Source organism: Ochotona curzoniae, unplaced genomic scaffold (genome assembly GCF_017591425.1).
Source record: "Ochotona curzoniae isolate NIBS_2020 unplaced genomic scaffold, NIBS_Ocur_1.0 scaffold_3208, whole genome shotgun sequence".
NCBI lineage: Eukaryota > Metazoa > Chordata > Mammalia > Lagomorpha > Ochotonidae > Ochotona > Ochotona curzoniae.
In genome coordinates, this window is record NW_024467106.1 from 54,070,137 (window position 1) to 54,354,694 (window position 284,558).

Below are 284,558 nucleotides of genomic sequence, written 5' to 3' on the forward strand. Positions count from 1 at the left end.
CTACTAGAATGAGTTAACCCATGAGCACAGCAGAGGAGTGAGTCACAGGGATGCCCGGGCAGTTCTGAGTCCCTTACCCTAAGGACACTGGAGTGGAGATTGGAGGGACTCCTCTGACACTCCAGAGGAGACCATGCATAAGAACAGTGCAGGATGGTACAGGCTTCACCATGCCTGCCAGCTCCAGAATCCAATGCTGAAATTCTATTTCTAAAAATAAATATTTCAGAGTAGAGAAAAGTGATATATATTCAGGCAATTTAGCATTAGAACAATTTCCTAGAAAATCAAGATTATTTTAGGTAATCATGCTTCTTGACATAGCAAACTATATCTTTTTTTTTTTTTTTTAAGATTTATCTTTATTGGAAAAGCAGATTCACAGAGAAGGAGATACAGAAAGAAATACCTGTCTGCTGATTCGTTCCCGAAGAGTCCACAAAACAGCCCAAGCTGAGCTGATCAGGAGCCTCTTCGGGTCTCCCACACGGGTGCAGGGTCCCAAGGCTTTGGGCAGTCCCCTACTGCTTTCCCGGGCCACAAGCAGGGAGCTGGATGGGAAGTGGAGCAGCTGGGCCATGAACCAGCACCCATATGAGATCCTGGTATGTACAAGGTGATGATCAGCCATTGAGCCATTGTTCCAGGCCCACAAACTATCTTAAACTAAAAATATTACAAATATTCAAGCAGCAGGCAATTGTACTCCTAGAGGAAAACAGCAAGCACGATATTGAGTCTATCATGAAAAATGAAGGTGCAAGCTTGGGCATGTACTCTGGTTTGGGCCTGTCTCCCAAGGCTCACGTATGAGAAGCCTATCTATTTCCCAGGGTGGTGACACTTGGGGTGAAACCTGTAAGATGGGGCTGCCAGCCTTGGAAGAGATCAGTGTAGTTGTCACAGGACTGCAGCAGATCCCACAGGAGCAGGTTGCTTCCTGTCCCCTTGTGACCTCCACACACACTGCCACCTCTGTAATGCCACCTGCCATGAACACTAACCAGAGGCTGAAACAATGGGAACTGCCTAATTTTGGACCTTCAGGCTAAAACCATAAGCTAACAAAAGCCCTTGTGCATTCCCCTGCCTCGGGTATCTTCTTACTGCAACAGAAATCAAGCCGAAGAGCATGTAAGGAATCCACCCAGGTAGGGGTAGAGGTGGGGGTGCTTCACAGCTGGATATCCCAAGCCCTCACTCTTCAGTTCTTCCTTCTATGAAACCCCGGGAGGGGGGACACAGTGCAGCCCAGTCGCTGCTGCTCTTCAACAGGGATGGCCTCCACTCTGCTCCTTGTTCCCATCTGAGACCTCGTAGTGTTAGTCACCTCAGAGAAGTTCTGGACTCTACCCAGGTTTCGGCTGAGCCCTCACTAGAATTGCCCTTATGATCCATTCTCAGTAATCCAGGCTTTCTCTCGTCTGCTCCTGCAGAAGCTTCCAGCATGTTCCTATTACCAGTTCCAAGCTGCCTCTACATGCTCAGTCATGATTATAGTAACACCCCACTTCTCCATACCAATTTTCTGTCTTGGTCTGTTTTGTATTGCTTTAGCAAAATACCTTAGAATACTTGATAAGAAAATCTATCTCTCACTGAATACTGGGAGTTCAACCCTTGGAGGGCTGTACTCGAAGAGGGCCTTCTTGTCAAATCTTAACCTGGTGGGCAGCATCACAGATAGAGTAAACAGGTGCACAAATTTGGATCTCTTCGTAGAAGGCTAATAATTCACCATGAGTCCACCCTCATGGGTCTCACTCCCTAAGACTGTCAGCACAGTGACATTCTTATGTTTCCAACACATGTTTTTGGGAGACACATTGAAATCGATGGTGTGGTTTCAATAAAATACTTCACCAGTGCTCCAACTCTCCCAAAGGTAGGGACTGAGAATGGAGCACAGCCCCACAGCTCATGGAGTGAATCCACATGGCCATACAGCCCCCAGGACACTTCTTCCCACATCTAAACAGGCTTTAGGGAACAGAGGCCTACCTCCTATCTACTCAACCGCCTCAATTTCTCCTTTGCACTTCACCCATGTCAAGAGAATGGAAAACTTGACCAAGTAAAAACTATTTTTACAGTTCAGCTAATTAATGTGCATTCTCACTCAAAGCCACATTTTCCTCCTCCCTTCACCATTACCCTCCTCCCCGTCAGTGTCACACAGCTGTTTGTGTGACTGAGGAGGATGTTCCAGTGTCACAATGCAGAGCTCATCATTTACTCAGCTCTCACTAAGCATTAACTTATACCTGGTGCTGGGCTCAGCACCTGGATGAAGAAACCCCATTGGGATCACAGATTCATGCAGAGATGGCCATGTAGACAGATCACTGGGAAACAAGCGGTGAGTGGAGACACAGGTGTATCCATGGGGTATCATGAAGACACAGACAAGTGAGCTTGGAGAGGAGAGTTGGTTGGGGTGAGTGCTGGGAGGGGGCACATGAGAAGGAGTCTGGGCTCATTTTCACCAGTAGGGTTAGAGGCTCTTCCAATTCCCATGCAGGCTTCAGCAAGTTGGAGCCCAGCCAGTCACCACTGAGCCAGTTACCCTGATTCCATCTGGTGCTCACTGTAACATCCATGACCTCTCCCTCTAGCCTTCTCACTGACAGCCTTGACTTTGTTCCCCTAAGGCTGGTCTTGTTTGTTCTCCACACAACCAGCCTGGAGGATGTGAACCTTGCTGGAGATGAGAATCTGAAAGGAGAGGGAAGCCAAACAGCGGTGGAGAGCTTCCTCTCCCTTTGCCAGAACCAGCCGCCAGGACAAACCCTCTCTCTTGGATGGAAATGCATGAACAGGCCAAGTTGGCTGCCATAGAAGGCAGTGAAGAGTGGCCTGCTCTTCCTGTCAGTCTTCAAGGCCACCTGTAACTCGGGGGCCAGCCAGCCAGTGAGGTCCCTCAGCAGGTTTAGTCTTCCAGGGACAATCTACAAAGGACTGGGCTCAACCGTGAGCACAGGCAGCTCCCATGGCAAGTCTGTAAGTGGGTTTTACTGTTTCTGGTCTAATCCACTATCTGCTACCTCTACTGCCAGACTCTCAGCATCTTTTATTCTTTCTTCCAGGAATGCCACCTTACATTCTACATTCTAGCATACCAGGAGCATCCACAGGCACTCCACAATATTGTGGGTGGCACACAAGGTGGAGTCTGGGGGCTCCTGGCCAGTGTCCCCTAGTCTGGCCTAGAACTCTGTTCAATGCCATATTCTAGTTGTCTGGAGAAGGTATGCAAAGGACAGCCCTGCCTGCCAACTGCAGCTTCCCAGCTTATCAAAGGAAGTGGAGTAGACATTATGACAGGGAGATGGATGGACGCAGTTGGGGTTCCAGACATCTGTCACTTCTATTTAGAGGTCAGGCAGAGCAGCACCCCACTTCTCTGGGTTTCCATTACTATTGAGAGTCTGACTTTTTCCATTTGGGTTCCATCCCATAGGTCAGGTGTGCTGCCTTACCGAGCAAACCAAGAGGTCTTCCCTGGAAGCTACACCAGGTATCGACCCTTGTCCACCTCTGTGAAAACAAGCATCCTATAATGCCCTCTCCTGAGCTTCCTGAGCTGCCCCTACTGCATCATTGCCTGATGCCTTGCAATTCTAAACTGCTAGCCACAGCACCAAAGGCTAACTACTACTACCGCAAAGACTGGGTGGTGGACGGATCTAAGAAATGCCACTGTTACTGCTCTGGCTTCCTTGTTGGTTTAAGGATGACTTATTGTGTAAAATCCCAGGACACTGGCTTCCTTGGGCCCTTGCTGTGAGCCTTGGCCTTAATACTAGGAGGGACACAAATGAGTGCCATAGCCCTGCGCCCCCTAGACCTACCCTCTAAAAGGAAACTGGTGACGGGAGAAAGAACACAGTCACAGTAGTTGGCAGGAGGGGTGGAGATGTCTGTTTTCTGCTGAAATGACAGGTGGGTGGCCTATGAGCCACAGAGGCTTGTTGGAGTCACAGCTCTAGAGGCAGAGAGGCTCAGGACAGAGCAGATGCCTCTGATCAGCAACTCATGCTGCCTCATGATAGGATGGCAGGATAGTTCCCGGATAGGATAGGATAGTTCCCGGAAGGACAGGCAGACACACAGAAAAGGCAACAATAAAGGCTAGGCTTGCTTTATACCAACCCACTACCCCAGGAAAGGCACTGGTCCCACTTAACAGCCTACTCGTGTCTTAAAAGCCCCACCTGCCAGCATGGCCACAGTGGCAGTCACACTCAGGCTGCAGAGACAAACTCTATTCAAACGCAGCAGGTGACAGGCAGCTGGGCCTCAGAAGAGCCCTGCCTAGGAGACAGGCAGTCTGACACACAAGCTGTGTGGATTAGCTCAGTTAGTCCTGCCACAGCCCTAGGGAGTAGACACCGTACTTACATTCCCATTACATATGTGTGTATTAAAGACCAAGGTCAAAACGAACAGGAGAGGTTTGATTCCAGCACTTGTTCTCTTACCTGTTATGCTCCACAAGGCAGAATGAGACAAGTGCAAGTGCACAGAAGAGAGGTCAGTAACGGCTGTTGAGGAGACACAGGGAGATTCAGAGGGGGCGTGGGAGCGCCGTGACAAGGACTTAGCCTCAGAGTGTGGCTGTGGAGGAGAAGAGCACAGAAGGACTGGGTGCAAAGGGAATGGCACAAAATGGCACCAAGGTGGAGAGTGAGGGAGACACATGTAGGGGATGTCAGAAAATACCACTGGCAGGACAGGAAGGGCAGGAGCCGGGCGTGGTGGAGCAGTCAGTCGCTCGTGCAGGGAAGGGAAGAGCCTGTGGCAGGTGGAGGCTGCCTTGGAGGGCCAGACGACTGCTCAAGGTTTCAAGCAAGAGCGACTCAGGAAAAAAAAGAGAGAGAGAGAGAGAGAGTATGTTCCTCTGGTCCACTTCTCAAATGGCCACAAGCAGAGAGCTGGAAGGGAAGCGGAGAACCCGCAACACAAACTGTTGTCCATATGGGATCCTGGCACTTGCAGGTAGAGCATTAGCCAATTGAGCCATCATGATGGGCCCAAGAGCGACTTGTGGTCAGAAGTTTTCAGCAGGAAGGAGAACTCCGAGTGGCTAATAAAAGTAAGAAATTGCAGCACAGGGGTTAGTAGGGCAGGGAAACTGCTCTGTACTGAGGCGATCAGTACATGTCACCAAGACTGAAACCTAGTTGACACTGCAGACTCTAGAGTGCAGTCATGTGTATTGGTTCATCAGTTATAGTATATACGCCACAAACACCAGGAGTAAATTACACGAGGAAGTGTGTGTGTGTGTGGTGTGGACATAGCTTGGCAGAATACTGTACTTTCTGATCTATTTGTCTGTAAACCTAAGCCTGCCCTAAAACAAAAGCTCAGGGCTTTTTTATTTTTTGAAGATGAATTTATTATTTTTATTGGAAAAGGCGGATATATAGAGAGGAAGAGAGACAAAAAGACCCTCCATTGGCTGGTTCATTCCCCAAGTGTCTACAACGGCCAGAGCTACACCAATCCAGAGCCTGGTGCCTCCTCAGGGTCTCCCACGCAGGACCAGGGTCCCAAGGCCTCAGGGCCGTTCTCCACTGCCTTCTCAGGCCATAAGCAAGATGCTGGAAAGGAAGTAGAGTAACCAGGACACGAACTGGTACCCATAGTGGATCCCAGTGCATGCAAGCCAAGGACCTCAGCCACTATGCTACTGCTCCAGGCCCAACTCAGTTTTATATATGAGAGTCTTTCATTAAATTATCAGTAGGATGGATGATTACCTGAGAAAATTTCAGGTTTTCAAATGCAGCACTTGAGAAGCAATGCTTTTATTGCTTCTTCTTCTTCTTCTTCTTTTTTTTTTTTTTTGAGATTCATTTATTTTTAGTAGGAAGGCAGATTTATGGAGAGGAGAGACAGAGATAAGATCTTCCATCCGCAGATTTATTCCACAAATGGCCACAACAGCCAGAACTGAGCAGATCTGAAGCCAGGAGCTTCTTCTGGTCTCCCACACGGGAGCAGGATCCCAAGGCTTTGAGCCATCCTCTACTGCTTTCCCAGGCCATAAGGAGGGAGCTGGAAGGGAAATGGAACAGCTAGGACATGAATGTCTGACACCCATATGAGATCCTGGTGCAGGCAAGATGACAATTCAGCCACTAGGCCATCGTACTAGGCCCCTTAAAGACTTTTTTTTTTTTCATATTTGGAAAGCCAAAGAGAAAAAGCAGAGCCAAAGAAGGCAATAAGGCAATCTTCCTTCTGGGTCACTTCCCAAACACCACAGTAGCTGGGCCAGCCACAACATCAAGACACAGATTCCCATCTGCTGGTTCACTGCCGAGGTGAAGGCAGCAGCCAGAGCTTCATCCAGGTTTCCCACACGGGAAACAGGGGCCCAGCACTTGGGCTCTTCTCCACTAGCGCCCACATGAGATGCCACCTGCACACATGAGCATAATGCCGTAACGCTGGGCCCCAGCCAGATCACTTACACAGCATTCAGCCCATGGTGCCTTTTGGCGATTATATAGTTTTTACACGATGTGATTGTATTTATGAAGTTTACAATCTTTATCATTGCTGTTGGGTTTTGTTAGGCTTGTTTTTATTTCCGTGAAGGGGATCCATGGCTCAATAATAATCTACTGAAGGCTGAAATAGTGGGGGAAAAGCAGTCTGTAAATATATCTGATATCCTTTCTGTGGAACACTGGAGGTCAGTCAGGGCCTCCTCAGCCTAGGGCACCGTAGGTGTGACCATCCTAGACACGCTGCCAGACACTGGCACTCAGTCAGAGGGGCTGCAGGAAGCCCTCCCTCAACAGCAGGTTGGAGCAGTCCCCCACACCCCGGCCCAGTCCTCCGAGCGCGATAAAGCCTGGCAAGCAGGTGCCTCCTGAAACTTTGGGGTCATTAAGCAAATGTAGTGACATGCTAATAAGCTAGGGGAGGTTTTTTCTGAACCAGAACAACAAAAAAATTGTTTTCTGGGACAAAATTGAGGCATTTTATTGCTAAGCAGAGTTATGACAAATATGTCCAATCCCTTATTCCAAAGGTGTACTTGCTGAAGCCTAAATAGACATATATTACATTATTATAAAGAGGATTCTCAGCCTGGTTACAAAATTCACTACATATGCTGTGCTTCAAGGTGAACAAAATGAGCTGTTGGCAAAATAGCTTCATCAAAGATCATTGTACAAATATCATATGAATATTAATAATCCTCAGTGTGACAAATTGCAATCCACAATGGAAGATGTGAGCTACGTCATAGCTTCATAGCATCAAATTAAAAAGATTTATTTATTTAGGGCCTGGAACAATGGCTCAATAGCTAAGTCTTCATCTTGCAGGTGCCAGGATCCCATATGGGCGCTGGTTCATGACTCAGTTGCTGCAGTTCTCATCCACCTCCCGCCCTATGGTCTGGGAAACCAGTAGAACGTGACCCAAAGCCTTGAGACCCTGTACCCGCATAGGAGATCAGGAAGAGACTCCTGGCTCCTGGCTAGTCCTGACTTCAAATCAGCTCAACTCCAGATGTCGTAACCATTGGAGAGTGAACCAGCAGATGGAAGATCTTTTTCTGTTTCTCCTCCATTCCATAAATCTGGTCTATCTTGAAAGATAGGGTGACATATGGCCCAGCACAGTGGCCTACCAGCTAAAGTCCTTGCCTTGAATGCGCTGGGATCCCATATGGGTGCTGGTTTGTATCCTGTCTGCTCCACTTCCCTTCCAGCTCCCTGCTTGCAGCCTGGGAAAGCAGTCGAGGATGGTCCAAAGCCTTGGGATCCTGTACCCACATGGGAGACCCAGAAGAAGCTCCTGGCTCCTGGTTTCAGATCTGCTCAGCTCCAGCCATTGCAACCACATGGGGAGTGAAATAGCAGACGCAAGTTCTTCCTCTCTCCCCTCTTCTCTCTATTTCTGACTTTTTTTTTTTTTGCTCTTCTGTATCCTTTAAAAAAAAAAAAAGAAAACATTTATTTTGACTGGAAGGGCCAATTTACAGAGAGAAGGAGAAACAGAGAGAAAAATCTTCTGTCCACCGGTTCACTCCCCAAGCAGCCACAACAGCCAGAGCTGAGCCAGGAGCCCAGAGCTTTCTCCAGGTCTCCCATACAGGTGCAGGGTCCCAAGTCTTTGGGCCATTCTCAACTGCTTTCCCAGGCTACAGGCATGGAGCTGGAAGGGAAATGGAGCAGCCAGGACACAAACCAATGCTCATATGCCAGTGCTGCAAGGCTGAGGATAAGCCAGTTGAACTGTCACACCAGCACACCAGCCTCAGCTGTGAGATTTCATCACCATACTCAGACTCACACAGGTTAAAAGTTCTGAGTTCTTTATATTTGGAATGTATCCATTTTGGACTGTGGTTTACTATGGGTCGTGGTAACTGGAAGGCAAAAGCATAGGAAAGGGGGGAACTATTGCATCTGCATGGTTTTCTGTAGCACAGTGTTTCAAAAAGTTCATGGGAAATGCACAGTAGCCTTTGAATCCATCTTCCCACAAACTCTTTGAGGTCTCCTCATCCACCGTGGCGGAAGTCTTTGTTTTTCTTCCCAGTGTATCCCCAAGGAATAGCAGTGCCTGGTCAGCAGAGCTGTTCTGTAAATATTCCCAGTGCTTTAGAAATCACTATCATCTGCCCACATGGCCACTGTATCTCTGCAGTCCTGAGGCTGAGTCCCGTACCTGACCCATTCTAAGCATTAAGAAGATGCTGAATTAATGCTGTTCTCCCTAAAGTAAAAAATGCAAACAACGAAGGGAGGGAGGAAGAAAATGGAAAGGAAAAAAAGAGTGCTTGGTTAAAGAATAAGTTGAGGAAAATGCCAAGACAACATCCAGTGAGCGCCCTCTGGTGACAAACCAGGAGACTCATAGTCTCAGGGCAGAACAGCCATTTAATTGTGTGAACCCAATTGTGAGAACACATCTCCGCCACCCGCCACCCCCAAACCATACTGAAGCATTGAGGCCTGTCCATTTCACTTCTTTTTTTTTTGTCATTTTAAATCTTTTATTTATTATTATTATTGTCATCTTATGATACAGTTCCATAGCCCTTGGGATTTCCCTTATCCCCTCCCCAATTCCCCTACTCCCACCAAGTTCCCCATATCATTACTGAAATCTAGTTCTTCATACACAGTCATATGTCCATCATTGCAGGCATGGACAATGGCAGAGAGTCCAGCGTCTTACTGTCAAGATATAGTACACAGTTTTATTGTAAGTCCATCTTTGTCTGGAAGTACAGATGCATACTGCATTGTATCCTCACATCTGGATATGTTAGTCTCCATTTCACAGCTACTGTACATCCCCTCAAATGAAAAGTCATAATACAAAATCAATAATAGAAAGAAAAATAGACATTTACAATGCCATGAGGTGAAATAACAGGTTATTAGATATGACAGTCTTCATTACACAGCTACTATACATCCCCTTAAATAAAAAGCCACAAAAAAAATCAACAGGAAGAAAAAAAAAGAAATTAACAACACCATGAAGTTAAATAACATGCTACTGAATGACTAATGTGTCACTGAAGAAATGTAAAAGAAAATCAAGAACCTCTTTGAAGAAAATGATGCTACCATATGAATATGATCTATGAGTCATTGAAGGTTTTAATCAGAAGAAAGTGTTTTGTGTGGGTGTTTTGTTTGTTTTTTAAAGATCTATTTTTTATTGGAAAGGTGAATATACAGAGAGGAGGAGAGACAGAGAGGGAGATATTCCGTCCAATGGTTCACTCCCCAAGCGGCCGCAACGGCTGGAGCTGAGCCAGTCCAAAGCCAGGAGCCAGGAGCTTCCTCCAGGTCTCCCATGCAGGTGCAGGGTCCCAAGTCTTTGGGCCGTTCTTGATTGCATTCCCAGGCCACAGGTACGGGGCTGAATGGGAAATGGGGCCACCAGGATTACAACCAGCGTCCATATGCAATCCCGGCGCGTTCAAGGCGAGGACTTTATCTTCTATGCTATTGTGCTAGGCCCAAGAAGAAAGTGTTTTGAAGAGATCAAACTAACAACAACAAAAACATCAAAATCCATGAGAATCTGCTGATCTTTGTTGGTGATATGTGTCTCCTGTAGGCAACAAATAGATGAGTTTTGTTTTTTAATCCAGTCTACTAATCTATGATGCTTAAGCTTAAGCCATTTACATTCAGGGTTAATATGTATAGGTGCTAATTTGGTCCTGTAATTTTCTTTTCACTTATTTGATTTCATTTTTTTACAGTTTCATAGGCTCTGGGATTCCCCCATCCCTTCCCCATTCCCTTCCCTCATGGTGGATTCCTCCACATTGTTGCAGTAGTACAGTTCAAATCCAGTCATGGTTCTTTCATTGCAAGCATGTACCATGTATAGAGTCCAGCATCTTATTTTCCAAATAAATTCAACAGTTTCCTTGGGAGACCATCCCTGGTCTGAAAATAGAGCTGGCAGAATATCATCCCATCCAATGAATAGCCGTAACATAACATCAACAACAATTTACAACACTATGGAGTTAATTGACATGATATTGAGTGACCAATATGTTAGAAAATACAAGTTCTTAACCACATCCTGTGACTACTTCATTGACATTTCAATTTTAGTTTATACATAACCAGCTGCTATATGCCTTAAAATGGTTATAGGTTACTATTCAGCTGTCTCGTGTCTATTTTCATTTTTATATTTAGCTGTTTATAGTATTGAAGCATAATTTTTACTGAACTTGGCGAATTTTAGGATAGTCCAATCTGGCTTATAAATCTCACTAGGTATATGTTAACAATTGAGGCACAAAACAGTTTTAGGAGGGGTGTGCAGAGAAATCTTCTATACCTTAGTGAGGAGTAACTAATTTTTGTGTCCTATCTAGTAGGGTATATGTAAGTCCGAGCTGTCCATTTCCTGTCTGGTTCTAAGCTTTCCTTATTGATATCTGTCTATCTAATCTAATTTTAATTTGGGGGGGGGGGACTGTGCACCCTGCTGGTCATTGCAAGAGAGGGTGGGGATCCAAGGTTGGAAGTAAGTAAGGACCAGAGAAAGCTTCCCTCCGGAGTCCCGAAGGAAGTTTACTGTTCTTCTGTTCTGAGGATCGCTCTGGGCTCCTGGCAGTTGTTCCGATGACATTAGATCCTGTGAGGAAGTATCTGGGCTTCTGCCACCTCACGTCGGAGTTCTGAAAGGGAGTGGATGACCTCAGAGTTCTTGGCCTACAAGGGCACTCCAATTCCCTGTGGTCTCCTTGGCAGTTGGGATGTAGTCCTTGGTGCCCGTACTGATAGTCCTAGGTGAGGATCCAGGAGTCTCCAGGGTTGGGATACAAGCCTCCTCCTGCCCTCCTGTTCCACTCTGAGGTTCCCTCCTGCTCTGAGCATATGACCTCCTGTTAAGAGGTTGTCAGGATCACTCTTGATTTCCCCTTTATGTCTTTATAGTTTTGCTACTATCTAATGTTGATTCGAGTTTATTGTCTATAAGTTACCTGTTATGTTCTTGATAGATTATACTTGATGTCTTCTTCACACATTCTAAGAGGGTGGGAGATTGCTCTGCTCTCCCGACCCATTATGGAATAACATAGGGTATTGAAAGTATATTAGGTTTTACAGTTCTTTGATGTAGATCATAAGAAGTCTGATTCACATTGATTGTTGGTTCATTGGTTACATTACAATATCTTGTTGAAAGAATATTACAATTTACAGGTACTATTTTTGGATTGACATCCTTTCATCTTAAATTAAGGCAAACATGTGGTATCTAACCTTTTGGAATTGGTTCATTTCCCTTAGCATAATGGTTTCCAGTTGGGCCCATTTGGCCTTAAGGAACTGCATTTTTTTTTAACTGAATAGTATTTCATGGAGTAGATGAATCATAGCTTTCTCATCCAGTCTTCTGTTGATGGGCATTTCTGCTGCTTCCAAGTTATTGCAATTATTGATTGCACTGCTATGAACATAGGGGTGTATGTTGATTTCTCGTTTAACAGGTGTTTTGGATATATTCCCACAAGTGCTATTGCTGGGTCATATGGTATGCAGATTGAGTTGTTTGAGTGTTCTCCATACTGATTTCCATAGAGGATGCACCAACCTGCATTCTCACCAGCAGTGGAGTAGGGTTTCCTTTTCCCCACATCCTTGCCAACAAGTGTTGTTGGTAGTTTTTTGTTTGTGAGCCATTCTTACTGGCATTACGTGGTACCTCATTGATGTCTTAATTTGGATTTCCCTTATTGCCAGGGAACTTGAGCATTTTTTCATGTTTGTTTGCCATTTGGGCATTTCTAGTTTCATTTGTAGGCTAAGGTTTGCTCAGTCCTGCCCAGTACATCCAGTTCCATTACAAATTCACACATTAGCCAGTTGTTGGAGCTACTTTGCCCAGCTTGTCCGACCCCCAGGTCTGGACCACATGTTCCCCAGTGGGAACTATGACTCGCCAAGGGAGTTTCCCAAGTTCCTCCACTTGACCCACTCCCAGACCCAATTCTCATACATGCCATTGGGTTTTAGGCCACTGCCCGATGCAGTCTGGCCTTCCATTTGGCCTTATATGAGCTGGTGGACGTTGTAGCCCGGCCAACCCCACACCCTATTCAGGATGCACATTCGGGTACTGCTGCCTTGACCAGTCCAGACTGTTACGGGTCCATTTTCCTGTGATTGATGACAAACTCCATGATCCCACTCCAACACTTGAGCTAACCAGTGGGGCTAGAATTTCCACAGGGTTTGGCCCATATATCCCCCACTGAATCTACCCCCGGATGTGGTTCTTGAATGCTAGTTAATGTCAAGGCCCTGCAAAACGTGACCCATCTGCTGATCCATCATCATGTCAGGTAATAGGATATCCTGCTGGACAAGCTGTGAGCCTTAGCTTTTGCATGGACTGGTGTTTGGTGCTCAGCATTGTTCAGTGATTACAAGTTCTTCACAGGAAGAGTTACTGTCATTGGGAATCTTTAGGGTAGATTCACATCCCAGAAGCACAGTGGGTTCAACTTGGAGATACCTAAGCAGCAATTCAAAGAACCAAAACCCCAGAGCTCCATGGCCGGGTGGCCAGCAGGTGGAGCCTGGCATTAATGGCACACTGGCCGCCAGGGGACAGCTCACCATGTGCATGTGGTGGCTGGCATCTGGGATCCGAGCATGAGATGCCCCATCCTGAGACCCACCAGCAGCCAGGAGGCTGCTGGAAGTTTAAACCCCCAGGCCCAAGGTTGCACCCCTCCCCAAGCCCATCCACTGCTCAGTGAGGGTGGTGGGTGGGCCCCAGGCCCCAGCCTGCCCTGCCCAGTCACGGAGACCACCCCCCTTGGTCAGTGTACTAACCGCAAAGGGAGCAGCCCCCAGAGCCCAGGCAGGCCCGGGGATAGCTCACTACGTGTACGTGGTAGCTGGCGTCTGGGATCTGGGCATGAGATGCCCTGTCCCGAGACCCACCTGTTTCCAACATTTTCTTCCAAAAGTTTAAAGATTTCTGGATGTAGGTTTAGGTCTTTTATCCATTTAGATTTGATTTTAGTGTATGGTGAAAGATGTGGGTCTCTCTTCTTGTTTCTGCAGGCTATCAACCAGTTGTCCCAGCAGTATTTATTGAAGAGACCTTCCCATTTGCCTGGATTGTCATCTGTTTTTTTGTCAAAGATTATTTAGTTGTATCTGTGTGGGTTCCCTTCTGTTGCTTCTTTTCTGCTCCGTTGATCTCCCTCTCTATCTTTGTGCCACTACCAGGCTGTTTTGATAACCACCACCCTATAGTATATCCAGAGGTCCCAGAATTGTAATCCCCCCTGTTAACTTCCTATACTTTAGGATGGTTCTAGCTATTCATGTTTTTTTGTGTGTTTCCAGATGAATCTTTGTAACATTTTTCCAGTTCTATGAAGAATGTTTTGGGTACTTTGATTGGGATTGTGTTGAATGTATATATTGCTTTTGGTAGTATGGACATTATAATGATATTGATTTTACCTATCCAGGAGCATGGTGTGTTTATCCATCTTTGTCAATTTCTTTTTTAAGTTGTTTGTAGTTTTTTTCAAAGACATCTCCTACATTTTTAGTTAAGTTTACTCCTAGATACTTCATTTTCTTCTCTGTTATTTTGAATGGTGTACTTCTGGTCCTGTCATTTTAGCAATGGGTTGTTCATTGATTTAGTCTTCTGTTGTCAGTTTACTAGGATATTCTTCACATTTGCCTTTGGTATTGGTGGGTGCTATTCCTTCTCTCTGTCAAGAGAACATCTACAGGCCTAGCATGGTGGACTAGTGACTAAAGACCTCACCTTGAACATGCTGGGATCCCATATGGCCACTGGTTCTAATCCTGGAAGCCCTGCCTCCCATGCAGCTCCCTGCTTGTGGGCTGGGAAAGCAGCAAGGACAGCCCAAAGCCTTGGGACTCTGCACCTGTGTGGAAGACCCAGAAAGAAGTTCCAGGCTCCTGGCTTCAGATCAGTGCAGTGCTGGACGTAGCGCTCACTTGGGGAGTGAGTCATCAGAAGGAAGGTTTTTCTCTCTGTCTCTCCTCCTCTAGTATATCTGACTTTCCAATAAAAAGGTATCTTTAAAACAAACAAACAAACAAAAAAAGAGAACATCTTCAAGTATCTTTGAAGGGCAGGTTTAAAAGAGGCAAATTCTTTTTAACTTTTAACTTTTCTTCACTGTGGAAGAATTACTTTTCATTTTCAAAGACAAAAGAAAGCTTAGCTGGATATGTATTCCTAGGCTGAAAATTTTTTGCTTTTAGGATCTGGAATATGTCACTCCCTTCTCTTCTGGCCTGTAGAGTTTCCTGTCAGAGGTCTCCTGTGAGTTTAATTGGCATTGTTTTATATGTCAATTGATTTTTTTCACGTGCACATTTAAGGATGTTTTCCTTATGTTCAACTGAAGAGAGCTTGATGATCATGTGTCATGGTGAAGAGGACTTTTGATCAACCTTTTTGGGAGTTCTGTGCCCTCCTGGATGTTGTTTCCCAATTCTTTCTCCAGATTAGGGAAATTTTCCCTTATTATTTCATTGAATACATTTGTAAACCCAGCTTTTCTTTCTGCACCTTCTAAAACTCCCATAACTCTTATATTAGGCCTCTTAATGGTGTCTTTCAATTCTTGAATACTTTTTTTTACCTGATCCAGCGCTGCTTCCAGCTTTGTGTTTGTTTCCCCCGGTGACAGGAAATGTCTTCCAATTCTGAGATTCCTTCTTCTGCTTGCTTCATTCTATTTTGGAGACTCTCTACTGTACATTTAATTTGCTCTACCGTAGTCTGCATTTCTAATGTATCAGCTTTCATTTGATGCATTTCCGGTGTGACATATTCCTTGAATTCCTTGAATGCCTGCTTTACATGCTTCTCATTGTTGATAAGAAGCTTTATAACAAGTGTTTTGAATTCTGTATCTCCCATTTTTATAAAAAGATTTATTTATTTTATTTTTATTGCAAAGTCATATATACAGAGAGAAGGAGAGACAGAGAGGAAGATCTTCCATCCGATGATTCACTCCCCAAGTGAGTGCAACGGCCGGTGCTGTGCTGATTTGAAGCCGGGAACCAGGAACCTCTTCCAGGTCTCCCACACGGGTGCAGGGTCCCAAAGCTTTGGGCCGTCCTTGACTGTTTTCCCAGGCCACAAGCAGGGAGCTGGATGGGAAGTGGAGCTGCCGGGATTAGAACTGGTGCCCATATGGGATCCCGGGACGTTCAAGGCGAGGACTTTAGCCACTAGGCCACGCTGCCGGACCCTGTATCTCCCATTTTCTCGATGTCTTCCTCAGTTAACTCTGAGATTGGCGTAGGGTTTTGCTCCTTTGCAGGGGAGTCTTCAATAATATTCATTTTGCCTTTGTCTCTTCTTTGGATCTTGGTCATTGTACTTCTGGTTAGCAGAGTCTTCTCCTTGGGGCAGGTTTCTATGCTGAATCACCCACAGGTCTACAGTTCAATTTTTACTTATTGCAGTTGGTACATGGCTCTTTGTTTGCAGCCAGTTGTGTTACTCTCTCCAGCAAGGTCTGGATTCTTATGTTAGATTTCCACCACGGTCTCCGTAGCCCCAGTTCCTGGCTCACCAGTCTCCACCTCCTGTGATGCTGTGCTGAGACTGCTCCATTGTCTCTACAACCTTTCTCCCACTTCTGGTTGGAGTAGGTCGCAGGATTAAGGAGACACCAGGAGTCCTCTATAGCTAGGTTGTTGTTGGTGGTAATCTTGCAGGAACCTGTTGGCCGTTAGGTCTGAGGGCCACATGGACCTATTTTGACCTGTACGATGCCATAGTTGGTATTATTTTCCTGTGGGACCAGTGCAATGCACTGAGCTCAGTGAATTCTCGTGAGCCCAGCACATGTGCAGCTCACTATTGTCCCCTGCAGTCCTAATGTGTTTGCCACTCTGTACAAAATGGCACCTGATGTGCCACTACTAGAGTTCTTGATCTGCTGGCTGTCTGGTCTGAGGGCTACTTGGACCTATCTTGGGTAGAACCTGTAGGATGCCATGTTGTTGCATTTGCTGAGTCAGAAATGAGTTCACTCCCAGCTCAGCATATGCTCAGTCTTTTCCCTTGCCTTTGTCTCCTTGAGTAAAATGGTGCCCATTTCAGCTCTAGGGGGCACATTGGGCTGTGAAATCCCCCCTGTTCCCGCACTGCCCATCTGGGATCTGCTGCTCTGTCTCTGCTTCTGGTCAAATCAAATATCAAATGGACCTGCAGCAGGACATGCAGTTCTTTGTCTGGGTTCACCTCCCAAGCTCCCGGTAGATGTCCCTTCCCACGTGGTCACTGGTGGAATTCTGGCTGCCTGTTTGATTCAGAATACTGTTTGCTGAGTGCTTCTGGAGTATCAGTCACTGCAACACCACACTGTTGTTTTCGCTGCCTTCCTGTGTCTGTTAGTCTCCAGATGGCCCTCTTGTTGTTCTGTCCTCTCCTATTTCTCTGCATCATACTGGTTGATGTTTTTTTGTCTGTTTAAATGTGTCCTTACCCTATTCCTCCATCTTGATTCTCCCCCACTTCACTTCTGATCCAGCTTGCTGCTAATGCACCTGGAAGGCAGCAGGTGATGTCCCATTGTTTGGGTCCCTGCCAGTCACGTGGGAGACCAGGATGGCGTTTCTGACTCCCGGCTTCTGGCTTCTTGCTGCCTCAACTCTGGCTGTTGTGACCATTTGAAAAGGAGACCAGTGGATACACTTCTGTCTCTCTCACCATCTCCCTCTCTCGGTTTCTCCACATTTCCAATAAAATATATTTTAAAGAAAAACATCTTTTAAAAAGTCTTCAAAAAGTTATACAAGGGCCCAATGTGGTATCCTAGTGGCTAAGTCCCACCTTGCATGCACCAGGATCCCATATGTGTACCAGTTTGTATCCTAGCTGCCCTACTTCCCATGCAGCTCCCTACTTGTGACCTGGGAAAGCACTCAAAGATGGCCCAAAGCCTTGGGACCCTGCACCTGCATGTGAGACGTGAAGGAAGCTCCTGGCTCCTGGCTTCAGATTGGCTCAACTCTGACCATTGATGCCACTCTGGAGTGAACCAGCAGATAGATTTTTCTGTATCTCCTCTCTGTAAATCTGACTTTCCAATACTTTTTTTTATATTCATAAAACATGCTTATGAAGAAACTATCCACAGGCAGGAGTTTGTTACAATTGTTGAGCCACTGTTTGGAGTACTTGAGTTCAAGTCCTGTGTTCTCTGCTTTCCAGCTTCCTACTCATGCACAGCTTGGGGGTAGCAGGTGATGGCTCCCAGGATTTGCGTCTCTGCCACTTACACAGGAGACCTGGACTAAGTTCCAGGCTCCTGGCAGTTAGCCTGAGCCAGTCCTGCCCACTAGAGCTGTGTAGACACCAGGCACACCTCATCCCACCCACAGGAGACTCCTTGTTTTAATATGGCCCCTCTTGTCAATGATCACTTCCAGAACAAACCAGACCAATCACACTCCACGCCTGCTCTCCACAGCCCCTTCCGTTATGTTACACGCTGGGCTACTGTGTATCTGCCTTAATCGCCCAGGACTGGTTCCTAGTCAACCCAGAGCCCATGGAATGATCCCCTTTGGCCATTCCTAGGCCTTCTCTCCCTGCCTCATCTACTCCTTCCCTGGAAACCACACAGGAACTCTCTTATCCAACTTCCCCCACCTGGTCAACCCTAGTGCTTCCCAGTAGGACCTTCACAACAGTGCGCACCCAGCACTTATGGTAATTGAATGTTCTAGTGATGGCCGTTTTAAATTTGGCCTTTCAAATTTTCACATAAATATATGAACTCTAACTATAAATATATTTAAATAAAACAAGATTAAACTCCAGGTATTTGTGGACTTTCCAGCTGTATTTCTGCTACTAGATTGTAGTCTAACTCCACTGTAGCCTAACAGTAAAACATTGTGGGTTTCCATTCTTTGAAATCTGTTAAATCTAGTCCTGTGTGTTTTTTGACCCCAATAGGGGATCTGTCTCAGTGTATGTCCACTATGAACTGGAAAAGAATGTGCCTTCTGTGGGGTGAACCTGATTGTAGGACTCGAGTCTGTCAGGTTTGCTGGTAAGGCTCTGAGTTCAGCTACATCCTTCATGCTTTGCTGCCCGCTGGAGCGTTCATTTCTGATGGAGGGATAACAAAGTAATGGTGGATTCACCTATTTCTCCCTGTGATTGTATCCGATTTTACCTCAGATGTTCTGGAGCCTTCTTGTTGAGTACATGATAAAGATTGCCGAGGATTATCCCCTTTATCGTCATGTCATCCTTGCTTTGACCCTGACAACCTTCCTTGCTCTGAAACCTGCTCTGTCCGAAACTAATGAGGCTCTTCTCACTTTCTTCTGGTGAGTGCTGACATGGCATCTCTTTCTCCGTCCCCTTACTTTTGACCTAAAATGCCTAAATATTTGAGGAGCATTCCTTGTAGGCTACAAATAATTCCATCTTGTTTTATCCATTCCAAAGATGTATTTACTTATTTATTTGGATTGAAAAAGCAGATCAGATTTGCAGAAAGAAGGAGAGAGAGAAAGATCATCCATCAACTGGTTCACTTCCCAAATGGCTGCAACAGCCAGCTCTGAGCTGGTCTGAAGCCAGGAGCTTCCTCTGTGTCTCCCATGTGGCTGCAGGATCCCAAGGCTTTGGCCTGTCCTCCGCTGCTTTCCCGGGTCACAAGCAGGGACCTGGATGGGAAGCAGGGCCACTGGGACGTGAACTGGTGGCCACATGGGATCCTGGTGCATGCAAGTTGAGGACCTTAGCCACTAGGCTACCACACTGGGCCCAGTTGGACATAATTACTTTTGCTTCTTATATGCAAGGTATCTTCTTTCACTGGGTTCTTCTATCTGCTTTTTTTTTCTTTATATTTGTTTTTCTGTAATTTGAATATAGTATACTGATATATACTTTTCTTTTTTCTTTTTTAGAGAGACAGACAGAAAGACAGAAGACTGAGGAAGCAGAGAGCTCTGATTAGTAGACCTGATTCCCATATGCCTGCACTGTACAATGTCAGGCCAGGCTGGGCCCAAGTCAGGAACTCCATCCATTCCTCCCATATATGTGGCAGCAATTCAAGTCTTTGAGCCATCCTGTTGCCTCCCATGGTATATACTACACAAAACACTGCAATCACAAGCAGAGCTGGGACTGGAACCCAGCTCTTTGATGTGAGATGTGGGCATCTTAACTAGTGGGCTAAATGCCTGCCTCTGCCCATATTCTAATTGAGTTGCCATTTAATTGTGGATTTGTAAGTCTTCTTCGCTCATTCTGTATACAACTCTCATGTAAGTTGCGTAGTCTGCAAATATTTTTTTTCTCATTCTGTGGATTCTTATTTCACTGATTTGTTTTATTTTGGTTTTTCACAAAAGCATAAATGTTTTAATTTAGATGACATCTAATTTATCTAATTTTTCCTTTTATCTTTGATATTCTATCCAAGAAATCATTGACTGCCCCCAATCACCAAGATTTCTTGCAATGTTTTAAACTAGGAGTTTTATAGTTTTAGCTTTTATGTTTAGCTATCTAGTATAGTTTAAGTTAATTCTTTTATTGACACAATAAAAGAAAAAAGTTATGGGGATGGATACATCTATTCAAAATGGGGTGACCAAGACAAGGTCAGGAGCATTCTCATCTCCTCCAGCGCTCAACACTTCCTGGAGCTAGGAGCTCTCCCATCTTTCCCTTCTGGTTATTTTGCAATTCATGGTGAGTTGTTATGCACTGTAGTTATCTTCCTGTGCTAATGCCAGTTCCCCCAGCCTTTCTCTTTGTCCTTCCTCCTCATCTGGTCTGTGAGACGGACGTATTTACCTTTCACAAATGAATGAGAATATGTGGCAATTGTCTTTCTATGCCTGGTTTTTTCAGCTGACCGAGATGTGAGGATTTACAGGGGAGTGAGGGTGACCGCAATCTTCTGCATATGGTTATCCATCCTCTCAGTCCCATTTATTGAAAAGGTTGTTCTTCCTCCTCCCACATTAAATTGTCTTGGCAACCGTGAAAGAAAATCAGTTGATTGTGACTTGAGTTTTCTCTAAATCATTTTTAGCCTTTAAAAATGTTCATTTCCTGTTGTTGATGCTTTATTTTACATGATACAATAGCTATTCAATTTCACCCTCAGCTCTATTGTGTTTTTATTTAGATTGGCATAAAAGAGAAGGAAGGACATTTTGGCGGATTAAATGGAGAATCAGAGTGAGCATAGGCCCAGAACAAGAATGCACAAAAGCACAAAAGATTCCTTCAGAGAAAAAACACGAGCTAGCCCAGCTGGCTGAAGTGAAAAGAACATTTATGACATTATGGCGGAATTGAAATATGATTGTAAATGATGGAAGCCTGTTAGAAGCAGATTGTGGATAGTCTTTTAAGTCTGACCAAGAAACTTTTGTTTGATCCTAGCAGCAATGAGGAGCTGAGTTTTCAGAAAAAGCTAATGAGTGTCTGGTAGAGAGGTGGGCCAGGATGGAGAGATGAGCACAGCACAGGGCCAGGAATCCAGAAAGAAGGGCAGTCCTCCCAGACTGAAGAACCTGAGGCTTGGGCCCGGCACAATGGTGCAGTGGTTAAGGTCCTCGCCTTGCATGCCCCAGGATCCCATATGGGTGCTGGTTCTAATCCCAGCAGCCCCACTTCCCATCCAGCTCCCTGCCTGTGGCCCGGGAAAGCAGTCGAGGACGGCCCAAAGCTTTGGGACCCTGCACCCGCGTGGGAGACCCGGAGGAGTCTCCTGGCTTCGGATCGGCATAGCATCGGCCGTTGTGCTCACTTGGAGCTCACTTGGAGAGTGAATCATTGGACGGAAGATCTTCCTCTCTGTCTCTCCTCTCTATATATCTGCCTTTCCAATAAAAAAAAAAAAATCAAAGAACCTGAGGCTTGTCATTACAATCATGGTAGTAAATTCAGGGGGAAAAATCTACAAAACTTATTTTTCTAAAGCTGATTTTTAAATGAGGGGATAGTTAGCAGTTGAGATGGTAAAAAATGAGGAATATGAATTAGAATTGGGTGATCAGAAAGTCACTATTGCCTTTAAAAACTCAATATTACTTCATCAGTCAGGTGGAAGCTGATGACATTATATGGAAGACGAGAGTGTAGTGGAATAAAGGGAAGTTAGACACATTTTTCATGAATTATTATAATAAAAAGAAGGCATTTTCAGTTTAATGGGAGAGGATAGTACAGCAGGTGTCAGAAATATATATTGAAATAAGATCTCCAGAGATATTTGAAAGTGTTAATAGTGGGGCCATGTTGTGACAGAAAGTTAAGCCACTGCTGCTGGGCTGGAATCCTAGATGAGTACCAGTTTGTGTCTGTGTTGCAGTCCAACACCCTGCTAATGTGCCTGAGAAAGTGGCAGAAGATGGCCCAAGCACTTGGGATCCTGCCACCTACACGGGAGTCCTGGATGAAGTTTATGGCTCCTGGTTTCAGCCTAGCCTAACCCTGGCCATTGTGGCCATTTGGGAAGTAAACTAGTGCATGGAAGACCTCTCTCTCTCTCTCTAATTTTGTCTTTCCAATAAGTAAATTCGTCTTTTAGAAAGTATTGATTATAACAGAAAAATTAAACACAGGAGACGATGATGATCAGCTTATAATTTAACAAATTGGGAAGTTATAAGAATTCCCAAGATGGTGGAATAGATAGGATCTGTATCTACCTCAGCTAGAAAAAGTTTCAGAATTTGTAAGGGAAGGGAGGACCTGCAAGATTGATCACTGATGGTGGAAATTATTTATCTGAGTTGGTGTTGCTGATTAAATTTCCATGTGTGAGGATAGGCATCTGCTGTAATAGTTGAGACACTGGTCAGGATACCCATGTCCAACACTGGAGTGCCTGGGTATGATCGTAGGTCCAGCTCCTGTCCCCACTTCTTCCTAATATGATGGCCAGGTAGTTGGATCTCTGCCACCCTTGTAAAAGATCTTGTTTGGAGTCCCTGGCTACTGGCTTCATCTCCTCAGCTTTTGCAGTCATTTGGAAGAATGCATAAGCTAGTAGGAGCTTCCTCTCTCTTTCTGCCTCTCCAATAAAAAGCTAATAATAGTAGCAGTTTGTTTTTGTACATGTGTTTGTGTGTGTGTTGAGGGGTTAAATTTTGCCTTCTTCTAAGGGTAGGAGAAAAGAGAAATCTGTTGTCCTTTGGTAATAGGACATTTGGCCTTCCTTCGGTGGACCACGCTAGTAAAGACATCAGTAGTAGCAAGCTAGAAAACATGGAGAGATTTTAGATCAACAGGTTAGTGTGTGTGTGTGAGAGAGAACCACATGAGGAAACTTCAAAAAGTTGACAGAAAAATGTAATTGAAAGATAAGTTTGTTTTGGCATGGAAACCTTTTTTTTTTCATAATGCACATTTTTCCATAAGTTCTTTGAAGTTCATTGATAGATAGAAAGCAGACCAGATTTTAATCTGACTGGGGAAGCCCAGGACTGGATGCAGAAAAGGTGGAGGGCATGCCTGCATGGTATTGTTTTTCTTATCCAAAAATGTATATGGTCTTGGTAGTGATGGTGATATATTTGGAGATAGATACAGATAGTCCTCTACTTAGAATGATCCCATTTGGGCTAGGCATGATGGTTCAACTGGCTAATACTCCCACTTCAAGCACCAGGATCCCGTATGGGCACCGGTTCATGTCCCCACTGTTCTACTTCCCTTCCACCTCCATGCTTGTGGCCTGGGAAAGCAATTGAGGACAGCCCAAAGCCTTGGGACCCTGCACCCTTGTTAGAAACTCAGTCCTGTTTCCGGGTTTGGTTGGGCTCAGCTCAGTTCAGCTTCAGTCATTGCAGTCATTTGGGGAGTGAGCCAACAGATGGAAGATCTTTCTGTCTTCTTCTCTCTGTAAATAACCCTTTCCATTAAAAATAAATAATTCTTTTTTACAAAAATGATTCCACTTAGGATTTTTTACTTTATGTTGGTGTGAAAGTGATGTGATCTCAATAGAATCTGTCTTTTGGACATTGAATGTTGGTATTTTCCTATAGCCCAGTGCTAGTGAGGGGTGGCAGCAGCAAGCATAGCTTCCAGGCAGGACTGTGATCACAAGGGGGACCCCCAGGCTCTGCGGGACCTTGTGCAGCTGAGCTAGGATGTGCTAGGAGAATCCAATGTCTTTTCAAGCTCCCTGATGTCTTCTATTTAAGATAGTTTATTGGGAAGTGATCCCATAGTAACACAGGGGACAACTAGTCACTCTGGGGTTTTCTATTTTGGTTGGGGAGAAAGAAGAGCCTAATTGATTTTACTTCATCACAAGCATCTGATGAATGTTTCTGGTTCATCTCAGTCATCCCAGTGGCCCTAGATACCAGTCAGGAAAATATTTGCCTTTTGTACATTTGCCTATGTGCAGATGAAAGTTTTGCTAGGATATATGAAACTAGGAATGAGAACTGTTGTGGGTAGTATCTGCTCATAGGCACAAAAAAATCCTGCTAAAGCCAAGCGGCTTGAAACATCAGCTCATTGTTTGCAATAATTTGGGACTTGGCTCACTCCACTGGGTATTGGTTCTTCTCCATTTGATATGCGGCATGGGGTGCTGTCTCACTTGGGGTCACCTGGAGCCTCAACCAGGGTTGACTGAGCCAAGATGACTTCATTCCACGTCTAGTGGATGGTGCTGCCTGTGGGCTGAGTCAGACTTCCAGCAATGTGGAGCAAAGCTGCAAAGCTGCTTAAGTTCTCAGCCCTGGCACCTACATGATGCTACAAGCTATGGGTCAGAGCCGAGCATAAGGGCAGGACAGAGTCAAATGGGAAAGCATTTGACCACCATCCATTGATGACATAAATTGTGAAGAGTCTGACCATTTTTAACCCCTCACTAAGGAGCTTCATAAAATCCAATCTGTGAAACTTCTAGCAGTATCTCTAGCACAGAGCAGGTGATTTCAAAATGTTCATTGTTTTTGTTAGTGTCATCATTATTAGCTTTTGTTCTTCTGAGTGGAAAACACTTTTCCTGGGGAGGGAAACTCTTGATTGTTCATTTAATGAACTAAATCAGCAAAAAATCAATCAGTGTGTTAGACAAGAAATAGTAATCAATCCATGTAGGATCCTTTGAGCCAGGAAGAAGGTTGAATAGGCATGTCCTATTAAAACGTGTGGTCGTTAGCTGAACACAATTTGTTTGGTAGACCTGGACTAAGGAGAAAATAAAGTAAGTTTCATGGTATAAAGTTCTAAACATGTCCCACTGGCAAAGTTCTGAAGATTTCAAAAGTGTTTTTACCCAATTTTTGATTTCTGTCTTTTCCTTACATTGTTCTTACAGGGAAGCAAATCTCAGCAGAATGTCCCTCGTTAAAGACAAAAGCCCATCTACAGGCAATGTGGCGTCCGAAGATCTTGGCTACTCGGTAGGTGCTCCACATTCAACAACTTTCACATTCAGGGCTCACTGTCAAATATTCAACAGCACACCTAGCAGGGATAGGGAATAGCATGATTTCATTTCAGTGACTTAACCCTTTTTTTTTTCATTTTTTTCTATTTTTTAATTATATTTTTTGACAATCTTTACATAGTGATTAGGGTAAAAAGATTCAAGGGCTATAGGAAAGTGGGTAAGACTACTATTTCCATATTGTTTCCTTCACGTATCTGAGGTAAAGGGGGATATTAAGGGAGAAGCCCCACCCAGTTTCCCACTCACCCCAGGTCCCCTGATGTGAGGCATGCTCCGAGAGTCCTGCTCAAGTAGCATGATAGTTCAACAGTTATGAATTGCTGCCAATCTCACTACTCCAAGCACGATAAGGTCGTTGGAGAATCCACTGATTTACGTAGTCCATCTTAGAGTCTCCGTTTGCCCAGTTTTTCACCGCCAACATATGGCTGAGGTGGTTGATTGACTTGTTTTGTCCTCTGTCTTTTCATGGTTAGGGTTCTGAGTCTGCCATTTCGATTGGAGAGATCCCCAAAGAAACTTTGTCTGAGGTATTCCCAGACCAGATTCTTGTATGTACTAGCAAGTACAGGGTCCAGCACAGCCCATGGCCCAGATCAGCTGGTGGTTGCAATTGCTGGGTCGGTTCTGCTTTCAGCCCGGACTTCCACTGGAACTAGTGGGTGTTGCAGTCCAGCCTGGTTCTGCCCAGCACGTACTTGACCCTCACATAAACCAGTGGGAGCTGCAGCCTAGTCGGAGCAACCCACAATAATCCCCACCAGGTCCACTCCCTGCCCTAGTTCCTATGCTTGCCAGTATGTATATCAGACTAGTCCAGTCTGTTACAGTAAAACATTCATGCTTGCCTCGCAAATTTTCTCCATCATGGCCATCAGTTTTAAAGAGCTGTTTGCTCACTTCAGTATTCTTTCTGTCCACTAGTCTTGTGATAGAAAAGAATGGGATTAGAAGAAACTAGTTTGAGTTAAATGACTTCACTGTTGGCAGCCACTTTCCACAATGGCTCCTTTGGCCTTCCAGTTTAATGACCCAAGAACTCTTTTTGAGAATGATGAGTTTGTAGGCAGAATGCTTGAGAAAGTATTCCTTCAATATAGAAATTAAAACAGGGAAGAGCTTTCTTCCACCAGCAACTCTTCTCAAAACTTGCACAATTCTTACCATTGGCTTTGGTGGAATGTTCCAGTGAATAATGACTACAGTGTCCTCCTTTGCACAGCTTTGGCTACATTCTGAGTTCTTTGGACACCAGAAGGCAGCTTAGCTATCTGGATAATCTTGCCCCCTTCTTCAAAACAAAACAAAAGCAGTCTGCAAAGATCACAGCTCCCACAACGCTCTCTCCAGGGTCACTCAGAGAATGTTAGAATTGGAAACATCTTAGAGAATTTCAAGTCCAATCAGGTCATTTTATTACAAAGAGCAGAAGAGTTCTGTCTAACAAATGCATCTTTTTGAGGAATGAGTCTGAGATTTGATCTTCTCTTCCCTATGCCACAGTGCCACCACCACCGACGTGGTTTGGGCCGAAAAAGCTGTCTCCCAAAAACGAGCATTTCTGGTTTTATATTTGTTTCTTATCCAGCTGTTCTGTACTTGTGGGTTTGCCAGGTTATTACCTTTTCATCGCTCTTATGATTTCCTATGTTTTTTTTTTCTGCCCACAGCTGCCAGAATTCTTTCAATGTATTGAGAATTTTACTAAGGAAAGCAAGAAATCCAGTCTCCTGAAGACTCAGGGTATTTCACTGGTGGAGGCCCAGAAAATGCTTATTCAAAACGTGAACACTATGTCCTTTGTCAGTGGCGCTGGGGAAGAGAAGCAACAGCCCAAGGCAGTCTTCACGTGCAGGGTGGTGAAGAAATCGGAGGGCAAGCCAGAGTCCATGACCGAACTCCTGCATCGTAGCCTGGTGTCCGACTCGCTCTTGCCTGTGGAGAGGCTCTTCCGGTCCCGCCAGAGACTCGTCCAGATGGGCATCCCTCCCCCCATTCACTCTTTTCCGTATGACATTCTCGTCGGTCACTCGAAAGCTTGGAATCTGATCACCTCCGAGCAGGGGATTTCGAAAGTCACAATGCCACAATGGACAGGCATTCTCAGCAGCCCGCTGCCCAGGAAGATCTGTGAAGACAGACTCCCTAAAGTCTTCTTGCTCTACACAGGTAATCTGCACAGAGGATGTGGGGCTGGGGACGGGGAAGCAGAAATCCTCTGGGGTACCTAGGTAGCTTGGGTTGAAGAGTGACTCAGGGAAACTGGAGCTAGAGGGTTGCGGGTGCTCTGGCTCTCTGCCGCGACAGTGCAGCACAAAACACACAGTCAAAACTTCCAGGGTCAAGTGCCAGAGTGACTCCCAGAAACGGTGACAATTTAAGCCCCACAAAATTTTCCTTTCTAAAATGCACCTGTCCAACTTGGACTCTGAAGCATCTGTGTGTTTCTTGTGACAGGAAGTTGTTTTGAGTATTATTTTTTTAAAGTAACTTGACTATGCTTCCATTAAGGGGATTTCTGGGAAATTATTTTTTTGCCCTAAAACGTGATCCTTTCCTTATTATTATATCAACCATATCAGTAGTGTCAACAGAGGCCAAAAAACAACAGGTGAAGCTCTTCATTTCTGATGATGGAAAGGTAACCGCAAAAGACCAAAAACTACATGCATGTAGAATATATGGTGCTGAGTGGTTTTTCAACTGAAACTACTTTAATTTTTAAATGTATTAATATGTAACATATATATATATATATTATGCACTATGGTGCAGTATTTCCTAACATACACATTAGTGTAAGTTAACCACATTGGGTAACCAGGCTTTTTTTTCCTTTCCACATCTTCTCATTGTGTCTGGAGCCTACTTGCTCCTCTGTTCCGTTTCTTTATACAGTCACTCCCTGCACTATGAAACACTAAAACACCTACCACTTCTGGTTGACTATATTTTGTACCTGCTATTCCCCTATCACCAATTGTTCCTAGGCTGTAAATAGTCACTATTCTAAGCTTAGAGGAACTTAAAGAAAAAGAAATCTTCCACATAGGAGAGAGAACAGTATTTTTGACTTTTCTGTGTCGACTTATTAAAGAAATGACCTAGATCTATCTATTTTGCTGCAAATGTCAGGGTTTTGTTCTCTTTTTTTATGCCTGAGTAAAATTCCATTGTGCATATGCACCACGTTTCCTTTATCCATCCTTCCACTGGTGAACACCTTGGGTGATTCCATATTTTAACTACAGTGAATGGTTCTGCAATGAACATAGAAGGGCAGGTATTTCTTTTGTATGCTGATATCCCTTCCTTCAGGCACATTCCTAGAAACAGAGTTCTGGTTCCCGGAGTAGCTCTCTTCGTACTGCTTTGTAGATCTCTACACTAGCCTCCATAATGGCTATATTGATTTACATTCCAACCAACAGTATACAATGAAGCCCCTTTCCCTTAGCCACATCCTCTCCAGCATTTGATGTTGTTTTCTTTTTTTTTTCTTTATTTCTTCCTTTCTTTTTTCTTTCCTTCCTTCCTTTATTTAAATTAAGTAATTAATTTTATTTCCCCTGCCCCCTTTCCAAATCCCCTCCTCCCACGAAATTCCTCTATATTATTACTATAGCATAGCTCTTCAGAAACAGTCACATGTTCATCATTACGAGCATGGACAATGGCAGAGAGTCCAGCACCCTGTTGTCAAGATTCAGCTAATAGTTTCATTAGTAGTCCATCTTTGATCTGAAAGTAGACATGCACACTGCACTGCATCCTCACATCTGGACATGATAGTCTCCATTACACAGTCACTACATATCCCTCTTAAATGAAAAGCCACAATACAAAATCAAAAACAGGAAGAAAAATAGAAATTTACAACACCTCTTGAGTTGTTAAAGAGGTTTTGATAGTTAAACAGTCCTGAATTGCTGGCGATCCTGCCACTCCAATCACGATGAAATCTCTCCCAAATCTACTGGCTGCTATAGTCTATCTTAGTGTCTCTGCCTGCCCAGATCTTCACTGCCAATGATTGGCTGGGGTAGTTGATCACTTTATTCTGTCCTCTGTCCTCTGCCATGGTACCAGGTGTCCTGTGGAGGCTCCGATGTACTGCCCTATCCTCCATGTACATTTGGATATGCTGTCCTCTGCTCCATCTGAGCCACTGAGGAGGCCCAGCTCTGATACATCCACTCCCACAGTCAGCCCATGGAACCTGCAATTATCTCCATGATTAGGGTTCTGAGTCCAGTGGTTCAGTTTGTAGGGAATCACCCAAGAAACCTCTGAGGCCATTCCAGACCCGATTCTTCTATGTGTTTGCCAATACAGGGTCTGGCACTGTCTGGCACCTAAATCAGCCTAGACACACACACTGGTAGTTGCAATTGTTGGGTCAGTTCTGTCTCCAGCCTCATGTTTTACAAAGCCCGATGGGTTGTTGGAGCCCAGCCCAATCCTGCCCACACCATACTCAGCCTTCACGTAAACCAGTGGGAGCTGCAGCCTAGTCGGAGCAACCCACAAAAACCCCCACCAGACCTGCCCCTGCCCTGGTTCCTGTGCTTGCCAGTATGTAAAGCAGACTGGTCCCATCTGTCCCACATCCTGTTCAGCTCTTGTACATTGATGGGTATTGAAACCCAGTTGTCCCAACTATCCAGTCCATACTGGTGCCAGCGGATGCTACTTTCTGTCTAGGCCATGCCTGCACCTGACAGAATTTGGCCCCTGTGCAAGCATCTGCCAGCTGATGCTGCAGCAAAGCCCAATCAGTCCACACCGACACTGGCTTATGCTTGTACCAGAAAGTACAGTCAGCCCAGCCTGGCTTTTCCCTGATCCGGCTCACATGTAAGCCATCAAATATGGCCCTGCCCGGCCTGATCTGCCCCCATCCCAGCTCTCATGTTAACTAGTGGGAGTAGTAGCCCAGCAGGGGGGCCTTCAAAGCCCCCTCCTTGGGGCTATCCCCACCACCCCTCGTGTTTCACATGTGCTGATTGGGTGCTGCAGCCCAGTCTGGCACAGTCCCCTCACCTTGGCATTTGCCAGTGTGTGCTGTGGCCTGGCAAGGTCAGGCCCACCCCCAATTCCAACACACGTTGGTCAGGGCTACAGCCTAGCCCAGCCTAGCCCAGCCCTGCCAGTCCCCAATCCCGGCCCTCATGTGGACTGACTGGTATTGCACCCTGACCCAGCCCGACCTACACTCCATTCTGCCACTCGGATTTGCCAATTGGTGATATGAACTGACCCAGTCTGGCCTGTCCCTGACCTGCACCAAATGTATGCTGGTGGATACTGTATCTTGGCATGGTCTAGGCTACTCTCCATCTTGGTTCTTGCACTTGCCTGTAGGAAGCATGTCCCGACAGAGGAGTTCCTCAGGCTTTTCCATTCAGATCTCTCCCAATGCCAGATCTCGCGCACACCAGTGGGTCCATGGGCTAGTCCTACTTAGTTCACCTCCTGTCCTAGCAGGAACAGTGGCCTTTCCTCATCAGCGCTCACCCATTCCAATTCTTGTTGTCAGGTACTACATCCCAAACAAGTGTGCTCCATACGCAGACATAGCTCACACATGGCTGAGCAGGGATAGAGACCTGGCTTAGCCTGTCCTATACCTACCCTGGTTCTCACAAGTACCAGTGGGTGCTGGATTCTAGCCCAGTCTGGAGCATCCGATACCCAGCCCACACACATGCCAAGGGATTCTGCAACTATATCCAGACCAGACTGCAGCCCCTACCCTGGCCCTCGTGTTCTCCAATGGAGATCACTACTTGGTCAGGGCGTCCTCTTGGCTCCCCAGCCAGGTCTGCTCCCCTCTACAGTTTTCACGCATGCCAGTAGTTGCTCTGACCCAGCATAACCCCTATCCACCTTAGTCTTTGCCTTTGGATGCTGTAGTCTTGCCTGACCTAGCCAGCCCCCAGTCCCAACTCTCACTGGTGGCTGCTGAAACTTGGCCCTGCTCAGTCTACTCCTATCTCCATCTCATGTGAGCTAGTAGGTGCGATACCCTAACCCAGCATGACCTGCACTCCAGCCTGGTTTCTGCACTTGCCAGTGGGCTAAGATCCGCTTGGTCCTGCCTGGTCCACCCCCTTCTAAAACCAACCCACACATTTGCCAAGTATGGGCTACCTTGCCCAACTTGCCTGAGCCCTAGGCCTAGAAAACATGCTCACCAGTGGGAGCTATAGCCCAGTAGGGGAGTCTCCAAGTTTCCCCACTCACTCTACTCACAGACCCAGATCTCACATGTCCCAGCAGGTGGTAGGTCCTTGCCCAGCATAACCGGCCCCTCCATCTTGGCCTTTGTTTGAGCTGGTAGATGTTGCAGGCAGGCCTGCACTACATCCTGTTTTAGGATGCACATGCAGGTGCTGTAGCTTGGACCTGCCCACTCTTTTCTCAGCTCTAGTACCCGTGAGTGTTGGCAGGTTTCATGTTCACTCCTAGTTCAGCCAGTCACCACCCCAAACTCTTGAGCTAACCAGCAGGACTTGTATTTCTATAAGGTTGGGCCCACTTATCCCCCACAGAATCTACTCCCAGACCCGGGTCTCTCATGTGTTGGTTAGTGTCATGGCCCTGCGTAATGTGTTCTGTCCCCTGTTCCAGCACTCAATTAGGTACTTGGATCTAGCTCTTTTAGACATGTCCCCAGCCATAGCTTTCATGTAGTATGGCGTGTGGTGGTCAGTGATGCTCTGCACTAACAAGCCCATCTCAGACTCCCAAGTGGGCTGATGAATCAGTCTGACCCATACAGATCTTCCAATCTCTACCCTCCATACCACCAGGTCTCAGTTGCCTCACCAGCCAGTTCAGTGGCCCTGTTATTGGGTGTCCTTCAGTATTAATTTCTCACTTTCACATATGGTGTCTGTATCCATGGATGTCCCTAGACAATATTTCGTCACCCCAACTCCCCAGAGCTCATTGACAGGTGGCCAGTGGACAAAGCCCATTGCACAAAGAGTGTGCTGGCTGCTGGTGGAATAAAGATGGTGCCTTCTGCTTAAAAAGCAGCCGGGGGGTGGGCTGCTTCACTGATGAAGCAGAGTTCCCCTCACGTGCCTAACCCTCACTTTCTTTCTTTTTTCCTTTTCTAATAGTCATCCTAAGCAAAATGAGATGATTCTTGGCTATAGTTTTGATCTGCATCTCACTGATGGCTCACATTATTGAACATATTTTGGTATATTTATTGGTAATTTGTGTTTATTCCTTTGAGAACTATCTATTCAGCAGAGCCATCATCAATATCCTAACTTCATTGTTGGAGGTTTTGTTTATTTGTTTGATTTTTAGTTGTATATCCCATACATTAATTCCTTGTCCAATTCAGGTTTTTAAATATTTTCTCCTGCCCTGGTGATTGTTTATTGATTCTGTTGATTGTCTTCCTTGTTGTGCAGAATCTTCTTAGTTGAGTTTTAACAAGGAGTATCTTAGATTTTTCAGGTCTCCATATTCCTTATCAAGAGAGGTGAATTTTGTCATTCTGGATGGTTTTAAATGGGCTAAGTCAATATTTGAATCCTTTTGTAGTTGGTACCTGATTCAAGACCATTTGCATAGCAAATTTATAGTGCTAACATTGTTATGTTAAAAGCAGCAGGAGAGGAAGTTTACTTTACTTTAGAGCTTAAGATGCTTCCCACATGGGCCCGGCACGGTGGCGCAAGTGGTTAGGGTCCTCCCCTTTGCACGCCTGGGATCCCATATGGGCGCTGGTATCCCGGCAGCCCCGCTTCCATCCAGCTCCCTGCCTGTGGCCCGGGAAAGCAGTTGAGGACGGCCCAAAGCTTTGGGACCCTACACCCGCCTGGGAGACCCGGAAGAGGCTCCTGGCTTAAGATCGGCATAGTACCAGCCGTTGTGCTCACTTGGGGAGTGAATCATCGAATGGAAGATCTTCCTCTTTGTCTCTCCTGTCTGTATATCTGCCTTTCCAATAAAAAAATAATAAAAATAAATCTTTTTTAAAAAAAAGATGCTTCCCACACCACTGAACCCAGGTTTGATTCCTGACTCCACTTCTGACTTGGCTTCTTGCTGATGCCTATCTGGGAAGCATCAGGTGACTGGTGATTACTATCACCGTTTTGCTCCCATCACCTATGAGGGAAACTTGGATTGAGTTCTCAGCTCCAAACTTTGGCCCAGACGAGGCTCATCCTAGTTCCAGCCATGTGGGCATTTGGGGAGGAAAACAGCAGATGGAAGCAAGTGCTCTCTCTTCATGGAAAATATTTGTAATAAAAATGCATGGTTTCAAATATTTTTGCACCAAAATAAACTTATCTACTAGTACCATTGTTCATTAACTTTGTGAGGGTATGCTTGTACACAAAAGCTTCTCCAAGGCAGGTTCAGAATTCCAGGTCATAACCCAGCACAAGGATGGAAGTTTGACCGGGGCAGTGTAAGGTCAGAGGTAACCATTCAAAGGTCATCCTAGCTAAGCCACAGAAGTGCATACTTTGATCAGCAGGTTGGAGAAGTGATGCTGGAAATCTGTGTAGCTCTGATCAGTCTTCCTCCTCCTCCTCTCGGTTGCTCATTAGGTTCCATAAGAAGGATGGCAAGAATTCCCCACAATAAGTAAGGCAGTCCTCCTACTTGTACACTGTACCCATCAGCACTTGTTTAGTAGCTGGTACTGGTGGTTTGTTTTTAGTTTTATAACATGTTTGGTCATGGGAGGAGTTTTTGGGAAGAGGAAAGATATAGTTGCTGAGTAGGGGGAGGTGTCATACAAGGAAACTTCAAAAGTTCATGAAAAGTAGAACTAAAAGATAAGTATTGTTAGTTACAAAAAGGAACTTGAGATCCACATAAGTTTGTCATAACGTGCATTCTCCATGAACTCTTTGAAGACCCTTCTCTGAATGTACCTAGCTTGATGTCCTGTGGCTTGTTGTCTCTTGAAAACATTGCACCGCTAATGACACTCCAGTCTAGTCCATCCTGAAAGAGGGTGTGAAAACGCTAGGTGCTAGCTAAGTCACACAAGTAAGAACTTCCAGCAGCAGCCTGGGAGGAATGGCACCAGCACCCTGCATAGCTCTCATCAGTCTTCTTCATTCAGCTGCTCATCAGGCTCCTTTGCCCTGTACCTCTTTCTATTTGCACCTGTTAGTATACATGGATCCACTGAGACATTTCTTTTACCTGCTTTAGTCCTGCAAGGTCTAGTAGCACTCAGCCAAATCCACCCAAGTGCCTATTTATGGGAGGGTTTTAAGTGACAAGAATATGGTAGGATCCACTTTACTTGAAAAGCTTCAGACACAGCTTTCTGCCAGCAGTGAGAAGGAGAACAGGTTAACTAAAGGCTTATTCTATCCAAAAACATCTCTAGTTGACTGGAGGTTGGACAGTATCATTATGTGATTCTTGAAAAATATGATTCTTTTCAGAGAAGCAATTCATAGATCTAAAGGACCTGGAATTCAAGTATTTTAAGGGACTTGTCAAGTGGAGCCGCACTACTTCAATTTCATTTTCAAAAATCAGCTATGATGCTGACAAGAGATTCGTGGAGAGCCGAGACATGCCTGTCATATTCCCCCCTCTGGTTCGTAAAACTCTGTTTGTTTATCCTCAAGTTGATTATGAAAAAGAAGCAAATTATCGTCTTAGATGGGAAATATAATTCATTAAAATATTCTGGATATGTGCTTTTGCTGTTGAGACCATTGAATTTATATGTAATGGCAACGAAGAGGAGGCACCCAATAGAATAACTGAACCAGGTCTACACAAGACTCACGGAAGGTCCAAAGCAGTTCAGCTAGCATGGAGTCATGGAACCTAGCTGATCTGCTATCGTGAGACCCTATGTGGACCTATAAAAATTTTTTTAAAGATTTATTTATTTTTATTGCAAAGTCAGACATATAGAGAGAGGAGGAGAGACAGAGAGAGAAATATCTTCTGTCCAATGATTCACTCCCCAAGTGACTGCAATGGCCCATGCCGAGCCAATCCGAAGCCAGGAGCTTCTTCCGGGTTTCCCACTCAGGATCCCAAGGTTTTAGGCCATCCTTGACTGCTCTCCCAGGCCACAAGCAGGGAGTTGGATGGAAAGCAGTGCTGCCAGAATTAGAACCAGCACCCACATGGGATCCTGACACTTTCAAGGTGAGGACTTCAGGTGCTAGGGCACTGGGCTGGGCCCGGACCTATGAAATTTATTTGGAACAACACTAAAGCCAATAAGATGATGTGAAAATAAAGGAGAATGTGCCCAGTCAGGAATAACTCTTTAAAACATTTTAAGCACATGAGAGAAATCCATCATCAGAAAATAGATGATAGAATGAACAAGCAAGGATGAGTACCTGAGGATTAGTAGCTGAGAACTTTAATATGTGAACCACATAGAGATGTTATAAAACAGAAACAGAATATTTGAAAAGAAACAAATAAGAAATATTGGGAAATGAAAAATGTAGTCAATGAACATAATAAAAAGAACCTTCCATAAATTCTCTCAGTTACACTGTATATCCGTGAAGAGGAAGGACTAATGAGTTGGAGAACACTGCAAAACCTCTAGGTCATAACTCAATAGAGCAGAGTAAAATGCAAAGCTATGACAAGTCAGTGGAGGAACTCGCATTAACAATGGAGGCCAGGAGGTGACAGTGTCACTCACAATGCTAAGGAAAAGCAGCCATCAGTTGAGAATTCTCTAACCAGCCACGCTGTCTTCATTTGTTGTGAAATAAACATACGCAGAAACATGTAAGACCCCCAAATTGTTTATTATCCACAGCCTTTAACGAAAATATAAACAAAGAAAAAGCTACTAGTAAAGTTTGTACTTCAGCAAGTACCTACAAGGAATGCAAGCAATAATGAGGAGCAATTAAATGATTAATAATGAATATATAAAGCATTGCATAAATATTACAATATATTTCTGAATTTCATCTACTAATATCTTACTTAGAATTTTTGCGATCACTTGGGGAGTGAATGATTGGAAGAAAGATCTTCCTCTCTGTCTCTCCTCCTCTCTGTATATGTGACTTTGCAATAAAAATGAATAAATCTTTTTAAAAAAATCCACTGGCAAGTGCAGGGACAGGGTGCAAGTCATGTCAGATCAGACTGCGGTACCTCTTGGAAAGCACAAGATCTATGGTTGGAAATGGGCCTAGTAGGGGTAGGCATTCCTCTGCTGGGCTGCATAGCAGCCATGGCTGCGAATGGACCAGGCTGGACAAGGTGATAGCACTGTAGGTCAATGTATGGACTGGATCATGTGGCAGGGTGGGCTGAGTTCAGCTGCAACACCCATAGGTGTATACAGAGCCTGATTGGAGTATGGCATGGACCAGACTAGTCTGCTGCACATACTGGCCCACATAGGAACTGGGGCCAGGGGCAGGCCTGGTGGGAGTTATTGGGTGTCATTCCAACTAGGCTGCAGTTGTGGCTGGTATGCATAAGGGCCAGGTCTGTAACAGACTGGGTTGGACTGGGTCACAGCACCCATTAGCTTGCATATAAGATGGGACTGGGAACTAAACTGACCAGGCAGCTATAGTCACCAGTATGTTCACAGGCTGATGCCGGTGACAGACTGAACCAGACCCTCTACTGGCTGGTATATGCAGGAGTCAGGTCTGAAATCACCCCAGGTGAAGGTTTTTGGGGGACTTCTCAACTGGACCACTGTACTCAAAACTTCAGCCACAGGCAGGATCCCAACCTTGGAATACAAGTATTGGGACTGGGCCTCCTCAATTGCTGATACCAGTATGTGTGTGGACTGGATAGTAGGGCTGGTTGGGTTGAACTAGGCTTCATTGCCCATTGCCATGTATGAGAGCTAAATGGGATGTGGGACAGACTGAACTAGTCTGCTGTACATACTGGCAAGCATGAGAACCAGGGTAGGGAGCAGGCCTAGTGTGGGTTATGGGGAGTCGCCCCGACTAAGCTGCAGCTTGCACTGGTTTGCATGAGGGCCAAATATGAAGTGGGCAGGATCAGGACCGACTGCAACAACCACTGGTTCACATGGAAGACAGAGCTGGAAACAGAACTGACCCAGCAATTGTGACAAACAGCATATGCATAAGCTGATTGGGGCAACAAACAGTGCTGGACATTGTAATGGCTAGCACACACAAAAATCAGGTCTGGGATCACCTTAGACGAAGTTTCTTTGGAGATCCATCCCCCCAACTGAACTGCTGATCTCAGAACCCCAACCGTGAAGACTATGTCAGCCAGTATATTCTGAAGAGATTTCATCATGCTTGGAATGGTGGGATTGGCAGCAATTCAGAACTGTTGACCTATCAAAACGGCTTGAGCTTGACCTTCGGAGCATGCCCCACATCAGGTACCTGGGATGGGTGGGAGACTGGGGGAGGCTTCTCCCTTTGTTTCTCCCCTTACCCCAGACACAGGTGAAAAAAAAAATGATATTAGTGTGGAAACAATGGTCTTACCCACTTTCCTTTAGCCCTTGACCCTTTGTGTCCTAATCAACTAAGTAAGATTATCAAAATAAAAAAAGATTTTTTAAATCACCCAAGTAATACCCTTGGACCATTCTCCACATCATAGTTTATAAGATGACATCAGGTGGACATCCTCTACCCCGAGGACTGTTGTAGTTTGGCATCTAGGAGCAGTTCCCTGCCTCTCCCGTCCCCACTACCCCAAATACAGAAGAGGAAAATTGAAAACATTTGTGTCACACACCTTCCCCCATGCCTCCACCCTCTCCACCCCAAATCAGTGGTCCTCATGGACATGCATTCCTGTCAATTATGTAAATAACATATAAAATAAAACTTTTTAAAGAAAGATCTGTAGGGGAAAATGTGATTGAAAGTAAAACAATATGGGTGGGCACTGTGGTGCGAGATGTTAAGTTGTTGCTTGGGATGTTTGCATCCCATGTCAATGTGCTTAAGATAGAGTCGCATGTAAATTCCCCATCCAGCTTCCTGGTACTGTGTCTGGGAGGCAATATGTGATGCCCAAGCACTGGAATTCCCATCACACGCCTGGGAGGTTCAGGTGTAGCTCCCAGCTCCTGGCTTCAGTCTGGACCAGCACCACAGCTTGTAGACATTTGGAAAATGAACCAGCAGATGTTTGCTCTCTCTCTCTTCTCTCTCCCTCCCTCTCCTATGCCTTTCAAATAAACAGAAAAAAAGACAAAAATAAACTGTTCTTCAGGGCCCTGCTCAGTGGCCTAGTGGCTAAAGTTCTCACCGTGAATGCAACTGTCTTCCTTTTTATTATCTACTGATCTGTTTTTCCTGATAGAAGCCTTGCTGTTCTGTCCATTATTGAGTACCTGCAGAATGGATAGGCCTCAGGATTTCTTGAATGGATAAGAGCTTGCATCCAAAATGGCACTCTTTCCTTCCGCTACAGAACACATTTTCTCTCATCCACTTTCCAAGAAACTTGACAGAGAAGATGAAACATGTGCAGCTCCTGAATCCTCCCCAGACAACAACTGGTCCTGCCGACAGACACAGTGATGTGGGCAGTAAACAGATGATAGATGGGTTTCCTTTGTACCAGACCTCAGACAGAAGATCTCTCGCCAAGAACACTCATTTGGTTATGAGCTCCCCACCACTGTTTGAGCTTCTCTCGCTTGCGGCACATTGCCCCAAACGCAATACATCATAAAACTGAGAGTCTGATGTGCTAATATTGTTACTAATTTCCTACTAATATATCTGTTTCTAGAGTGGTAATAAAATTAAATCTAAATCATATGAGGGAAATGAGATTAGGAGCTGCAGATACACATGAAGAGGGAGGGCAAGGATTCTGAGATAGGCAAACTGCCGTTGTGGTGCAGCACCTCGTGTCAGAGCCGGTGCTAGTTCCTACTGATCTGCTTCCTGCCTGGCTCACTTCTACTGCCCAGGAGGCAGGAAGTGATGGCTCAGGTGCTTGGGCACCTGCCACCTGCTGGGAGGTCAGGATGAGGCTCAGATGTAGATCTAGGTGTGGTAGTCATTTGGAGTATGAACTAGTGGGTGAAAGCTCTTTCTCCCCTATTGTCTTTGCCACTATGCCTTTCAAATAAAATCTCGAAATCTTTTAAGTTTTTAATATGATCATCTGCAGAATTATCATGGGAAGCTTAATCTTGAGTGACACAATTGACCATGAAAGGACGCAGAGTAGTCCTGATTGATGTGGCTTCTCATAAGAAAAATCTTATTAAAGGAGATGAGGACTAATGAAAAAAACATTAGCTTGGATCCGAAAACAACCAATCTAATTACTGCCGTGTCTGAAAACAGAAATAGAAGTGTGATCTTGAGAAAGGAAACAACTTGTCATTTGTCATTTGGGGCAGCGGGATGATGGTAACCCAGGCCTTTGGGCAATGTTAATTAAACACACAGAAAGGAAAAAGGAAGGCAAGAAGAGCTTTGCCCTGAGCAACGCCTCAGGCTCCTGAGACACACAGTATCCCCACTCACCGCACTAGATCATTCATTTAGGTTACCTCCTTCCAGCCCACGATACTAAGGCAGCTCTTTAGCCCTGGCTAGCAGCTGGCAGGGTCTAACGGATCTTTATGATCTTTAGTAACAGTGATGATGACGTTTTACCATTTACAAAGCATAATCTGAACCTACCATTTCACTTGAGCTACTGCCTTAAGACAATATTGCTTCATATCAGAGATGGACGAGATCTGTTACTCTGTTATGTTTTGTACACTCTGTGCCCATGAGAGGAACACACCAAGTGACAGAATAAACAGAAACTCTGCTCCCTCAATAACAAGGAAAAACTCACGAAAAACAGAGGCCAGTGTTGTGGCACAGAATGTTAAGCTACTGCTTGTGATGCTGACAAACCATATTAGAGCACCAGTTCTATTTTTAATATCTCAGCTTTGGATCCAGCTCCCTACTGATTTACCAGGGAAAGCAGGAGAGGATGAGCCACGTGCTAGGGCCCTCACCTACCACCCGTGTGAAACACCAGAACGGAGTTTCTGGCTCCTGGTTTTGGTCAGGTGTAGCCTTGGCTATTGTAGCCATTTTAAATTACTCTGTCTATCTATACAAACACACATCTTTTAGAAACTTGTATATCAGGCCTAGCCCAGTAACCTAATGACTAAAGTCCTCAATTTACACACACACCGGGATCCCATATAGGCACCAATTTGTGTCCTGGCAGTTCCACTTCCCATCCAGCTCTCTACTTGTGGCCTGGGAAAGCAGTCGAGGACGGCCCAAAGCCTTGGGACCTTGCATCCCCATAGGAGACCTGGAAGAGGCTCCTGGCTTCGGATCAGCTCAGTTCTGGCCATTGCGACCACTTGGAGAGTGAATCAGTGGATAGAAGATTTTTCCCTCAGTCTCTCCTCTTCTCTGTATATCTGACTTTCCAATAAAAATAAATAAAATGTTAAAAAAAAAAACCTTGCACATCAGATTAAACTGCAGCCTGTAGCACTAACATCTCATGTGGACACCAGTTCAAGTCCTGGCTGCTCTACTTCTACTTCTCTGCTGATGAGCCTGGGAAAGCAGCAAAAGATGGCCCAAATGCTTGGGCCTGCACACCCACATGGAACACCTGGATGAAGTTCCCAAGCTCCTGGTTATGAACTGGCAGTCTGAGCTTTTGCATCCATTTGAGGCATTTGAGGAATGAACCAATGCATAGAAGAGTTTCTTTCTCTCTCTCTCTCTTGCTATTTCTCTCACTCTGCCTCTGTAGCTATGCCTTTCAAATTTTTTTTTCAAAGATTTATTTATTTTTATTTCAAAGGTAGATTAGATTTATGGAAAACAGGAGAAATAGATAAATCTTCCATTTGCTGGTTCACCCCTCCCAGGTGGCCCCAACAGCCAGAACTGAGTCCATTTGAAGCCAGGAGCCAGGAGGAGCGAGCAGCCTCTTCCAGGTCTCCCTCACAGCAGGTGCAGGGTCCCAAGCCTTTGGGCCATCCTCTACTGCTTTCCCAGGCCACAAACAGGGAAATAGATTGAGCTGCCGGGACACAAGCTGGCACATGTATGGGATCCTAGTGCTTGCAGGGAGAGGATTGACCAACTGAGCTATCATGCCAGGCCCCTACAATCAGCTTTCTAAGTGTTAGGCGAACGGACCCAGGTTTTGGAGTTATCTGACACTACCATCTTTCTCTTTATAGTTTTTGAACAGAACTCCAAGGTGTGCTCCCCAGAAGTAACAGTGTCAACATTACCTGTTAGGTTTTAATATTTTAGGATTCTGAAAAAGCAAAGAGGTGACCAGTAGAAAACACTTTATTTTCAAGGGGGACAGAATAAGGGGTACAGAAAGGGGTTAGAGCCTGTCTAGACAGACAGGACCCTCTTTCTGGGGGCGGGGCATTGAAGCTAGGCTATATTTCTTTTGAGCAGCAGAGTCCCTTCCTAAGCAGCTTGTTGGGGGAGGAGCAGAGTGCTACAGAGACCCTGAAAAGGTGGGTGGGGTCACGCAGAAAGGCTCCTGTGAAGTTTGTAGTGCAATATCTTAGCAGTTTACAATGTCCCAGGTTCCGGGCTTTCTCCAGCAACAAATCCTCCACCAACCATTAGATGATGTATCTGAATCCAGTTTCTTCGGGGAGTTTAGGCCTCAGTGGCGTAACAGTTTCGAACACAAACAAATTACTGGAAATGCAAATTTGAATCCTTGACAGTGAAATCTGTGTCCACCAAGCCTCCCAGAGGATTCAGGTGCACTACTCACTTTGGCGGCCTGTGGCCTGGGTGTCCTGACCAGTTAGCAATGCCTTTTAAACAACTGATTGATGTTTCAACCTCCCAAAAAAGAAGGTGTCCTGGATTTCCCATTTGTGCATTTGTCATCAGGGTGAGTGGCTCTGCTTCTCTTTACAAACTAGCAAAATAACCCTCAGACGCACTAGTGGGGTGATCAGCCACCCTGCGGAGTAGTTCCAGCCCAGACAGTTTTTAGTAAGTCTCCCCTTGCTGCAGCTGTAGCTCTTTGTATTGTCTTCACTGATTTTATCCCTCCTTCCTGGTGACCAGAGGCAGAACTGCAGATAGGATGGGCAAGATCTCATCAAACTCTTGTCTCTACAAATGGTCCAGGAGGACAAAGGCCTCTGCACGCTGTCAGTTACTTTGCTCCAGCATTCCATCCCACTTAGAAACCCAAGCATGTAGTCATGACGACCAGGAGTGAAGGGAATTTCTCCTGCCACCCCACGAAGGCTTGTTGCCATGGCTGGTAACAGACACAGTCAAGTGGGTGAGAAGGCACAAGAATGGAGTCAGGTGCACAAAGGGATGACTCACGGCAGAGGGGAATCCCAGCCCTGTGAGGACCACTGAGCCTAACCCACCCAGAAACTCAAATGCCCCTTTTCCCATGGTGGAGCAGAGAACGGGGGTGGTTAGGGAACAGGGAATGACTTTTAGCAGAGCTCAACAGGCTAGGAAAGCACAGAACAGATTATTAATAATTTTGGGAGGGGCTGAGGTGTATGTTACGACTGCATCATTCTTTTTCCCCATAGGATGGCTGGGAGGGGCGGAAGCAGGGACGGTCAGAGGTTCCCTCTAAGTCCTCTTCCCCGTAAGCGACCTGCCCTTGGAGCTTGCTTTGCTGAGCCTCAGTGAAGACAACAAGGAGCAGGCGTTCAGCCTGCGGGGAAGACACCCACATCCCATGCCACAGTACCTGGGCTGGAGTCACAGCTGCCACTGCTCAATCCAGCTTCCTCCAAATGCAGACCCTGGGAGACAGCCCTGACGGCTTACGTAGTTTCGGGATTCTGGCCACCCACGTGGGAGACCTGGCCTGAGTATCCAGTTCCTGGGTTCTACTACAGCACAGCACAGCACTTTGTAGGAATCTGTTGAGTGAACTAGCAGATGGGAGCCTGTGCTATCCACCACCAATCATCGATCTATCTGCCACCTGAAGAGATAAGTAAATGGTTAGGTGATGATAGCAGCAAAGCAATGCAGGACAACCTTCAGGATGTAACTGCAGAAACTGTACACCACAACACAACAGAATAGCACCGTCATGGAAACAACGTTCACAGAGTTTTGATGAAGTAGTGAGATGCTTAATGATATAAAGTTTAATCAAATGCAGAATATGAATGTGTGTATGCTATAGGACATTTTTTAAAAATTCTGAGGAAATAATCAAAACATTAAATATAACGATGGTTATATTTTTAGTGACAATATCCTGAGAACTTTTTGCTCATCTTTCAATTTTTTTTTTTTTTTGTTCTTTCTCAGGAAGAATAGATTATCCTTTGTGGGAAACTTCACACCAGGGCTCCCTTCCCTTTTATCTATTGATTCAAGGCATGCTGTGGCTCTCACTTTTCAGAGCCGCTGTGAAACTCTTCCACCAATGGGGGGTGGCAGTCGTGCTGTGTGGCTCCCAGCAGGGCTGAACCCCTCTTTGCCCACAATGATTGACCGCACGCTGTAAGAGCTGGCCCCACGGAGTTAGGGCTCACTCAGTGCACTGTAGCTCTGGCCTGAAGTCTGGGTTGTCTGTCAGGAAGACATTGATGTAGGGCTGAAAGTAGAGGCATCTGGCTTGGGAGCAAGGCACAGGAGATTCAAACAGGATATATGGAAAGAGGGCTTGCACCCACAACCTCTGCAGCCCCAAACTCCGAACGCTCACACTCGCAATGGCCAGGGCATGGTCACTACTGCCTCAATTGCTATCTCAGGACCACGCCGGGAAAGTGCCACTGTTTTTTGCAACCAGTCCCATAGGGGTTAGAGACAGTCCCCTGCCACTAATTGTCTCTCCAGGGCTCTGCTGGAGCAGTCCTGAAGCTGACCGTCCCAGTTTCTGCACGCCCCTGCCTGCCCACAAGCCATCGCAGTCACCTCTTGGCCACAGCACACTCTGCCTGCTCTCACCAAGGTGGCTTTGCTTATTTCCTCAGGGTCACTGCATAGGGAAGAGTGATCAGTGCCCAGCGACAGATCTGTCAGACTGGTTCCTGGTTCTGCAGGGGACCAGTGGAGTCCTCCCTGGACCAAGCTGTGTTGGAGGCACCTCTCCTGCCCTCCCAGGGAGTCTGGTAGCAACCCACATCTGCTGAAAGTTCCTTTTTGCTTTCTTCAGCCAGAGGACACTTCAGCCCAAGAGGACTAGTATGATAAGCCTTTAAATCAGGGTTTTTATGAATTTTAAAAAAAAATAGTTGGGAAGAAGAGAGACAGATAAACTGCTGTTTCATCCCCCCACATACCTACAAAAGCAACCGGGAACACACTCCACATCTCCCAAGGGAGACCAGGGATCCAACAACTCAAGTCACGAAGTGCTGCTTCCCAGGGTGCGAACTGGCAGGAAGTTGGAATCAAGCATCACATGACTCAGGCATCCTAACTGACACTAGGCCGAAAGCTGGCGTGGCATGCTGCTGACAAGGGTTTTATTGGCTGCCTTCCATCTCTCTCATAAGTCAACACTCCCTCTCGCCATCAAAGTTACCACATCCACGAGGGCCCACATTCCGCTGAACTGTTCTTTCTTGAAATGTCAGCTCAGGATTTGCTCCTGGGAGCCCTCAAAACATCACAGATTTGTACATTTTCTAATTGTGTTTGCCACATCAATTCTAATCTTTGCAAGTAATTCTCCCTCATTTGCTGTATTAGTGTTTAGTATTTATGAATCAGTCATGTTGAGTGCTTAGATTATATCCTGCTTTTCCAATAAGTAAGTGATGTTTTTGTGACTGGCGGTATTTCTCAACTCCTAAACTTAACTTTTTTTAAAGATTTATTTATTTATTGGAAAGTCAGATATACACAAAGGAGGAGAGACAGAGAGGAAGATCTTCTGTCTAATGATTCACTCCCCAAGTGAGCGCAACGGCCGATGCTATGCCAATCTGAAGCCAGGATCTAGGAACTTCTGGGTCTCCCACGCGGGTGCAGGGTCCAAGGCTTTGGGGCGTCCTTGACTGCTTTCCCAGGCCACAAGCAGGGAGCTGGATGGGAAGTAGAGCTGCCGGGATTAGAACCGGTGCTGATATGGGATCCCAGGCGTTCAAGGCGAGGACTTTAGCCACTAGGCCACGCCGCCAGACCCCTTAAACTTAATTTTAAAAATTTATTTATTTGAAAGGTAGAGTGACTGACTGGAAGAGGGAGAGATTTTCCATCCACCAGTCCACACTCCAAATAGCCACAGAAATTCTATGTGAGTCTCCTGCATGGGTGGCAGGGGCCTAAGGACTAGGGCCATCTGCTGCTGCCTTGTCATGTTAGCAACAAGCTGGATCGGAAGTGGATTGGCCAGGACTCCAATATGAGAAGCCAGGATTGCAATTAGCTTAACCAGTTGGCCACACAATGCTGGCCTCAATGAGTAAGGAATAGCATGTTTCACACTTTTGAGGTCAGAGAATACCAACTCAAATATTTCTTAGGATAACGCAGGTGATTTTTAGGTATAGAGGGGCCCATGTAAGGCAACAGTAGGGTAAAGCTTTCAAACACAACTTTTACAAAGTTCTCTTATGGCTTTAACAGGATTTGGCTATAAAATTCATGTAGACATTAATGCATTCACGTTAGTGACGGATGGATTAGAATGCAGGCAAGAGGTCTAGAACCCTAAGAATGAAAATAAGGGAAGTTATGACAAACCAGGATGAGCTGTTCACTGTTAGAAGCAGGCCTTAGCAGCCACATGCATGCTGTAGGTCCCAAATGATTTTGCACACTAGACCCTGGCCACTGGTGACTACACCATGCCAGAACTGGTCTGAGAGAAGCCAATGCTGGCATGGACCAAGCCAATCAGATTCTATCTAGGATTGGAGAGACACAGGGGATTAGGCAAAGGATGAGTGAAGATCAGGAATATCCAAGGCCATGGCGGTTCTGTGTTATAAAAAATGGAGGGAGTGAGGGACTGTAATCATGCAGACCCAGGCATTGTAGCATTGTAGCAGGCAGAAGATCTCCCTCGGACCCGACGCAATGGCTCATTGGCTAGTTCTCCCCCTTCAAGTGCCAGGATCCAATATGGGCACTGGTGCATATCCTGGCTACTCCACTTCCCATCCTGCTCCCTGCTTATGGCCTGGGAAACAGTGGAAGATGGCCCAAAGCCTTGGGACACTGCACCCACATGGCAGACCCAGAAGAAGTTCATGGTTCCTGGCTTCAGATCCGTTCAGCTCCAGCTGTGGCGGTTGCTTGGGGAGTGAATCAACAGAAGGAAGATCTTCTTCTCTGTCTGCCCTTCTCTTTGTATATATGACTTACCAATAAAAATTAAAAATAATAAATAAACACATTTTTAAAATGCAATTACTTTTTATAAAAGATTTAATCATTTATTTTTACTAGAAAATCAGATTTTTTTTCCCTGGTTTCTATCTCAGTGCTTTATTGTCTATAGACTTTACATACATAAATGATTTTGTTTGAAAACCTCAGTATGTTCAACTTTATTTTTTACATTCCAAATAACAGATTTCTTATACTGAGAGAATAATATAAAATCCATATGTGTGAATTGAATATTGGATATGTTCTTTTCACTAGCTTTGTAACTTTCTACTCAGGCATCCAGTAGAGGGATGTGTTATTTTACATGAACTTGCAAGTATTTGTAACATCAAAAGGTTCTGAATAACATTCCAGTGCTTTGAAGTTTAATGGAACTTACGAATTGTTTTCAATTCTTCAGCTTCACCCTGTGATCCACCTTTATCCTGGGTCTTACTGCCTGCAATGTGATTGCTCCATTATTTTTCATAATTGGTTTGATTATAAAGGTAAGGATTTTCTTGAGCTTATGACTAATTGAATGAAGATAGTAAGAATCTGAGCTCTGCATGGTTGCAGGTGAGATAACAAAAATCTTTTCCTCTTGAGAAATCACTTATGTTGTTTTAACTGAGCCAGTTCAAAATTCTTTTCTTTTTCCTTCTTCAAAATCTTTTATTTATTATTATTTTATAATTATCATCATCATCACTTTATGATACAGTTCCATAGGCCCCTGGGATTTCCCTTATCCCTTCCCCAATCGCCCTCCACCAATGAGTTCCCCTATATCATTACTGAAGTATAGTTTTTCATACACAGTCATATGTCCAGTATTGCTGACATGGACAATGGCAGAGAGTCCAATATTCTATTGTCATATAGTAAAAAATTCCATTGGGAGTTCATCTTTAGTCTGGAAGTAGAGATGCATACTGCATTGTAGCCTCACATCTGGATATGTTAGTCTCCATTTCACAGTTACTGTACATCCCCTTAAATGAAAAGCCACAATACAAAATCAACAACAGGAAGAAAAAAGAAATTAACAACAACATGAAATTAAATAACATGCTACTGAATGACTAACGTGTCACTGAAGAAATGTAAAAGAAAATCAAGAACATTCTTGAAGAAAATGATGCTATTGTATGGTCTATGAGTCATTGAAGAATTTGATCAGAAGAAAGTGTTTTGAAGAGATGAAACTAACAACAAAAAATCAAAATCCATGAGCTATAGTTTCCGCTGATCTTTCTTGGTGAAATGTGTCTCGTAGAGGCAACGAATAGATGGGATTTGTTTTTAGAGTCAGTCTACTAATCTATGATGTTTGAGCTTAAGCCATTTACATTCAGGGTTAATACGTATGGGTGGTAGTTTGGTCCTGTCAGTTTAGCAATGGGTTGTTCATTGATTAGTCTTCTGTTGTCATTTTACTGGGATGTTCTTCCCATTTGCCTTGGTTTTGGTAGGTGTATTCCTCTTCTCTGTCAAGAGGACATCTTGAAGTATCATTTGTAGGGCAAGTTTGAAAGAGGCAAATTCTTTTTAACTTTTCTTTGGAAGAATTTTATTTCATTTTCAAAGACAAAAGAAGGCTTAGCTGGTTATCCTAGGCCATCAATTTTTTGCTTTTAGGATCTGGAATATGTCACTCCCTTCTCTTCTGGCCTGTAGAGTTTCCTGTCAGAGGTCTCCCCTGAGTTTATTTGGCATTGTTTTATATGTTAATTGATTTTTTCACGTGCACATTTAAGGATCTTTTCCTTATGTTCAGCTGAAGAGAGCTTGATGATCATGTGTCGTGGTGAAGAGCACTTTTGATCAACCTTGTTGGGAGTTCTGTGCCCTCCTGGATGTTGTTTCCCAATTCTTTCTCCAGATTAGGGAAATTTTCCCTTATTATTTCATTGAATACATTTGTAAACCCAGCTTTTCTTTCTGTACCTTCTAAAATTCCCATAACTCTTATATTAGGCCTCTTAATTGTGTCTTTCAATTCTTGAATACTTTTTTTTACCTGATCCAGCGCTGCTTCCAGCTTTGTGTTTGTTTCCCCCGGTGACAGGAAATGTCTTCCAATTCTGAGATTCCTTCTTCTGCTTGCTTCATTCTATTTTGGAGACTCTCCACTGTACATTTAATTTGCTCTACCATAGTCTGCATTTCTAATGTATCAGCTTTCATTTGATGCATTTCCGGTGTGACATATTCCTTGAATTCCTTGAATGCCTGCTTTACATGCTTCTCATTGTTGATAAGAAGCTTTATAACAAGTGTTTTGAATTCTGTATCTCCCATTTTCTCGATGTCTTCCTCAGTTAACTCTGAGGTTGGCATAGGGTTTTGCTCCTTTGCAGGGGAGTTTTCAGTAATATTCATTTTGCCTCTGTCTCTTCTTTTGCTCTTGATCATTGTACTTCTGCTTAGCAGAATCTTCTCCTTGGGGCAGGTTTCTATGCTGCATCACCCACAGGTCTGCAGTTTGATTTTACTTATTGCAGTTGGTACATGGCTCTTTGTTTGCAGCCAGTTGTGTTACTCTCTCCAGCAAGGTCTGGATTCTTATGTTAGATTTCCACCATGGTCTCCGTAGCCCCAGTTCCTGGCTCACCACTCTCCACCTCCTGTGATGCTGTGCTGAGACTGCTCCATTGTCTCTACAACCTTTCTTCCAATTCTGGTTGGAGTAGGTCGCAGGATTAAGGAGACACCAGGAGTCCTCTATAGCTAGGTTGTTGTTGGTGGTAATCTTGCAGGAACTTGTTGGCCGTGACGTCTGAGGGCCACATGGACCTATTTTGACCTGTACGATGCCATAGTTTGCCGGAGTCCAGCTCCAGCCGAGTTCGGAGCTCGGGAAGGGTGCGTGGAGTCGGCGATAAAGAAAGAAACAGACACAGACACTTGGTGCGTTCTCACCACAGCCCAAGAAAAAGCTGTCCTTTTTATTTTTCAAAACCCCTCTCAAGCTTCTACACAAGCAACTAATTGTTCTATTTTTTACTTCAAGACTAGGGGGGCATGTACAGACATTCGGTCATTCTGTCTGCACTTCAGGGCTAAACAGGTACTCCTAAAGATAATTCTGCAAAATACTGTATTCATATTCTTCAAAGCAAGCTATTATTTATTCTTCAGCAGTAGCCATGGAGCAACAGCCAGGACTCCAAGGCCAAGGCACATGCGATTACCTGCTAATCAGGAGTACTTTCCCACCACATTTCTACTTCTACATTTTACCCATCATTTAATGGGAAAATAGGTTACAAGGGAAAAAACCTAAAATCTAAAACAGAAATTTCAAATATAAAATCCTCCTACAACTACAGACTCCATAACCCCATAAACAATGATACAATAATCAAAAGCGTTTTTCTTTAATAAAAGCATCCTTAAATCATCTAGCTAAAAATTATAAAAGCAGGTAAAACAATTACATTTGCTACACTCCTAAAAATTGCAAAGACAAACTAGCCTTTGAGATAACAATAGCTATATTTATTGCCATAGCAGTTTCAGCTCTCACCCCCATCACTTCCATTACTTTGTAAAATTCTTATTAAGCCCTTTCCCAGAAGGCATGCTATATGTCTGGGCCCAATTTCAGGGCAATGGGCACGTACACAATAAGGTGTCCAGAAATGGCATGGGTTTAATTGTACTCCTGTGCTCAGTTAAAGGCCCACTCACTAAGATATTATCAATAACATTAACTCTCAAGCTCACGTTGATGATAAAAGCCATCCCACAGGGGCAAACAATGCCTCAATAGAATAGAGAATTCTTAGTGGGATTCTTGAGTGTCTATGCAAAGAGGTGGTGAAACTGTGTCAAGGTGGTCAGAGAGAAGTCCGCTGGGCCTTGCCTAACAGCTGGAAACTCCCCTGGGCCTTGCCACACAGGGGAGCTATTCTCTTCACACCTTTGTGCCATCCACACCTACTGCATGGACCCCAGCAATAGTTGGTATTATTTTCCTGTGGGACCAGTGCAATGCACTGAGCTCAGTGAGTTCTCATGAGCCCAGCACATGTGCAGCTCACTATTGTCCCCTGCAGTCCTAAAGTGTTTGCCACTCTGTACAAAATGGCACCTGATGTGCCGCTACTAGAGTTCTTGATCTGCTGGCTGTCAGATCTGAGGGCTACTTGGACTTATCTTGGGTGGAACCTGTAGGATGCCATGTTGTTGCAGTTTGCTGAGTCGGAAATGAGTTCACTCCCAGCTCAGCATATGCTCAGTCTTTTCCCTTGCCTTTGTCTCCTTGAGCAAAATGGTGCCCATTTCAGCTCTAGGGGGCACACTGGGCTGTGAAATCCCCCCTGTTCCCGCACTGCCCATCTGGGATCTGCTGCTCTGTCTCTGCTTCTGGTCAAATCAAATATCAAATGGACCTGCAACAGGACATGCAGTTCTTTGTCTGGGTTCACCTCCCAAGCTCCCGGTAGATGTCCCTTCCCACGTGGTCGCTGGTGGAATTCTGGCTGCCTGCTTGATTCAGAATACTGTTTGCTGAGTGCTTCTGGAGTATCAGTCACTGCAACACCACACTGTTGTTTTCGCTGTCTTCCTGTGTCTGTCAGTCTCCAGGTACCCCTGTGCTGTTGTTCTGCCCTCTCCTATTTCCTGGAATATACCCTCTTTGCTTCATACTGGCTGATTTTTTTTTTTCTCTGTTTAAATGTGTCCTTAATATTCTGCCATCTTGATTCCCTTAGAAAGTCAGGTTTTCAGAGAGAAGGAGAGATAGAGAAAAATCTTCTGTCTTCTGGTTCACTCCCCAAGTGACTGCGATGGCCGGTGCTGAGCTGATCCAAAGCCAGGAGCCATGAGCCTCCTCTAGGTCTCCCACATGGGTGCAGGGTCTGAAGGCTTTAGACCATCCTCTGCTGATTTCTGAGACCACAAACAGAGAACTGGATGGGCAGTTGAGTAGCCAGAACATGAACCAGTACCCAAATGGGATCCTAACGTATGCAAGGTGAGGGCTCTGATCAGTAGGCCACCACGCTGGACCAAGTTCAATTACTTTTATTTCTTCTCCTTTATAAAGAAAGGAAGAGGCAGAGAAAGAGAGAGAGATTCGAAGTGGAGCCTCTGGGATTCAAACCTGTACCCATATAGGATGTTATTGCTTCATGTGGCAGTCTATACCACAGTGTCAGTACCTCCTAATATTTTCTTTCGCTTTAGAGTCTATTAGCTTCTCTCCTTCAGTTCTTCACCAAAGCATATTATCTAATCTTCCACGGGAAAGAGGAACTTTTACAAGGATGGTCACTAGAAGGTGTTCCTGCATCCACTGGCTATAAGAAAGTGGCCTTATTTCGAGAGTTTTTTTTTCTGAAATCTTTTATCCTCCTCCTTTGATTTCTGTTTTAGCTGAAGATTACTGAGAGTAATGCTCCTCTGATTTCCTGCTGCATAGCAAGACTTCTTTGAGTATGAATATGCAATTATGTTGCATGGAGCTGCTTCTGGAAAAACCTTTATTGGAAGTCACACTGCGTGGCTTGGGACAAGCGTCTTTAAAAACTAATTTAAAATGCTTGGCTTGTAAAAGCAACCTTTACCATCTGTGACACAAATCACGGAACAATTCTCCGAGTCTGTGCGGCCCTTTTGTTGAGTTCATTCCATTCTGTGTTTTGTGTTTGGGAGAAAATCGGTTTTGTGCTAAAGACAAATGATTTTGCACACTAGGCCTTGTGGGAGGAACAATGCCTAGGTTCTTTGGGACCTATTTGATTCAAACATATGTAATTTAATTAAAATCTGAGCACACAGCAATTGCGGAAAAAAACCCCACCGCGCTTTGCCTTTTATTTGTCTTTAATGGGATGAGCTAATCATTCCAGATCTTACCAGTGTGGAAGACAACATTTATGAGCTGCTAGGCAGGCTGTGTACTCCTCTGCGTAGGACTGACGTCAACTCCATTGGCTGCACCCATGGTCCCTCTGCCTCTCACGCCCCTTGCTGCCTTGTCACCTTTCTTGAGAATCCAGATCTCATCTCCTCTGAGATATCCCTGTTTTCCAAGCTGAGTTGGAGACTTCTGCAATCCCGTATCAAAGCTGTGTGAGCACCTCTGGGTATCCAGTACCCTGTGCTAAAAGTTGAGAGGATGTGAATGCCCTGAAGGCAAAGATGATCCTTTTTTCCTTCTGTCCAACCTCGGAACAAGGAGAATGGTTGTTGATAGAAACCTGTGTCCTGAATGAATGAATGACCTCAATGAAGGGTTTTCTCTGCCATTCCGGAAAGGCTTTTACAGTAGCCTTTTCAGATCGCCTTTTCCCTGATGTTTGTCACATACCCTGTAAGGATGGTGAGATCAGAGAATATGATCCCCAAAAGTAAAGGCATTGAGTCTCAGGAAGCAAGTTCCCAATGGGTCCTTTTCTTGTGGATGTCCGACGCAAAAAATAAGGCATGTGTTCAATTCTTGTGGAGCTTGTTGAAGTAGACATTTGGGTATGCCTTATTACTTAGTACTGGGGTATTGCTCCTTAGTAAGGCTGGGTAATATCAAAGTGCAAACACATCACCAATGCTAAGAGCAACCTAGAATCAAACTGAAACTTTAAGGAAGCAGGAGAAAACACAACAGACCAGCGTGGTGTAAGAATGGAGGAGTCATGGCAGTCAGCTGGAATGGGCCCCGGCACCAGGCGCAAACAAGGTTAGGAAGCCCCCCCGCCCCAAGCGTTGCAAGCAAAGGGACCCCATGCTGACCCTCTGTTCTGCGGTTGACTGCTTCCTTGTTCCTGTTGAGAGACCTTGTCCAGCCCAGCGCTTCTGCTGGTCTAACATAGCTTCTGTTTGTGGACAGAATGCACAAATTGTTAAGAAAAGCCAGGCCGACTCTTACGACAAGTTTGTCAAAATTTTCATTTCTTCCTAAGTCGACACTTTCTGTTTCATACTTAATATTGATAATTAAAGGTTTTTCTTTAATGAACTGGTATTTTTGCACCAAAATAAACAAATCTTTCAATTCTGTTTTTCATGAAATTTTTGAAGTTTTATATATATATATATATACATCTATATACACACACATATATGTCTGTGTGTGTGTGTATAGTTAAGGCACGGCTTTTCAAGGGAAGGGGCTGGTGTTGTGGTAGAGCAAGTTAAGCTGCCACTTGCATGGCCAGAATCCCATATAGGTGCTGATCTGAGTCTTGATTGCTCTACTTCTGATCCAGCTTCCTGCTAACACATCTGGAAAGTAGTGGAGGAGAGAACAAGTCTTTGTGCCTCTGCCACCCTTGTGAGAGACCCAGATAGAGTTCCTGGCTCCCGGTTTTATCCTGGCCTAGTTTTGGATGTTGTGATCATTTGAGGAGTGAACCAGTGGATAGAAGGTCTCTCTGTATCTCTCCTCCTTCCCACCCTCCCTTTCTCTCTCTCTCTCCTCTGTGTAACTCTGCCTTTCCACGGTGTTGCTTGGGACTCTGCATCTTGTATCAGAGTGCCTGACTCTGCTCTTGATTCCAGCTTGCTGCCAGCACTCATCGTGGAGGCCGTGTGATGGCCGTGGTGATGGCTTCAGCTGTTTTCTCACTGCTACCCATGTGGGGGCTCTATCTGGATTGAGTCCCTGGCTCTCAGATTTTGGCCAGACCCAGTACTGGGTGCTATAGACTTTTGGGGAGTGAACCAATGGATGGAAATTTCTGTTGCTTCCTCACTCACTCAGTGTCTCTGTCTTTCAGATAAATTCATTAAAAAATGTTTAAATGTAGAACATTGCTATCAATACTCTACATGAATATTTATTACTGATGTGTATTCCCTATATTGATCAGAGTAATGCCCAACTGCTTCTGGGGGCAAGATGGTCCCAAATTCAATGTCTTGAGGAGAGAAGCTTGTTGCTCTCTCAGCTAATGATGCCAACACACGTGCACAAGGTTGTGGCACTGCCCTCCATGCAGCCTTTCAGGAACCCAGACTCCTTCCATCTTGGGTGATGTGTCCTTACCCACAGGGTAAAATCTGGGCCTGGACATGTGTGCCCATGTATGTCTACACATATGACCACCTGTGTGCAACCCGGTAGCTACATATATGTGAGAGATCTCACCCTGTCAGTTTCTCTTTTTGCTTGGCAGTGATCCATAGTAATGTATCCATTTTAGCTCAACTGGAGCAAACGTGCTTCATGAATGCAAGAAGTTAGTAACAAGGGAAACCAGAGGAGGGAGGTTATGGGAATTCTGCACTTTCCATGCAACTTTTCTTTAAAAGTAAAATGTTTCAAATACAAAGTTGATGAAAACCCACTCATAAATGGGGTCTTCAAAAGTTCACAGAGGAGCTGACCCCGTGGCCCAGTGGGTTAGGCTATCACCTACAACGCCAGCATCCCATATGGGCACTGGTTGTAGTCCCAGGTACTCCACTTGCTTCCGGTCCAGCTCCGTGCTAATGTACCTAGGTAAGCAGTAAAAGGTGCCCTTCGTCAGATGCTGTGCCAGTGGGGCCACAAGGTTTGGACTATGAACCTCCAAAACTGTGAGCTAAAAAACTCTTCCTTTATAAGTAGCTCCTTTTTAGTATTTTAATATTAATGATAGAAAGTTAGAGTACAGACTCATGGGCAAAAACATGCCATTGCCATTTTCCATTCTACTGTGTATTGCAACTTATTTTATTTATTTAAAGGGCAGGTTGATAGAGAAAGGCAGATACCATATTACTTGCTTAATGTAATCATTGCATGAGCTTAATGTTGTGCTTTTCTTACACTTATTTAGAAATGTTCTGTGACTTTATGCAATTTTCACACACATTATATAAAGGAAACATATTTTGGGCCCCGCGCGATAGTGTAGTGGTTAAAATCCTTGCCTTGCACACGTGGGATCCCATTCTAATCCCGGCAGCCCTGCTTCTCATTTAGCTCCCTGCTTGTGGCCTGGGACAGCAGTCGAATATGGCTCAAAGCCTCAGGACCCTGCACCTGTGTGGGAGACCTGGAAGAGCTCCTGGCTTCGGATTGGCTCAGCTCCAGCCATTGCAGTCACTTGGGGAGTGAATCATCAGAAGGAAGATCTTCCTCTTTGTCTCTCCTCGTCTCTATATGTCCGCCTTTCCAATAGAAATAAATAAATCTTTTAAAATAAAATAAAGGAAACATATTTTAAGTTAAGAAGCAATCATTTAATCATTAGGTATTGCTTGTTTTTTAAGATTTATTTGTTTTTATTGCAAAGTCAGATGTATAGAGAGAGAGAGGAGGAGAGACAGAGAGAAATATCTTCCGTCAGATGATTCACTCCCCAAGTGACCGCAATTGCTGGAGCTGTTTGATCCAAAGCCAGGAGCCAGGAACTCTTCTGGGTCTCCCACGCGGGTGCAGGGTCCCAAGGTTTTGGGCCATCCTGACTGCTTTTCCAGGCCACAGACAGGGAGATGGATGGGAAGCGGGGCCACCAGGATTAGAACCACCATCCATATGGTATCCCAGTGTGTGCAAGGCGACGACTTTAGCCACTAGGCCACGCTGCCGGGCCCAGGTATTGCTTTTTATTTTACATTCATCATACATTGTATTTTAAATGTCCATCTACATGATATCTCATTTTTTTGAAAAGATATTGTTGTAGATTTCCAGGGAAGGGATCACTGATTTTTTTTTTCATTTTTCTGACACTGCAGGCCAGAAATGCATTTATACTCAGGACCAGAGAGAAGCTATTTAAATTTGAGACAGAATTTTCTCTAATACATTTTAGACGTCCTGTCTCATTAGATCATTGAATGCCTCGCACAAAAACAATTTTTAGAGGGAGCAGGTATTTAGCTTAGCAGCTTGGCACCTGGATCCCACGGCAGAGTACCTGACTGGCCTCAGCCGCGGGTACTGACCCCGGCTGCTGGCTGTTACACTCCCAGTGAGGCGGCAGCCCGAGTCGCTGGGTCCTGCCACGCACCTGGGAAACCTGGAGTGTGCTTTCCCTTGCCAGCATCAGGCTTTGCAAGCACTTGGGCGAGTGAATCAGCAGACCGGCTCATTTTTTCCTTTCTGCCTCTCAATTAAATAAATTAACAACAAAAACAAATCCCTAGATACATCAGTAATGCAATGATAGAGATGAAAATTCTGAAACTAAAAGAAAACCTGAAAGAACGCGCAATCACAGAAAGGAAGCTCTAAGGCCGAGGCAAACAAACCAATGGTGAGTTTGACCCAGTGGATGCTACAGTCCTCTGCAGAGCAGTGAGGACACAGGCGCAGCGCTCAGGACGAGCCTAGCTTCGTTCATCGTTCATCGACTGCTTGCACATCCATCAGAAGTGCAGTGAGCGCTCTAGAAACGCAGGCAAAAGACGGAGAAGAGAAGCTGTAAAAGTGACCAGTAAACGTGAAAGGATATTTAATGCTTTCCACAACTAAGGAAGTGTCGACAGTGAGGTTATGTAGCTGACCGAGGTAACGGAGTCACAACCAGAGCTTTGGGAAGGTGCATGCTCCATTCTCCCGTGTAAGATAACAGGGCTGAAAGCAAACAAGCTCTTCAGAATGCCACAGACTGGCTTTCCTTCCCACTCCCCGCAGCCCAAAGTCCCCCAGGAGCCTGCAGTGCCACTCCCAGGAAGCAGGAATGAGTGGAGGGAGGGGGGAGGGAGGAAACCTGCAGGAAGCAGCAGTCACCGCACATTGAGGGCACCCTCTCACGGGACCACGAGGGCTGCAAAGGCTGCTCAGGACAGCCAAGCAGCAGAGGAAGACTGATCAAAGGTTCTCCTGTACACCCTCACACTTACCATCCCACAGCTTCCTGCCAACCTGGACAAGAGTGGATTAAACCAATTATACAGAGACTGCACCTGCCGTTTTCAAGCAGCCTTCAGCAATCAAGTAATTGGCAGGACCGCTGCTCTCCGAGTTTTCTCGGTGGCTTGCACAGTGTCCAACAAACACTGAATGTCATATTCAAAATGCTCCATGAGCTTAAGAATCAGAGTTCCCTGGGTAGAAGAAAAAGGATGCAGTTGTAAAATAAAAAAGGTAAAGTAGAATTCTGTAGTCCTAGATGCAAATGATCAGAAACTCAGATATACACAGAGAAGGAGAGACAGAGAGGAAGATCTTCTGTCCGTTGATTCACTCCCCAAGCGGCTGTAACAGCCAGAGCTGTGCCGATTCAAAGCCAGGAGCCCGGAGCTTCTGCCGGGTCTCCCACGCGGGTGCAGGGTCCCAGCCTTTGGCCTTGGGCCATCCTTGACTGATTTTCCAGGTCACAAGCAGGGAACTTGATGGGAAACGGGGCCGCTGAGCTGAGCCAGGACATTGAGCTCAATCCAGATCTCCAGATCTCCAGATCTCCATCTGGGTGGCAGGAACCCAACTTCTGGAACCTTCACCTTCTGGATCCCAGAGTACACATTAGCTGAAATTAGGAGAAGAGGTGAGACTCAGATCCAGGCACTCTGGTGTGGCAAATGGGCACCCACATGGTATCTTAACTGAGAGACCAAATACCCACTCCATTCTTGCAGATTTTTTTTTTAAAGATTTATTTTATTTTTATTGGAAAGGCAGATATACAGAGAGGAGAGACAGAGAGGAAGATCTTCCGTCCGATGATTCACTCCCTAAGTGAGCGCAACGGCCGATGCTATGCCAACCCGAAGCCAGGAGCTCTTCCAGGTCTCAGACGTGGGTGCAGAGTCCCAAAGCTTTGGGCCATCCTCGACTGCTTTCCCGGGCCACAGGCAGGGAGCTGGAAGGGAAGCAGGGGCCGCAGGGATTAGAACCGGCACCCATATGGGATCCTGGGCGTGCAAGGCGAGGACCTTAACCACTTGCACCACTGCGCCACCGCGCCGGGCCCCATTCTTGCAGATTTTTAAAACAACTATAAACAAGCAGATCTGGTTGCCCAGAAGTTCTCCGGTGATCTAAGTCCGCAGCTAGGATCAGCTCTTCTACTGCTGAGCTGAGCTTCTCCTGGAGTGTGATGGCCCAATCACTGAAGGCCTCCAAGAATTCAGCAGGTGGAAGGAGTGTTCACTACCGCCTTTCATTTACTTGGTGTTCACGATACACACTGTTTATTTATACATGGCTGCAATGTGCGTTTATGTTTGTGAATATTTAATGTTATGACCGTCACAGAAAGGCATGTGACAAAATGCTGTACATATACTGATTATCAATACATATGTATGCATCAGTGGGTATAAATGTGTCAGTTTTGCTAATGAGACAACAGTGTGTATAACTTAAATTTGTGTCTGTTGAGACCAAATAAAGCAAGACTCCATGTAATGAATAAATCATCCTTTTACCGGAAGGGGCGTAGTGGGCAGAGGACAGGATTTAATCTGCAACAAAATATGGTGCTTTCTGGGCCTGGTGCAATAGCCTAGCAGCTAAAGTCCTCACCTTGCATGCAATGGAATCCCATATGGGCGCCAGTTCTAATCCCAGCAGCCCCGCTTCCCATTCAGCTTCCTGCTTGTGGCCTGGGAAAACAGTTGAGGACAGCTCAAAGTCTTGGGGCCCTGCGCCCATGTGGGAGACCTGGAAGAGGATCCTGGCTCCCGGCTTCGGATAGGCAGCATTGGCCGCTGCAGTCGCTTGGGGAGTGAATCATCGGAAGATCTTCCTCTCTATTTCTCCTTCTCTCTGTATATCTGCTTTCCAATAAAAAAGTAAAATAAATTTTTAAAAATATATGGAGCTTTCTATGGAGAATAGAAGTCACACAGAGAACAAAGCACTTGCATTCAGGTAAGATCTTAGGGACAGGCACAGCAAGCGACTTCCAGGTTTGTGTCAGGAGAGAAGGAAGCCACGCCTCTCCACAGGTGTGAGCTTCTGGGTCCCCCCCCCCCAGGGCGTCACACCGGTTTTACATCCTGCTGGTGCTCTAGGGGCCCAGTTAGAAGCCAGGAGTCCCTCTGTCTTTGACTGTCAGGGTCTCAGTGGTTGTTATGGAAACGGCCGGCACTCCTCCTGAATGAATGGCTGCTTTGTCCTTCGGCTCTGTCTTGGGGCAGGCTGAGTCTTCAGCTCACTCTGCAAAAAGGCTCAGCAACAGAGGTGACCCAGCCTTCCTCGTGGACATTGATTGAGTTCAGCTATAGAAAACTCTTGGCACAGGCCTGTGATCTCCTCCCATCACCCCAGCCCATAGCCTGATTGTGAGTTAAATAACCCCAAGAGGCACAACTAGCTTTTTGCGGATGGTTGCACAGGCTAATGTGACCACAACTTTAAAAATCCTTTCTGAAGGTTGCTGTGAAGAAAATTCCCGAACTCTTTCGGAAGAGTCTTGTGGAGAACATTCAAGAAGACAGCACGTTAACCTCAGAGCAACACTGCGAGATGCAGGGTTTGCCCCCAATACTACCTCACACCTCCGCCAGCGTCCCCCTGCTAAGTGGCAGCCAGTTGACTGCACGCTGTGTGCTCTGTGCAGAGGAGGGTCTAACCATGAAGATTTGAGTACCCTGGAACTCAGATAAATCATTTACGAGAAAACGGGTAGAAAAGTGACCCTGAGCTGACCCAGAGTTAAAGCTGGGTAATGACAGACGTCAGGGCTTAAATGCACCGCGTGCAGGCTCTGAGGTCAGAATGATGTAATCACTTCAAAAGTGTGGCATGGGAACAAGCCTTTCGCCTGGCTGATGAGCTGCCTGTATCCCACAGCACAGTACCCGGGGTTGATGTCCAGCTCCGGGTCCCGACTTTCGTTTTCTGTTTTGTTTTAAGATTTATTTATTTTTATTGCAAAGTAGGATATACAGAGAGGAGGAGAGACAGAGAAGAAGATCCTTCTTCCAATGATTCACTCCCCAAGTGACCGCAACTGCCGGAGCTGTGCTGATCCAAGGCCAGGAGCCAGGAGCTTATTCTGGGTCTCTGAAGCAGGTGCAGGGTCCCAAGGCTTTTGGCCATCCTGACTGCTTTCCCAGGTCACAAGCAGGGAGCTGGAAGAGAGGTGGGGCTGCCAGGATGCAAACCAGCGCCCATATGGGATCCCAGTGCATGCAAGGCAAGGGCTTTAGCTGCTAGGCAGGCTACTGCACCGGGCCCTATCTTTTTCGTTGAATTTAAAAATAGTTTTAATGACATCTCTACATGGTGTTCTTCATGTGAGAATTGAAAGGAAGCAGGTGTGTGTATGTGTGTGTGTGTGTGTGTGTGTGTATGTGCTAAATGCATCCCCATTAAAATCTCAGTGTGCTTTTTTTTTGTAGTGATTAATAAGCTGGTTCTAAGATAATTCTAAATAAATGTGGAAAAGAACAAGCCAGTGGGCTAGAGTTGCTTGATTTTGAGAGTCATTCTAAAGCCACACTGTTCAAGCTGCCATGGTATTGGCATCATGACGGAAATCCATGGTCCAGATGGAGGCTGCGCGTGCAGGCAAACCTCCAGGATAGCACACGAGAAGCTAGCAGCTGGGATTGTCTTCCTCCAGGCTGGGCGCTGGTGATGGAGGCCTGCAAGGGGCACTTATTACACGAGCATGTGTTCTATCCAGTGCGTGAAATCCAGAAGGTGCTTTACCATGTCTTAGCAAATAGCTTCTGCTAACCTCCCAAAGCCAGATCCTCAGGGACTGTTTCACAGCCTCCATTGCAGTAAACAACAAGGGGGAAGATCATACAGTCCTGGGGCAGAGGCCTGGGACTGCTGGAGTCTGCAAAAGCCGGTTAGTCGTCACTCCGAGAACAGCAGGAAAGGTCGTGTCTGACGCGGGCTTTTCTACCTCAAGGCTCGTGCCAACAGCCCAAGTCAAGGCAGAGACTGCGTTTCTGCTCACCTTCTCTGTTGGGGTCTCAGCCAAGCACAGGTCCTTTCTTTTCAGCAACCAAAGAAAGGCATATCCATCACCTTACATGTTCCTGTGGTCCCTGGGGTTCTCCATCATGATTCTGCCTGTTTACTCATCAACCCCAAGGCTCCGCTAACGTGTTTTATGTCAAGAGTAACTAGTTTCAAAACTTCAGTATTTTAGACCGATGGCATAATACATCATGGACACTTTCTTGCCTGGATTCTTTCACAGTGATTATTTTGAGGTTCATTCCTGCCACTCTATGCATCGATTGTTAATTTCTTTTTCTTGCTGAGTTATATTTCATCAATGGGTTTATCATTTTTTTCTTTATTTAAGGCCTATCGATGGGCCTTTGGTTAGTGTCCTATTCTGTAAGTTTTTCGGACAGTTTCACATCTATCTCAGTACAGAATTAGCTTGTGAGACTTCTCACCTTAACCTCCCTTCTGCCCACATTGCCCTCCTCCTTCCTTCTTTCTGTTTTTTAATAGCTTATACAATAGCATATTGTGATTCGAGACTACATTAAGTGAAAATAGCAACACATTGCAAGTAGAAAATAACAACAGAAACCTTATTATTCCTTGGGATATAAACAAAGTTTGTGCACAAATAATCAAATCCCAGAATGTCATTCTCACACTTGTACATGACCTTTTTTTTTCCATGCTGTGTATTCATTACCACAAATTCAGGACGATATATCTTTGTCTTGGGGACTGGCTTATTTCACTAAGCATTATGGTTTCCAAATGTATCCAATTAATTGCCGAAGATCTCGCTCTTTTCTAAGCTGAATAGTAGTCCACAGTGTATACATTACCACGTGTTCATTGGTTTTTTTTTTTTTTTTGCCAGACTCAGTGATTTATTTGTAATCGATTTATTTATTTTTATTGGAAAGTGAGTTCTACAGAGAGAAGAGAGACTGAAAGAAGGAGAGACAGAGAGAAAGATCTCCTCTGTCTGCCAGCTCACTCCTCAAGTGGCCGCAGTGGCTGGTGCTGAGGCGATCCAAAGCCAGGAGGAGCTTCCTCTAGCTCTCCCACATGGTACAGGGTCCCAAGGTCTTGGGTCATCCTCTACTGCTTTATCAGGTCACAAGCAAGGAGCTTGATGGGAAGTAGAGCAGCTGGGACATGAGCCGACACTCATATAGGATCCCAGCACATGCAACGTGAAGAGTTTAGCCACTAGGTTACCACACTAAGCCCTTCAGTAATCTAAATAAATAAATAAATACATGCACCCAGCATCCTAACTATATCATATCAGTACCTGGGATGGGAGACAGCCACCCAATGTTATCTCAGAGTTCCCGGTGTGGAGTATATTCTAAGGCTTCTGCTCAAGTGGTTTTGATAGTTCTGAAATGCTGTTGATCTCGCTGATCCAAGATGAGGAAATCCTTCCAAGGTTCATTGGCTGATCTAGTCCACTTTAGAGTCTTCGTTCTCCAAAATATTTACTGTCAACGCCAGGCTGGGAGAGTTGTCCAATTTGTTTTGCCCACCATCCTCTGTTGTGGTACTAAATGTCCTCTGCAGGCTCAAATGAACTGCCAAATCCTCTGTGTGCATCTGGGCATGTCGTCCACTGTACCAGCTCCAGTATCCAAGGAGACCTGGTTCTGACACATGCACTCCAGTCAGACCACAGATCCTCCAATTTTCCCCATGATTGAAGTTATGAGTCCAACTGTTCAGTTGGGAGGGTGCCGAAAGAAACCTTGTTTGAGGTGACCCCATACCTGATTTCTGTGGGTGCCAGCCAGTGTGGAGTCTGGCTCAGTCCATCACCCACATCAGCCTACACACACAAAGGTGATTGCAGCGGCCAGGTCAGTTCTGTCTCCAGCCCCATATCTTACACAACCAATGGATGCTGCATCCCAGCCCAGCTCTGCTCACCACACATTCGGCCCTCATGTATACTAGCAGGAACTATTCAGAACAACCCCAAGAACTCCCAGGCCTGGTTTCTGCACATGCCAGTCTTTCCCACACTCCATCCATTTTTGTACACACCATGAGTGCTGCAGTTTAGCTTAGCTCAACTCGACCCCACTATCCAGTTCACACTTAAGCTGGAAGGTGCCACCACCTGTCCATCCAGGTCCACCCCCAGCCTCATGTTCACCAGTGGGAGCAGTCCATCAGAGGGATGCCCACAATTTCCCTCCTAGGTCCACTCCCAGCTCCAGATCTTCATTCTTCAGGAGGTTCTGTAGTCTAGCTTGACAGGATTTGTTCCCATTCCCATCACTTGCCAGCTAATGGTGCAGCAAAGCCTCCCCAGCCTACACTTACTCTGACTCATGCATGTACCAGTGAATATGGTCATTTAGCCCATGCTAGCTCTTCCCCTAACCCACCTCACATGAAGGCCAAAGGGTGTTGTAACCCTGCCCAGCCTGATCTGACTCTGGTACTAGTTCTCATGCTCACCAGCAGGAGCAATGGCCAAGCAACAGAGTCCTCACTGTCCCCCTACCAGGCTCATCCCCCAAACCCCGCCAAGTGTTACATGTGCTGGTGGGTACGGTGGCCTAGCTGGAATGTCTCGTCTCACCTCAGTATTTGCTGAAGGGTGCTGTAACCTGGCCCATCCCAGCTTAACCCCAGTTCCAGCTCATGCTAGTGGGTGCTGCAGCCTGGCCCGCCTAGACTGCCCTCAGTCCCGGCACCAGTGTAAACTGGCTGGTGTTGCAGCCCAACCTGGCCTCTCCTGCACCCCACCATGGTTCTCACATCTGCCAGTGGGTGTTGTGAACTGGCCCAGCCTGACTCACCCCCAGACCTGACCCACAGGTATGCTAGCGGGTACTATAACTTGGCTGGGTCTGGGGTGCTCCCAGTCTTGATTCTTGTGTTTACCTGCAGGGACTCAGTCATAATAGAGGAGTTTCCTAAGCCCCTCTATCAGGTCACTTCCAAGTGGCAGATCTTGTGCACACCGGTGAGTGCTTGACCTAGTCTGACTTGGCCTACCACCTGTCTTGGCAGGAACAGTGGCCCTGCCTGACCAGCGCTCACCAGTTCTAGCTCTTACTGTTGGATGCTATAGCCTGGCTATACCTGGTTCAACAGGCACCAAGACCTAATCCAGGATCTCCAATAAACCACCTGGCTCTTGTGATCACTAGTGGGTATGCTGGTGCCCAACCTGGTCTGGCACACTCCAGACTCATCCCACACCCATTTCAAGTGTGTCATGCCTAGCCCAGTTCACCACCCCCAATCTGGCCCTCACACAATCCAGCCGTGGCATCTTCTTAGCTCCACAGTCATGCCTGTTCCCAGCCACAGAGCTTGCATGTGCTGGCGGTTGCTCTGACCCAGCCCAGCATAACCCATCCATTGTCTTGACTTTGCCATTGCCTGCTGCAGCCTGGCCTGGCCTGGCCTTGCACACCTCCAGTCCCAACTCTCACTTATGGGTACTGCAGCCTAACCCTGCCCAGTCTGCCCCCATTACCTGGCTTTTATGCAAATAACGTGCCCCACATTGTTTCCTACACATGCTAATGTGCTAAGGTTTGGCCTGGCCATGTCCAGTCTGCCCTCCCTACCCCGACCCTGAACCATTGCATATACATACCAACAAGTGGATAACCTTGCCTGGCCTGACCAACACCAAGACCTGAATCACAGGTTCACCAGCAGAAACCACAGCTCACTAGGGGAGTTCCTCTAAATTCCCCTACCAGATCCTCTTCTAGAACCAAATCTTATCTGTGCCAGTGACTGCTAGGTCCTTACCCAACATAGTCTGCCCCCTATGTTTTGTTCTCTGTGTGTGTTAGTGGATGTTGTAGCCTGGCCCACGCCACACCCATTCCTGGATGTGCCTATGGGTGCTGCAGCCTGGACCAGCACAGCCTGTTCCCAGTCCCAGTACCCATGAGTGTTGGGAGGTTCCATTGTCAGCCTAGCTCAGTCTGTCACTCCACAACCCTCAGATCTTGAGCAAACCAGTGAGTACTGCAGTTCCACAGGGAAAAGCCCACAAATCCCCCCACAGAATCTGCCCCCAGAGCTGGTTCTCTTATGTGCCAGTTAGTGCACATGTCCTAACACTCACTGATAGGTACTGTGATCAAGCCCTACCAGGTAGGTCCACAGCCCTAACTTTAGTGTGCACTAGTGGATGGTGATGAGTGGTGGTTGATGCTAACTAGCCCAGCTCAGGTCTCCTATGGGGGTGGGTGTGTTGGTCCTCCAGCTTCCCCATCCAAATTGCTCAGGCTCAGCCCCCTCACTTACCTGCAAGTACAATGGCCTTCTTGGTGGCTATCCCTCAAAAATCATTCCTCACCTGCAATATACTCCCTCGGCGATCCTCCTTCCAACACATCCTATGCCTCCTTCACTGAGCAGTCCACAGCCCCACCTCCTGTGAGCACATGGATTCCCCAGTCTGGTCTTCTGAGTGACTTGCTGACCTGAAGCCCTGCCTTCCCATCTGGGACCCCAAAGTCAGTCCTCCATCACACATGATGGCCTGGGACCCTACCCTTCTGCCCACCTGGGACTCAAGCATGTTAATCAGTCCCTAGGCCAGGTCTACCAGCACATCAGCACGCATGCCAGCATGCCAATCTGGAACCGTAAGCTCCCCCACTCCACCCCACTCAGCCCATCTGGGTCCCAAACACAAGAGGGAGTTCCCAGGCCCACTCTGCTCCACCAGCTCCCAGCATGAGCTTCTATGCTCCCGGAGGCCACATAGGTGCCCGCCGGAAGGAAGGCACAGGAAGGCACAGGAAGGTGCCTAGGCACCCCATCTCAAATTCTTTATCCAGTTGTCTGTTGATGGGTATCTGGATGTAAGGTACAGAATCTTGTTTCATACTTCTGAACATGTAGATACAATTTTCCAGGCATCATTTGTTGGAAAGACTGCCCTTCCTCCCTGGATTGACTTGTGTTCGCTTGTCAAAAATTGGTTGGCTGTGGATGTGTAGGTTCATTTATTGGGTTTCTATTCTGTTCCATTGAACCTCAGGTCTGTTTTTATGCCAGTACTAGGCTGCTTTGACTACAATCAATCTGTAGTACATCTTGAAGTCTGGTATTGTGATGCCTCCAGCTTTGTTTTTGTTGTTGAAGACTACTTTAGCTTTCTGGGGTTTCTTTCCATATTAAATTTAGCTTCATATTTTTCTAAATCCGAAAAGAATGTCATAGCTATTATGTTTGGGATCAAATTGAATATGCAGATTACTTTTGATATTATGAATAGTTTGTTGTCATTCCTTGAACATGGGAGCTTTTTCCATGTTCTGGCATCTTGTATTTTTTTCTTTTATGTCTTGTAATTTTCAGCATATTTTATTGTGACCCACATGGCATGAACAGGGTTGGAGGGGGAGGCAGCATGCCATGCCATTGAGATAATAACAAATAAGATGCTAGATAAAGACTATGAAAGCAGGGGGTTAGATGAAAGCCCCCTTCTTTGAGGAAAGGGGTCAACTTAGAAAGCTTGTTGCCTCAATCTTTTATTGAACTGCATGGGAAGATAAATTACAGAAATTGATGTGGCACAAACATTGATACCTGTATCCCATATTGATATTAAGTCAATGCTTGATGATTAGGAAACAACAGGGTGCCCACGTGCAGAGGTGAGCATATGACTGTCTCAAGGATATCTTAAAGAATACATCCTATGACCTTGGACCATTGCCCAACGGTGGACCCTCATCCGTAGGCCCCAGCCTTGGTCTCGGAATTTTGGCCTTTTACAGACTGTTACCACAGAATTTGACCTTGCTCTCTGGCACCAACAATCTATGAACTCAAGATTCCAAAGTGTGTCCTGCTCTTCCTTATCAAGTCACATTGTTATTTATAAACTGCTTACAGCAGAGATCCCTCTCATGGTTGGTTAAGTTTATGACAATGTATTTCTTATATATATATATATATCTATTGTGAACGGAATTGATCTTACAAGTTCTTTCTCAGCCGTAGAATTGTTTGTGTATATAAAAGATACTGGTTTTTTTTTGTGTGTGCAAAAAATATATACAGCCTAGTGGCACTGGCCAAAATTTCCAGGGCTATATTGAATACTGGTGGTTAGAATAGGCATTCTCTTCTAGTTTTGGATTTTTCTTAAAAAAAAATGTATTTATTGTTATTGGGAAAGGCAGATAAACAGACGAGGAAAGACAGAGAGAAAGATCTTCCATCCAAAGGTTCACTCCCGTAGTGACCACAACAGCTGGTGCTGAGCCAATCCAAAGCCAGGAACCAGGACCTTCTTTCCAGTTCTCCCATGCAGGTGCAGGGTCCCAAGGCTTTGGGCCATCCTTGACTGCTTTCCCAGGCCACAAGCAGGGAGCTGGATGGGAAGCGGAGTTGCTGGGATTAGAACCAGCGTCCATGTGGGGTCCCTTCAAGGCATACACTTTAACCACTATGCTATCACGCCAGGCCTATCTAGTTCTGGATCTTAAGGTTAATGCCTCAAAATATTCCCCATTCAATAGAATGCTGGCATTGGACTTTTCATGTATTGCCTTGATTGTGTTGAAAAATATTCATTCTATATCCAATTTGCTTAAGTTTTTTTTTGTTTGTTTGTTTTATCATGAAAGCATATCCCATCTTTTTAAAGTTGTGGTATCTTATAAGATGTTTTCTTTTTATCTATTGAGATGATTATATGATTTTTATTCCTTTGCTTCTAAAAATGGTGTATCACATCCATTGATTTGTGTATGCTGAGGCATCACTGCATTTCACCTACAAATCCACTTTTTGATGTTTTGTTGGATTTGGTTAGTTACTGTTTGGTTGAGAATTTTTGCATCTGTGTTTATCAGGGATATTGGTGTATGCTTCTCTTATCTTTTTCTGGTTTTGAAATTAAGGTCATGCTGTCATCACAGAAGGAGTTTTGGAGGATTCCCTCCCATTCAGTTGTATTGAATAGTTTGAGAAAAATTGGAACTAGTTCTGCTTGATAAGTTTGGTAGAATTCAGCAGTGAAGCCATCTGGTCCTAGGCTTTCTCTGTAGTAAGGGTCTTTATTCCTGATTCGATCTCTGTCTTATTTGTTGGCCTATTCATATTTCCTATGTCTTTGAGACTCAATAGAAGTAGCTTGTATGTGTCCAGAAATCTGTTACTTTTATATTTTCTTATTTGTTGGTATATTGTTGTTTGCAGTAATTCCTGATGATTCTGTGTATATCTGTGGTGTGGCTATTATGTCTTCTTTTTTAATCTTGATTTTATTGATTTGGCTCTTCTCTCTCTCTCTGGGTTATTGGAGGTAACAGTGTATCAATTTGGTTTATTGTTTTTAAAAAACAGCTCTTCAACTAACTGATTTTATTTATTATTTTTTGTTTCCATTTTGTTTATTTTATCTCTAACTCTAGTTGTTTCTTACTTCCAAACTTTGAAGTTCAGTTTTTTCTTTCTAGGTCCTTGAACGCATTGATAGATCATTTATTTGATTCCTTTCTGATTTCTGCATATAGACACTAATTGATACAAACTTCCACTGAGCAGCTTTTGCTGTGTCCCATACATTTTGGTGTTATGCTATCATCTTCATTTGTTTTCAGTAATTTTTTTTATTCCCCTTTTGAGTTCTTCTATGACCCCACTGTTCATTCAGTAGCATTTTGATCTGTTTCCATGTGTTTGCATATTTTCTAGAATTTTTTGATTTGTTGATTTCCAGCTTTATTCCGTAGTGGTCCAAAAAAAAAAAAAGATACATGGTATAATTTCAATTTTTTAAAATTTGCTGAGGCTCGTTTTATACCATAGCAGGCAGTCTCTCCTGGAGTAGGCTGTGTGAGCTGATGACAAAAAAAATGTGTCTTATGCACTTGCAGGATGAAATGCTCTGCAGATGTCACCTAGGTCCTTCCGGTCTATGGTATAATTAGCTGTAATGTGTCTTTGTTTATTTCCTGTGTAGTCAGTCTGTCCATTGATGTTGAAATCTCCCATTATTATTGTACTGGTGTCTATGTCTCCCTTTAGATCCACTAGCAATTGCTTTAAATAACCAAGCTCCTGCAATGGGTACATATGCCCTTATTATAGTCACTTCTTGTTTCATTGATCCTTTGATCATTTTATAATGCTCCGTTCATCTCTTTAATTTTGTGTTAAAGCTATTTTGTCTGATATTAGAATGGCCACACCTGCTAATTGTTGCTTTCTGTTGTCATAAAATATTTTTTTCCATCCTTTCACTCATAGCTGTTTGACAAGGTATGTTTCTTATAGGCAACAAATAGGTGGGTCTTGGTTTTTAATCCATTCTACTGGTCTACATCTTGACTGGAGAGTTTAGGCCATTTGCATTCAGAATTATTATTGAAAGGTATTGAGTTGGGTCCTGTGCAGCAGCCTAGTGACTAAATTCTCACCTTGCATGCACCAGAATCCCATATGAGTGCCAGTTCACATCCATGCTGCTCCACTTCACATCCAGCTCCTTGCTTGTGATTTGGGAAAGCAGTAGAAGATGGCCTAAAGCCTTGGGACCCTGCACCTGTGTGGGAGACCCAGAAGAAAATCCTGGCTCCTGGCTTTGGATTGGCTCAGCTCTGGCCATCACGGCCACTTGGAGAGTGAGCCAGTGGAGGAAGATCTTTCTGTCTGTCTCTCCTCCTCTGTAAATCGGCCTTTCCAATAAAAATAAATAAATAAATCTTAAAAAAAAAAAGGTAATGAGTTACCCTAGCTTTTTTTTTTTTTGTAAATATTCCCATTGTTTGTTTTGGATTTCCTTTGTTAACTTTACTGGTAGATTTTCTACCGTTGCGTTCTTTCATTATGGAGATGACTTTCTCTGTTTCTATGTGTAGCACATTCTTAAGCATCATTTGTAGAGCTGGGAAGGTAGTGGCAAATTCTTTCAATTTGCGTTTATTTTGGAAGGTCTTTCTTTCACATTCATGTAAATATGAGAGCTTGTCTGGGTGTAGTATTCTTGGTTGGCATCTTCTCTTTTAGCACTTGAACTATGTCTCTCCACTGTAGGGATTCTGATGCGAAATCAGCTGTAAGTCTGTGGCAGCCCCTGGGCACTAAGACATACCCTGAATTTCACATTTCACTTGACATGTGTGAGGGACGGAAGAGTCCCCACAGTTCTTCACTGCCGACATAGCGTGTAGCCTCATTGCCTTCATGTTTTTGTGTTAGCATCTTTCAAAGCAACAAGCAACAACTTACAACATTGGTTTGAAATCTAGATTTGTGAGTATCACTCTGAACATGGAATTGCTATATGTAAAGATTAGTACCAGCACTAGCTTTTAATTTTCAAAAAACATGTGTTTATTTAAAGAGAGAGCTTCACTCCCCAAGTGGTCAGAACAGTTAGTTCTAGGCCAGGCTGAAGCCAGGAGCCAAGAAACCCATCTGGGTCTCCCACACGAGCCATCCTCTGCTGTTTCCCAGGTGTTAGCTGTTCAACAGCGATGGACTTGGTGCACAGAGCCTATAACACACGTGGACTGCTGAGTGATGGCCAATAACTGAAGTTTATTAGTGGCATCAGACTTTTAGACCAAGGGTCATATGGAATAAGGGAGGAGCTATTGAGCTTATCGACAGAACCCATCAACTGTTTCTATACTCTTGTTTGGAACTCTTTTGTTTTGTATATCCCACCAAGTGTTCTCATTCACATGCTGTCCACTCAGCTGTTCTCATACAAATAATATCCATTTAGTTATACAAAAAGTATCTGTTCAGTTGTTCTCATATAAATGATATCCAATCAGTCACGCAAATGACATCCATCCTGTTGTTCTCATACAAACGTTATCCTATCATTTGTAATCCCGTGCTCGCTGACCTTCTAGGGTCACAATGTCCTTCTACACCCAGGCATGCTGGCAGGGAACTGGATTAGAAGAGGAGCAGCTGCATTTGAATCAGTGCTCTGGTACAGAATGCTGGTATCACAAGCAGCTGCTTAACTTGCCATGCCATAATGCTGCCCCCAGCATTACCTTTTTAAAACAGACGTCCTGGGCAGGCAACAAATCTCTACAACTTCCCTTAAGGGCCTATAAGTAAAGGGCAGGCATTGAAGTACAGCAGGGGAAGCCACTGCTTGTGGCTGGTTCAGATATAAGTTCATCTGCTTCTAATCCAGTTCCCAGGGCACTGTGCCTAGGAGGCAGCTGCATGCCAAGGTGCCTGCCATTCACGTTGGAGACCCGAATGGAGTGGCTGGCTCTGCCTGGGCTGCTGTAGCATTGAGGGAGTGAACCAGCAAATACAAGATCTTTCTTGCTCTCTCCCTCAGGCTCTGTGTTGCTCTTTCAAATAAAAAGGAAAAGCTTCAACAAGTTAGATGTGTGTGTGTGTGTGTGTGTGTGTGTGTGTGTGTGTGTGTGTGTGTGTGTAAAAGCCACAATATACTGTGACACAAATTTAAGATCAATGTGCTAGAAGCTGTCTTATCACTTAAGGATTTGCTCTAAAAGTCCACAGGCAACACCTTGATCCTTCAGCTGAGGAATGAAGGATTAAAATAGGGTGCCTCCCTCTGTGATTGGGCCTGGGACAAGTCTGCACCCCAAGAGATAGGTGGCAGGATTGGCCTTGGACACTGGTCAATGCTGAGATCCACTTGCACATATCTGGGGATAGTGACTGTCAGTCATCTGAGGTCCTCAGTGCCTCGTTTTCCCTCTGACATGCCCTGCCCTTCCAGCTGCTAGGGGGCATCATGACCACTGCAGGCATCAAGGGCGTAGGAGGCTGGTCCTGGTGTATGCCAGCCGGGAAGTGGGAGCAGCAGCTCTGTGCATGTCCTGTGGTCAGAAGCACAGCCTGCTTCACCCTCTGCTATGACAGGCACTGTCTGGTGGTCTTTTGAAAACAGCTGTTAATTAACTGAGGTTGATTTAGTCGGCTCATCTTTTTTTCAGTTCCTTGCTAGGGAGGGATTCTTTCATTCTGCACCTAATTAGTCTCTGTCGTCAAAATAATCAGCCTCTGCGGATGAAAAACCAAATTAGGAGCTGGCGCTGTGGTAGTGTAGATTGGACCTCCACCTGTGGTGCTGGCACCTTATATGGACACCAGTTCAAGTCCCAGCTGTTGCACTTCCAATCCAGCTCCCTGCTTATGGACTGAAAAAGCAGCAGAAGATGGCTCAAGTCCTTGGGCCCCTACACTCATGTGAGAGACCTGGAAGTTCCTAGCTCCCGGCTTTGAATCTGTTCAGCTCTGGCTGCTGTGGCCATTTGAGGAGTGAACAAGCAATGGCAATATCTTGCTCTGTCTCTCCTTCTCCCTGTGTAGATCTTTCAACTAAAAATAAAATGAATCTTTTTTTAAAAAAAAAAATATGCACTTTAAAATTCATATTCCCTTGGTTGCCCTTCTTCAGCTCCAAGCACCTGCTTTCTCATGACGCCCTTGAACTGTACCTGGCAGCAGGAATTAGGAGATGCTGCAATGTCTACATGGAAGTCAGATTCCATGTGGAGGGGCCAATAAGCTCCCAGAAAGTTTTGCACACACTAAGCTCCGTTCCAGTGCTGCTCTTTTTGCATGTTCTATTACAGCACCAGGCCCTACTCCATAACAGTGACTATTACACCTGGAAACATTCATTTTTGGCTTGTGGCCCTTGCTATTGGGTCCTTCTTGGGCCTGCTTCATGGACAGCTCTCCGGCCCACTCCAGGCTGGTGTCTCTCTATGTGGGTTGGTCCAAATCAACCATGTATGTGTGTTAGTCCTTTTATGAACAAACCCTGTCTTTGTGCTTCTGCTTTGATTCTTATCTCTTTGGGAGTAAGAACTGGGAAAAACTGGTTAGGCCTGCAAGAAACAGACCTCAGTGAGAAAGGATTCTCCTGGAACCCATGAATTCCCAGTCCAACAGGATGGGAATCAGGACAGCATAACAACCACCAGTCTGGCTTCTGGAGTCTGATGCCTGGCTTTCAACCCATCGCTACCACCTCCCCAAATTAGGACTAGGTCACTTACCAACCCAGCTAGTATTCACTTGCAGAGCAAAAATACTAGTTATATCTATTTTACAGAGTAGTTATTATGGGGATTAAATAAGAGTGTTAGTTTTATTTATTTATTTTTTAAATTTTTATCTATTTGCAAGACAGAGACATAGCAAAGAGATAGAGATCTTGTATCTGCTAGTTTACTCCACTAATGCCTGAACAGGCCAGGCTAGGTGAAGCCAAAGCCAGGCGCCTGGAATTCACATGAGGTCTCCCACATGGGTGTCATGAGCCATCACTTACTGCTTCCCATGGCGCACACTAACAGACAGCTGGAATTAGAAGCAGAGCCAAGAGTCAAACCCAGACCCTTGGGATGGAATGTGGGCATCTCACACAGCGATGCCAGACACCACCCCTAAATAGGCATTTATGCTGGCTGCTATTGCGGGTAGCCGCATCAGCTCTGTGAGCCCCGAAGGTGTGGTGCCTCAGGAAATTTGCTCTTTATCTAATTTTTAATGGAATTAGAGTTAATGACTCCTTGTCTTAGGAGGAATTTATACTGGAGGAATTGTGTCTGATTCTATACTCTCAAGATCATTTTGAGAAAAGTACTCACAAGCACTTTTACTTGATAAAACTAGGGGCTGAGTTGTGGATCCCCCGCATTCACATGCTGATGTCCTCAGCCCACTACAGGAGAATGTGGCTCTATACAGAGAGAGGGTCTGAAAACAGGGAATTAAGGATTGGGTTGGCACAAAGGCTCAACTGGCTAATTCTCCACCTCCAAGTGCTGGCATCCCATATGGGTATGGATTCATGTTCTGACTGTTCCACGTTTCACATTTTATTCAACTCCCTGCTAACAGTCTAGGAAAGCAGGGAGGATGGACCAAAGGCTTGGTAGCCTATGCTCACATGGGAGACCTGAAGCTCCTCATTTCAGATCAGCTCAGCTCTGGCTGTTGCAGCCATTTGAGGATGGAGGATCTTTCTCTGTCTCTCCTTTTCTCTATAAAACTGCCTTTCCAATTAAAAAAAAAAAAAAAAGTAAAGCTTTAAAAAGGGGGGGAGGGTGGGAGGGATAATTAAGGCAACTTGCAATCATAGGGTACCCCTAATCCAACAGGGCCAGAGATCTTATAAGAAGAATCGTAGCCACTGTGTGGGCAACCCACGTGGAGACACAGGAAGGAGGTGGCCAAAATAAATGGAGGAGAGAGGCCTCAGGAGAAACCAACCCTGGTTAAGTCTTCATCTCAGGCTCCCGGGCCCCAGATGTGTGAGAAAGTAGATTTGCACCACAGAAGCCATCTCATCTGTGGTACTGTGTTAGGGCACATGCTAACAAAACTCATGCTAACAATTGATCTTTAAAAAGGAAGAATGCTTAACCAGCACTTTGATTTTATTTTTAAAATGTTAACTTAGTTTATTTCAACACACAGAGACAGAAATTTCATTTGCTTCTTCACTGCCCCCAAATGCCCACCACAGCTCAGGCTGGGCCAGGCCCACGGTGGGAGCTGGGAACTCAATCTGGGCCTCCCACATGGGTGGCAGGGACCCAAGTTCTTGAACCATCACCTACTTACTCCCAAGGTGTGTATCAGTAGAAAATTGGAGTCTGAAGTCAGAGCTGGCTATTGAACCCAGACATTCTGGTATGGGGAGACCACCCCTGGGTAGGCTTAGTCCAAGATTTTGTCTCCCCCCAAAAAGAAATCAAGATGTGAGACATAGCTACGTTGGGGAGGGCATTGTGACACAGCAGGTTAAGCTCACAGCAGGTTGCCCTCACCCTTGTCAGAGAGAGTGATTTCAATGTGGCTCATCCATTTCTGATCCAGCCTCCAGAGATGTAGTAGATGACAGCCCGAATATTTGGGCCTTTACACCAACCAGGAAGGGGACCCTGATGGAGTTCCCAGCTCTTGGCTCCTGGCTTCCTGCACTAGCCCCGGCTATTGCAGATGTCTGGAAAGTGAAACAACACATAAAAGACTTTAAAAAAGAAAAAGTTAGAAAACAGCCTCTTCCTAAGCCACAAGAAAAAAGAATCATACTAGCCTGAGGTCCTGGACTGCTCATTGGAGGACACAGGTTCCTTGGATTTTAGTTTTCTCGGTTGAGAATGGGACGGAGAAGCAGAGCTGGGATGTTTGGCCAGGGAGCGGCTCCAGTTTCAGCAGCTCCCCTGCAGCCTTCTGCCTCCTTCCTCCTCTGCCTTCTGCACAGAGACCCCTTCGCAGCTGCCCTTCCACCAGATGTGAGCAGTGCTCCATTTTGGTGGTGGTGGTGGGAGATTGTTTTTGAAAATTATATTTGCTTCCAATGACAAAGTCTTATAGTACCCTGACATTTTTCCCTATCTCAGAAAGGGTTGCTTAAAAATGCGTGCCATAGGAGTGGGCACTGAGTGTATTGGGTAAGATACGCACGTCTCACCTCCTAGTGCCAGGGGTTTATTCCTGGGTTCAGCTTCTGAGCCAGCTTCCTGCTAACGCAGACTCTGAGAAGCACTAGTGATGGCTCAGGTGATCAGGTCCCAGTGATTCACATAGGAGAATTCTGGGCTCCTGGCTCAGTCTTGGCTATTGCAGACATTTGGAGAGTGAATCACTGAGTAGAAATGCTCTCTTGCTCTCTCACCCTCTGCCTGTGATAAAAATGAAATATAATAAGGAAGCAAACTAAACAAAAATTCATACTGCATATCTCATAAAATACACAATTATCATATGTCAATTAAAAATAGACTTAAAAATATTTAGGAAGAGGACCACAGAATCCCACAAGGGTCTGAGATTCCAGCGGCGTGGCATCCATCCTGTGGATCAGACAGGCTTCTTCAGGAGACACCTGTGGGTGCACACAAGTGGCCCGCAAGCCCCGACAAAGGCAGGAGCTCCTAGGCCCCCAGTCCTCCCGTGGGTTGAGCCAGCCCCACTGTGGAATTTGTCATCATTAATCAAACTCTGTTATTTCTCTTCTCTGACTCCTTTCTAAATTTCCAACCACAGCCTTGACTGTCTCCCTTCTGGAGGTGGCGCTTCCCACTACCTTTCTTCCCACTCTCTTCTGAAAGGACCACTTCCCTCCTTTTTTTCTTTTTTCCTTACGTTGCAGTTCTTGAAATCCAAAGACCAATCATTGAACCTTTTCTTCTATTTCCCCTGTGTTATTCACACCCTTGGACAGCACACACAGGCTGAGTATGTCATGGCCTTTCCTTTTCCTTCTGGGGGGGTTCTTCCCCACAGATTCCTGTAGTACCCCGTTGCCGGAGGGGGTGAGCCTGCTGCCCACCACCCAGTCTCCCGGGCAGGGGTTCTGTCCAGACGGGCAGGGGTTCTGTCCAGACGGGCAGGGGTTATGTCCAGCAGTTCCGGTTTATTTGGGAAGTACAGATTCTTATATCCCTTACCCTATATAAGAGGGGAGAAAGTAGGAGCCAGTTACTAGGAGCATGACTGCGGAAGGCCAGGGGTAGGAGAGTGAAATGGCTCTGGCCAATCAGTCTTTCTATGAAAGGACTTGACCCCTGCCCTGGTCCACACCAAGGGCTCTGTCCTTGGCGGCCATCTTGCCAGCCACCTGTAACCCAGTGACCTTGACTGTTAGTCGCTGTCTTTTTGACTTAGTGACCCCTTTGCCCCCGAGTCCCACACTTCTTTCCTTTACTTTTCTTTCTTTTCTTTTCCTTTTCTTTCTTCCCTTTTATCTCTTCTCTTTCTTTTCTTTTTTATTTTCTAAGATTTCTTCATTTAGTTCAAAGAATCACACACACAAACGGATATAAAAAGAGAGAGAGAGAGAGAGAGAGAAATCTTCCATCTGCTGGCTCATTCCCCTGATAGTCACAATGGCTAGACCTGGGTCAAAGCCAGGAGCCTGGAATTTCTTCCAGTTCTCCCCTGTGGGTGCAGGGGCCTGAGGGCTTGGGCCATCCTCTGTTGCTTTACTAGGCACATTAACAGGGAACTGAAGCAGAAGTTGAAAAGCCTGTATTCGAACCAGTACCTATGAAGTATGCCAGCATTGACGGTGGTAGCTTTGTCTGCTATACTGTGCTGACCCTGGTCAAGGGCTTTCTAAAACCCACAGATTCTACAGCCTCCTCACAATTAACTTTTTCTATTCATTTTTGGAGAAGATGGAGACACTCCGATCCATTGGTTTAACCCTAAATGTCCACAACTACCAAGATAATCCAAGTCAAAATCAGGAGCCAGGAACTCCATTTGATTCTCCCAGGTGAGTAGCAGGAACTCAACTATTTGAGCCATCACCCCTGCCTTCAGGGTGTATGTTAGCAGAAAACTGGAAGTAGCAGCCAGAATTAGAGCTTGAACCCATGTACTCGCATACAACATTGAGCATGCCGATCAGCGTCTTAGTAGCTACAACAAACATTCATTTCAGAATGATTTATTGTTTGAAAGGCAGAGTTATAGAGAGAGATTTTCCACTTTCTGGGTCATGCCCTAAACAGGCACAACAGCGAGGGCTAAGCCAATCTGAAGTCATGAGCCTAGGCAGTGGTGGGTATTACTTGCTGCTTTCCCAGGTGAAGTAGCAGGGAGCTGGATCGGAAGCAGAGCAGTTGGGTTCGAATCCACAGTCATAAGGGATACCTGCATTACAGGAAATGACATAACCCATAACACCAGCCCCTAGAATAATCTTTTTTTTTTAAGATTTAATTATTTTTAATTGGAAAGTCAGATATACAGAGAAGAGGAGAGACAGAGAGGAAGATCTTCTGTCCGATGATTCACTCCCCAAGTGACCACAACGGCTGGAGCTCAGCCAGTCCGAAGCCAGGAGCCAGGATCCTCTTCCAGGTCTCCCATGTGGGTGCAGGGTCCCAAGGCTTTGGGCCAACCCCGACTGCTTTCCCAGGCCACAAGCAGGGAGCTGGATGGGAAGTAGGCCACCAGAATTAGAACCGACGCCCATATGGGATCCCGGTGCGTTCAAGGTGAGGCCTTTAGCCGTTAGGCCACCACACCGGGCCCCTAGAATAATCTTTTTAAATGCTCAAAGATGAGATGTAAACTATTCACATTGAACATTATTAAAGGTGTCAACAAATGGTTTGAACTTCTTCATAAGAGCATTCATAAAATCAAATACGTTGGATACCTGTGCTAAAGGCACAGGATTAGCCGGCTGCCTACTACATTGACCCCTTTAGCTCAGTTTTTCCACAAGTTTCAATAGTCCTCCTGTATATGGAACTGGAATTTTAACTTATATACCCCTAACCTCATACCTTTAAGTTGATTCCGGAGGTCAGGACACTCCAGTTTGGCCACTTTTCTTTCTGTATGTTCAAGGAAGCCAGCAGGGACTGGGTAAGACCCTCTCGCTGGTTCTGCAGTGGGATTCCTGCATACTCCTCACACTTACCGTGTACTCATCACAGAGGGGACACTGATGGGAGCAGTTCTGCTGGTTTTACACTTTTAAGATTAGTCACTGACTGACTTGCCAGGCAGAGCATCAGATGGAGACAAAGAGACATCTTCCATCCTCTGATTCACTTCCCAAATTCCTATAACAGCCAGCACTGGACCAGGCCACAGTCAGGAGCCAGGAACTCCATCCTAGTGTCCCATAATGGGTGTCAGGGACCCCAGCACTTGAGCCATTTGCTGCTCTCACAGATGCCTCAGCAGGAAACTGGTTTGGAAGTGAAGCATCAAGGACTTCAACTGGCTCTTCTCCAACAGGGGACACAGACCTACAGCAGCTTAACCTGCTGTGTCACAACCTGGGCCCCATATCTTCACTTTCTGGAAATATTACAGGTCTCCTAGTACACAAAGGTACCTTTGTTCTGTTTTCAGTTAGGATGGAAAGCTCATAAAAACTACTGTGCCCTTTGTAACACTGAGTCAAGTCACTGGGGATAAAGAGGACACCCCGAGTGCATGAAGGCACAGCAGGCATTTGCTCTGCAGCAATGATTCCTGCTTCCCTTTGTACTGAAGCAATTTGGCTTAACAAAGCTTTCAGGTGATCAATAACAAAACCCTTTCCCACATAAAATTGCAAGACTTAGCCAAAAAAAAAAAAAAAAACAAACAAAAGCAGATACCCAGCTAAATTTGAAACTTTGTGTGTGTGTCTGCTTCATGTGCTGTTTGAGATTTACTTGCACAAAAGAATTCTCTTTAGTTTCACATTCTCGAAGTTCACATTGAACTAGCAATCTGTCACAGGGAATAACAGGACTCTGTAAGGCAGGATTCTTTTAGGTGATTGTCAGAGAAATTCAGCTCAAATTGATTCAAGCAAAATGGGGAATCAATTGGCCAAAAGAAAAGTGAAGTTCAGATATGGCTAGGTCCAGAAGGGTGCACAGCATCCTCACCCTGGGAATGCCTGGCCCTGGTGACCTGAGCTGCTCCTGAACTCCCTCTGTGTGGGTCGCTCGAAAGGCAAAATACTTCTCTTTTCCAGTGGTTCCAGAGACTGCCCTGTAATGGAGCCTTACTGGATTAACTGAATCATAAAAAGATTTAATTAATTAAAATTAATTTAAAATGAGAGACACACAGAGACATATCCTGCAGCTGCTGGTTCACTCTCCAGTTGGCCACAAAGGCCAGCAATGGGCTAGGATGAAGCTGGGTGCTTCATCTCCCATGTGGCCGACAGGGGTTCCAGCACTTGGGCCATCTCCTGGTGCTTTTTCCAGGTTATTGGTAGGGTTATTTTCCAGGTTATTGGCCAGGTTATTGCCAGTATCAGCCTCTATACTCGGCTCACGGCCTCCCCTGCTTCTGTCCTAAACAAACACTAATGGCTGCAAGCAGATCCAAGAGGAGCTCCTCTCCTCAAGATCCATGGCCAAGCATGTGTTTTCTCATATAAGGGAATATGTAAAGCTTCTGGGGCATGGGGCATGCATCTATTTTGAGGAGTACCATTTTATCAGTTCTCTTCAGATATTTAGGTTAGAAAAAAAATAAGTGAGGAATGATTTTTTTTTTAATTTTTATTTTTATTCATAAGTTAGATATACAGAGAAGAGAAAAGAGAGAGGAAGATCTTCCATCCATTGATTCACTCCACAAGTGGCTGCAATGGCTGAGGCTGAGCTGATTCGAAGCCAGGATCCAGGAGCTCCTCCGGGTCTCCCATGCAGGTTCAGGGTCCCAAAGCCTTTGGGCTGTGCTTGACTCCTTTCCCAGGCCACAAGCAGGGAGCTGGATGAGAAGTGGGGCCACTGGGATTATAACTGGCACCCATATGGGATCCCTGCACATGCAAGGCAAGGACTTTAGCCACTAGGATACTGTGCTGGGCCCATGAGGAATGATTTATTTATTTCTAGTGGAAAGTCAAATCTACAGAGAGGAGAGACAGAGAGAAAAAGATCCTCCATCTGTTGGTTCACTCCCCAAGTGGCCGCAACGACTGGAGCTGATCTTATCTGAAGCCAGAAGCCAGTTTCCTCCAGGTTTCTCATGCAGTTGCAAGATTCCAAGGCTTTAGGCCATCCTCGACTGCTTTGTCACAGGAAGGGAGCTGGATGGAAAGTGGAGCAGTCAGGACAGGAACCGGCACCCATATGGGATCCTGGTGCATGCAAGACAGAGACTTTAGCCACTAGACCTATCAAGCTGGGCCCGAGGAATAATTTTTTTTTAAATGGTGATGTTGTACCTGACAGTGGGAAAATGGATGCAGGAAAGGAAACATTGGAAGTTGCTCATGACAAGGACTTTTTGTTCTGTTCAGTTGTTCCGTATCTGGAGGTTGTCTGCCTTGTGCTGTCTGGGAAGCTTCCAGTCACATCTGAAAGAAATATCTAGCACCAACTATGGTAAGCATTGAGGCTCAGACAAATTTAACAAAAAAAGAATCCCTCCTCCTGGGAATCTTGTAGACCTGATCTTATGGGGCAGAATGTGGTGGGTGCTGTAAGGCTCTGTTCCAACTGAAGCTTTTGCACTGAATCATGTGGAAGGGGACAGGGAGATGGGTCCCAAGCAGTAAGGATAGGCTGTGGGACGGGCAGGCTAGCCGCTGGCTATGGTTCAAGTAAATTTAGGTGGAAAAACCTAGAACACTAAGATTCTGAGAAGGTGAAGACAAATCATTTGTAGAGAGCGGGGCCACTCAGGATTAGGGAAGGATTATAATGCTCTGGAGAATGGTCAATGGTCTGATGAATCAAAGTCAAACGGCTCCGTTTCCTTCCCATATCCTCCCATCCACCTGGACCCGCTGAAGTTGCCTTTATGGAATGTCCACACTTCTAGACTTCCATCTGGCCCCTGAAACAAATGCGGCTGCTCAGCACACAGGTTGTGCAGTACATAGTGCCAGAAGGCTGTTTCCAGAAAGTTCCATGGGGCTGATCAGTACTGTGACGGACAGTACAGTGACTTTTCTGACATTTTGGGCCCTAGGGTGGTGCCCTCTCCAACCAGGTCTCTATCTCTTTTTGTGTGGGTGGCTGGGTAGCTGGCGGAGTGGTCTGCTTGGGTGGTTTATCTCAGCTGTAGTGGCCATTCCTATCTTTAAAGTTCTCTTTACCGCTGGTTAGTCAAGCCCTTGTTACTCCAACAAGTATTCTTTTTTTTTTTTTTAAGATTTATTTATTTTTATTAGAAAGTCAGATATACAGAGAGGAGGAGAGACAGAGAGGAAGATCTTCCGTCCGATGATTCACTCCCCAAGTGAGCACAATGGCCGATGCTATGCCGATCTTAAGCCAGGATCCAGGAACTTCTGGGTATCCCACATGGGTGCAGGGTCCCAAAGCCTTGGGCCGTCCTTGACTGCTTTCCCAGGCCACAAGCAGGGAGCTGGATGGGAAGTGGAGCTGCTGGGATTAGAACCGATGCCCACATGGGATCCTGGCGCATTCAAGGAGAGGACTTCAGCCGCTAGGCCACGCTGCCAGACCCCAACAAGTATTCTTTACCTTAGGCTTTCTCTGTTCAGATCTTGTTTTGCCTCCTTCCTGATTGGACTTAAAGCAATGCACTACCCTTCCATACCTGAGTTGTCTAGTGTGATAGCTATGCAGCACTTGAACTGTGAGTTGATGCAACTACCAAAAGACTGAACTATTTATTTAACTAAAAATGCTCTAATTTTAAACAAAACAAAACAAAACAAAAATAAAAAACAGAAGTTTACCATCTTTATCAAGTTTGTAGCAGAGTACTGTGAAGCATGGCCACACCATTTTAAGATGGATCTCCATACCTGTCATCTCACAAAAATGGAAAAAATGGAAATATTCACTGAATATTTCTCCCTGACCCTCTTGCCCTGGGATCAGACACCATCAACAGTTTTCTTTTTAAATTTCACTTTTAAAATTAAAACCTATTTGAAAGGCAGAAGGAGAAAGACAGACTGAGCAGGAAAGAGAGCTCCTTGCTCACTCTCCCAGATGTTCATGGTCCTAAGGCGGGGCCAGGCCAAGGTGAAGCGAGACACTCAACCCAGGTCTACCCCAGGCAGCTGAAGCATCAGCCCTTGTTGCCTCCCAAACTCTGTGCTGGTGGGAGCCTGCAATCAGGAATGGAATTGGAACTTGAACCCAGCGTGGTTCATGGGATCCCAATTGGCATCCTAACTGTTGTGCCAAACGCCTGCCTCTACTTTTTAATTAGGCAAACCAACACAGTCTAAAATATTCTTCCCTGAAAACTGTATTGCATAAAAAGCATCTCATTAGCATTTTACTTTGTGTCTAGATGGTATATTTTGCAACTGGTAAGCCAAATAAAGTACATAATTGAAACATTTTCTATTGTTTGTATCTATGTTGTTTCTACAGCAGCTTCAGAATTTCAATGACCTGTGGCTTGATTTCTGTTTCTATAGGACAGTCCTGCTGGACACCCATCTTCAGTACAATCTGATTTTCCTGAACTGCTGTGACTCATGCTGCCTTGGAATTTGCGTGGCTCTTTAAATCTCTTAGCACACTTTCAGGAGAAATCCACCAGGCTCCTTTTTGTCTGTCAACATGCTATTTCTTCTTCTTATTCATCCTTGTGATGTGGAGGCTTGATGACAATTAGTGAGCATTTCTCCCTGCCAGGAACACAGGGCTTGGCCCTGCATGCATGGGGGATGGGCCTGCCAATCAGACTCCTCCCAACTTTTTGCTTCTGAAGCAGGTGTTGCAAGGACGTGGTCAGTTAGGGGTTCTGCTCTTTAAAACCACAGTAGAGGATGAAACAGGTCCTCATTCTTGCTGTTCTGTCATTCCTGCAGCAATCGCTGCTGCCCAGCCATCTCTGCCAGCTTGGTTTTCTAAACCAATTTTATGGGCTCTCACCATTGATTCTGTGAAGTTCTGATCATGGTCCAATCAAGTCCACTTTTTTTTTTTAACATTTATTTATTTTTATTGGAAAGGCGGATATACAGAGAGGAAGATCTTCCATCCGATGATTCACTCCCCAATGAATTCCAGCAGCAATGACTGGAGCTGAGCCAATCTGAAGCCAGGAGCCAGGAGCTTCTTCCAGGTTTCCCACGTGGGTGCAGGGTCCCAAAGCTTTGGGCCATCCTCGACTACATTCCCAGGCCACAGACAGGAAGCTGGATGGGAAGCAGGGTCACCGGGATAAGAATCGGCACCCATATGGGATCCTGGCACATTCAAGGCAAGGACTTTAACCACTACGCTATCGCGCCAGGCCTTCAAGCCCACTTAAGATCAGCACATTTGCTTCTGTCTCCTGCAATCAAGAACCATGAGCAGCACCTCTGGGGAGCCAGGCTTTGTAGTGAATAGGAATCAACTCCCCAGGTGGAGGCATTAAGAGGGTCCCATCACTGGGATAAGAGCACGGCCACACTGCTCTGTGCTGAGGGTGTCACTGTGCCATGGACCAGCTGAGACTCTGCATCTGTGTACACAGAATGACGACTCCCTAAAAGCATACAACCCCGTGAAGATTACCCTCCATGGCAAAAAGGACAAACAAGAGAAAACTGGGGGGGTCTGGACGTGGGGGTTACTTGGATTGGGGCCAACATTCTTACAGAGTCCTTAAAAGTAGGGACCCTCTTCTAGCTAGATCAGAGAGATTGGAATACAGAATTAGGACCTCTGGTAGCCGAGGAATTGGGGGCAGCCTGTTTGAGTTGAAAAAGGTAAGTCAGCTGGTGTCTCCCCAGAGTCCCGATGCAGGCTCTTAGCCCAGACACTTCCCACCTACGCAGCTGCAAGAGAACCAGTTGTGCTGTCTGCAGACATTGGGTCTGTAATGATGTGCCACGACGGGAAACAGAAAACCTTCATCAAGTCTGCCAGTGTCCCTAGGAGAGGACACTGATTGTGACTGCTGGTCCCACCACCATGGCACCCCTTGGAGAGAAGAGGGAAGATTCTCGGGTGACAACCCAGTGGCCTTAGCAAGGATGCTTAACAGGCAGAACACGTATGCCTACTCATCACCCACCACAGCACTCTCACATTGCTTAATCATAACCTGGAGTTTGCCATTTTAGGTCAGTTAATCATTTTAAGCAAGAAGCCTTAAGGATACAGAAGGGAATTTTGTAGGCAATGTAAATCCAAGACTTAACGCACACGCATACATGGACAAAACTCTAAGTTAAAAATTCCAACATCAGTCATAAAGACTAACGCAACTTAAAAAAGAGGATCCCTGCTCAGTGAATATGTAGTCAATCCTGCCAGTTTCCTCAAGCACCTGGACACATGGGCCTGTTTCCTAGGGCCTTTCAGAAGCACCGAGTTGTGCTCGCTTCGGCAGCACATATACTAAAATTGGAAGAAGCACCGAGTCACTAGTTAATTAGTTACTGATAAATAGGAGATACTAATAGAGACCTCTTTAGAGACAATTGAGATGGAAGTCATGGTCTGTCAGTTCCCCAAAACGGCAAGGCAGAGGAGGCAATAAACCAGGATTTACTGCACCTGTCTCCAGACTAGCAGCTGTGATCACTCAAGGCCACCGGGAGATGGATGTGGAATGATGCCAAGCCTAGTCGCCCAAGAAAACCCAACTCTGAGGCTCCAACCTTGTGTCAGCTCCTGGATGCCTGGCTCCACCCCACGACAGTTAGACCATTCCAGAGAACTTGAGGACCACTGTGGACTGTAGCAGTACATGACTCTCAAGGAGTCACGCATTGTTCACAGCTCGCTGAGAGCTTCCGCCTTGTCAAGAGAACTTTTCCGCAGGTTCAGAGCCACATGCTTAGGTGGCAGTAAGGCATCCTCTCAACCTTTGTCAGGGTGAATTTCTGTTGTAAACAACCTTGCGAATATTCATTCACTTCAGGAGTTAGCACATCTGTTTGTGTCTCTTTGCTAGGATTTTGAGATGAGCACAGGTGTCTTTGCTTCCCTGACACCCAGACAGGCAGGTTTGGAAACCACTTCAGAACGCGGGCTACATACGAGAATTATCTGGTAAGTTTTAAAACAATCAAAAAGGCTAATATTCCAATTTCCGAAGTGTAGAAACGGGAGACCCAGGCTACTGCTGACTCCCAAAGCTTTCCCCAAATAACACCAACATCTGACCGGTGCCCCCTGAGCTAGAAGTTAATGCGTGCTTTGTATAGGCTCAGGTGCATGGACCTTCAGCTCCTTGGCATTGGCTCAGGGAGGGGTGACTGCGCCCAGAGACTCAAAAAGGATGTGCCCAGGAGGCACCTGAGGTTCAGCTGCATAACGGGGTTCCGGGGTTTCATTACCAGGGATCCCCAGCAAGACACCCCAGTGGGTTCCTGGGACTCTTCATTTAAGCCCAGGGCTTAGCGTCAAGGTTTGGGCCCGTCAGACCCCTGGGGTCCAGAACGACAGGATAAGGAGGGTCAACACAGAGTGCCTGGCGGGCAGGAAGAGGTCACTTTGAGAACACAGATACCCAAGACTAGGCTTTCCACTGCCTCCCACCCTCTACTCTGGGCGCCTCGGGTAGAGGGCCCCAGCCTTGGGTGTGGCTGGTTCCGGGTTCAAGAACATTCCCTAGGGCCGGGTGAGGTTGACTCTGTGCAGGCATCGCTTCCTCCTCGGCGGCCGGTAAGGGGCAGCGCCCGGCGGCCCCGGGGCGGGTGGGGAGGGGCGCGGGGCTGGTGTTCCGGCTCCCTGCGCGGGCGGCCCCGCCTCCTCCCGCGGCGCTGCCGGCGCTGCCCGGGGGCGGGGACTGGCGCTGCGGAGGCCGGCGACGCGGCGGCCGGGGCGCGGGGCCGGAGCGCGAGGCCGGCGGCGGCAAAGGGAGAGCTACCCCGGCGGCCACAGGCGCCGCAGGAGGAGGTGAGTGGGCGGCCCGGGCCGCGGTCCCTGGGTCTGGGCCGCCCGAGCTGCAGCCTCTGGCCGGCGCTCCCTCCCTGGCGGGAGCAGGCTGCAGCCACGGGGTCCCCCACCATCCACTGCTCCAGGCTGGTCTTGGACGGCGCGGCGCCCTTTGCTTGTTTTTTGTCTCGAGCCCTGAGCCGCGCGCCGGCAGCCCGAGTCCGGAGCGTGCGCCCGGGAGAGGCGCGGGTGACGAGGCGCACGAGGGCCCCGGGCCGGCGCCCTGGTTAGCGCCGCCGCGTTCTGGGAGAGAGGTCCGGCGCCTCTGCGTCGCCGACCACCTGGACTGCACCCTAGCCAGCTGGGGAGCAGCACACACAAGTTTTGTGGTCACCTGGGTGCCTAGGCTCCCCGCGCTGCACGCCCTACTTAACGTTTTCTAGTGGTGACTTTTTGAAAAGAGCCTGGCAACATTGGGAACGCGTGCCGGTTTGAGCTAATGTTCTTTTCAGTGGAACTTAAGAGTCATTCTGTTTGGAAGGCCACGCCGCTGGTTGTTTTGGGGACGTCTGGTCTCCCAGGTTGCAGATAGATTCTGTGTGGTTCCGGCGGTTGGGAGGTTTCCTTTGTGTCTTTGGAGGGATCTGTGCGCCCCAAGATTCTGCAAATGTCTTGAAACGCTATTGAGGTCCGGTCCCTGAGATGCGCTACAGCCCCGTGCAACATGGAACGGCGCTGGGGTGTCACTGGCTCGTGGCGATCAGATCGGCTCGGATTTAGCCAGCTTTAGGTTTCTGAAATCTGGGGAGCAGCACGCTATTTTGTCGACCCGCGAGAGTCTCTAAAGGCATTCTAGCTCTTTTTCTTTGTGCTTCAAAATTAAGTGAAGTTCGTGCTATTGCGGTAATTTTTTTTTCTTTCTTTGTGACTAAAAACCCAGTAGTGAACTTGCTGGGACTTCAAAGGCGGCCACTCAGTTTTTAGGGTGCCATTGGCAGAAGGGAATTTAATTCCTGGGGTGATAAAAAAAAGAGGAAGTTAGCCTGGGACAAGAGTTTTATTCTCCTGTGGCGAGGTTTTCACAGCTTTCTCCCGTTCCCATTGGCTTGTGCAGTAGGTGCAGCTTCGAGGCCTTCTGCTTGCTGACTGCTGGCCCCAGGTGCCGGGTGTTGTCGGAGCCCCAAGGCTGTGTGTGGTTTAGCATGCTTTCTGTTCTGTAAGCGGTGGTTGGGAGGGTTGACCAGGGCAGGCCCAGAGCTGCCTGTGGTGGCTCAGCCTGTGAGGGATTGAGCCCCGGAGGTGGGGACAGTGCACCTCGTGCAGGCGCTTGTGGGCTGCGTGTCGCCGGTGCCCTGGAGGGCAGAGGCTGGGGGAGAGACCCCCTCACCCGTTCTCACCTCCCCCTATCCCGACCCCCTTGTGAGCCAGTTGCAAGGATCAAGCCCCACATTCAGCTGGTGGTCTCAAGAGCAGGACCACACCAGGTGCTACGCCGAATTTGGTTGTGTTTGTGAGAGCCCAAAGGTACTTGGGTACGGCTGAGGGCAGTAAGTTCTGTGCCTTAAGTTTTCATTCTTTTGTCTTACTTTGTTGTTGTTGTTTCCTCTTTAAAACATTGGTTGGTTTGTTCATTTCTAATAACTTCATGTGAGAAGTAATATCCATAATAGGGACTTTCTTTAAAAGAAGCACTCCGGGGCCTGGTGCGATAGCTCTACTGGCTAATCTTCTGCCTTTAAATGCCAGGATCCCATATGGGTGCCATTTCGTGTTCTGGTTGCCTGACTTCCCATCCAGCTCCCTGCCTGTGGCCTGGGAAGCAGTTGAAGACGGCCCAAAGCCATGGGACCCTGCACCAGTGCAGCAGACCTGGAGGAGGTTCCTGGCTTCAAGTCTGTGCAGCTCTGGCTATTTGGGGAGTGAATCAACAGATGTAAGATCTTCCTGCTTTCCCTTCTCTTTGTAAATCTGATCTGCCTTTCCAATAAAAATCAATCCGTAAAGAACAACACTTTTGTTTTGAAAAAGAGAAAATTGTAGTTTAAAGCATGTATGAAAAAGAAATAGTGTTAATATGTGCTGGCTGTTGATGGAGAAAAGAGTGTTATGTCACTTGCCCCCTAAAAGCTTCTTAAAGATCACATTTGTCTAAACAGCTCAAGATATGATGAAGTGCCATTAGAAAGACACTTCTTTGCAGGTTAAGCTGCCTTTCCTCAGGTGGGCTTTTTGGAGTAGTGGCTTAGCTACCATTTGGGGCACCTGTTCTGATGCACCAATTGTTGGTCCGTGGGAATTGGGAGTACTTGGAGAAGTAAATGGAAAAATGGAATGTAAAAATAGGATTTTTTTTGGTACAAAAAAAAAAAAAGAAAAATTGCAGACCATTCCTGGTTTCCATGAACTTTCTGAAGACTTGTCATGCCTGGGTTTCAAAAATTATTGAACTAAAATAAATTTACCTTGTATTTCATTTTCCCACACTTTTGAAGTATCCATGCACTGTTGAGTAACTCTCTTTTTTCACTCCACGATATGTTCTGTTCCACACAGATTATCTGTTCTGCAACAAAGTCAAAAACCACCTGTTATTCTGCATGATTCTCCAGGTTGGCAGGCTCAGCTGAGTAGTAGTTCTACTCCAGATGGTGCTGGCTAGGACTGTTCATCAGTATCTTTAAAATGAACTGAAGGGCAGAGCCATGGAGAGGGAGGGACCTGAGTTGCGATGCCCAGTGGGAGAACATCGGGTGGAGAAGAGCACAGGCTGCCAGTTCACTCGAGTCGAGCCCATTCGGGGTTCCTCTTGACATCTCAGGGAAGGAGACAGAAGTCTCATTGCTCTAGTGCACTTGCCTAGAGCAGGTGTGGGGAAAGTGCTGCTGCTGTGCAGATTGAAAAGGGGGCAGCCATGGTGGGATGAATCCACAAGCCAGCAGAGAGCTGAGAACAGGGCGCACTGAAGCCCTGACTGGTAGGGAGATGCAGCTGTGTCTTCAAAGCTCAACAAGCACATCATCTCCTCCTGCGGGCTTCTCTGCTGCTGAAACACAAGCACCTTATTGCCTCAAGGACCAGTTAGCCTTTTAGACTGTGCTGGCACATGCTTTCTGCCCCAGCAGTATCTCACTAGCCACAGGCCACCTTCAGGATATGCCAGGCCACCCCATCCTCAGGCTCAGCCAGCAGCATAAGCAGCTGAGTATAACAAATGTTTTGGGGAAACATTGTATGGGGTTCAGGCTTCTTTTCTCATTGTTGTTTACCGAGTAATACAATGTAACAGCAATCCCCAGAGCTTCTACATTTTGTTAGCTAGGTAACATCATGATAATTTAAAGTGAACCAGGTGATGTCTTGTACATCTTGGTGTCCCAGGTGGCTTTGACCAGCGCCTGCCCCAGTTCACCAAGGATGACTGAGTGAGCACAGCTGTGAGCCAGTGCGACCTGATGGGCTCTGAGGGGTTGGTCTTGTGATTTTCACACATCCTATATCCATTTAACATTTTCCAGCCACTTAGAAAACACATTAACCCGACTTAGTCTGTGAGCATGCAAACAGCTGGTGGTGGGGAGGGTTGGCCCTGGGGTCTGGCTTGCCACTCTAGAAACACAGGAAGCCAGGGAGCTGCTGCTCAGAGCCCTGACAGGTATGTGGGAGTAGCAGTTTATAAGCCGGGCTAAAGCCAGGTGGAAACAGGTGCTCATTCATTTTCAACTCCACCCCACCTCCCTTCTGTGGCTAAATAAACATATTGGCTTGGAAAGTTTTAATCTGTAGAGATTGCCAGCTTCCAGAATTGGGGCAAGTGAAAGCAGGGGCTTTGTACTTCCTGTGGGATTTGAAAGTCATCTGAGTGGAGGCGTGTGGGCTTGGTCCTTCAGCCCTCACCCTGCAAGGAGGCGACAGGCATCTTCCGTTCAAGGCCTGGAGTTGAGGGTACCCTCAGGGTCATGCTGTGCTAGGTCAGTGTTGGGGTTATGCCTTTGTAGCTGGAAAGCAGCTGGGGCAGGACTGTTGAGTGAAGCAGGCCAGCTGTGCTTCGCAGTTCCCTGGCCTAGATGCCTTCTTAAGTTAGAAAAAAAAAAATTTGAAAGCTTTAAGTGCATTTGAGAGACAGGGAGAGAGAGAGATCAATCTTTATCTGTTGGTTCACTCCCTAAATGGTTACAGTGGGAAGGGGTTGGGCCAGGCTGAAGCCAGGAGTCAGGGATTTCGTCTGGGTCTCTTATGTGTGTGCAGGGGCCCAAACACTTAGGTCGCCTTCTGCTGTTTTCCCAGGTGCATTAGCAAGGAGCTGGATTGGAAGCAGAGCAGTCATGGCTAGTCCTGGTGCGCTCATCGTAGGCCTGTGGGCACCTCCTATGAAGAATATTTTTAAACCATTAGTGAATATGGTGGCCAGGTCCTTCACACACTCAGGCCTGCTTGGGCTGTGCTCACCGGGAGATTTCCCAGCTTCCTGGCGGGCAGCTCAGCGGGAGCATGTCCGGTAGGGGAGAGGTGGAGGTGTGGCCTGCACCATTGTTTGATGAGGCCTAACTGTGTCTGAACTGGTGACATTGGTCAAATAAGCTGCTCTGAGCTGATAACTAATCCATATTTGCCTATGTGATTAAAAAAAAAGCTATACTTGAAAAGAAGGAACTTGAATACAGTATTTAGCTCAGAAATTCAAGGGCCTCATGCATTTGGCAAGTTGTCTATTTTCATGTTTTTTATTTTTCTCTTCAAAAATAGAGGTCTCATGTATTTTTTATTATATAGCTAATGACTTTAACTGATAAACTGAGATTTTTAAATTGCGCTTGTAAATAATCAAGTTTTCATAATTTTTTGACTTATTAAGAGACTTAATATTTAGAAAGGTTTATCTATTTCAAAGACAGCACCAGAGAGAGGAGAGAGACCCACCTTCCGTCTGTTGGTTCATTCCCCCAGAGGCCTACTGTGTCGGTGTTGGCCCAGACCAAGCCAGGAACTCCATCCTGGGCACAGGGGTTCAGTCACGTGGGCCGTGTCAGCCATGGCTGTCCCAGTCCATTGTCCGGAAAGTAGATTGGAATTGGAACAGCCAACACTTGAACTGGCACTCTGATATGGGTGCAGGTGTCACAGGTGGCTGCTTAATTCACTTTACCACAACTCCTGAGGAACTTTTTAAAAATTATTAGTTTGAGAGACAAGAAGCATTCCCTTGGGTGCTCCTGCAAGCACTCATAGGCCAGGCTGAAGCTGGGAGCTGGGACCTCAGGCCAGGTTCCCTTCAGCCACCTTGATGCCTCTGCAGGTGTTGAAGCACAGTAAGCCGGAGAGTTGGGCTCGGAGCTAGGAATGGAGAACAGCTGCTCTGCGGGAGGGGTGTGGAGGTCCAGCACCGAAGCTGCTAAGCCAAATACTTACCTTGTTGCAGTAGACTTGTAGTCTCTTCTAGCAGATGTACAGCCCTCACTCCAGGAAAGCCACGGGTCTCACTGCCTTCGGCTGAGGGAGGTTCATCTCTTGGCAATAAGTCAGGTGCTCAGAAGCGAGCTGGGGACAAAGCATTCTGAATTCTGTTGTAAAGTGACTCTTTTTTTAAAAAAATTTATTTTATTGGAAAATCAGACATACAGAGAGGAGGAGAGACAGAGAGGAAGATCTTCCATCCATCTGTTGGTTCACTCCCCAAGTGGCCGCGATGGCTGGATCTGATCCTATCCGAAGCCAGGAGCCAAGAAATTCCTCCAGGTCTCCCATGCGGGTGCAGGGTCCCAAGGCTTTGGGCCATCTTTGCCTGCTTTCCCAGGCCACAAGCAGGGAGCCGGATGGGAAACAGGGCTGTCAGGATTAGAATTGGCACCTGTATGGGATCCCAGCATGTGCAAGGCAGGACTTAAGCTGCTAGGCTACTGTGCCAGGTCCTGTAAAGTGACTGTAACCTGGACACATCTGTTTGACACAGTGCTTGGCTCCATCTTGGCTCCTGTGCATGTGGATTCTGAGCAGGGAAGGGAGACTGGCAGCTGTGGACTCTGCCTCATCATGTGCTGTCCCTGTTCAGCCTGCCATGCCAACAGCCAGAGGTCAAGAGCCTCACAGACCTGTGGGCTTGGGTTTTGCCTTCCCTTCCTCACTGTGTCCCCCGGAGTCTGGTATGGGCAGGTGCGTGTTCCCCTCACTCCCTTCCCTGTCAGCCACAAGAGTCCCCTTGTGGCGCCCCCTCACACTTGTCACAGGTTGGTCTTGGTCAGGGACTCGGCACCTGCATGGGAGCACTTGCAGGAGCCACCAGGACTGTCTCAGTTGGCCTACAGAGAGAGTAGGTGTACGGGGTGCCGTGCAGCAAAGTGAAAGGGGGTGGAGACCTTGTTTACCTTTGCCTCGCACAGTGAGAAGATCCGGTCCACACAGGATCTTTCAGTCCCCTTCCCCGGTCCCGGAACAGTGGGCGCAGCTCCTCAGGACCAGACAGGATTACCAGCTCTTCTCATGCCTTAACTTGCCTGATCCTCCCAGAATCCTTCAAGGGGGACTCTGGGGTTTGGGCAGGTCTTGCGGATCTGGCGGATTGGAACCAGGGTGGGACATGACTGCTGGGTTCCACTTTGTTCCATGAACTCTGCCCCAAACCCACAGATTTATGATGACTGGCTAAAGGAAAGAGAATCTTAAATGCTCATCTGAAGCCTTCCTTGAAATAATAACTGGAGCAATTGTCTGCTTCTTTCTCACGGGTTCGTATCTGTGAGAATAACCAAATGTTCCCTTGCCAGGGTCCTTTGGAGAAGTGTGCCATCAGGGAAGTTCATGGTGTTAGGTAAAAGCAGGTGATGGTGTCAGGGAAAGCCAGCCACTTGGGTGGTGGGGGTGAAGGGTAAGCTGTATTTGCATTTCTTTGCTCCTTTCCCCAATATGGCCCCCACTCATGGCCAGCTCTGTGTCTGCTAGTTTCACATCTGTGGTTTCAGACAAGAGCTGTGCACAAGTGTTTGAAAAGCAAAAATGTGTCAGATTGAACAGGTGCAGACCAGAACCATTTTCCTTGCTGTGATTCCCTGAACAATACAGTGCAAAAATGATTCACATTTACATTGCAATCAGTATTGCGAGTCAGCTGGGTGTGAGTGCATGGGAGGGTGGCGTGCTTTCTGTGCCTGTACTGCACGGTGCTGGGGAACGGACCTGAACATCTGCAGGTTTCAGTGTCTGCAGGGGATCCAGGGACCACTCCCCTGCAGACACCCAGGGGATGACTGTACATGCCAAAGAAACAAACACTGGCCAGAATAGCACTGACAAGGAGTTATATTCTTCTGTAGGTTGAATGATTTTGTCACTGTTTTAAGGGTCAGCATTGCGGTGTAGGGGGTTAAGGCGCCCACTGCAGTGAGAGCACCCTATGTGAGTGCCAGTTAAGAGTCCTGGCTGCTCCACTTCCTGATCCAGCTGCCTGTGGATGGCCTGGGAAGGCAGCAGGAGAAGCCCAGTGTTTGGTGCCCTACCCTCAGGTGAGAGACCTGGATGAAGCTCCCAGCTTCAGCCTGGCCCAGGCCCATCTGTTGCAATCATTAGGGAGTCAACCAACAGATGGGAGGGCTCTCTTTCTCCACCTCTGTCTCTCTATAACTCTTCCTTTCAAATAAGTAAAATCTGTAAGATAAAAAAAAAATTATCTAAGCGCAGTAGAACATCTTTAGAACATCTTTCTGTGTGATGACTGTGTATAGCTCCTGCTGTTTTCCTGCTGTGCTGTTTCTTCTATTGGTTGAACTCAAAGGGCATTTTTAAGCCTTTCACTAATGAAGATAAAACATGTTGTCTCAAAACAAATGTTATATTAAAAAGCAAGATTAGGCTATTTAAAGCAATCATACCAAAAACTTGGAGCCATAATTCTGTGAAGTGAAAAAACAAAGCAATAAAATTAAATCCACACAAAAGATCAAAGATTAGTGCATCTTTAATGTACAAAGTACTCTTACGACTCTGTAAGGTAACGTTCCCAGGTTAAAAACGGGCAAACGATATGAAAAGGCCTCCCATCAAAATGAACATGTACATGGCCATTGAATGAAGGTACATGATTACTCGGAGTTGATGTTGTGAATGTGACTGCCTAGTATTATATGGTATTTTGCCTTTTGTCATGTGAGAAAACAGGCAATCTCTGTGGAGAGTAATTTAGGAAGCCAGTGTGATCAGATCTGTGCAGGAATACTTTAACATAGATGTGGAGAAGAGTTGCAAGAACAGTACAGATGGAGGGAACTTGTGGTACAACTGGTAAAGCTGCTGCCTGGGACACCAGCATCCTATGTGGATGCTCATTTGTGTCCCAACTGCTAGAATTCTGGTCCAGCTCCCTGCTAGTGGTCTGGGGAAGGATGACCCTAGTGTTTGAGTCCCTACACCTGTAGGGGAGACCCAGAAGAAGCTCCTGGCTTTGGCCTGGTTCACTGCTGGTCATTGCAGTCGTGTGGGGAGTGAACCAGTGCATGGAACATCCTAATTTTCTTTCTCTCTGTAACCTTGACTTTCAAATAAATAGATGGAATGAGTAATACAAATAGATGCCATGTATCTTCATCCCTCTGTATCATCATCTTTATCAACATTCAGAGATTGACCTTGGCAGTTTTGTATTACCTGAGCTGGCCAGGTGTTTTACAACATGTCCTTGAATTTATCACAGAAAGGCTGCACCCTCCTGGGGTGTCACACCAGGTGCCATGGCTGCCAAGTGTCCCATTACCGATGATGTCATCCTTTGAGGTCAGGTGGTTACTGTGGTATCTTCCAGGAGTCTAAGGTTCAGTTTTTCTCCCTTGTAATCCGCTAGCTAGTTTTAAAAGCATATATATTTTTTTAAAGATTTTATTTTTATTGGAAAGGCGGATATACAGAGAGGAGAGACAGAGAGGAAGATCCTCCGTCCGATGATTCACTCCCCAAGTGAGCGCAACGGCCGATGCTATGCTGATCCGAAGCCAGAAGCCTCCTCCGGGTCTCCCACGCGGGCGCAGGGTCCCAAAGCTTTGGGCCGTCCTTGACTGCTTTCCCGGGCCACAGGCAGGGAGCAGGATGGGAAGCGGGGCTGCCGGGACTAGAACCGGCGCCCATATGGGATCCCGGGCGTGCAAGGTGAGGACCTTAACCACTTGCGCCACCACGCCGGGCCCTAAAAGCATATATTTTTAACTCAATGATTCCACTTAGCCACCTCTGTCTGAGGCTTATTTCATTGCCGGAAAAATGGGGGCACAGTCTGTCCTCTGCCCTGAATGATGGCTCACATGTGAACACAGTATGTTGCCTGTTGGTTCACCCTCCCCTCCCCAAACCTGTTGAGACCAGAAGGGGTTGGAATTCAGGCTTCAGAAGAGGACAGGGAGTGTTTATTATATGGGCTGTTAGCTCCAGGTGAGCCCGGGACAGCACGCTGTGTCCACTCAGCTCTCTGTAGTGCAAAGTGTGAACCTTTACAGGAAAGGGAAGACAAAGGCAAGCTGCTTCAGCAGAGTTCCATCCGGAGCTGCTTCAGCAGGTCAGGTCCTGTCGCGGGGGAAGTTCTTAGTGTTTGCACAGCATTGTGTGCTGCAGGATTGTGGGTAACTGCGGCGAAGTGAAGAGTTGTGATCCCAGCGGTGGATGTATAAGGTGTCGCTGGCAGCCTCCTTGGAAGCATACCTGGAAGTCCCTGAGTGCCCCTCTCTGGTGGGTGGTTAGGGCAGTGCCAATGCACAGTGCTGCCCTGTTGCGCCTGTATGCTGTGCAGCCTGGACTATGTCCCTTCCAGCCAAAGCACATTCCTCATGAATGCTGTGATCTGGCTTGGAGATACTCGTACAGGGGGACTTCAAGAAGCTCGTGAATATTGGTGGGATTGAAAGATATATTTTGATGCAAAAAAAGTTTTAAAATCCATGCATTTGAGGAGTCTTTGAAAAGTCCACAGGACAGTGATTAAGATGTCACAGCCCATGTAGGACTACCAAGTTCCACCCCCCACTGTGGCTCCTACTCCAGCTTCCTGCTGATTCATGCTGGAGGCAGCGGTCACAGCTCCAGCACCTGAATTCCTGCCACCCACGTGGGAGACTTGCATGCAGTGCCTAGCTCCTGGCTCTGGCCAAGCCCAGTTCCACATGTTGCTGGCGTTTTTAGAGTGAACAAGTAGATAAGAACCAACTCACTCAGTCTCTACATTTAAAAGACTTTGTTTGGGACCTGTGCAGTGGCCTAACAGGCTAATTCTCCATGCTGTGGCACTGGCATGCCATGTGGGCACCAGTTCATTTCCTGATCACTCCACATCCCATCCAGCCTTCTGTTTATGGCCTAGGAAGGCAGCAGAGGATGGCCCAAAACCTTGGACCCCTACATCCATGTGGGAGACCTAGAAGAAGCTCCTGGCTTCTGATCAGCTTGGCTCCGGCTGTTGCAACATCTGGGAGTGAACCAGTGGATGGAAAGAGCTTCTCTTATCTCTCCTTTTCTCCATGCAAAGTCTACCTTTCGAATAAAAATAAGTACATGAAAATATATATGATGACAAAACCGGGCATATAGTTAATTTTTTTTCATTTTCCCCTAACTTTCTGAAGTGCCCACTTAGATGCATCTGTGAATATCTAGGATGTTTGGCTATACATTCTAGTCTCCTGAGGAGATGAGAAACAATTGCCAACTGGTGGGCCTTGCCAAAACCCCCCTGCATGAGGAATACAGGAGCGGCGTCCAGGGTATCCTGACACCCATTGTGCGCCGAGAGCCACTGGCCCAGAAGGATATGAACTCAGAGGCTGAGGGGAAGCGTGATGGGAACTTTACAGTGTCTGACCCCTTCTCCTGTCTGTGTGGGTACTGTTATATTAATAATGGATCCAAAAACTGTAACAACACCATCTTAGGAGCAGAGCCAGGTCACTGAAGGCAATGGAGACATAACTGCAGTGTAGACACTTCTAAAAGATCGATATTGCTGTGCATTGCAGTACTCGGTATCACCGGCTGGTAGCAGAGTCAAAGACAGTGTTTTCTCTTTCATCCTGAGAGACCAGAAGCTGGAGAGCAAGGAGGAGAGCAGTGGTGTCCACAGTACTGTGGGCGCTGCTCCTGCCTGTCCAGTGCCCAGGCCAGCAGCTGGCCTTTAAGAGCAAGACACAGGGTGCAGTCAACGCCTGCAGCCGCTGTGCATTCTTGAGTGAGCTTTGTCCTTGCTGGTGGGTTCCTGTCTGCTGCTTCACTCGCTGCTTTGCTGCTTCTTCCTCTTATGTTTGCCGGCCACCCCTGGCGTAACAGGTTCTCTGATCCCAGAGAGACCCATCACTGCCATGCAGGCCCCTCATACGGATAAGGCTCTCTTCAAGCTGCCTTAGCAGAAGGCTCTTAGAGAAGTCAGCTGTCCTTGGTGTGGATGGTCGGTGCTTGGTATTAACTCTTCCCTGAGCGAGTTTCATACGGCGAGTTTCGGCCGTATTCTGTGCACACTGGCGCCCTCACTGAGGCACTGTTGTTTTAACATTACCATGAGGTACACCATGCAATACCCACACAGATGATGGTCCCCACGTGAGAGGAAGGAGTACTTGCAGGACCGGGTGCTCTCGTTTGGCACAGAGCAGGTACAAGCCAGAGACAGAGCAGCTCCCCATGACATCAGCCTCCCATCCCGCTCGTGTGTTCACGCCTTGGTCCACTTGTGTTGTGGGTAAGCGACCGACAGTACAGAGTGAGCACCTACATCCAGTGGTTTATGCTGCATGTGTCCACACCCGGCTGGCCTGGGTTCAGCCAAAGCTGGGAGCCTGGGACTCAATCTGAGCCTCCTCACGGGCGGCCGAGACTCGGCTATTTGAGAATTCACTGTCGCTTCCCAGGGTTTGTGTAGCTGGAAGTGAGTCAGCAGCTGGAGTTGAGACTCCAGCCTAGACCCTTCCAGGTGGGATGAGGGCGTTGGGGCCACTAGGCTAGATACTAGCTTTAAAGCAAGAGGTAATTTCTCAGATTAGGAGAGGCAGAAACCCAGTATCAGGCAGCCAGGAGTCTTGTGGCATCAGCCCGTGGCAAATGGCAGAGTGGTGACAAGGCCAGGGCCTCCCTCCCTCACAGTGACCCGCTCTGGTTGCCTCTCCGTGCTGAAGACTTTAGGGGACACACATAAAGGATGAGGTGCTTGTGTAGCCAGGGCGTTGTCTGGTTGTGACTGGCACAGGGCATTCGACCTTCACTTTCAGAATGGGTTTTCGGCTTTGCTCGAGATGTGCCGCTGTTGGGGTTGTCACTGTCAGACGGCCCACAGCCGGCCTTTCCTCCCGAGGGATCAGACTGGGAAGGTCTTGAGAGTGCTGCAGAAAGGTGGTGGAAACCAGGACTGAAAGTATGTTTATTTTTGTGTCAAAACATTTTTCAAATCCTTACACAGAAGAGATCTTCAAGAGATTCCTGGGGAAATGCATCTTAGGAATGCGTGTTTCAAAATGTTTTGAAACAAACCTAAGCTTGTCTTTGAATTCCGTTCTCCACGAGCTTTTGGCAGCACCCTCGTTCTCTCACGATGTGAAAGCATGTAGCATTTGCTGCTGCTTACAGAAATGTGTGAATAGGCTGCCGGGGAGGTGAGTGCTGACTTGTGCCAGTTCTGTAGCCGAGGAATCTGAAACCTAGACGACCTCTCTCTGCTCCAAGTCTCGGGCTAGTCTCAGCGCTGGGGGGCCCTGGTGCCCTGCCCACCGCCTCCCTGGACCTGTGGCTCTGGTATGCTGCGTATGCGTTCTTCCCAGCTGGTGTCCCAGGCCCAGGGCCAACGCCCGCTTGCTGGCAGGGCACCCTCCTCGGGTGGGGAATGGCATGCTGCGGTAGTGCGGGGAGGGCTGAACCTGGTCGTGCCGGCGTGGAGGCTGATTTCCTTGTTTTCCTTTGGCAGATCCTCAGCCCTGGTTCAGAGATGATGGGCTTGGGCAGTGGGCGTCGCAGCATGAAGTCGCCGCCCCTGTTGCTGGCCGCCCTGGTGGCCTGTGTCATTGTCCTCGGCTTCAACTATTGGATTGCCAGCTCCCGCAGCGTGGATCTCCAGGTGCGTGTGTGTGCCTCTCTCTGTCTGTCAACACCCGAGTTCTGGTTCTGCCACACACTCTGCATTTGGGCCTGGTGGAGGGAACTCTGCTGTGTCCATTTTGGGTTTTGTTGCCCTCAAGAGCTTTCTCTGTTTTTCCCATGAGTGAACAGTTTTGCATCAAGCCTTTTTGGGGCAGTCCGTGGCCATAACCACATCATGGTAATGTTAAGGTTCTTTGGAGGGATAGACCCATCAAGCATGTATATGAAGTGATACTGGAGGTTTGTTAGGGGGATTGGCTCAGACTCTAACAGCACCTAAGAAGTCCCAGGGTGGGCTGTCTGCAGGCTGGAGGCCCTGGAGTGCCAACAGCGTGTCTGTCCTCTGAGTCCTGGGTGTGGGGAATGGTGGGGGTGGGAGAGGGGCTGCCAGAGGAAGCCATGGGTGTGACTCACCGCTTGAGGCTGAGAGCCTGAGGGTCTGGGCTAAGTCCTGGAGTCTCAAGGCCAGGTTCCCTGGAGCCACGACGTCCTAGTTCTCGGAGTTGAGAGCTCACCTGTGTCCTCAGTCACACCTGGCCCCACCCACTGCAGTGTAGCCCAGCCCTGCCCAGCGCAGTCCAGTCCTGCCCTTCCCACTATGGCCACGGACCTGGGGGTCCCTCACACACACACCCCAGGCTCTGCTTCCCTGAGTCTCTCTGGGTGTTCCTTGATCTAGCTAGGTTGTCACCTAAAATTCATCAGCCCAGTTCAGCAGTCCTCAGGAGTGTGTGTGGATGACAGGCATTAGACAAGTGTTTTCAGGCATACCAATCTGTCATCCTCTCTAACATATGTGTGTGTGTTGCTGTTCAGGTGTGCTGCCCGATAATGGCCATCGTGTGTATGTGTGTGTGTGTGTGTGTGTGATGTGTGTTGCTCAACAGGCATGCTGTCCAATAATGACCAATGCTCCTAAGCCCTCTTCTCCATGGGACTTAGGCCTTTGCTCCCTCGTGCCAACCCCCCCGACCCCCCATCTTTGGCCTGCCCAGTTCAGTACCAGCAAAGAATCCTCAGTCATCCCCTGCCACATGCCACCAGCCACCTGCTCAGGTTCCTCGTCCTCCACCCTGTCCGAGACCCCATCTTGCCTGCCCATAGCAAGGATCTCACTAGGCCTGCCGAACAGGAGCCCCTGTCTGCATGTCTCCTCTTGGTCCTTCGCTCCTGGCTGTGGATGCACAGCTGTCTTTGCTGTGTTCAGGGTGAGCTCAGTTTCTGTTCTCTAGTGTTGCCCTGAATGAAGTCTTCCTTACCATTATTACAACTAGTATCAGAATATGTCTATGTATGTATTTATGTATGTTTTTTTTTTAAATTGGTTCTGTTTATTTGAAAAAGCTACAGGGAGAGAAAAAGCTCCTTCACCCACTGGTTCACTTCTCAAATGGTTCCGACAGCCGAGGCTGAGCCAGACTGGGTCTCCCATGAATTGTGTGTGTAGCAGAGACCGTGTTGGGCTGCCTTCCCCTGGCACACTGGCAGGGAGCTGGATAGAAGGTGAAGCAGCCAGGATTCAAGCCAGCGCTCCACTCTGGGGCACTGGTGTTGCAAGGTGTCACAAGTGGCGGCTTCATCTGCTGCTTCACAACCCCCAACCCCGGAATCCTTTTTCTGAAGCAGCACTTCTGCTGGTCACCACCCCAAACTGGGCGGAAGCATTGCTGTAGGACCTCCAAACTGGGTCCCCTCACCCAGCCAGTGTGCAGAAAGCCAGCCACTGACATCAGAGTAGTGGAAGAAAGGGGATTGAATGCAAAGCACAGAGCAAGGAGCCAGGCAACTGCCGCTTAATTGCTGGGCTCCCTGAGGAGTTAGGGGTGAAGGTTCTTACAGATTGCAACTGCTGAGAGGTGTGAGATCAGGTCATGTCCAAGGGTCCCGTTGGCCAGTTATGCTCGTGACCTTCCTTTGGTCAGTGATGCCATAGTCTTTAGGGAATTTATGGTGGCCAAGTGGGCGCCAGGTGGTCTAGGGGTTATATGTAAGAGGCAGCTACATTCTGCCAGGACTTGGAATTCCTCTAAACAAACCTCATGGAGACTACTGGCCATTAAGATTCTTATCTATTAGAAAAATGGATAACTTCTAGTCTGCTGATTCAAACTCCATAGGGCCAGCTTAAGGATCACCACCTTAGTCATTGAATTCCTTTTGACAGAGGACAGGCAGGGACACCTTGGGCTAAGGGAGACAAGGGGTTGGACCTGCTTCTACGTTATGGGGCTTTGATTTCAGCACTTCATTTTTTAATTTGTTTTTATGAAGTCAGATTCACAGAAACAAGAGTCAAAGATCTTCCATCTGCTGTTTCACTCCCCAAGTGGCAGCAACATTCAGAGCTGAGCCAATCCGAAGCCAGGAAGCAGGATCCTTTTCTGGGTCTCCCATGCAGGTGTAGGGTCCCAAGGCTTTTGGGTCATCCTTGACTGCAGGGAGCTGGGTGGGAAATGGAACAGTCGGGACACATAGGATCCCAGCGCATGCAAGGCAAGGACTTTAGCCATTAGCCTACTGCACCAGGCTCAGTTTCAGCACTTTACACAAAGCACTGCCTTTTGTACACAAACTGTGTAGTTGGCATTAGCCTTTATTCATTTGATAGGTAGGCAGCTGGCACGCACAGAAGTTGTGAGCACTGCCGTGGCTCTGAGGCTTGGCTCTTCCGCCTGAGATGCCATTAGCACCCTGTGTTCTCGGCAGCCTGTGTTCTTGGCGTTGGGAATGGAGAGTGACACCTGTTTTCACCAAGTTTGCCTGGTGAAGGAGTCAAGTTCCTTGTCATCACGAGAGAGTGTTGGAGCAGCAGCTCAAGCCAGGCAGTACACGTGGCATTCTGTGCACATTTCTCCTTGAAGCTTTGCCAAGCCACGGAAAGGGCGTGGTGCTGCTTCCTTTCTACAGTGAAGACACAACAGGCTCAAGGGTGTTTTTCTGCTAGAGAAGCGTGTTGTAGCTCCTGACTTGGCATGTGGCACTTTGGAAACAGGCGGAGTGGGTCACGCAAGGCAAGCATCCGTGGGGGGAGCCCAGGTGTTTGCCCCAGGGCTCATGTGGCATGTGCCTTCATGCTGTGCTGTCCTTGCAGACGCGGATCCTGGAGCTGGAAGGCAGGGTGCGCAGAGCAGCCGCAGAGCGAGGCGCCGTGGAGCTGAAGAAGAACGAGTTCCAGGGGGAGCTGGAGAAGCAGCGGGGGCAGCTGGACAAGATCCAGTCGAGCCACAACTTCCAGCTGGAGAGCATCAGCAAGATGTGCCAGGATGAAAAGGCAAGGCCCCTGCCCTTCCACACTCCGTGGTGCATCCCGGGGGTGGCAGCTGACCTGGCTGCACCTGTCTCTCTGCCCCAGTGTGGGCCTGGCTCCCCGGTGAGGCTTGTGACCACACCCTGTGCCGTGGCAGTTATGTGAGAGAGATGTAAACGCACAAAAGTGGCACTGGATCTGATCGACAAGAAGGTTGGGTGGGCTGCATGAGCTGGGGTCAGCTTCTGTGCCGTCCTTACCCGTCAGTCCACCATGACCCTTTCCCATGATGCATCTGTGTCCACCCAGGACCGGGCAGGAGGAGAGGACACTGTGCTGTGTGACACACTCCATGTGGAGGCCTGACAACAAACACCACCCCATTTGTCAGTGCAGTGAGGGCACCACTCTGTCCTTCATAAAAGGGCCTGGCACCCGCGGGAGCTGCGCAGCTGCCTGTTGGGCTCCTGGATTCTGTGTGTCCCTGTGCTCTCCTCAGATGCAGCTCGGCCTCCTGCGCGGACCTGTGAATGTACATTCACTTTCTCTGAACTAAATCCTGCTCTGATTGGTGCACTGCATTTAATTTTTAAATGTTTGTCTTAATCAGGCTAAATTTTATTTTCTTGAGATTTATATATTTGAAAGGCAGAGTTACAGAGAGAAAGGGAGAGATGGAGAGAGACACGTTTTAAAAAAATGCTTATTTTGATGCTTTTTACATGATTAGGGAGATAAGGGCCATGGGCTACAGGAAGGTGGCTGAGACCATTATTTCCATTCTCTTTTTTTCCTTCCTGTATCTGAGGGAAGAGGGAAGGTAAGAGGAGAAACCACACTCAGCCTCCCAACCGCCTCTGCACCCTAGGATGGACAGTCACCTGACAGCACCCCAGGTCCCCGCTGTGGGGCATGCTCCGAGGGTCCTGCTCGAGAGGTTGTGATAGCTCAGCAGTTCTGAATCACTGCTGATCTTGCCACTCCAGGCATGATGGAAGGAGAGAGACACTTTTTACCAGTTGAGTCACTCCCAGATGGCTACAACAGCCAGGGCTGATGTACGATGTTCAAGAACCAGGAGCTTCAGTAGGTCGCCAGGGCCCAGATACTTGGCCTATCTTCCTCTGCTTTTCAGACTGTTGGCAGGGGCTGCACTGGACAGGGAACAACCAGGTCACAAAACCATGCCCATATAGGGTTCTGGCATTACAGGTGGTAGTTTTACTTATGAATCCTGCAATGCTTTAAAATTCTAATCTCTGTATGGGTAAGAACTTGGAGTAAAAACTGAGATGCTTAGGCACTTAAAAAATTCATTCCCTTGGTGGCTTCCCTTCTACACACACACACACACACACACACACACACACACACACACACACACACACCACACACACACACCACACACACACACCACACACACACACACACACACACACCACACACACACACCACACACACAACACACACACACACCACACACACCACATACACACACACACACCGCATACACACCACATACACACACACACACACACACACACGTTAACTACCAGCTCTGGGCTGGGCCTGTGCTAGGTGCCGGTCTCTCAGAGGGAGTAGCATTTGTGTCTTCATGGAGAAGAGGAGGTGCAAACTTCAGCATGATTCCAGCAGTATAGAGACCTCGAGAGAGATGGCTTTTTTTTTCCCTTTTTAATTTGAGAGCCACGAGAGAGAGGAAGGAAGAGAGAAATACCACAGCCCACAGAGATCCTATGTATTTGCTTCCTCTCCAAGTGCCTCAGGTGACTGGGGATGGGCCAGGCCAAAACTGGTGCTGGGAACTCAGCTCAGGTCTCCTGTGTGGGTGGCTCGGACCCAGGTTCTCAAGTCATCAGCTGCTTCCTCCCAGGACAGGCATGAGCTGGAGCTAGGAGCTGAAGCTGGGACTCAGACCTGGAGCTGTGACACAAGGTTGAGATATGTCAACCAGCATCTTAACCGCTAGGTCACATAACCCGCCCAGGGGTATTGACTTTTATTTTATTTTTAAAAGATGATTTATTTATTAATTTATTTTGGAAAGGCAGATTTATAGAGAGAAGGAGAGATGGACAGAAAGATGTTCTGTGTGCTGGTTCCCTCCCCAAGTGGTCACAATGGCTGGAGCTGAGCCGATCCAAAGCCAGGGTTCCCACACGGGTGCAGGGTCCCAAGGCTTTGAGCTGTTTTCTGCTTTCCCAGGCCACAAGCAGGGAGCTGGATGGGAAGTGGAGCTGCCGGGACACAAACTGGCACCATATGGGATCTCAGTACTGTTCTTATAAGGTGGAAAATTAACCAGTTGACACATCATGTTGGGTCTAATATTGATGAATAAGGTTTTGCTGCTCATTAAAATATTTGAGCCTTGCATGTCTTTCTCTGAGGCACGTGTGACTTGACCTTTCTGTTTGCTGGGCTGTATAATGGTGTGAGCCGCTGCTGTGTTCAAGTGCAGCAGACTCCTGGCCGCCCACTGCCTGGAAGGGTGTGGCCTGTTCTGATGCTCGCACCTCCGTCTGTGTGATGCTTTATCCTGGTCTCTCAGATGTGGGTGTTTCAGGGTGAACCGGTGTCTGGCATTTCACTTAGAAATAAGTCATTTCTAGGCAGGGCTTCAGACTTTCCTAACTGTAAACGCAAGAAGCATTGTTCTTCACGTGTGGAATCCTCTACGCAGTTCGCGAACTCATACCTCTTCCTTGCGTGTTTTTCTCATCTTGGTGTTGTTGCGGTAACATCGGTCTTTATTTGTTCACTGGGGGTTGCTGCTTGTGCTCACCAGGTCCCCTTTGACTGAAAGCCACAGGTCCTGGCTCTTTTGTCCCAGGGCAGGCACACAGCGTCTCTTCAGAAATTGCAGTTGTTTGGAAAGAAGTGGAGCTTACTGTCAAAGAATTGAGTTTGCAGGAAATTCCATTTTGGACTTGCAGGATGTACAGATGTTCCTGGCCTGCAGATGCTCACGGTCCGGAAGGAGATTGGCAGTGGGGGTTGTTGGGGGCGGGCAGAGGGCATCCTGGGGAGAACAGCTGGGTGGCCTGCCAACTGGCACTGAGTGGGCATGGGGGGGAAGGACATCAAGCTGGTTTAGTGTCTTCCAGGTGCTCTAAGTTTCTCCTGTGTACAGGAAACGAGAAAGACTGCTGTGTGTCCCTTTCTGCCTGTCCCCCACCTCCATGTGTCCTTCTAAAGCTTACCTCACGATTTCTGAGAAAGAATTGTCTGTTACCCCAAGCCTCGGGCTGCTATATGGTTTTACGCCCTACTGAGATGGTAGTGCAGGTGTGTGTGTGTGTGTTGTTTGCCTGTTTTGTTTTTCTTGCTTTTTAGCACTCTGGTCTACCAGATACTTTTTTCAAGGCTTCCTGTATTTATTTGAAAGGCGGGGAGGCAGTGGGGATAGGAGGAGACAGGTTTTCATATAGTGTCTCAGCCCTCTTCCCCAAGTGGCCAGCATAGCCAGAGCTGGACAAGAAGCTAGCAGCTTCAGTTGGATCTCCCACACAGGTTTCAAGGACCTACATGGATCTCCCAAGTGGCTCTTGACTGCTAAGCCAGACAACTGCCCCAGAATATATATGTGTGCATATAAATTGTAACACGTGTATTACAAAAGATGAAACACGCACTGTTCCAGAGCTTTTTGTCTCCTTAAATACTTGAGACGGGCTACTTAGGAGGGCCGGAAGCCTACCTTAGTTCATGTTTCTGTGGGCTTACCGTGACACAGGGCGTGGCTGGCCACACAACGCCGGAAGCCGAGCACGGCTGGACCCAGCTCTGCTCTGCGAAGGACCTTCCACGGGGACACGGCTCTAACGACTCATGGCCTCGCCCTTGACTCACCTTCCGAGCACAGCTGCCAGATGGGTCTCCACCCTTTTAGTGCCATTTGTTTATGACTTTGAGGCTTAAACGTCTATGAATTGGGGAGCAAAGTCCTGTTCTCGGAGCACAGTGCCGCAGTGAAGGGGCCGGGAGGCTGCCCGCTGCCGTCAGGTGCCTTGTACAAGTGCGTTCATTCTCAGCGCTGTTGCCGTCAGGCTGGGTGGTCCACCCATCCTCCAGGGAAGGATTTAAAAAGTAAAGGGTTGGGATTTAAAATCATTTGTTTAAACACAATTCAGTCAATTTGTTACAAGTAATAGAGTTATGCCTTGTTTTTCAAAGACAGCTGTCGCTGTCCTGTGGCGACACTAAAATGACGAGGAATCTTGAGGGCCTGGAACTGCTACCGTGGCTGGCGCGCGCGCGCGCGCGCACACACACACGAACAAGAAAGGAGAGATGAACGAAAAAGAAGGGTTTATTGCCGAAAACGGGCTGCTTACATACAGTTCTCCACCAGTCACTTCTCCCCGTGGGTCCACTGGGCGCTACCTGATAGGCCGGTAGTCTATTCCTGTGACTTCCTGTTTACCTGCTGGTGGGACAAATCCCAGCTTCTCCCCAGCTGTGTCTTGGTGATGTAGACAGTGATCGCAGGAAGTCCGCAGGCACGCAGAAAGAGCGCAGGGCAGGACCCCTCCGAGGGTGGTATTTAAGGCAGGAATCTGGGCCTGGTAAGGTAGCATAGTGGTTAAAAGTCCTCACATTGAATGCGCCGGGATCCCATATGGGCGCTGGTTCTAATCCCGGCAGCCCCACTTCCCATCCAGCTCCCTGCCTGTGGCCTGGGAAAGCAGTTGAGGACGGCCCAAAGCTTTGGGACCCTGCACCCATGTGGGAGACCAGGAAGAAGTTCCTGGATCCTGGCTTCAGATCCGCATAGCATCGGCCGTTGCGGTCACTTGGGGAGTGAATCATTGGACAGAAGAACATCTTCTCTGTCTCTCTTCCTCTCGGTATATCTGCTTCCCCAGTAAAAATAATAATAAAAAAACAGACAGGAATCTGCAGACATTGAGACCCTCTGCATGTCTGTCTCGGTCTGTTCTTCCCCTCCTGCGGCTACAGCCTCTATTATGGATTTTAACGATTCACCTTCTGATTTCCGGCTTCAGCCTTGTACCATGCATGGCCGATACCAATACGCCCCTTTCCAGGTTTATTATTTTTTAAAAGGTTAATTTATTTTTAATTGGAAAGGCAGATTTACAGAGAAACAAGGAGAGACAGAAAGATCTTCCATCTGCTGTCTCATTCCCTAAGTGGATGTAATGACCGGAGCTGAGCCGATCTGAAGCCAGGAGCCAGGAGCTTCTTCCAGGTCCCCCACATGGGTGCAGGTCCTAAGGCTTTGGGCTATCCTCTACTGCTTTCCCAGACTGCAAGCAGGGACCTGGAAGGAAATGCAGCATCTGGGACATGAACCGGCACCCATATGGGATCCGACGTGTTCAAAGCGAGCATTTAGCCACTAGGCTATAGCACCGGGCCCTTTGTCCAGGTTTCTAATGTCCATGTGGAGTTCAGCTGTCCTCCTCTGACTGATGTGTTGGAGGTGTGTGTTGACCTGGGCTCCTCCTTTCCCCTCTTCCCCCACTGTGCATGCCCCCACCCCTGCTGATGGATAGGATTGCAAGTGGTGTCTAGTTACTCTCTGCTCAGGAAATTTCCTTGGGCATGCTGCACCTCATTCCTTGGAACCCGCTGTGGCTCCTCCTACAGTTTGGAGCGCTTTGGTGAGCTGTGCATAATGATGGGGGTGGGTTATGGTTCATACATTTAAAAGAACATTAATGTGATTCCTCATGGTAGGCATTGTTTTGTCAAACTATTGTAGGAGTTATTTCAAATTCTTCCTATGTGTATTTGAGACCACATGCACAAGTTCCCACCTTCTGGTTCAGTCCCCAGATGGCCGCACTGGAGCTGGAAGTCGGGAGCTCAGCCTCCTGGTTCGTGGACTAGGAGGAGCTTAGGCCGTCACTGCAGCCTCCCGGCATCTGTGTGGGAAGCTGAAATCGCCAGCCAGAGCTGGGATGGGGAGCAGGTGCCGTGGTGTGCAATGCAGGTTTCCTAGCAGGTCACTTATACGGCAGGCCAGATCCTCCTTCCCAGCGTAACAGTCTCTATGTTCAAAAGTAAACAAATACATAGGACACATGCTGGTATTGAGTCACAGAATAAAATTTCCTGGTGGATGAAGGGTCAGAGACTTTGAAATACGTAAGGGTAAAGGTAGGGCTTGAATTGCTGGGTTGTAAGTGGTGAGTGCATTGGTCCTGTTAGCTCCCAGGGACGCCTGCCCTCGGCTGTCACTCTACTGCTTGCTGCCCTGCAGACCACCAGCCTCTGCGTGCAGCTGTTTTTGTTTTTAATTTGTTCTGTCAATTACATACGTGATCATTTAGCTCTTCTGGGTCTGAGCTTGGTGTTAGGAGCAGTCCAGGCAAGTCAGTGGAGTTCTCAGTCTCGCAGTACTTAACGGAGCAACGAGCCCGTGCCCTCGTCAGTTTGTACTGTGTCGGAGGAAGGGGCGTATCCTTCAGGTGCTTAGAGAACAATTTTAAACAGAAACAGGTTTTGTGTAGAAGGTCAGTGTTAGCTCCAGTCATCGTAGTCTTTTTAAAAATGTTTTGCATCTCAGAGGCTAAGGAGGGCTTCAGAGAGGGTTGAGGGATGGCACTTCTGTGGGTGATGCCATGTGGAGGGTAAGACAGGCTCCAGGTAGCTGGCTGGAAAGGCCACCAGGAGGCAGAAGTTTGGGGACAGTGTCCTCGCTGGCCCTCCCTGACACTGCTGCCCATGAGGTGGAGTTCACGGCCACGGCTGGCCCTTGGCTGCAGGAAGAACCGTGGCCTGGGGCCTTGCCTCATTGGTTGGTTCAGTGATGGTGGGGACAGATAGCCTTGCCAACCCCCCATCACTGCTGCCCACGTGGTGGAGTTCACGGCCACGGCTGGCCCTTTGCTGGAGGGAGAGCCCTGGCACGAGGCCTTGCCTTATTAGTTCAGTGATGGTTTGACTCAGACCTTGCCCACTGGCCCTTCGATGGGAGAGTTTAACATCCCTTGTCTGGAATGCTGGGAATCAGAAATGTCTCTGATTTCAGTTTTTGGAGGTTTTGGAATATTTGTATAGATCTTACTTGGTAGAACAGCTCTAATTCAAAAATCTGAAATTCAAAACTGTCTTCAGAATATGGAATTGTTTCCAGCATGAGGCTGGTGGTGCTGAGATGTTTTCAGGTTTTGGAGTGTTTTGAGTTTTCCGAGTTTTGGATTAAGGCTGCCTCTGAAGGTTGTAGACTGTTCCCATGAGGCTTCAGCTGGCTGGGGCGTGAGCGCCGTTCTCCCGTTCTCCTGTTCTGCCACCGTGAGCAGTTACTGCAGTACATGTGGTTAGCATGGGTTAATGCGTAAATACAGTTTTGCAAGTCCATGTGTATTTATATAAGTCAGTGGAAACTTGTACAGTCACTTCCTGTGCTGTTTATAGGAGGCAGTAGTAAGCTTTGGAAAGGAAAAAGATTGTATGTGAAGTATTGTTCGGAAGTTGTCCTTTCCTTAGTAGAATATTGTTATTGCAGATAATTGTAAAAATACAAAAAAGACAAATCGCCTGAATTCTGTCACTTAGAATTAGCCAATGAGAACATTGCACTCATTAAAACAACTTTTTTGTTTGTTTAGAGAGAACCGTTGATTCACTCGCGAGGTGTCTGTGTGACTATGGCATGGCCAGGCCAGAGCCAGGAATGCAACTCTGGTCTCGTAATCTCAAATTAAGTCCAGAATGCCAGGACTTGAACTATCAGCTCATCCCAGTGTGTGTGTTGGCTGGAAGCTGGAATACAGGAGAGGAACCAGCACTTCACCTAGCATACATACTGCCACCTTTTTTTTTTTTTCTTAAGTAAAAATACTGGTGCCGACATTACAACATCCCATATGGGCATTGATTGAAGACCTGGCTGCTTCTGATCCACCTCCATGCTGATAGCTGAGGAAGCACCAGAAAATGGCCCAGGTGTTTGGTTCCCTATACCCATGTGGGAGGCCTGGGTGAGCCTCCAGCCTCCTGCTTTTAGCCTGGCACAGCCTTGGTATCGTGGCCATTTGGGGGAGTGAACCATTAGATGGAAGATCAATTTTGTCTCTCTGATAAGTAACTGTGCCATAAATGTACAATACAAGTTTTTCTTTTTTTTTAAATTTATTTTTATTGCAAAGTCAGATACACAGAGAGGAGAGAGAGAGGATGATTCACTCCCAAAATAGTGACCACAATGGCTGGTGCCAAGCCAATCTGAAGCCAGGAGCCAGGAACCTCCTCCAGGTCTCCTACATGGGTGCAGGGTCCCAAGGATTTGGGCCGTCCTCAACTGCTTTCCCAGACACAAGCAGGGAGCTGGATGGGAAGTGGAGCTGCCAGGATTAGAACCCGTGACCATATGGGATCCCGGCTCTTCCAAGGCAAGGACTTTAGCTGCTAGGCCATGCCACCGGGCCCAAAGGACCTTAGCCCGCTAAGCTACTGTGCTGGGCCCAGTACAAGTTTAAAATGAAATGTGTTTGAACTAGTTTTTGTACATGACTTTGAAAAACAAACCAGAAGTTCTTGGCTTACTATATGTTCTGACCTCAGTTAAGGCAGCCACCTCAAAGAAAGCTGGGAGTATACTGACCGGAGGGTCCATTGTGTGTGTCTGTAGAGGGGAGCCTTGCAACCAGACTGGCCAAAGTGACTGATTTTGGATGTAAAAAGCTGCTTTGGTTCAGGGAAACAGACTTGCTTGATGTCCCAGGGGTCTTCCAAAAATTTGTAGTAGGAAATGCGTGTTAGGAAAAATAGAGGGGTTCAGATTATTTATTGCACAAACTTGACATTTTCCATGAACTTTGACGCTCTTTGTGCATATCAGGGCACACTACGTAGTGGTGTAAACCCCGATAAGCAGCATGTGCACCGTCTTAGAGGGTGCAGGGAACATGTTTCTACCCCACACTGCATCACTCAGGCTGCTCGAGGCTGGGTTAGGGTCGTGTGTGGTTCCTTCACTTGTGGGGCTGGCAGGCGGTGCTGCTGCCACCTGAGACTTAGACCAGCGCCAGTACCGCAACACTCACAGTTGCTTTTCTGCTGTCTGCGTGCATGCATAGCTTCTGTACAGCTGTGGGGCAGAGGTGGGGGGGCTGCTGCTTTTCTAGGGCGGCTATAGCCAACCTCTGCACACCAGGTGCCTTCAGCCTGGTGGATAAGACGCTGGTTGGATACCTCAGTTCCGTACCAGAGTGCCTGCATTCCAGTCCTGGCTGCTCTCTCAGTGCCAGCGTCCTGCTTGTGCATACACTGGGAGGCGGCAGGTGATGGCTCGCGTGCTGGGGTCCCTGCCACCTATGTGGGTGAACTGCACTGAGTTCCCAGCCCAACATGACTGTTGTGGGTATTTGGGCAGTGAATTTGATGTCTTCTCCAACTTATTTCTTTGCAGCTGTGCATCCACTGTAGCATGTATACTGTCACTCATTTGTTAGAACATGTAAATGAATGTGGCAGCAGTACCATGAAAATTGCTGGAGTCTCATTTCCTTTGTGATGGAAATATGGTGCCTGATTGGAGGCAACTGGTTAACAGAGACCTCGGAAAGGAAGAGGTCAGGCGGTCACCCTGCACCTGGCAGCTGTCTTTTACTAGAGGCTCTCGGGGCAGGGGTGGGGATCAGGAGCAGGGAGGTCTGTGAGGTCTTTTACAGTGCCCCCAGGCTTCCCATGGGGGGGGGAGGCTGCACCCCATCACCTCCCTCAACCCCCTCCTTGTGACACTGGTAGCCTCAAGCATGGCAGGTGGTTTCAGTGAGCTCTCAGCTACCTGCTTGGCACAGAAGTTTGGGTCACGAAGAGGCATTGAGAAGCATAGGGGAGGTGAGTGGTATAAGAACGTCCTGTGTGCTCTCCTCCATGAACCATGGCTTGGCGGAGGCGGGAGAGCCCACAGTGCAGGGCCTGTGTCCGTGCGTGGTCTTGGCTCGCAGAGCTGTCCTTGGTACTGCTCCTGAAGGGTCCCAGGCCTGCATACACACGAACACCTTGCGAGTCTGGAGACTCAGTCCAAGGGGCTGGGGTCCCTCCGGGCCCTCCCTTGTCACAAGCTGCAGGACCCTGTCTTCTCACAGAGTTCTCGGGTCACTCCAGTTCCTGCTGTCCAGGCCAGCTGCAGTGCATTTTCTTCTGGAGGGCTGATTTTTCCAGACCATCTCAAATCCTGTGCCTGCCAGAGGAACCCCGGGTTGTAGAGCAGTGTCTGCTGGCTGCCCTTGAGTCTCTGTGTGTGTTGTCCTCCTATTTGGCATTTGTCCTGCGCGCTCCCAGTAGCTGAGGCCCTAGCTTATGTCCATCACCTCTCCAGGTCAGTGCAGACGGGGAGGCCACCTTGCTGTCTCCGCAGGAAGGCTTTCATGAAGGTCCTTGGCTGCCTGTGGGCTCTTGGGAAGGGTCAGTCGTGGCAAGGCCAGCTCCAGGAGCACCTGCTTGGGACTGGCTGTTTCTACAGGGCAGGGGCTGCAGTGGCAGTGCCATGGGGAGCGGTCCCTGCCTGGTCTGTTCCATACCTCCCACCGCCCTTGCTGCTCAGCATTCATGTGTGCGGTGAGGATGTCGGATTGGAATCTTCATCCACATCACAGGGAGTTTGGAGGTTAGATTGCAGCCCTGGTACCCTCACTGTTCAGGAAGGAACCAGGGGCCTGCCTGGGCCAGGGGTCATACTCGTGTGCTACCTGTACCCCTTCCAGGATGTGGGGTGCATCTGCAGCTGCTCAGTGGGGTGTGGGAGGAGGTGTGGGGAGTCCCTGAGTCCATGCAGGGCGACTCAAAGCAGAATTTGGTGTTGGGAGCACACAGGCCATTGAAGGGTCTCTAGGAGCTCCGTCTTAGTTGGAAGGCAGGAGAGCCGTCACCGGCTTCACTGTGCTCGGGTGTGGGGTAGGAGAGGCAGGCCAAGGCTCTGCTGGGGGAATGTCTGAGGCAGGTGCAGGGCTGGGGGGAGGCGAAATTGGCGGTTGGCCCTTGACCAGAAGCAGAGAGTGATTAATTACTGAGTCTGGGGGTAAGTATCAGAGCCAGCCTGGGAGAGTGTGGGTAGACCTGAGTGGCAGATGGCGAAGGAGAGGTGACCACGCACGGTGAAGCAGGTCAGGCAGTGTGGTGGAGACACGCCTCCCACACGGGAGTGTTTCTATGAAGGCTTCAGGCTTACTAGATCACAGGTTCTCGGGTTTGCTGACCGTATCTATCCTCCCCCCAGACAACTCTGTAATGAAACAGTCATTCATTTTATTCACTTCCTTTGGAAAAATCGGAAAGTCTGTGGGAGAAACAGCAGACAGACATGCAGCATCTGGGCCCATGACCTTCACTGCAGACGGAGGACTGGGAAGGTGGCGTCACCATGCTGGCGCTTGACCCCCACCCTCCACTTGGTCCTTAGCTCCCACTCGGGGTGAGGGAAGTAGGAGGGGGTCCGTGGTGGGTCAGTGGTGAGACACTTGGCATCAGGAGCACACGCAGGCAAGCCTGTGCAGGCAGACATGAGTGGGCCTTCAGACGCCCGGTGAGTGAATCACGTGGAAGCGAGAAGCATCTCTTGTGCTGCACCACAGTGGGTGTGAGGTGGCCCCTGGGCATGGTGGCAGCTGTCCGAAGGGAGTGCCTGTTTGCTGTGCATCTCCTGTGCCTGCAGGTGATCTTGCTCTGGGGCTGGGCTTCTGGAACCTTTGAGAAAGATGCTTCCCTGTCTGCATGCTGTAGAAGGGGTGGCTTTCACTTCAACCTTGGTTGGTGTGGCTGGCTGTTCCCCTTCACCCAGGGGTCATTGGAGTTGGCTCTGTTGCTCCTCTGGAGGGAAACATATCCACCCTGGCAGGGCCGTCAGTGTCTGTGGCCCGCTGGAGTGAGCCTCTGTACCCATTAAACAATCGCCCTGTCCCTTCCTTTGCCCCGCAGCCACCACTATGCTTCCTCATTATGAGTGACTGCTCTGGGTGTCTGATGTGGAGCCACCTGTGTTGCACCAGAGTGTGTGTTTTTTTTTTTTTAAAGATTTATTTATTTTTGGGCCCGGCAGCGTGGCCTAGCGGCTGAAGTCCTTGCCTTGAACGTGCCAGGATCCCATATGGGCGCTGGTTCTAATCCCAGCAGCTTTACTTCCCATCCTGCTTGTGGCCTGGGAAAGCAGTCCAGGACGGCCCAAAGCTTTGGGACCCTGCACCTGTGTGGGAGACCAGGAAGAAGTTCCTGGATCCTGACTTTGGATCAGCATAGCATCGGCTGTTGTGCTCACTTGGAGAGTGAATCATCGGACGGAAGATCTTCCTCTCTCTCTCTCTTCCTCTCTGTATATCTGACTTTCCAATAAATAAATAAACCTTTAAAAAAAATTTTTATTGGAAAGGCAGATACACAGAGAGGAGGAGAGACAAGAAGATATTCTGTCCGAAGGTTCATTCCCTAAGTGGCCACAACGGCTGGAGCTGAGCCAGTCCGAAGCCAGGAGTCCAGAGCTCTTCCGGTTCTCCCACGAGGGTGCAGGGTCCCAAGGCTTTGGGCCATCCTCGACTGCTTTCCCAGGCCACAGGCAGGGAGCTGGATGGGAAGTGGGGTCGCTGGGATTAGAACCGGCACCCATATGGGATCCCAGGCGTGCAAGGCGAGGACCTTAACCACTACACTATCGCGCCGGGCCCACCAGAGTGTATTTTACTTAGCACCGTGCATGCAGAAGGCTGCTCCCCTAACAGGCCTTCCTTCCCTCCCACTTACTCTGGGTGACACATGCATATGTCCCCCTGTGTTCTGCTGTTAGCTGGATCTCAGGGATCATAGCCCAGCTTGGTGATTTCTTCTGCTTTCTGCTGTCCTGGAGCTGTTCCTCATAGGGTTTGTGTAACCTCTAAGAACAGGATCTTCACTTGGGATTTAAAGCATAGGCCTAGGGGTAGACTGTGTGCTATGGTTATGAGTGCCACCAGCCACACTGGAGTGCCTGGGTTGGCATCCCAGCTCCGGTGCTGATGGTAGATCCCTGAGAGGCAGCAGTGACGGCTCGGGTCCTTGGATTCCTGCTGCCCACGTGGACCCAGCCTGACTTGGGCTTCTGCCTTCAGCCTGGCCCAGCCTCTACCAGAAGGCTGTGTGGGGAGTGAACCAGTGGATGGAAGGTTGCAGTCTCTGGCTCTGTGCTTCTCAAAGAAATACAATTATGATATATTTTAATGTCAAAGCTCTCAGCTTCCCGCCTCCTGAACAATTGTTTTGCATGTTGGCGCTCTGAACGTTACTGTGCCATGTGAGTCTTGACTGTTGCTTGTACCACCTGCATCTCATTATGCCCTCATGGCACACGGTGGGCCTGGGGCATGGGTATGCACTTTCACAGGGGCAGTTCCTTGCCCCACATGCTTGTCCCATTGTGCCCACCTGTGCTGTGCTGCTGCCTGGGTCTCTACCAGGGCATAGCTCTGCTTTCCCAGTGGCTCTGTCTTCCCACGTCTGCTCAGAGTTGAGTGTGAAATGCCTGCGTCCCTTATGTCAGCAAAGTTCATGCACCCCAGCTCACAAGGAAATGACATCTGCCTGGGTGGCACTTGCTTTGTGCAGAGCTGCTGGGTGCCTAGAGGCATTTGGGACAGTTGAGGCTGAGAGGGATGCCATGGACTCATGTGATAGAGGGTGGGGATGTGCAGACCTTGTCTGGGCCTTCATGCCCCTGGGTGCTGCTTGGCATCCACAGAGACATGGAGAATGTCCTTGGAAGAAAATGATTTGGCTGTGCAGAGGCAGGAGAAAGGTGATCATTTTCCTTCCTGTCGTGAGCGTCGCAGCTAGCACCCCTAAAACACAGACGGGCTGACAGGAGGTGGGATGGCAGGTTAAGCCTGAGCTTGCGTGCCACATCAGAGGAGCTCTAGTTCAACAACCACCAGCTCCAGTGCAGTTCCCTGCACATGCCGGGAGGTCAGTGGGAGGAGATCCGGGCACTTGGCTCTTCAACCTGGAGAGAACCAAATGGAATTCCTGCTTCCTGGCCGTGGCCTGGCCCAGGTCTGACTGTCCAGTCGCTTTGGGAGTGAACCATTGGATGGAAGACAAGTTGTCTGTCTTCCTCTCTATCTTCTCCCTTCTCTTCTGTATTTTTCTGTTTCTTTTTTAAATAAATAAGTAAATATTAGAACTACAACTGGAGAGAGCATGACATTTTCTGATGATTTTTTTTATGACTCAGGAGCTTTCACATTAAAAACTCAAAGGTCCAAGGTAAACCATCTATTTTTCAAAAAAATAGTTTTAAAAATTTGACTAGTCATCCCTTTTGAGACACAGATTATGTAGAGAGCGAATGAGCAACAGGGAGTTCACATCCTTGGCTCACTTCCAGAAGCTTCGAATAGCAGGTATTGGACCAGGCTGCAGTCAGGGGCGCAGACTCAGGCCAAGTCTTCTGTGTGGCTACCTGGGACCCAAGCACTTGCACCATCACTGCTGCTTCTAGGGGCATGCATTGGGAGAAGAGTCAGGAGCTGGAGTGGGCGTCGAAGCTGTGGGTTTCTTAACCTCCCTCCGAGTTACCACACGAAAAGCATCAGTGACACAGTCAGACCACATCCAGCCCCCACTCAGGAAGGCCATAAACCGTCTTCCTGGCCAGCTCTGATCCCAGTTGCCACATGAGGGAAGGTGGGAGGGCGGGCTTTGGGAAAAAGGGGCCGAGGGGCCTATGACTCACCTTGGGGGCCAGCAGGGGAGGGAGCCAGTGGCAGGAGGCAGGCTGAAAGTGGCTTCCAAGGACTTCATTTTGACGTACTGGTGTTTGCATCCCCAACAGGTGACAAAACTGGGATGGGACTTCTGTGGTCCTGAGGACTGCAGATATAGGTACTGCTGGTGCTTAGAAGGTGGCCCTTCACCTCTGCAGGGACGGAGACAGCACAGAACATCCCCCCACGAGATGCCTGTCTATTCCTTAGATGAAGCCCTGGGGCCAGGGAGTTTGAGTGCTGTGTGTCCCCAGCAAGGAGCTTGGAGTCCTGACTACAGAACATTGCTCCCAGCCACTTTTCTTTCCTTGACATCCCTTTGTATCTCATTCACGGATCTCTCAGTGCCCTTTGTCCCACTGCATACAGTGAGCTGATAATAGAATGCTGTAATTTTCATAGTGAAGTTATAAATGAGAAGTACCATGTAGTTGCTACCTGCTTGTGGTACCTACGTTGCACTGCCCTCAGAAAACAAGCGTATGTATTTGCCAGTTGAAATCAATCTTGAAGTTCAGATGTTTTGTTTTTTTTTTTTTTTTTAAAGATTGAGCTCTTTTTAAAAGGCAGAGTCACACAGAGTGGGAAAGAGGGAGATCTTCCATCTACTGGTTCATTCTCCAAGTGGCTGCAACAGCCAGAGCTGAGCTCATGAGGAGCCACGAGCTTCTTCCAGGTCTCCCACGTGGGTGCAGGGTCCCAAGGCTTTGGGCTGTCCTTGACTGCTTTCCCAGGCCACAAGCAGGGATCTGGGTGGGAAGTGGAGCAGCTGGAATATGAACCACCGCCCATACGGGATCCTCATGGTTACAAGGCAAGGATTTAGCCACTAGACTATCACACTAGGACCCCATTATCTTGAGTTTTCTGGGGTTTCTTCCTTCCATCCTTGATGACTATTCCCATGTGTAAGCACCCCACCTGTACTCCCCTGCCTCACCCCAAGCCCATGGGCTGAGGAACAGAGAAAGGCAGCTGCACCAAGAGCCCTTCTCCAAGGTGATCACAGAATCCCTTTTCCTTGTCCCCTCTGCTACCCTGAAACTTAGTTAGCATTTGGCCTCTGGTGGAGGAGAGGCTCCCTGGGCTCCCAGCGTGGGAGTGCAGTTGATGCTTGAGTCCTGGCCCAGAAGCTGGGAGAGAATGGAGGATTCTTCCTTGGGTCACAGCCTAGTGGCAGAACCTTCCAGCAGGCATGGCTGCAGACACCTGCTGTGCAGGCCACCCGTCCCCTCTGCCAGTCTCTGTGCCTTGCTGAGGTCAAGTCACCAGGGTGCAGGAGTCTCATGTGCTTTTGTCTTTTCTACAGGCCGCGTTAGTGAATAACATCACCTCGGGCGAGAAGGTCATCCGAGTCCTCCAAGGTAAGTCCCTGACCTTCTCCTCCAGGCACCTGCTGTTCTCCCTGGGTGGAATGGCTTTCCAGGCGACTCAGCCCTCAAAACGATGCTTTATTCTTCCTGACCCAGCTGCTCATCCATCAGTGATCTTCCTTACAGGAATGTCACTGAACACATGGCAAGCTGTAAATACACACAAGCCTTCAGACCCTCCCATATGAGTATGTTAAGAAACACAGGGTGGGCATCCCAAATCTGAAAACCCAAAATACGAAATGCTCCAAAAGGAATTTTTTGGGCACTGCCTTGGCAGCCGTAACAGAAAATACCACATCCAATCTAATGTGACAGATTGCAGTCAAAATGCACAAGATTATTAAAAGTGTTCTAGGTGTAGGTAAGTGATAAATGCATTCCATGTGTAGACTTGGGTCCTGAAGTATCTTGTTATTTTGTGCAAGTGTTGTGAAACACTTCAGGTAAAAGGGGTCCCCAGTCTGTGTGTGCATATGGTGCATATGTAGGATCTGCTCTGCTTGGGTCACTCTTGGATCTTTATTAGACATGTGAAACCAGGCAGCCCAGTGTCATTCTGTTTCCTTGCTGTGTCTATGCAGATGGGTAGCTGAGAGCCAGAGGTGAGCCAACCCAGCTGACAGGGAGGCTGCCAGCCCCGGGTGACTGATGGCTCAGTTACTGGACAACCTGCTTGGTTGGGACAGGGCAGGCATCTCTGTCTCCTTGCACCTGTGCAGAAACTACCATCTAGGCCCAGCCGTGGTTTACGTGCACCTGTGCCGTTCTGCCTGCCTCACCCCAGGAAGACTCTGACCTGCTTTCTGATCTTGTCAGTTACATTATGTTTTTAAAGCTTTCGTCTTTATTTTTAAGTTAATTATTTTACAGGCAGAAAGCACAAACTCTCATCTGAGGATTTATTGCCCAACTGCCGTATGGCTCGGGGTTGGGCTGAGGTCAAAGCTGGGAACAGGGGACTCAGTCCAGGTCTGCAGGGAAGGCAGCCACCCGGTTACCTGAGATGCCATGTGCTGCTTTATTAGCAGGAAGCTGTCAGCCTGAGGTGGTTGTCAGACCCAGTCACTCGCATCTGGAATGCAGGTTTTTCAACTATGGGACCACAGATGCCCCTACTTCTCGTTTTTAGTAGTCCTCAGGGGTCTTCAAAAATTCATTAAAAATGTATGTATGTCATGAAAAAACAGTGAATCTCAGGTTTTTTTTTTTTACACCAAAAATAAGTTTATTTTACCCTGTTTTCCCATGAATTGTCTGAAGTGCCCCCTGTGTATCCATGAGTGTATGGAGTAAGTTCTGTATGTTCTGTCTTGCCTGGCTTTTCTCAGCACGATGATTTTGAGATTCATCTGTGTTGCATGGTCGCCAGTAGTTAATTGCCTGTCTTTGTTGAGTGATACCCCATTGTCCATGCTCTGTTTATGGAATCATTTTCTTTACGGTTCAGTTTATTGAAGTATAATTTATATGCAGTGAAGTATTGTAATTTATATGCAATGAGGTATGCTCTTTGCAGTGTACGCATCAGTGAATTTTGACCAATGGCTAATCCATGGTTACTGGCAGCAGACAGCAGGTGCCCGCTGCTGCAGGGTGCTGTCCACTCCATCTGTCCCTCCCCACCTAGGCACCCCCTGTCTGAGGTCTCTGCTGTGGTTTTGTCTTCTCATGGATGCCATGCAGGTGCTTTGAGCTTGGCCCACGTGGCAGTGTCAGGATTTCCTGAACTCCCTGGGTTCTGCTTCATTCTGTTTCCACCCCTTTCCCCCCACCCGAAGAGTCTTGTAGTCCCGGGTAGGGAAGGCAGTAGCTGGGGCACAGCAGCATCTGCCCAGGGCAGTGTCGGACCCCTGGGTGCCAACATCCCACCACCCTCATCCTAGCCCTTCCTCGTAGCTGCTCCTCTCTGGAGAGCTTTGCTGAGCCAAGTCCTTGGGCCAGCATGGATGGGCCCGAGGATTTCCTCACAGGAAGCCATCATCCCTCTGATCAATGGCTGGTTGAGAAGCCAGACACAGGGCCTGGGGAATTCTTGGGGCTCTGAACAAGTGGCCGGAAGTGGCTGTTGTGTCCTGGAGCCCAGCGGCTGACCCTGGGCAGGGTGTCTGGCAGGTGTGGCTGGTCATTGGGCCAGAAGTCAAGATCCATGTTTTATGGAGTGCCGGGGATGCCTGTGAGCTTGCACAACCTGGGTTTGGCCTATCTTAAGTACAAACAGGTAAGCAGACGTTGCTAACTCAGCTTAAGTTGGAGGACAGATGGAAGGTGCCAGTGCGGCGAGGGTCTGAAGGCGGCCAGGGGCTGTGTTCTCATTGCTGTCCCTGCCCTCTGTGTGCCCACATATATGTCAGCCTTGTGACCAGTGGGGCATGACCCACGTGGTGATTTGTACTCTCTTGGCATAGACCAGTTCAAGACCCTGCAGAGGAACTACGCCAAGCTGCAGCAGGACATCCTCCAGTTCCAGAGAAACCAGAGCAACCTGGAGAGGAAGTTCTCCTATGACCTGTGAGTGAGTCTCCGGCCTGCCGGCCACATTGCCTGCCACACCAGGCGGGGGTGCACACACATGCACACAGGCAGTTCTCAGCAGGAAATGAATTACCCCTTATGCCGTGAAACTTCATATTAAGATTTTTATAAGGTGCAGGTGCGCCCGAGAAGTTAGCAATCCCAAAAACTTTTACCATGGATTCCCAGGCTTCACAGGTTCGGCCTAACTCAGCCTGCTCCCCAGCCAGGCTCATTTGGCTCCTCTGGTTAAAAGACACTTGGCGTGATGATTCCAGTTTATTGCCAGGTGATAGCACTCTTTCATTTCCATTTATTGGACAGAGGCAGAGACACAGACAGATGGCAGGCAGGCGTCCTCTGCGTGCCAGTTCACTCCGCGCTGACCTGCAGCAGCCAGGCTCAAAGGCAAGAGCCGGAAGCTCCCTCCGCCTCTGTCAGCGTGCATGGCAGGGTGACGCAGCCACGTGAGCTCCATCTGTGTCCCCGCGACTGAATTAGCAGGAAGCTGGAGTCGAGAGCCGGGCTCCGGGGTCGAACAACAGACGCTGTGCTGCAGGACTGGGCTGCACTGACGTCACCGCTAGAAACAGCAGCCTGCCCTGGCGTTTTGTTCGCTTTGAGACTTTTCAGTGTTTTTCCTAATATCTAGTAGTGGGAATGGAGTAGTTTTATAATCAGAATGAAATAGGACACTACTAAAAAGTGAACTAAACCCAGCAGGAAGATAAGAAAAGCCAATTTACAGAACGAGTGTTTATTTTCCTTCCTTTTTTTCCCTTCATAAAACCATGTGCCCAATGCCCAGGGACTCGGCAAGAAGCACCCAGTGTGCCCTCGGCCCCACGTGACCCTTCTCTTCCCTCTGAGCCATTCTGTTTAGGCCATGTCCAAGTTCAAGTGAACATAACTGCAGCCACCCTAAGCAGATTAAATCATCCCAACATGGTAGAAGTTCATGTAGTTACACTGTGTCTGATTATTGTTACATGATTACTTTGGATTCCCTCAGTTTGACTTTCCTGGAGGTGTTGCATGTCACCAGGCATAAATTGCCAGATTTCTTTCTAGAAGGATTTTAGCCAACTCTGCAGTCGTTGACAGAGAATAGATTTGCTCACACCACTGCCCTCTGGATCCCCAAGTCATCCTGATTGGTTAAAAACCAGATGTGGCTGAAAACACGAGGGTGCCAGGCGATAAACAGGCGGAGGACTGGTACGGCTAGTCTTTGTGCGGCACCCGTCCTCCTGCTGAGCAGGGTAGGGGTGCTGCAGTCCTGCCCTCAGGAAAGCTTCCCCCATCCATGCCTGGAGAGGCCTTGGGTTCCTGTGGTCACGATTGTCCTAGCTGGAGCAACTGTAGTGCCAAGGTCGAGCAGCCCTGACTTTGGCTGCTGATCATATTCAGCAAGAACCAAGTACTGAGTCAGCCTTGTACTGCTCCTCAGTGGGCATGTGGGAAGCATGTGTTTCCTTGCCAGTAGCTGGAAGGTAAAAGGTTTGGGCCCAGCTGGAGGTCAGTCCAGGATCCCGGGACATGGCCAGAGAGCCCCGTGGGGGGCAGTGGAGGACAGCTCAGCTGTGGGTTGGGGGCCTGCAGGACACGCTTCTCTTTGTCTCGCATGCGTGAGGTCAGTGAGACTGAGCTCTTCCCGCCTCACGGTGTCTGTCACCTGCCAAGGCCCTGCACCAGACCCTGGGTGCCTCATGGGCAATGCTTGTGATGCTGCTCACAGCTAAAGAGCTCTAGTTCTTCACCTTTGGGTTACAGAGCTGTTTTGAGAACCTGGTAAGGGATATGGACACCTTCCACAGTGAGTGTAAGCACGAAGTTGGGCGTTGGAGTTGAGGAACTGCAGGACCCCGGAGCCTCACTGTGCGCCCTCCTTCAGAAGGCCGTATCTGTATCTGGTCTAATCTCTAGTGGAAAGCAGGGCAGAGCACACACAGGCTGATAGAATGGCCAGTCTCCTGGTGCAGAAGGTGGTGTTTTTTCCTTTGAGTTAGTTGGCACACATCACCACTCCCTCCACCACCTGTGGCAGACATCACTAAGCAATCCCTGTATCATCGCTCTAGCCTGGACTTGCATTCTTTCTCCCCAAAGCACTCAGGGTCAGCACACAGGATGGACTGACTGCCTGCCTGCTGTCTGCTGTCCTTGCAACACTGGGAAAGGGAGGTGATACTCAAGCAGTGATGGTCACTGTGCTGGGTGAGGGCCTCCCTGGCCCCAGCAGACTCCTGCACACACACATTGTCTTACTGGTGGTTGGTCATTGATGGCATCGCCTGGAAACCGAGTCCTGAGTGGGCTCTTTGTGTTAGTCCAGTTGCAGTGGACACTGGTGGTCTGCAGGCTCGGCTTTGTCACGAGCCTCCTTGCTGGCGAGTTGGAGCGGAAAAAACTAAGGGACAGAGACCAGACATAGCTGCTGCTGAGAGGCAGAGGCAGGCTTCTATCCGGTTTGCTCCTGACACATCCCCGGTGGCTGGTGTTCTACTGGGCCTGAACCAGGAGCTGGGAACCAGGAACTCGGTCACTGGAGTCATAACTGCTGCCTCCCAGCACTAGCAGGAAGCTGGGGTCGGGGCTGGAGGTGGTTGAGAGCCTCCTGTGTGGGACATGGGCGTCGCCTTGGGCTAGACTGGCAGATCCAGCACCTGCACCCAGAGGATGCTTGTTTTGTTTTTTTCCCTACAGATTTTTTATTTTCTTAAGAAATTATGTATTTTTATTGGAAAAGCAGAGTTACAGAGGAGGATAGATAGATTTTCCACCCCCAGGTTCATCCAGGGAGCTGGAGCAGTCAGTGGAGCAGCCAGGACACGAGTTGGTGCCGAAATGGAGTGTCAACACTGTAGGCTGAAGCTTGGTCAGGTGTCACTGCATTGGCCCCTGACTCCACAGATAATGCTTTTTTTTTTTTTTTAAAATGCCTTTATTCCTGATGGTCAAGATCACTTTTGAACAGAATGGCAGATGTTTAGTGAGTTTCAGATACTGGCCTTTCAGTTTTTTTGTCATGTGATAGTTGAGAACTCAGGTTGCCAAGCACTGCTTCAGATGAGGACTGGGCTGGCTGGTGCAGCATCTGTCCTGGCTCTGGAGTTGCCTACCCAGTAGGGCTGCGCTTGGCACACAGACACAGCTGTAACCATCTGTGCTCCCTTTGTGTTTGTCTCACCCAAGGAGCCAGTGCATCAGTCAGATGAAAGAGGTCAAGGAACAGTGTGAGGAACGCCTTGAAGAGGTCACCAGGAAGGGGAACGAAACCGTGGCCGCCAGCGACAAGAAAGAGCAGAGTCAGCAGGTAACGGAGGGTTTCCAGAAGGTTCTCCTTGCTCTGCATTTAGCTCCTTTGATCTGCGGTCTGACTTGCTGTCCCCTCTGCTGCCCTTTGGGATTGGTGCCCTGAGATGGAGCAGAGAGCAAAAGGCTGGTCCTGGGATGGTGTCATCCAGGAGACGGTCCTGTGAGCCCCGAGAGACGGACAGCTCCTCCGAGGGGAAGGAGCTTTCTGGCTGGGAGTTGGGGTCCGCTCTAGGACCTGCCCCAATAGAGGGGTGTATGGGAGAACGTTTGTTCCCCCCAACCTTTGCTCCCATTCTGGCTGCCCGAGGGCATTCCAGGGTGGATCACTAGGTCCTTGCAGGGCCGAGGGGCTAGGGAGGCACTGGGCTGGAGGCTGTGAAGGTGGCAACTCGCCAGTGGTGCTGCAAGGCCTCGCAGTCCTTCTGAGCGGCCGTAAGCTGGGCTGCCTCACCACTCCTGCTGGTCCTTGTTGCCAAGTTCTTCCCCTCATTAGAAGGGCAGAGTGGCTCGGGGCTATTTATAGCAGCCTGTGGCCTCTCAGAGAGGAGTGGAGCTGGGCCAGGGACACAGGGATTAACCCCGATGTGTCTGTAACCCCAGCCCAGTCTTGGGTCCCCCTCCAATCCCACTCTCCTTGGACGGGCAGGAAACTTGGCAAGTGGTGACATTTCCCGAAAGACATTAAGGGAGCAAATTATTTGTGATTCCACTTCTTCATGCTTGCAATATTAGAGACAGTGAAGGCGGAACTGAGAATAAAATGTTGGCTTTGGGGGGAATAAAAAATGCCTTCGCTCACCTGAAGTTTGTGACTGCTGGCTACAGTGGTTGGAGCTGGCCCTGTCAGAAGCCAGGATCCAGAGGCTTTTCTGGGTCTCCTATGTGGGTGCAGGAGCTGGATCAGAAGTGGAGCAGCCAGGACTTGAACTGGTCCGCATATGGGATGCCGGCACTGCTGGTTTTGGCTTTATTCCCGTATCACAGTGCCACTTCTTCTCCCCTTTGCATTTTACTCTTGAGTTTTAACAGTTCTTCATATATTGTACATATGTAAAGGTAAATTGAATATGTGATTTACAGAATTTTTTTTCCAGTTTTGTGGGTAGTCTCTTCACTTGCTTGATGTTGAGTGGAAACACAGAAGTTACACATTCTCATGGTCTGTTTTGGCTTTTTCCGTTACTGCTTTTTCTTGCCATCCTATCAGTCTAGAAATGCTTTGCCTGACCCAAGATCCTGAAGATTCGTGCCTGTGTTCTCCTGGAGTTTTGTTGTTACTAGCTCTTACATAGAGACTTATCATCTGCTTTAAGTTAATTTTGTATGTGGTGTGAGGTAAGGTGCCAATTTCATCTTTTCTTTATGGATATCAAGTTGTACGCAACACACTTGTTGAAAACAAAGGTTACCCCTCCCCTGCTGAATTGCCTTGGTGTCTTTGTAAACAGTTGGTAGACTGTGTGTGTTTCTGTACTCTCTTAAACCTACTTTGTTGATCTGCTTTTCTGAAGTTTTATTTATTTGAAAATCAGTTGCTAGGGGGAGGAGAGACTGGGTAGAGGTGATCTCCCACCTGCTGGTTCACTCTTGAGGTGGCTCAATGGCCAGCACCCAGGCTGGGGCCAGGAACTGTGACCACCTGCGTCCCAGGTGGGTGGCGGGGACCCAGCTCCGTGAGCCCGCCTGCTGCCTCCCAGAATTTGCATTAGGACGTCCAAGCCAGGCACTGACTGGCATGCAGGTGTCTTAACTAGCATCCTAACCACTCAGCTAGCATTTAACCCAGTACCCAATTAGCCAAGGCCAGAATGCTTTTTAAATTTCTCTTGAAATTTTTGCTTTGCTTTGACCTGTGCTATGTAGTACAGGTGTGATTCTCCACATACTATGGATTAACCAGCTGTCATGTTGATTGATTCCTGGTTAAATCCCGTTGTGGTGTGAGATCAGGCACTGCGTGATGTCTTTTTGTAACGTGTCATTCATGGTGCGGGCGAGAGTCTGTCCTTGTGGAGACGCTGCCCGATCCTGTTGCGGTGTGAGGGAATCTGTAGATACCCAGTATGGGTGGCGTTGAAGTTGGCCACGTGCTTACAGATCTTTTGTCCCCTTCTAGAGAGCGTGGATGTCCCTAGCTGTAGTTGGCGCTTTGGCTTGTCCTTACAGGTCAAGTTCTTGTTTGTTTTGTTAAGATTTATGTATTTGAAAAAGAGGTGTAGAGATGAAGAAAGGGACCTTTTATTCACTGGTTCCCTTCCCAAGTGGTCACTGGAACTGAGCTGGTCAGGAGCCAGGAGCTTCTTCCAGGTCCCCAGGGAGCACAGAGAGATTTTACATTGGCTAGCTCACTCCCCCAAAGAGCCACAGCAGCCGGGGAGCCTGAAACTGCATTCAGGTGCTGTATGGGTGTCTCTGGTATCTTGGGCCGTGGCTTAACCCACTGCACCACAATGTGGGGCCCTAAAAATGGTTCATCCGGGGGATCCAGCATTGTGGCACAGCAAGTTAAGCCACTGCCACAACAGAATTCTGTCCCAGTTACAGTGCTGGTTCCAGACTTGATCCACTTCCCAATGAGCTGCCTGTTCATGTGTCCTCGAGACCAGCAGATGACTGCCTGCATGCTTGAGCCGCTGTGGCTTGGCTGTTGCAGCTGTATAGGGAGTGAGCTGGTGAATGACAAATGTCTCTTAGTCTCTACCTTTCTGATAAACAACTTGTCTCTTTGAAAACTGAACCCTCCATCGTTGTGCGATGCCTGTCTTTATCCCTAGTAAATGAACTCTGTTCCTTCTGCAGTTATTACAGCTATTTCTGCCTCTTTTCACAAGTGCTAAATCTTTTTCCACCTGTTTACTTTTAATCCACATCTTTCTAATTTAAAGTGGATTTCTTGTAGAAACATACAATTAGGTCTTTTTTTTTAAGACATATTTTTACCGGAAAGGCAGATTAACAGAGGAGGAGAGACCATAAAGACCTTCCATCATCTGGTTCACTCCTCAAAAGGCTGCAATGGTTGGGGCTGAGCTGATCCGAAGCCAGGAGCCTAAGGCCTCTCTGGGTTTCCCAGGGTTCCAAGGCATTGGGACATTTGCCACTACTTTCCCAGGTCACGAGCAGGGAGCTGGATGGCAAATGGCGTGGCTGGGATGCTAATCAGCACCCATATGGGATGCTGGCTGTTGAAGTTGAGCCATCTCACTGGTCCCAGATCTTGCTGATCCATTCTGACAATTCCTGCCTTACGATTGGTGCATTTATATCATTGAAAGAGTGGTTTTTTGCTGTTGTTGTTCAAGCTATCGATGCAACTGGATTCACAAACAGTATTTTTATTGTTTTTCATTTTTTTACCCTGTTCTTTGTTCTGTTTTTGTCTTCTGCACTTTATGCCTGTGTTAGCTTTAATGGAGTGTTTTATGTGATTCTGTCCTGTCTTGATTTTTGGCTTATCAATTATCCGTAATTCTTTCTTTTATTTTTCCTCAGTAATTGTTTAATTCTGCAATATGCTTTTTTTTTTTTCTTTTGTATGCCCTATCTAGGAGCTCCTGCTCCTTGATGTGATATTTTGTTCAGTTTGGAGGGAAGTGTTTTTATGTTGCCTCCCCCTATGGTCTCTCAGATCCGCGTGCTTTCTTGTCGCTGTGAGCCTTCAGTCTCTGGTGTTTTGCTGGAGTTTTCTGGGACACCTGTGCCCATCTGAGGTCCAGGAGGCTGCTGAGGCAGAGGGACACGTGCTGTGTGTTTGGGAGGGGAGGGGTTCTCTCTGACCTGCCTTCTTCAGTCTGCGGGAGTGCATAGCAGCAGCCACAGCTTTGTGTGCGACCGGGATCTGCACATCCCGCCACTTGGCATCTGAGGCCACACTCTGTCTCCCTCTCAGGTGATCCTGGTATTCCTCCAGGGGCTCAGGGTGCAGATCCTTAGGGTGTGGGCAGACTCAGTTCTTGCTCCGTGTGTCCTTGTCTCAAGTGGTCCACTCCCCAGCTGCTTCCTCCCTAGAGGCGTGCCCTCCTCATTCAGGGGTGCTTGATCTGTCCTGTGGCTTCTCCTCAGGTTGGCCTTCCCTCCCCAGTGTTTTGTCCTGTGGGTTCCTCTGCCTCCCACTGTCTCCTTGGGGAAGACAAAGACTCGTGCTAGGAGTCTTCCCTGCACTGAGTTGAAACTCACAGGCTTTGCGTCCCTGGTTGTGGTCTGCATTCATCGTCCTGGGCTGCCCGCTGCAGTCTTGTGCATTTCAGCAGCTCTTCCTCCCCTGTGTGACACCTGCCTCCCTCCAGTGGACTCCAGGGAGTTTCGGGCACCTTGCCCAGCAACTCTATTCTTCCAGCTCTCCACTGCACTGGCTCCTGTCCCTAAGCTTTCTGCACACTCAGCTATACCAGCCTTCCGCAATCAGCCATCTTAGCCATCTCTCTCTCTCTTTTTTTAATGGCGTCAGTAACCACATCTGAGCCAGGCTGAAGCCAGGAGCCTTTTTATTGTGGGAATAGAGGGGTTAAAGATTTATTTTCGTAAGAAAGGCAGAATTATAGAAAGAAGAAGAGATAAAGATCTTCTATCCACTCCCCAAATGGCTGCAATGGCAGGAGCTGAGGCAAACCAGAGCCAGGAGCCAGGAGCTTCTTCCAGGTCTCCCACACGGGCACAGGGTCTCAAGGCTTTGGGCTGTCCTCGACTGCTTTTCCAGGCCACAAGCAGGGAGCTGGATGGGAAGCAGAGCAACCTGGACATGAACCTGTGCCCATATGAGTTCCAGTGCTTGTGAGGGGAGGAATAGCCAAGTGAGCCATCACACTGGGCCCAAGTCTACAATATATTTCTACAAGTAATCTGTGCCCACTTTCTGATAACACCAAAACACTTCACGGGTCATGCCTGGGACCCTGTGATGACATGCTAATCCACATTTTTGGCTGACATCCCCTGTGTCATTGCTGTCATTTTTGTCACTTGTATGTAGGCATAATGAAATGGATATAGATGTGTTATATGAGAATCTTTAAGACTTGGCTGCTCCATTTCTGGTTTGACTTCCTGCTAATGAACCTGGGAAGGCAGCAGGAGATGGGCCTTGGTAGGCCACCCAGGCAGGCAGCCCAGATGGAGCTCCAGGCTCCTGCCCTGGCTGATGTGGCTGTATGGAGAGGGAACCACTGGCTCTCCGTCTGCTTGCTTGCTGGTTGGTCGTGGTCTGGGGGTCTGGTCTGTGCTCCCAGCAGGAGGCACTAGGAGTCTCCATCCTGGCTGTGGGTGTTGAGGGTGGCATCCCCATCTCTGGGCTGGGCATCTGCCTCCCAGAAGCCAGGCCCATTGTGTGTTGTGGTCGCCGCTTGTGTCACAGCATTTTCTGGCTTGGCCTGTTGATAACTGACCCTATTTCTCAGGTTGGTGAGTTTATGGACTACTGTCTGTCCTGTCGCCATAGAACACGCTTCGTGTGGCTTTAGGCAGGCACGTGTCGCAGAGGCCTGTGGAGGGTCCCAGGTGTGCCTGAGGGAAGGGGCCTTGGTCTGTGTCATGCTGAGTGGCCTGAGGGTGGCCGATCAGTGGTCTGTTCTCCTGGGCAGGACAAAGCCTCCTTGTGCATCCCTGCTGACAGCGCCCCTTGGTGGCCAGGGATACCCTCTGCCTGGGTCCTGAGGCCAGTGCCTCATGGTCAGACACCACCTGGGTGCCCGGTGGAGGTCCTTGGAAGGTTGGTGGTCACAGAGAGCCACACGCGGGCCATTGTGTGCTCTTGTTTCAGCTGCAGCCCCAGGAAGCAGGACCACCACCAGGAGAGGGACAGCCTGGAAAGGAGAAGGCACCCAGCGCCCAAGAGGCCCAGCCCCCAGCCCCCAACCCAGCTGTGGCCTTGGAGATGAAGAGAGTACAAGAGAAAGGTGAGTGGGGCTGTGTGCTCAGGCCCCTGCAGAGCCAGCCGTGTGTGTGTGTGTGTGTGTGTGTGTGTATGTGTGTGTGTGAGTGACAGAAACTAGTGGCAGCTGAGTGCAGGCTGAGCGGGTGCCAGAGGGCACTTGAAAGTTAACGGAAGGGGTTGGCCTGGCGGCACTGCAGGCTCAGCCTGGATCATGTGTCCCAGGAGTGCAGTGTTGAGTCTTGGCTGCCCCACTTCAAACCAGCTCCCTGCTGATTGACCTGGGAAGGCGGCATACACAGCCCAAGTGCTTGGGCCTCTTCACCCACGTGGGAGACCCAGATATTAGCTCTAAACTCCTGGCTTTTGCCTGGCCTAGCGCTGACCATTGCGGCCATTTGGGGAGTGAATCAGCTAATGGAAAAATTTGTCTTTCCCTTCCTCCTCCTGTCACTCTGCCTTTTTCTTTCTTTTTTTTTAAATTAATTTAACTTGAGTTACAGAGGGAGAGATCTTCCATCTAGTGGTTCACTCCCCAAATTGATGCAACTGCTAAAGCTGAGCCCATCTAAATTCAGGAGTCAGGAGCTTCTTTCCAGTCTCCCATGTGGGTGCAGGAGTCAAGCTTGTGGGCCATCCTCTGTTGCTTTCCCATGCTGTTAGCAGGGAGCTGTATTGAGAAGTGGAGCAGCCAGGGCTTGAACCAGTGCCCTTGTGGGGTACCAGTGCTGCAGGCAGAGGATTAGCGTGATTTGCCACCATGCTGCTACAAGCCTGTGAAATAAAGTGAATGTTTTGTTTTTTAATTTTGGGGGGGAAAATGGAATTAAAAGTGTACATTTTTAAAATTTGCGGATAGTTTTTTTTTTTAAATACATTTTTCACATACAAAAATTTTCTTTGCTCTACAATAAACTCAAATGGCCACAACAGCCAGGTGTGGACCAGGTTGAAGCCAGGAGTTGCATCCAAGTGTCCTGCCTGGGCAGCACGGCCCTCAAGCACTTGGGCCCCTTGCTGCTCCCCAGGCACATGGGCAGGAAGCTGTTTTGGAAGCAGAGAAGTGAGGCCTGAAGCCAGGCTCTCCACGGGGAGACATGAGCGTCCTGGCAGCCGAGCCCGCTGTGGATCTGCACATCACCTGCTCCGAGGGCAGAGCATATCGAGGAGCTGCTTGGGGAGCCTGGGTTTGAGGCTGCCAGGCAGCAGGTGCCATGTGTAATTTTGGCTGCCTGGCCACTTTGCTGTCTGACTCACCCTGTCCTTGTCGAGCCCTGGCCTTTGGTGGCTGTGCATGGGTCAAGTATTGGGGTGCCATGCCCTCACACCCAGCGGGATAGGGAACTGGACCCCTCTGTGTGCTGCTGCATGAGCGTGATCACAGTCTGCGTACTCCTCGGGGCTCTGGAGACAAGCTGGGAAACCCTGCCCACAGCGCCCCAAGCCCCCGGAACTGAGTGGCGTGAGCCAGTCGTGTGTGTTGCTGGTGAGATGACAGCTGTGTGTGTTCTCTGCACAGAGAGCAATGTCATCCAGGTGGTGAGCCAGGAGGAGCCCTCAAAGGGCAGCCTGAACCTGCCACAGGAGCCCGGGCAAGAAAATGTGCCAGACCCCCAGGCTGTGGATGGCCAGGACGCCGGGGGAGCCGGAGGACCTGGCCAGAACCCACAGGTGTCCCCAGACCAGTTGGGGAGCCAGGAGCGTGAGGAGTCCGAGGTGCCCGAGCGGGACCAGCTCATCATCCGCGATGGGCAGGAGGAGCAGGATGCTGCTGGGAAAGGTGGGTGAGAGCTGCTTGCTGACACCAGCTGGAGCCCCCGTAGCTCGCCAGACAGGCACGGCCGTGCCTTGCCTGAGTGCTGTGGCTTGTTATCGTGTGGAGGTGGACTGGAGGGGCAGTGGCAGGCTTGAGCGCCAGGTGATTTGGAGGTGTCACCAGTAGGGAACTGGGGCCTCTGCCTGGACAGGTCCTGTGGATGTCACTGCCTGTCTGTGTCCCCGCTGCTCAGAGAGTGCCTAGGGAGTGAGGGAGTGATGGAGTTGGTGAGGTCACCCCATATTGCACCCCAAGGAAAGGCTCCTGTGAATTGCACCTTTCTAGTGTGGCTGAGGTTTATAAAGTGTGGGTACGTGAGACCAGCAATATGTTCTGGGATGTATTTCTGTCCCTTAAAATTGAGGGAAGTGAGTGTGATGCCTAAGCCAGGGCATCGTGGGACAGAGGATACCTGCGTGCCTTCAGGAATGGTCCTGCTTCTACGGCCAGCCTGATGTCCCCTCCTAGGGCTGGCTTTGAGCACCATGTGCCCATGTTCCAGTGGGAGCCTTACATTTTGTCAGCACCCTGTCCTCCCCTGCCCATCCAAGTGTCCCTGCTCAGGGTCCTGGGAAGATGCTTTTGGTGAGGTTAACACTCAGTTGGCTGGGAAGTGTGGCCACTGCATGCAACTGGATACTGCCAGGCCAGGTCTGGCTCCTGTGCCAGTCCTGCCTGAAGCACAGAGCTGTGCCCCTCGGGGCTGTGCTGTTGTCTCCCAGCTCAGGCAGTGATGGCAGAAGGAAGGAAGCAGGTACCCCAGACCTGCTTTCTCAGCATGGTTTTGCCGAGCTGCCCAGGGGTCTAGGTACAGTAGGCATGCGATCCCTTGGCACAGGCCTGTTAGACGCGTCTCTGCTGGCCCTCACCTCCCAGGAGTGGTGTGGCGACGGGTGTCTGCTTCTGTCTGTATCCCAGATGGTTTTATTCCACAGAATCAATTCTGGTCACTGTCCTGCGACAGGAGGTGCCTTCGCTTCCTGATGCTGTGATGCCTGTGTGCCCTTCGCCTTATGTGGCTGTCTTCACAGGGCTGGGGTTTGGCCTTAGTTTGTCCACACCCTCAGAGCCTCTGCTCAGCCTCAGAGCCTCTGCTCGTGGGCCGTGGTGTTCGTGGGCGTGGAGTTGGAGGGCTGTGTGGGGCTGGGGATGGTTCCCGGGAAGCATGCAGGTCTGGCTGGGGGAGGGCGGCTGGGCTCTGCCTGTTGGAGGTCACTGCTGTCCCCATGTGACACAGCTGCTGCTTCCTGTGCTTATTTCAACAGGGGAAAGCCAACCAAAAGCAGGAGGTGATGAGTATAATGTGGAGGAAAACGAGGAGAAATCTGAAATAGACAAGCAGGCCGCTGTGGCGGAGAGTGACAAAGGCTTACATGGTAATAATACTCTGTGTGTGTTTGGGGGGCGGGGGGGACACTTCATATCCCCTTGGTCTTTGCCATGGTAATAACGAGGTGTGTGTGTGCTGGGGAGGCCCTTCCGTGTGCCCCTGGGTCTCAGCAGTGACAGCGAGTCATCTGTCGTGTCAGAGGACCAGGCTTTCATTCACAAGCCTGTGGAGAGGGGCCGGGGAGGAGCCCAGGGCACCCCAAGCGCACAGAGTCCCTGGCTAGCACTTAGTAACTGCTTCCCACATGACCAAGCCCTGCATTTCAAATTAATGCTACTGTTATGCCTGAAACAGCCTGGGCTGGGCCAGGCTCACACCAGCACCCAGGGACTCATGCGGTGGCAGGGGCCCAAGCATTTGAATCCTAATCCGCTTCCTCCCAGAGGCGCACTCGTGGGAAGCTGGATTGGAAGCAGGGGCAGAACTTGAACTCCGGCTCCCTGATGCAGGGTGCACAGTCCCCCAATACCTGCCCCAACCGTGAGCTTTTGAGGAGCAGCCAGCTCTTGGGGGATGTGTCAGATGCTTAGGTAGTTGAGCTGTGCCCTGCTTCACTTGGGATGCTGAGGGGTTGTGCTCCTGGCGGGCAAGCGTTCCATCAAGGCAGAGCCTCCCAGGTGTCCCAGCACAGGGGTTCCTTGTCGCACTGCCCTGTTTGGTAGCCATCTAAAGGGACTGCTGTGGCATGGCTTGCCCATCACCTGTGAACTGTACCTCAGTGGGAATTTGAACTTTGGTCACCCTGTAGATCTGTCACTCCGCTTTAAGAAAAATGTTTGCTCATTTTAATATCACTGTCAACTCATTTGACTGTCAGAACTGTAAAAATATTTACTTGAAAAGCAGAGTTACTGAGAGGGAGGGAAGGGAAAGATCTTCCATCCAGTAGTTCCCTTCTGAAGTGGCTTTTTTTCCCTCCTAAAGATTTATTTATGTTTATTGCAAAGTCAGATATATATAGAGGAGGAGAGACAGAGGAAGATCTTCTGTGTGCTGATTCACTCTCCAAGTGGCTGCAACTGAGCCAATCTGCAGCCAGGAGCTTCTTCCAGATCTCCTACACGGTTGCAGGATCCCAAGGCTTTGGGCCGTCTTCTACTGCTTTCCTAGGCCACAAGCAGAAAGTTGGGTGGGAAGCGGGGCTGCTGGGATTAGAACCAGCACCCATATGGGATCCTGAATGTACAAGGCGAGGACTTCAACTGCTAGGCTGCCTCACCAGGTCTCCTCCTCAAGTGGCTTTAACAGTTGAGCTGAGCCTGGCCAAAACCAGGAACCTGGAACTCAGGGTCTCCCATAATGTGACAGAGGCCCAAGCACTTGGCTGCCTTCTGGTGCTGTTCCCAGACACACTGACAGAGAACTCGAATGGAGGGAAGCAGCTGGTACTTGACTGGAGCACATGTGGGATGCTGGCGCCACAGGTGGCTGCTCAGCCTGCAGTGCTGCAGCCCTGGTACCTTTAAGAGCACTTTATACGTTAGCAAGGTTGCCTTTATCTGAGATTTAAGTTGCAAATACTTTCTTCCAGTTGGTCTTGGTTTTCCAAGTGTCATTCTTCTGTGCAAAAGTTTCAAAAATGAGTGTTATTTTTGGACTGTTTGCACATCTGGAGTCACAGGTGGAAAGAACTCACCTATGAGTTTCCCTGCAGCAGGCCTCCTGGTGTCTCCGGTGGTCTCTGATCAGTAAAACCCAGGTTAGAAGGCCACACAGCCCACCTGCCAGCCCCTCGGAGAACCCATCCCAGCTGCCCTCCTTGCCCAGCTGTGAGTACTGGTCTTGCCACTGAAGTGGGCTTTTTCTGACCTTTTTTTTTGGGTTAATCACCAGTGTGGACATCCCTAGAGATCACAATTTTATCTCCATGTTTTATGAAATTTTTTTTTTTTTTTACTAAGAGTTTGTCTGCTGGTGTACTGCACAGATGTCTAAGATGGCTCGGGCTGGCCTGGAGCTGAAGCTGGGAGGCACGATCACTGCCCAGGTCCCCCACGTGGGAGTCCGGACCCAGCTACCCGAGCCATCACTGCTGCCTCCCAGGAGGCACAGAAGCTGTGCTTAGGGTTTGGACACCCCGATGTGGGACATGGATGTCCGACCTGTAGTCCAAGTGAGTCTAGGTCAAAGCTGTCCCTCAACGCCTGCATCTCAGTCTGTTAAAGCAATCAGCTGTGCGGCCTGCACTTGACCGTATGGGTCTGCATTTTGTCATGTGTCCAGTTTCCTGCCAATTCATAGCTGCATGAAGCACCAGGTCAGACTAGGGTCACGGCCAAGTGCTTGGTAAGTGGAGTCACAGGATGTGTTGCTGCCTTTGGTTCTGTGATGTAACTAGCAGCTGAGGCCCAGTGCCTGGATCCATTTCTCTTTCCTGTATTGACTAATCTTTATGCCCTCGGAGTGGGAGAAATGCTTAGTTCTCTAATCAGCTCTCTTGGTACTGAATTACTGCTGCATCAGCCTCTGAAGGGGCCCACCATGGAAATGATACTTGTACACCTAGGGAATTACATGTATTGGATTGGTTTTATTGGATTGCACGGATTAATGATCCATTTCTAATCTGACCTGTCCCGGCTTCTCCTCTGGCCAGAGGGATTTTCCTTTGTTTCTCTGGTGCCTCTTCTGCGGTTGTCACTTCACTGTTGGCAGTTTGGCTCTGTGGGGCTCTGCCCAGGAAGGAGACCTGACAGATCTGTGTGGGGTGCATGGGACACAGTGGGCTGCGGGAGTAGTCAGTTCACCCCTACTGCTTCAGGGCTCAGCCTCTCCTCTGTCCTGGGCTTCTCCTGTTCTCAGGCCTATCAGCTCCCCATGCGTCCTCTGGTACTGTCTCTGGCTGTCTCTGGCTTGCCTTTTATCACCTGGAGTTTGTAGGTGTGTAAGACATCTAGTTTTGTTGTGAATGTCCATGATTTGAGAGCTTTAGAATGTTTCTGTGTGTCTTTCCAGAATCTTCCTCTGCTTTTCATATCTGATGCATGTACTGTTTTTTTTTTTTTCAGTTGTGTAGTACACAGTATGGACAAAGCACTGCCTGGTGGACTTAGCACCATCTGCAGTCACAGTGACTGGAGGTGCCGCCTTAATCTAACACTCAATGTCCATGTCATTGAGTTCATTTGTTTCCCTGCTGAATCAGACTGGACTACACTTGGACTATCTGGCAGGTTAATCTCTCTGAGAAATGCTGTTTCCTGTTTGAGTCTTTCTTGGACGGAAGCAGATCTCATTCTGTTCCCTTCTCACCCGTTTTTCCACTTTTGCATTTCTGCCTCTGTGCTGACTTCAGAACGCTTCTGTCACACACCTGCCCTTCTGCTGCGCCTCCTCTGCTCTGTCACGGCTGGGTTTCTAGCTTGTGTCACTCACGAGCTTGTTTTGTATTTGTAGCCTAGAGCAGTGAGTTGTTGGTTTCTACAGAAGGTGTATCTGCAGAGTCTAAGGTGGGCATGTGGCTGGAAGTGGCAGCTTGCCAGTTGAGCTGAGGGGCTGCACACTCAGAACCACTTAGTAAGTGTATTTGGACTATACATCTGTGCGGATGCAAGTGCTCAGGCCCCGCAAGGCTAAGGAACCTCGGGTCTCATGCGGGGCTTTCTTGCTGATCCATTTCATGGTCATTTTATTGCCTGTTCTTTAACCATGGATATGCACCTGGGTGTGGGGGTCTCCGGCCTGACCCCCACCTTGAATGGAGCCTGTGTGTGTGGCCACGTACATATGGAAAGAGAACTCCGCACAGCACACCAGCTTCCATACCTCTGGACGACCTCCAGGAGGTATAGCTTTTGAATGTTCTCCATATAGGTATTATTTTCGATGTTTTAATGTTAAACTTTGCTTTTTAAGAGCTGAACAGCTATAAAATTAACTTTCATATGTTCACCCATATTCCCTAAATATCATTATAACAGAGTAGTTGTCAAAATAATGTTGATATAGTACTGTCATTTACTGTACAGATTGCTTAAATTTACTAATCCTTTTTCTGGTTTAGGAGTTTATAGGTCCATACACTGCTTTGTCGTCATTTCTCTGGTTTCTGTCTTGATCATGTGTGCCACTGATCCTGACAGAGCGCACTGCTGTATGGTAGGACATCTTTCAGATGGATCTGATTCAGCAGTGTGAGCTGTACAGAACCTTCCAGCTCTGCTTCTCACCCCCGCTTTTGCTAACACACATCCTGGCAGGGCGCAGCTAGGCACAACTCCAGTAGAAGGGCTCCTGCCTTCTGTGTAGGAGACCTGGCTTGACCTGCTAGCTCCTGGTCCAGCCCGAGGAGCCCTAGGTGTTGCAGGCATTTGAACAGTGAACCAGTAGCTGGACAGCCGTTTCTTTTTACCTTTCAAACAAGCAGACATTAAAAAAAAAGAATCATTTATATTCCCAGCTGTCAGTTGTTTCAACTGAAGTCCAATCCTTTTGTTTTTGAAAAACTGTCTCAGTCCAGAAGAAAAATATTTCATTGTAAGAATTTTAAGCAGGCTCTCCATACTCTACACAGATGAACAGTTATGAGACAACAGGGAGAAATTTCTTCCATCTGATGGTTTACCCTGCAAATATCTGCAACAACCAGGGCTAGGCCAGGACAAAACCAGGGATTCCATCCTGGTCTCTTGCAAGGGTCCAAGCACCACAGCCATTTTGTACTGCTTTCCCAAGTGGAAATGAAAAGCTAAGGTGCCCTGGATGCTGGAGTCCCAAGTGGTGGCTTACAACACTGGCTCTGTCTCTCAGTGCTTGAGGTTGGTGTCCTGCAGATTTTTAAAGGCTTAGAATGATACTGGGTAGTTTACTAAGTGCTGGGTTTGCAGTGAAATCTGTCACTTTCCCTTCTCCATGTGATGTGCTGTCAACATCACCTCAAATTATGGCACTTAGTGTGTTTAGAGCCCAGATCGCTCCATAGAAGTTCGAAGAGGCAGCCTGTTGTGGAGCACTTTAATGGGCACCGTTAATCTACTTAATGATTGTTAATGTACAGTAGTGTGTGTCGGGGTACTAGTTTTTAGTTGTGCTATGTCTTCAGTGTCAAAGGAGAGTGCAGCCGCTAGGTGGAAGTCCTCTGGATGTTGAGGCTCTACAGAGAGGGCCCACAGCCCTGGGATAGCAGCACGGGGGCTCGGGAACATGCCCAGAACTGTGCAAGAGCGTTTTACAGGCAGTGGAGCAGCAGTTTAAAGTTGTGGCACTGTGAGGGGTTTCAGCTTTGCTTCTCAGCACACTGCTTTTTCTCGGTGAGGAACGCAGCTCCGCGTTACAGTGCTGCCACCGGAGACAGTGTCCCCCTGTGACACACAATCCAGAGGTGGATGTGATATGGGGTCCCCTGGGCTGGCTTCTCAGGACACTTGGTACTAGACTGCTACTCGAAGTGTGTTTTCTTTCTAGTTGTTAAAGCTGAAGATGAGAAAAAGAACATTGTAAATTTACTGGATCAGCGTGAAGAGGAGAATCATACACTCTGAGCAGAACTGGAATTGCACTGCATCACATCGGGAGCCAACAGAGACCACTGCAGGATATCCATGGGACTGAAGACACAGAGCCGTGCAACTCGTACACTCGAGGCTGGGTCCTGTATACCTCAGACAGCTGTGGGGCACTTTTTTAGCATCCATAATAGGAGGTGCAAATTTGTAAAGAACTGTTGTTTGCTGGTAGGTATTCTATAAGAGCAACACCAAATGTAGAACAAAAGTTCACTTCCAAGTGTGGCGGCAGCAGCAGACCTTGTGGGAAGTGTGTGTGGCAGGAAGGCCAGGTGCCCCTCCAGGACTGGCTGATGCTGTGGCTCTAGGTGCTACCATCTGAGTCCCATGCACTGATCGGGAACAGATGGTGCCAGGCACTGGTTCCAGCACATCCCTCTGCACAGCTGATCTGTGGCAGTTTTCAGACTATATTGTCCTGCTTGAACAAGCTGCTAAGTAACTGATAATTTGGCGTCTGTGGACTCGTTTGCTTCATATGTATGGGAAAAACATGTCTAGTAAGTACACAGTCCTGAAAGCAGTAAGACTTCTTTCTGGCAGAACGGGCCAAGACATGGCATCAGAGCACAGTGAGGAAGCCTGCCATTTGAGACTCCTGCACTTCTCGGTGCCTACTTTATAGAGAGGAAAATTAACTCCTGTTACAAACTAGCAATGTCCAGAAAGGTGGGATAAATGAAATAGTTGTCTTTTACAGGTTATACAGTTTATGCTAAATGACAAAAAACCGATTTAAAATTCAAAGCTTAAGTGTGGAAATGACTAATTGTAATTCACAGTAGTTACGACATTAGGTTAGCCTAGAGTTGGTTCTTCCTGATAATTAGGCTCTCACTACTTGACGGGCAGTCACATGAAGCCTTACTCTTGGACCCAACATTGAGTGCAGCGTAGGGTCCTAAGCTTCTGGCAGCTCAGCTGCAGCTCGGGTGGCTGCGCGAGGCAGGACCCATGTGCACTCACAACTTCCCACTCAGATGCTCTTTGTGCAGGGTTATCCTTCAGCCAGGATGGTTAAAATCCCTACCCAGAAACGCACCTGCAGGTGGCTAACCAGGTGGGACTCCATCCTCTAAGTCCTTTGCAGTCTCCCTGAGGGTCCCCAGTCTTTAGCATCCATAGCAACTGCTCGCTTTTTCTTCATGCTAATGTGTGAGGAGTTCAACTCTGTTTTCCTTCATCCTCTGAAATGATTAATTTCCACATGGATTACCCCTTTGATGTGGTGTGAGCAGAATCCTCACCTCCCTGTAGCTGTCCCAGGGTGTGCACTTGGAGCAGTCCCACTGGTTTCCTGGGTGTGGGGCAGGGCACTGAGGGAGCTGGGAAGCACTCAGGACAGCACAAAACCACAGGGGTCAGCAATGGCCTGGGGCTTCGGACTCATCTCAAATGAAATCAATAGCTATTAAGTTTAATATTAAACTGTTTAGTTTACCTTTCTGTGGACAGGAGTGATGAGTTTATTGGTTTTATTTTTCCCCTCAACATAGGATATACTGGGGGAGTCCTCCAGCAGCTGTGATACTTATGAATAATCTAATCATTATAGTACTCAGTAGGCTTGTGTGTGATGGAATCTGAGAAATAAACCGTTGTTAGTAATTAAGTCAACTACACTATCACAATTCCTTTTTTTTTCTTTTTGTAATTTCTGGTAACTGGTTGTCCATTCGTAGTGCAACCTGAAAAGACAGAAGACAATTATAAATCTTGGGTAATTTAAGCCCAAGGAATTAGTCTACCATCATTAGGCATTTGGCTTAATGATAAATAATGACAATTATGGGATGTTGAGCAACTTGAACATTTGCCTTTAAAACAAATTTTAGTGCATGCAAATTTAAGATCCCATTAATGCGGTATTTTTTCCCCCAGAGATTATTAGCTTAACACACTGTCAGTGTTTTGATTGTAATAAACCACTGTCCCTTAAAAATATTTTCCCATGAACTTTAGAAAAAAACTGGTTTTTGTCCTTAATTTTTCTGTTGAAACTGAACAACTGGAAGTATCTTTAATTTTTTTATAAACAAAGTGCTAACCTTTTGAGACAAATGAACTTGTTCAATTTTACTTACTGAATAAGAAAACTATACTGTGCAACCCAGAATAAAAATCCAGAGGGGAGGAGACCATGCCTTGCTCACTGTATCATCATAGAACTCCTAATGCTTTGACAGATGCTTGGCAAACATTTGACCAAGGCCAAACAATTTCTCTTAATCATCTCCCCCAAAGTTATAGTGACGTAATTGGACCTCCAGCACGCTGGATGAGGTCCGCCAAATGAAAATGTTCATCTGTGCACTTTACTGCACTGTAAAACAACTGCTGCATCAATATTTGAGCAGCACGTAAAGGCAGTTCTGAAAGTTTAACAGACTGCAGCTGCCTGCTTATTCCTTTAAAGATCTGTCCTTCCTGTAACTCTCCTTGCTGTGGATTTCCGAGAAGGGCTCACACAAGCCATTCTGCAAGTCAGCGGGTGACATGTCTGATCAAAACAAAACCAACATGCTTTCCTCCTGTTGGCTTAATATTTGAATCCTACACACATGCTTGGAAATCCAGAGAACATTCTTTGTTCCAATGGAAGGCACTAAGTGCAGAAGATGGCAGTAAAAACTTTGCAGTGTAGGGGGTTGATGCCATGGTGTAGGCTGCTTCTACCTGCAGTAATAGTATCCCTTATGGCACTGGTTTGAGTCCCAGCAACTCCACTTACATCAGGCTCCCTGCTGATGGTCTGGGAGGGTAGCGAACACCGTCCATGGTAGAGTCCTGAAGAGCTCCTGGCTTTGGGTTGGCTCGGCTCCTGCTATTCGGGGAGTGAACAAGCAGTTTGGAGAGCTCTCTCCTTGTCCCTGTAACTATGCTTTTCAAGTAAAAAAAAAAAATCTTAAAACTTGCAGTATAAAGAAACATATAGGTTGATATGGTTTCATCTCTAAAAAGGCATATTTTCAGTAGCTCTGGAAGGCATCAGTAAGAAAATGTTCAGTCACTCCAAGTGTATGTGCCTTAATTACAAAAGCAAGTGCTGGGTCTCCGCCAAAGATGGGGAAGCAAGTGGTACACAAACTTGGGTTTAGATGGCTACCTGCAGAAACCACATCACCTGGCTTCTGCCACAATGCAGCTTCCTGCCTCTGGTTCCTGCCCGCCCCTCCCTGCCCTGTGTTCTCATCTAGTGTCTCCTAGTGGACATCTCAAGATGCTAAGGTTCTTCATTTTTTTCCCTCTGGTGTCCCCCCCAGATAGCTCACTGCCCTCAGGACTTTTTATCACTTACAAAACCCATGTGCCCCAAAAAGAGTGAGCAGGTACTACTGATTCCATTCCATGAAGTATAAGATGCTGGAGAGATGAAGTTTGTTCAGGTTTACCCTAGAGTTGTGAACATAAAAGCCGTGAATAACTTCAATTCTAAGGGTGCTAAGTACAGAGGTTATGGACACCTACCTGTACACGGGGCTGGCAGTTCTGCACTCCAGCTGCCTGGGAGCTTGGCTCACTCTGCCGCATTGCAGTACCAGAGGTCATCAGCTTTGATGCTAGCCCAGGAAGACCTGTAAGTCTACAACCTGATGTGTGGTTGATTGGATACATGTGACTTTCATCTCATCAAGCTGAAAAATTCCAAGTTGAGCCACTGTTAAGGTGGTAAGTAGGGCCTCTGGAGGCTTTTAACTATACCAGGAGAGTATAGTGCATCCCTAGGAACGGACACTGCAGCTGAACTATGAAGGGAGGGCAGACTAGCTAGAAGAGGCTGGAGACTCAGCAGGGTTGAGGAGCAGCTGTCAGAATGAAGTGGGAGAGGCACAGAGAACCAAAACAGTGTTCCTGGGAATAGGTTAGGCCATTAACCACAGGAGTGGAGGCTAAGTGACCAGGCTTAGAATTCAGTGATTGAAGAGCACACCCAAGCACATGGTGGGTAAGATGTGGAAAAGCCAATTTCCAGATGCAGTTCACCTGGTCTCTTTCTTCCCCCAGCTACCCCTCAGCGTCTCCCACTCCTGGACGTGTACATTTGGTTGTTAGCGTAACTTACGCTCATCAAATCCCAGAGACCAATCCTTCCTGACCATTTTCTAGAGACACCTGCCCCTACATTCTGCTCATTTCCTGGCTACTAAAAAAGGCACCAGTAAAGGAGATGATCCCCTTGTGCCCAGAGACACAGCCAGAGGGAGACAGGGAACACATGTTGTTAGCCATGACTGGTCCTTGGCATGACCTCCTGAGGCACTCACGCTTTGCAGCATGCCCACTTCAATACCTTGGCCATCTCCTATGCCAACGTTAAGTCACTGTGCTCCACACTTCCTAAGCAACTGCTAAGTGCAAAGTTCTGACTCAGTCCTCTTACATCTCCATTCCAGACTGCACCTTGTACCTAACTACAGATCAAACTACTGTCATTTTCACCATGTGTCCCCACATTCCAAGATTACAGTAACTAGTCTTAGTAAACCCTATTGTGGCTTAGTCTAACAACAATGACCTGCACAGAGCACAGATCTCTCATCCACCAAGGCTTCACTACTACCAGGGAGACACCACAGGCAGGGAAGCAGAACAGCACAGGGTGTGGTCCTGGCACAGGACACTCTAATGGGCACACAGCTCTAAAGCCCAGTTTTCAAAGCCAGAGGATGCAGGGCAGACTACCACTTAGGAAGTGACAAGGAAGGTGACACAAAAATGGACTAACTAGCACATTCCTACCTTCCTACTGCTCAAATAACATCACCCGCAAATGGTGTGTGCACTTTTTCAACTGCCAGTTGCAGGATGTTGCAAACTTTATACTACAACACAAAACCACAATGTATCTGTCTCTGGCATCTTCCATATCTTCAAGACACTGGTACATACCAGAAATATCTTACAAGTGCTTAACAAATCCCTTAATGTGAACACCCTTTGGATAGTTTTCTTAAACTATTCTAGTACTGAATAAATTCCCTCACATGTCTCAATAAAGTGCTACTGCTTTTCATCTCCAGTAGTGTGTTTTTTTCTCAAGAAATTTATTAACCTTTACAAACACTATTTTCACTCAGTCATTCATAAAAAATGATTTATGGTTAAATCTGTAATAAAACCATATAGCGTTCATCAATGCATTCAATAAGACCAGTTTCATCCATGGAACATAATAAACCACTTTAAAACAGCAGTTTTCATTCACGTCATATAAGGCTGTCAAACTAAAAGTTCCTTATGATGGGTGGTTATCCAAGAAATCCATTTCACATCACATTATGTGTAAGACAGACGGAGACGATGGATCCTCTCGGCAGAATCTGAAAGTAGATTCCCCTCCTCGGCACCTTCTCAGACTCTCAAACAAGTTTCACAACAGGAAAATATTTGTGAGCCGAGAAATCAAATTCAGGAGGAACCTGTAACAAAAATCCAAACGCTAGTTAATATGCTTGCAAAAATTGAGGACACATGGCATGGCAGGTAAAGCCAAGACCTGCCAACCGGTCATTCCATGTGGGCATCGGTTCAAGTTCTGGCTTCTCCACTTCAATCCAGCTCCCTGCCAATGGGCTGAGAAAAACAGCAAAACATGACAAGTGTTTAAGCCCGGAGACTCAAAAGTTCCTGGATTCCAGCTTCACCTTGGCCCAATCCTGGCCATTGTGGCCATCTAGGGAGTGAACCAGTGGATTGGAAGACCTCTGTCCCTAACTCTTTGAAATAAATATTTAAAACCAAATTCAGACAGTAAGGACTTTAGGTTTGAGAGTTTCCTGTTTCTAGAAACAACGAAGCGCAAAAGGAATAAAAAGAGGCTTGATGACAGAATTAAGTGAAGGACAAATGTAGAGGGGAAAATGAGCAGCTCATTTCTCAGTTTAAAATAATAAGAGGTGGCCCAGCACAATGACTTGACTGGCTAATCTTCCACCTTCAAACACTGGGATCCAGTTTGTGTCCTGGCTACTGAATTTCCCATCCAGCTCCCTGCTTCTGACCTGGGAAAGCAATCAAGGATGGCCCAAGTCCTTGGGACCCGGCACCTGTGTGGGCGACCAGGAGGAGGTTCCTGGCTTTGGACTGGCTCAACTTCAACCATCGTGGCCATTTGGGGAGTGAGCCAGCAGATGGAAGATCGTTTTTTCCTTCTCTATGTAAATCTAGTCTGTCTTTCCAATTAAAAAAACGTATTTTTTTAAAAAAAAAGATGATAATGAAGAATGGTGCTGGCTATCTTTAAGAGTTACAAAGGAAAATGGGCTTGAACTACAGTAAAGGAACTCCATTAGCTCGGGGGTTGGCAGAATCACTGCTAATACTAAGCAGTGAAGTCAGCATGTATAAGGCAGGGCAAGAGGGACAGCATACACATCAGGAAAAGAATGACATGCAGTGGGCAAAGCTCCGTGGAGTGCTTGACACATGCACAACATCTGTGCCAAAGTGCTAACACAGTGGCACTAACAAAAGCTTACACATATCCTATCTTATGTGCCAAGAAAAAGTGTTTCCAAAGGTTTTAAATCTATACTTCCTATGATTTTGTTTTATACATTTTCACCCCAATTTACTCAGTAATTTACACAGCAGGGGAAGGGGTGGGACACAGGAGCAGACTTTGGAAATTTTAAGTGAACAAATGCTGTAATTCAAAGTAAAGCAGTAAGCTTTGTTTTGTCACTACTGAACTTTTTAGGATGATTTCATGCAGTGTGTTAACCTGGTCTGTAATGTTTATCTTATTGAATAAAATGGTCTTGTAACTTCAGACCACTGATTTTCCCAATGATGTACGTACCTTAGATTCCTTCTTGTGTCCTCCTGCCAGCAACTTCATAACCACAAAGTTGGGTTTGGCAACCTTTAAAATTCTGTTGACCTAAAATACCAACATAGTTGTTAATTCATGATTGAATTTCTATTTTACTTGTCAACATAATGGAAATGTTGATATTTTGTTGATGGCAACTTAAAATCACAGACACATGTTATACACCACTCAACAGAGAACTCTTTGGTTAACACTGAAGCCTTGAAAGGGCCACTGTATCCTGCTTTCATGAACACAAAAGGACAATCAGCAGCAAAGCCCTACAAAGGGAGCCTGGGCAGCGCCTGGAGTCTGCACTCTGGGGTTAGGTCACTGCCTCGATGGGCCTTCTGGCTATTCCCAAGTCTCATCTGTGACAATGGACATGGTGAGTTTTCCTAGTCCAAAAACACATGTGGGAAGGATCAAGTGAGTGCGCACACTCTGGGCCTGGAACCCTGCCTGTAGGTAGTAAGTGTCCTGTGAGTGCTAATTTACTGTTTCTGAGGACCTCTTGTTCAAAAGGCTTCATTTAAACATGTTGATAGCAATAAAATGGAAAGCGTATTTCTCTCAGCGTGACCAAATCAGAAGGAAAGTTTCCTCAGCTCTTGCCTTTTGGAACACTTCCTGGAACAGATTTTCTGCAGCACAGTTCAGGACTGGCTGACATGGCTCCAGATCAGACACATGTCTAGGAGACAGATGGATGTTAACATGCACCTTAATAGGAACATGTCCAAGCTCTCCCTGCCAGGTCACCTAGCCTGCCCCACTGGCAGTCTTCCCCACACTAAACAATCCATGCAGTTGCTCAACCCAAATACCACAAAGCCATCCTCTACTTTTTATTCTCTTTTCCCACATTTAATTTCTTAGTCAACACAGGTGCTCTGACATTAAACCACAGAGAATGTAATCACTTCTAACTGCTTCTACCACTTGCACCCTGGGTTCATGGCCAACTCTTGGACTGTGTTCCCTGCTCTGTCCTTGCCCCCGGACAGCACAGTGCCACAGGGATGCTTTCCAATAGACAGGATCTGATCAATCCTCCGACTTCCAACTCTCCAAGGGCAGAGTTTGGTGCACTGAGATGCTGCTCAGGATGACCGATCCTGGATTGGAGGGTCCCAGATCAAGTCTTTGTTCCGTGATCCAGTCCCATTTCCTCGCACTCAGGGAGCCAAGTACTAATGGCTGTGCCAACCATGCAGAAGCCCCAGACTAAGTATTTGGCTGCTAGTTTTAGCTGAGTTGGCCCCAGCTATGGCAGACATTTGGGAAGTGGACAAAGAGCTCTTGGTCCATCTCTCCAAACAGCTCATCCCCCTTCATGTCACTCTAATACCACCAGCCCATCTCCTTTTGAGTATTCCAGGGACCTTTACCCAAGAGGAAGCCTCAGCCCCGAAGGGTCCAGCTACAGCTGACTTGTTTCCTCACTTCTGAAGGACTTACTCAAAGGCTACATTATTTCAAAATGCCTCCTTCTCAATTCCTTACTTCCTGTGGCATTTCCAATCCTCATACCAAGCTTGAATTTTTTCTTCATAGAGTTCTGTCCTTACAAATATTACCTAATTATATACTGTTTTAAGCCATTGTTTCTTCCTTGATCCCATGAGGGCTGGGATATCAGTGTTTACGTTCTGTTGTAGACATAGTGAGCCCTCAATCAATCTGAAGTAAATGAGGTTTTCACTAAATAAAATATGCCTTTTATTACAGGGTCTTCAGATTTTACATGCCCCTCTTCCATCAGGTGCTATACATAACTGGAGGAGGGAGTCTGCAAGAAACAAGCACTGTCATATAAATCATCGTATATTTTTTGCAGCAAGTTTTTAAACTTTCACATCCTGAAAAGCATTCTGACACAGTATATAAGATGTTCCTTGTTCTTTCTATGCCAGTATAGCATCCCAATGTATGGCACTTGTCTTCTCCCATCTTTACGCTACTACAAATCCTGCTGCAATAAACACACTTTGTCATTCACTCATCTCCTGTACACGCACATGCAGCTATAAAACAAGAAGTGCTGGGTCTAAGCACTTGTGACTAGGTTCTGCATTGAGAGAGAGCTATTTTCCGCTTGCCGGTTCTAAGAATCCCAAATGCCCACAGCAGCTGGGGTGGTGGGCTGGGCAAAGCCAGAAGCTGGAACTCATACAGGCTCCCCACATGGGTGGCAGGGACCAACTACACGGGCGATCACCTGCTGCCTTCAAGGGCTGTGTGAACAGGAAGCTGGAAACAGAAGAGAACTCAGGACTTCCAACTCTGATGTAAGGTAAGAGAATCTCAACTGGTGCCTTAACCATAATCCACTAGTGCTGAAAGTCCACCTCAGTATTTATAATTTTTGATAGCTACTGCCAAACTATTACCTCATTAGGGAAGCTGCGCTAAAATATACTTCTCAAAATGTTGCACTTACTCAACAAGTAACAATTATTTCCTAAACAGATGGATTTCAATAAAATTTAGTCTTTTTGATGTCTCAAAGTCTTCAAAACTTTAAAAAGTCAAGTAGAAAAAAGCTGTTTCTGGGATAATTGGCCATGTTATTTTGCATATTTAAGACTTATAGTTTTAATACAGTGCACCACAGATTATAGCAGAAAAAAGTTAAATATTAACACTTTGGAGCTAAGGAATCACTCAGTCTCATTTCTACACTTTCTGCCAACTTTATGGTTCTGAGACTGAATTTCTCTTTGCACCGATTCCTCAGTTTACACAAGACAGGTGTTTTCATTGCCTCTTTCCTAAAATATTTTTAATCTCATGAAGTTGGCCTGGAAATTTGAAATCACTGGGAGAAACATGACAAGTGCAGTTTGCTACTAGTATACAAAATTCATTTTCATCACTAACTTTCGTTCGATAGTAGAACATTCGCTTATTGCCAAGCCTCCCTGTGAGCCCAGGCTCACCTCATGGTCCGGGTTGGGAATATTCTCTAGTATCATTTTCGCCTGTTGAAAGTGCTTACTGGCTGCCACATACAGTTCAGGAGACTGAGGAGGAGGGCTGTACTTATTGAGGTCAGACATTTCCTAAAAGAAAAATGGGGGGGGGGAGGGAGGACCTATTATTTAAAACATCCACATCAGAAACCCTCTACAATGCATCTTTTACTTATTAAAGGATTTTGCAATGATTATCTATCCATACACAGACTCTGAAGCCCTCAGCAAATCTCCCCATTGTTTCACATCAAGTAGTCAATTCTTACCTTCATATACCACTTAGAACTTAAGTGAGAGTTAATGTGACGAGTACATGCAACCAAGCCAAAAGATTTTCACACTATTTAAAATTGTTATTTTTATCACCTTTTCCACTGACCCAGGACGTTTATCGTGACTCTTTTTTTCCGTACAAAACATATCACTGGTACCTGAGATCTAAGACTTAGATCTTAAGATCTAGAGATTCAGAGCAATCCACTAAGTGGGTTCACCTTGAACTGCAGGTAGTGCACTGGTGGCGGGGTCATGACACTGTTGAAAGGAGCAAACCTGTGCTCGTACCGGACTTGCTCACTATCAAGCTCAAACTTGGGTTTGCGTACTTTGCCATCCATGTCAAACGCAACCATGGTCTAAAGGAAAAAGGAAATGAGAAAAAAGCTTGAAATCATTATGAACTCACTTAACACAAGGGAAAATAAGAAACTTTTATACAGAGTTAGAATAGCTTGGGCAGGCCATTCAGGCCTGTACACGGTTTCAGCTTCTTCCAGTCCCAGCTGCATAAACTTAAGGTACAGGGACAAGCAAAAAAAAAAAAAAAAAAAAAAAAGAAAGAAAAAAAGAAAAAGAAAATGCGTACTCTTCCTTAAGCTGTTTGTTCTGAAGACTTTGAAGACTTGGTATATTTCTGGAAAAACCCAAACCTATCTCTCTCATCAGATTCTGACTATCATCTACCAGAAGCCATCTCTTCCATTTATACTGCTTGTGTCCTACACGGGATATCGATTGGCCTCCATAAATAGTGATGGTCCTTGGAACAAGGAGCATGCCTCACTGGAACTGGTGACCTACAGTGCACTTGGTAGAAGGCATCCGAGACACAATAGGGGTTCTGATTTTTGTTGAACTAACGAAAACAATTAGTCTTGAAGTGGTAGGAAGTAAATAAAACAAAAGTGAAATCAGAACCCAAAGAACTGCAGAAAAGGGCCCAGCGGCGTGGCCTAGCGGCTAAAGTCCTCGCCTTGAACGCTCCAGGATCCCATATGGGCGCCAGTTCTAATCCTGGCAGCTCTACTTCCCATCCAGCTCCCTGCTTGTGGCCTAGGAAAGCAGTCCAGGACGGCCCAAAGCTTTGGGACCCTGCACCCACGTGGGATACCCAGAGAGGCTCCTGGCTTTGGATCGGCACAGCATCTGCTGTTGCACTCACTTGGGGAGTGAATCATCGGACGGAAGATCTTCCTCTCTGTCTCTCCTCCTCTCTGTATATCTGACTTTCCAATAAATAAATAAATCTTAAAAAAAAAAAAAAAAAAGAATCGCAGAAAAGAGTTTACTTAAAATCCGGAGGGACAACACATCAGATAGCCAGAGGAACTTCACATTCAACCACTTACTTTAAACATGCCAGCACACATGTTCTGGTAGGCCTGGCTCATGGTGATCTCACGGCTCAGTGGACGAACTGCAATTAGAAAGACAATCAACCAGACTCCTTCCCCTCCTCCTCTTGTATTACTGCAAGAGAAAATCTAACTGAATAATATTAACATTTTGTTTACTAAATGAAAGTTTGTTTGCTTGCATAGGTTACATTTGATTTTCAGCCAAAAATCTAGAAACAATAAAATACAGTTGAAAAACAATCAAGCTCCCTAAAAATACCTAATACAATAAAGCTCGAGTTTGAAGTAAGTTTAAGTTTTCCGAATTCATTATACAGAGATCTATCCTATACACAGGAAACACATGAACAGACTGACTGAGCAACCCATCAACAGGGCTCAGTTCCTAAGCAAACACCTGCAACGTGGCCATACTTCTCCCCAGGGATCAGCTCCTCTGCAGGGACTCCACTGGCACCTCGAGCTGCTCTGGGATCACCTGTGACAGCACAGCTCTGCAGCGGCTGCCCCACATTCTGCCAGGCTGGAAAGGACCAACAGCCTGCTGTCTTGTTCCTTCAGCTCTCTTGCTGGCACATTCCACACGGTTACTGCTTCTTGATCTAAAATCCACTGAGCCACAGAGAAGTATGGAAGCAAAGCAAGGAAAGGAAAGGAATCCAAACAGCTTACATCCCAGTACTGGGATGGGTTCCCTGCTTTATAATTTCTGAAGAGCTGACTACCAGGAACTAAAATACAATGACTTATCCACCTATTAAAATTCACAAGCAGCTCTCTATCTGCTTATTTGTAGAAATCAAAGTATAGCCAAGGTTCTTAATCTTTGCAGTTAGAAATAACTCACAGCACCTTTCTTTTTCTTCTTTGTTTTTTTACTGCTGCGTCCTTTCTGCTGCTCTTCCATTATCCTCTCCTCAGCCATCTGAGAGCCGTCTGCACGGCTCAGGGTGGACATCAACCACGCGTAAAGGAACTCCGACAGGTACCTTAAAGGACACAAAGGGTTCACAGCCCATATCCAAAGGACACCTTTAGCAATGCATGCAGTCAGCAGTAGGAACAAACATTTTAAAGTAAAGCCTAAATTTTTAGAATATTATCCAATCACATAAAATATCAGATCTTATAAGAACCAACTTCTCAGAAGATTTCTTGATGTGTATTTACACACACACCAAAAGGATGACTATTCAAACTGTTGTTATTCTATCGGGACATGTTTCACTTGCCAATCTAAGTGACTATTTCTTTTACTTACCGAGCAAAGAAGAAAGCAAAAAATGTGTAAGATAAAAAGTTATTGGCAACAAAAAATCATTCTTAAAAATATGGAGCACTCAGAATTATAATTTACTTGGCGTTTACTCAACAAACAAAAAGTGAAAAAAATTTTCTACCAAATGTTAATGGTTCAAAGTTTAAAGTATCTAGCATAGTACTGTTCTAACCTAGAAAAGTAGTTTAAATCAAGAACACACATTCTTTAAAATAAAATCCATAACAAAAAAAAATTAAGGCTTATTAGTGCACTAAGTGAAAATTAAAGTTTTTATTAGATTTTATAATCAGTTTAAGTATATACAGCAAAGTCCTAAAATTTCCCCTTAAAATGTGAGGCAGAAGCTAATAGTAAAACATAAAACAGCATGTGAGATTTTAAAACAAAGACTAGTAAAAAGATATACTTGCAATGAATGAAGCCAAATAAACCACTATGGTTCCTTGCAACTAAAGCAAAAAGAGGAATACACTTTCATCGGTAACGAGTTTAGGACCACAGTGGTGTCAAAGCAGACTGAGCCTCCACCTGTGGCACCAGAATCCCATTTAAACACTGGCTTCAATCCTGGTTGCTCTGCTTCTGATCCATATTCCTGCTACTGTGAATGGGAAAGCAGAAGATGCCCCAACAGGGCTCTTTTGAGACCTTGCATCCATATAGGAACCTCAGACAAAGTCAGCCTAGCCCCAGTAATTGTGGCCACTTGTGGAATGAACCAGAAAATGGAAAATCTCTGTCTCTATTTTGCTAGATGTAACTGTCACTCAAATAAAAACAATTAAAAAAATTAGAAATGCAGAGCTACAGAAAGATCTTCTGTCTACTGGTTCATTACCCAAGTGGCCACCACAGCTAGAACTAAGCTGATCCAAAGCCAGGAGCTTCTTCCATGTCTCCCACATGGGTGCAAGATTCCAAAGCTTTGGGCTGTCCTTTACTGCTTTCCCAGGCCACAAGCAGGGAGCTGGATGGGAAGTGAGGCAGCTGGGACACAAACTGGCACCTATATAAGACCACAGCAAGGACTTAGCCACTGAACCATCATGTCAGGCCTATAAATAAATCTTATTTAAAAAGTCAAAAATTCAACTTGTTACAGAGGGAAAATAATTCTTGGCATTGAATTTAATATAAATATTTATTAGCAGTTGGTGCAACGCAGCACACTGAGCTCCTGCTTGCAACCCAACCATCCCACATCAGGGCACTCGTTCAAGCCCTGGCTGTTCTGCTTCTGCTCCAGCTCCCTGTCAATGTGCCCAAGAGGCAGCAGAAGGAAGCCCAAATCCGTGGGCCCTGCTTCCCGCGTAGGATGTGTAGAGTGCTGGGCTCGTGACTCTGGCTTGGCCCAGTTACAGCTGTTACAGGGAATGACCCAGCAGATGAAAAATTGACCCCTCACATGCTGTCAGTCTACCTTTCAAGTAAGTAGGTAAATCTTCAAAAAAGGAAAAGCATTTATCACAGAGATAGGTAAATGAGGAGGGTGCCAGACAGGATTCAAGCCTTTCAAGCTATCAGGTACCTCCATGAGCTTTCACTGAAAAAAATTAACATGCAATCACATGTAAGAAAACTCAGTGATTCCTCTTAAAAATATTTATTTAAAAGGCAGAAAGGGAAAGGGAAAAGTTGGACAGAGATCTCCCATCCCTTGGTGCACTCCCTGAATACCCACAACACCTGGGGCTGGCACAGACCTAATTACCATAGGCATCCCCTGCTGGCTCCCATAGCACGCATTAGCAGAAAGCTGGCATCAAGACTAATACAGAAAAAAAAAAAGCTAGGGGCTGGCATGTTGGCTCAACAGTCTAATCCTTCACCTGCAATGCTGGCATCCCATATGCGTGGAGGACAGAGGAGGATGGCCCAAGTCCTTGGACCCTGCACCCATGTGGGAAACCTGGAAGAGGCTCCTGGCTTCACACCAGCTCAGCTCCAGCCACTGCACCCATTTGGGAAGTAACCAGCAGATGAAAGAGCTTTCTGTCTTCTCCTTCTCTCTGTTAATCTACCTTTCCAGAAAGAAACAAATAAATAAAATTTCAAGGAAAAAAAAGTGATGACGGAACCTGAAGGCCTAAATGTGAACACTCCTGTACTGAATGCAGTCATCCTGAGCACAATCACAGGTATCTATCCCTATTCCTAGTAGTTCTTTCTTAAGCTGTCATCACTAGGCCAACAACCTGAGAACTAGTTCAAAATGAGTAAGACTAAAGCCCACCCTAGATTTTCCAAACCAGGCTAGGAACTGAGCCTTGGAATTTGTGTATTAATGTATTTCCCAAATGACTATGATGCACAATAAAGTTTGAAGAGTGCTGCTTCTGAGGTGGTCCTTTGGTCAAGAGGTTTCATTAGTGACTGAGATGGCCAGATTTCACATTGGAATGTCTGGTTTTAGGACTTGGCTCTGGGGCACAGCATGATAGCTTAATGGCAAAATCCTTGCCTTACATGAGCCAGGATCCCATACTGGCACTGGCTTGTGTTCCGGCTGCTCCACTTCCCATCCAGTTCCCATCCAGTTTCCTGCTTGTGGCCTGAGAGAGCAATGGAGAACAGCCAAAAGCCCTGGGATCCTGCATCTGTGGGAGACCCAGAAGACGCTCCTGGCTCCAAGCTTCAGATCAGCTAGGCTTCAGATTGGCTCAGTTCCTGCCATTGTGGCCACTTGGAAACTGAACCAGCGGATGGAAGATCTTTTTCTCTGTCTCTCCCTGTTCCTATACATCTGCCTTCCAATAAAATAAAAAAAAATTTTTTTTTTTTAAAGATTTATTTTTATTATTTTTTTTTTATTGGAAAGGCGGATATACAGAGAGGAGAGACAGAGAGGAAGATCTTCCGTCCGATGATTCACTCCCCAAGTGAGCGCAACGGGCCGATACTATGCCAATCCGAAGCCAGGAGCCTCTTCCGGGTCTCCCACGCGGGTGCAGGTTCCCAAAGCTTTGGGCCGTCCTCGACTGCTTTCCCAGGCCACAGGCAGGGAGCTGGAAGGGAAGCGGGGCTGCCGGGATTAGAACCGGCGCCCATATGGGATCCCGGGCGTGCAAGGCGAGGACCTTTAACCACTTGCGCCACCGCGCCGGGCCCAAAAAAATTTTTTTTAAGAAGACCTGGCTCTGCTCCTGATGCCAGCTTCTTGCTAATGCATGCCTAGAAGGCAGTGGGTGACAATGGCTCAGGAAGCTGCGTCCCTGCTACCCACCTGGAGACCTGAACTGAGTTCCTAGCTCCTGGTCTCAGTCCTTCAATTCCAGTTACTGTGGGCATCCAGGGAAGGAACCAGAAGATATGAGCATCATCTCTCAACTTGTAAACAACAACAGAAAAGACTGCTGTTTCTACTGTTCGTTTTAAAAGAGTGCACATGCTTCAGGGATCACACACATGATGAACGAAGCAATTACCGGAAAATGCATGAAGTCAGTCTATAATACTGCATCCAAAGGCAGTTTAAAATGAAGACTGCAAGGGCACTTATGGACAGAATTAAAATTTCTTTCATTAATAAGAAATAAATTTGTAGATAAATAATGAACTATTATTCATTTGCTGAATACCAGAATTTGTTAAAAAGCACATGAAAATTATACTTTGATCTAAGAAATCAAATGTTAATATTTTAAATTAGCTGCTAAATCAAAAAGAAAGTACTTTTGCCTATTTCCCTACAAAAGCAGTAGGAGTGTTTACCGTTAATAAAATGAATCCCAAGGAGCTATATAAAAATTCCCACTGAAAGGGGAGCAAATAAAATCACTCTTACATTATGAGAACTGACACTCAAATAGATCGGTCACAGCCAGGAGCTATTTGTTAACAGCCTGTGGTGCTCATGATGATAAAATTATGCCAACAGCAAGGAAGAGAATTACTTCCTCAGAGCAGTAACTGCAGAAAACATAAAATCATCTTCATTGCTACATTAGATAAATTTTACAAAATTAATTTAAAAGGCTAATTATATTAAACTCGAATGTGCTAAATTCATACGCTTGTCATGGGCAGCACAATTGTTATTTTTTTAAAATGATGACCACACTACACTAGCAAAAGATTCAAGATGACTTTTTAAATTCTGAATATTCTTCTTTCCTTTTTAGGTAACTTTTTCTGCATCTAAATATCCTCTTTTAGACACAGAAAAAGATGTAAGTCCCTTCTGTCTGACACGGTTAGGCTCCCAGCAACCATCTTGGCCAGTGGACATCTTTCTACTCAGGACAGATGAGCCCCACTGGAACTTTAACATCCACTTCATTTTCAACAAGCACCTACCGCCACTGAAGGCACAGCACAATGTATCCCTTTTCTCCACATGTGCAAAACAGAAAAAAATATTTTTACTTAATCTATTTACACTGGAATCACTTGTATTAAATGTATTGGTAGCATGCTGCAACACCTTAAACATATTCAGGAAAATTTAGCTCCAATCTCCAATAACTGCTTTTCCAAGTGTCCCACAGCTAAACCGAAAAAACTCTCAGCAAGTACCCTGAAAGAGCACTCTACACTGTGCTGGGATCTAACGTGCTAAACAGACTATTCCCAGTAAATCAAACTGGCGACTCACCAGTATATGTAGTAGTACTCGTGCATGCTATAGAGCTCTAACTCAAAGCCGCTTAGCAGATACTGTATCATGATCCGCAGGTTATGGTAAAGGACCCAGGTTCCTAGACAGGCCAAATGTTGCCTTTGGGGCTCCTGTTTCAGCAGCATGGTGTGAAGTGCAGCATCCACTTTCTCTGCCTATCAAGACACAATGCCATTAGCGCTGATTCTGAAGGTAAAAAGTAAAACCAGAAAATCGTACAGGCAAAAAATTTAAATTCCACCATCCAAAGACACTCATACTTTCAAATGCATTTCCTTTCAGGTCTACACTGAAAGTTCCCATTTCAAAATTGTTAATATTAACCTAAATACTCCTTAATTTAAGTGACTCCAGACCTTTAAGTTCACATTATTAATACACACTGCTGTTGCTCACAAGTTAGCCCTAAAATTCACGTTTGTATGATAATGTGAACTTGCTACAAAAATAGTCCTACACATATTCTTAACTGGTCTTGATTACTAAAGATGTCAAGGTGTTCATCAGCTTTGAAGATCGTTCAGTATTTTTACAAACTCTTCTTGCGTTATATCTAATATCTTTTAAGTAAAAAGAAAATCAGAGAAAAATTAAAATACTTCAGAAATTATTCTAAAAAATCTGAACAAAGAAAATGAATTATTTGAGGAGAAAGGAAGGTGGTTCTTACCTCATCCTGCAAGGTAGCAAACTCCTCAAGAATGTGACCCAGCTTGTCTCGCTGCCGGGCCCTGTTGTGTCCATGGATCTGAATAAGACTACAGAATGGCTGCAAAACATATACAACTTCAATCATCAATGTTATTTTCTCATTTTAAAATCCTAAGTTTTCAAGTTCTCAAAATCTACTTTAAAAGAAAAAGATGCTGTTTTTTTTCCTTTTTAATTTTTTAACTAAGTTTTTAAAATTTATTTTTGTTGGAAAGTCAGATTCTCAGAGAGGCGGAGAGACAGAGAAAATCTTCCATCTGATGATTCACTCCAAGTAACCACCATGATCAGTGCTGCACCGATCCGAAGCCAGGAACTTCTGTCAGGTCTCCCACGCAGGTACAGGGTCCCAAAGCTTTGGGCCGTTTTCGACTGCTTTCCCGGGCCACAAGCAGGGAGCTGGATGAGAAGTAGAGCTGCCAGGATTAGAACCAGTGCCCATATGGGATCCTGACGCGTTCCAAGCAAGAACTAACTGCTAGGCCACCGCACTGGACCCCAAAGGTGTTTTTTAAAAAGGCACTCATCCCCAGTATTTACCAGTATCGAGGAGAGTGACTGTGAAACTTGATTTTATATGCCAAAAATCTTACTTTGATCTTTGGATATCTTCTTGCATTTTCCAGTAGTTTTTTTCTGCTTAAGTCAAAAGGCAGCGTTCGGGCCCAGCACAGTAGCCTAGTGGCTAAAGTCCTCGCCTTGCACACACCAGGATCTCATACAGGCACCAGTTCATGTCTCAGCAGCCCTGCTTTCCATCCCGTTCCCTGCCTGTGGCCTGGAAAAGCAGTCAACAAAGGCCCAAAGCCTTGGGACCCTGCGCCCATGTGTGAGAACAGGAAGACGCTCCTGGTTCCTGGCTTTGGATTGGCTCAACACCGGCCAGTGTGGCCACATGGGGAGTGAATCATCAGATGGAAGATCTTTTTCTCTGTCTCCTCCTCCTGTGTATCTAATAAAAAATTAAATCTTAAAAAAACTCTGCTCTCCGCGCACAGTATTTTCATATACAAATTATATTATTTCACTAATCAGATAATAGATACGGATGGGGTGCTCAGATTTAACAAGGAGGAATGACAATTTTTTGAAGCACAATGTTTTCTATTTGTATACTTTGCCAAATATTATCCTATTTTATCAACATCTGCCCTATAAAGGTGATAGTAGCACTCCACTCTTCAAAGGAGCGGGGTGTTTATAAGAAAAGTAAAATTACACATTTTACGATGATAAAATGTTAGTGACACAAATAAATCAGGTCTTCTATTGATTCTCTGTTCACGCTAGCATTTCGTCTTTCACATATATTTAGAAACTAGAATGAGGCTTTAGTGGAGCTCAACTCTAAGAGAACTGATGGGATAATTAAACAATAAATAATAATTTATTTTGCTATGATTTTTTCATTTTTCTTAATTGCTTGAGATTTGAAGCAAGCCTGATCTAAATTAATAAATTTATAATTATCCATTATAGTTATCCCTTACAAAGATAAGCAGCCCTGAGGGAAGAGCCAGGGTTTCCCCTGTTGGGGCGCTGACTCCCCATTACCACAATCACGGCTGCAGTGAAGTCACCAAAGGCCTCCTGTGTACTGAACACCACCAGGAAGCTGCTACTATCAAGGCCAAGCACTCAAGTGCTCAGAAGACATTTTTAATTAGAATTTTCAAAAAACACCTATTATATTAAAAGAATTACATCCACAATTTTAAAGTATCTAACACAGCAATCCCAACTGTAGGCCTTACCCGAACACAGTGAGTAACAAAAGAGTCGATACAGTCCTTAGCCTGGTGGTTATTATATAGGCAGCACCTGCAAGGTAACAGTTACACATTATGGAACTCTAACTTCCTGCTTAGAGAACAGCAGAAGCGAAGATCATAGATGCCACCGAGAGAGGAAGTGTAAAGGCAAAAATGGAACCAAATACACTAGCATTAGGAAATATTTCACAATTACTGTTATTAACACAATTAATGTGCATTTTAGTGGAGCTAAAACATGCAACATGAAAAGCACTAGCACGATCCGACCTCAATACCATAAAATTACTGGTAGCTGATATCCACGTGATCTGTGTGTATAGCATAATTCCCAAGAGGATACTATTCAGGATTTTGTAAGATGAATTTCTACTTCAGATCACTACAGAATCATTCCTCTGATACCTCATCATCTCACCTCATAAGCTGGTTCATGGCACTATTTCTTTCCTGATAACAGCATCATTTTTTTCCCCCTTAAATAAAATACTTTAATTGAAATGCAGAGCAACAGAAACAGAGATTTTTCCATCAGCTAGTTTAATCCCCAAATTCCTGCAACAGTCAGGGCTAGCCAGGTCAAAGTCAGCATCCAGCAATTCTATTCAGATCTCTCACGTAGGTGACCAGCAACCAAGTGCTTGGTCCCTCACTGGCTGCCTTCCAGGGTCATGAACAGGAAGCCGGATTAGAAGAGCAGCGTACCCAGGACTTAAGCACTGCAAGTGGAGCTCCACCTGTGTGTCACAATGTCCCCACAGGAGCAGTCCCTGGTTAAAAGAGGCTGCCAGAGAGGACATGCTTTCTGGCCCTGCAGGAGCTGCAAGAACAGAAAAGATGGGGAAAGTTGTTTTCTGTGTTATTGAAAAATCAGACACATTTACACCTAAAGGAATTGAGCAAAAACAAAGGTTTGGTCCTGCCGCTTCAATACAATCTGGTAACTTGTCAGAGTGGAGCAATCTGAGCCTCAGAGATAAACAGCCAGCCATGACCACGCAGTGAAAATAACAGCATAGCTGGTACCAGGAGGAAGAGAAAGCAGACCACTTAGAACAGGGGGTTACTAAAAAGAGTGCTCTAACATTAAATATGCCTGTAACCTAAACAAAATTATTTAAGCAATAAACTAACACGGAGCACTTAAAAAAGAAGAAAAAAGACATTTTGGATTAAAAATGGTTTCCAAACTTTAAAAATTCAGATCAAAGAAAGGCTTAGATTTAAAGATCAAGAGGAAGAACTTTCTCATATACATCAAAATAACAACGAGATGGACCTGGCATGGTAGCCTAGTGGCTAAAGTCCTTGCATGAGCCGGGATCCCATGTGGGAACCAGCTCTAATCCCTGCATCCCCACTTTCCTATGCAGCTCCCTGCTTGTGGCCTGGGAAAACAGTGAGGATGGCCCAAAGCCTTGGGACCCTGTGCCCTCATGGGAGAGCCGAAGCTCCTGGCTCCTGGCTCCTGGCTCCTGGCTCAGCTCTGGCCGTTGAGGCCACTTGGGGAGTTAATCAGTGGATAGAAGGTCTTCCTCTCTTTCCTCTTCCCTGTATATTTGACTTTCCAATAAAACAAAACAAAACAAAACAAACAAGGTAAGTCTTAAAAAAAAATAACAAGGAGATGCTGTAAGGAATATGTACAAGCTATCTATGAGTTAGGATATCAGGACATCTATTAAAAAGGAGGGAAAAATGGCTGAATGTTAGGCAAGAGCTCAGTAACAAGGAAAACACTCTGAATTGAAGGCTTGAGAGGCATAACTGACTTAAGCTTTTGCTAAGACTAGTGGAAAATTTCACACATTTTTGTAGGGCACCTATTCTAAAATAAACTCCACAATGCTCCACTAGAAACTTTCAAATCACAAATAAGACAGAATCTCCATCAGACTGACATGGAGTTTTAAAAACCCTGGAAAGGAAGCATCTGGTGTAGAGGTTAAGACAAGGCTCAGGATTCCTGCATCCCAAATTGGAGCATGTGGATTTTTTGAGTCCCACCTCCTCGGCTTGCAATCCCACTTCCTGCTTATGCCTACGCTAGGAAGCAGCAGAAGATGGCTCAGGTACTTGAGTGCCTGCCACCTTCTTGGGAGCTCCAAACTGAGACTCGGGCTCCTGGCTTCAGCTCGGCTCAACCTGGCTACTGTGGACATTTGGGGAGTGGACCAAGAAGAGACCATCTCTCTGCAAATGTTCACAGGCGACCAGTGAATTTTGCACATGCATGTCCATTTTTCTCTGTAGGACATAGGTTCAATAAAGCTCCAAAAGCAATGATCTGTGGCTCCTGGATCACTGCTCCCAGACGAAATACAAGGTCAAGTTACTGTAAGCCTCTGGCTACAATACTTTCATGAAGTAAAACATCAATAACCCTGTTTGGCATGTATTGATTCAAAGACATTTTATTGACTGTATGCGGGTACTTCCAAAAAGTTTGTGGAAAATAGAATTAAAGGTTGACTTCAATGTAAATGTTTTTAAAATTCATATTTAAAAAATGCTTTCATAAGTTTTTTTAATTTCACCTATGTTAATTGATGAACATCAAAGTCAAGGCCCAATTGCTCTGTAACACAAAGCTTATTCAATTCACGTATTTTCTCCATAATGTACACAATACCCTTCTCAAGTTAAAAAAGGCTCTATTTGGAGTAATTTTAACAGTTAAAATTTTGGGCTGGTGGCATGGCACATTAAACCTTCACCTGTGGTGCGAGATCCAATTTCCTGTCCATGGTTTCTGGACAGCAACAAGTGATGACTTGACTAGCAGGGTCCTTACCACCCAAGTGGGAGACCTTGCTGTTCCTAGCTCCTGGCTTTGGCCTGACCCAGCCACATGGGTTGCCAATTCAAGTTCCGGCTGCTCTGCTTCACATCCAGCTCCCTGCTAATGGCCTAGAAGACAGCCCATGTGCTTGGGCCCCTGCACCCAAGTGAGAAGCCTGCCTTCCAACTGGTCCAGCTCCAGCCATTTGGGGAGTGAAGCAGAGAATGAAAGATCCTTCTCTGTCTCTGCTTCTCTCAGTAACTCAACCTTTCAAACAAAATCTTTTTCTAAAAAAAATTCAATCAACATACATGCATACCTGTCTGTGTGTGTGTATGTATCACAAAAATGTGAAACCCAAGGCGGCAGTAAATAGAATGGAACACAAACTGAATAGAATATGAAGGCTGAAAACAAGCAGAAAGAGTTGCCTGGATGGACCTCAGCCATCTACTGCTCTGGGTATATTCTCTGGGCATGTCTGCCAAGGGTGTGAGTGCAGAACTAGCACTGACTAGGGGGTGACTAAAAAATGCCAGAAAACTACTGAGAATACTGCAGGTTAGCTGTATTTAAAATGGATAATAAGAGTGACAATTTACAATCAAAAGTGAATAAAGGGATTAAGGCCAATTAAACAGGTTCAGACACTATTTCATATTCACCAGACTGTCAATACAGAAAAATCTAACAATGACACAGGTATAACTATAGGAAAATGAAAATTACTACTCAAGGAGTTAAATAAGGTAGCATAAAGACTGAAAGCATTAAACGTAAGCAATAAGCATTAGTTAATAATAAAGATACTTTGTAATGATAAAAGGTACAATTAACGAGGCTGCTCTATTAATTTAATATAAACTATTAAACATCTACTTATATTATTTAAATACAATTTAAAAGGGGGAAAAGACATGCTTTTTTTTTCTTATATGCATGTTCGCAAATGACAAATTCTCCTGCCCTGACTTTCAGGTGTCTGAATCCTAATGGGGAAAGAAGGTGATGGGAATGGGAAAGGCAGAGATGGAAAACAAAACTGCTGAAGAAGTATACCACATACAGGTAGGAAAAGCACTGCTACCGGAGTAAGCAATGAAGTGCTGTGCCAGTAGATGTGCTCTTTGAACTGGGTGGTAAGGGACGCTCTTGGGAGAGTGACTAAAACTTGATTGTAATATGGGTACCAGTTGTTGTCCCAGCTGTTGCACTGCCCATTCAGTTCTGTCTTACAGCCTGGGAAAGCAGCAGAGGATGGGACCCTGTGTCTGCACGCAGACCTGGAAGAGGCCCCTGGCTTCAGATCAATTCAAATTCAGCCACTGGGGCCATTTGGGGAGTGAACCACTGGATGAAAGATCTTTCTGTTTCTTCTTCTCTCTATAAATCTCCCTTTCCGGTAAAAATAAATAAACAGTAAAAACAAACAAAAAGTGATGGTATTAATTACAATTTGATGGTGGAGAGTCAGTCCTGGACATTGAGGGAAACGTTCCTTGTGCCCTGAGGTGGAGACAGCAGGGTGAAAGCAGTAAGATGAAGTCAGAAGGGTTAAGACAAGGCCTAGACCAGAGCAAATTGAGCCTAGAGGCCGTTTTAAAGACCAGGAATTTTACTGTGAAAGAAACCCAACCCTGAGGACCTTTACAGCTCCTTGGCAGCAATCATTCTCCCACAGGCCCCCCCGGGCTGTGAGCTGACCTCCTCAGTTCCCAGCCAAGGTCAGCTCAGAAGGAAACTCTGCAATGCTTACACAGTTCTACTAGCTCCGGTGGAATCCATCTTCATATCACTTCCTTCCGTGTCATGCTCATCCACAATTCTGCCAGGATTTGTTGTAAACATTTTCCTTTAATTTTGTTTAATGAAATACTTGTAATAATTACAAATATTTTCTAAATTATACTCACATAGTATAATTAGTCTCAGGTCAGCTTCAAGGTTATCAAATATAAGATTTGCAGCTATCAACGAGTTTTAGAAGATTTGGTAACATTTATTCAATAGATTGTTGGTGAGGATTTGCAACTGCTTATTGTTCTTTTACTCCACATTTTCACCATCTTGACACACACTGGCTTCTTGGCTAAGAAGTGACAATGTGGGGAGGGGCCATGTTAGGTTAAGTTGCTGCACTGACTGCCAGCAACCCATGTCACTAACAGTGGAGTGTTTGGGATCAAGTGCTGCCTCCACTCCTAATCCAGTTTCCTGTTAATGCTTCAGGAAGACAACCTGTGATGGCTTCCCCCCAAGGGTCCCTGACACCCAACTGGGAGACCTTCATGGCCTGATCCAGCCCTCGCCAATATAGCCTTTTGGGAAAGCAAACCAACAAATAGGTCTGTGTCTGTGTCTGCTATTGTTTTGCCTTTTAAACAAGTAAGTAAAAACTTAAAAAACAAGATATAGTGACTTCCTCCCACTCTACAGAATAAGCTCTCATTTCCTAAGATGTCAGCTCACATGACTCTTCTGACAGCGAGGTTTCAAGACAGTGCCTCTACCACAGTCCAGCTCAAGGATCGAGTATCTGCATTTTTAGTTGTTACCTACACTCAAAACAGAAGAGCGATCACCCCTTCCAAAATATTACTTTCCAAAAGTACCTAACACTATGCTTTACACAAAGCATGAAGGTCAAAGTTAAATTAATGAATTTCTGCTTAACTCCTGCAAATTTTCCATCTCAAAACAGACCTAATATCAACCTCAACAGAAACTTTAGTTTTATCCTCAATGATATATGGCAAAGATCAATAAACATGACTGAATTATTTTAGAAGAAGCCTTCCTCAAAACAATATTTACTCTTTGGCTACATAGTAGTACAAGCATGTTAACATTTAAAGGAACACACACACGACTACATGTCTTAGAATACTTACTTAGGGGAAAGCACCGGAGGACTGACAAAAGACCGAAGTGCATCTTTCACCATGTCTTGCATGAGATGAGTTCCAAAAACCTTCTTGTTATCCACCAGGAAAGTGGTCTTAAAACAAATGTTACATATTAGTAATGCTCTCACACATACAGTTGTCACTACTGTGACTAAAATATGAAAAGTTGGCAGAGAATTTTTTATCAATCACTGCTTCCACAGCACATTTGTAATCCTTAACTGAGGTGTAAAGGTCTATTTTGATGGAGAATAAAAACACATGCAGTGGCTAGGAACATGCTTCAGACACCTTTGTATCCCATGGCAGAGTGTCCAGGCTTGCAGCTCAGTTCCATTTCCAATTCTAGCTTCCTGTTAATGGACACACTCGGAGGCAGCAGGGGGTGGCTCCAATCCCAGAGTTCCCATTACCCACATGGGGAACCCAGACTGAACTCCAGGATTCTACCTTCAGCCTGCGCAGTCCCAGCTGCTGTGGACATCTGTGAACTATTATATAAGATACTTTTGCCTGTTTTTAGAATATATGGAATGAACCCAGCGTGATATCCTAGTGGTTAAATCCTTGCCCTGCATGCACTGGGATCTCATATGCGTGCCGGTTCTTATCTCGGCTGCTCTACTTCCCTTCCAGCTCCCTGCTTGTGGTCTGGTAAAAGCAGCAGAGGACGGCTTAAAGCCTTGGGACCCTGCACCCATGTGGGAGACCAGGAAGAAGCTCCTGTGAAGCCGACTACTAGACAAAAGTGCTTTTTGTCTGTCTTCCTTTCCAAGAAAAATATGTTTCAAGAAAAAGAATATATATGAAAAGGAGCAAAAATGTGTAAAGATTGTGCTATAACACAATGGAATGTGCACTGTACTTAATAATGATGAAAAGTGCATTTTAACTACTGAACTAGTTAAAATGAACTTACTAGTCTCAATGTGAAGAAACTGCTGCCATAAAATACGAAATACTAGATGACTACAAATACTTGCCTTTATTGCTAAAGAATGCTTTGTAAAAAACGTTATAAGTACCTTAATCATTTAATATGCCATACCTCACTTGATTTCCTAACTCAGCTTTTAAATTTCATTTTTAAATTTAAATACAGTATATAGTGAAAGATGTGGATCTAACTTCTTGTTTCTGCAGGCTATCAACCAATTGTCCCAACAGCATTTATTGAAGAGACCTTCCAATTTCCCTGGATTATTGTTTGTTTCTTTGTCAAAGATTATTTGGCTGAATCTGTGTGGGTTCCCTTCCGTTGCTTCTGTTCTACTCCACTGATCCTCCTCTCTGTGCCAATACCAGGCTGTTTTAATAATTGCCAGAGTCCAGCTCCAGCTGAGTTCAGAGCTCGAGAAGGGTGGGTGAAATAGACGTAGAAAGAAGAAAAAAAAAGACGGACCACTACAATTCCAACATCATTGTGGACCTCGAGACAAAGCTGTCCACTTAATTTATACAGAAGCAGTACATGTTTTTTTTTTTTTTTTTTTTAGGGCATTTTGACATAACTTCAAGGGGAGCACAATTTACAACAGCTTGAGAGGCGAGTGAGGAAGGACCCCATATTCCTTGCTTATCTCAGCTTGCCAGCCCCCACCTACTCTCCTCAAGTCTGCGTCCCATCCTTGGCGCTGCCTGTGACAACTGGACCCCTACCTTGAATTACATATGGGAAAAGGTCTGAGGCCTTGGTTTATGGGGACTGGGGCAATGACACCAAAGGTCATTAGGCCTGCAGGCTCACACAGTTTGTTAACTAAGCAAGAGTTACCACGATGGAAAGAATTGCAATTAACAATGAGCCATGTTTACTCCATTTAGGTCTCCACTCTACAATGGGCAAGTAAAATGTTTCCAAAGATAACTCTACAAGTAGTTTCAACTTAAGACAGGGCATTATCCATTCAGATGTTGCAGCCAACATTTTCTCAATAGACAACACATTTATTAAGTAATACATTCCTACTACAATTCTTATTCTACAACTTATCCATCACTTAATGAGAGAAATACATCAAAAGAGAAAAAACATAAAGATCTAAGACAAAAGGTTTCAAACATTAAATCCCTCTACAACTGCAAGTTCTACAACCTCATAAATGATCAAACAATAATCAAAAGTATATATGATGTTAGTAAAATCACCCTATATTTCTTCTAGTTAAAAAATTATGGGGCCCACTGGCGCGGTGGCACAAGTGGTTAAGGTCCTCGCCTTGTATGCCCGGGATCCCATATGGATGCCGGTTCTATCCCGGCAGCCCCACTTTCCTTCCAGCTCCCCACCTGTGGCCCGGGAAAGCAGTTGAGGACGGCCCAAGGCTTTGGGACCCTGCACCCGCGTGGGAGACCCGGAAGAGGCTCCTGGCTTAGGATCGGCTTAGCACTGGCCGTTGTGCTGACTTGGGGAGTGAATCATTGGACGGAAGATCTTCTTCTCTGTATATCTGCCTTTCCAATAAAAAAAATAATAAAAATAAATCTTTAAAAAAAAAAATTACGGGGCCCAGCACGGTGGCGCAAGTGGTTAAGGTCTTCGCCTTGCACGCCCGGGATCCCATATGGATGCCGGTTCTAATCCCAGCGGTCCCGCTTCCCATCCAGCTCCCTGTCTGTGGCCCGGGAAAGCAGTCGAGGACAGCCCAAAGCTTTGGGACCCTGCACCCGCTTGGGAGACCTGGAAGAGGCTCCTGGCTTCGGATCAGCATAGCATCGACCGTTGCAGTCACTTGAGGAGTGAATCATCGAACGGAAGATCTTCCTGTCTCTCCTCCTCTCTGTATATCCACCTTTCCGATAAAAATAAAATAAATCTTAAAAAAAAAATTATGAAGGCAGCCAAACCAACTACAGGAGTTGCAAGGACAGGTTAACCTTTAAGGTCATAGTAACTATATTTTTGCCATAGCAGAATAGCCTTTAGGGTCACAGTAACTATATTTTTGCCATAGCAGGATGGCCTTTTGGGGTCACAGTAATTATAACAGGATAATCTTTAGGGTCCCAGTAACAGGATAGCTTTTAGGATCCCAGTAACAGGATAGCTTTTAGGGTCCCAGTAACAATATAGCTTTTAGGATCCCAGTAACAGGATAGCTTTTAGGGTCCCAGTAGCTATATTTTTGTCATAGCAATTTCAACCCATACTCCCACCACTTCCATTAGTTTGTGAAACTCTTATCAAGCCATTTCCCAGAAAGCATGCTAAATGTTCGGGCCAGATTTCAGAGCAATGGGCAGGCACACAATAAGATGTCTGGAAACAGCATAGGCTTAATTGTACTCCTGTGCACAGTTAAAGGCCCACTCACCAAGACATTATCAGTAACATTAACTTTTAAGCTCATGTTGGTTGTAAAAGCCATCTCACAGGGGCAAACTATGCCTAATAGATTGCAAGATTCTTAGTGGGGTGGTTGAGCGTCCATGCGAAAGGGGGTGAAAACTGCTGTCAAGGTGATCAGAGAAATCTGCCTGGGCCCTGCCAAACAGCTGGAAGCTGCCCGGGCCCTGCCAAACAGGGGAGCTATTCTCTTCACACCTTCGTGTTATTCACACCTACTGCACGGACCCCAGCAGATAGTACTGCTTTATACTATGTCCAGAGGTCTGGAATTGTGATCTCCCCTGTCAGATACCTATTCTTCAAGATGGTTCTACCTATTCATGTTTTTTTGTTCTTTCCAGACAAACCTTGTATCATTTTCTCCAGTTCTATGAAGAATGTTTTGGGTAGTTTGATTGGGATTGCGTTGAATGTATATATTGCTTTTGGTAGTATGGACATTTTGATGATGTTGATTTTATCCATCCAGGAACATAGTACGTAAAAGACCTAAGCCTACACCCAGAAACCTTCAAACTTTTGGAAGAACCCTGCAAGATTTAGGTGTAGGCCCTGACTTCCTAAGAAATAACCAAAAGCAATAGCAATCAAGACTGAAATAAACAAATGGGACTTCATCAAACTAAGAAGCTTCTGTACAGCAAAAGAAACTATCAACAAAGTAAAAAAGCAACCCACTAATGGGAGAAGATCTTTGTACACTACACAGGAGATAAGAGGCTAATCTCCAAAATACACTAAGATTTCCAGAACACCCAAACTTCCTTTGGGACTTGGAGAGGAGCTTCCTCTGGTCCTTAATTCCAATTTTGGCTCCCCACCCTCTCTTGCAATGACCTCCGGCTTCCTCTGGAGCCCCCAAAATTAGATCAGATTGACCAATAAGGAAAGCTTAGAACAGACAAGAAAAAGTCAGCTTAGACTATCATATACCTCACTAGGCAGGACACAAAGATCAGTTACTCCTCACTAAGGTACTGAAGATTTCTCTGCACACACCTCCTTAAACTGTTCTGTTCCTCAATAGATAACATATGGCTTGTTAAGAGTTATAAGCCTGTTTGGACTATCCTAAAACTCATGAAGTTCAGTAAAATCATGCTTGAATATTATAAGCTGCTAAATATAAATATGAAGGAAAAAAAAAGACAAGACAGCTGAATAGTACCCTACAGCCATGTTAAGGTTTATAGCAGTCAGTTATGTATAAACTAAAATTGAGATGTCAATGAAGTAGTTACAGGATGTGGTTAAGAACTTGAATATTCTAACACACTGGTCACTACATAGCATGTCAATTATATTCATGATGTTGTAAAGTTCCATGTTTCTTCCTGTTGTTGAATTTGTGTGTCTTTCACTGGAGGGGATGATATTGTGCCAGCTCTATTTTCAGATCAAACATGGTCTTCCAATGAAACTGTTGAATTTATCTGAGCAGTAAGATGCTGGACACTCTGCATGGTCCATGCCCGCAATGATGGAATTATGAGCTGTACTACTGTAATGATGTGGAAGAAATCAATATGGGGGAAGGGCATGGGGAGGGGTTGGAGGAATCCCAGAGCCTACAGAACTGTGTTATAAAATGAAATAAAAAATTAAATACAGTAAGTTCCTTCATTGTACAGGTATTTATCACAAATGCTTAGCTACCTAACCAGAACCATAATCAGAATAAGAACATATGTCTCAGCCCCAAACACTCCCTCATGTGATCCTTTTATATTCCAGTGCTCCCCTACTCCAAACCACTGAATCTTCAACTCTTATTACTGCTAGAATGTCACTAAAAATCATAATCCTTCTGAGTCAGACTCATCACCCCAACATAACAGTTAAGATTCATCTGTACTCTTAGGTATAATAGCACTTCTTTGCTGTTTTAGTTATATTGTGGCCACATACCACACAGTGGCCTTCCACCAGTTCAGCAACATTTGTGTTGCCTCAGTTTTACGTAATTGTGAATAGAAAAGTTCTAATATTCACACAGAGGATTTTGGGAGAAAATCAGATTTTACCTCTCTAGGCTGGTGTTATATCCCAGGGTAAGCCAATCTTGTGATACTAGCATCCGGTATTCAAGAGCAAATTCCAATAGCAGCTACTCTCCACTTCTAATCCAGTCCTTGCTATGGCAGTGAGCACTGCCTGAGTGCTTGGGCCCTCCCAATCATACAGGAGACCCAAATGGAGTTTCTGGCTTCTGCCTTGAACTTTGTACAGTCCAGACTGTTGTAGTCATTTGGGGAGTGAACCAGTGGATGGAAGATTGCTGTCACTCTGCTTTTTAATGAATCTTAAACAATAAACCAAACCAAAAAAACCCTCACTTCTCTTAGGTAATCAATTGGGACTGTGATCTGTGATATGCACATTTCACTTCAAAAGAACCAGATTTAAAACATTCCCCAAGATCAGTGCATGCTTCTCAGCCTTTAGAGTTGTCAGGTTTTTTCTCTATTTCTGAAGATATTCTGAAAGGTAGGTAGTATCTCATATGATTTTTCTTTCCGTAATATTAACCATCTTGAATATTTTTCATATTCAATCTCAAATCTTTTTCAAGATTTTAAAAATGTATTTGTTTACATATTAATGAAGCATATTTTTTAGATATAAGTCCTTTGGCAAACATGACTTGCAAGAATTTTCTCCCATTTAAAAGTACACTGTTTACATTTCAAATATAGAGGTAGTTTTTCCACATTTCTCTTGTTCATAGCTAGTTTAATGCTAACATGATCAGAAAGCCACTTTTTAATTTGAATTTATTAAAGTTTATTTTATGGTATGGAATATGATCCAAATGAAAATAACATTCTAAGTCAATACTTCAAACAAAAAATATAACAATAACTTTGTAATATCCTTTAAACCATCTACCTTTTGCTCTAGCAAACAATAACACAGTGTTAATGCAAATAGAATCTGATGAAATATTTTGACACTAAATGGAACTTACTTGTAACAGAGATCTTGAAAGAACACATGGTGATTGTTCACTAAATTCACAGAAAAAATCCTAAAATATACATGGAGAAAAAACATCAATACAATAACCAACAGATGAAAATATTTGCATAGAGTTTAATTTTTACTGGATTTGACATACCAGAGTTAAACTATGATAGTTAAATGTCTAACCTGTAGGAATTGTCTAATTATTATCAAAAAGGCAATGGATATTTTTAGAGCCTAAAATATTAAGAGTTGAGCAACAGAATTGTGTAGGTAATACTAAATTCATATGCAACGAAACAGTATCAATTACAGATTTACTAAGCAATGAAAGAACTTCCGTTCCTTCTTTACAAAAATAGATACCAAAAAACCAGATCAACTGGACATATGCTATTGATTACTGATATCATTAGGGAAAGAACAAAAGATACTTCCAAGCAAGTGAGGAGAAAACATATCAAAACATTTCTTTGCAGACCATATGACAGTTGTTTATCATGGCCCAATGTCTCTGCATCTCCCAAATGATAGTCAGTAAAACCTCTCTATTTTAACATTTGAGTTAAGGATAGGTACTGGGCCTGGGAACACACCAGGCAGAACTGGAGGCTAACAGCTGAGAGATTACAAGAAACATCCCTAGAAAGGGAGTACTTTTCCCCAGTAAGCACTCCACTCCACATCAAGATGCTCATGGGTACATGATTCATCCATCACTCCACTGGTGTTCAAGAGGCGCCTGATGTACCCCAACCGGCTTTCCTGCTGTTGAACCTGAGGTCCTCCTGGTCCTGTTTACGCAGTGCTCCTCAGTGGCACAAGAGGAGTAGGAGAGGGACTGAAAGGAAGGAAAGTGGGAGTACCAAGAACTGAGAACTGCCTTAATAAAGGCCTTCCTCTCCTTCACCTGGCATTCTTTCTGATTACCATCTCAAGACTAGCTTGTCTTCATTTTAAAGTGCCAACCATTATGTTCTAACTCTCTCCTTTGAGAGGAAGTAACTGTACTTTTGCTCAAACTTACTCCCTTCATAGCCACTTACCCCAGTTCCTTCTCTTTAACAACAGTAGTCTTCGAAAGGACTCTGTTCCCTAAGGCATTTTCAGAACATTACCACTCTCCCAGAAATTACAATTTTATCTTTCTACTAGACCTTTCTCCCAGGAACATTAAACAGTTTTTCCCATCTTTAAAAAAAGAAAAAAAGACTGTCACAAGCTCCCATGTTTCCTCAACTCCTGCCTTCTCAAACTCTCCAAAGACTTGGCTTTCTGCACTCCCTGGCTCACCTGACTGTCACCACTATCACTAAATCCAATGTTTGTTTCAGACCTCATCATATTTGTCTCAGCAGCACTTGACATGATATAAGTCTTGAAAAAACTGTGTGGTTTTCACTAATTTCTCTTGGTCATGTCCCAGTCTATTCTGGTAGGTCTAAAGTTTAGTTCCAGATTGCCCTTTTCTTAAATTGCACGCTTTTTCCTCACAATCTGATTACTTCTCATGCTTCAAATTATCTACGCCATACAATCAAAATTACAACCAGCACAGAACTCCTATGTCTTCATGTAAACATTTTAAAGCTACCTCAAATTCAACTAAGACTCTCACATTTGCCCCGCCCCTCTCCATTTCAGGGAACAGAACCAGAGTGTATCCAGACTTGCAAATCAGAAACCTGGAGATCTTCCTGAGTTTTCTCATATTAGATATCTCATTGATCGTGTATATACTATCAACTTCAGTTCACACAACCCTGAAACCTCACATCAGCTGCTGCCTGTGTAAGGCACAGTCCCTGAGACAGCAGTGATGGCTTCATTTGTCTTCCTGCGTCTTTGGTGTTCTTCCAGCCTCTTCTCAGGAATGCAGTTCCCACATCTTCTTGCCAATTTAAATTCATCATGTCACTAAACAAATCCAGTGATCCTGCATAAAACTCATCCTGTGCTCCATGATAAGGACTAACATCCTTAATGTTACTTAAATGGTCTTGTCTTGCCCCCATGTCTCTACTCCAAATTCCTCAGTGTTCTCCTTTCCACTGTCCTTCAGTTTCTTCCCTCTTATGAGAGGGAACACTCAGCTTCCTTCACTGCCACCTCCCTCGCCAGCCTCGCTGCCTTCAGACCTCAGCTACACTCTGACTTTCAGCACAGTATAGGCTCTAACTCCTTCCTTCAAACTGCTGATTTTGGTTTGTAATTCTACAACGATTTTTTAAAGGCTACCTGGCCAATTTTTCTAAATAAACTACAAACCCAACAGTGACTTACTTCCATGATACGTTGCTTCTTCATTAACAGATATTAATAACCCTATCACAAAGAACACATGTAAAAAAGACTCCCTGGTCCAGTACAGTAGCCTAGTGGCTAAAGTCCTTCCCTTGCATATGTCAGGATCCGATATGGGTGCTGGTTTGTGTCCCGGCTGCTCCACTTCCCACCCAGCTCCCTGCTTGTGGCCTGGGAAAGCAGTCAAGGATGGCCCAAAGCCTTGGGACCCTGCACCCGCGTGGGAGACACAGAAGAAGCTCCTGGTTCCTGTCTTCAAATCGTCTCAGCTCTGGCTATCGCAGCCAACTGGAGAGTGAATCAATGAACAGAAGATATTTCTCTCTTAAATTTGACTTTCTAATAAAAATTTTAAAATCTTTAAAAAAATGATTTCCTGAACTGATAAATATCCATACTTCTCATTTTTGCCCTTCCTGTTGCTAATATCTATCCCTAAAGAATGTATCCTATGTCCAGGTGTTTTCTGTATCTATCACTCCACTGCTGGCAAAAGGTACAGATTCCAGGACCCTCATCTGCAGATTTCACTAATTCCTCTGTTTCCACCTGGCTGTCATAATCTTTGGCTATGTAAAAATCCAAAAGCATTGAAAATGCAGTTAAAAATAAGCTATTTTAAAATGAATATTTCTCTATGCCTGGCAAAGTTTTCCTTTATATACCTGAAAATAGATATACAGCATTCTTGACTATAACTTGCCATTTTGTAACACATCCCAAAGCCCAAAAATTCCCATAACCTATGCTTTATTGACTCTATATTTTTTATACATTTTACTGAATGGATCATGTAACCACTGGACATTTAAACTGCTACTGGTTCCTCACATATGTGCATGTCAGCATGAATCCTGGATTCATTTATAACAAATCTCTTGAAGGGGACCTGCTGCCTCAGATACTACACACATTTTGAGACCCTGAAGATACAGCCATTTTGCTTTAAAAGTGCTATTTTGCTTTAAGAACATTAACATTATCTGGTCCTTTAGTCTTCCTTAACTTTATGGTTTTCTTCTACTATTTTGCTTCCGTCAGTCTTCCCCATGCTCTCACCAATTCCTGTGCCCTAGATCTCGCAGACAGCAAGACTCCTCACTCTGCATGTCAGCACTCAATGCCAGGACGTCAGGCCTGGCTCCTCAGCACCTTCCACCCTGATGTTCTGACAAGGCAAATCAGAACCTTTTACCAGAGTGTCCAGGATCAAGGAGAACCTGCCAGAATTGCTCTCCTGCTCTAGGATAGCTCTAGTAAAAAGTAGTAGAGTCAATAAAAAAATGGAAGGTGCAACAATAGATGGTAGTTGAATTCATTATATCTGTAATGTGCCTGAGTAATAAGCATCAGACTTAACTGTAAAGAAAAATAAAAACTTATTACAGTAATTTATGTATGCTACTTGCTATTTATGTTCAAGTCTTATGTGCTATGATAGAACATAAATGTGTAAGAGTAACTATTCTAGCTTATACTGACAGTCTGATACCCAACAATCAAGCTGCCTAGTTCTTGGTACCTTTCACCTGCATCACTATCAGCCTATTCGCCATCATCTCAATCCCCTACTGAAGAACACACAATAGCTCCACATCTATTCACGACTAAAGCTTTTAGGATTTGGTCATTTTGTCCCACCTTAGTTACCGTCTTTTCTAATTCCTAACTCAACACGCAGCCAAGGCTCTCTATACCGACCTTACGGTTTCTCACCATGCTCTCAGTCCAGAAGCTATTTCTTTCTTTTTCCCTTTCTTCCATCTTTCTTTCTATCCTTCCTTCTCAGACTTAGCTTTATTTGAAAGGCAGATCTTAGAGACAGAGAGAAGGAAAGACAAAGAGAGAGATCTTCCATCTGTTGGTTCACTCTCTGAACGACTGCAACAGACAGAGGTAAGCCAATCTGAAGCCAGGAGCCATTAAGTTCTTCCCAGGCACCCACCCGGGTACATGGTCCCAAGCTCTTGAGCCATCCTCCACTGCTTTCTCAGGCTACAAGCAGGGAGCTGGATGGCCCAAATACCTGAGGTCTTGCTATTATTGGGCAGACTGAAATGGAATTCCAGGCTCCTAGCTTCAGTCTCAGCCAGGCCCAGCTGCTGCTGCCATATGGGAAATGGCTCAGAACAAAGTCATCTCCTCCATCTTACCCAGTCACTTGCTTTTATAATCAATCAATCTTTCCAAAAAAAAAGAATTTTCCTGGAGGTTAAGCTAGGAAAGCAGTGGCTCAAAAACCAAAGAGAACAGCTATAAAAACAGACCAATCTCACAGAAGTAACAGTCAAAAACCATGGAATTAAGGAACTGGGAAGACACCAAGAGAGCTAATAAGCAGTTATTTACGTAACAGGTGAAAGATTAATCACAAAGAAGTTCAGTAATTGTTTTAAAACTAGAATTCACTATATACAAGCCAGCAAAAGAGACTTAAAATACCAGTCTCAAGAAAACCTTCATGTAAAAGGACTCATTAATACTAACAACTCCGTGGTTTTTAATTTTGTCTTTTGTTTTATTGCAGAAGGTGAAACATAAGTTAAAGAGTCAGAAAAATAGAAATAGCTACCTGGCAATGGGCAGGAAAAAATTCTGACAGCTCTATCCTGTTCCCTTTATCCTGTGGCTCAGAATACGTGATAAAAAATTAAATCAAGAAAAGTCCGTCCCTTTAATTGTCTCAAAAGCAGCTAAGGGAACAACAGAGGACCAGAATAACAAAGTCTCCCTCAACTGCAGCTCATCCCAAGTTGACTGACACAGGTCCCAAGCAGAAGGGATCTGCCAGATACTTGTCATCCTGCTCCTTTCAATCTTAAACTTGCTTGGAGAAAGCCAGAGCACTGAGGCAATCCAGGCCTTTACTTGAGACGCTGGCATCTGATATGGGTGCCAGTTCAAGTCCCAGATGCTTCATTTCTGCTCGGCTCCCTCCTAATGTAACCGGAAAAGCAGTGGAAAACTGCCCCAGTGCTTGAGCCCCTGCACAAGAAGAGACCTCCCCCACCCCCCACCCAGAGCTTCTGGCTTTGATCTGGCCTAGCCCTGGCTGCTATGCGAATCTGGACAGTGAAGCAGTTGATAGAAGATAATTCTGCTTTTCAAATAAATAAAATGGGTCATAAAAACAAAAACAACCTACAGCTTACTGAAAAACATCCAAAAGATCACTTAAAATGCCTTAACTACCTACACTGCTATGTCAACTTCCCAAAGTTTTCTTGAATAGGCCATTGTCTTCTCAGGAGTGCTTGATGAAAATAACTGACACATTGACAGAACTCTCAGGAGTCCACAGAGACACAAACCAGCTCTGTCACTTCTTTTATTTAAAAAGGAAGCAGTTCCACTGGTTTATTGAGAATGGAAGAACAGAACTGGTAAAACAACAAAATACACATTCCTTGAGGCATAAAAGCCTTTAAATGAAAAGTATACACATTTCTACCCAACAGTTACAGAGCCTGGAAATGTTATCCAAGTCTGTGAGAAAACAACCAATGTCTGTCTACCCAGTCATAACACCTTTTGGTATGCCTACACCTTAAAATGACATTAAGGCTATCCCTCCTTAAATCTTTCAATATTCCCAAAACATTATTATACATTCCAACTCATAGAAGATCAACCCAAAATATGGTATGTTATAAACGTGCATACCATTTTATCCCAAAACTTCATTTCTTAGGAATTTATCTTAAGATAGAGAGGAGCACACAATTTAATTTACCTACAATGTCATTCACTTTTGTAATGCCTATTACACTGACCTTAAGTAATTTAATATGCAAACAATGGCAGACAACACAGAACCATTAAGATAATGTAGAAACATGTATATAAGACAACACGAAAATAAAGATGCCCAAGGCATAGATGTTAGGGGTTGAAAAAAACAGGTCACCAAACATCATAGTGCCATTTTATATAAAAATAATTATGCACATGCATACATACAGGTATGCATATACGGGAATAAATACTTATAGGCGGCCAAAAAGTTCATGGAAAAATAGTTACAGAATCCAGGAATCAAACACCATTCTTAAAACCTGGTTAAATCAGCTAACTATGCTAGTGCCAAAATCTTTACAAAAATTAAATAGGATGTGTGTTATAAGTGTACTCAAAAAGTTTATAGAAAATTTAAACAAAAGTTTATTTTAGTGCAAGAATTTTTTTTACAATCATTTAACAGAATGTATGTATGTAGCCCACTCAATCATCCAGCTATCACAGATAAGTATTATTTATTCTTGGATAGCCAGTCTCTTAAAAAACGGTAAATTTGTTATTAAACCAAAGTTATACCCCAGAAAAAAGGTTTATACTTACCAAGATACAATGTAAATTTGTTAAATTCACAACCTCACAAACAGTTTTTATTCTATCTATTAATCTTGCAAAATAGTTGACCATTTCTTCCCTTTTAATTATTTTTGCATATCGAGGGAAGGTGGGTGGTAGTAACCTCTGGTTAACAAGGGGCTCAAAACCCATCATAATTGGATGATCTAAAAAGAAAAAAAAAGACTGACAATGTTTCTCTGAATGTTAAATGACAAACACTATTACACATTCACAAAATCTAAGCAGATTTTACAAGTTACATTAATATAGAACCATACGTACATTCTATAAAAGAGAAAAGCAAAAATTAGTAAGCTAAAGGCACACTTCCTACCTACATGACAGTAGCAGAGAAGGCTTTCTACCTCCAAGTAAATTAACTCCAAATCAACAATGGGATAATACAGGGGCAATAACCATGGGATAATGCAGAAACAAAATGGGAACATAAACAACGCAGGTTTCTCCTCCACTTCATACTGAATTGTACCACTGATTCAAATTTAGCCATATGCTAATCCAGAAGAGCAAAGGAGCAGAGCTTCCTAAGCCGCAATGTGGACTTAAAGAAAATATTGTAAGCACCTACTCTTTCCTATTCTCTGCAGGAGAAGTCACTTTTTACATTAGAGCACAGCTCCAAACCAAACCCCAAGTGAGGAAGATATACATAAAATGAGTGATGAAGAAGTTTAATTTGGACCTGGCATCCTGGTGACACAGGTAAAGCTATCTGATGACATCCCCTATCAGTGTCAGTTCATGTCCCAGCTGCTCCGTTTCCCATCCAGATCCCTGCCAATGGCCTGGGAAAAGCAGTAGATGATGGCCCAAGTGCCTGAACCCCTGTTATCCACCTGGAGGAAGCCCCTGGCACCCGCCTTTGGCCAGGTCTATCCTGGCTGTGGTGGCCATCTGGGGAGTGAAAACAGCAGACAGAAGATTTCTTGCCCTTTCTTCATACCTCCCTAACGTTTTTTTCTTTTTAGGATTTATTTTTTTGGAAAAGGCAGATTTACACAGAGGGGGAGAGACAAAGATCTTCCGTCCACTGGTTCATGCCACCCATGGCCATAACAGCTGGAGCTAATCAAGTTCAAAGCCAGGAGCTACTTCCGGTTTTCCCACACAGGTACAGGGTCCCAAGACTTTGGGCCGTCCTCAACTGCTTTCCTAGGTTGCAAGCAGGGAACTGGAAGGAAGTGAAGCTACCAGGACACAAACTGGCACGCATATAGGATCCCAGCACGTGCAAGGCAAAGACTTTAGCCACTAGGCTACTGTGCCAGGCCCTAACTTTATCAATTAAATAAATAAATCTTAGGGGAAAAAAGGATTTCATATTCCAAGTTCACCTGTTAGCCAACAAACATGCTACTACTGAAAAAGTTTCAGAGCTCAATGACAGATAAAATTACAGCTGAAGGTGTATCAGTGTTAACAATCGGAAGCAACAGAGGTCACAAGATCCTAACTGCTCCTGAGTTATGTACTGTAACTGTTCTTAAGGGTCACACAGATTGTTCTTTATCTTCACCTTTCCCATGTTTCTCTCTCAAGTTATTTTTTTAATTTGATTTAACTGACAATTGCTAGATTAAAATCCTTAGCCTTTAATCTTTCTTTAGTTCTAAACCTGTGATTTCCAAATGCAAAATAACACTTCCCTCTTGATATCCCACATCATCTCAAAAAGCAAGCAACCAAAAGCTATGTGCATCCCCCTTCATGCCCTTTCTCGCAAGAGGATTCACTGCCCTAGTATTTGCTTTAGCCCGACACTGTCTCTTCTCACTGCTTCAGATTTATTTAATCTGATCGTGAGCTTTACCAAGTCTGTCCCTATTCAACTATTACTGCCCCTCAACAGTCTTATTGCCACTGAGTAAACTACCTGCATTGATAGCTCCTGCATTACATTCATTCTATACACTGCAACTTCAATTATCTAACATACAGCCTGACTTCATTCTCCTAATCCAAAAATCCTACTGAAGCCCTACTGAACACAGCACACACGCTCTGGTAGTGCAATGGCAGGTGCTTTAGAAATCCTTGTCACTTAAAAAGGGAAAGAGAAAGGGTAGGGAAGCGGAAGGAGAAGGGGAAGGAAAGAAAAACGAAGTTGTACTCCAAGAAAAAACTATGCCTTGTCCTATCAGTTCTTTGGGAGTTATTTTAAAAATCTATACATACTCTGTCCTGCCTGGCAGAGCTGTGCTGACTTATTCTTATGCTACAGAAAAGAAAACAAAAATCTATGAAACAGTTTTGCCTTCATTTGCAACTTACTCAAATGTACTTATGCTATGTAAAAATCTGTGCTGTTTAAAAAGGTCTACTTGGGGTGGGCATGTGGCTTACTGATTCGGACACACTGAGGATGTCTACATAATGGAGTGCCCGGGGTTCAAATCTGTGCTCCTTTCTCAATTCTATTTTCACATTAATGCACACTCAGAGAAGTACCAGGTGACCACTGAAACAGGGCACACCTTCCAGGGGTCAACCAATGGTCTCTGATATGGGGGTGGGGTGGCACAAAATGAGTTCCCAGCTCCCCGTTTCCTCACCTGGTTCAGTCCTACGTTTGCAGGTATCTGAGCAGTGAATCAGCAGATGGAAGATCTATCTCTTATAAATAAAATTTTTAGAACTCTGACGTGCGGGGCAGCCACTGTGACACAGCAAGACAGGCCTCTGCTTGCAACGCCAACATCCCACACAGATACAGGTTTGAGTTATAACTGCTTCACCTTCAATCTAGTGCCCTGCTACTGCACCTGAGAAAACATTTGGAGGATGGTCCAAGTACTTGGACCTGTGTCCACAGGGGAAGTGAACCAGAGGATGGAAGATCTTTTTCTGTAACTCTCAGTTAAATGAATCTTAAAATAATAACTTGAGCCAATTAAAACATCTTATTAACTCATTATGTGTCACTGTCCTAACAGGACATTTATAAAGACTTAAATTCAACACAAAATATACTACTTATGGTAACTAAGTACCACTTCAGTAAACATTTGAAAAGTTAAAAACTTTGGAATTTGGGCCTGGCGCAGTAGCCTAGTGGCTAAAGTCATCATTTTGAACATGCCAGGATCCCATATGGGTACCGGTTCTAATCCCAGTAGCTCCACTTCCAATCCAGCTCCCTGCAAGTAGCCTGCGAAAGCAGTCAAGGACGGCCCAAAGCCTTGGGACCCTGCACCCTTGTGAGAGACCTGGAGGAAGCTCCTGGCTCCTGGGTTCGGATTGGCTTGGCACCAGCCATTGAGATCACTGGGGAAGTGAATCACTGGACGGAAGATCTTCCTCTCTGTCTCTCCTCCTCTCTGTGTATCTGAGTTTGTAATAAATAAATCTTAAAAACAAAAAACAAAGAAAAAAACCCTTTGGAATTCAATGGGTGAGGAGTTTAACAAAATCCTTAATGCATACTCATTTTCATATCTATTTAACAGCAGGACCTTACCATTGTCTGAAAATCTAAGCACTATGAGGTATACACAACCAGTGACTCAAACACCAACTATGAACCGAGACACTGTCAAATATCCCTGTGGGTGAAAGAGGGAAAACTCCGGACTAGGCAGACACAGTGAGGGTAATGTGGCACAGAGGAGCCCAGAATGTTACAGGAACCTTTACTTCATAGAAAACTTAAAAGACTTTCTAGAACAATGAAGCCCAAGGACAAAGCTAAATGATAAATGAAAGGACAAAAATATCAGCCAAGATTCCTAAACCTATCAAAGCTCCGGGAGACACAGACCGTGCTGCTCTCCCTCCCTCCGAGGGAGCTGCCTTTTCATAACCCCTCACTTATCCAAACTCAGGGAGCAAAAGCAGACTCACAGAAATCCATGGGGGACAAAGCTTCTACGCACACACACACACAGAAGGTCCTGGAAGCTCCTCCCGATTCTCTCACGCATACCAAATGCTCCCCTGCACTGTCTGGACACTGGACAGTTACTGGCTATGTAGCTTCTAGTGCTTATTCTTAAGTGTCAGCTGCGGTTCAGTCTCACGCAACAGGACTCGGTAATGAAGACACTCAGAGTTGCCTGGTTAGAGCAGAGAGTAAGAACCAAAGTATAATAAAAGATGTAAGCATTTCTCAGGATACAGTCTAGAGCTGGGCAAGAGGAGCTAAAGACCAAGCAGGTGTTTTCATTTAGCTTCAAGACTGCAGAAACCGTGCAAAGTAACAAACAGCTGCATGAGCTCCAGCCCATCTCAGAGCAGACTTCCTTTCCCACTGTGTTTATGTGCCACACTATTTACTTCTGTCTTAACACACCCAACAGGCTGAAGCCTCTTTCCCACATGAACTCAAAAGAAAAAAATTCATACTACCCAGCACATGCCCAGTAAAGTTCTATTGAACTGGATAGAACTTACTTCTTTCTAAACCTGTGGTTGTTCCATTAAAATACAATATACATAAAATACTAATAATCACTTAGTACAAGAATGCCATGTAAGTTTATTTCCCTCACACCAGGACTCTTTAAAAAATGCCAATGGCGGGGCCCAGTGGCGTGGCCTAGCGGCTAAGGTCCTCACCGTGAACTCGCCCCAGGATCCCATATGGGCGCCGGTTCTAATCCCAGTAGCTCCACTTCCCATCCAGCTCCCTGCAAGTGGCCTGGGAAAGCAGTCGAGGATGGCCCAAAGCCTTGGGACCCTGCACCCTCGTGGGAGACCAGGAAGAAGTTCCTGGCTCCTGGCTTCGGATCGGCATAGCACCGGCCATTGTGCTCTCTTGGGGAGTAAATCATTGGATGGAAGATCTTCCTCTCTGTCTCTTCTCCTCTCTGTATATCTGACTTTCCAATAAATAAATAAATCTTTAAAAAAAAATGCCAATGGGATGATGGACTATCTGACATTGTCCCAGCAATGTCAGTGCACACTTAAATAGCAGGCTGATAGAACTGTAACTCCTTATGAAGAAATGTACTGTTGTGACAACACGAGAAAAATCAGTTGGGGGGTGGAAATTGGGGGAAGGGGAATCTCAGACTACATAAAATTGTACAATAAAATTCAAAAATTAAACAATTTTTAAAAATGCTAACATTGTGACACAGTGGGTTAAGCACTGCTTACAACACAGTTTAAGTCCACACTGCTCTGCTTCAGATCCAGCTCCCTGCTAACGTGTCTGAGAAGGCAGTGAGGGGTGGACTGAATCCCTGGGTGCTTGGCACCCATGTGGGAGAATCCATGGAGGTCCAGGCTCCTGGCTTTACCCTGCCCAGCCATTGCTAATGTGGACACTGGGGAAATGGATTATATGATCCACTTTTCACTTTATTGATGTAACTGATATCATACAATGCAAAAATTAAGTGTACAGTTATTTACAAATACACATACAACTACATACTGACCACAATTCACCACCCCAAAAGGTTCTCTCGGCCTCTTCCAATCTCAACCATGCCCAGACTGCAGAACTTGTCTCTACTGATGAGTTTTCTACAAACATTTAAAAATATACAATTTCTTAATATGTGACTTCTTTGATCAAGCATAATATTCCCAAGATCTATCGATTACATTTATAGGCGTTTGTTGGGATGTATTTCATTATATGGATACAACGTAATTTTTTTATTCATATATACATATATCTTTTTAAACAAAAGGATATAATTCATCCATTTTTCTTGCTATAAAATGAAGTTTTCCTCTTTTAATATAATCTCACACTTGTAGTAAAGTGCTATCAGTACCAAATCATCTTCAAATATGTTTGGAATGCTATTCCCACAAAGACATACTCACACACTCTTATATGCATTAGAATTAGGAAATTTAACCTTATTATCATTATTCTATACTCCTCAACCTCATTTGAGTTTACACAGTGTTCCAACAGTGTTTTTCACATCCCTGTCAGTATTACAAGTTACACTGAGTGCCACTGTCTCTTACTCCCCTGCAATCCAGAATAGTTCTTAAGTTTATCCTTGACTTCCAAGACAATGATATCCAATTCGAAGACTAACAGACCAGTAATTCTGTATACCGCCTTTGAGGGTTTCTCTTACCGTCCTCAAAATTAGATTCAAGTTACAATCCGAGTATCACAAATGAGGCCACATTCTACATGTGCATGTATCTGTCCACTACCCACCATGCTAATCCTCAGACTTGACTACAGCTACCACATCTTTCCTCCTGGAGTTAATAAATCTCCGTGCAGTAAGACAAATCATGCTCACCACCATTAAAATGTCCACTTAGTTCTATTGGTCTGGAATAACAGCATATGATGATTCATTCACTTTAATGCTGAAGTTCCTCCTAATTTGTTCCATCTCTGGAAGCTATTTCCTTTGTCCAACAGGTAAGTCCTACCATTCTTCTGACTGCTGACTCAATTCTGGCTGCAGATATTCCAGGTTGAGCTTGTTATCTCCTTCCTCACCCATGGAGTCACCCACATCTTTCAGTGAGCAATGATCTAGGAGGTTTAGTTCAAGTTTATCTCTTTTCAGAAAAGTACAACTTGGTTCTCTCTAGAGTTAATTCATTTATATATACATATATACATATATGCATATGCATATCAATTCCCCTTTATGTAATCAACCTTTCTATCAGTTTCCAAGGATGCAAACTACCACAAATTAGCTGGCTTAAAGCAACAAATATTCTCTCACAGAAGTCCATTGGTTTTACTGGACTGTCCATCTAAAGGCTCTGGGGGAAAACCTACTTATGCCTCTCCTAGCATCTCACTGCTGTTGTTCTTCCATGCTTCAACAGCTGCGTCACGCCAGTATCTCCCTCCGCACAGAATCCTTTCTGTGTACAGAGAATCTGTATGTACATGTATTTTAGAAGGACCCCCTTATGACGGTTATTCAGGGCCCTCCCAAATAATTAAATATTACACCCTCATTGCAAGATCTTTACAATCTCTTTTCCAAATTAAAACTTCGGACCTTAATTATCTTTGAGGCCTTAAATCAGCCAACTAAATCTTCCATCACTACCATGGCTGGCCATCAGAACGTCCACAGATGTTTCTAACCCTACCTATGCTCCGAAATCCCATAGCAGCTACTTCCAGTGAAGATGCCAGTCTACAATCTGCTATAGGCTGCAAGTTTTAACATGGAAACCACTTCCCACTCAAATGCTTAGTTTCTTTTGTGTTTCTCTAACAATCTTACAAAGGAAAGAATATTTATATAGATGTAACTCATAAAGAGGTTTATCTGGTTCATGGAGTCTGGTGCCTGCAGGATCCAATAAACATGAGGCGAACTGTCCTGGTGAGGAACCCTTGGCGGTACAACCTGGTGCAGAAGCAAAAAAGGAACCAGCTGCATGCAGAAAAGGGCAGCTGCGCACAGTGACCTTGCTATTTTACAGTAACTCACTTGCAAAAGAACTCACTCTGAGAGATCAGCATTAACCCCTTTGCAAGGTGTTGTTTCATGACCTAATTACTTCAAGAAGCCTCACCTCGTAAAACCACCGTCTCATCATTACACCAGGAACCAAGGTTCCACCATGTGAACTCTGGAAGAAAAACTTTTTCCATATCATACCAACCTCCGTTTCCTCCTAAGGTTGTGATATCCCATGCCAACTTACCCTCTAGGGCAGAAACTCACTTTTTATTTGATACCCTACAACTGGGCTCCCTACCCTCTAGGGTAACCCTCTTCAGCATGCTTATACAGTGAAGCCCTGCCCCAGGCCACCCGCGTGCAGATTAGCTGCTCTCCTTACTCAGCCTGGTCTCCAACAGCTCTGCACACTGCCATCTCAATGCAGTTTACTTAGGTCCAGCACACTATGCCATTTCACACTCACAGGAGTGTACCTTCCTAATCATGCCAGGGCTCCCTTCTTAACTGTCTTTTGGCTCCAAAAACCTGTAACAGGCTGCCCTCCCACAGATACAACCTTCTCACATTACCTGGGTGCTTCATCCATTCACACTGCTCCTCTACCACATTCCCCAATACTGCCCAGCTCAGTGAGCCTCTTGTACAAACAGGAACTAGATAATCCAGCCAGGCTACCACCGATGGTGATGCCCTACTGAAGCTACTCTGCTCTGATGGCCAGTGCTAGGGCACACCCTTCTGACCCAGGTGATGACAGCATGTCAGCTACAAGGTAGTCAATATCCTGTCCAAGTGCAGATGCCCACCTCACTCGCTCTCTGCAAAACCTGAGGAGCTAATTTTTTCAAGAATAGAGGGAGAAAAAAGAAAGAACCTAATATTACTATCACTAGACAAGAAACAGTATGATGTTTTAGAGCTTTTGATGTTTATCTTTTCACTACAATTTCTTTGGTACATATCTTTTTCTAGTTAGAACTTTTTTGTTGATTATACAGATAACTTTACTAATTGCTCCATATTTTTTCACAAGTACCTATTAACCTTCTTACTCATGATAAACAATGACAATTGTTAAGGATTTTCCTCCATATCAACTATCATATTGCATATGTTGAAATAAACCCGTCTCTTTGCAATAGAGCTAGTCACTCTAACCAGGTCTTTGAATCCCTGTGACATAAAAGAAAAGCAGTCTTCTCTCTGGCTTAATTTTTGTTATCACTCTTCCACTGTCAAGATTTCTGACACCTATGGTTTATAGAATAAAGCCAACTTCCACTGTGAGGTAAGCACATTTCTACACAGCAATAACATCACTGCCTGCTGTCTGTCCTGCCACAGTTCTTCCACTGATAGTTCAGTAGGCTGGATGGATGTCCTTTAGTCTTCAGCCTCCAGGAAAAAATTCATGGAACAAAAATTCTGATTTCTTAGCTTAAAAATCTGTCACAGTGTTTCCTTCTGAAACAACTGGGATAAAAAATTCTGGTCCCACAGTTGTTTTTTTTTTTTAAATTTTTAAATTCTATGGTACAATTTCGGAAGGACTGGGATTTCTCCCTCCCCGTCCCCCCATGATTTTCCCCACGTCGCTACAACAGAATAGTCCTTCATAAGGAGTCATGATTCCATCAGTCTGTTATTTAATGAAGCCACTTTTTTTTTCTGAAAACACTGCTCTGTGCTGAATGCAGAACTCTGAGGCAAGTATAACACATAATTATTCAGACTTTTAGTAATTTACGAGGCCATACCTTAGTATTACCTAGAACACATCAAAATCCTTTCAAATACAATTGGATTTAATTCTGCCTTATCTTTCAAGAAACACCAAGTGCTTTTTAAAATTTTTCTATTTTGTTGTATGATTTTCCTCTTTGGGAATTACAGTACACTAGAGCTGTCTGGTGACTTCCTCACTAATGGCTGAAATCTCCTTGCCTACCACCCCTTTACTTCATGCCTTCCTGTGACCAGCAACGTCCACAATACCCATTTTTTAACTAGGCAAGTCTTCACTTCCAGTTCTTTTTGCCTCCATTACTTTCTAAAACTGAATGCTCATTTATGCATCCCTTCTATTATTTGTTACTTCAGTTCTAATAGAAGCCATTTTATTTTTTCAACAATTTGAACTTTTGCAGAAATTGTCTCTGATGTACATTTTCATCTGCATTTTGTTGTTACTGTGCTCTACTTTGAGTAACTGTGTCAGAATACTGCAGTTTCTTGTTTATACTAAGAAAATATAGGTATCCTTTTAGCTTAATTTTAAAATGTTCATTACAGAGGCAAAGGGAATACAGACCCATGTGGGCCACTTGCCAGGATGGAGCTTTATGTGCCAGGGGAACGTGTGCCAGATCAATGTCTCTGCCCTCACTCCTGTGTCCTTGTGGGGGAGAGACACCACAACTTACTGTCAGACCACAGCGTTGTAAAGGGGGGTGTCCCTTGATGCCTTGGGGACACAAGGACTGAAAGAATGTCCTGGGATGTTACTTGAGTCATAGGCAGGGCAAGACTGAGATAGTGGGAGAGATGTGACTTCCAGCCTGTGGCCCTAAGTTTGAAGTCCATTTGTCCCGATTCTAACCCTCACATACTGCATCCCTACTGCTGGTTAGACTTGGCCTTTGGCAAGAATGGCTGTGTCCCCCACATCTCCTCTGAGAGGCTGTTGGCTTAGATGTACCAGAAGTGATGAACTCCATCTGTGCTAACACAGGTTCTTCTTTGTTCTCCCTGTATAAGTTCTAAGACCTACTGGCTGTCTACATCTACTTCAGAGTATCCACTAACTTAGGTGCTTGCTGTGAGCCTTGGCCTGACAAGTTGTTCAACTTGCTTCTTTGCAATCTTTGAAAGTACACTCAAGGTCTTCTGTTGTATTAGGTTGCCTTGTCTTCAGTGTGCATGTGGGTACGCTTTTCAGTCTTGCATTGAGTCAGCAATGAAGACAGCCCAACCTTGAATCTGTGTTCCAAACCTGCCCAACATCCAGTCCAGCCTGCCCCCAGATCCAACTTTCACGCTAACTGGTGGTTGCTTAGACCCAATGACAAGACCCTCGGGAACCCCCACCTGAGCAGCCATCAAACCTAGTGCTTGCATGCATCAGCTATTCCAGCAGCCTAGCCTTGGGAAACCCCTAGGGTCTCCCAGCCCAGCAGCTCCATCCAGCTCATGTCTATGGCTGCAGTGGCCTACTCTGTGGAAGCTCCCAGCAGCCACTCTTTCAAATAAGCCCTGGTGGTCCTCCATCCAACCTGCCCCTAGGCCTGGGGCACAATGCAGTGAGTCCCATGGCAGCTGGCAGCGCTGGGTCTCCTGGCATTCCTGCCTCCTGCTCAGCCTTCCCCTGGCATAGATATTTAACCTTGATGTTCCGTTTTCCCTCATATTTCTAATAGCTCACAGTTAGTTCTCAAGCAGCAGCTTAAGCATTTTCACAGACTTCCACCTCACAGATCAGGTGTAAAGCTGGGGGGAAAAACTAGTAAAGCATATCACTTGCAAACAATGCACTTGTGCTCCTGCACCTCCAGTACACTTAGATCACAATTTTGGTTCAGAACTTAGACTGTCATGATTCAATAAATGATCTATTTGGGCACAGATAATAACTGTCTCATTTTTTGTTTTCCTTGTTTCTTAGCACTAACCCCAACCTCTTTGCCAGTTCTCCAAATCTCTTTACTGGTGACAACTGGTCTTGTATCTCTTCAGACAACTCTCCCAGATACTGTGACTTTCCCCAATCCAGACTTGTCTTCCAAGGGTGGTGAGCATCCTTCAACCACTACCTTGGCCATTTTTATAAAATTTTCACATTGCCTAAGCCCATGTTCCCCTCTTTCTTGATTTACTCTCTTTAAAATGAAAAAAATCTTCCAAAACCTTTGGAAGATACATTTTGGTGGACTTCAAATGTCTGAAATTTATCCTTCCTTATAATTAAATGATGGTTTCTGTTCTGAACTCAACATCAGAAATCATTTTTCTCACAAGACCAGAAAATAACACTACAGTGATTTTCCTTTACTTTTAACTCTTCCAATATAATTCACATACCATCTAAATTCACCCACTGAAGGTATGCAGCTTTTAAGACAGTCAGACTTGTGAAATCATTACCCAATCAAGTCGAGAGCATTTCCATCATGCCAAGGAGGAACTCTGTTCCCACAAGCAGTTACTCTTCTTTCCTGCATCCACTCCCCTGTCCAATCCTAGAGTATCACTCATCTGCTCATCTTTCCTGTTGGGGAGTCACTGCTTTGGACATTTTATATAAAGGGCATCATATAATACGTGGTACTCTCCAACAGGTTTCTTCCACTTACTATGCTTCTGAAGTCCTTTAGTACTTCATTTCTTTTGATTACAGGGATACATCATACCCTACTTTCTATTCACTGTGTGATTTGGATTAGCTAAATCGTTCAGCTATGGGGAGCATTTTTTTAAGAAGATTTTACAAACCAATTTTATATAAACTATTTTTAAGCTTCCTAGTCAGCAAACATTAGAACCAGAAATAGTGGAGAATATACACCAAGGGAACTTCTTTTCAGCAGAGCCCTGAAACAGGCAGCTGCACCTATTCATGATCCTAGCGCAATTAGTATCCTAAGAGTGTACTTGATGGCAGAGAGCAAAACAGCGCGCAACAGTCAACTATGGCAAATCACAGCCCAGCAAGCTACAAGATTCCTGCTTTCTGCCACTAATATCTTATTGAATGAGCCAACAAATTATTTTAAAGACTTAGCTTACATGGTAGGTTTCATAAAATTATTTGCACACTAGATTTTTGAAGTATGCATGAGCAGAAGATATTATGCACCTCTTTGTAAACACCCATTATATATTGCTATCTAACAATCTTCTTCATGTCCCAAGGTTACAGAATACTATCTAGTCACTCACTTCATACATAGTCCCCCTACTGGGGAAAAACCTAATGAATTAATGCAAATTAAGCAGTTACCAAAAATATAAATATGATAAAACTGATTTCCTAATCCAAATTACCTCCTGGGCCGTACCACTACCTGAAGTCTGAGCAAGGAAAACTTTATTAGAAAAAGAGCACCACAACTCCTGTTCATGAAGAGAAAGAAACAGAAAAGGACAGAGATGTGAAGCAATAAAAATTGGCCTGTGTAGTCACAAGACCAACAAACTGGCAAATACTGTTTTGAAGAATGCTAATATCCCATTTTAATGAGCGTCAACAAAAATCAAAACTATTTCATGCTTTCTTAAAAGTTAACTCAGTTCTAAATTTAACAAGCAGGATACACTATTCCCTTTAAGATCCATTTCATAAACAAAATCTGAATGCCAGTCATACGCCAAATATCATAAAGAAACACAAAGATGACAGTTTGGAGGGGGTGACTCTGTGGCATAGCAGGTTGGTTTCTGCTTGCCAATATTCCACATAGGTACTAGTTCAGGACCACCTGCTCTACTCAATGCAGGTCGCTGTTAAAGTCCCTCAGAAATAGTGGAACACAGCTTGGGTGCCTGAACCAACCATCATAGGCGGTCCAAAAGCAGCTTCTGTTTCTGGCTCTTGCCTGGCATAGCCTCAGCCATTGCAGCAAATTTTGGGGAATGAGCCAACAGATGAAAGAGCTGTCTGATTCTCCCTTTCTTTCTGTATCTCTTTCAAATAAGTTAACTGAAAATTTTTTTAAAAACATCAATGGCAGGGACAGGTATGATAGCCTAGTGGCTAAAGCCCTTGGCTTGTACGCGCCAAAATCCTGTATGGTTACCGGTTCATTTCCCAGCAGCCACGCTTCCCATCCAGCTCCCTGCTTGTGGTCTGGGAAAGCAGTGGAGGACAGCCCAAAGCCTTGGGACCCTGCACCCGTCTGGGAGACCTGGAAGAAGCTCCAGGTGCCTGGCTTCAGACTGGCTCAGCTCCGGCCATTGTGGCAACTTGGGGAGTAAACCTTCGGATGGAAGATCTTCCTCTGCATATCTGAATTTCCAATAAAAATAAATTAATTTTTTAAAAAAAATAGCATCAATGGCAGCTGTGTTTGGCACTCTAGTTAAAGACACTATGCAGAGGGCAAACTCAATGGCTCAGTGGCTAAACCGTCACCATGCATGCACTAGGATCCCATACAGACACCAATTTATGTCCGGGCTCCTCCACTTTTGAACCAACTTGTGGCCTGGGAAAGCAGCAGAGCATGGGACCCTGCAGTCATTTGGGAGACCCAGGAGAAGCTCCTGGTTATGGATTAGCTTAGCTCTGACTGCTGCAGAAACTTGATCAACGAATCAGCAGGCAGAAGATCTTTGTCTCTCCTTCTGTCAATCCACCTTTACAATAAAAATAAAACAAATCTTAGGAAAAAAAAGCACACACTATGCATAATGCCTGCATCCCCATGGGTACAATGGGCTTCAGTCCCCTTTCTACTCCTCACTGTATTTTCCTGCTAATGCATACCAGAAAGAAACAAGTGATACAAATAATGGGGTTTGGGCCCAGCGCTGTGGCATAGCGGCTCAAGTCCTGTCCTTGAATATGCCAGGATCCTGTATAGGCACCAGTTTTAATCCCGGCAGTTCCACTTCCCATCCAGCTCCCTGCTTGTGGCCTGGGAAAGCAGTCAAGGACAACCCAGAACCTTGGAACCCTGCACCCGCATGGGAGACCTGGAGGAAGTTCCTGGCTCCTAGCTTCTGATCAGTGCAGCACTGGCCATTGCAGTCACTTGAGGAGTGAATCATTGGACAGAAGGTCTTCCTCTCTATCTCTCCTCCTCTGTATATCTGACGTTGCAAACAAATAAATCTTTAAAAAGGAAAAAAAAAAACAAATAATGGGGTTCCTGTCACCCAGGTGAAACCCAGAACAATTTCCTCAGCTCCTGGATCTGTCCTTGCTAAGCCCTGGTTATGAACAGCAGATGCACGATCTCTAATGTTTGTGTGTGTGTGCATCCTACAAGTAAACACAATTTTAAAGAAATTTTTTTAAAAAACCTCTCATGGAAAGGTAAACAGGTGAACAACCGGGATGCAACGTACCGAGCAGCACTGTGAGAGGTTTATGTCTGCAATGAGGCCTTGGGGTATGAGTCAGGCTAGCCCGGTAAGGCGAGCATGGAACATGCAATGGGGATGATGAGTTCGCAGACAGACCAGAGAAAGACACTGCTGCTGATAGCGCAACATAAACACAAGAAAAGATACACATGCAGAATCCAAACAGCCAAGATACAACAGCCAGCCAAGGACCACAGTACTGCTTTCAGTTTAAAATAAATTTAAAAACAAAGGCCACAACACAACACTATATTTAAGTCTCTGGAGTAACATATTCAAAGATCCAGGCAGGATGAATGAAATGAAATTCACAACAACCAAAAATTGCATTAAATGGAAAAGAAGTGAAAGGAACAAATTGGACCATTACCTCCTTTTGTAGTATCGTTCTGGGCCTGGATGCCATGATGCAATGAATTATGAATGGCAGAAAGGAGATCTGCTGCTTGTACCATCAGTTTTTGAGCTTCTGCAACAGCACTGGTCTAGCAAATAAATCACCAAAAACATTCTTACATATTCTTTCACTGAAAGATATACATTAGATAGGAAAATTCTATAAACAATAATGAAATTAAACACTTGCTAAAATGATACTGGTTTTCACAAACTATTCACTTAGTACAGGATGTCCAGATCCTGTAAGGATAGAAATTAGGGATTTTTTCGTCTTATTTTTTTTTCTTTACTCACATCTGTATCTTGTAGGATCCATTAAAAACACATTTCTGATTTATTTTATTTTAAAAAATAAAAACCACAAATGCAGTCTACCAGAAATGGAATAAACTATCATCACTGCACTATGCCCTTCATAAAAGTGGAAGGAAAAATAAGAACAAACAGAATCAAAGAAGTTTGATGACAAATGGTCGATTTTCATTCACCATTTTATGAACTACTTAGAGTAAGTCTGACTTAAGGTAAAATTATCCCAAAGGAAAACGCACGTATCATTTAGGTTTTGCTTTTAGTTCCACACAAATACAACAGTTAAGTTTTTTAACTGATGGAAGAACAGGTCTACCTACATTTCTCATTTCCACTTTCTCCTTTCATTCACAAACTAACAACCCACAAGCGATTTCAACTTTTAATGTTGTGTTTAATAACAACATAAGACACTATTCTTATTTAAATAACAGCCACGGGCATGTATTAGGGAGGAGACACTTCATGCAACCTGTTGAGAAAATCATCAGGGTTACTCTGGTATAAATACACTAAGTGCAAATATCTCATACTAGCATTTAGAACAAGTGGACAGCAAAGAAGTCTCAGAACTGCCTTGATAAGGCGTACCATCTAACCAACACTAAAACACAAAGATAAGTTAAGGCCAACAGCCTTACCTCTTTCTTAGTGAAGGCTATAAGCACTGTCAGCAACACACGAGTAAATTTCACTCTGCTAAACACTGCTAAACACTGCTGGTGCTGCAAAGAGACAAGAGCTGAAGTCAAAAGCATGCAAAGCCCATAATATAAATTTCAACTTAAATAGATTTAACTCCTAAACTTCATTAATAACATACTATATTAACACACATCTCTTCACAGGTTTTACAAATGCCTGGAAAATATACTGTGGAAAGCATCATAATAAATTTTAAAAAGCTTATTCTTTTGGAATATTAAAAAAAGTATACTCAAAGGATTTTCTTTTAGATCAAAAGCTACACTATCTTACAAAATTGTCAAGTAGCATTTTAAGAAATAATTTATGCAGAGTCAGAAAACTTAGAATTTTGACAAAACTCAGCATCTTTTGACACTGCAAACTTCTGTTTGTCATCACCTGTAAAAGATATTTTCTTCCTACCTCACAGGAATACTGAAGATTCTGAAATGTATTTCAAAGAGCTGCATTATCAGTCTATCAAAACAAGCACAAGGGAAATAAAATCCCTTGCAATGTCCAATTTTTAAAGAAATACCTTAAAAAGGGCTTCCATAAATTATAACGCAGTTCATAAAACTACAACATTAACAGGTAGACTTCTCTGATATTATCTACCAGAAAATAAGTTCAATTACTTCTAGTTCAACTTCTGGATCTCTTTCTTCTCCTTGCCGACTTCGAGTACTCTAAAATTTTAAAAAAGGTAAATTAAAACAAACTCAAACTTGGAGAAATATTAGATTACAAACATACAAGGTGAAGTAAAAATTTCCTGAGTTATACTCAGGAAAAAAAATCTGTTTTTATATAAATTAAATAAATAAATAAAGGGGGGGAGATTGCATCCAGTATTCATTTTACTTCCATTAACCTACATACAGAAATTTCATTTTGATACAAATTATAAGATAATTTGTAAAACATTATTGAAAAAAGAAAACATAAGCAAAAGCCTATGGCATACAGTCAGTACTATCTTCCTTTAAAAGCATCTATTCAATGAATTCCCTGATGCTCTCAAAATTAATTGTTAGGAAAAAACAGTAATATTTACAATATCACACCATAAAAACACTGGTCAATCCTGACCTGTTCTTGTTACTGCAAGAGTTGCAGTGGATTATTTACTTTCACAGAAGCTCAGAGCAGCAGGATAGGAAGCTGTGGCAGAAACTGTGCACTCCAGTCCTGGAGCTGTCGCTTACAAAGGACACACTCACAAGCATGGCTCAAGAAAGGTGACTCAACCTCTGCAAACTGCATTCTCCTGAATGCAAGTGGCATGGTGTACCTTTAATCACCTAACTCACTGAATAATCACAAATTTTTTGAAGAATGTAAAATTCCTTACAAAGACAAAAATAGACAAAACACCACTTGTTCTATCAAATGTCTATGAGAAGTGAATTACCAACTAGGAGCTCCCACACTCTGGTCGCCACTACTTGCCAGGCTAACACTCTAGACACTCTACTGAGCACTGAAGATACAAGAAACACCCAAGGAGCCAAAACCTATGCGGGAAAAACACCACCCGTGCAGCACCTTAGCTAACACTCAAGACGCCATAAAGTCCAATGAATTGAGAAGGGTAAATTTTCAATGCTTGAAATCTCACAAACTCTTCTAGCAGCTTCAAATTCATTACAAACGCAGTACAGTTTATTAAGAAGTAGGAGGGTCTACCTACGCCAGCTATTTGCAACTGTCTAATATTAACCTGATCTTGATCATACAAAAACTTTACACTGCAGAAAAGACATAACATATATATACCTTTACTCTTCTTTGCATGTCATCTTCCACATCTTTTAGCATGCCTAGAAAAACAAACAGCAAGTTTTAAAAGGAAAAAACTCAAAAAGTAAATCATAGAATTATCTTTTAAAATGGGCTTACCTGTAACTCGAAGATCTGTTACACTGTTAGCCATTTTAAATCCGTAAGTCATTGACTGAAAATCTTCCTAAACCAAAAAAAAAAAAAAAAAAAAAAAGATAATTAGGCCCTTACACAGCAGTAAAACCATCTCATCTCTTTCATAAAATCACTATTTACTAGTAAAACTGGAAGGATATGTCATCCTGCTTGTCTAAATATTGCCATCAAACAGCCAGGCTTTCCTTAAAGGCACACTCTCAAATACCACATTCTAATGCAATCTCTGTCCTTAACTAGCTTCTTGTTCTTAAGCAATTTAAATATACTGATATTTAAGATATGTGCAAAGACAGACTAATATTTATCAAACAATTCTCAGGTCAACAGTAAATACAGCCATGAGTTTGACTGCTATACAGACTGAGATATGTCAGCAAGCGATACAGCTAAAGGAGTGTGGTACACAAGCGAAGACAGTGAAAACAGAAGCAGGGAATCTCACCAACGGCAGTGTCAGTAGACAAGCTGGCCAACACCAGTCAAAGCATCACTTACGGCCCAAGTACTTGGGAGATAAAGACTGAATTCTCTGGCTCCTGATTTGGGTCTGACCAGAGCCAGCTGCTGTGGCCATATGGAGAATGAAACAACAGCTGGAAGAGCTGTGTGGGTGAGTAGGCATGTTTCTGTTGCTCTACCTTTCAAAATAAAAAAACTTTAAAAATGTTTAATCTATCAATCTCTCATCCTTCATAGCTACCTCTAAGTTACTAAGCACACTTCTGCCTGTAATTCCAAACAGGTCGCACAAGTGTTCCTGGCAGAATTTATTCAACAGCAGGAGGAAGACGTATTGTTTTACAGTAAGTCAAATATGCCACTTCTCTACTGAAAACCCTTCAACGATTTCCTAATCTCAACTATGACACAGTAGGCTAAGCCTCCGCCTGTGGGGTGAGCATCCCATACAGGTGCCACTTTGAGTCTGGGCTGCTCCACTTCCAACCCAGCTCCCTGCTAATGTGCCTGGGAAAGCAGCAGCAGATGACCCAAGTTCTTGGGCCTCTGTACCCATGTGGGACACCTGGAAGAAGGTCCAGGCTCCAGGTTTTGAAGTGGCCCACCTTTGGCTGCTGTGGCCATTTGGATAGTGAGCCAGAAGTTGAACAGTGTGTCCCTCACACGCTCTATAAACTGACCTTACAAATAAAAATTTTAAAAAATTAAAAATGGAAAAGAATGTACCTTGGAAAAACAAAATTCATAGCCCAACATTGTGTAGACAAAATAAGTACCTGAAACCTCTAGCTGTGAACTGTTTTGCAACAGTCTAGGCAAAAAAAAACCATTGTTTCTGAAAGAATATCCCAGGTTCTGTGTAACGGATAGAAGCCTCAGTAACGAGAATACCCCAGAGAACTGACAGCAAGAGGAGTCACATAAACAGATCACTGTCACTGCCAGCTCACTCCTGAAACACTAGACTTTAGAACAAAAACCAGTGAAGCAGGGGAGATCAGACATACACCTCTACAGGGCCAGAGTTGCTGGTGATTTGGATTGGGACTGTAACAGTGGAAAAAGAAAAAGTTACTGAAATTAAGATATATAAAAGGTAAAGCTGAAAACGTATGAGATAAACTATATGTTGAAGCACCTCTTTTAGGTTTTTGGTCTGAACAACTGATGATCCTGCAAAGGGGTAGACTTCTAGAGAAGTACATTTGTCTAACGGTAAAAACGGAGTACTGCCATTTACATCAAGTTTACAACTTCTTCCATCATCCAAGTGAAAATTTCTGGAAGGCATTCACTTGAGTCTGGAAATCAAGGGTGGGATCAGGACTAGAGACATAAAAATGGACGTCATTGGGTCCAGTGCGGTAGCCTAGAGACTAAAGTCCTCACCTCGCATGCACCAGATTGCCATATGAGTGCCCCACTTCTCATCCAGCTCCCTGCTTGTGGCCTGGGGAAGCAGTCCAAGATGGCCCAAAGCTTTGGGACCCTGCACCAACATGAGAGACTTGGAAAAAGTTCCTGGCTTCGGATTGGCACAGCTCCGGCTACTGGGGCTGCCTGGGGAATGAATCTATGGATGTAAGTTCTTCCTCTCTGTCTCTCCTCTCTGTATATCTGACATTCAAATAAAATACGTCTTTAAGAAATGGATGTCATCAGCACACAGATGGTATTATAAAGCTACAGAACTACAAGAAATCAACCTAGGAAAAAAGTATGGAGAACAAAGTGAGTCCAGGGGTAAACACCCTTGCATCTAGAAAGGCACACACAGGAAACCCTCATCAGCAATGGGGAAAGGAATACAAGAACAAGCTGAAAATGGGTCAAGTGGGTAATGACTCCCCGAGAAGGATGGAGGAGAGTGCAGAACTCAGTGAGACAGACACCAGTTCCCCGAGTGGCAGTGAAGAAATGACCAGCGAGACCAGGAAGACACAACGTAAAACACACAAATATTAATTCATTCAAAGAGTTCTGTGTGAGAGCAGTAGAAAAATGGCATTACAGATATAAGGAACTGTTGTATTCTCTCTCTTTTTTAAGGATTTATTTATTTTTATTGGAAAGTCAGATTTACAGAGAAGGAGAAACAGAGAGATCTTCCATCTGCTGGTTCACTCCCCAAGCAGCCACAATGGCCAGAGTTGAGCCAATCTGAAGCCAAGAGCCAGGAGCCTCTTCTGGGTTTCCCGTGTGTGTGCATGGTCCTGAGGCTTTCTGCCGTTCTCGAGTGCTTTCCCAGACCAGAGTCAGGGAGCTGGATGGGAAGCAGAGTTGTACAACATGAATTGGTGCGCAAATGGGATTCCGGTGAATACAAGGCAGGAACTTTAGCCACTTGGCTACCGCTCTGGGCCTTGCTATATTCTCTTTTTAAACAAATGTTAAAGCATGCTTAAATGCCAATAATAATCTAGTAGGGAAAAACAGATTAGTAATGCAACACACACAAAACAGGTTTAATATCTACAACAAGCAAAAAAGAAATGGAAAGCAGAACACAGTGACAGTCTAAACCTATTGTTACTGGGAGACATTCATTGTATTAGAAGCACGTAGCTATCAAAACAAGTCAGCAGTCATGACTGTGACTGGTGCTTGTAATAACATCTGCAGCTAATCTTTCAGTAAGATATAAAGCAAATAGAAGGAAAGTAAAATTGGTAAAGGATGTCTAAAATTTAAAAAGATGTGGGAAAATCATTTTAAAAATTTATTTTATTATTTTTTACTGGAAAGGCGGATATACAGAGAGGAGAGACAGAGAGGAAGATCTTCCTTCCGATGATTCACTCCCCAAGTGAGCGCAACGGTCGATGCTATGCCGGTCCGAAGCCAGGAGCCTCTTCCGGGTCTCCCACGCGGGTGCAGGGTCCCAAAGCTTTGGGTCGTCCTCGACTGCTTTCCCGGGCCACAGGCAGGGAGCTGGAAGGGAAGCGGGGCTGCCGGGAATAGAACCAGCGCCCATATGGGATCCCGGGCGTGCAAGGCGAGGACCTTAACCACTGAGCCACCGCGCTGGGCCCGGGAAAATCATTTTAAAAAACTAAGAAACAAAGTCAGTACAAAGCATAGGACAAGACTGTCTCCAATGTTGAATGCACATCTGAGCTTTAGCTTTAAAACAAAAGTGAGAGTAGACACACAGATGTGGGTTTTCCCTAGCAGCTTCTGCTGCCTGGGTACATGCAGAGTGTAGCTAATGCTGAGTGAAGGGTTTCACTGGCTGCAGCACTGACCAGCGGAAATGACGCGAACAGAGACATGAAGTGTCAACGTTTGTCAACTACGCATCTCTAACTGAAGGACAGTCAGAGTAGAGGAATCAGAGTAAATAAGGGGGAAAAAAGTGATGGGAATCAAATAGTAAGGTTGAAATGAAAATTTTAAGATGAATAAAGCAGCACAGAACTTTTTTTATGGTTTTATTCTCTTATTCTTAATCCATTTCCTGAGCAAACTATAGAAGCTGATTTTGGCTAGATATCAGGGGTAAAATGCTAATATGGAAGTATTTTACTATAAAGCTTATTTGCCTAGTCAAAAAAAATTTTTTTGAAAATCAGCGTCACTGAGAGAGGGAGATTACATCTGCTAGCTCCCTCCTCAAAATGGCTGCAGCATAAAGGCTGTACCAATTTGCAGCTCCACCAGCAGTGGAGTATGGTTCCCTTTTCCCCGCATCCTCGCCAGCAAGCGTCGTTGGTGTTCTTGTTTATGTGGGCCAATCTTACTGGTGTTAGGTGGTACCTCATCGATGTTTTAATTTGGATTTCCCTTATTGCTAGGGAGCTGGAACATTTTTTCATATGTTTGTTTGCCATTTGGACTTGTTCCTTTGTGAAATGTTTGCCCATTTCCCGTGCCCATTTCTTGAGTGGTTTGTTTGTTTTGGTTTTTTGGTTGTTTTGAAGTTCTTTGTATATCCTGGAAATTAGCCCCCTATCGCCTATATCGTGTGCAAAGATCTTCTCCCACTCTGTGGGTTGCTTTTTTACTTTGTTGATTGTTTCCCTTGCTGTACAGAAGCTTCTTAGTTTGATGAGGTCCCATTTGTTTATTCTGTTCTCAACTGCTATTGCTTTTGGTGTCCTTCTTAGAAAGTCGGTACCTACTCCTAGGTCTTGCAGGGTATTTCCTACATTTTCTTGCAAGAGTTTGAAGGTTTCTGGATGTAGGTTTAGGTCTTTTATCCATGTAGATTGGATCTTAGTGTATGGTGATAGATGTGGGTCTATTTTTTTGTTTCTACAGGCTATCAGCCAGTTGTCCCAACAACATTTACTAAAGAGGCCTTCCCACTTGCTTGAGCTGTCATTGGTCTTTTTGTCAAAGATTAATTGGCTGTATTTGTGTGGGTTCCCTTTTGGTGCTTCTATTCTATTCCATTGATCTTCCTTTCTGTCTTTGTGCCAGTACCAGGCTGTTTTGATAACCACTGCTCTATAGTATGTCCAGAGGTCCGGGATTGTGATTCCCCCTGCTAACTTCTTATTTTTCAGGATGGTTCTAGCTATTCGTGGTTTTTTGTGTTTCCAGATGAACTTTTGAATCATTGTATCCAGTTCCGTGAAGAATGTTTTGGGCAATTTGATTGGAATTGCGTTGAAAATGTATATTGCTTGTGGTAGTATGCAACAAGGTGGAGGAATCCACCATGGGGGGAGGGGTATGGGAGGGGTGGGGGGAATCCCCAGCGCCTATAAAACTGTACTACATAATACAATGTAAGCAACAATAAAAAAAAAAAAAAAATGGCTGCAGCAGTTAGAGGTAAGTCAGGCCGAAGCCAGACTTTCCATCTTGGCCTCCCACGTGGTGAAAAGGGTCCAGGCAGCTGGGCCATCAGTTGCTGCCTGGTTGGTGAGGGCACGTATCCTTCTCAATTTAAGCTGCTTAAGTATACATTTTCTTCCTTTATTAGCAGTAATAAGTATGCTAGCGAAGTTTAATGAATAAAAATAATGGAGAATATTCCTGACAGACCAAATGGGCCTTTCAGTAGGAAACTGAAAGTACGTATTATTAAACACACTGTCATCACATTAATGGCTACATATTCAACAAGTACACTAAACTGTCTATATTTTATTTTGACCACAACGATAATGGTTACATTTTGGTGTTAACTGATAATTTCCGAAAACTGATTAACATACTTCAGCACAGTGTCCACATTCCTCATTCTTCAAGGTGGAGTTATACAGGTGAAATTATTAGAATAAATGGTATCAGCATGTTTAAGACTTTGATCTATATTGCTAAACTGTTCATGCAATTTCCACTAGTAAAAACTAAAATGGCAATTAACTGCATCCTTGCCAAAACCAAATGTTCTATAAATAAAAAGTAGCTACTATTTTAATTTGTACTTTCTAGATTATACTGATGCTAACTTTTTATATTGCAATCTTTTGATAACTTTCAAGAATAAGCTCGTTATTTCACTATTCATTTATTCATTTGGGCCTAACATTATGTTTTATTTCAATGGGATAAAAAAATTGTCTTTATTATTCCTAAAATATTTCTATTACTTTTCTCTACCTCCTTCCATTTGCCTATAAGCATGTAGAGAAAATTTACAGAAATTCAATTATAATTTTCATTACTAAATTTTCTAGTTCATTTTAAAAAGGAAATAGGTTTATGTTCCAATCCTGAGTACCCCCATTATCTTCTTGTGTAGGAACATTCAACTAATTACTATCCTTTTAAGATAATAAAAATAAAATGGTATCAAGATACACATGCTTTCACACATCTGACTTTCTCATTTGAGGGTTCTAATCTTACATTGTAGATATAAATCTACAGCCTTTTAAAATAAATGTTTATTCATTTGAAAGGCAGAGAAAGAGAGAAATGGATAGGAGAGACACAGAGACAGATAGAAATCTCACCCACTGTTTCACTCCCTAAACACCCACAATAGTCAGGACTGAGCCGGCTAAACTGAGAGCCAGACAATCTAGGTTTCCCACAAGGGTAAGAGACCCACAGCTACATGAGCCACTGCCACTGCCTCCAAGGTGCTCATTAGCAGAAGCTGAAACTCCGAGTAGAAATGAGACTTGAACTCAGGCCCTCCAGCATGGGACACAGGTGTCCCAAAGGCACAATCCTTAATCCTTGATCATGTAGCACCTTTTATGGAGTTTCCTGGTGATGGATACTGAGGAATATTTTCCTGACTACAATGCCAAATCTTAAATACTATAAACAGTACTATAAGTGAGGGCCTTACAAATCAATCTTTGTATAAAAGCAAACAATTTGTAGGACAACTTTTAACAATTCATGTGGACAAAGATGTGAATCACAAAATCACGTAAACACCCAGTGAATAAGGTGGTCAATGAGCTTCAAGAATTGTTATCTTATAAAATCTTACCTCTTCAAAAACAGCAGCTTTATTTACTTTTTCCCTTGCGATATCACAGATTTTCAAGATTCCCAAAGCAAAAGCTTTCATGGCAGGATCTTCTATAAAGTCTGGATTATGAATATAAAGGCACGTGAATACTGTCTGTGCCAAGGAATGGCCTTCTAACCAGGTTATCTATGAAAACACAAAACAGGACATACACTGAAGGTGACACGCAAAGTCTGAAAAGTCTCAACTAATCCAAAAGCCAAAGGTTCAAGTGCTGCAGACCCAGTAAGATGCAAGATTACATACAAGACTTAAAACATGATTAAAAGGAAAGCAAGAAAAACAAAGAATTAAAATTCACATTCATTGACTCTACGTACAACAAATGATTAACTGTAAAAGGTATTTTTATATAACTGTAAGATAGAGTTAACCCTTTAAATAGCATCCAAACCAATCTATTCCACAATGCAGTCAATAAAAATCCATAGACCAGAAATTCCCAATTGTAAAACTGAACACAAGTTGTTAATCACTCTATTTTTTCATTTTATCTTTACCACCACTAACCCAGCCAGCAGCAGCTGTAGCACTTAGATGTCTGCAAGAAATTAAAGATGCTTTTCTTTTTTCTGATCTCTAATTCAATACTCGCAGCCAGAGGGCTTTTTCTTTTTTATTTTATTTTACTTTTGATATTCTTTACATAGTTAACAAGAATGCAGGCCCATGAGGACCACTGAATAAGGTGGGAAAGGTTGAGGAACAGGGGAAGGTGGGTAGGACAAATGTTTCCAATTTTCCTTTTCTTCCTTTTTTTTCTGTACCTAGGTGTGAAGAAGACAGCAAGGATGAGGGAACTGCTCCCAGCCGCCCCGGGCTGAGATGTCCACTTGATGTCATCTTAGAAACCCTGATGCAGAGAACGTTCTGAGGGTGCTGCCTGAGTGTTTTGCATAGTTCAAGACGCTGTTGGTTTTGTTGCTCCAAGGTTGAGAAAATCCTCCTTCCAAGGTCCACTGACTGACAGTCTACCTCAGTGCACCCACTCACCCAGAAACTTGCTGCCAAAGCTCAACCAAGAGAGTTGCCCACTCTGTTCTGCTCTCCTGCTCTTCTGACATGGCATTCGATGTCCTCTGCATGGCCAAATGAGCTGTCCATCACGTCCCCCTTATGCACCATGGCACACCGTCCACAGCATAAGCATCAGCAATCAAGGAGGCACAATCCCAATCATTCCATGCATTCCAAGGTCAGACCACAAATCCTACAATTCTCTCTGTGGGTAGAGTTTGAGTCCAGTGGTCCAGTTGGGGAGTTCCCCAAGAACCTTCACCTGAGGTGACACCAGATCTGACCCTTACATGCGCCAGCAGAGAGCTTTTTCTAAAACACAAGCATCATCAGCACTTTTCCCAAGTGTCTACCACAGGCTTGGCGTCATTGTGGTAAAGTCTGGGAATAGCAAGAGCAGCCATAACTGAGTAACTATTTTGTCCCAAGTATTACCTACATATTTTCATATATTTCATTTTTCCCCTCACATGATGAAAAAGACAGCATTCATTCTTTTACATGTAGAACAGTTTGCAAAACAATTTGCCCAAATTTACATGGTTTAGAGTCCAGGAATTCTGTAGCACAGCAAGACACATGTCGCTATATTAGTTATGCATTAAGGATTTCATGTAAGGTGTACATGGAATACACTAGTGTAAAGACGCATTCTCAAACCTGTTGTCTTCCTATGCCTGAACTCTGAGATGCAGTCCCAAGTGTCTCCGGAGAGCTTCTTAGTTTTGGCCATGATCCTTCTTACTGGGCCCGGTGCTGTGGCCTAGTGGCTAAAGTCCTCACCTTGAACACACCAAGATGCTATATGGGCACTGGTTCTAATCCCGGTAGCTCCACTTCCCATCCAGCTCCCTGCTTGTGGCTTGGGAAAGCAGTCGAGGACGGCCCAAAGCCTTGGAACCCTGCACCCGCATGGAGACCCAGAAAGAAGTTCCTGGCTCCTGGCTTTGGATCAGCTCAGTGCCAGACACTGCAGTCACTTGGGGAGTGAATCATTGGACGGAGGATTTTCCCCTTTGTCTCTCCACCTCTCTGTATGTCTGACTTTGCAATGAAAATAAAGAAATCTTTTTTAAAAAAATAAATAAATCTGACTTCCTAATAAAAACAAATTTTTTAAAAAATTCCTTCTGTCCCCTCCCTCCTTGTCTAGTTCCTCAGCCTTGACTAGAAGCAGCTGTACCTCCTCTCCCTGTCATAACACATACCCTTTTGAAAGCCCACAAAATCACCCCTTCTCCTGCCACATGCCTACTGATCTTCAATATTTCATACTAATATCACTTCCTTTCAACAGCCTTTCCTACCTTCCCAGAAATAATCCCCATGTCCCTACAGCACTAGAACACACTTATTTACCTGCAGTCACAATCCTTTCTTTACATGTTTGTTCCCAGAAACACTCCATTTCCCTTGCCCATCTCAGAAAGAAATGTAAGCCTCTGATAATACAGATGTATCTGAAGGAAAGAGCTTTTACAGGACAGACAGGATCAGAAATCCACCACTGCCTCTTCCTAGCAATGCGATCATGGGCAATACTGTAATACATACACCAAATATGGTTAACACAAGCTGTAATAAAGCCCCGGCTGGGAACACCTGAGTAGGTTTGCCTGCTCCTAGGCATGTGTCACACAAGTGGGAGAAATGCAGCCAACGGTTGGCAAACATTCTGGGCCAAGTATTACCAAACTAGTGTTAACTATACATGTACACCAGCAGAGTTGCTTTTTTTTTTTTTTAAGTTAAGTGGGTGAGGTGGGGAACTCTCCACCAGAACACACCACACCAGCCCCCATGTTGGGGGGCTAGAGGCTGCCCAGGGAAGGGAGTCTGGAGACATACTGGAGTTGAGTGGCCGAGGGCACGTTTGACAGGGAAGGAATGATTTCTGGGGTCTTTCACGGACCAGGCTATTACACTCTCATAGGTAGGCAAGTGAACTGAGATGGAATGGTTTAGATGGAAGAAACTGGAGGGCACGTCTGGGTCAGGACAAGGCCTGTCCCCATGAGGGCCACCTGGACTGTGCTAAATGGCATCACCTGCCACCTACAGTCAACTCGCAAAAGCTGGTTCAGGAAAGCACACCTGGCTGGGACAGGCCACAGTACCTGCCTAATAAAAAATTACATACATGAAACAGTTCCTAAAAACATTTCACAAACACTGGCAATCAATATTTTCTGAATGAACATATGAATAAGTACTATTCATTCTAAAAATATGTCTTACCAAAAATAAAAAGGTTAGAGTGGGGATTGCAGTATACAAGTTAACCCACAACTTATAACATAGGCATGGCAAATCAGAGTGCTGGTTCTAATATCAGCAGTCACCTTGCTCCCAATCCAACTAAGCGCTAATGTGCCTGAGACAGCAGAAGAAGACAGCCCAGGTACTCGGGTCCTCCCATTCACGAGGGACACCACGACAGAGCTCCTGTCTTCAGCCTCGTCTTGCCCACGACTGTTGGGAGCCATCTGAGAAGTGAACTAGAAGATGGATGATCTTAATGTCCAGCTATCTTCCACCAGCTCACTTATCACTCTGCCTTTCAAATAATTTTTTTTAAGAAGTAGAGAGGGCAGAAAAGAAGGAGCACTCAAAGCAGTCCCAAGGAGGAGGTTTCCACTGTGCAGGGAGACCACATATCCAGCATGCACCCATCACCATAAAATTCTCTTCCTTAAAGATGGTCACTTATCTACAATTTATCCTAAGTTAGGAAAAAAAAAAATCTCCCCAAAACCAATGCAAAATTCCTTTTGTTTCAATTCCATGCTAATTTATCAAGTCTTCTAACTATAGCTTCATTTTCCTGGGTATTTTCAAAAAAGGGATCTTCACCGTAACAGCTATTAACACTACTTGCGTTGAAATGAAATATTCTTTTACCCAGAAGTTAAGAATATAATATCAGATGAGAAGATGAAATTTCTGTACTAAGCATATTTGGTCTGCTAAAATTAAGGACATTCTTACAAGGCCTTGCATTGCAAGTATTTCATGGTCAACACTGGTGTATACACTTCTAAATTAACAGATTCAGCTAGATTTTTAAATTAATAATGTTAATTCTTACCAAGCAGCAAAAACAGGTATCCATGATCCCTATCAATTCAGGCAAAGTAAGGTCTTTAATTTTAATGGTGCCATCCTAAGAAAGAGAGGAAACAGCACATGTAAGCAGACACTTACTTGTGATTAGCAGGTATATAATATTGGCAAAGTCAGATATTTAAAAATAGCAATCCTAACAAAACATTATGTGATCAACTAACAAAACTAAGATATCAAAATAACTTTCTAAAGAAAAAACTACAAGGGCCCCACATGATGGCTCAGGGCCAAAATCCTCACACTGCGTGGGCTGGGAAACCATACGGATACCAGTTCACATCCTAGCTGTCCCACTTCCCATCTAGCTCCCTGCTTGTGGCCTGGGAAAGCAGCAGAGGATGGCCCAGAGCCTTGGGACCCTGCACCCGAGTGGGAGACCCAGAAGAAGCTCCTGGCTTCAGATTGGCTCAGCTCCAGCCACTGTGGCCATCTGTGAAGTGAACCAGCGAATAGATCTTTCTTTCGTCTCTACTCTCTGAATATTCCATCGCACTGTCTTTCAAATAAATCTTTAAAGAAATTATAAACACTTAAAATGTAACTGATAAACCAATTATTCTTATATCCAATTACATATTCAAATACTTAAAAAAAAAAAAAGATTTACTTCTTTGAAAGAGAGCGAGCGACAGATCTTCTATCCACTGGTTCACTCCTCAGATGGCTGCAACGGCCAGAGCTGGGCCAGGCAGAAGCCAAGAGCCAGTAGCTCATTCTAAGTCACCCTTGTGGTTAGCAGGGATCCAAGCACTTAATCCATCTACTGCTTTTCCCAGCTCTTCCTTAGGAAGCCAGATCAAAAATGGAGGAGCTAAGACAGAAACTGGCACCAATATGGGATGCCAAGCCTTGCAGGCAGCTTCACTCGCCAGGCCACAACACTCATCCCTCAAATGCTTTCAAACATTAATTTTAAAAATATACAAGCTATGGGCCCAGCAGCGTGGCCTAGTGGCTAAAGTCCTCACCTTGAACGTGCCGGGATCCCATATGGGCACCAGTTCTAACCTCGGCAGCTCCACTTCCCATCCAGCTCCCTGCTTGTGGCCTGGGAAAGCAGTCGGGGACAGACCAAAGCTTTGGGACTCTACACCCGTGTGGGAGACCTGGAAGAAGTTCCTGGCTCCTGGCTTCAGATCGGCATAGCATCGGCCGTTGCGCTTACTTGGGGAGTGAATCATCGGACAGCAGATCTTCCTCTCTGTCTCTCCTCCTCTCTGCATATCTGACTTTCCAATAGATAAATAAATCTTCAAAAAATAAATATATATATATATACAAGCTTTAAGCAAGGTTTTAATGAAAATCTCAAACATCTAACTTCCAGATTTTGCTAGAGAAAGCTTTTAGCTACTTACTGTATATTTCAGAAGCTTTTAATAACAATTCAAGTTAATATGCTGTTCATTAAGCATATATTAACAGAAGAAATAAAAAATAAAACTCAAAAAGTACAATGATGATTACCTTGATAGCTTGTTCAAAATTGAGAACCTTTCGATTAACTTGGTTTCCAATCATGCCAGCATCCATCTTGGGATCCATCATTTCAATAGCAGACATAGCTTCAAAAAGACCAAATCTGTAAATGAAAATTAAATTTTCAAAAATTTTTTTAAGCTATCACATGTACAGGGTGAATTTATCTATCTTCTCAAACATTTGTTCAGGATAAAAAAATTCAAAAGCCTTTTGTTTTTTTTGAGAAAAACGCACAGTATACTGTCATTACCTAAAATAGAACACAGGAACTTCTTAATCCCATGTAACTATAACATAGTACCCATTATCAACCTCTCCCTACTGCTCCTCACAAACTAGTTATGAACCAGTAAACGTTCCCAGAACCCTACAACGTAAGTTATTAAGCACTTTTAACTACAGAATTCTATGTATTTAGTCTCCCTAATTTAACAGCTCTATTTAATTTCATTTAGCATTAAAATTCTCACATACTTGCACTGTGTAGAAGAAAATTAAGACATGTTTTATATGTTTATCCCACAAATGCTGTACAATACAAACTTTTAGACAAAATATAAACCAAAAGATCTATAATTGATTTTACTTCGCCCATCTTAAACATTTTTCTTTAGAATCCAGAAAGTTGTATTTGGAGTAATCATATCAAATCTTTCATTTGTTCGTTTATTTGAAAGTCATAGTTACAAAGAGACAGAGAAAGACAAAGACCAAAAAGAGATCTCCTCCCACTGACGGACATTCCAATTGACCCCAACAGCCAGAAACGGGTCAAGTTGAAGCAAGGAGCCAGAAGCCAAGAGCTTCGTCTGGGTCTCCCCTGGGAGACCCTCCCCTTCGTCAGGGTCTTCCCTGGGAGGCAGGGAATCAAACACTTAGCCTGCTTTCCCAGGCCATCAGCAGTGAGCTGGATGGGAAGTAGAACAGGCAGAACATGAATCGGTACACACGAGATGCCTGCTTTGTGGGCAGCGGCTTGTCCTGCTATACCACACTGGCCCTTTCCTTTCCCATCATGTTCATCAAAATAGCAGTACTCAACACTGTCCACAGAACTTAAGTTTGGCCAAATACATGATGGAAAATCAATAGAGCAGTTTTCATCCTCTGTTATTTATGGCTGATTCCCCATAAAAAAAGATAGCTGTGATGCTCTGGGGACTGATTAGACTTCAAGAATCAGGAATGGCAGAACACCAGTTGGGACAAGTACCCCAGATCAGACTGTCTGGGTTTGAGCCCCAGCTCCGCCCAGCTCCCGTCAGGTGTTAGAGCAGGGAACGATATCTCAAGTACGCTGGTCCCTGTCACCCACATGGGAGATGCAGGCTGAGTCCCCAGCTCCTGGCTATGGTCCAACCCTGGCTGTTGCAGATATTTGGGTAGTGAACCAGCAAACAGAAGACTGTTGACTGTACTATGTCCTCCTTTCAACTCATTAAATACTAACAAAACAAAATAAAACCTCAAAAGAAACACCTATAAAAACATGTAAAAAGATTTGACTAACCATAAAGCTATTGTCTTCATATTTTGTTTAATTTATATCAAACTACCAAGAAAGCTGATAGCTCTTATAAAACTATATCATTTCTCTCAGATAAAAAGCAGTTAAGACATCAAAAAGTTTATAAAGGATAGACTCCTTTTTCTTGCAATCTATTAATGCTTCAACTGAAGATACTCTCACAATATGATCAACAGCAAATAATCAGAACAGTGTATACTTGTTGTTATGGAACTGTGTATGATAAAAGTGGAATTCCAGGTAAGTAGAAGAGAGTGAATTAATCAACATATTGAGACAAACAGCTAATCATCAAGAAAAAATCAAATCTTTCATTCATATATTTGGAAAATAAATCCAAGCCAGACTTAAATTCTGAAAGTAAAAATAAACTTTTCAGTAACTTACAAAGCTATAATGGAGACAGTTAATAACAACAATTATGGAAATACTTTAAACAGTTACTATCCAGAATATATAACCAACTCATGCAAATGAAAAAGAAAAAAACTTCAAAGAAAAATGGACCAAAAAATTGCACAATTCACAGAAAACATTTTTTTAAAAAGTAAAAAGCTCCAAATTCAGACATAATTAAGCCTTCTTATGCCAATGAGATGGGGAAAATTCTTAAATGCACACACACACTAGAAATATAAACTAATACAAATTATTGTCAAGGAACTTCAGCTGAATCAATTAACATATTCTAAACCTGTCATTTGATTTCTGGGTTTCTATGCTAGAAAACTATTCGAAAATGTAAGAGACTTATATATAAATATCTTCAACTTCCTTGTTATTAAAAAAATGCTATAATCTAAATGTCCATTAATAGATATATCACAGAATAAACTATACTAGCAATAAAATGTAACAGTTAAGATGAACCACTAATGGGGTCAGCACAATGGCTGAGCTGGCTAACAGGACAGGACAAGTGCTAAGGGTCCAGCAGGTAACATCTGCAGTGCAACTGGCTCAAGCTCCAGACTCCAGCTTCATCCTAAGGCAGGCAGGCAGTGGTGCTGGCTCCAGTAGTTGGGTTCTTCATACTTGGCCTGAGTTCCTGGCTCTAAGTCAGCCTCATCTCCAGCTACTGTGGCCATCTGTAACTGCTTCCTATATAAGCAAATTTTTTTTTAATTTTACATAAAGAAATGAATTGCTGCATACTAAGATGGAAAGATCTTTAAGATACAGTACATGGGCTGGTACTGTGGCAGAGTAATTAAAGCTGCCACCGGGAATGCCAGCATCCTACATGCCTGTGTCCTAGCTGCTCCACTTTGAATTCAGCTTCCCGCTATAGTGTGGGAAAAGCAGTAGACAGTGGCCCAAGTGCTTAACTTGCTGCTTCCACATGGGAGAACTAGAAGAAGCTCCCGGCTCCAAGCTCTGGCCTGGACCCATGTTGGCCACTACCAATAAAAATCTGTCTTTCCTTAACTCAAAATGAATAATTGAATAAATAAAATAGAAAATTGAAAACAAATAAGCAGAGTAATATTGTATTTTCTGACAATTTTTAATAATGTACTTTTTAAGAGCATATGCAATAACTGTTACAAGTATACATGACAGGGCCTGGAGCGGTAGCCTAGTGCCTAAAGTCCTTGCTTTGCATGTGCCAGGATCCCATATGGTACCGGTTCATATCCTGGAGGGTCCACTTCCAATCCAGCTCCCTGAGTGTGACCTGAGATTTATTTTTCTTGGAAAGTGAGATTTACAGAGAGAAGGACACAGAGAACTATCTTCCATCATCCACTGGTTTATTCCCCAAGTGGCCACAACTGCTAGAGCTGAGCTGATCTGAAACTAAGACTCAGGAGCCTCTTCTGGGACTCCTCCAGCTGTCCTCTCACCTCCTGCTGCACTCCTCCAGCTGTCCTCACCTCCTGCTGCACTCCTCCAGCTGTCCTCACCTCCTGCTGCACTCCTCCAGCTGTCCTCACCTCCTGCTGCTGCACTCCTCCAGCTGTCCTCACCTCCTGCTGCACCCCTCCAGCTGTCCTCACCTCCTGCTGCACCCCTCCAGCTGTCCTCACCTCCTGCTGCTGCACTCCTCCAGATGTCCTCTCACCTCCTGCTGCACTCCTCCAGCTGTCCTCACCTCCTGCTGCACCCCTCCAGCTGTCCTCACCTCCTGCTGCTGCACTCCTCCAGCTGTCCTCACCTCCTGCTGCACCCCTCCAGCTGTCCTCACCTCCTGCTGCTGCACTCCTCCAGCTGTCCTCACCTCCTGCTGCACTCCTCCAGCTGTCCTCACCTCCTGCTGCACCCCTCCAGCTGTCCTCACCTCCTGCTGCTGCACTCCTCCAGCTATCCTCACCTCCTGCTGCACCCCTCCAGCTGTCCTCACCTCCTCCTGCACTCCTCCAGCTGTCCTCTCACCTCCTGCTGCACTCCTCCAGCCATCCTCACCTCCTGCTGCACTCCTCCAGCTGTCCTCACCTCCTGCTGCTGCACTCCTCCAGCTGTCCTCACCTCCTGCTGCACTCCTCCAGCTGTCCTCTCACCTCCTGCTGCACTCCTCCAGCTGTACTCTCAGCTCCAGTTCCACACACAGACATTTTTTTCCCGTATTAGCTTGTTTCCTGGTTTCATTATTTCCTTCCCATATGGACAAATAACTATACACTCCATTTCTTAAAGTCAATCAGCAGCATTCATCCCATCTTAGAACCTGTTAGCAAAGGGAATTCTGTGATCCTGCACCAGACTTGTCCAAAAGGAAATGCTGTTAGTAAAGCCCAACAAGCTACTTTATAATACCTGCCAGATTGTGACACACACTCCAGTTTGAGAAAAACTGAACTTCTGGTTCAACTCTCCACCCTTAATAGTGATGAATCTTGTCTATTCATAAACTCACTCAACTTCAAATTCTTAATTTCGAAAACAGTCTTGGAGTTGGCTTCATGGCACCTGTGAAACCAGCACCTTCTACCAGATCGCCAGTTCGAGCCCAAGCTGTTTCACTTCCGAACCAGGTCTCTGTTAACACATCTGGAAAAACAACAAAGATGTCCCACTGCTTGGGCCCATGCACCCACATGGGAGACCTGGATGGAATCCTGGCTCTGAGCTTCAACTTGCTCCAGTCCCACCCTTGTAGCCATTTGATCATATCTGTCACTAACTCAAATATTTTTTTTTTAATTCTTAAGGGGGGAATGGAGAAAGAAATTGATCCAGTTCATAAACAGTATAGTAACTGAGGTTTCATATGGCAGCATATACACAACTGGTATTTTTCTTCAAAAAAGTACATCTGGGCCTGGCAGCATGGTCTAGTGGCTAAAGTCCTCGCCTTGAATGCACCAGGATCCCATATGGGCGCCGGTTCTAATCCCAGCAGCTCCACTTCCCATCCAGCTCCCTGCAAGTGGCCTGGGAAAGCAGTCAAGGATGGTCCAAAGCCTTGGGACCCTGCACCTTTATTGGAGACCTGGAAGAGGCTCGTGGCTCCTGGCTCCAGATCGGCACAGTACCGGCCATTGCGGTCACTTGGGGAGTGAATCATTGGACAGAAGCTCTTCCTGTCTGTCTCTCTTCCTCTCTGTATATGACTTTGTAATGAAAATAAATCTAAAAACAAAAACAAAAAAAGGACATCTACCACCCAGTAAAGGCCTAAGTCACAGTTTGAACAGGTATTCACTTAATGACACAAAAAAGGTCAGTTAACCTAAAAGAGCTCACTGAAGGGGGAAAAAAAAAATGTACCTAGCATTAGTATAGCTTTGAAATACAAATTTACCCAGACTTCAAAGATTACTACTTCAGAGAAGAAAAAAGTAGAATGAAACATTATACTACACTTTTTTGAAGGATACATAAATACTTACAGCTTATCATGAAGCAGTTCTCCCAACTTTAATTCTAAAAGAAACAAAGAGAAAAATCCTTTGAATACTTATATTGATCTTTTAATTCTATGGAAAAAAAACACATCAGAACTCCCAAAATGTGCTTCCATTAATTAAAATTCATTTACTAATAAATGGTTATTTCTACTTATACAATGCTTTCATATCATATCTAAATATTGTATATGTGCTGCCGAAGCAAGCAAAATCATATCTAAATATTGTAACAATTTGGGGAGCAAAAAAAAAAAAATCTGGCGAATTGATAGGTTGATCGATATATCATGGGCCAAGCAGTCTATTCAGAATTACCAACTCCATATTTTAAAATCACCATCATATTTCTCCTATGTAATCTTCTGTAAGAATCGATCGCTACTTCTCAGGTTATTTAAAGTCACTTTATCCTAATTCATCTCTTTTTATTCCAGGAGCAGAATCAGAACCATTTTATTATTTCATTTCATTTCATTTTAATAATGCAGGAAACACTTGAGTATACAGCTAATCAAAACAAAGTTCATTCCCTACAAAAATAGCAACCCTCAATCCTGGCTGCAAAGTAAAATCAAGCAGAAAACTCTCTAAATTCCAATGTCCAAAGAAAACCACCAGCCAACTAAAATCAAGGGCTGGGACCTGACCAGTGTCCAAAGCACTCCAGGAGATCTCAACACACAGGAAAGCAGTCCCCTCTGCTGAAACGTGCTAAGTAGCTTAACACTGATAGTCTGATCCTGTGTGTCAAGAAACAGTTTTCAGAATTTAATCTACCCATTCTAGCTGATCTTCAACACTGAGTTTCCAGTACCAAAATAAGAAACTTCTATCAAAATATGACAATGAAGCAAAACAAATTACACTAACAACGCAACAATTTTTACCACTCTTTAGTGACCCAGTACTGTGTGACACTACAATTACTTTTGTAATAACTGAAATGTCTTCTTCAGTGCACTGACATTTACCATGATGATGCCAAAATGATGCTGGGAAGAGGGCAAAACAGCAAAGGACAGACAAAACTGCTGTAATTTCAGCATTAATGAAGTGACCCCAAGCTACGCTAGTAGTGTATTTTTTCATTCACATATAACCGCAATCAAAATGTTGTCCAATCTCACTTACGAACAGTTTTGATAATCCCAGTTCATTAGGAAAATTCATATCAAAACTACAATATCCAAACACAGGACAGCTACTACAGGGAAACAAACAAGCTAGTGTAAAAAACCAGAAACCAGAGTTCTTACACACTCACAGGGAGGACTATCAAATGGCACAGACACAGAAAAATTGTATCCCCAAACAACAAAAAAATTCATAGATTTACCATATGATCCAGCAATTCCACTGACATTTTACCAGCAAAAATGAAAACAAGGTATTGAAGAGATACCTGTACAATGATAGCCCCAGCACATTATTTTAAATGTTTAAAATACAGAAGCAATCTACATGATGAAAAGATGAACTGATAAGCAAAATGATACACATTAATCAGTCTCTGTGTGACTTTTTCAAAAAGGATGAACATCCTGACACATCACAGAATGAACCCGGAGAACACTATATATTATACCAAGGGGAAAAAAAAGTAGAGCAACTGATACTCGACCCATATGGGGATACTGGCACTGAGAGAGACTGCCTACTATACCCTGGTGCTGACCCCTAAAAATACTTTTTAAAGTTAGTAAACTTTGGGGCCCGGCGCGGTGGCGCAAGTGGTTAAGTCCTCGCCTTGCACGCCCGGGATCCCATATGGGCGCCGGTTCTAATCCCGGCGGCCCCGCTTCCCTTCCAGCTCCCTGCCTGTGGCCCCGGAAAGCAGTCGAGGACGGCCCAAGGCTTTGGGACCCTGCACCCGTGTGGGAGACCCGGAAGAGGCTCCTGGCTTCGGATCGGCATAGTATCGGCCCGTTGCGCTCACTTGGGGAGTGAATCATCGGACGGAAGATCTTCCTCTCTGTCTCTCCTCTCTGTATATCCGCCTTTCCAATAAAAAATAATAAAAATAAATCTTTAAAAAAAAAAAAAAAGTTAGTAAACTTTGTTATATGTTATTTTAGTGCAATTAAAATTTTGGAGAAGAAATAAAAAGAACGTCCCCAGGACCAGCAGTGTGACATAACAAGTAAAGTCACAACCTGTGATGCCAGCCTCCTATATGGGCACTGTTTCTACTTCCCATTCAGTTCCCTGCTGGCCAGGGAAAAATCAGCGGCAGATAGTCCAAGTGCCTGGGCCCTTCCTCCACTTGGGAGACACACACGAAGGTCCTGGTATGGGCCTGGTTGTGGCCTCCTTGGGAGCTAATGAGTGGATAGATCTCTCTCTCCCTCTCGCTCTTTTTCAAATAAGCGAATGAATGAATGAATGAATGAATCCGTAAACATCCTTGTAAATGTAACTTCATGGCCAGGAACTGGGTGGAGCAAGGCAGGCTCTTACATTTTGTACCACAGGTGCCTTACTCCCTTCACACAGAACACTGATCAGCCCTGATTAATCTTATTAAAACTTCAACCTCTGACGATCTGTTTAAACATTCTATTTGCCAAATGGGAAACAGACATGGGAAACACATCAAGCATAAATCAGATAGCTGCCACAGGCAAAAGCACTGAACCAATTATCAGGCAGCACACTTGGAAAAAAAAACTATCACTGCTCAAACTTGAGATTTTATCTAAAATAAACTTCAAAAGAAAGTGACGGTAGTTGTTGCCAATGCTAAAATGTGAGCTTTCACACCAAAACCAAAATTCTGAGTCTGACAGGACTTTTCACTGTGGGTGGTGGTATCATGTAGGTTTTCAAATTTTCATTTATTTGAAAGGCAGAGAACCATAAAGAGATCATGCATATACTGGTTCACTACCCATATGCCCACAGTAGCCAGAGGTGGGCCAGGCTGAAACTAGGAGCCCAGACCTCCATCTGGGTCTCTCAAATGGACAACAGGGACCCAGGCACATAAGCCGTCACCTGCTCCCTCCCAGCATGCAACACTAGCGTGACGCTGGAAGTGGAAGTAGAGTTGAGACTGGAATTCAGGTGTCCACTATGCTTTGCTATCATCCCAAGTGGCATTCTAACCTGAACAACAGACATTAACTTAAACAAATATGCTTTTCAATACTAAATAGTGAAATGTCTTAACATTTGAAAGATTCATACAATTCAACAAACTATTATTTTTTACATGGCAATGCACATTACAAAATCAGGTACAGCTTAAGACTTACTCGAAGGTCAAGTGCAACCAATGGATTTCAATGCAACAGAACGTGAAAAATCCACCAATAAAACTTTAGATTCCACATTGCAAAAACCTTCAAGAAACTACCACCAGTCAAGTTTTTGGTATAGTACTAAAGAATATCCACAATTATTTGCTAATGCAAAATTTACTTTCAATATTTCAACCAAAACAACATGTGGCAACAGACTGCAGAACAGGCAATTCAACTGTGCTCTATTATGCCAAAAATTAACAAAGCTTGCAAAAATTCAAAACAACTCCACTCCTCTAAATTTCTTTTTGCTTTGAAAAACACAATTTTCTATTTAAAACTGTTATTTATGCTACCATGCAATGGGTTTATTATTGTTTTTAACTGAAATTAAGCGTTGGCTTTTTCAGTGTTAAATTTCAGCAAACATAAACATATACAAGCATATATAACAGTAACACACACACACATACACACAAATATAACAGGTTCTGAGACCAAAAGTTTTAAGAACTTCTGTAATATTCTAACATGTTCTGAATAAATCTGGTTAGCAAATAACTTCACCAAACTTTAAAAACACTCCACAGATCTAGAAGCAAATCAATGTAATTAGTTCTCTTGTTAAGGAAGGGAAAAAGACAGGTCTTAAGGGAAAAAGGAAAGGGAAAAAGACGTCTTTGCTCCCTTGGTCAAGCCCAAAAATCCCCATGACATGATCATTTACACTTGGTCTTGGACAGCAACACCGAGTAACTGGGGACAACTTGGGGCATAGCCAGTAGAGATGCTGCCTGTGAGCTCAAGGCCCAGCTGCTCCAATTCCCCACCAGCTCCCAGCTGATGAGCCTCAGAAAGCAGCAGCTGGCCCAAGGGTGTGAGCCGTGAGCCTCTACAACTCCCTGGAAGGCCCAGATGAAGCTCCCAGCTTCAGAAGTGCCAAGCTCAAGCCACTGCAGTCATCTGGGCATGAACCAATGAATGAAGACCTATCTCTGTATCTTCCCCCTCTCTAACTCTGCCCTCCAAATATATAAATAAATCTTTAGGGAAAAGCAGTGAGTAAATTAAGCCTTATCCAACCAAAATACTTAGTGAAAAGCACAATGTTTTACATTATCATAAGCCACACGGCAATGACACTGTCACCCATTTCAGAGTCTCTGGAAAACTCCCTGTACCTTAACAAGAGACAAAGAGTCAAAAAAGGTGAATACCATCACAGTACTGCCAAAAACAGCATCAACTTCAAAAACCCTGAGAAATGGCCAAATCATTGAACAAAGGGGAACAGAACAACCTACCTCGGTTTCTAAGTTAAAGCCATCAGTAGTCCCGATACTATAACACTTCCAGCACTCACAGAGAAGGGAAAAACTAGATATGAGGAGAAACTGGCTCACACCATAGTTTTAACTCAAGTATTTTCGGCAATCTTGGCAATAAATCACCTTCTTCCTTTCATCCTTAGTTTCATATCAAGCAAAGGCAATAAGAGATCCCCGATGTTCAGAGTAAAAATTTAACATTGTGAGTTGCAGAATTTCTTGTCATCTTATTGAAGACATCCTTGGAAATAAAAAACGAATCCTAACTTCTTAACAGTCACTTAAGACCTATCACTTTCCTGGAGCAAGATGGCTGATGAGGACAGGATGGTGCAGCCCTAACTGGAAAGAGAGCAGCCAGAGGAAAACAGGTGCTGTGCAGAGCTGGAGAAGGAAAATCGAAGCATTAGGTGACTGGAGTTTGTAGGAAACCTACTGAGGAAAGGCGGGACTTCATGGACAAGGAAAAATAGCTGAAAACGTACGAGGCTGCAGAGGAGGTTGAGCAAAAGCGAGCACCCAGAAAGCAGTCAGGCTGAAAGCAACAGTCACGGCTTTGGAGCCAACACAGCGGAGACTGAGCAGGTGGACTGCCAGAGTCCCCCAGAGAGGGGGCCAGTGGCAGTCACAGGCCAAAGCGCTGACCCCAACACCTATGAAGGGAGGCAAAACTGAGTCGAATTCCAGGCAGCCAAACACCTTCCGACTGGTGCAGCCTCACCATTGGGGAGCAAATCACCGGAGAGGGATCCAGGAGATAAAAATGGAGTGCATTCCACACCCAGAGCACCAGAACAGCAGCCCCAAAGTGTGTCTGGTGCATCAGTGGAAGTCTCTGACATATGGCAGGGGTCTTTGCCATCAAGTAGCAACATGTGAATAGAAGTCTGCTCTGAGAGGGAATCTCCTCTGCTACTCCTCCTCCCACCACACGCCCCCCTCCAAAAAGAGACATTCCAAGAAAAGAGAGACACTCCTTTGCTATTATTTTTCCAGAAGTCTCTATTCATCCCAAGAAGACTCAAAGTATAACAAGCATGATTACCCAATCACCAACCAGAGCGGAGCAATGAAGCATCAGAGTGAAGTTGCAGCAGCAGCCTCCCTGGCCCCGGGTGCCACTGAAACCACAAGTGAGAAAGGCTAGGCAGACCCAAGCACAGATTTGACCCCCAAGTGCTCAAGGCTGGGAAAGGCGGCCAGGGCAGAACCAAAGCATGGAGCCCAAGGCTGAAGCTCCCCAGAGTGACCAGACACCTTCTTGGATCCACAGCAAATAGGAAAACAACACGGGAACAGTGAAATCCTGCCACAAGCCTGGGAGCGACACAAAGTGAAGACAGAGCCTGACTGAACAGAAAACCTGCAGATCTGAAAGATAATGAGCAAGGTAACAGAAAAACCTCGGGCAAAACAAGCGAGGAAACCAGTGTGTCCCTCAAACATGAGCAAAAGACCTCCCATTCTTAGAATTACAGAATGAAAACAGAGGATCTCCTGGACAAAAAAATCCAAAAAATCATGAAGAAACTCTTCAGAGGCAGTGAGGAGCAAACAATTTAATCAATAATCGCAAAGGAGTTACAAGCTGTGAAACAGAACCAAATTGAAATACTTAAAGAACACAACAGAGCAAATTTTAAAAACAGAAGTCTCACAATGTAATGTGGAAGGGGAAGAAAGAATTTCAGAACTAGAAGACACCTCAATCAAAAACATACAATCATAAATAAAGAACTGAGCAAAGCTAAGAAATTGTCCAAGAATTAAATGACACCACCAAGAGATCAACACAAGTGGAACAGTGATAGAGAAGTTCCTGAAGGCATGGGAAGAGAAGCGGGATTGCAGGACGTGTTTAATTAAACAGAATTTCCCCAACATTGGGACTGTAAGGGCATGCCAAATATAGGAAGAACACAGAACCCCAAAGAGGTATGATCAGAAACGAGCCTCACCCCAACACATCATTATCAAGCCTCCTTTGGTTGGACACGACACTGAAGCAGGCACGTGAGAAGGGTCAGATAACCTACAGAGGGACATCACTCATTCACTGCTGAGGTCTCAGAAGAGACCCTCCCAGTCCAGGAGAGAATGGAGTGATACATTCCAGATCCAAAAAAATAAATAAACCAACAAAAACAACAGTCAATGCAGAATAAAATATCCAGCAAAACTCATGTTTTGAAATGAAATAAAACATTTCCAAAGTACACATAGACTAAAAGACTTTGCCATTACCAGATCAGCACTACAAGCACCACTGAAAACATGAAGACTGAAAAAAAACAATGAAGCCAGCTACACTCAATGGTAAAGGGGGACAATCACCCAATAAACCACACACACACACACCTAAATCAAACAATGAGAAACCCAATGCTAAAATTACAGGACTAAATCACTACCTGTCAATATTAACCCTGAATGCAAATGGTTTAAACTCAGCAAACAATTAAAAAACAGTACCCATCTGTTTCTTAACACACATCTCATCACAAAATATACACAGAAGTTGAAAATGAAAGGATGGAAAAGAACATTCCAGGCTAATGAAAAGGGAAAGGAGCTGGCATGGCCATTCCAACATCAGACCATATAGACTTCAACGTGAAAAACACTGAGATGAAGCTGGCACCACACAGTGATAGAGATCCACCCAGCAAGAAGAAGTAACAATAACAAGTATACACATACCAATAGGCACCTAGTGAGGTGAAACTTCCCACAAACCTAAGAGGAGACATTAGATGCAAACACAGTAATAGTTGGGAATCTCAGTGACTCACTAACATCAAAGACCAGATGAATGAGACAGAAACTCAGCAAGGAAGCAACAAACCTCACCCAGACAACAGAACAAATGAACCTGATAACTATGGAACCTTCCCGCCTACAGACACAAATATACTGGCTTTTTATCAGTACATGGAACCTGCTCCAGAACTGATCACATTATAGGTCACAAAACAAGCCACAGAGGTTTTTTTTTTAAGATTTATTTTTATTGGAAAGTCAGATTTACAGAAAGGAGAGACAGAAAGATCTATTAGCTGGTTCACTCCCTAAGTGGCTGAAATAGCCAGAGCTGAGCTGATCTGAAGCCAAGAACTTCTTCTAGGCCTCACACACATGTATGCAGGGTCCCAAGGCTTTGGGCCGTCCTCCTACTGCTTTTCCAGGCCACAAGCAGAGAGCTGGAAGGGAAGTGGAGCAACTGGCATAGACCAGTGTTCATATGGGATCCTGGCACATACAAGGCAAAGACTTCAGCTACTACACTACCATGCTAAGCTCAGGAAGTTTTTTAAAAATTGAACTAACATCATGCATCACCTCAGATCATCAGAATAAAATTGCAAACCACTAAGTAAAAATACTACAAACACATGCAAATACTTAGAAGCTGAACATCCTACTAAATGAACAATAAAGCAGAGAAATCAAATTTAGAAATTCATTAAAATAAAAAAGACATCACACGACATATCAAAACCTGTGGAATGCCACAAAGGCAGTGATATGAGTCAAATTTATTGCAATCAGCGCCTACATTAAGAAACTTGAAAGGCATCAAGCAAACAAGCTACACATCCATCTGAAGGAGGCAGCAGCAGGGCCCAGCGTGTGGGCCTAGCAGCTAAAGTTCTTGCATTGCACACGCTGGGATCCCATATGGGCACCAGTTCTAATCCTGGCAGTCCTGCTTTCCATCCAGCTCCCTGCTTGTAGCCTGGGAAAGCAGCAGAGGATGGCCCAAAACCTTGGGACCCTGCACCTGCGTGGGAGACCCAGAGGAGCATCTGGCTCCTGGTTTCAGTTCGATGCAGCTCTGGCCCTGGCGGTCACTTGGGGAATGAATCATCGGACAGATGATCATCTTCTCTGTCTCTTCTCTCCTCTCTATACGTCTGACTGTGCAATAAAAACTAAATAAGTGAAGTAAAATGAAATGAAAAAACAGCAGCAAAGGCCAGGCACAACATTCTAGCTGCCGAAGTCCTCCTCTTGCATGTGCCAGGATCCCATATGGGCACCAGTTCTAATCCCAGTTGTCCCGTTTCCCATCCAGCTCTCTGCTTGTGGCCTGGAAAAGCAGTGCAGGAAGGTCCAAAGCTTTGGGACCCTGCACCCATGTAGGAGACTAGGAAGAGAATCCAGGCTTCAGATCAGCTCAGCTCCAGTCGCTATGGCCACTTGGTGAGTGACTCATCAGATGGAAGATCTTCCCGTTTTCCCTTCTCTCTGTATATCTGATTTTCCAATAAAAATAAATTAATTATAACAATAAAGCGATTCCAGTTCTTTGAAAAAAGCAGCAGGGGGCCTGGGCGATCCTCAACCTGTAATTGCCAGCATCCAATATGGTTGCAGGACCTTGTCCCAGTTGCTTCACTTCCCATCCAGCTCCCTGCTTATTACCTGGAAAAGCAAAGGAAGACGGCTGGAACCTTTGGGCCCTGTAGCCATGTGGGACACCTGGAAGAAGCTCCTAGCTCTGGATCTGCTCAGTTTGACTACTGCATTCATTTGGGGAGTGAACTAGAAGATGCAAGATCTTTCTTTTTGTCCCTGCTTCTCTCTGTAAATCTGCCTTTCCAATCAAAGAAAAAGAGGGCCCAGCATGTTGGCCTAGTAACTGAAGTCCTTGCCTTGAACAGGTGGGTTACCATATGGGTGCTGATTTTAATTCCAGTGGCCCAGCTTCCTATCCAGCTCCCTGCTTGTGGCCTGTGAAAGCAGTCGAGGACGGCCCAAAGCCTTGGGACCCTGCACCCGCGTGGGAGACCAGGAAATAAGTTCGTGGTTCCTGGCTTCGGACTGGCCCAGCTCCAGCCATTGTGGTCACTTGGGAAGTGAAATATGGGACAGGGAGATCTTTCTCTGTTTCTCCTCCTCTCTGTATACCGGACTTTCCAATAAAAATAAATGTTTAAAAAAAAGAAAGAAAACAGCAAAATAAAAAGAAAAAGGGAAATAATCAAAATAAAAGAAAAATAAGCCAAATAGAGACCTAAAGGATACATAAAATCAATGAAACAAAGAGCTGGTTCTTCAAGAAAAAACAAGATATACATTCCACCAGACCCATGGATCCAAAAAAAAAGAGAGAACACAAATGAATAAAATCAGTCAAAAAGGAAACATAAAAACAGATACCTCAGATATACACAGAATAATCAGCAACTACCACAAGCAATTATATGTGAACAAATCAGAAGATCTTTATGAAACATTCCTAGACACATACCATTTAGCAAACCTGAATTAGCAGGTAACAGAAAATCTGTATAAGCCTATAACCAGGAGAGATCCAATCAGCAATTAATTCCCTCGCAAAAAAGCCCAGGACCAGATGGCTTCCCAGCTGAATTCTATGAAACAGTCCAAGAACTGACCCGTATGATCCAGCAATCTCTCCTGGGAACATATCCAAAAGTGGAACCTCCAACGAGAAAGCAATCTGCACCCCAATATTTAGAGCAGCACAATCCACAGTAGGAAAGACAGGGAAACAACCTAGATGCCTGTCAAAGGAAACGGTGCTACAACTACTGTAGGGAATACTACTTGGCCATTAAAAAGAACGTCACCTGCTACAAAGCGGTCCCATTTGGAAACCATTATGCTCACTGAAACAAGCCAATCCCAATAGGACAAAAATCATATGTTCTCTTCTATATAAGGTAAGATACAAAACAAAAAGACATATACAGGGCCCGGTGCTATGGTCTAGCAGCTAGAATCCTCACTTTAGATGTGCTAGGATACCATATGGGCACCGGTTCTAGCGCTGGAGACCCTGATTCCCATCCAGCTCCCTGCTTGTTGCCTGGGAAGGCAGTCAAGGACGGCCCAGGGCCTTTGGGCCTTGCAATAAAAATAAGTAAATCTTAAAAAAGCAAAACAAGCAAACAAACAAACAAAAAAAACCCAGACATATAGGGCCCAGTGCGGTAGCCTAGTGGCTACTCTTCACCTTGCACATGCCCCGGGATCCCATATGGGCACCAGTTCTAATCCTGGCAGTCCTGCTTCCCATTCAGCTCCCTGCTTGTGGCCTGGGAAAGCAATCGGAGATGGCCCAAAGCCTCAGGTTTCTGCACCTGCAAGGGAGACCTGGGTGAAAACTCCCGGCTTCAGATCAGCACAGCTCTAGCTGTTGAGGCCGCTTGAGGAGTCAATCACCAGACAGACCTTCCTTCCTGTGTCTCCCCTTCTCTTTATGTCTAACTTTCCAAATAAAAAAAGAAATCTTAAAAAAAAAAAGACATATAAACAAGTATACACTTACATTATCATAAATACCATTATTCACGGTATGATGAAGACTGGGACACGAAAAAGTGTTGCAGTAAAAGGACCAACAATGAAACTGCTACACATACCTTGAGAACAGGTACTAAATTCTCTACCATTGCCTATACTGACAATGCAATACACGTGCAAAGAGCAGAAGTGCTGGAACTGTGACTGCAGCTGAAGGACTGTATTATTGTAAAATACAGGGGAAAAGGTGGGAGGGAGGGAGACGGGAAGGTGCAAAGGGAGGGGGAGGGAAAAGCCTTATACCTAGAATTAAATAATGAAAATAATAAATTTTGTTTAAAAAAAAAAAGAGCTATCACTTTGCTAATGAAATTAAACCTAAGACAACAGCAAAACTTGCAGACAGGTGACAATGCAAATGCCATTTCATCACCTTTTGAGAAACCATTCATACACTGGTGTTACAGGTCTCTGAATAGATTACTACAATAAGATCATAAACGATGGTCAAACTCCAGCCAGTGTCCCTCTGAAAATCCTGGGTTTGTTTTGTTTTTTGTTTTTTTTTCCAATAACAAAGATGAAATCCAACACCATTTTAACAGAGTACAATACAATTGAAGTTTTTTCCTGGGTAAAGGAGACCAATGTTTAAGACATGTAAATCCTCTGATCTCTTCTTAAAATAACGTTAAAAAAAAAAGCACAGGAGCCGCTGCCAAAGTAGCTTAAACAACAAATAAGAGTAACAAAATTGGGAATACTTGCAAACAAGAGGATGAACACGAGAACCTAAAAAACACAGCGGTGCAAAAACACAAAACCAACCTTGTTGGCAACTTGCTTCCCACAGTGCAGTAAAGGTGAGGCTCAATGTGGAGGAGCATAGACACAGCCCCCAGCGCCCTGCCCAAATCAACCACACTGGGTGATGCCCCACATGTAGGGAGGATCACCCTGCAGACTTTCTGTGGAGACTGTGAAACAAGTCTTCAGAATCATCCAGTGAACTGCAGGCTAAAGTAGCACTAGAATGAGCAGGTATACGGGAGGCACAGGTGAGAGCCCCAGAGCTCTTCCACTTAACCATTTTTTTATTATTATTTCATTTTATGACACAGTTTCATAGCTTCTGGGGTTCCCCCCAACACTTCCACCCATATTGAATTCCTCCATATTGTTATAGTAGTACAGTTCACAACCAGCCATGATTCCTTCATTGCAGGCATGGGCTGTGCAGAGTCCATGCAGAGTCCAGCATCTTATTGTCCACATAAATTCAACAGTTCATTGGGAGGCCATCCTTGATCTGAAAGTAAAGCTGGCACAATATCATCCCCTCCAATGAAAAGCCATTACACAACTTCAACAACAGGAAGAAACAGTCCAAACAGGCTTTTAACTCTCATAAGCCATACGTTAAAGACTGAGGAGCAGAACGATTTTAGCAGGTGTGTGCAGAGAAATCATCAATACCTTAGTAAGGAGTAAACTAATCTTTGTGTCCTACCTAGTGAGGTTTATGGTAGTCCAAGCTAACTTTTCTTCCACTTAACTATTAACTCACTATTCAAGCTGAGCTGATGCGGAGCCAGGAGCTAGTTCTGGGTCTCCCAGGAGGGGGTGCAGGAACCCAAGGACTTGGAGTCATCCTCTGCTGATTTTCCAGGCAACAGCAGGAAGGCAGATGAGAAGCGGAGCAGCCAGGACACAGATCGGCCCCCACAGGGGATGCCAGTTTCACAGTTGGAGGTTCAGCCTACTACGCCACAACACCAGCCCCTGGACAGGGAAAATTTGTTGTAATGTATTCAACAATGCAGAGAAGCACTCAAAGTACGCCAAAGGAACCAGTCCATTCACCATGCTGTATTTCTTTCCTAAAAACTCCAGTCTGGAGAATATGAATAATGGATAAACATTCTTGAAAATAATCTAGTGGAGTGAACTAACCAGTGCAAGTGATATTTTGGAGAGAACAATTCCTCTTCTGTGAGGGCTACCTTGTTAGCTGGATGGTTAGCAGAATGCCTCGTATGAACTCGGGAGCAACCTCTCCCCAATATCATAATACTCAAAAATGTCCTTTGAGACAGAATCACCTCCAGCTGAGAACCACTGTGAGAAAGTGACTTACACACGCCAGGCATGTCTGCCCCACCACTGAAAACATCCTTAGTGATGGCACAAAATTTAAAAAAAAACTTAACTCTCATTTCCAAAATAATCTATTAAAAACCTGTCTTAAAGGCTGCTGAGCTCCTGAACCATCCCGCACAGCCTTTTCCTCTAAGAACACTAACAGGGGATGGTGCTGTGGCACAGGCAGCTGAGCAGCACTGCCTGCAGCGATAGCATCCCATATGGGCACCAGCTCAAGTCCTGGCTCCTCCTGTTCCAATCCAGCTCCCTGCTCATGTGCCTGGGAAGGCAGTGGAAGACCATCCCAGTGCTTGCATCCCAGCACCCACATGGGAGACCTGGAACAAGCTCCTGGCTGCAGCCTGGCCCCAGCCTGGCCAACCCAGGTTGCTGCTGCTGCTGCTTGGGCAGTGGACCACCAGGCGGAAGATATTCCCCTTTCTGTAGCACAGCCTTTCAAATAAATAAGTCTTTAAAAATAGTCACACAACAAATTCTTAGAACAATGATTCTCAACCTGGATACAGATTTGGAAAAATGGAGAAGATGATCATCAAAGTTGCTGAGAATCTATAACTCCTCTATAATAATGTTAAAGGGCTATTTAATCACTCCAGTAATCCTTGGAGATCACAGGAATATATTCCATATCACCCGGATGATAACACTATGATCAAGACTTACTACAATTTCAGTGCCCACGCTTGTGCTCATAACTGCCCTGGTTCCAGAGAGTCACCCAAAAATTACAAAATTTAATGTAATATTATCACAACTAATGTAATGCAAAGGAGTAACTAAACCATCTCCTACTCATGATGCCTTCCACAAAGAAACTGGGTTAATTAACGACAGAACACAAGGCCAGGCCAAAACCATCTACCTTCCCTAATATTAAACTGTTTTCTTGAATTCAGCTCTTCCTTATGATGAAGCATAAGCAACCCCTCCCCCCAAAAAAAACAGAAGACATACAAATGAAAAGTGGAACTAAAATTAGAGGGTCTCTAAAGTCATACTTAGTTCAAACTAAACAATGCAGATCTGCACTCTCCAAACTGTATCATGTAAAACTTTGGCTCTGGGGCCTGCTGTGGTAGCCCAGCAGCTAAAGTCCTCACCTTGCACATGCCCCGGGATCCCATATGGGCACCGGTTCTAATCCCAGCAGCCCCACTTCCCATCCAGCTCTCTGCTTGTGGCCTGGGAAAGCAGTCAAGGACGGCCCAAAGCCTTGGGACCCTGCACCTGCGTGGGAGACCTGGAAGAGGTTCAGGGCTCTTGGCTTCGGCTTCGGATTGGCTCAGCTCCAGCTGTTGCAGTCACTTGGGGAGTGAATCATCGGATGGAAGATCTTCCTGTCTCTCTCTCCTCTCTGTATATCTGACTTTGCAATAAAAATATATAAATCTTTAAAACAAAAAACAAAAACCGACTCTGGCCTTGGGGTGCATGTGTTCACTCTTCTCTATGTCGGAGAAGCATCTCAAGCCGCATGTCTAACGCTCCTTTCGCCACTGCAACACTCCCCACTCTAGTCACCTGAACACTCTCTGTTCTCACACATTAACCCTTCTACTCAACCCTGCCCCTAACTTAGTCCAGCACCTAACATCAACTAAAAATAAGAAATAAAGCTTGCCCAAGTACACACTCTCTCTCTCTCAAATTATACTGATAACTTCATAAAAGTTAACCAATTTAAACAAACACTAGGAGCAACAGCTACCATGACTGCTGCAGAACAAGTAATTCACATCTAATCTCATTTAATCACTCCAACTCCACGAGGCAGCTCCACTTTGCAGGGATGACTAAGATTAAATCACTATCCAAAATAACAGCTAATGGGCAGCAAGAGCTGGAACTCCATCTCATGTCTCACTCTAAAGTTTTGTATTTTCCAAGAAGTTACTTTGTCCAAGTCATTGTACTCAACATAAAAGGGAATACACTCTCAATCTTACATTCAAAACCCTGAAAAGATTTCCTACTGTTTGGAAAATAAGCTCAAACAGAAACCAAAAAAAGCACCAAAGCCTTTCTACAATCCTAGCACTCAAAGCTGTTCTACAGCCAAGCCAAATGTTTCACTATTTCTAAAACATGAAACGCTCAGTGAACTCTGGCTCAGGCAGCACCTGACAGAATCACTTACAGAAGCTCACCCTGTCCCATAAGATCCAACCGAAGCCTAAGCTCCTTCTTAAAGTCTTCCCCCTAAGTTCTTAATGACCACAGAGACAGCCTTCCACAGCAGATCACTCAAAATCAGGGCAAGATGACAGGCAGGATGCAGGCACTGGCCGAAGATCCCTGCGCACAAAAACGACACCTCCTTCTTTCTCCCTCAGATACATACACGGGCGCTCACCCAACTCCCAGTCTACCCAGCAGGCATCCTCACCACACAGGAAAGGCCCATGATTTATCACCTTGCTTAGACACACCTGGCTCCCTTTCCACCTGCAACCACTCCCAATCTTCACTCCTTCAGAGCGCTATTTAAACACACTGCACCTCACTGTTCTCAAAACAATCAAGCTCCTCAGGAAAACAGCGCCATCACGAGCACCCACTTAGAACTATGAGGTTCCTTAGAAGGTTCATGGGATCGGAAGATGAGTTCATTTTGACGATAAAAAAAAATATTTTAATCCATGCCCACTGCTTTTCATGAAATACATGCTGCGTGACCCTTTGAAGACCCCCATCTGCCTGAACATCCACTCCTGTTCCAAGCGGGCCCCTGCGCACCTCCCCAAGTTCACTCCCCACCGCACTCTTCACTCCCCCTTCTCGGACTTGAGGCTCACTGGATCACGTGTTTCTTTCTCTCATCTGCAGTCTCTGCCCACGGCTCATTCCTTCGCACAGCCGTGCTCACTTCTCCAGTTGCTTATCCCCAAACATTTACTTAGTCTGTGCCAGGCACTGCTTTGTGTGCTGGGGTTGCAGACACGATCTCGGTGCCCAGAGAGCTGACAGCTAGTGGATGAGACTAAAGAAACAAGGAATCTTTGAAAATGAAAAGCTTCAGACACATATTAGCCGTGTGAGGGAAATAAAGCATGCGATTCAGCTGGGGTAGACTGAGAGCAGGCAGGGGAGTGGAGGTGCTCAGCGTGATGATGCCGAGGTCCTGAGTGTGCAGGTCAAGAGGAAGCCACTTACAGGCGGCTCAGACAGAGAAAACAAAGCTTGCAAGGCCAGGGAACCACAGCATGTTGAAGAAGGAGATAAGAGGGACCTTGAGCCTGGAAGAGGAGGAGTCTTGTGAGGCATTGATGCAATGTCTGTGGAGGGAGCACAGGTGTGTCTGTTCCAGGAAGACAGAGCCACAAGTAGAAGCCAGGAGTCTGCTGAGCTGACCACTCCTCAAAACCTCAGCTCCACAGCAGCACAGCCATCTCCACAATTGGAATTAAGTGCTGACTACTCGGCCCACCTGCCTTAACACCGGGTCTTAATTTATATCATCCCAAGCTGGCTTCAAAAGAAAGATAAAATTGGAGGGTAGAGGCGGAAGTGTGCTGAACAAAACTTGACAAACCACACTTACCTGTTGATTTCACTTACTGCCATCAATCTAGGAACTCCAAGAATTTTATTTGCTCCTTGCCCAGGCTTTGAACTTACAAAAATTCAAACTCACCTCGACAAGCTTCTTCAAAATCTTGAGTTATATCCACCCAACTTGAATTGCTTTTCTCCATTTTTTCTGGCATGCTGAGCTCCCATCCTGCATCATCCTCATCCACTGAAGCTTTCATAACCATTATGCCTGTAAAATTAACAGCTATTAAGACTCGGTGTGGAGGTTCCAGGGCAAGAGCATTTCTTAAAAAGAAAGTGTCGTTTGTTTAGGTACTATGTGCCTTACTAAAACTCTCTAAGCAGAACTCTCCCAAGTCGGCAAAACAAATGTCCTTAACATGAAATTCATGTTAATTAATACTACCTCAATTTGCTAACAAACCACCACCTACAAGAACTTACAAAAGAGTTGACCTCCCCACTATTTAATAAGGAAAAAAAAACCACACATCCCACAGTGCTGACACCAAAACAACCAACTCCACTTCTTCTAAGTTTCACTGCCGGCCACCCGTGCCCAGGGCACCAGGCGCGTTACCCTCTTGCGGCCCAGGAACCCCCGAGCGACAAGTACTCAAGTGCACGCACGCCTTGCAGCGGCCCGGAGCTCCCCGGCCCAGCCTCGGGAGAGCGAGCGCTCCCCCGCCGGGTCGCAGTCCTCGGGCCCGGCCCCGCGGGGCGCGGAAGCAAGGACAGGGCTGTGGCCGCGCGGGAGGCAGGGAGCCGCGGGGACCGGCACGCCCGCCGTCGTCCCGGTAACGCCGGGCCAGGCCGGGGGGCCTCGGCTCGTACCTGCAGCGCGGGGCCCGCAGGGTGACCCGGCGTCCCCGGGGTCCGCCAGGCGCCCAGGGCTGGCGGGGAGGGCAGGGGTCCGCGGCCCTCGGACGCGCCAACGCGGAGAGGCTCGATGGCACCGCAGAGGCGGTCCCTACCTCCTTCTCCCGTGGCCACCCGCGCCGCCACGCACCGTCCGGACCACGGCGAGGACGACGCCGCCTCTGCCTCGGCCGCCGCCGCCCCCTCCCCTCTCCGCCCAGCCCGGCCAGCAGCGTGCGCGCATGCGTACGCCCGAGGCGCGCGACCCCGCCCCCCTCTCCCTTACACCCCGGCCACACCCCCTTCCTCGCCCCGGCCGCGGCTCGGCCGACGGCGGCCTTGCTCTCTTCTCGCGGGATGAAGCGCCGAGCGCGAGACCGGAAGCCGAGCTGATTTCCCACCCCCCGTGGTAGGCGGGTCCTACCGGGCCTGTGGGAGGAGCCTCCGGCCCCGGAGCCCGCCCGCCTTGCGCGTCTCACGGCGAAGTTCTTAGAAGGATGACGTGCGGCCGGAGGCGGCGGCCTGAGGGGGATCGTGGTCCTGATCGAGCCGCTCGGCCCCGGGTCGGGCTAGGCCGGCCTGGCCGCCGCGTGTCCTGGATGCCGTCGACGCGTTTTGTGAGGAAAAACAGAAAGAAATGGTTTGCAGAGTGCAGCCAGCCATTTTCTTCCAGACTCCCACGTGTTTTAAGAGATCCGTGTTTAAAATGGGGTTACAGTAAAGAGATGGGCACTGTGTCCCCCGCCATTAGAATGGCCAGAAAGTGGAGGACAGGGCCAAATGTTGGCAAGGAGGCAGAGCATCGGGGTCTCTCCTGTGACTGCAAAATGGAACAACCGCTTTGAAAAAAACTAATTTTTTAAAATTACATACTTGTTACATGACCAGCAATGCCACTCCCAAAATACTTACTAAGAAATCAAAACCTGTGTCCACATAAAGGCTTGTCCAAAGCGGCTTTTTTCACCTAATTTTTAAAAACAAACAGATCTTATTGGCTACCTAGTACCTAGTGTGTGAATACTCGGTCATATCTAACTGGTTCTCTATTATGGATATTGAGATGACTTCCAGATTGTTCTTGACTTATTTAGACCATCTACATTTTTTTTGTATAGTCAGCTGATTTGTTCCTTCACGGATGGTCAGCGGATCTGACATTCTTCATGCCAGAATGATCGCACTTATGTCTATATTTATTATTTTCTAACCTGAGTTCTCAACTGATGCTCTAAAATGATAGCCAAGCTGTTTCACCAAGAAAAAAAGATCACAATTTTCTAGCAAGTTCCCTGTTGATGGTTATTTCTAGGCTTTTATTATTTGAAAAGCCCTGAGTAGTTATGTACATATACCCTCTCATGGTTTAACCAGTCTGTATTTGAGCAAAATTATTAGAATTAGAAATTCGGAGTCAAGATATATATATATGCAATTTTGCTATTGCCAAATTTCTCTTTTTGAAGTTAGATCTGTTTTTTCATTTTCACTAGCAATGAGCATGCTCACTTTCTCATAACATTTTCAAGACATGAGGTAAAAAAAATTTTGGAGTTTTGACAGACCACTAAGTGACAAAAATAGTATCACAATAGAATTTTGTTAAAATGAGTTAAATTTGGCCTAAACCTGTCTGTGTTCTCCAGTGATGAAACTTGACCCACGCAGCTAGCTGTGTAGTAAACTAAACTCTATCTTGAGTCATAATCAAACTGAAGCCTAATCTAAGAGTGCACCTTTGTAACCAAGTAACTAGTCTCAGCCAATGACAGCATTTGAGCTCCAGCCAATCACAAGCGACCAGCTGATCAGACCATGCCCATATAAGACAACAGCATCATGACATCATGTCTGTGTATGGCAAATGCTAGCGGCAAACAAGCAGGTTGTTTTCTTCACATGATTTCCTTTTCTCTGGCTACAGATAGAACCTGAACATGTGGTGTAGAGGAGGAGGCATTCTGAACCAACTTTGCTCTGAAATGCTGCCGTTTTCAGAAAGATTTCTTTGCTCAAACAAACTTGGCTAAATTTAACATCTCACATTTTGCAAAGATTGAGTGATCTGAAAGGCAGAATATAGAAAGAAAATGAGAGACAAATAGAGATCTAAAGCTGTTTCACTTCCCAAAAAAATCCTCAACACCCACCTGAATCAAACCAGAACCAGGAGCCAGAAACTCCATGCAGCTTCCACATGGAACCCAAGCGATTGGATCATCACTCACTGCCCTCTCAGGCACACCAGTAAGAAGCTAGATTGCAAATGGAGGATCCAAGACTCCAACCAGCACTTGGATATAGAATGTAGACATTGCAAGTGGAGGCTTAACCAGCTGTGTCACAGGACCCACAATTTGAAGAAATATCTGCAATCCCCTGTTCGTAGCAGGACTTCTCACAACAATAAGATCAGCCTAAGTGTCCACTGAAAGATAAACTGATGAAAAATAAATTAAGATAAATTAGAGAGTGAAATATTATTTGGTCATAAAAAGGAATATGAGGCCGTCATTTGCCACACTGAAGGCGATTATGTTAAATGAAATAAGCCAGGCAAAGAAAGACACATGCCACATGATCTCACTCATGTGTAATACCAAAGTCTATTTAATATAATAGAAACGGAGAACAGTTTGGTGGTTATCAAAGCCTGGGGCAGTTAGAGGGTTTTAAAAAATCCATTCTAGTGCCTTGAGTTTATAAAACTGTCAAGGCACCCCTGTTTCAACACATGCACTTGACAAAGATTTAGCAAAGCCAAAGAAAAAAATTATTGGAGGCTGTCTTAAAAGCAGCCTTTCAAATGCTGGAAGATATTTATCAAGTGTGTTATGATTGATGACCATGTGATAAAATGGAAAGTCACTTTCATTATTCAAAAATAAGTTGAACCCAGAGTATAGATGCTTGCAAGAGACATAAACTTTAGAAATGTCTCTGTTTATGCTTTGGATGTGCCCTTTTAGGAGCCAGAAACTATACTTGTTTTAGACAAGAAATATGAAATGTCACTTCATCCTGCACAATCCTTCTAAACTTAGGAGAACTGTCAAAGTTAAAAAAATTACAGAACATTAGGAATAGAATTTTGATATTTATAAAATGCAGACTGGTATGTTTCCATCTTTCCCTGCCAGTTATGAGAGAGAGAGAGAGAGAAAGAGAAAGAAAGAGAGATTTGTAAGCCACAGAGAGATAGGGAATAAGATTTTCCATCCACTGATTCACTTCCCAAATAGCTGCATTGGCAAGGACTGTGTCAGACAGAAGCTGGAGGTCAGAAACTCCGTCTGGGTCTCCCATGTGGGCAGCAGGGGCCCAACACATGGGCTGTCTTGAGCTGCTCTTCCAGGCACATTAACTAGAACAGGATGGGAAGTGGGGTAGCAGGGACAGGATTCAACGTCCATCTGAAATGCTGGCATTGCAGGTGGTGGCCTTACCTGTTAAAGCACAATGCTAACCCCAGGCCAAGTCTTTGTTAGTTTTGGAAGTTCAGTTACGTTGGAGTTTATTTAAATGAAGAGAAAAAGATCAGAATGTTTTCATGCAGCACATACTTGGTTCTTTCAATAGCAATTGTGACAAAGAGCAGACGGAATTTAGGAATGCTTCACTTGTGATCCACATGAAACAGCTTTCTGGCTGGCTCATCATGCAGGAAAACAGGAGTGACCAAAAAAAAAAAAAAAAAAAAAAAAGCTATGCTTGAACTATGTCATTTCTTTAACATCACTGAGGAAGGAAAGCAACATGCAACGTTTGGACTGATTTTACACAGCTTCTATATACTACCTGCAAGCCAACAAGTAGAGTTAACACTCTCCTCCTCTATTTTTGGTAAATCACTTTCTGATAAAGTTACGTGACTTCTTCCCATGAATTTTACCCAGGCATGGCCCTTTAATTTTTTATTTCTGTATTTAAAAGAGGGCAGATCTGGCACTTTTATGCTGATGTCACCAGTGCTAATATTTCTTGCACTCTCAAGAATATTCATATTCTGTTTTTTAAAAGATTTATTATTTATTATTGGAAAAACAGATTTTACAGAGAGGAGGAGATACAGCATGAAAGATCTTCGGTCTACTGGCTCACACCCCAAGAAGCTGCAATGGTAGGAGCTTAGCCTATCCAAAATCAGAAGCCAGGAGTTGTTTCCAGGTCTCCCACACAGGTACAGGGTCCAAGGCTTTGGCCCATCCTCTACTTTTCCAGGCCACAAGCAGGGAGCTGGACAGGAACTGGCACAAACTGGACATGATCAGTGCCCATATAGGATCTCTGCAGATGCAATGTAAGGATTTAGCCACTGAGGCTTCATGTTGGTCACCAAGATTTATTTGTTTTTAATGGAAAAGCAGATTTACAGAGAGAAGGACAGGGTTTTCCATCTACTGGTTCACTCCCCAAGAGGCCATAATGACTAGAGCTGGGCCAATCCAAAGCAAGGAACCAGGAGCTTCTTCCAGATCTACCATCTGGGTTCATGGACTCAAGGCTTTGGGTCCTTTTATGCTGCTTTGCTGGGCCATTAACAGGGAGTTAGATCGGAAGTGGAGCAGCTGGGATGTGAACCAGTAAATGCAGGTTGGGTAAGGACTGTGCATGGTGGGAGTGGAGATCATCTGTTACAAGACATGATTAGTATCTTTTGCAATACTGCTCTAGCCATTGTCTCAAGAACATTCAGAAGTAGGTTTACTGCAGTCATATACCACAGGAGTAACAAAGATTATGATAGCAACAAATAAGTTTGATATGTCTGGAGTTATGCTAAAGAATGCCAAGAAGCTGCTTTCAATTAGTGAATTAAGCTGCTCCCTGCACCTCCAGGTCACTTCAGTCCCAGCATCTCCACTTCTTTTCTAACTTTCTGTTAATGTGCCTGGGGAGATGACCCAGTTACTTGGGCTGCTGTCACACACATAAAATACCCAGACAGAATTCTAGGCTCCTGGATTCTGCCAGACTTAACTCAGCTTTTGTGGCCACTTAGGGGATGGACCAGCAAATGGAAGATCTTTTCTCTTTCCTGTCTCTCTCCACCCCTCATTACTCTGCATTTCAGGTAGATTAAAATAAATCTAGGGCCTGGCGCGGTGGCCTAGCGGCCAGAGTCCTCCCCTTGCCCACGTCGGGATCCCATGTGGGTGACAATTCTAATCCCTGCAGTCCCATTTCCCATCCAGCTCCCTGCTTGTGGCCTGGGAAAGCAGTCGAGGATGGCCCAAAGCCTTGGGACTCTGCACCCGCACCAGAGACCCAAAAGAGGCTCCAGGCTCCTGGTTTCAGATGGACGCAACTCAGTTCATTGCAGTCACTTGGAGAGTGAATTATCGGACAGAAGATCTCCCTCTCTGTATCTCCTCCTCTCTGTATATCTGACTTTGCAGTAAAAATAGATAATTTTTTGTTCAAAAAAATAAATCTTAACAAATAAAAGACATAGAGCAAACTTTCTACTGAATGGGTACCAAAACTGTTATGCCCAGGTCTGCTACAAACAATAGTAGAAATTTGAATTGAAAATTTGTACAAGAGGGAACAAGATTTTAAAGCATTTATCCAGGAATTATAACAGGAGCTAGAATATGGCTTTATCAGCTTGGTCCCCAGGACAAAGCACAAGCAAAGCACCAGGACAATGAGGGGGAGAGCAAAAGCAGACCAGGTAAGTGCAGAGAACAAGGCAACAGGTTTTAGGGATTCATTTGAAACATTTCTCTCCTTGACTTCCTAGATGGCAAAGTCCAATAATAATTACTTTTCATGTGAGTATTTTAAGAGTTAGCCGGAGGGTCCAGCACAGTAGCCTAGAAGGTAAAGTCCTCACCTTGCACACACAGGATCCCATATGGATGCCAGTTCTAATCCTGGCAGTCTCACTTCCCATCCAGCTCCCTGCTTGTGGCCTAGGAAAGCAGTCGAGGACGGCCCAAAGCCTTGGGACCCTGCACCTGAGTGCAAGACCCAGAGCAGGCTCCAGGCTCATGGCTTTGGATTGGCTCAGCTACGGCTGTTGAGGTCACTTGGGGAGTGAACAAGTGGACGGAAGGTCGTCTACTCTGTCTCTTCTCTTCTTTGTATATCTGACTTTACGACTAAAACAAATAATAAATCTTTAAAATGAAAGTTAATCAGAGCTTCAGAAGGAAGACACCCAGAAAATCTTCACCCAAGAATCCTTCTCCATCATGACAATGCTTCTACTCATTCCTTTTATGAAACAAGCACAGATTTTGTGAGAACTGATGCAACATTCATTAGGTGTCCTTTTGCCAATCTTCATCTGACTCCTCTGACTTCTATTTCTTAATCTTAAGGAAAAAAAAAAAACACCTTTATACTCATGTTTCTTCCATTCAGAGTGTGTAAAAGACTACACTGACATTGAGCCACCAAACCCAGGACCACGGTTCTTTAGAGATGGCCTAAATGGCTGCTATTGTTGCTTACCAAGTATCTTGAACTTGATGGAATTTGCGTTAGGAAACAGAGTCTGTATGTTCTAATTTTGTCTTTTCATACCATTGTTTCAGCATCCTTTTAAAACTATCTTTGTAGCATGAAGAAACTGAACACAACTTAAAAGACGCCTGCAGCTCTTCATTTCTCAAGCATGAAGTAGACTGGGAAGCATGTTAAGTGCCTGCTTTGTCAGATTTTATATAAAACTTGCACTTCTGCTCATCCTTGGTTGTACTAACAGCCAACTACATTTTGCGAAAACTTGTCACAACTTAGATCTCTAAATATGCTTCCTTATATGTGTAGATTCAAGTCTCAGCCTGCTCCCAATCCCATCTTCCGCTTACATGCACTCAGGAAAGCAACAGTTTTGCGTCAAGTACTTTAGTTTTTGTCAAAAATGTGAGGAACCTGGATTGAATTCCAACTTTAGCCAAGCTCAACCCTGTGTTGTTGTGGGTGTTTGGGAATGAACCAGTGGGTAAAAGCTCTCTTTCTTATTCCATCTTTCCCTAGGTTTAAACTAGGAAGGAAAAAAAATAGAAAAAGAAAAGGAAAGAAAGAAAAGAAGAAGGAAGGAAGGAAAAGAAAGAAAGAAATGAAAAGAAAAAGAAAAGATTGGTTGAAAGAAACCTACCAAAAACCAACAACAACAACAAAACAAAGTTCAGGAATTTCTTTGGGGGTCAGAAGTGGCATATTAGGCTAAGGTTCTACATGTGATGCCAGCATCCCACATGGGTACCAATTAGAGCAGCCAGGGCTGCTTCACTTCCCATCCAGCTCCCTGTTTATGGTTTAGGAAAGCAGTAGAGCCATGGAACCTGGCACCTACGTGGGAGACCTGGAAGCTACTCCTGGCTTTGGATCAGCTCCTACTGTTGAGTTTGCCTGGTGGAGGTGAGCCAGTGGATGGAAGATATTTCTATATCTCCTTCTCTCTATAAATCTGACTTTCCAATAAAAATCAATACATTTTTAAAAAATAATAAATATTCTTAAAAATATTTTATTTGCATTATATTAGCTATTGGTTTCTAAAAATAATAAACACATAAATAAATAAAATTATTTATTGAATCTTCAGCTGGTTCTTCTCTACCCCATGTAAGAAAAAAATAAACAAGAAAAATGACCTCTTTTAGTATCAGATCCATCACTGTTTCCACACTTTATTCTTCAGTTTGGAGCAGCTTGTTATTAATTATGTATCTAACTCAATGAGTGGTTAATAAGCATCTTTTTTGTGGCAAGCACTCTTGTATAGAGTGTGCTATCTCTGTATACAGTAACCCTGCTCTCACAGAAATTATGGCTTAGGAAGGTAAATTGATCCAGGGTTTAATTATAAATGCAAATTTTGGCAAATCAGAAGCAATTCAGAACAAAGAAAAGAAGTAATTCCATCTAAGCACAATTATTGTTAATAATTTATTGCTTTCTCTATTGGGAGTACATGTTGAAAGATACTGCTTACCATGTATGTTATTGTTTTTTTCCACTTATTAACCTGTAAGTGTATCATCTTCATGATGATTAAGTATAGTGTTCAAATGTTCATCATTTCTTGGCATTGCTATTTAGGTAAGAGTGCAAACTTCAGTTCCCATGTCCCATTCTCAGGGGCACACTGGTCTCACTGGAGTTTTTGAGAATGGCTCCCTCTAATCCCAAGTCCTGCTTTCATGTCAGGTATGCTGACCGGAGGTCACTGTGTCTCCAGCAGACAGAGAGAAGATGCTTGCCCAGGGCTATCACCTCCCCGTGGATACCACAGAGTGAACAAGCCCAGCGCAGACCAGGAAGGGCTCTTTTGGATAATGATGGACTTAGTGTATTCTCAATAAGCTTCTTCAACAATGCAATTTTCTGTGCTTGCCTTGTGATGTAGCTGGTACAATGCTGCATGCAACACTGGTATTCCAAATGAGTGCTGCTTCATATTGCAGCTGCTCTGCTTCTGGTCCAGACGCTGCTATTGAATGGCCTGGGAAAACAGTGGAAGATGATCCAAGCACTTGGACTCATGCCACTCACACGGAAGACTCAGTCTTCCACGAAGTTCCTGGCACATGGTTTCAGACTGGCCCAGTTTTGGTAGTTGTAGCTATCAGGGGAGTAAACTGGAAGATGGAAGATTCTGTGTGTGTGTGTGTGTGTGTGTGTGTGTGGTGTGTTTTTCCTCTCTCCTCTCCATAACTATAACTTTCAAATTTATAAATAAATTATTTTTTAAATTGGACTTGACTTTAGAAATGAGGCATGACCATCACATCAATGCTAGGTAAAAATATAGTCAGTATTACAAATAACCACCATACAAATGAAATTTTGGCATGCAAATGATCTAAGATATGTTGACTCAATTTTGCTTGTTAAAAGCTACTAATGGATACCAAAAATTGTGCCGTCACTTACTGTGTCCAATATAAGTCAGCTACTTAGAAACCAAAATGTTGACTTCAGAGATAATACTTCAGACAGCATGGATTTCACATTCCAAATATCCTACCCATGGGCAGAAAACAATCTGGGCTTCTGGAAGTATGTGAAAATAAAAGTGTGTTTTCTATTACTTCTGCTTTCCACAGAGTGATCGGGTTAACAACTAACTGCAATGTAAGCTGCACAGAAGTTGCGTGCTGTAACAGTGGCAGAACATTTTAAGAGGAAAAAAAAAATCCAAAGAATGAAAGAAAATGATGTAGCAAGTTTTAGATTTGATGCTTGTAAATAAGACACACAAAAAGCTGACACATTCAAGAATAAACCATTAGCCCAACTTAACAATAGGCGAAGAGGGGTAGGCTAAAATGACAGGTGTTCTCACACTGGAGTACCTGGATTCAATACCTGACTGATGCTTCTGACCCCCAACTTCCTGCTAAGGCAGCAGGCTCCTGCCCCCTATGGGGGAGATTGATTTCCTGGTTCCCAGCTTTTGTACAGCAAGGCAGAACCCTATCTCTCTTTCTACCTCTGAAATAAGTAGGTACATTTTAAAACAACGGGCAAATGATCTGGAGTAGGCAGTACTCCAAGTAAGCTAGAAACATGGCCAAGAAGCATATGAAAAGATGTTCAGCATCGTTAGCGTCAAGAAAATGCAAATCAAGACTACAGTGAGATCTTGCTTCATTGCATAAAAGAGATCAATAACAGTTTTCATTAAGGGTGTGGGAAATCCTGAGTGCTCACACATTGCCGATGGGAAAGTAAAGTGGTGTGGAAAAACATATCATTAAAGAATAGGGAAATAGCAGAGAATAGACATAGATTAGTACTTGGGTAGGTAAGATGGCAAGGTTAGGGGAAGACAGCTCAGGGGTACAGGGTTTCTTTCCAAGGTAGGATAAATATTCTAAAATCAATTGTACTGATGGTTACACAACTCTGAGTGTGCTAAAAGTCATTGCATTGTACACCTTAAATGGATGACTTATACAGTAGGTGTGTTATGTCTTAATAAAGCAGTTTTTGGAAACAATTTGGGGTAGGGGGCAGCAGGTAGGAATGAGGGTGATTCTAAGTGGTCATGAGAGAGTTTCTTGGGCTACTGTAAATATTCTGCACTTGGTTTGTGAAATAGGTTCCCGATTTCATAAATGTCCAAAAATTATTGAACTATACCTAGGGTATAGACATTATATAGTAACACAAACTCTCAGAGGACTTGTGGTTCTAGTTGAGAGAGACAAGAAACATTGTTGATCACAACCCAATTTCCTGAACTAGTTCCAGAAACACAAGAGCTGCGTGACAAGCAATTTTGAGGCCAGTCTTGTATCACTGAGTAGATGTGTGAACATCCACAGGGCACAAGGGGAAAGTGTTAGCAATAATCAGGCCTAAGTTTATTTCCTTCTTATTTAAAAAAAATATTTGCAACACCATAAAGTTAAATAACATGCTGCTATATATGCTAATCTCTATTTTACACAGTTACTATACATCCCCTTAAAAGAAAAGCTACGAAACAAAATCAATAACATGAAGAAAAAAAAAGAAATCAACAACACTGTGAAGTTAAATAACATGGTATTGAATGACTAATGTGTCATTGAAGAAATGAAAACAAAATTAAGAACCTTGATTTTTCTTCCTGTTGTTGATTTTGTATTTTTTTTTCATTTAAGGGTAACTGTGTAAAGAAGACTGTCATATTCAGATGTGAGGATACAATGCAGTATGCATCTCTACTTTCAGACAAAGATGGACTCCCAATGAAGTTGTTAACTATATCTTGACAATAGGATGTTGGACTCTGCCATTGTCCATACCCACAATGATGGACATATGAGGGTATATGAAGAATTATAATACAGTAAAGTTATAGGGGAACTCAGTGATGGGGGAGGGAATTGGGGCAGGGATAAAGGAAATCCCAGGACCTAAGGAACTGTATCATAAAATGATAATAATAAAAAGAAGTAAGATTAATATATATATATATATTTTTTTTTAATTGAGAAGACAGATTTACAGAGAGAAGCAGAGACAGATCTTCCACCTACCAATTCACTCCTCAAATGACTGTCATGGATGGAGCTAAGCTGATCCGAAGCCAAGAGCCAAGAACTTCTTCCGGGTTTCCCACACAGGTGCAGGTTCCCAAGGCTTTGGGTCATCCTCTACTGCTTTCCCAGGTCACAAGCAGAGAACTGGATGGGAGGTGGAGTAGCCGGGATATGAATCAGTGCCTATATGGGATCCCAGTGTGTGCAAGGTGAGGATTTAGGCACTGAGCCATTGCGCTAGACCCCAAGCCCATGTTTCAACCAAGTAGTCATATACTGATTTTCAACAGGGTGGATGGCACAGAGAAATTGATCATTTCTCCACTTGGACCAACAGAGTGCAAGAGTGTGTACAATGGGAGCTTTGGTTTGGATGTAGCCCTCAGAAAGCATGTATTAGAAACTTAATTCCTTAATTCCTTAATTCCGGCACTATAGCATAGTGGTTAAAGTCCTTGCCTTGAATGTGCCAGGATCCCATATACGCACCGGTTCTAATCCTGGTGGCTCCACTTCCCATCCAGCTCCCTGCTTGTGGCCTGGGAAAGCAGTCAAGAACGGCCCAAAACTTTGGGACCCTGCACCTGTGTGGCAGACCCGATGAAGGCTCCTGGCTTCAGATTGGCTCAGCTCCAACCGTTGCAGCCACTTGGGGAGTGAACCATCAGATGGAAGATCTTCCTCTGTCTTTCCTCCTCTCTGTATATCTGCCTTTCCAATAAAAAAAATAAATCTTTAAAAGAAAGAAAGAAAGAAAGAAACCTGATTCCTAAAACAGTGATGCTGGGTGAAATCACATGGCGAGGGGCGGGAGGGGGCAGTCATGTAGGATCATTGGTTAATGGAAGGACCAATGGCTATATATATTTAAATAATCTTACTTAGTTGATTAGGGTACAAAGGGTCAAGAGCTACAGGAAAGTGGGTAATACCATTGTTTCCACACTAATATCGCTTTTTCCCCTGTACAATGCCACTATTATGAGTGTGTTTGTTTTGTTAAAATTTCCCTTTGAAAGGAAGAAGTTCTTTATATAGGGCCATACTTGGCCCTCTCCTGCTCTCCCAGCCTTCTTTTTGCACTTCTGTCAAGGGATGCTGCAGCAAGAAGACCCTTTCCAGATGTAAACACCTCAACCCTGGACTTCCCAGCTTCCAGAGAGTGCAAATCAACGCATTTCTGTTGGCTGTGAATGACTGTCTGTAGTATCTTATTGGAACCACACAAAATGGACGGAGACTGTGGGTTTTCCAGCAGAGAATCAGCATATGGTATCAAGGTTGATACCAAGCCTCACCTTCAGAGAACTGTTGATGGGATCAGCAGGATGATTAAGGTAATGAGATGGCTGGAAACCTCCATGAGATTCTGATGTGCAGCTAAGGATGAGAGTCTCTACGATAGAGAAAACTGGTACAGACTGGGGGAACAGGCCCTGATGGGTCTCTGTGAGCAGGTGAGCTGACCTAGACTCAGTCTATGTTAACATGAGGATTAGGCTGCATGAGCATGTTGTACTGCAGACAAGCCTTGATGTTCTAAACGGAGTCTTCCTTCAGTGATCCCTGGGCTCCAACCACCCTCCTCTTGCTGGTCTCTTCAGCAGGTGCCCACAGAGTAGTCTCCTGTGATACTATTTTGTGTTTCAGACACAGAATCAATAGGATACTGACATGTATTGTGTACATCTATGACATATGTATGTTGCACTATATTATATGTGTGTTACATTTCTAGTTATGTATGTATATGTGTATAAGAGAGAGAACTTCATAGCTTTATCCTAAGGAATTGGCTTGTGAGATCAGGAAGCCCAGGTGCTAGGGTCTACAGTCAGCAAGGTGGACACCTAGGAGAGCCAAGGGTATAGTGCCAGCAGAAGTCTCAGGATCTAAGGACCAGGATGGTGCACCGTGTTGCTTCATCAGCCTCAAGATTCAGGAAGAGCTAATGTTTCAGCTCAAGTCTAAGGGCAGGGAGAAAAAATCAGTCTCTCCACTGGAAGGCAGTCAGACATGAGCCACCTCCCTTTATTCTTACTTTAAAAAAAGGTGGTGGTGGTGGGGGGAGTTATTTGTTTAAATGCCAGTGTGCCAGAGAAGGGAGGAGACAAGCAGAGACACAAGACACACATACACAGAGGAAGAGAGAGAGAGAGAGAGAATCTATTGTGGTGTTCCCTAGAGAAATGGTAGGCCTTTAAGTGGTGGGACCCAGTAGGATATTACGTTACTGGGGTCCTCACTCTTGGAAGAAATGAATGTAGTTCTCACAGGAGAGAGGGGGTTGGCACAGAAAGAAGCCATTGCATGTGTTTGGTCCCTTCCCCATGCAGCCAGTTCCATCCCACTCCCCTATACTGTGCAACCAACAGGATCCCCTCACCTGAATTTGAACAGAAGGGGCCACTCAATTTTGAATTTTCAGCCTCCAAAAGTATAAGCTAAGCAAACCTTGTTTATGAGTACCCACAAAATGCACTAAGGGAACAAAGAAATGGGGAGGCTGATTAAAGGGTATATGAAGATTGCAAATGGGACTGGTTGTACAATTTCTTCATGGATTTACATATCTATCAACTTCAAGCTGACTATAATTTCTGGGACAATAACTCCCATAAATTGACATTTTAATGGAGCAATTTTGGCAACAGCATCATCCAAACAATTTTGTATTTGAGGTAAGCAGAGAAATGGTTTGATAAACTAGTTTGTTGAAGGTCAGATACTTAGCAAATATTTATTTCAAATTTATAGGATTGGGCCCAGTGCAATGTCTCAGTGGCTAAGTTCTGGCCTTGCATATGCTGGGATCTCACATGGATGCCGGTTTATGTCCTGATTGCTCTATTTTCCATCTGGCTCTCTGCTTGTGGCCAAAAAACTGTATGAGCAGGACCCTCAGAGCATGCCCCACCTCAGGGACTTGGGATGGTGGGAGGCTGAGTGGGATTTTTCCCTTTATCTCTTCCCTTACCTTGGATACAGAAAAAAAATAATATTAATGTGGGAAATAAAAGATTTAGTTATTTTTTTAAAGATTTATTTATTTATTGGAAAGTCAGATATACAGAGAGGAGAAGAGACAGAGAGGAAGATCTTCCGTCCGATGATTTACTCCCCAGTGAGCCGCAACGGCCGATGTTATGCCGATCTGAAGCCAGGAGCCAGGAACTTCTTCCGGGTCTCCCACACGAGTGCAGGGTCCCAAAGCCTTGGGCCGTCCTTGACTGCTTTCCCAGGCCACAAGCAGGGAGCTGGATGGGAAGTGGAGCCGCCGGGATTAGAACCAGTGCCAATATGGGATCCCGGGGCATTCAAGGTGAGGACTTTAGCCGCTAGACCACCGGGCCCAAGATTTAGTTATTTTTATTGGAAAATCAATTATACAGAGAGAAGGAGAGAGAGAGAGGAGGATCTTCCATCTGCTGATTTACTCCCCAAGTGGCTACAATGGCTGGGGTTGTGCCAATCTGAAGCCAGGAGCCCTGAGCCTCTTCCGAGTCTCCCACACGGGTGCAGGGTCTCAATGCCTTGGTCTGTCCTCAACTGCTTTCCCAGGCTACAAACAGGGAGCTGGATGGGAAGTGGGGCTGCCGAGACACGAACTGGCACCCACATGGAATCCCAGCATGTGCGAGGTGAGGACTTCAGCCACTAGGATAATTAGGATATTAGGATATTACGCCAAGCTCTTGCGCTCTTGTTTTTAAAAATTTATTTATTTTGAAAATCAGAAATAAAAAAAAGAGAGAGAAAAATTTTCCATGTTTTGGTTCACTTTTCAGATGGTTGCAATGGCCAGGAAGGAGGCTTGTGTTTGCATTTCCTGCTTACCATGCAGTTGTAGAAGCATGGTAGAAAGTACTCACAAAACTGTTTCACAGTGTCATTAGTTAGGGAAAGCATTTCTTCTGGGTTAGGTGTCTGGGGTCCACAGGTGCACAGGATCTGTCTGTTTAAGAACATTATTCTTATGCATTAGGCAACTAACAAAAAATCAGCAAGTTCATCAGAGGTTAAAGTTAGGAACTAATCTTCCAAAGGTGCTGAAAGGTGGGAGGAGGATGGCTTTTGTGGGAAGAACAGGCAGGGCCTGTTTGGAGATAAGAATGTTTGTGACAGTACTTGTTTACGCAGGGGCAAGTGGCCTTTCATGGTCATGGCCTTGACACTCCTCCAAAAAGGGATTTGTTGTAGCTCTGCTTTGCAGAAGCAGCTTGTAGACTGATAAAAGAAACTCAAGGCTTCTTGCTGCATCTGTTGAATCTCAAATGTCTCCAGCTTAAAATAATCTTCCCACCAACTCCACAGTTCCCAGTGGATCCTCAGAACATACTCAGAGCCCTAAATAACAAGAAAAAGAGATAAATAGCAAAAGTCAAAACGATGGAAGACATCTGCAAAACCAAGACATGGCAAAAGCCAGGCATAAGTTTGCTTTTAAATACCATAGATCTGTAGGAGAATAATAAAAATTAATAAACTGTTTACATATATGAAAATTAAAACAGAAACTAGATCATACAACAGACCAAAACATTAGTCAGTAAACTAAATGAATCCAGATAATAAGTTAGCAGAAGAATTAATCTCCAGATAATAAGTGAACAGAATAACTAACCTATAGGTATAGCTAAGAGTGGGCACAAAAAGGAAAGATTGAATTGCATCTTCACAGATTCTTGCCTGTGCAGTCAGAGTCAGGGATTAGTAGGTGCATCTTGGAAGAAACCAGCAGATCAAATGGTTTTCCAGTCCACGTTCTTTGAAAATATACCATCGTTGGAGGAAACAGCCCATGATTTAAGGGTTTAGGGCCATAGAAAAACAAACATTCATGCTGACAGCTCCTGCAAGGGGTTAAGGAAGTGAGAGTTTAATCATAATCTCCTCTTTGGTATACTACCACAGCATCTGAAATTTTTGTTCTTGGTTAATGGCTGCCAGCAATGGGTTAGAGGCAAGGTTAGTTCAGGTCTGCCAGTTTGCAGGTGTGTAAATTGACTGTCACCACACAGAAGAACATCATAAGCTAGAGACAGACCAGTAGAGCAGAGGGGGTTAAAGTAGAGGCTTTGAAATCAGAAACTGCCTGGGGTTCAAGCCTAGTTCTGCCATTCTCTTGGTATTTCTGTCTAAAAAGTGAAGTTTGTGGCAATTTTACTTACCTCCTCAGGCAATTGTGAGAATTAAATGAGTTAAAGAATATGAAATTCTCAAATCATAGCTAGTGATATATAAATACGTACATAGATTTTATGTATCCTATCATATGCATCATATATACACATATATACATTAAGAGACCTTGGGCATGATGCAGGGGTCTAGCGGCTAAAGTCCTCACCTTGAATGTGCTGGGATCCCATATGGGTGCTGATTCTAGTCCCAAGAGTCCCACTTCCCATCCAGCTCCCTGCTTCTGGCCTGGGAAAGCAGTTGAGGACAGCCCAAAGCCTTGGGACCCTGCACCTGAGTGCAAAACCCAGAAGAAGTTCCAGGCTCCTGGCTTTGGATCAGCGCAGCTCTGGCCATTGTGGTCACTTGGGGTGTGAATCAGCAGATGGAAGACCTTCCTCTCTGTGTCTCCTTCTCTCTGTATATCTGACTCTGCAATAAAAAAATAAAATATCTTTAAATTTTTTTTAAAAAGATAACTTAAGGGGCCCGGCGCGGTGGCGCAAGTGGTTAAAGGTCCTCGCCTTGCACGCCCGGGATCCCATATGGGCGCCGGTTCTAATCCCGGCAGCCCTGCTTCCCTTCCAGCTCCCTTCCTGTGGCCTGGGAAAGCAGTCCAGGACGGCCCAAAGCTTTGGGACCCTGCACCTGCGTGGGAGACCCGGAAGAGGCTCCTGGTTTCGGATCGGCATAGTATCGGCCCGTTGCGCTCACTTGGGGAGTGAATCATCGGATGGAAGATCTTCCTCTCTGTCTCTCCTCTCTGTATATCCGCCTTTCCAATGAAAAAGATAACTTAAGACAATCAGTTTTGCAATGAATATATTTCCTTTATCACCCTTTCTTAGTTATGACTTTCCATTTGCATTTCTTTTTTTTTTTTTTTTAAGATTTTCTTCCATCTGTTGATAGAAAGATCTTCCATCTGCTGGTTTAACCCCAGACGACTGGCTGTACACTCACGATGGGTATTTCTCTTCCTTTCTCCCTTCCCCTGAGTGTGTTTTCACGTTCTCACATTTAAATACATTTAACACTTAGGGTATCTTGCTTGCATCCCTCGTAGAATGTGTGTCCTTGTGCATGACAAGAGCCTGAAGTCAAAAGAGTTAACACCCACATCAAGGCTATCACATCAAAGGTCAGGTTTTAACACGGTGTTAGGGAGCACAGAAACATTGTTTGTAGCACAAGTGTCTATTCAATGGACAGAAAACAAAGTATAACAAGGAAACTAATAATATGCAAAGGATTATAGCTCTCATCACCTGCGTAAAACCGTGAAACAGGGAAAAGTGCTTGGCATAGCCAAGACACTGTTTGGGGTGCCTGCATCCCGTATCAGAGTGGATTGGAGTCCAGTTCCTCTACTTCCGATCCAGCTTCCTGCTAGTGCTCACTCTGGGAGGCAGCAGCTCATGTGCGAGACTGGAGTGAGTTACAGGCCTCTGGCTTTGGCCTGATCCTGTCCAAGCCAAGGTGGACATTCGGGAAGTAAACTGAGAGTGGAATATGTCTTTCTGTGTATGTCTGCCTCCAAATAAGTAAATAAAAGAAAATAAAATTTAAAACTGGGAAATATTGTTGCATTAAAAACAAGAATGGTACTTTAAAAAAAAGATTATCTATCTATCTATCTATCTATCTATCTATCTATCTATCTATCTATCTACCTAAAAAGCAGGGTACAGAAAGAGAGGGAGAGAGACATCGTCCATCGTCTGATTTACTCACTGGCTGCAGTGGCCAGGGCTGAGCTAGGCTGAAGCCAAGATCCAGGAGCTTCATCTCAATCACCCATGTTGTTCCAGGGACCCAAGAACTTCAGCTATCCCCTGCTGCTTCCTAGGCTCATTAGCAGGAATCTGGATTTGGAAGTAGAGCAGCCAGGACTTGAACCAGAGGCCATATGAGATGCTAGTATGACAGATGGTTGCTTAATTTACTGCACTACAGCACTAGCCCCAACACTGTTCTCAAGTCAATCTACAACTTCCTCTGCCTTCTGGATCTGACTGAATTGGAGGATCCAGCCCCTGAAACCAAAGGGAAACAGAGAGAGAGAAGCAGAGGGTGGAGGTGCTCTCAGGGGACTTAGTGACATGGAATTCTGCCTGGTGAATGGCAACTCCAGCACACTGTAGTTCCTCTAATTTGTGCTGGGGTTAGGGAAGAGGCAACATTGGGATGAAAATGGAAGACCCTTGGCAGGCCCATAATGTAAACCCTTCTCTTCCCCTTCATTAGTTATGTGCTATAGTTTGGAGATAGTATGTCTTATCCCTCCATCCCTCAAAGGTTTCTAGTCCTAGAAGCTGGGTCCCAGGGTAACAATAAAACAGGGTGGGGCATTTAGGAGGTGGAGCTTTATAGAAGGTGATTAGGTCATGGGGGCTTCACCCTCCGGAGTGAATTCATGGTTTTCTTGAAGGACTGGGCTAATTCCCTAGAGACGGATTAGGTCTAAAGGCAGAGGAATTAGATTCACAGGACTGGGTTGGATAATAGCCTATCAGAGTCCCCCTCCCCCCTTTGGCTCCTTCTTTCTCTTTTTTCAGATGTATTTATTTTTATTGAAAAGGCAGATTTACAGAGAGAAGGAGACAGAGAGAAAGATCTTCCATCCACAGTTTCACTCCCCAAGTGACTGCAATGGCCAGAGCTGAGCTGATCTGAAGCCAGGAGCCTGGAACTTCTTCTGGTTTTCCTAGGTAGGTGCAGGGTCTCAAGGTTTTGGGCTGCCCTCTGCTGCTTTCGCAGACCACAAGCAGGGAGCTGAATGGGAAGTGGGGCTGCTAGGACATGAACTGGTACCCAAATTAGAAATCCTGGCACATAAAAGGCAAGGATTTTAGCCACTAGGCTGTCGTGCTGGGCCCTGGCTCTGTCTTTTCACCTGCTTCTCTACACATGGTCAGTTCCATTCTCCACCAGGATGTGTTGCAGACTTTCTTAAGAAGCCACACAGACATGGGTGCCAGACTCTTAGACCTCAAGAACTGTGAGATAAATTAAGCCTTGTAAAAATAAATTATGCAGCTCCTGGTATTTCATCATAGCAACATGAAACCGACAAACACAGTAATATGAGAAAAACATTGGCTATTTTGAGCCATTTCAAGAGATCCATAAGGGCAGACCCAATGGATAGTCCGCTCAAGGTGGTGGGACTTCTTGTCATCAATATATGTGTTCAATGACCAGGAATAAATGACCCTGGGGAGATGGCCTTAATGTGACATATGTTCAAATGAGAACAAAAGCATCAGAGAAATAGTGCAAAAAGGTTTCATTGCATAGTTATCTTGGAACAAAACTAAAAATATGCAAAAAAACACACCCCACTTTGCCTTACATTGCATAAACTTGTTGTCATTTCAAGTGTTGAATCAGAAATGGATCATAAATAAATCATGCCTTGATTTTTAAAGGATAATAGGAAATGTTATCTTCTGTAACTGAAGTTTACAGCACACGTGTTTCTCTTTTTAAAGATTTATTTGTTTACTTGTAAGAGTTACAGAGAAAGAAGAAGGCACACAAAAAGAAAGATCTTCCATCCACTGGTTCACAACCCAACCCAACCCCTTTATTATAAAAATAAATAAAGAAGATTTTTTTTTAAAAAAATTATTTTATTGGAAAGGCAGATGTACAGAGAGGAGGAGAGACAGAGAGGAAGATCTTCCATCCAATGATTGATTTCCCAAGTGGCTGCAATGGCTGGTGCTGTGCCAATCAAAAGCCAGGAGCCAGGAACTTCTTTTCGGGTCTCCCACATGGGTGCAGGGTCCCAAGGCTTTGGGCCATCCTCAACTGCTTTCCCAGGCCACAAGCAGGGAGCTGGACGGGAAGTGGAACTGCCAGGATTAAAACTCGTGCCCATATGGGATCCCGGCACGTTCAAGGTGAGGACCTTAACCATTACACTATTGCGCCGGTCCCCAAATAAATAAATCTTTTTTAAAAAAGAAGCATAGGGATAAGATCAGATTTCTCAAGAGGCTTTCTTAATCTTTGTTGGTCAACTCATTTTCTTCTGAAGTTCTTCTCATATTGCAAACATTTTCATTACATTTCTCTTGCCTCTATTAGTTGTTCCAGGTATACTAGATGACATTACAATCTGTCTTATTTATTTGTTTGCATGTCTATCTAATTTGAAAGGTAGAGAGTAGAGGCAGAGAAGATGTTCCGCTTGTATTGCTCACAGCAGACTAAGGCTAAGTCAGAACCAGGCGTTCCATCAAGGTCTCCCACGTGAGTGGAGGGACCCATGCACTTGGGTCACCACCTGTTGCATTCCAGGGTTTGCGTCACCAAGAAGCTGGATCAGACGCAGAGGAGCTGACTTCAACTGATGCTCCAGAATGGGGGTGAGTACCCCCAGCAGCAACTTAATACATTGCATCACCCATTGCTCTTCTTCTTAAACGACTTCTCATCCTTTCACAACCTCAGAGTTAAATCATGAGTATCCAGAAAATAAAATCCACTTACAACCATATTTGATCCCCCCTTACTGCAGACACAGAGTGCCCACCTTCCTCCACATCTCAAGCCCTCAAGCCTCCCCACCCCAATCAGAGACCCATATAGGCATGTGTCACTCTCGAACCGGATAAACAGTATCAAAGCTAAAACAAAAATTAGGGGAAATAATCCTTGATCTCATATTTTGAGACAGTGTAGTAACAGTGTGTTGAGCATCAGCTACGTCCTAGTTTTTGAACCAGATACACGTTTATAAAATCAGCTTACTCCTGAATTTACTGGAACATTTTGACGTAGTTCAGAAGGATTTAGAGGCAGGAATGTGTCTTTATGAAAGTTTATCAACTGGCATATTCTGAACAACAGCTCATGTAGTTCTACTTTTTTTTTTTTTAAATCACATGAGTGATTTTCCTTTGACAGTGGGAACAAATGGCAATGTTTCGGAGGCCTGAGCAAAATCAGCTTTTCCTTGTTAACTAACGTGTATCATAACTCAAGAACATTCACGGTGCATCAAGAGCATTTGATGAGGCTGTATAAGTAAATCTGACTAGCAGAACTAGAAATGGACACTAGGGATCCCTAGTTCCTGAAATGCTCAGCAATCCCTCACTCAGACATCAGACTGACTAGAGCATCTTTAAGCAGGTGCTAAACTTCTGCATATTTTACACGGCAAATTAACATCCAGAATGAAATGCAATTTAATATTAATAGGTCAGTTTTGCACCTGATCACATTTTCAGCACTCACTAGCTCTAAGGAATAAGATATTGTGCTAGTTCAGTGGCGTCCGTTTGCACACAGTATTCCTGCAGGAGTGGATAAAGATTGTTGTGTCCACAGCTGCCTTCATTGTTTCATTGCAGTCTCCACTCAACTTACCACCTCCATAAAGATTTTCTTCGCCTGGCTCATTCAGCATTTCTACATCACTGTGTAACAGAGAAGCCTTCTGACTGTATTATTACTTGAAATGAGTTTGTTTATTCCCTTGTTTGGTTATTCCATGCCTCTTCCTCGAAAGTGTGCACTCCACAAGAGCAAGGCCGAGAGCTCATCCTGTCCGTGGTCATATCCTCAATGCCTAGGACAGTACACTTGACTCACATCAAAAAAAATTTTTTTCTTTCTTTTTTTATTATATTTTTTACAATCTTTACATAGTTAATTAGGGTAAAAAGGTTCAAGAGCTATAGGAAAGTGGCTGAGACTATTATTTCCATATTGTTTCCTTCACGTTTAAAGGGGGATATTGAGGGAGAAGCCCCACCCAGTTTCCCACCCACCCCAAGTCCCAGATATGGGGCATGCTTCGAGGTTCTTGCTCACCTGGTTTTGATAGTTCACCAGTTCTGAATTGCTGCTGCCAATCTTGCCACTCCAAGCACGATGAGGCCGCTGAAGAATCCACTGATGGACATAGTCCATCATAGAGTCTCCGTTTGCCCAGTATTTCGCTGCCAACATGTAGCTGAGGTGGTTGATTGATATCTTTATATTAAATATTAATTTGCAAAATATTAGCTTGCACTTATTTTTATTGCAGTGCAAACATCAGGCACCTGGTCTTTGTGCAACCCCAAGATTCCTTTATTCAAATATGCCTTGTCAGTCTCTAAGACAACCCTCCTGAATCAGATGACTAGATCTAGAACATGTACCAACATTTGTATGCGAACCCAGCATCCCCTGCCTATCTCCTGGGGATTTGTATGCCAGCCACAGGTGCGGTGACTAGACAGAAACTGTGTGGCTGGAAGGAGAGTTGCTTCAACTGGAGCAGTTTTCATTCTCAAAGTCAACAGCAGTTATATACTCCTCTAACTCCTGACATGAAATTCTCTTCTTTCCAGCCTTCTTATCTTTGAAAGTTCAATCCATATGATTAGGACAAAAGGTCCCTGTCTCAGAATTTTCAAATGATTCCATGGCACAAGTGGTATGCCATTTTGAGTAATTAATAATGTCTCAGTCCAACATACACTGTAAATCTTAGTATGCATAATAAAGTGAGTTGTCAAAAATATTTAGTGTTTTTTAAAAAATGCTTCGATAACTACAAGTAAATTAAAATACTGTAGTTCATTTTGTACAGGTAGCTCTTAGATGTTTTTGGCCAAGAATAGAGATAGCATTTAAAGAATGCCCAGCTCTGGGGCCTGGTGCGGTAGCTTAGCAGTTAAAATCCTTTCCTCGCATGCATCAGGATCCAATATGGGTGTCGGTTCATGTCCTGCTGGCCCTGCTTCCCATCCAGCTCCATGCTTGTGGCTTGGGAAAGCAGTCGATGATGGTCCATGTGGGAGACCTGGAAGAGGCTCTTGATCCCTGGCTTTGGATCGATGCAGCTCCGGCCCTTGCGGCAGCTTCAGAAGTGAATCAACAGATGGAAGATCTTCCTCTCTGTCTCTCCTCCTCTCCGTGTATCTGACTTTCCAATAAAAATAATATAAATATTTTTAAAAAATAATGCCCAGCTCTTATTTTTTTTCATTAGCTCCCGCTCTCTTGACTCAATCCATTATGTTTTTGAGTTGTTTATTTTTATTGGAAAGGCAAATTTACAGAGAGAAGAAGAGATAGAGAGAAAGATCTCCCACCTGTTGGTTTATTCTCCAAATGTTCCCAGTGGCCTACTGAGCTGACCCAAAGTCAGGAGCTTCTTCTGGCTCTCCCACATGGGTACAGGAGCCCAAGGATTTGGCCATTCTCCTTTACTGTCCCAGGCCCTAAGCAGAGAGCTAGACCAGAAGTAGAGCATCTGGGACATGAACTGTTGCTCCTATGGGATGCTGGCATTTTCAGGCAGAGGATTAGCCAGTTGAGCCGTTGCATCTTGCCTTCCAGGGTGTACATTACCAGGGAGCTGGAGTTAGAAGTGTAATCATCCTACCAGGTACCAAGTGATGTCTCAACCTCTGCACAGAACGCCTGTGAAAAAACAGAGAGGGCTCTTTTTAATGTGGAAGAAAGAACCTTTTCTAAAAAAATATGTGCTTTTGGTTTTTGTTTTGTTTTTTTACTTGGGCAGATAAAGAGAGAGAGAAAGAGAACATGCATGCGCTTGCTTCTGCTGGTTTACTCTCTCCAAATACAAAACATTACCCAGGGCTGAGCAGGGATGTCTGGGAGCCAGGAATTCAATTCAGGTCCCATGGGGCTGGACTCAATCCCCAGAGTCATCTCCTGCTGTATCCCAGGATCTGCACTGCCGGGGGGGGGGGGGGAAGCTGGAATCAAAAGTCTGAGGTGGAAATTGAATTTGGAGATTCCAATATGGATTGCAAATGTCTTAACCCCCAGGCAAAATGTTTGTTCCTCAAACATGTTCTAACTCATTTCTCACAGACTTTTGTAAACTTTCTTTTTTAAAGATTTATTTCTTTTTATTGCAGAAAGCAGCAGAGAGAGAAAGAGCTTCTGTCTGATGATTTATTCCTCAAGCGGCCACAAAGGCTGGAGCCACCCCAATCGGAAGCCAGGAGCCAGAAGCCTCTTCCAGGTCTCCCATGCAGCTGCAGGGTTCTAAAGCTTTGGCATCCTCAACTGTTTTCCCAGGACACAACCAGAGAGCTAGATTAGAAGTGGCACCCAAATGGGCGACCTGGATGAGGTTCCTGGCTCCTGGCTTCAGATCAGTATAGCACCTGACTGTTGCGGTCACTTGGGAAGTGAATAGTGAATCATTGGATAGAAGATCTTCTCTGTCTCTCGTCCTCTCTCTATATCTGACTTTCCAATAAGAACAAGAATAAAACTTAAAAAAAAAAAAAAAAGAAATGGGTCCAATGGGATTAGAACTGGTGCCCATATGGGATCCCGGCACTTTAGCCACTAGACTACTTGCTGGGTTCTTGTAAACTATCAAAGGTGTTACACTGCATAGATGTATGTAACTAGGGGTAGAGTTCCATTCTTTTAGATGCCTTCTTCGATCAGTACATCTACATACACTTTTACTTTAAATCTTGGTACTTTTTTGCTGGTGATATCTTAAAAATCAAAAAAGAAATTCTGTTTTAGAACTAAGATTTCCATCCTACAATGAAGCTTCAAAATATAATGCTTACTGGTTGCCTGGCCAACACTCACTGAACCCCAGATAAACAATCTAAGTCGCTGCCAGTAACTCTAATTCTTTCCCGAAGTGGAGAGCTGAAAAACCTTCCCAGGTTGTTGATGCCAGAGCCATGCTAATGACTGCACCAAGTTCAAAACCTGCTCTGGGGCCCAGCAGCATGGCCTAGCAGCTAAAGTCCTTGCCTTGAATGCCCCGGGATCCCATATTGGCACCAGTTCTGATCCCGGCAGCTCCACTTCCCATCAAGCTCCCTGCTTGTGGCCTGGGAAAGCAGTCGAGGACGGCCCAAGGCTTTGGGACCCTGCACTCGTGTGGGATACCCAGAAGAAGTTCCTGGCTCCTGGCTTCGGATCGGCATAGCATCAGCCGTTGCACTCACTTGGGGAGTGAACCGTTGGATGGAAGATCTTCTTCTCTGTCTCTCTTCCTCTCTGTATATCTGACTTTCCAATAAATAAATAAATCTTTAAAAAAAAAAAAACCTGCTCTGATTTGGTTACACACAGCAGAAAGAGTCCTGGTTCAAACACGTTCCCCAGGACAAGAGTCACTGGCTGGATTCCAGTTCCCTAAGGAGGACCTCAGAATTCTGGACTTCAGGGCATGTGTTCGCCCCCTTCTCTGAGAGCAGTACGTCAGATGAACTTGTTTATAACTGCTTGGAGTGGAGGAGGCCTTGACCATTCATGTTGGCTAACAATATCTTGAAGAGTCTCTCTATGTTTGACTAGCTTTCCTGTTTTCTATGCTTTGAGTCCAGTCAAGTTTCTCCAGGTGGCTAAAGATCCAGCGCATTCCAATGTGGCATCTTCTGAAAAAGGAATGCCCCATTGTGCTAGTGCCTATAGACAGCTGAAATGCTGGGCCTGCCCACTTACGCTCAGTCGGCAGGCTGGCATTTTGCTGCTAGTTGCTGCTCTGTCCCATAAGCAAGCAGAAACGAGATTGAGCAACACTATGGAGATGGTCAGGCCTGGGCTGAAACATAGAACAAGGGTCTCTGCATTTCAGCAAAACAGCTAATAAACCTCACGCCGACTTTGTGGACAAGGTGGACAAATGCGAGCAGGCTGCTCTTACCGACTGATTAATGTTTCAATCTGCCCACGTTCAGAATGCTGACTAATGGGTCAAGGTTACGGAAAGTTCTCCAATGTCTGCTTTGACGCACAATTGTCAGCAGTGTTTCATTCAATACTTTTTTTTTTTTTTATCATGTTCGTTGTGTTATTTTTCCACGATAGGAACCTGACAAAAGTGCCAATTTGATGGCTAACTAAAGGAGAACTTAAAAATAATAAAATAAGTAGGAACAACAGTAGGCCTAATATAAGCATTTCTATGAATGATTAAAAAATCCAATGCAATTGCTTCTTGGCCTTTTGGGCAAGATCAAGTGTAAAAAGCCAATGCAAAAATTACTCAAAGAAACTTGAGATACACTCATAAAAACAAGTAGCCATATGAAATTAGAATTATGCTTTTGTAAAATAAAAGCAGGATTGAATTATTTTCTGGCCCAGTAATGAAAGGCCTTGTTCATATTTGGAAACAAAAGATCTGAGAAGGAAACAACTACCTTGACGAGGACATAGGGGTAAGTGTGATTTCTATGGCTTATCAATTCAAACAAGTTGAATGACTGTAGATGTTGCAGATAACTTGGAGAAGATGAAATCTAAGCTTTATGTCTTAGAAATTATTTTTAGAGACTAGCTTGTCATTCTTTGTGCTTTGAACATTCAACTGTTTTGTATCCACTACAATGAGATACATTGCTTTTTAATTTTTTTAAGATTTATTTGTTTTTATTGCAAAGTTAGATATATAGAGAGAAAGAAGAGGAGAGACAGAGAGAAAGATCTTCTGTCCGGTGATTTACTCCCCAAGTGACCGCGACGGCTGGTGCTGTGCCGATCTGAAGCCAGGAGCCAGGAACTTCCTCCTGTTCTCCCACGTGGGTGCAGGGTCCCAAGGCTTTGGGCCATCCTTGGCTGCTTTCCCAGGCCACAGGCAGGGAGCTGGATGGGAAGTGGAGTTGCCGGGATTAGAACTGGTGCCCATATGGGATCCCAGCGCATTCAAAGAGACGACTTTAGCCACTAGGCCACTCCGCCGGGCCCTGGACATTTTGTTGTAAAGACTGTTGACATAGTTGTGTCTTAGGATGTCATCTTGTTTCCAGAAGAGAGTTTCTTTGTTTTTGATCAGGTATCCATGAGCATCCTCATGCTGCTGCCTTGTGCAGTGTCTGAAGCTCAGCGTTCTAGATTCACTTCAGTACCAGGAGCGGGGCTGAGTCTGAGAAGGCTCACCCTTAGTCCTAAGTGCTGTACTTTGAGCACCAGGATGTGTAGGGAGGGCTACCAGGACTCTCCTTTAGTGAACCCTGGCCTCTAACTTTTTCTCCCCTCTCTCAAGGCTGAGAAAAGAATCACTCACCTCTCAGATGACAAACGTCCTGGAGGGAAATAACCCTAACAGCCAGAATTCCTATCTAGTTTATTTGGGCCTGTTAATTCTTTGCTAAAATGTTAAATTTCTGATGCATTCTACATTTTACCCAAACCTTTCTGATCATCTCAGTGAGAGAACTGGTCAGAAGAGAAATTCCGAATTTTACCCACAAAGAGTCTTAGCATCTTTATTTCTGTATTGATATCAATATTTCAATTATAAATTATAAAAATGTATAATTCAAAACTGCTATTTTCTTGGAAATTTGTATACATGTATATGAATGTGTGTGTTTTATTTTGACTGTTTCATTAATAACAAAATGCTAATAGTGTATATCTTATAATGGTGATAGAAATCCCAGATTGTCACATTTTTTAGACCATAAAAATTCTAATTTGAGGTCCTGGTATGGGGGCCTAGTAGCAAAAGTCCTCACCTTGTAAGTGCCGGGATCTCTTATGGGGACCAGTTCTAATCCCATCAGCCCTAGTTCTCAAATGCTGTTGATTTCATTGCTCCAAGGTTGAGGAAATCTTCCCCAGGTCCATTGGCTGACATGGTCCACTTTAGAGTCTCCACATGTCCAGATTCTTGCTCTCAAGGCTTGGCTGGGAGAGCTATCCAACTTATTCTTCCCTGCATGGTACTAGACATCCTCTGCAGGCCTCAGTGAACTGGTTGGCATGTCCCCCAGGTGCATCTGGGCATGCTGTTCACTGCACAGGCTTCAGCAACCAAGGAGAGGCAGTTCTGACATAGGCACTCCACAGTCAGACCACAGGTCCTGTGATTTTCCCCATGGTTGGAGTTCTGGATCCAGTGGCACAATTGGAAAGACCCCACCAAAGAAACCTCATCAGAGGTGACACCAGACCTGACTCCTGCATGCTAGCCAGTGCAAGGTCTGGCTCAGCCTGTTACCCACATCAGCCTAAGATGTTTCAGAGAATAAAATGGAAGCAAGTGTGTACCCTGACCCCCCTTTTTGCTTTTGCTGTCTGCTTGCAAACTAGACCCAAAATAATAGCTATGAGGTGGAAATGCCTGGGTCACTGAATCACCTGCTGGAGAACAAACACTTATATTTCATTGACGCAGGGCTCTTAGATGAACGAAAAGTGCCTTTCTACTGGGATACTAAACCATTACACATCCATCTTGGGATTTCTGTGTTACAGAAGTTTAGCCTACCCTAACACTTAACTTGAGAAATTATTACTATGGAGATAATGTTAAAATAGTCATTTTTGAGTTTTTCTTCCACATACATAAGTGTAATCAATATCGACATCTGCTGGATATATATAAAGCCCTGAATAAATTAAGACATTGGACCTGAATTTCTCCAATAAAATTAAACTGAAGTTTCCTAGACCCAGTCTGTAACCTAGTTGCTAAGTCCTCACCTTGCATGCACTGGGCTCCCATATGGATGCCGGTTCTTTGTCCCTCTGGCCCTGCTTCCCTTCCAGCTCTCTGCTTGTAGCCTGGGAAAGCAGTGGAGGATGGTCCAGGGTCTTGGGACCTTGCACTCGAGTGGGAGACCTGGAGGGGCTTCCTGACTGCTGACTTTGGATCCGCTCAGATCTGGTTGTTGCAGCCACTTGGGGAGTGAATCAGCAGATAGAGGATCTTCCTCTATCTGTCTTCTGTCTCTCCGCCTCTTCTATATCTGACTTTCCAATAAAAACAAAATAAATCTTTTTAAAAAAGAAATTATTAAATTTAAAAACATGCAAATTTTAGGTGGCTCATAGTTATCTTAGAAATAGACAAATTCATAATTATAATGAAATAGTTATAAAAGAACAAAAATCATTTTCTGTTTTAATTAGGAGGCCCAGTAGACAGAAACAAAGTTTTGACAATATTGTGTAGATATTTTCAGTTCAAAAGCCTAAAGTACTACTCTAAAATAAGATTTATTTTAAGGTCTATGGGGAAGAAAAAATCCCAAATAACAAAAATCAAAAACTAGATCTAGCCATGAATCTTGAGGAGTGTAACTGGAGAAGTTTTAGAGACACTCGGATGAGGACCCAAAATAGTTGCTGCAGAGAACAGCCCTTCCCTCTCAAAGACTTCAGGTTCTCAGAGACCCTGCATTCTTGCAAGCACCAATCCCCTTCTCACAGGCACCTTAAAGAGTATCACAACTGAGTTCTCACCACTCCACTCCAGTTAGCTCCTGCCAGCTTCTAGAAGGGCTCTGTGAGGGGAAGCTATTCAGTGACAGCTGGGCACCTTCCAAACGATCACTATTGGAAAGCAAGAAATTTTGGAGATCGCGTACCATTTTCGTTTTGGACTTACTGAGGCTATTAAATCATGAAACACACATATCATTGTTTTTTTTTTTTAAGAGGGAGTTTTAAATAATCAGCAAAGCATTTTCCAGAATTGTAGTCATCATAGCTTACTTCTTCATCCCTCTTTCAGGAGTGTGTGCATGTCTATAAATGTTTTTGCTAACTAAGGACTTTTGAGACCTCTGTATTTCATGCCACAAGGTAAGTGGGGCATTGGGACGAGTGGAGAAATGTTTTTCTAATCATAACTAATCAGAGGTTGGTTTTTTGATTGTTGTACTAGATTTACTCACCAAACAATAGTTATCTGCTAATGAAGAAAAACCAGAACAAATTACAAATCAATGTTAACAAAAAATTAAGCTTTTTGGACCCAGATCTATGGCCTATTGGCTAAATCCTCGCTTGCAACTGTTGGGATCCCAGATGGGCACCAGTTCATATCCCAGCTGCTCCACTTCCCTTCCAGCTTCCTGTCTGTGGTCTCAGAAAGCATTGGAGGGGCCCAGCGGCGTGGCATAGTGGCTAAAGTCCTCGCCTTGAATGCCCCAGGATCCCATATGGGCGCCGCTTCTAATCCCGGCAGCTCCACTTCCTATCCAGCTCCCTGCTGGTGGCCTGAGAAAGCAGTCAAGGATGGCCCAAAGCCTTGGGACCCTGCACCTATGTGTAGAAGACCTGGAAGAAGTTCCTGGAAGAGGCTTCTGGCTTCGGATCGGCATAGCATCGGCCGTTGCACTCACTTGGGGAGTGAATCATCGTACGGAAGATCTTCTCTGTCTCTCCTCCTCTCTGTATATCTGACTTTTCAATAAATAAATAAATCTTAAAAAAAAAAAAGAGAGAAAGCATTGGAGGATGGCCCAGGGTCTTGGGACCCAGCACTTCCACAGGACACCCTGAAGAGGCTCTGGGCTCCTGGCTTCAGATCAGCTCTGATCATCGCAGTGATTTGGGGAGTGAACCAGTAACTCTGTAAATCTGCCTTTCCAATAAAAAATGAATGAAACTTTTTTAAAAAATTATTTTTACTTGTTTGAAAGACAGAGTGACAAGGTGAGAAAGTGGCCGTAACAAACAGAGCCTGGAACTCAATCCAGGTCTTGCACATGGGTGGCAGAGTACCAAGTGCTTTAGCCAGCCACCTGCTGTATTCCAGGATGCATTACCAGGAAACCGGTTTGAAGGTGGAAGTGAAATTCAAACCATCACTCCTATATTCAATGTTTGCTGTTCCAAACAGTGACTTAGCCCATCATGCCACAATGCCCACCACTGCTAATGAAATACCTCTTAAAAATTACTTATTTAAAAGGCAGAGTTATGGAGATGAGCGACAGATTTTCCACCCACTGGTTCACTCTCCAAATAGCTGCAATGGCCAGAACTGAGCCAATCTGAAGCCAGGAACCAGGTGTTTCTTCCAGGTCTCCCACATGGGAGGGGCCTCAGGACTTAAGTCATCCTCTGCTGCTTTCCCAGGCTACAAGAAGGGAGCCGGATCAGAAGTGGAACTGCCAGGGTCATGGTGCAATAGCCTAGTGACTAAATCCTCACCTTGCATCTGCCTGGATCCCATGCCGTACGGATGCTGGTTTGTTTCCCAGCTGCTCCACTTCCCTTCCAGGTCCCTGACTATGGCTTGGGAAAGTAGTAGATAATGGTCCAAAGTCTTGGGACATGAAGAAACTCCTGGCTTCAGCTCATCTTGGGTCCAGTTGTTGTGGCCATTTGGCTAGTGAACCAGCAGACAGAAGATCTTTGTTTCTCCTCCTCTCTGTAAATCTGCTTTTCAATGAAAATAAATAAATATTGAAGAATAAGAATGAGAAGGAGGAGGAGAGGGAGAGGAAAAAGAAGAAGAGGAGCAACCAGAACATGAACCAGTGCCCAAATGGGATGTCAGCATCACAGGTGGAAGTTTAGCTTAGTGTGCTATGGCACCAACCGATGAAATACATTCTTAACATTTTTATGTTGCCGTGTATTCTATAGTAGACGTTTAGCTTATTTCACACATTGGAATTATATGGACTCAATTACATATCACTTACTTGTAAAAGGAAAGCAGATTATAAATATGTACATATTATATTTTTTCATGCAAAATCTTCAATTAAAATTTTATTTTATTTGAAAGGCAGAAAGAGAAAAAGAAAAACATGTGGACAGAGAGACACACAGAGAGAGATTTTCCATGTATTTCTTCCATCCGCAATGCCTGCAGCAGCCGAGGCTGCGCCAGGCAGAAGCCAGGAGACTGGAATTCAGAACTGAGTCCCTGCTTCCTCTCCGTGTGTTAGCAGGAAACTGGATGGGAAGAGAAGCCCAAACTGCAATGTGCAATGGAATGTGGGTTTTCCAAGTGGTGTCTCCATGTGCCAAATATCTCCCCTTCTTTAAGGATTTGTGAGACTAATTCTAATTAAATTCAACTCTGGTCTTTCCTACTGGGACCTAACTTAGGGTGTGAAATAACTCTATATTATCTGATTTCTAAAATAAACAGCATGCCCAAAGGAAAAGTGAAATGTGAGAGCTTTCCTTAAGCTGCGAACTCACCTCAAATTGGCAACTGATCAGTATTCGTAGCAGTACGGATGTCACAGCATGTTTTTAGACTCATTGCAGATACAGTCCTTTCATTGTCGGAAAGGTTAAAGGCTTAATGACTCAGAGAACTCTGGATTTGTTTCAGCTGAATCATTTATGGCCCTCTCTCCCTCACCCCCGCCCCGACATTCACACGGACTGGGAACATTTCCTTCTGCTTCTTCAAGAAATGTCAACCGACAGCCACTGTTCTCACTTCTCACTTGTTTTTGTTTTTTTTTTTAAGCTGGTGGATTAGCTGTGTAACTTTATGATGTATTAAATTTGAGATATTACCCTCAGCCAACGTTTTCAACTCCAGGAGCAATTACAGAGGACTTTTAATGCATTATTGTGCTTGGGGGAAAAGAGAAGAGATATGGGCTAGTGTTGGGGCCTAAGTCTCCACTTGCAACTCGGGCATTCCACCTTAGAGCACCTGTTCTGAGTCCCTTACGCTCCTTGCTCGTGTGTCTGGAAACGCGGCAGAAGCTAACGCAAGGGCCTGGACCTCTACTGCTCCTGATGGAGTTTCCGACTCCTGGCTTTGGCCTGGGTCAGCCCTGGCTGCAGTGACCATATGGGGGGAGATCTCTCTCCTTTCTCTGGCACTCTGTCTTTTCAATCAATTTTTCAATCAATAAATAAAGAGTCAGTCACATCTATGCCTTAAATATTTGGGATACAGGGCCCGGTTCAGTAGGCTAGTGGCTAAAATCCTTGCATGTGCCAGGATCCCATGTGGGTTGCTGGTTTGTATCCCGGCAGCTCCACTTCCCATCCAGCTCCCTGCTTGTGGCCTGGGAAAGCAGTCAAGGATGGCCCAAAGCCTTGGGACCCCGCACCCATGTGGGAGACCTTGAAGAGACTCCTGGTTCCTGGCTTTGAATTTGCTCAGCTCTGGCTGTTGTGGTCACTTGGGTAGTGAACCAGAGGACAGAAGATCTTTCTCTCTGTAAATCCAACTTACCAATAAAAACAAAAATCTTTAAAAAAAATTGGGGATACAAGAAATGTATGGGATATCTGCTAAAATACATTTTGAATATTATATGATTTAGGTATTCTCAAAAATGAATAGTTATAACCAGAGAAACATCTACAAAGATTAAAAATGGACATCCAAGTATAATATTGGAAGTAAGCATGAATTTCTCAGGTCATAAAATCAGTGCATAAAACAGAACTCTCTTATTTTCCTAAAAATTATTTTTTGAAGATTGATTTATTTGGGGCCAGGGCTGTGGCATAGCAAGTTAATCCTTCACCAGTTCGAATCCTGGTTGTTCCATTTCCTATCAACTCTGAACTAATGGCCTGAGATAGTCCAAGCCTGTGGGCTCTTGTACCCACTTGGGAGTCCTGGAAGTACCTGAGACTCCCAGCTCCAGACCGGCTCTGCCCACTGTGACCATTTGGGGAGTGAACCAGCAGATGGAAGGTCTCTTTGGCTCTCCCTCTGTAAATGGTTTAAATGATGCATTTATTTAAAAGGCAGCATGTGTGTGCGCCTGTGTGTGTATCTCCCTGTACTGGGGCTGCCTCAGCCCTGATGAATGTTCCTCTCCATCTGATCTCTGCCTTCGGCTTCCCCTGGGGTGTGGGTTTCTTGCTGCAAAAACTTTCACATCTACCCTAGCTCATTTTGCACTAGTATCACATTTTTTTTCCAATTGCTTGAAAAATTCCTCCAAAGGATGTTACATTAAAGTTTTATCTAGGGCCCGGTGCGGTGGCGCAGTGGTTAAGGTCCTTGCCTTGCACTCCCGGGATCCCATATGGGTGCCGGTTCTAATCCCGGCAGCCCCGCTTCCTTTCCAGCTCCCTGCCTGTGGCCCGGGAAAGCAGTCGAGGACGGCCCAAAGCTTTGGGACCCTGCACCCGCGTGGGAGACCCGGAAGAGGCTCCTGGCTTGTGTTGCGCTCACTTGGGGAGTGAATCATCGGACGGAAGATGTTCCTCTCTGTCTCTCCTCTCTGTATATCTGCCTTTCCAATAGAAATAAAATAAATCTTTAAAAACAAGTTTTATCTATTAAGGCCCAGTGCAATAGCATAGTGGCTAAAGTCCTCTTCTTGCGCACGCCAGGATCCCATGTGGGTGCCAGTTCATGTCCCAGCTGCCCCACTTCGCTTCCAGCTCCCTGTTTGTGGCCTGGGAAAACAGTCAAGGATGGCCCAAAGCTGTGGGATGCTGCATTCCTGTGGGAGATCTGGAAGAGGCTCTGGGCTCCTGGCTTCAGATTGGCTTAGCTTTGGCTGTTGTGGCCACTAGCGGAGTGAATCATTGGACGAATGGAAGATCTTTTTCTCTGTCTCTCCTTCTCTCTGCATATCTGACTTTCCAATAAATATTTAGAAAGTTTTATATATTAATTACATGTATTAATAAACCATTTTATACAGTTTTAAACTCTAGTTACATGCATTTGAGGATTTTTAAAGCATTTTTTTTTATTTAAGAGGCGGATTTACAGAGAGAAAGAGAGGCAGAGTAGAGAGAGAGAGCGAGATCTTCCATCTATTGGCTCATTTCCATAATGGCTGCTATGGCCAGAGCTGAGCCAACCATAGCCAGGAGCCAGGAGCTTCTTCCAGGTCTCCCACATGGGTGCAGGGTCCCAAGTACTTAGGCTATTCTCCACTTTTTCACAGTCCATAAGCAGGATCACAAGTGGAGCACCTGTGACATGAACTGGCTCCCATATGGGATGCTGCTGTTGCAGGCAGAGGATGAGCCTGTTGAGCCACAATGAAGAGAGGAGAGAGGTGAGGAGAGTTCCTCTCTGCCGGTGCATTCTCCAAAGCCATGGGGGTCAGGCTGAAGCTAACAGTCAGTAATATAATTTGTTCTCCCACATGGGTGGCGGGGCCCAACTGCTGAACTCATCGCTGCTGCTTCCCAGGGTGAGCTTAGCAGAAGCTGGAGTCAGGGACAGGGCTGGGAAACAAACACAGGGACTCTAGGCGGGATGCAAGCACCTGAATCTTCATCTTAAGCACTGCTCTACATATTCTTGTCTTGATGACTCTTACATGCTAACGGAAAGCAATTTCTTTATTAATTAATGGGAGCTTTATTAGTGTAAAGGCAATCATTAGCTTTCTAATTCTAAATACTTGAAAATAATAAAAATTAGCTTTAATTACCCGCTTAAGTATTTCTTATTTCAGATGCACTTTTCCAATGGGTAAGATTTTCTTTCCAGGCTAGTGCTGGGGTATAGCAAGTTAAGTCTCCACCTGCAGTGCCAGCATCCTGTCCTGGGCTCCAGTTTGGGTCCCAGCTACTCTACTGTGATCTACCTCCCTGCTCATGGCCTTAAAAAATCAGGAAAATGGTTCAAATGCTTGGGACCTTGCCATGCAAGTGGGAGACCTGCTTAAAGTTCCAGGTTCCTGTCTTCTACCTGGCCCTGCACTGGATGCTGTGACCAGCTGGATAGTGAACCGGCAAATGGAAGATGTCCATCTGTCTCTCTCTGTCACTCAGCCTTTCAAAAAGAAGTGAATAAACAAATCTTTAGAAACAAACTGAACAATATATGTACATACTGTGCTCTAAGGACAAGCATATACTTTCTCCTTCTCTGAGTGTTCATGGCACGTTTTTACTTTCTTCTGTCTAACAACATGGAAAAGAGGGAGAAGAGAATAACTTTGCAATTGAAATGCTTTTTAAATAATAAATGTACTTTATTTTTGATCATGTATTTAATTTTTACTTATTTTACATAGTTAAGAAGGATGCACGCTCATGTGGACCACCAATTAGGGTGAAGAGAGTTGAGGAATGGGAAAAAATGGATGTGACAATTGCTTCGCTTTTTTTGTTTTCTTTCCTGTGTCTGGGGGAAAGGAGTAGAGAAGAGAGGGCCACTCCCAGCAGCCCAACCACATCAGCATGCACGAATGTGGGACGGCCACTCAGTTTCATCCCAGGATCTCCGATGTGGAGTATGTTCCAACGGTACTGCTTAAGCGGTTTTGATAGTTCTCAAATGCTGTTGATTTCATTGCTCCAAGGTTGAGGAAATATTCCCCAGGTCCATTGGCTGACATGGTCCACTTTAGAGTCTCCACATGTCCAGATTCTTGCTATCAAGGCTTGGCTGGGAGAGCTGTCCAACTTATTCTTCCCTGCATGGTACTAGACATCCTCTGCAGGCCTCAGTGAACTGGTTGGCATGTCCCCCAAGTGCATCTGGGCATGCTGTTCACTGCACAGGCTTCAGCAACCAAGGAGAGGCAGTTCTGACATAGGCACTCCACAGTCAGACCACAGGTCCTGTGATTTTCCCCATGGTTGGAGTTCTGGATCCAGTGGCACAATTGGAAAGACCCCAAAGAAACCTCATCAGAGGTAACCTCAGACCTGACTCCTGTGTGTGCCAGCCAGTGTGGGTTCTGGCTCAGCCTGTTACCCACATCAGCCTATACACACAGAGATATTTATAGGTGCCCAGTCAGTTCTGTCCCCAGCCCTGTCTCATACACAAACCAATGGATGCTGCATTCTAGCCCATCCCTGTCCACCTCATACTCAGCCCTTACACACACCAACAGGAACTGCAGCGTTGGCTGAGTGATTCCCAATACCCTCACCAGGTATACCCATAGCATCCATTCCTATGCCTGACTGAATGTATAGCAGACTGATCCAGTCTGTCTTGAATCCCATTAAGCTCTTACACAACAAGGGTGTTGAAGCCTAGTTCAGCCTGACCAATCCTACTATCCATGCCACACTCATGCCAGCAAGTACCATTGCTTGTCCAGCGTGGCCCTCCCCCAGTCCTGGTTGCTCATCAGTGGGACCTACAGCCCATCAGAAGGGTGCCCACAATTTCTCTACTAGGCCCATTTATTTCCACTCTCGATCTTGCACTTTTCAGGTGGTTCTGCAGTCTCACCTGACAGGACTTGCCCCGAGTCCCAGCACATGCTAGCCAATGCTTGTGGCAAAGCCCACCCAGCCTGCGCTTAACTCTGGCTCATGCATGTACCAGTGGCTGTTTATTTAGCTCAGCCTGGCTTTCTTCCTAACCCAGCTCACATGCAGGCCAATGGGTATCGTAGTCCTGCCCATCCTGGTCTGCTCCCCAATTCCAGCTTTCACATTCACCAACAGATGCTGTAGCAGCAGGGGAGTTCTCACAGCTCCCCTACCAGGCTCACCCCTGCTCCTCTGAGTCTTAAGTGTACTAGTGAGAGCTGCGACCCAGTCTGGCATGGCCTGCCTACCTAGGCATTCCACTGGCAGCTACTGTAGCCTGGTTTGGCCCCATCTGCCCCTAGTCCCATCTTATGCTAGTGGGTGCTACAGCCTAGCCAATCTGGACCAGCTCCCAGTCCTGGCCCTTAATGTGAAGTGGCTGGTGTAGCTGCCCAACCCAGCCTGTCCTGCGCCCTGTCCTGGTTCTAACATTTGCAAGGGGGTGTTATAAACTGGCCCAGTTTGGCCCATCCTCAGACCTAACCCACACATAGGTCAGGAGAAACTGTAACCTGGTCTGGGCTGGGCTGTCCCCAACCTTGGTGCTTGCACTCACCTGCAGGGACTGCATCCTGACAAAGGAGTTCCCCAAGCACCTCTATCAGGTCACTTCCCAGTTGTAGATCTCACACACCCTGGTGGGTTCTTGCCTAGCCTGTTCTGGCAGGAACAGTGATCTTGTTCAACTGATCCACACCCATTCCAGTTCTTATTGTTGGGTGCTCTAGCCCAGCTCTGTCCGATCTACCCCCAGACTCAGTTCTTGTGTGGTTCAGCAGTGCTGAGACCTAGCCCAATTCACCCTGGCTTTGAGAGCACCAGTGAGTACTGGAGTCTAGTCCAGTCTGACACACCCTAAACCTAGTCCACACCCATGCGGAGGTATACGGCAGTCATGCCAATCTTAGTTTGCTGCCCCTGTTCTAGCTCTTGTGCTCCTTAGTTAGAACCACAACCCAGCTAGGTCATCCCCTTATCTCCTCAACCAGGCCTGCTGCTACCTGTATATCTTGTGTGTGCCAGTGGTTGCTCTGACCTAGCCTGACGTAACCCATCACCCAGGTTGGCCTTTGCCATCAGATGCTGCAGTCTGACTTGGCCTGCCTTCAGTCCCAGCTTTTACTGGTGGATGCTAGAACCTTACCCTGCCTAACCTGTCTCCATCCCTGGCTCTCATGAAAACCAATAGGTATGATGGCCTAGCCCAGTACAGCCCACACCCCACTTGGCCCCTATGCATGCCAGTGTGCTAGGATTTGGCCTAGCCCCGCCAGGTCTGTCCCTGCTTTCCCAGAGCCAACTTACACACCTGCCAACAAGTGAAGCAGCCCTGTCCAGACTGACTTAACACCTAGCTGACTCACGTGCTCACCAGTAGGAGATACGGCCTACTACCAAGGGAGCTCCCCAAGTTCTCCCACCAGGCCCACTCCCAGACCCAGATCTCATGCATACCAGCAGGTGTCATACCCTTACCCAGCACAGTCTGCCCCCCTCTCCCAGTGTCGGCCTTTGTGTGATAAGCACTACTTTCAACCAGGTGCTGATGGCTGACATCAACAGTTGCAGTTTATACTGGGAGTCAATACCACGGACATGATACACTGACACATGACCTCTCCCAGCCCCATAACCTTCTCCTCATCGTGATTTAAAACATTAGATAAACCCACATTGAGGACTTTCCCCCCAAGTACTTGAACTACTTGAGAATTGTCACAATCAGTAAAGGCAAGGGAAGTCTGAAAAACATCATGACCAAAAGGAGCCCGAGAAGACAGACAGTTCAGTGTAATATGGGATGATGGGTAAGATCCCAGGACAGGAAACAGATATTTGCGAAAAAGTAAGGAAATCTGAGTAAAGGATGGACTCAACAATAATGGATTGCTATGGACTCATCAGCTGTAAGACATATACCACTATGATGTCAAATGTCAGCAGGGGCAACAATGGGCAGAGGTTGTATCATAATGCTCTTTTTTTTCTGTAAATCCAAAAATGAAATGAAATAATAAAATACCATAGTTGTTAATGTGTCACTTCCTTCTTAAATATTAATTATATATTATATATTATATATTAATTATCTATTTGAATGACACAGCTAAAGAGAGGTTTTCCATTCACTGATTCATTTTCCCAATGGCTCCAACAGCCAGGGCCGCGCCACGACTGAAGCTGGGAGCCTAGAACTCCATCCGGGTTTCCTGTGTGTTTTGCTTCCTTTAGAATTGGCCTCTTTTGGTTTTCATATTTGGCAAGTTAAAGAGCTGAACTTCCTAGTCAGTTCTCTCTGATAGGTGCGAGTTCATGTGCATGGGGTCCAGAGCCAGCTGCATAGCCTGCTTGCTCCCCGCCCCCAGTCCTAGGCGCTGTGAGGATTTTGGCAAAATTGTTAATCTCTCTGTTTCTCAGTGACCTTGTGTCTGCAATGCACTTGTCTGTACAGATAATAGGAAAATTGAACCTCCTGTGGGACCTGGTCTGAGATTTAAATGAAATAATATCTTGGTGGTAAGTCCCATGAGGCCTAGAAATCTTGGCTGTTGTAACTTATCAGTAATTTCACCTTTTTCTTAGTAAAGGTTTGGGGAGACATTTTCTCCTATGTACAAGATAGTAAATTTTTAGTGTTTTTTAAAATTAGCTAATTAATTTTAAATGTATGATGAAAAAATGTAGACAAACAATGAGTCCCCATCTTTTTTTTTTTAAAAAAAAAAGTTTTCTGGTGAAACAGAGACACATACAGCTTCCACTCACTGGTTCACTCTCCAAATGGCAGGGTTGGGCCAGGCCAGAACCAAGAACCCAGAGTTTGCACCAAATCTCCTACATAGGTGAAGGCACCCAACCAGTTGGGTCATCTCTTGCTGCCTTCCTAGGTGCACCAGCAGGGAGCCGACTAAAAGTGGAGCAACCGGGACTCGAAAAGGCACCCATATGGATGCCAACAGCATCGCAAGCAGAGATTCACCCGCTGTGCCATGGTGCTGTCTCTGTGAGTTCCCATTTACTGCTACACCTCATGAATGCCTGTAATGGTTGGGAAGAAGCCAGAAGCCCAACACGCAATCTGGGTCTCCCACGTAAGTGAGATACACAATGGCTGGAGCCATCATTTTAATCTCTCAAAGTCTGCATTAATAGGAAAGTGGAGTCAGAAGCCGGAGCTGGGAACTGAATCCAAGTGCTCCAATGAGGAACACAGATGTCTTCAAAAGCCAGGTAAATATTCACTGCAATATCTTAGCTTTTATAAGCGGTGAAGTCTGTGTTATAATTCAGCTCTACATTTGCACAGAGGCAGACATAAATAATATGAAAATGAAGGGCATGGAAGGTCCCAATTAAATTATAGGGCCACTGAAATTTGCTTCTGTTGTAAAATTTTCGTGTGTCATGAAGCACTAAATTATTTCTTTGATGTTCCCCTTACAATTCAACATGTTGAAACTATTCTAAAACAGAAACTAAAGTTCACTCCAGATCCCAAGCATACACACCCTTATGTATCAAAGAAAACTAGCTAGGGAGTTAAACTCGTTAAATAAGGAAGAAAAACAGCTGCAGAAATGGAAATAGTAATATTGGAAATTCTTTGCAGTTCAACATGTTTAGGCTTCGGGACCGAGCAGGCTGTGACAAGCAGGGAGCTGTGCGCTGTGAGGCTTCTTGTTTTCTCAAGGTTACCCCCTTGGCAGCCCTGTGCGATGCAAGGGAACTCCAGAGAAAGGTGGTGATAAAGACCTGCCTTTAGCCAGGGTGTCAAGGAAGCCTTTTGTTGTCCACTGAGTGCTAATCCAAAGATAAGAGGAAGGTTGACCACCTGCCATCCAACTGCTCAGAACATTCCCAGATAAGCAACAAGACCTTTGTTAATTATGTTACTATGTTTCTGTGATCTTTCCCTGTTTCTTACAACACACTCAGATCTTTGTAATGATGTGTTGGAAGAAACCTTGTCAAATCGGTGTGTGGGGGATACTTGCTTGCTAGTCTGCCTGGGAATGAGTTGAGTCCCCTAAGTCTTTCAGCTCCTGTCCTTCAGCCTTGTTTCTTAAAAGATTGTGTGCTGGTATGTAACATGGTAATGAGAACATTATTTTTTTTAAAGATTCATTTATTTATTAGTGAAAAGTCAGATATACAGAGAAGAGAGACCAAAAGGAAGATTTTCATCCATTGATTACTCCCCAAATGGCCACAATGGCTGGAGCTGCGCCAATCCGAAGTCAGAAGCCTGGAGCTTCTTCTGGGTTTCCCAAGCTGGTGCAGGGTCCTAAGGTTTTGGGTCATCCTCGACTGCTTTTCCAGGCCACAAGTAGGGAGTTGTATGGGAAGTGGAGCTGCTGGGACATGAACCAGTGCCCAGATGGAAACCTGGTGAGTCCAAAGGAAGGACTTTAGCCGCTAGGCTACCGTGATGGGCTCAGAGAACATTATTTTTTAAATCCTAAATCTACATAGGGAACTGGGTTTGGCAGGATGTCCACAGTTTGCAGACTCCTGGCCAAGTACAGGATGACTCACTCATTAATTCCAAAGGAGACTTTGGAAGCCAGTAATGCTGTCAAATTACTCTATTTTAAAGCTATTCTCAATGATGCTTCCCTCTGCAGTCTTGCTGTGAACTGAATCTGTTAGTGAATTCATTTGTCTGTATTTTTACATTTAACTTTCCCCCACAGCTTAATTGCTGTACGTATTTATTATTAGCTGTTATTTTTTTAAGTTTTTTTTTTTTTTAAATGGAAAGGTAGAGTTTAGAGAGAGAATAAGAGAAAGATCCTCCATCTACTGGTTCACTCGCCAAATGACTGTAATCTCCAGAGCTGAGCCGATCTAAAGCCGGGAGTTTCTTCATGCTCTCCTAAGTGGCTGCAGGAACCCAAGGGCCTGAGCCATCTTCTGCTGATCTCCCAGGCCACAAGCAGAGAACTAGATCGGGAGCAGAGCAGCCAGAACACAAACTGGTTTCCACAGGGGATGTTGGCATAGGCAGGTGGGGGATTAGCCTGTTGATCCACTGTGCTAGCACCTAAAGCATTGTTCTGATCTTAAAAGCAAATATATAAACAAACTCTATTTGAAGAAATCTAACCTTTCTTTCTGCCTCCACAATTTTCCCCATACCTTAGTAGATAACCTGTGTTTAATCATTTATCTTTCCATCTTATGGTCAATTTTCAAATTACTGAGATACTTGAAATAAATCCTTTGATTATATATAACATTATCACCTGTGACTTTTATGCTTCTGGCAGTTAGAAGGTAGCTGCTTACAAGATCATGCAAATTTTATAATTCCAATTCACGGACTCCTGAAAAAATGCAAAGTAACACCTACCTACCCACAGGGCCTAAGGCTCACAGCAACGGATCTCTGCAGTTAATACTTTCTAAGGCCTGACATGATGGCCCAGAGGCTAAATCCTTGCCTTGTATGTACTGGGATTCCATAAGGTACCAGTTCACGTCCTGGCTGCTCTACTTCTCATCTACTTGTGGCCTGCTCGTGGCCTCGGAAGGTGGTGAAGGATGGCCCAAAGCTTTGGGACGCTGCACCCACATGGGAGGTTCAGAAGGAGCTCCTGGCTCCTGGCTTCGGATTGGCTCAGGTTTGGTCATTGCAGCCATTTTGGAAATAAACAAGTGGATGGATGATCTTTCTCTCTGTCGCTTCTTTACTCTGTGAATCTGCCTTTCCTCCTAAAAATAAATACATCTTTTAAAACAGGAAATTTTCTAAAGAAAAAAGGAGGAAGAAAAGAGGGGCCTTAATGTGGCACAGTGGGTCAAGCAACCCTGGAATGTCAGTCTCTCATATGGGTCCCAGCTGCTCCAGTTCTGATTCAGTTGCATCCTGGGAAAGTAGCAGAAGATGGCCAAAGTGTTTGCACCTCTGCCATCCATACGGGAAACCCAGATGGAGTTATAGGCTCCTAGTGTTTGCTTGGTTCAGCCCTGACCATTGTGTCTTCTGGGCAGTGAACAAGCATATAGAAATTTCTTGCTCTCTCTTTCCTCCTCTCTCTCTCATTTTGCCCTCCTCCTTCTCCTTCTCCTCCTCTTCCTTCTTCTTCTTCAACCAAGCTAAGCATTTTGTAGTTAAATGCAGATAGTCATTTCCCCCACCCCCGCCCCTTTCCTTGTTTTACATAGCAAGTAAAGCTACTGGCCAGGGAAGAGACTAGCTGCCATCCTTTAGCCAGCGAAGACACTTTAGGGAAAATAATACAAGCATCAGTCAGAAAAAGGAGGAGTGACAAAGGAAACTAAATAGGCTGTGGCTACAATGGTGCATTCCCATGCAAGGTGCCCCAACTCACCACAGCAGTAACAGCTGTCTGGAAGAGATGAGGAAAAAAACTGAAAACCTTTATCTGAGGTCAAATCACCTTTGCCACGGCTTTTCATTCTAGCATCACAGCCTCTGGCAGTAGAGCATTCCTGGGCCCAAGTGGCCAGATCGTCCACACTTGCAGCACTTATTGCTACTCATGACTGCAGTTAGATCTTAGCTGTTGGAGCAGGCCCATGGCAGCAGAGACTCACACACAGCCCAGAGAAGGAAGCTAGCAGCTGTTTATTTCCAAGGTCCTTGCCTGTGCCTCACGTGGGTCTGCACTCAACCCCACACATGCTGCAGTGCATGGCTCTGAAAATCTGCCCTTCAAGTAAAGAAGTGCTTTTAAAAAAGAGACACCATCTTGTCTTTTTTTTTTTTAAAGATTTATTTATTTTCTTATTGCAAAGGCAGATTTATAGAGAACAGAGAGAGACAAAGAGAAGTATCTTCCATTTGCTAGTTCACTCCCCAAATGGGTGCAACAGGCAGAGCTGAGCCAATCCAAAGCCAAGAGCCAGGAGTCCTCTTTGGGTCTCCCGCACTGGTACAGGATCCCAAGGCTTTGAGTTACCCTTCACTGCTTTCCCAGGCCACAAGCACGGAGCTGGATGGGAAATGGAGCAGCCAAGGCACGAACTGGTGCTCATAAGGGATGCCAGTGCTTGCAGGTGGAGGATTAGTCAGAAAAGCCATTGCCTTTTCTATGTGTACTTCTTAATTATGGAGTTTTAGAAGTAAAATATTGAATAAAGATAATTTAGTGAGTTTCCTTTTAAAAATAGATGCTTTGTGGAATTATTTCCAGCAGCTTTGTTTTAGAAGAGGTTCTTTGGCATTACCAGCCTATGTGCAGTTGCTATGCAGGGCTATCACGTGGCTCTCCAACAGCGAGCTTCACTGGCTGGCCCGCAGGCTCTGTTTACAGAAGGAGCAGGCAGTGCCGATGGAGCCACCGTGCATTCCCTTACCATTTTTAACCCTGTGTTAAGACCTTGCCACTTTTTCCAGAACCAGGGAACAAGCCTCTTGTCACAAGTCAGTTTTTCCATAATTAATCTGAAGACACAAAAACGTGTGGCACTTTAATTTATTCCCACATTCTGGTTCACCGTCTTCACTTGATTCATCTCCTTAGAAAAGATATTCCATAGAAGGCAGGGCTGTTTTCAGTAACAACAACAATAACATCAACTTCAAGATTGTACAAAGGGCTTTTCATTCTTTCCTTTCTTCTTTTTTTAATCCACTTGTTCCTCAGCTTCTAGAATCAAGCATTGGGCCTGACCTTTCTGTATTCCTGACAACACCTAGCAACCACTTTCCAAATCATGTGTGCTACATTGTGGACATAAATTACAGATTCTTATTAATTTTATTTAGCTCTTGGAGGGGGACCAGGAAAGAAAAAAGGGGCCTGAGCCAAGTAAGAGTTGGAAAGAAGCACTAGGGACCCCATGACACCTCATTTTTCAGGAGACTGCAGCGCCAAGGCTTGAATGCCCCAAGAGATGCCTTGGATTCAGAAAAGGACAGCTCGCCAAGTCTTTATAATTTGTGGAATTAACAAACGTGTCTTCTAGAATATCTCATTTGAGAACGTGTCCACCTCTCTCTGTGTTTCTTCTGGAACTGCCTTAAACAATGTGCTTGGGGGCCAAAGAAAACTTGTGTAGTCTGCAATGGAAGGCTTAAGAAACGTACTTGTAGAACCTGTCAAGATTACTTGCTTCGAATTTCTCAGGGAAGGTATTTAAAGTTAGCTGTAAAATGTAAGGACAAACCATTACAATTTTTGCAGCTTAAAAAAAGAATCTTTTTTTCGGATTATTATTATTTTTTGAATAGTGAAAGAGTGAGGGAGAAGGAGAAAGAGAGAGAAAATCTTCCATTTGCTGCTTGTTCCTCTCCTGTGTGGCTTCTTCCCCATCTTAGATGTCTGCCTGGCTGTACACTCGCCATTGCACTGGGATGTGTATGGCAGTCTCAGATCAGACCTGTCCCTAGCTTCGCTCCTGGCCAAAAGCTAGCAAGTCCATCCTGGTCTCCCATGTGAATGCAGGGGTCCAAGGAGCATTACCGCTGGATAGGAGCAGAAGGACTTGAACCAGTACCCATATGGGATTCCAGTATTGCATGTGGCAGCTTTACTTGCTTCCCCTAAAACATTACTTTTTTTTTTTTAACCAACATAATAGTTTATTCCAATTTCAATGGAGCCGCTATTTGTTATCTGACCAGATTATAAAAATACCAGGGCAGGGCCCGGCGCGGTGGCGCAAGTGGTTAAAGGTCCTCGCCTTGCACGCCCGGGATCCCATATGGGCGCCGGTTCTAATCCTGGCAGCCCTGCTCCCCTTCCAGCTCCCTGCCTGTGGCCTGGGAAAGCAGTCGAGGACGGCCCAAAGCTTTGGGAACCTGCACCCGCGTGGGAGACCCGGAAGAGGCTCCTGGCTTCGGATCGGCATAGTATCGGCCGTTGCGCTCACTTGGGGAGTGAATCATCGGATGGAAGATCTTCCTCTCTGTCTCTCCTCTCTGTATATCCGCCTTTCCAATGAAAAAATAATAAAAATAAATCTTTAAAAAAAAAAATACCAGGGCAGGCACCTTAGTTCATCCTTCTAATAAGTCTGTTGATCTGGTCTTCCCTGTTACCAGTATCTCCACCCTCCACAAATGGGTGGTCTTTTCCTTCATCAGGGAGAAGATAACTTGAAGGGCCACAGGTCTCCCACGCAGGTGCAGGGTGCCAAGGCTTTGGGCCATCCTTTACTGCTTTCCCAGGCCACAAGCAGGGAGCTGAATGGGAACTGGAGCAGTCGGGGTTAAAACCAGCGCCCACATGGGATCTCAGTGCATTCAAGGCAAAGACGCTCACCGCTAGGCCACCATGCCGGGACTGAAACCATTAGATTTTAAAAACAGATGATCACCTTCAGGTATGGAAAAAATTGTTGCGTAGCAAAGAGAAATGCTAGATTTATTCTAACGCATTTTAAAAAAATATTTGATTCTGGCTCCATCTAAATGTTTAAATAATCATAGTTATATGTAATATTAAAATGCAAACATGACCTTACAAAGAGATGCAGTTGATAGCCACTGCTTGTAATGTCATCGTTTTATATGGACATCGGTTCTTGTCCCAGCTGTTCCACTTCTAATCCAGCTTCTTGGCAGCATTTTCTTGGCATTGGAAAAACAGAAGAAGATGGCCTAAGTGTTTGGACCCCTACTACCCAAGTGCATGACTTGGATCAAGCTCCTGGCTCCTGGCTTTAGCCTGGCTCAGCACTGGTTGTTGAAGCCATCTGGGGAGTGAACAAGTGTCTCTCCCTCTTGTTCTGTTAACCCTTTCAAATAAGTTAAAAAATTACATTATATATGATAAATTATAAGTGACTAGAGAAAAATGTCCTAAAGACAGGAAAAACCATAAAAATATCCCTGGACTGTTTTCAGTAACTCATTGTTATGGTACACGGGGAAGAGTGCTGTTAAGATCCCCAGAGAGAACTTGTTGCCATTCGAGAGGACAGCCATGTGGCCTGCAGCCATAGCTCTTTCTGTGGCAGGCCACATGCAGTGACCAGGTAGGACAGGAATGTAGGCTCTTGTCTGTGTGGCTGTGCATAACACCTGTGATGAGCATTATTTATTCTAGAATTCCCTGCTGGACTGGCTGGGATCTTGTGGGGCCTGACTGCATCCTCTCATGTTGATCTGGCTTCAATGTCTCTAGGTCTTTTCAGCTAACTAAGAAGACCCAGGACTCCCTGAGGAAATGACTGGGTCAGATTTGGGGTTAGAACCATAAAAGAGGAAGCTGGAATATGTTCTAATCTCAGATGTCAAGAACATCATCAAGACCACAGACATTGTACCAAAAGAACTTGGAACCAGCATGAATAGACTTCTGCTGGGAAGAGATAGGGAAATTTGATAGTTAACGAAGACAACTACTGCACTGTATTAAAATATTTCAGGTATCTTCAAAATCCATAGGTGCATGATGATATGAATGAAAAAAAAGATCTACTGGTCGTCTTTGGCAGATGCTAGGGAACTGACTCATGATGCTGAGAGCTAATGATCACAAAAAGGACCAAATCAGACATGTATTTATTTTTCAGACGTGCATTCTGACATCCCTGTATTTGTTGTACCACGAGGTAACCCATCGAGCATGAGGTTAATGATGACAACTTTTTCCTTATAGATACAATCTAGCTGATAGATGAAAAATGATGGAATTAGCGTCTTCCCTTTTATTTAGTCAATCTAAATAATCGTCATTGTCATCAACTGCTCATACATGCATGCAAACACACACAAGTGCATCTCCACACACACACATAATATGAAAATCACCTACCTCCTGAGGGATGCACATAGCACTACCTGTAAAACAGCCTTGCCAAAAATAAGTAAGTAAATGAATACCTGAACCTGGCCAAGACTTTACACTGTTTCACCAATGTAAAGGTTAGAAGAATGTGTTAAAGGACACCCTAGGGACACAAAATTTCTCCCTGTGGGAAATAAGCAACCTTGCTTGAATTACAGAAAGATGAGTATCAGAAAAAAAAAAAAAGAAGGAACAAAGACAACTTATACATTAAAAAAAAATTAAACCAATTGCAATACATGGACATGTGATTTTTAAAAAGTACCAGAACCAAACCTTATGCAGAAGTCATAGCTGAGTGAAATCTGACTGCATGTGTGATAAAAGCCCCATGCTAACCAACGTCAACTTTTCTGTTGTGACAATAACATTCTTCTGTTGTTGAAGAGATGCCTTCTTCTCTGTAACTGAAATCTGTGACCAGTCACCATGACCAGCCGGGAGGTTCTCACCCTTCCTGGTGTCTGCACCTCACTTGCACCTGTTCCTCCTTGAGACCTGTGTCAGTCTCCGCTCAGAAGAGTGAGGTCAAGGTGAAAGCGAGCTGAAACCTGATGACTGGCCAGGGGCTGGCCATGCAGGAGGCACCACAAGCAATGTGGGTTTGACAAGGAGAGGAGAACTGCCTCCTCAAACAGGAGAAATCCATTACACCCGTGTTAGGGCCATGGATGGGGGGTAGAGCTCTGAAAAGTAAAACTGAAAGGAAAAGTTTGCATTGATTCTCTCTCTCTCTCTCTCTTTAAGATTTATTTATTTATTTTTATTACAAAGTCAGATATACAGAGAGGAGGAGATATAGAGAGGAAGATCTTCTGTCCAATGATTCACTCCCCAAGTAAGCGCAACGGCCAGTGCTGTGCCAATCCGAAGCCAGAAGCCAGGAGCCTCCTCCAGGTCTCTCACACGGGTGCAGGGTCCCAAGGCTTTGGGCCATCCTCGACTGCTTTCCCAGGCCACAAGCAGGGAGCTGGGTGGGAAGTGGAGTTTCTGGGATTAGAACCAGCGCTCATATGGGATCCTGGCACATTCAAGGTGAGGACTTTAGCCGCTAGGCCATGCTACCGGGCCCGCATTGATTCTCTTTTTTAAAGACTTATTTTTATTTGAAAGGCAGATTTACAGAGAGAGATGGAGAAACAGAGAGAGAGGGAGAAACAGAGAGAGAGGGAGATCTTAGATCTACTTGTTCACATCCCAAATGACCACAACAGCCATAGCTGGGCCAGTCTGAAGCCACGAGTCAGGAACTTCTTTTGGGTCTCCCATGTGGCATAAAGGTTCAAGAAGTTGGGCATTTCCTGCTGCTTTCCTGGGCACAGGAAAGCATGGGAGCTGCATGGGATGTAGAGCTACCAGGACTCAAACTGGTGCTCATATGGAATGCTGGTGTCACAGGTGGAGGCTTAGCTTACCATGCCACAGTACCAGCCTCAACATTGTTTCTACAGTTTCATGCCTGTATTCATTCTTACAACTGTGAATTCCATATCCAAAGTACTTTGCTAAGTGCTATAAAAAAAATTGTGGTTAAGAGGCCTTAAGGGTACAGTGGATGTGACAGGTTTTCTTAAGTGGCTGGCACAAGACGTAGTAAGTGGGGTAGGTGTTCTGGCCTAATGGTTAGGATATTTGCATTCTACATTAAAACACCTGGGTTCAAACCCTGGCTCCAGCTCCCTGTTGGTGCAGACCCTGAGAGCCAGGGTTCCTGTCACCCACGTGGGAGATCCAGACTTCAACCTCGGACCTGCTTTGATCATTGTGGGCATCTGGGGGATAAACCAGTGCATGGAGCATGCTTTTCCTTTGCATGTTTGTCTCTGTCTGGGTGTCTCTCTTCCTTTCAAATTATTTTTACTTCCTTGAAAGGCAGAGAGAGAGAATGACAGAGATCTTTTATTCACTAACTTACCCCCCAAACGCCAGCAATAGTTAAAGCTAAACCGACGAACGCCTGGAGTCCACAATTCAGTCTACATCTTCCATGTGGGCGGCAGGGAGCCCAGTGTTTGATCCACCATCTGCCACCTTGCTGCATGTACAATGACAGGAAATCGGATTGGAAATGCAGAAGCCAGGTCCTAAGGCACACCGATGTGGGAGGCAGAATTCCTAAGCGGGGACTTCACTGCAGAGCCAAAAGCCCATCCCAAAAGCCAACTTTTTTTTTCTTTTTGGAATTACCAGCAAATTGTCTGCTTTTCCCCTTTCTGAAATGCCCCCTTTCCGCCAAAATTCCTTCCATTTGCTCTTTTACCTTACCTTTCTTTGTGCTGCAAACCAGGTAAAATGGCAGGATGGTTTGTGGCTAGAATTGCAAGCCCAGAACCTCTAGATGTCCTGAAGTTACACGCCTGTGACTGTGAGGGATACAATATTAAGGAGCTTTATTATACAGGCAGCTATGCATTGGAATGACCACTTGACATCAGGGTTGCTAGTTGACCCACAGCTTATTAACAAGTCACTCCAATCACACTGTGCTTCCTGGTGAGGTGGATGCTTGAGACAGTGATTAAGGTTCTTTTTCAGTTGCTCACATCCCCTAAGTGCCCAAGTTTGAACCTTGACGCTGCTCTCCATTCTAGCTTCCTGTGTATGCTATCCTGGGAGACAGCAGGGATCGGGTCAAGTACTTGGTTCTTGCCACTGGGGGGCCTGGATTCAGAGCTAGGCTCCTGGTTTGGACTGCTCCACCTCTGGTTGCTGGCATTTGAGAAGTGAACCAGCAGATGGGAGCTTTTGACTGACTCTGTCTCTTTTTCTCTCCTTTTCAAATATGATAAATACATATATAAATAAATAAAAATACACACTGTGTGTTTGCTAAGTTTTCAGTATTACAAAAGAGAGAACCAGGGCTCAGAGAGGTGGTATGCTTCACCTTGAACAAATATGGCCCTTGGGTCTCTCCCTACTCACTCTATATGGCGCTCTCTCCCCCTCTCCACTTCAAGATCCTCTCCCAGTGCTCTTGATTTCAGCCTCTCAGCTCAAAGAACCCTCTATTCCATTTTCCGTTCTCATCTCTGACCTCTTGGTAACTTCCTTGTCACAATCTAAAGCCCAGTAAGCTTATTGCCTTTTTTGTCAAACTGTCCCAAACCACTATGGGCATTTGCTCACCCCTCTTCCTTTACCAAATGACTTAAAAAAAAAAAACAGCCTTAATGGCTGGCACAAGGTGTGGTAAGCTAAGCCTCCGCTTGTGCCACCAGCATTCCATGGGTAATGGTTCATGTCCATTAGAGGACATTCTTAAAGAACGTGTGATGTAATTGATCACATTGTGCACAGCATTTTCTAAATGTTTATCGTTAGTAAAATGGAACTGAAATCTGATCCTTTGTCAAAACAGCAGTGTTATAACATCTCCTTTTAAGTTATTTTCATTTCATTGGTGACTAAATCTGCTAGTTAGCTCCAGTAAGTTTTTAGTTCTAAATCTTAAATTGCTTCAAGGTTGTAAGAAATCATGTGGCAGCTCTGAACTAAATGTTTTTATTTGTGTGTTTTGGTGACGTACCAGAAGTGTAGTTTTTTGTTCTATTGAGGTAATCTTTGTTTTCTATTTTTCATTGAGCTCTCTTTGTTTAAAAATAGCTGAAGTTGTATACTCGTTGGAAGTGCTTGAGTGGCCACTGTGTAAACCATCAGTTGATCTACCAGATATGTTAAGCTTTCTTGGCATCCTTGGCAGTTATTTAACAGTCATTTAAAACCTCAAAAGCTTCAAATTTGTTCATTTTGGTATTCCTAGTGAGGCTTTATGGGAATGTCAAAGAATGCATCTCTCATTTTGTAGAGATGACCACTGATTAGGCTATTTGGATTATGTTAAAAGATACTGTCAATATGTGAAATGGTATACATTTTATTATAATAATGAAATGTTAATGTAACAGACTGCTTTTGGTACAAATGCCATAACATCACTAAAGTCTAATGATCTTATTACATTAGTCAGAATTGTCATCATAATGAACAAGGCCTAGAGGCCTAAAAAATACAAATGTGTGTAAGGTCCTACAGGTGGTTCCACAGTGTGCTGTGTAACGTAAGTAGATGTTTATATTTGTTGATTGATAGCTTATAATTCTAACAATGAATGCTTTGTCTTCTAGGTTCCAAAAGAACCATTGCATCCATTGCAGATACAGCTAAAGTTATATAGTAAGCTATAGGTTCCAACTGAAAGAGTCTTTAACTTGGGTTACTAAGAGCAAGATGTAATTCTAAATAACTGGTAACGTTAAAACACTGAACAGATTTTCCAAAAAACTTTTGCAGAAGCTGTTTTGTTTTATAATGTGTGTTACCCAGTTTGCATGTGCATGTTTATGTGACAAGCTATATAATCTATTTTAATTGGCTTATCGATGAAAATGTTCATAAATGAGAATTGCTGAGCTAAATATTTTTTATTTTGATTTAAATAAATCCCTGAGATCAGGGCCACAGAAAATCCCTCACCTTCTTAAAATGCTTGGGGAATGGCTTTGAGTATATTCCATTAGATCCTGTGTAGAGAAGAATAGTTGATGTATAGATGGCAGATTCTTAACTGCTCTGGACATTAGGAAAAAACTTTAGAAGCTTACAATGGTACCTGAGAATACTCTGACAGCCTCTTACCAGTGGTCATCATGGTCTTTTTCTTCTCTTTTTCTTTTTAACACAGAGACCAGGAGAGGATCCCAGTGCAGAACAGAATAAGAGAGGTGTGTACTCCTGGTTCCAGTGAGACACCCAGAGGCCCCCAAGTGCTTTACACTGCAGAAGCAGTGGACACTTTGCCAAAAATTGTCAGAAAGGACACACTGGGCCATGTCCCAACTGCCAAAGAGGTCATTGAAGATTTGATTGTCCTTGAAGGCCAAGTACTTCAGGTCAGCCATTTCCTATTGGATCTCCCACATGAGACTGATGCATCCCAGGAACTCACATAGGCTCAAGGTCATCCACAGGTGTCAATGACACCTTAGAACAGCACCCAAGAGCCCTGGGCGGTTCTCACATGGAAGGGAAAACTGTAAGTTTCCGTCTGGACACTGCCTTCTTTGTCCTAGCTAGCTTTGGCCCCTTCCCTCTCTTACAGTGACCATCGGGGTCTCTAAGGAGCCCCAAATTAGCTCAGGTGACAGAAATAGAGACTAATCTAGAAGCTCAGAAAAGAAGCTTTTCTAGGGAAAAGATAGCTGGCCTGTAACTCCTCAGCCTGTGCCACTTACCAAGTTCTCGACAAGGCATGTTTGCCATCTCCCCCTTCAGTTCTTGCTCGGCTTCGCTGGGGTGGGACACCCTCATTGCTCTGAGACAGGGTTCGTGTCTTCCTCATTTACAAAGTTATGGGGGCTTTCTCTGCTCATCTGCTTAAGACTTCTGTTCTCCAATTGTCAACTCATGGCTTCTTAAAACTACAGGACCAGTTAAATGCTTGCATTTGCCCTAAGGTGTAAAGTTTTGTAAATTCTTGCTAGAAAGCCGTAAACTGTTGGATTATTGTAACTTATAAGTAGTTTAAATCTTTTGTCATCTATGCTATGATGCAGATAAGCTTTGTAATGAAATGTTTTCAGTGCTATGCTTTGCATTCTAGCTAGGCGAAATGTCTTCCTGAGACTTGGGGTTTGCCGTGATTGACAACGTATAATTGTCTTTAAAAAACTCCAATGCTTGTATGCAAAACTGAGCATTTTCAAAAGTAAAGTGAATTTAAATAATGATTTACAAATCTAATTACTGTTTTACAACTGATGAGTACCGTTAAGATTTTTCTCAATTCAGAATTGTCAATGCAAGATGAGATTGTGACTCCATGGACACTTGACTTACATTGACCTGCCCTGTATGGGTTTATATTATAATGGCA

General features: G+C 45.1%; 3 protein-coding genes across 7 annotated transcripts; 2 read left to right on the forward strand and 1 right to left on the reverse strand.

Moving 5' to 3' along the window:
• Positions 1–18,768: 18,768 nt before the first annotated feature.
• CUNH9orf153 (chromosome unknown C9orf153 homolog) lies at positions 18,769–34,694 on the forward strand. Its single transcript, XM_040963608.1, has 4 exons — positions 18,769–18,893; positions 24,884–24,968; positions 26,689–27,187; positions 34,459–34,694. The coding sequence occupies exons 1-4, from the start codon at positions 18,769–18,771 to the stop codon at positions 34,692–34,694; spliced, it is 945 nt and encodes a 314-aa protein (XP_040819542.1).
• Positions 34,695–86,331: 51,637 nt separating this feature from the next.
• Positions 86,332–139,556, forward strand: GOLM1 (golgi membrane protein 1). 2 transcript variants are annotated; one of them, XM_040963408.1, is made up of 10 exons: positions 86,332–86,412; positions 99,302–99,451; positions 102,566–102,745; positions 118,757–118,811; positions 121,229–121,331; positions 124,530–124,650; positions 130,408–130,543; positions 132,038–132,298; positions 133,600–133,710; positions 139,128–139,556. In XM_040963408.1, exons 2-10 carry the CDS (start codon positions 99,323–99,325, stop codon positions 139,202–139,204), a joined length of 1,173 nt encoding a protein of 390 aa, XP_040819342.1. In that variant the 5' UTR covers positions 86,332–86,412; positions 99,302–99,322; the 3' UTR covers positions 139,205–139,556. The 2 variants fall into 2 exon arrangements, with proteins under 2 accessions (XP_040819342.1, XP_040819343.1); XM_040963409.1 differs by having other exon boundaries at positions 130,414–130,543.
• Positions 139,557–143,035: 3,479 nt separating this feature from the next.
• Positions 143,036–231,087, reverse strand: NAA35 (N-alpha-acetyltransferase 35, NatC auxiliary subunit). Of its 4 annotated transcripts, none has more exons than XM_040963405.1 (23): positions 230,963–231,087; positions 230,054–230,182; positions 213,396–213,429; positions 208,020–208,134; positions 206,515–206,589; positions 202,368–202,535; positions 195,467–195,533; positions 195,344–195,387; positions 194,203–194,253; positions 193,519–193,602; positions 192,537–192,651; positions 177,684–177,862; positions 171,046–171,105; positions 164,714–164,820; positions 159,023–159,089; positions 157,228–157,326; positions 156,534–156,712; positions 151,510–151,646; positions 150,649–150,716; positions 149,515–149,655; positions 148,985–149,107; positions 146,031–146,111; positions 143,036–144,648 (listed from the first exon to the last, which is right to left on the reverse strand). In XM_040963405.1, the coding sequence occupies exons 2-23, from the start codon at positions 230,175–230,177 to the stop codon at positions 144,589–144,591; spliced, it is 2,178 nt and encodes a 725-aa protein (XP_040819339.1). In that variant the 5' UTR covers positions 230,178–230,182; positions 230,963–231,087; the 3' UTR covers positions 143,036–144,588. The 4 variants fall into 4 exon arrangements, with proteins under 4 accessions (XP_040819339.1, XP_040819338.1, XP_040819340.1 ...); XM_040963404.1 differs by having other exon boundaries at positions 230,928–231,060; XM_040963406.1 differs by lacking the exon at positions 230,963–231,087 and adding an exon at positions 230,788–230,905.
• Between the last annotated feature and the right edge of the window lie 53,471 nt (positions 231,088–284,558).

What these genes read in the sequence shown, in the direction of transcription:
- CUNH9orf153 (XM_040963608.1), top strand. Translation starts at nt 18,769, where the DNA reads ATGATAAAGATTGCCGAGGATTATCCCCTTTATCGTCATGTCATCCTT. An exon ending in GCTCTTCTCACTTTCTTCTG is followed by an intron (nt 18,894 to 24,883) that starts GTGAGTGCTGAC and finishes TTGTTCTTACAG; the next exon opens with GGAAGCAAATCTCAGCAGAA. An exon ending in AGTCTTCTTGCTCTACACAG is followed by an intron (nt 27,188 to 34,458) that starts GTAATCTGCACA and finishes GATTCTTTTCAG; the next exon opens with AGAAGCAATTCATAGATCTA.
- GOLM1 (XM_040963408.1), top strand. Translation starts at nt 99,323, where the DNA reads ATGATGGGCTTGGGCAGTGGGCGTCGCAGCATGAAGTCGCCGCCCCTG. An exon ending in CCCGCAGCGTGGATCTCCAG is followed by an intron (nt 99,452 to 102,565) that starts GTGCGTGTGTGT and finishes CTGTCCTTGCAG; the next exon opens with ACGCGGATCCTGGAGCTGGA. An exon ending in AGATGTGCCAGGATGAAAAG is followed by an intron (nt 102,746 to 118,756) that starts GCAAGGCCCCTG and finishes TCTTTTCTACAG; the next exon opens with GCCGCGTTAGTGAATAACAT.
- NAA35 (XM_040963405.1), bottom strand. Translation starts at nt 230,177, where the DNA reads ATGGTTATGAAAGCTTCAGTGGATGAGGATGATGCAGGATGGGAGCTC. An exon ending in AACAGATCTTCGAGTTACAG is followed by an intron (nt 195,388 to 195,466) that starts GTAAGCCCATTT and finishes TTGTTTTTCTAG; the next exon opens with GCATGCTAAAAGATGTGGAA. An exon ending in TGCACTACCTGCAGTTCAAG is followed by an intron (nt 149,108 to 149,514) that starts GTGAACCCACTT and finishes TTTTTCTTTTAG; the next exon opens with GAAATGTCTGACCTCAATAA.